At 37.5% G+C, this 288,358-nt stretch overlaps 2 protein-coding genes, 4 non-coding genes and 1 pseudogene across 13 annotated transcripts; 3 read left to right on the top strand and 4 right to left on the bottom strand.

The window, feature by feature from the left end:
- Positions 1 to 32,230: 32,230 nt before the first annotated feature.
- Gfi1 (growth factor independent 1 transcriptional repressor) lies at positions 32,231 to 39,618 on the bottom strand. 2 transcript variants are annotated; one of them, XM_074076473.1, is made up of 7 exons: positions 38,987 to 39,618; positions 38,660 to 38,844; positions 38,234 to 38,416; positions 36,208 to 36,695; positions 35,949 to 36,086; positions 34,793 to 34,958; positions 32,231 to 32,568 (listed from the first exon to the last, which is right to left on the bottom strand). In XM_074076473.1, the coding sequence occupies exons 2-7, from the start codon at positions 38,772 to 38,774 to the stop codon at positions 32,390 to 32,392; spliced, it is 1,269 nt and encodes a 422-aa protein (XP_073932574.1). In that variant the 5' UTR covers positions 38,775 to 38,844; positions 38,987 to 39,618; the 3' UTR covers positions 32,231 to 32,389. The 2 variants fall into 2 exon arrangements, with proteins under 2 accessions (XP_073932574.1, XP_020015133.1); XM_020159544.2 differs by lacking the exon at positions 38,987 to 39,618 and having other exon boundaries at positions 38,660 to 38,881.
- Positions 39,619 to 60,043: 20,425 nt separating this feature from the next.
- Evi5 (ecotropic viral integration site 5) lies at positions 60,044 to 255,738 on the bottom strand. Of its 7 annotated transcripts, XM_074076466.1 has the most exons (20): positions 255,573 to 255,730; positions 213,508 to 213,737; positions 191,442 to 191,631; positions 190,270 to 190,494; positions 189,367 to 189,441; positions 186,882 to 187,007; positions 185,227 to 185,370; positions 184,242 to 184,331; positions 184,046 to 184,143; positions 154,487 to 154,547; positions 144,605 to 144,658; positions 142,621 to 142,653; positions 141,948 to 142,094; positions 134,081 to 134,215; positions 131,069 to 131,209; positions 128,922 to 129,080; positions 123,878 to 124,024; positions 121,746 to 121,841; positions 94,151 to 94,246; positions 60,044 to 64,669 (listed from the first exon to the last, which is right to left on the bottom strand). In XM_074076466.1, the coding sequence occupies exons 2-20, from the start codon at positions 213,654 to 213,656 to the stop codon at positions 64,358 to 64,360; spliced, it is 2,478 nt and encodes an 825-aa protein (XP_073932567.1). In that variant the 5' UTR covers positions 213,657 to 213,737; positions 255,573 to 255,730; the 3' UTR covers positions 60,044 to 64,357. The 7 variants fall into 7 exon arrangements, with proteins under 7 accessions (XP_073932567.1, XP_073932569.1, XP_073932572.1 ...); XM_074076468.1 differs by lacking the exon at positions 185,227 to 185,370 and having other exon boundaries at positions 255,573 to 255,737; XM_074076471.1 differs by lacking the exon at positions 190,270 to 190,494 and having other exon boundaries at positions 255,573 to 255,735.
- Positions 65,201 to 65,272, bottom strand: Trnat-agu (transfer RNA threonine (anticodon AGU)). The gene has a single exon. It is a non-coding gene; the product is annotated as a tRNA-Thr (tRNA).
- LOC141424564 (small nucleolar RNA U109) lies at positions 81,679 to 81,813 on the top strand. Its single transcript, XR_012449462.1, has one exon. It is a non-coding gene; the product is annotated as a small nucleolar RNA U109 (small nucleolar RNA).
- Positions 104,268 to 104,457, bottom strand: LOC141424363 (U2 spliceosomal RNA). Its single transcript, XR_012449309.1, has one exon. It is a non-coding gene; the product is annotated as a U2 spliceosomal RNA (small nuclear RNA).
- Positions 252,382 to 252,513, top strand: LOC141424521 (small nucleolar RNA SNORA51). The gene has a single exon (XR_012449432.1). It is a non-coding gene; the product is annotated as a small nucleolar RNA SNORA51 (small nucleolar RNA).
- A 24,853-nt stretch (positions 255,739 to 280,591) lies between the features above and the next one.
- LOC109683588 (sorting nexin-9 pseudogene) overlaps positions 280,592 to 288,358 on the top strand; it is a 13,227-nt pseudogene continuing 5,460 nt past the window's right edge.

Below are 288,358 nucleotides of genomic sequence, written 5' to 3'. Positions count from 1 at the left end.
AGACATGTGACCTCAGGCAAGTTATCTCGCCTGTCTGTGAACTGCTTTTCTCTACCATGAAATAAGGATAGTAATACTACGAATTCATAAGACTGACACTATGATTAAATGAGTTAATATTAAAAAGTACTTGAAACAGCACCTGGCCCATAAGAAATATAAAGTACATGGTTGTTAAATGAAGTAACAATACATACACACATACGTTGTGCTGTTTAATCTTGGTTGTCGACTTAATTCAAGTGCAAGACACCAAGAGATTAGTAAAGCACCAGGGTCTGGGAGGGCATTTCCAGAGGGCATTTCCATGCATGAGGGCTCTGACCTAATCAATGGTTTAATTCACTGGTGGGTTCATAATTTGAATGGACTATTAGGAGGTGGTGAAATTGTAGGAAAGTGGAGCCTGGTTGGAGGAAGTAAGTCATTGGAGACATCTTGGTCCTGGTCCCTTCCTGTCACTCTTTCTTTTTTAGGTGAGGAGCTTTTCTCCACCACACCCTTCCTTCATGATATTCTGCCTCAGCTCAGGCCAAGAAACATGGAGGTAGCTGACCTTGGACTAAAACCTCTGAACCTGTGAACCGAAATAAATCTTTCCTTCCTTTAAGTTGTTTTCTCAGGTATCTGCCACAATGATGAAAAGTCTGATATGTACATACATATGCTGGTTCACTCTGTCTCTGTTTTGTCTTCTAGGATACCAGCTTGATCTTCCAACCATAGCTCCTGGGCAACTCCAGGAACCTCCTGCTACTAACAAAATGAATAAACAATTCTAGACTTCAAATGTTTACCTCATATGGGGAAGAGAAACACATCTCTTCTCATTACTATCACAGAAAGGAAGCTTTTCTTTCCAAAAAAAAAAAAAAAGTTCTCTTCTCATTTGCTACAAGTGGGTAAGGTGGCCAGTGGGGACTAATCTCTGAAGATGGAATTGGGTTAGTTCCACTCACACATCTGGCTCAAGTGTAAGGCAGTCTCTAAGTCCTCAGAAGAAGATGAAAGTATGATTTTATCAGAGGATAGAAGATGTTCACTACACTCTCTACTAGAGTTCTCAGGATCTCCTAAACAAGAAGATAGTTATAACATAGCACAGGGAGAAAAGCATGAACACAAAATCATATAGGAGAATCACCCTACTCAGCTACCCCAAGTGGTGATACCAAAGGGTATCAAACAGCAGGAGTGAGTTGTTCTGAAGCCTCCCAAAAAAGATGATCCTTGAAGGATAAGTAAAGCTTCATCAAGGGTAGAAGGGGAAAAAGGATTTCCAAGAACAGAGTACTACATGAAAAAACTCATGGAAAACTCAAAAGAATGAAAGTAATTCAAGAGTGATTGGCACTTAGTGTGTGTAGATGTATGTGTAGATGACACCGAGATGTGAGGCTGGAGAAGCAGGCAGACCTCCAAGTCAGGTCATCCTGACATTTATGTGACACTGACATGAACTCAATAGTTGGAGGTTTGAGTAAATGTAAAGAATGAGGGAAAGATCGAGAAGAAGAAAAGGAACCTAGAAAGATCTGAAAAGGTATTACCACAGAGATGGAAAGAAAAAAAAAAACATCTTTAAAGAAAAAAGTGGCAGTTGCTGCAAAGAGATTAGGAAGACTATGGATTGAGAAGACTTGTTCTTAGTAATTGACCTTGACCTTGACCTCTGACACAGTGGCATCAGTGAGGAAAGAGGAGGCCAGGATTGCTTGAAACTTAGCGAATAGCATTAAAATTGAAGTGATGATGATAGGTTACTCTTTCAAACTGCTTATATTTTGCAAAACAATGTATTCAAATATTAAAATTATGTACTCAGTAATTTCCCTTCAGATATTTTATTAAAGAAATAATTAGTATGTGAAAACATGTATTTCAAAAATTGTACTGCAACGTTATTAATTGTAGCAAAAAATGGAAATAATCTAGTGGTGATGGTTTAAAATGGCCAAATTATAGTGCATCTGTAGAAAAAAGTTTAATGCAATAATTTAAAAATAATGTTGTAATGAGTCATAACACGTGTACACGAAAGCAATGCTAGGAATATTTCTGTATAGCTGTCCTCAACTCAACTAGCAAAAACACTTTGCCTTCCTTATTAGGCTTGTCTCTTTTCTTCAACAAAACTAGTGATAAAGGCAGAACAGGACCTGCCTGGAACTGAGGGGGGAGGAGGGCAGAGGGGAGAAATGATCCAAACAATGTATGCACATGTGATTAAATTAATAAAAAAAAATCTTAAATTAGGAATTATAACTTGTTAATTGGTGAAGGCCAAAGTAATAAAATTATACTTGATCAAGAAAAAATAAATAAATAAATAAATAAATAAATAAATAAAATAAATAAAAATAATGTTTTAAAAGAACACTGACACATCGGAAAAGTCTCAGGTTAAGGAAAAGTGTCAGGTTACAAAAGACAACATTCAGAATGCTCTCTATATTGAAAGAAATAGTATATATGTATAGAAATAAGAATGGAAGACTATAAACCCAAATCAGTGTTTATCACTGAAGGCACAATTTTGGGTTTTGAAACATGGTTGATTATTTTTACTTTCCAATTTTTCTACTACAAATATACATTACTGCTGTGATGAAAACCCTTAAGAGTTTGACAGTAATGAAAGGAGAAAACAATTAGCTTCAAGGGAAATATGGCTGGGGCTTCTATAGGTTGAGGAAGACCTGAGCTTATTTGTGGGGGAAAGGAAAAGGAGAGGTTGAAGCTTTAAGAGAAGTGACTGAAGGAGCCAGGTCCAGAGAGAGAAGGGGGGACCTGGGAATGGGGGCCCTCAGGAAGATGAGGTGAGGGCGGTAGAGGTCCCAAAGCAGCAGGAAAGGGAACTGGCTATCAACGCATGATCACCTGCCACTCATTATGTCAAAAGCAGGGAGAAAATGAAGAGGATGGAAGACAGTGGAAAAGGTTTACAACAGCTGCTTTGGGGAATTAGTAAGTCAATTAGCACTAAGAGGAGGGATTGCAAAGAGGCTCGGGGCCCAGCTGCCACTGAAGAGCAGACTTGATCCTCCTGCCAGTTAATTTATTAGCTGCAGCCAAAGAGGATCTGTGTGACCGGAATCCATTCAATGAGTATCCAACTAATATCCAGAAAGTGTGGCCCAGAATAAGTATAGCCACTAAGGACTATGTTAGTGTATTAACTAATTTAAGTGTTATTTGCCTCTTCTAGTTTGGTCTCAGGCAGTCATACCTCTTCACTATAGTTATTATTTTGAAAATAAAGGAAGTACACTAAGGTAGTAAAATAAAAAAGGGTTTAAGGCAATGGTACCTTAGCAATCAAAATACAGAAGAGTTAAAACATCACAAAGATATTGGACCAAAATACATACTCAGCTGTTTCTAGTGCTGTTGGAAAGCTAACTTCAAGATGAGGAACTGCAGAAGTCTCCGCTGTGTCTGACAGTAAACAGTCAATTTATAGGTGATTACAAGGTGTTCTAGTCCCATGAATGAGTGATATCAGACTTTTCCCACCTGGCCAGCATAATCATTCTAACTCACCTTGAAAAAGAAGTATCAGGAAATTCAAGAATTTTGGCAACCAAACAAAATTCTCTTACAGTGTAATTTGTGCTATGGGGTTGACTTTCTGGACTGCAGGAAAAGAGCTACGTAAAGACCAAGTATGTGCACATTATTTGCTAAGCTCTTGATGTCCAGATTTGTACTTAATCCTCACAACAGCTCTTCATGCTAGGTATGTTTGTTCCTCGCTTTTTGCTTTCTCAGAGGTAATAAAATGGTGAAAACTACAGTACCTGCCTCCCAAAACTGTTTTATTATTTTGAAATAATATATGTAAAGTATTTAACATATAACTCTTAGGACATAGCATACTTCCTGTAAGCATTAGCCACACTAATAGGTATGGGCCATGATCATATACCAGTATTTATGCTATTCTTGGACAAAACAATCATTCCCAAATAATAACAAGTGAAAGCAGCTTAGCCAAAGTTCCAGTAAGCTCTCTATGGTCAATATTTCAGAATCACTTTCACTGGGTTCTACTGGGCCTGCACACTTCTTCAATAGACTTGAGTTTAAGTCTTCCCTAGACCAGTCAAATACAATCTCTCAAGCACATATCAAAGGAAATAAGCACAGCCAGAGAAGCAGCATAGGCTCCCACCAGAATAAGTCTGGCATCAAAAAAGGGTTGCACATAGGGAAAGTCTTTTCAACAAACGGTGCCAGGAAAACTGGACATCCACATAGAAAAGAATGAAGTTTCTTACCTCACACCATGCGCAAAAACTAACCCAACACAGATCAAATACTCAAGTGAGACCTAAAACTAAAATCATCATAATAGGATGTGGCAATTAATTCTTGAACAGAACCACAAAAGTAGAGACAAAATTTTTAAAAAGATAAATTGGTCTACATCAACATTAAAAACTTTTATGCACCAATTTACACTAAAAAGACAGAAGATCCAAGCACAGAATGGGGGAAAAATTGCAAATTATATATATGGTAAAGGACTAATACCTAAAATATATAAAGAACTCTTGTAACTCAACAAGAGTAACAAAAAAATGTAATAGGTAAAGCTGGTGAGGAGCTGCATGCACTTGGTAAGAGCACACTATCTGATACTGGCACAAGTCCACAGTCAGCGCTGCCTCTAGTCCGCAAGGGGGCCAAGCTGACTCCTGAGGAGGAAAGGATTTTTTTTCAGTGTGATAATCTTTTGTTTTTTATTCATATGTACACACATTGTTTGGGCCATCTCTCTCCCTGTCCTCTGCCCCCTCCCTCTCCTCTCCACCCCTCTCGCTTCCAGGCAGTACGAAAAGTTTAAACAAAAAGAAGTGATCAAAGAAAATTCAAAAGAAATATGATGAAAAGGGGCAGAATACGAAAATCAGCAGCCTTTTGGAGGAGTAGTTACAGTAGGGCAAGCTTCTTGCCTGCATGGCACGGCTTGGAGGCCAGGGTGGCAATGCAGATGGCTACGTGCTCCAGGGCAAGGAGCCATGGTTCTGTCTGAGAAAGATCAAGGCCTGGAAAGGCAAAGTCGTCCACCCTTATGTGATAAAGGTGTTTATTGTTCAATGCCCTGTGCTAAAAAAGTAAAATAAATTAAAATTTAAAATGTGTTGGGTGCCGGTGGCTCATGCCTGTAATCCTGGCTACTCAGGACGCAGAGATCAAGAGGACTGTAGTTCAAAGCCAGCCCATGCAAATAGTTTGAGAAACTGTACTCAAAAGTACCCAGCACAAAAAAAAGGTGGAGGTGGGGACTGGCGGAGTGGCTCAAGTGATAGAGCACCTGCTTAGTAAGTATGAGGCCCTGAGTTCAAACTCCAGTACCACCAAAAAAAAAAAAAAAAAAAAAAAGGGGCAAGGACTTGAGTAGACATTTCTCCAAAGATATACACATGAAAAGATGCTCAACATCACTAATCACTGGGAAAATGCAAATAAAAACCACAATGAGATACAACTTCGACCCATTAGGATGGTCATTATCAAAAAAATTGGAATATAAGTGTTGGTGAGGATGTGAAGAAATTGGAACCCTTGTACATTGCTGGTAGGAATGCAACATGGTACAGCTGCTGTGGAAAACATATGTGCTTCCTCAGAATATTAGACAGAATTAGCATCTGATCCCGCAATTAGCACTGAAATTAGGGGCTCAAACAAATATTTTATAACAAGGGTCACAGCAACATTACTCACAATATCCAAAAGATGAATAACCCAAATGTCCATCAATGGATGAATGAATAAACAAAATGCAGTAATGCATACAGTGGAATATTATTTGGCTTTAAAAAGGAAAAGCTGGTATGTGCTACAACATGGATGAACCTTGAAAGCATAATGCTAAGTAAAATAAGCTGGACAGAAAAGAGTAAATATTGTATGATGTCATTTAAATGAAGTACCTGGAGGAGTCAAATTCATAAAGACAGAAAATAGAGTGGTTACCAGGGGCTCAAGGAGGGAATAATAATATTATTGAATGGGCACAAAGCTTTAATTTGGGATTGATGAGAAAGTTCTGGGGCTGTTGACATGGCTTAAGTGGTAGAGCACCTGCCCAGCAAGCACAAGGCCCTGAGTTCAAACCCCAGTTTGGCAAAAAAAAAAAAAAAAAAAAAAATATATATATATATATATATATACACATATATACATATAGCAAATGAGGAAGTTCTGGAGAGGGACAATCATGATGGTTGTATAATAAGGTAACTGTACTTAAAGCCACTGAATTATACATGTGGAAACGGTTACAATGGTAAATTTTTATGTATTTATCACAATAAAAATCTACTACAAAAATGCTGCACATAGAGAAAAGACAGGAAAGAAGTACATTTAAATGTTTAAAGTAGCAGGGCATGGTGGCACGAGCCTGTAAATCCAGCACGTGATGGGCTGATGCAAGAGGATCTTGAGTTTGAGGCCAGAATGGGCTACACAGAGAGAACCTGTCTCAAAAAAAAAAAAAAATTCATGGAGGGGGAGGATATAGGAAAGGGTGTACTTTCCTATGTACTCGTGTGTGCAAATGGAAAAATGAGACCTGTTAAACTGTTCTAAGAATGGGGGAAGGGGGAGTAAAGGAGAATGATGGAGGGGGAGAATTTAGCTAAGATATATTGTAAGCACTTTTATAAATGTCACAGTGTACCCCCAGTACAACAATTTGAGAATAAAAATAAAAAAAATTTAAAAAGTGAAAAGACAAAAAACCAAACAAAAAACAGTTCAAAGTAGTATCTTTGGAGTATGAGATTACAGTGATGGTAAAGTGTGGGAGGGTGAATATGGCACAAATATTGTGTATACATGCATGTAAATGGAAAAGTGAGACCTGTTGAAACTATTCCAGGAATGGGGGGATGGGGGATAAAGGAAAATGGTGGGGCAGGGTGAATTCAAGTATGATATATTTTATATAGTGTAAGAATTTTTGAAAATGCCACAGTGTACCCCCAGCACAACAATAAAAAAAAGAGAAAACACATTTTAAACATGAAAAAAGTGGTTTTCTTCTTTACTTTTTATTTTCCACATTTTCTTCAATATACTTTTGCAATGACAGAAACGTGTTGACAATGAAAATGATACATCATCAAATACCAGTTTTCAAAATGCCAATAACGATTCTTCTCTAAAGCAAACATGAGGGTTTATGTTAGTGTTATGCATTTAAAGTTAAAAGGAGTCTGAATAGCAGAGAAGCAATTTTGATACTTTTTTGAGGGTAGATTGATAAAACAGGGTTTTTTGTTGTGTTTAAAAGATTGTTACGATGTCAGCAAAAAACTTTAAATCACACAATAGATACTGAAGACTTGCTCTAGTTTCTTAATCAATGCAACAAACTTTAGTTGAACACCCTGGTGCCCAGAAGAATCTTTGCCCTTTGAACCTAAAACGTAATGGAGTGGTCCTGACTGCTGAAAATTCCTCTGCCTCTTATCCTTTCCTATCACCATCTCCACTGCCAGGGGTGACCCCTGTTATGTTTCCAAATCTTTTAAAATGCATACAATATATTCTTTTTACAAACTAGTTACAAAAATACTTTCTAAATTACATGCTATGTTACTGGTATCTTTCCATATGAGTGCATAAACTACTTTCTAATGGAGCATTTCAAAATGAAGGCATTCCATTATTTATTTTCTTAACCGTGTCCTTATCGCTGAACATTTAAATTACCTGTTTTGTACAACTCAAAAATTACACAATAAAAATCCCCGAGTGCTATCCTTGTAAGCTCCTGTGACTACTTCTGAAGGACAAATATCTAAAAGTGAAATTGCTGTATCGTGCCATATGCTTTTAATTTATGATACTTAATTGTCTTTTATAACTCATCTAGGTCACCTTAAATCTTTCCTGGAACAAGATAGAAACACATAGAGTGACTTTACTTTCAAAAGGCAGAAAACTGAAAGAACTTTGTCTTTTCAGGAAGCCCAAGAACTGGAAGTGGGTCAGGAAAGCTTGGTGGAGGGACGTCCGAGGGACGCGATTCTTTGTTGTCCTCGCTCGCCTTTGTACCTCTCTTCTTGTTTAGACAATGACAAACACCCTATGACTTGAGCCAACAAAATAAAGGGAAGCCATCTAACTGATGAGACTGCTCAGCAACAGAACCAGGAAACCTTCTCAGACAGGGAGCTTCCACTCCCAGCACTTGTCCAAGCTGAGGCCAAATGACCAACAAAAACAAGCTACAAACCTAGCAAGTCACCTGCCTCCCTTTGCCTTCACCAGCCAGGGGACCGGAAGTGGGGGCGGGGCCGGGCCCACAGGGGGCGGGGCCCGCGCAGGGGCTCACGGGAAAGGGGAGGGGCGGCAGCCCTGGAGCAGCTGCAACCGGCCCTGATTGAGAGTTGATGAATGCCTCGCTGTTTCACGCCACCTATGTCACTGCGATCGAAATGGCAAATATTTACCTTGGGATCCAAGCGACTGAAAATATTTGGCCGGAGCCAGATGCGTCGCGTGTCTGTCCCTGAAATATTAGCTAAAGGAGTGATTTAGCAAAATAAAATAGTGGGCGGGGCGCCTGCCTGGCGGGGCTGTTTGCTCTCCTGCCGGCGTGCAGCTCCGAACAGACCCGGAGGGAGTGTGAACAGCTGGGAAGCAGGCCGGGCCAGACCTGAAAGGGCTGTTTTGGTTTAGGGCGGATAGTTTTACATAAATCAGAGATGTGGAAATATACATCTTCCTTAAAGGCTCTTAATGCTCAAAACAGTTGACCCTGGAGAGGTTAACTAGGAAGTGGTTTTGATATACCTCTAATTGTAGAGCTCATCTGGTGAATATCCTCGTGTATCGCCATATCCTTGTTCTCCTGGGGTTTTTGTTGTTTTGGCTGCACTGGAGTTTGAACTCAGGGACTTGCACATGCTGTGCCGGCACTCTACCACTTGAGCCACACGTCCAGCCCTTTTTGCTTTGGTTTTGAGATAGGATATCCTCTTTTTGCCAGGCCTGGGCCACAATCCTCCTAACTTTGCGTAGCAGGGATGACAGGGTCACACCCCAACACCCAGTTTCTTTGACTAGGATGGTGGTCTCGCTGACTTTTTTGCTTGGTCTGGCCTCAAAACTTCTTCCCATCTCTGCCTCCCAAGCAGCTGGGATTACAGGAGCGAGCCACTGCACCCAGCCTACCATAGCCTTTTGTTTATGACACTGCTTTCACATAAGGTAGAACCCATCTTCAAAAGATCTGAAGAAGAGCTTTTGCAGATTTATCAGTGATAAAGCAGTCAGTCAACAGAGTCCTTTCAAGGCAGATTAGATAAACCATACTTGGGAACAGCAGAAGGAATCACACCACACCCAAATTCAAGCGAGCTTCCTGAGAAGCTTGGATAATCCTCAGGTCTTTTCCCTCCTCCCTCAGCAGCCCTCATACAAACCAGGTTTATATTTGGAGGCTGAACCAGTTATCTTCCATACCCAAGCTTCCTCTGCAACCCCTTGATCTGAGGTATTGTCTTATCACGATGTGCATATGCTCAACAGGCAGGTATCTGGAAATTGCAAGCATTCAAGAAGCTGAAGAGAAGACTCTCAGCTGACTGGGATACATTTGAAAAGTCTTTGTGTAATTAGGAGAAAGGAAACATGCTTTTGTTTGATAGCTTCACGCCTCTTTGCAGAGATCTAAACCCATGCTCTTCTGAACTCCTCTGGAATACCTGGCTGGAAAGTTTGCCTTGCCTGGGCCCCTCTGAGGCATAGCTTGCTTTTGCTTTGTTTCTGCTTGGACAGCCTCCAAATTTGTCAGGTTCTGGTATGAGTGAGAAGAGTCACTGCTTCTACTTGGTGGAAAATGAACTTACAAGTGATTGTGGTATTGTCACTGGCTACACACTCTAAACTTGTTTCTGAACACACACACACTTTTTTTGGGGGGGGGACAGGTTCAGATTTCCTCTTTTAGTTAACAAGGATTTTAAAATATAGAACCATCCAATTTGAATTTCAACTCCCTCATTGTACAGATGAGACCATAGCATGTTATGAACAGCTTCAGGTTACACACCTTGCTGAGGTGCTAGGGATGAAACTCAGGGCCTCACACACGTTAAGCAAGCCCTCCACCAAGGAGCTACACTCCTAGCCCTTGATGGAGCTTTTTAATTTCACCAGATTACTGCCTATCTTTTAATTAGTATTACCAATTTATTGACATCAAGAAGTTCAGAACTGATAGGATTTATCTGGTTAAAGGTACTTATCTTGAATGCTACAGAGAGAAATTTATCATAATAGAAGTAACAGTGAAAATATTAATAACTTATTAATACATAATAAATGTTTGAAATATAGCTTCACTGGATATGGAATCCAGGTTGATAGTGATTTTGTCTCAGGACATTAAAGAAATACTGAGAACTATTCTCTTCTCTTGTTGTTTTTAAGAAGTGAGCTATAGGCAGGGGGGAGAAATGACCCAAGCCTTGTATGTATGCACATATGAATAATAAAAGAAAAAAAAAAAAAGAAGTGAGCTATATTAGAGTGCCTGCCTAGCAAGTGTGAGCCCTGAGTTCAAAGCGAATACCACAAAAAAAAAAAAAGTAAAGAAGTGAGCCATCAGTCTAACTGGCCCCTGCCTTTTTTATGTCTTTTTTCTCTTTGAAGTCTCTCTCTTTCTTTCTTTCTTTTATGTGTATTCTGCAGTTTCAGTGTTACATGTCCAGGTGAGAATTTTAATATATGTATGTTTGCTTGTGTGTGTATAAATATTTGTATATCTTTATATGTGTAGATTAAATATCATATATTGATGTATATATACACACACATACATATATATATATAATGCTTGAGATTCATTGGGTTTTCTGCATTTGAGAAGTACAGTTCTTTCCCATTGTCATTATTATATCCTTCTAAAACTCAGTTTGTTGATCCTTTGCAGAGCTTCAAGATACATGAAGCAAAAACTGATAAAACTACAAGGAGAAACATATAAATTCATAATTATAGTCAGATTTCAATACTGCTTTCTCAATAACTGATAGAAAAAAATAGAGATAAGACTACCAACACAGTTGGTTTAATTGACATATATAAGGCATTCCACCCAACAAAAGTAGAATGCATTGCAGAAGGCTGGGGATTTAGTTCAGTGGTGGAACTTTAGCCTACCATCTGTGAGGCCCTGGTTTGATCCCCAAAACCACACACACACACAAAGTATATACAGATTATACTTTTTAAGGTTAAAAAAGGAACTATTCACAAATATTCTGGGCAATATTCTGAACCAAAGAAGAAATATTAGTACATTTAAAGGGATAGATATACAAAAAGGTGTTCAACATCACTAATCATGAGGGAAATGCAAATCAAAACCACACTGAGGTATCACCTCGCCCCAGCGAGGATAGCTATTATCAAAAAACAAAAGATAAGAAATGTTGGCAAGGATGTGGAGAAACGGGCCCCTTGCACATTGTTGGTGGCAATGCAAATTAGTGCAGCCAAAGTGGAAAACGGTATACAGAGGCTCCTTAAAAAAGGAACTAGAAATGTACCATATTATCTAGCAATCCTTCTTCTGGGTATATATCCAAAGGAATTAAAATCAGAATCTCAAAAAGATATCTGCACTCCTGCATTCATTATGGCAATAGTCATAATAGCTGATATATGGAAGATACTGACAATGAACAGGTAAAGAAAATGTGGCATAGTCAGGCATTGCAATGTGCAGCTATAATTCCAGCTTCTTAGAAGGCAGACACAGGAGGATCATGATTCAAGGCCAGACGAAAAGTTAGCAAAACTCTCTTGAAAAGAAAGCTGGGTATGGTGGTGCATGCCTCTGATCCTGGAGACAGAGATAGGGGGATCATGGCTGAAGGCCAGCCAGGGCAAACTTAATTTGAGAGCCTATCTGAAAAGCAAATTAAAACCAAAAGGCCTGGGGGTGTGACTCAAGTGATAGAGCACTTCCTCTGAGTTCATTCCCCAGTACCATACCACAAAGAAAGAAAGAAATGTGCTATATATATATTCAGTGGAATAGTATTCAGCTTTAATAAAGATGGAAATCCTATATTTGCAACAATATGGATGAATTGGGAGGATGTAATGCTAAGTGAGGCGTTAATATAATACACTAGAACAAATACTATATGATCTCATGTATATGTATGTGTTAGTCAGTCCTCTGTCACTGTGACAACAATATCCTTCAGGGCTCACGCCTGTAACCCTAGCTATTCAGGAGGCGGAGATCAGGAGGATCAAGGTTTGAAGTCAGCCCAGGCAAATAACTCTTGAGACTCTATCTCAAAAAAAAAAAAAAATCATAAAAAAAGAGCTGGTGGAGTGGCTCAAGGTGTAGGCCCTGAGTTCAAGCCCCAGTACCCAGTACTGTAAAAAAGAAAAAGGGCTGAGATAATTAACTTCAAAGGAGGAGAGGATTATTTTTGGCTCATAATTTCAGGCTTCAATCCATAGTCACTTGTGTCTCCTTCTAGAACACACCCCGATGACCTAACTTCCTACGGTAGGCCCCATCCCTTAAAACCTTCACCACCTCCCAATACTACCACAGACTGGAGACTAAGCCTTCAACACTAAGCCTTTGGAGGACATTTAAGATCCAAATTACAGCAATATGCAATCTTTTTATTATTATTTATTTATTTATTTGGCATATTGGAGTTTGAACTCAGGGCCTCACACTTGCAAGGCAGGAGGTGCTCTATCACTTGAGCACACCTCCAGCCCAGGAACATGGAATCTAAAATATTCAAAAGCAGGGAGTCCTAGAGATCCACTGTACACCATAGTGCCTATGGGTAACAATACTGTATGGTATTAAAAATAGGTTAAGGGATGGTGGCACACATCTTAATCCCAGCCACTCCAGAAGTGGAGATAGAAAGATTGCAGTCAGAGAGCAACCCGGGCAAAAGTTTAGAACCCTACTCGAAAAACAAGCTTAAAGTAAAAGGACTAGTGTGTGTGACTCACGTGGTGGAGGGGCTGCCTAGCAAGCTCTGTGTCCTGAGTTCCATCCCAGCACCATCGAAAAACAACTGCTAAGTGGGCAGATCTTACGCCAGGTGTTCTTATCACACCTGCACAAAAGCGACGACAATAAGGAGAATAAATAGAATGGACAGCAGGGAAATGCTGAAGGTGATGGGTGTGCTTGTGGCATGGATTATAGTGGTGTTTTCATGGGTGTACACTTATCTCCAAACTCATCAAGTTGTATACAGCCAATATGGATAGCTTTTGCTATGTCAACCATACCCCAAAAAAGTGGTTTAAAAATACTGAGGATTGTAACATTTTCTCCAGGAATTGTCTCCTGTATCACTTTGAAATGATTCTCTTTGTCTCTGGTAACACTGTGCTTTGCAATGTGCTTTGTCTGATCTTAATATAGGTACTGCAATTTTCCTTTTTCTTTTTTTTTGTGGTACTGGGGTTTCATGCTTCCTAGACAGACACTCTACTACTTGCACCATGCCCCCAGCCCTTTTTTGCTTTTAGTTATTTTTTGGATAGGGTCTCTTGCTTTTTTCCTTCACCAGCTTCAGACTGTGATCTTTCTATTGCGCCTCCTGTGTGTAGGATTACAGGCATGGGTCACTATGTTTGGCTTGTTTGTTGAACTAGTTCTTGCTAACTTTTTTTGGTTAGGCTGGCCTCAATTGTGATTGAGATCCTCCCAATCTCCACCTTCCAAGTAACTGGATCACAGATGCGTGACATCATGCCCCACCTTGCAACTTTAATTAGTGCTATTTTGCTACATTTCTGTCAATCTTTTACTTTTAATCTCTGTTAAAAGTAAAATGTAACAATCCATTTAAAATGGATTTTTGTATGCAATAATATAATTATATCTTGGTTTTATTACTCAGATAATATCTGATCTTTAATTGAGATATATGAAACTGTTGTCCAGTATAAGTAGTCACTAGCTACACATGTCTATATAAATTTAAATTTTAAAATTTTAGAAAATTTTTATTTTTAAGTTTTTAAACCATTTCTTTAGTCAATGTGGCCACATTTCAAGCGTTCAGTAGCTATGTGTGGCTAGTGGCTACTGTATTGAACAGTTTAAGTCATTTACATTTAACTCTAATGGGATGATTGATATAGTTAGGCTTAAGTCTAACACTTTGTTGTTTTCTATTTATCTCATCTGTTCTTTTTTCTGTTTTTATTTCTAGAAGTTATATTTAATTTCAACTGTGCAGCAGAGCACTAGTGACTCACAACCTGTAATCCTAGCTACTTGGGAGGCAGAGTTCAGGAGGATCACAGTTCCCTGCCAGCCCAGGCACATAGTTCAGGAAACCCCATCTTCAAATTAATCAGACTAAATAGGCTGGAGGTGTGGTTTGAGTGGTAGGGTGCCTGGTTTATGAATACTTGCTTTGCAAGCAAAGCCCTGAGTTCAAATCCCAGTCACACACAAAAAATTTCAAATCTACTTATCATTCTTTACTGTCATTATTCTCTGCTGATATCTCAAGCATTTATTTATTTAAACATATTAGACATAGATAGTTCATATTTTGTGTTAATCATTCCAACATCTGAAATGTGTTTGTAGAATATTTGCTGAAATTTGTTTCCGAAGATTCTCATTCATGTTGTCTTTGTTTTCATTGTATGTTTTATGATTTAAAAAAAAATACAAGTTGCCTGTTTTCCTTGTAACTCAACCTATAGAAATTCTTTATGGCTTAAAGAATGATTTAAAGTAAAATTCTTCTACAGACATTTGTTTCTGTCAGTTCCTAAAGGTGCTAATCTGGGGCTATGGTTAGATTAAAATTTTGATTGAGAGTTCTGCATTTAAAATAGAGCGAATTCTGACGAAATCACAAGTGGGGGCCACCTTCTCTTATTTTCAGAGGAGATTTTCATCCTCTTGGCTGGCACCAAAGTGGAAAGACATTTCTCCATTGTCTCCTTCTGTAGAGGTGTGAAATCTTATCCACTCTTACACTGAGGATGGAATAGGTTTGGTTTCCTCTTAGATCATCTCCCTAGGCTCTAACTCCTGATTCTATGCTCTGTTTCATGCAGCCTTAAAGGAGGTAGTGCTCCCTAGAAATTGAAATAGTTTCAGTGGAGTGTATGTTGGTGTATGCTTATAGTTTCAGCTACTTAGGAGGTCGAAGGCAGGAGGATCACTTGAGCCTGGCATTTACAGACAGCTTGCTTAACACAGCATGACCCTGCCTGAAAAGAAAAAAACTTCAGGGTGATAACCAATTTGGCACTTGTTTCCAGCCAGATTTCTTAATTGCACTAAGTTTTTGAAATTAATAAGTTCCTTTACTGATAGATCAGTGATGTAGTAACAATTTTTTAAAAAATATTTTAACTAGACTTTCATTTGCCACCATCTAGAGGGTTATTCATGACATCTAATCTACATTGTTGCCATAAAGGGAAGTTTCCAGCCCTGTTACACATCAAAGCCATTGGTTAAGAATAACAGGATAACAGTTATTATATGTTGGTTGCCTACCCTGGGATTTTGCATGTATTGTTTCTAATCCTTACAATAACTCTAGTAGACATTAATCTTCCCATAAAGCAAATAGGATCAAGTTAGCAAAATCACACAAGTAGTCAGCAAAGGAATTTGAATCCTGCTCTTTGCAATCAATCCTGGTCTCCTTTTCAAACTGCAGAGCCTTTTTTTCTTAGTATTGACAGTATAAGTGGCTTTTATATTTTAGAAGAGACACTGAAAGCAGGTTAAACACAGAACTTTTATGAGGCAAAGTCTTTGCACTTTAGAGTTCCAATATACAGGTCCTTAATAGTTGAGACCCACCTCATCCCACTGTACACTTCTTGATCAGATTCAAATGCTCTATAGCGAGATGGTGGTGTAGAAACTGACTTTATAACATCAGCACCAGAGCCCCCAGACATCTCCAGCCTCAGTCATTTCCAAAGCTTCATACACAACACTAATTCTCTATCTGAATTCTCTTTCAGACCCTGATGCATCTAATAGAACTTCCTCACAACTTCTGCCTTGAGATGTCATTTTCTTTATTTTGGCGGGTTGGTGGCTTTTGTCCTTAGCAGCTCTAGCCTTTAGCTAAACCTTTTATCTAGGTTTGCAATCAGGAAGCTATGATACTTCCTGAGACTGCTCTGGGGACAATTTACACAACACAAGTTCACTTTCTTCACTTTGGAGTTTCTCTGGGCTCCTGGAAGGGCTGGTGGTGCTTATCCAGTTCTCTACAGGTTGAGCCTAACAGTTGGTAAGACCCAACCTCTGTGGTTTATAACTACTTGTGCTTCCTGAGCAACAAGCCTGGAGAATTTGGAAAGAAGGCAATGATTAGGATTGGAGTCTAGAAAACCGTTAAGAAGGAGGAAGTTTATCAACTTAGTGGGAGTAAATCTCCAAACCACCCTCTGAGTGTAACACGCTTGAACTGTTTCTCACTGCCAAGACCAATTGACAGGTTGGTGGAGGAAATCATACTGACAGCAGAGGCAAAGAGAGAAGTCAAGGAAGAATCATCACCTTCAGATATTTAAATCTTTTGACCAAAGAAATTGAGTCAGGAATGGTGTCGATGAGTGCTTTTATCATACATAAGTTTTTTTCATTTGTGAAATGCTCCCTGAGCTGTGACCACCACTCTGGGTTTAAATGTTGTTTCCTTGCTGGTCACATCTTAGAACTCTCTGTTAAATTAATCTGTATTTATATAATTGTATCCTGTTTTAAAACTGCTGTTAAAAGGTTTATGAGTTTGTGTTCTAGGAGTCTTGTATCTGGGTCTTCATTGGGTCCTGTCTTTGGGTCCTGTCTTTGGGTCATTTTGGTGAGATGACAGAGGGGTAGAAATAGGGCCAAATATACAAGTCACAGTCTGTGTGAGCAAATTTGGTAAATCAAAATGGCTGAGGACAGTGGTGGTCTGAGGTTTAGGGTCATGTCTGAACTACAGGTGATGAGTTTGCTGGTCTCCACCACAATAATGATACAGAGCTAAATGTTCGCTCACTGCCTGACCATGAGGAAATAACACGAAGAATGCCTCTGAACACTATAGTATCTGTCTCCTGCAATTTAAAGGATTAGCCCACTGAGCCCCACAGTGTCCCTGTGACGTGACTAGGCAAGCATTACCATTTACACCTGAACTGGGGGTGAGGTGGCTTGGAGAGCAGGAAGAGAACCAGACATCTGGGAATGAGACAGCCTGACTCATGAAAACTCTACCCATCCTCCCTCCAGAAAACCTGAATTCAAAGCCTGGCTCCTCCACTGAGCTGCAGCTTTCTCATCGATACTGAGACTACCTAGCAAGGATATTGGATTAGGAAAATATTGGAAAAAACACTTGATATGTAATAGGAAAATGTATGTTCTGTTCCCTCACAGATCCTAAATTATCCTTACATGTTTTCTAAACTTGGAATAGAACAAAAGTTCTAAATCACTAAAGAAGGCATTTTTTTAAAAAAATGAATTCATGACGGACTAAAACAGAAAAACCCACAAGGACACAATGAAAACGAAAACCACATAATCTCTAAATAGAGAATTAATCATTGTAGCTTATATTTAGATGTATAGAAGACAAGAATTTGGGAAGCAGGGCATGCCTGCCATAGAGATCATGCTAAATATTTCAAAGTTTGTAGAGAGAAGTAGAACTGATTTTTTTAAGTTACCAAACATTTTAGGTCTTTGTAGTCTTGAAAGAAAGAAAGGAAAGAAAGGAAGGAAGAAAAGAAGAAAGGAAGGAGAAGAGAAGGGAAGGAAAAGGATACAAATAAAATAAGTAATAAAGAGTGAGGCTGAGGGGAATGGGCCAGAGTAGGAGTGTACAGCTAGACTTCATGGTATTGGCAAAATTTTAGTGTTTAAGCACAAGCTGGGATCATGGTTGCTCAATTTCACTAGTTTACTCACAACTTACAATTTCACTGCATGTGCCATCTTCATATAACAAATGCTGCATTAATCTAATTCCTAAGTAAACCTAAAACTAGATATTCTGAGAGCTGTACGACAATAAGAGGATAAATATCTGTGAGGAGCTTTGTCTGCAATTGAAGGTAGGTTGTACAATCCCTCTTCTGAAGTGCTACGAGAAAACATGTTTGCATTTCTGATTTAAGAGTCAGTAAGACAGTGAACAAAGCACATGAAGCCTTCCTTCACTCATCAGTGCGTTGCTGGATCCATGTCTCCTAGAACTGTAGTTATTCAGGAGCACAGAAAATCCTGTCTCCCGCAGGCTCATAGACATAACTCATGCGATGGCATGGAATAGTCCTGCCCACTCCAGGGGAGGATACTGGACATGGCTTTTATCAGCAATGAGTAGCTAATTTCTTAAATATCCTTTTGAATTATTTGGGAGATAAAATATACTGACGTAGATATCTCTTAAATGAGTGTATGTGATTGAATGCTAAGATTACTAAAATTAAAATTTATCATGATCTAATTGAGAAATAAAATTAACCAATGACATGAGCACACCTCAAGGAATGGTACCAATAATCTGAGATCAGCCTTGAGAGCCAGGCTCCTGGGGTCAAATCCCTGCTGTGTCACATATTGACTATGTGACCTTGGAAAGGTATTTAACTTGTCTGAATCAGGCTGTGGTGGTAGCTCACGCTATAGGAGGCTGAGATTGGAAGAACTGCAGTTTGAGGCCAGCACAGACAAACAGTTCACAAGATCCTATCTCTAAAATAATTAGATCAAAATGGATTGGAGGTGTGTTTCAAGTGGTAGAGCACCTGCTTTGCAAATGCAAAGTCCTGAGTTCAAACCCCAGGTCATCCAAAAAAAGAAAAAAGATATTTAACCTGTCTGTGCCTTAGTTTATTCACCTCCAAAGAAAGACAATAATGTTAGGTGCTTCCAAGGAATATTGCTAGGATGAAATAAGAAAAATGTATGCAGAGCACTAAGTACATTTGTTAGCACAAAGTAAAGTTGTGTGTGTGTGTGTGTGTGTGTGCATGTGTGTGGTGCTGGGGAATGCACCCAGGGTCTTGTGCATACTGAGATGCTTCAACAATGAGCTATACTCCCATACTCAGAATAAAGTCTTAACAAGCGAATGCAGTTAACTAATACTAGAAGACATCAATAATATAAAAACAATGATGGTAGGACCATTTATTGAGTGTCTACTCTGCACCAGACTCTTGACATCTCTGCTGTGGTATAATTTTTTGCTACAATTTTATTTTACAAATTGTGTTTAATTTTTAAGGTGGGATGGTGAACAAAGGAAGCCACACTTTTCAAAAGAAACAAAAATCATAGTGAAACTGAAAGCAAAAACTAAAGAAAGATCAATCACACTATTTTTTTCAGCGACAAGATAAGTTTCAGAACATCCAGATTTTCTTTATTTGATATACACATAAAGAGTAAAACCAATTCCTATACTGAATGAGATTAAAAAAGATGGTCACTCTAGTTTAGAAATGCCTGTTTGTACTCTGAAACTGACTTATCCTATCTAAGAGCACTTTGACACATCTCTTCTCTCTTAATATGGACCAAATGCAGTCCAACTGCATACTGACAGCAGATGCTTCCCAATGTGAAGAAACAGCAATTAATCTCTTAGTTTTAACCTTTCGGGGCCCACAAGCTTAAGATAAACCACAAAGTCTTTTATTGGCCTCTTGTTCATTATTCAGAAATTCCTAATGTCAACAGGATAGACTTAGGTAAGATAAAAATATTACTAATAGGTAGATTTATGTATGTATTTCTAACATGCTCCCCCCAAGAAATTCAATTGCTCTGAACTTAAAACTAAATTTAAATCTTTAAGTCATTTTTTGGGGGGTGCTGGGGATTGAGCTTGGGGTCTTGTGTGCATGGTCTACCTGCAAGCTTCCCTCACCCTAGTAACATTTACTTTATGCCACACAGTTGTAGGCCCTGATGATAAAGGAGTAAATAATACACGCATGATTTCTGAGGAGTGAGGAGTCAGACAATAAACTAGAAAATAAATAAGAAATCATTAGAAAAGAAGGCAACTGGTGAACACAGTCACTCTAACACAAGTCAGCCTTTCCTGAAGCTCTCTTCCAGGCTTATCTAGCACAAGGATATATATGGTGTTGGCCCCTCTTTATTGGTACTCTAAGAGTTTAAGGAGGACCCTAAAGTGAGGGATCATCACTTTTCATAGCATGAAAATTAGAAGGAGAAGCAATAAGGGGAAGTGTCCTGGCCATATTAGCATTTGCACACACATACCCAGTAAGGTGGGGCTGGCACTACGACCTAGGGTAAAGGCTACACCCTGGGCGTACATGTCATCTTGATTCTTGGGAACTTCAGGAAGTACATGAACTTCCCAGAGGCTGCAAGGTGTAGGCTATGAAATCTTTGCAGGGGAACTCTGACATTGTTTTTCTCTCTAGGGCTCGAAGAGACCATCTCCATCTCCTGGGCATTTCCAGGGCCTAGCCAGGGTTTTGATAAAAACAGACTTTAGATGGTCAGACCTGGGATCCCCTCTTCACTTTACAAAGAAGGAAACAGAGAGGAGAGAAGCCTACACTCAAAAGCTAGTTAGAGGGCAGGGGTCAGGACTCAAGTAGTAGAGCACTTGACTGCAAGGCCCTGAGTTCAAACACCAGCACTGTCAAAAAGAAACAAATAACAGCAACAATAAAAACAAAGCTAGTTAAGGACTCTGGCCAAAACTGGCTATTTGCTCACCACTTTTATTTTTTCTTTCTTGGCACAAAGAAAGATTACATTTTCCAGTGGGGCGGGATCTTGTGTTGGAGTCTGATCAATGGACTGTGAGGAGAAGTGATCTATACATTGCCCAATCTGTCTTTGCAAAGGTTCCATATGATTTTCTACACACTTCCTGTCTTCATTCATCAACCATCTAAATGCAGAGACTCCAGCAGAGGACTTCCACAAAACCCTAGAATACGGTAGCACCACAAGATGGAAGAAACTGAGGTCTTGATCGCTTGTGAAAGCAGTCACCTGAACACACCAAACCTAGTGTGGTATGTTTGAGAAATAAACTTTATTGTTAAGCCACTGAGGTTCTGGAGTTGTTATTATAGCAATTAGGTCTCTTTGCTCTGACAAATACCCTGGCAGCTTGGAGTCCATGATGATTAGCCTTGCATGTCAACTTGATGGGGCCAAAGTGTGCCAGACAGTTGGTTCAACATTCTTCTGGATGAATCTATGAGGGCCTCTCTAGGATGGAGTAACATTGGAATCACTATATTGCCCTCCCTAGTATGTGCGGGCCTCACCCAATCACCAGCTTTCTGCAGATGTTGAAAACTTCCAGCCCTTCATAATCACAAGTCAATTTGTTGTAATTTTATTTATGAAAGAGACTATAAGCCAGACCTTACTCTCAATTCAATGCTTTTATTCCCCCAGGGCCGGGACTTGAACTCAGGGCTTCATGGTTGGTAGGCAGGCACTTTACCACTTGAGCCACATCTCCAGCCCTTTTTGTTCTGGCTATTTTGAAGATAGAGTCTCACTTTTTGCCTAGGCTGCAATCCTCCCATTTTACACTTCTCCAGGAGCTGAGATGACAGATTTGCACCACCCCATCCAGGTTTTTTTTTTTTCTGTCAAGAGGGGTCTCGTGAACTTTTTTGCTGGGGCTTGCCTGGCACCACAATCCTCCCAATTTCAGACTCCCAAGTAGCTACAATTACAGGCATGAGCCACTGGTGCCTGGCCCAATTTAATGCTTTTTAATAAGAAATTCTGTTTCTCCAAATTAATAGACACATTTCCCAGATTACTTCACATTCACTTCCCGTACCTGAAACTGCCCAGTCTTGGATCAACAGTGATCAGCAGAAAATAAGCCTGTGTGCAGACCCTACAGGTTCCTTGGTGATGCACAAAGGATGTTTGTGGATGCCCTACCGTTAGCTCGATCTTTGGTGCTGGCTTTTGGGCTGCAAAGTGCTCTTCAGTCCATTGCCTCATCTTTCACTTGCCTGATCTGAGTAATCAATATATGCTACATAGATAGAACCACAGTTCACTATCACAAATTTATAAGCACCTACTGATTTCAGCAGCCCATTCCTGTCCTCTCTGACCCATAGATGGAGACAGATCAACAGAAGGAAGAGTTATTTACGAAGCTTCCATCCTTGGGAAGTTGGCAGGATGGAATAATCTTGATCTCTTTTCCATAGCTTCAGGGTACTAGCCCTGTTGAATTGGACACACTGTAAATGTGCCTCGACAGATGTCCTGTCAGTTTAGATTGTAAACTCAGAAAAAAAGGAAGATTTTAAGAATCAAAGAAACTTTGGTTTAAAAGTTTTGAAGGTCATCTGACTCTATTTTAAAATTTTTATTTTATTCGTTCTTTTATATATTGTCTAAACACATGATGTAACAAGTAACCACTCAAAGAATAAGTCAAATAGATGTCGTGCAGTAATAGTACACTGTGGTAGGACTCCCTCAGCCAAGGAGAACTTGCTAGTCTTTTTCATTAGAGAGTCCCATGAATAGTGGTTTTAGTATGGGGAAAGAGGAAGTGGAGTTTTCATGAAATCTCAGGGAACATATATTCATGAGGTGAAATACAGACAAGTCTACTAAAAGTTAATGAAACAATAGTTCCTGACTGTCTTCAAAACTCATACAGGGCATTCACTCTGACCTTCCTTACCCTGGAAATAACTGAAGAAATCACCCCTGCAGTAAATCCTATAGAGACGAGCTAATCAGTTCTACTTCCCAGAAAGGGCAACCTAGGAAATTGTCTAATTCATGTTAAAAGACAGAATTGAAACTAGGCTTCCAAATTTACCCAAAATAAAAAAAAAATTCTCAATGAAGTGTGTAAAGCTAGTATGAAGAAGCAAAGCTAACTTCCTGCTCTTGCTTCTCCTCTACAGTTACAGCAAAATCAGGCTTTTAAAAGCCTTGAAAATTAGTATACTTGCCTAAGAACCAGAAAATGAACCAACAGAAGAAAGCAGTATCTAGTCCCTTTGAACAGAATAATTGAGTTCTCTCTCCTCTCTCTTTCTCGCTCATAAATTTTATTAGAAAATGTATTGGAAATGAGAGCGCAGCTTCCTCTTAGATTTTTCTTAGATTAAATTGTTTAGAGATCAAAAGGTCAGGTGTACACACACACACATACACAAACAATAAAAGAAATTAAAGTTTCAATGGAAAAATTATATTTCACATGTCTAAAGACTTTAAAAAGATAGGTGATATTCAATTGATGATATTTTACAAAGATACATACCTAAAGCATAAGCACATATAAAGATTTAAAATAAAAGGATATAAAAATACTATTCAAAATCAACCAAAAGAAAGTGGATATAATGAGGACTGGCAGAATGGCTCAAGTGATAGAGGGCCTGCCTAGAAAGCGTGAGGCCCGAAGTTCAAAGTGCAGTACCACTAAAAAAAAACAACAAAAAAAAAAAGAAGGAAGAAAAGTCTATATAGCTATATAATCATCAGACAAATAGACTGAAATTTTCAAAAAGGATTATTAAAATAATAGTAGAAGGATGGACTGATAGAAATTATCTAACAGAGAGAAGAAAAGTTTGAAAAAAGAGAACAGACTCATCCAATAGAATAATGATACAAGGGAAAACTCCATTAGAAACACATAATGGTCCAAAATTTTATGTACCTAATAACAAACCTCAAAATTGGCAAAAGCCTAGGCATAGTGACACATGCCTGTAATCCCAGAACTCTGAAGGCTAAAGCAGGAGGATAGAAAGTTCAAGGTCAGTCTGGGCCACATGGCAAGATCCAGACTCAAAAAAAAAAAACCAAAAAACCCAACCATCCACAGAAGTAAAAGAGTTGACAAAATCCAAAGACGTTTATAACTTAATCATCATGGGAAGGCTGGGAGATAAATAACTTGCCTAGCATGTGTGAGGCCCTGGGTCCAATCTCCAGTACCACCCACAAAAGTAAAAATTATATTAATAATAATGATAATCACCATGGGAAGTTAACATATTCTCTCAGTACCTGATTAAGCAGACAAGAATTATTTAGTATATAGATTTGAACACATATAGATTGCACATAGTGTTACCTTATGGACACATGAAGAACTTATACCTAGCAATTAGAAAATATACATTGTTTTCCAGCGCATATAACCAATAAAGACTGAACATGGATAAGAACACAAAATAAATCTTTAAAAAATGAGAGAATAAATATACATGTTATGTTCTCAGATCAAACTATAATTAAATTATAAATGCCTAATAAAAATACTGAAAAACATGTTCAGAAATGCACTTTTAAATAATACAGTTGTCAACATACCTTTCCTTTTTTCAACATCTCTTTTTTTTGTTTGTTTGCAATACTGGGGTTTGAACTCAGGGCCTTGTGTTTGCTAGGCAGGAGCTCTACCACTTGAGCCTTGCCCCAACCCCATCTTATCTAACTAGATAAAATGTACAAATGAGTGAAAAGAAAGCCTACAGCAAAAGTAAATAAAATAACACCTTTGGTGACACTGATTAACAAAAAGCTAAAGGCACAATATTTGAATGAAACACTGAACCTAATTATATGTATAGCAGATTTTTTAAATCAAGGAACGTTATGAAACATTTGTGGTAATTAACTTGAGTTCTTAGAAGAAACAGAACACTTCCTGAAATATATATCTATTACAGCTAGTTTAAGAAAAAATAAAAGTCTGGGTTGGAGGGTTGGCTCAAGTGGTAGAGTGACTGGCTAGCAAGCAGGAGACCCTGAGTTCAAACCCCAGATGAACTAAAGCTTAAATATTCTCAACTCTTTGTCATCACTCAGCCAAAAAAAAAAAAAAAAAAGGTCCAAGGAGTTCTATCAAATACATATTATCCCCAGTCTTTCACAAATTGTGCTGGAAAACAGAAGAAAAGGAAATAACGCCATATTCTTTTTGAGACTAGTTAAACTTTGGACAGTATGAGAAAGTACAAGTCAATTTCATTAATATGTATGAATACAAAAATCATAAAAGGGGAAAAGAAGCTTTTTCTTAAAGTACAAAGTAATGGTAAGGAGATGGAAATGTTAATTACCATGGTTTCATCATTACATGTTGTATACATACATTGAAATATCACACAGTGATCACACAGTGGCTCACGTCTGTAATCTTAGCTACTCAGGAGGCAGAAGTCAGGAGGATCACAGTTCAAAGTCAGCCAAGGCAAATAGTTTGCAAGACCCTATCTTGAAAAAACCCCTCCCAAAAAAGAGCTGGTGGAGTGGCCCAAGGTGTAGACCCTGAGTTAAAACTCCAGTACCACAAAAAAAAAAAGCAATATCACACTGTACCTCATAAATACATACAATTATTCATGTTAATAGAAAAAGCTTTACAAAGTATCCCCACCCAGAAAAACAATTTTTTTTTAAGTTTAGAAAAAATAAAAATAAATAAATAAAAATATTTTCGAGCCAGGCATGATGGTTCTCACTTCTAATCCCACTACTGGGGAGGCTGAGGTGGGAGGATCATGAGTTTGAGGCCAGCCTGGGCTACAGAGAGAGACCCCATTTTTCTCATTACGTTGTGCTGGGGATCCAACCCAGGCCTTGCACATAGTAGGCAAGCACTGAGTTAGACAACTCTTTAAAAAACTGTTTTAAGAAGGAAAAACATGAGGCAGGTAGAGTGGCTCTCATGGTACAGCACCTGCCTAGCAATTGTGAGACCCTGAGTTCAAATTCCAGGGACAAAAAAAAAAGGGGGGAGGAAGAAAAAATGCACTATCTTTGTTTTGGTTTTTGAGACAGGTTCTTGCTATGTTGCCCAACTGGTCTTGAACTCTTGGACTCAGGTGACCCTCCTCCCTCAGCCTCAGCCTCCTGAGCTGGAACTACAGATGCTCACCACCTGGCTGGCTAAAATGTAGGGTTCTTTTTTTTTTTTAAGTATTAATTTGTGGTTTATACCCCCTCAGGATTGGGACTGTTACTTGCAGAAATACATTATAACATTAGAGAAAGCAGTAAATGTTGTTTGTCACATTTCAAGTTAATAAAGGTCACAAAAGTCTATCAAGAGATTTGAACAAAAATCATACAAGAAATTAAATTCTCATCAATTAATAAAAACAACACATTTAGCCGAGTGTAGGGGCACCACCCTGTAATTTCAGCACTTGGGAAGCTAAGGCACGAGGATTGAGAATTTGAGGTCAGCTGGGTATGTCCTGAGTTGTGCAGTTGTAATCAAGATGTTTCTGAAGGTGGAACAGGTCAGAGGGAAGGAAGCCTTCCCTTGTAGTTAGTAGCAGTTTATTATACTTCAAGCTATCATTATTATTTTTTTGGTGGGACTGGGGTTTGAACTCAGGGCTTCACACTCGCAAAGCAGGAGCTCTACATCTTGAGCCACTCCTCAGTCCATTTTGTTCTGGTTATTTTGGAGATGGGGTCTCACAAACTATTTGCCCAGGCTGGCCTTGATCTGCCATTTTCCCAATCTCAGCCTTCCAAATAACTAGGATTACAGGCATGAACCACCACGCTCAGCTACTTTAAATTACTTAAGACACTACGGCTTAAACACAGAGATCAACAGAATGACCAGTGGAACAGACTGGCAAACTCGGAAATAGAATCATACATAAATAGAAACTTGGGCTGGGGAGATAGCTCAGTGATAGAGTCATTGAACTCCAGCACAAAAGGAAGAAAAGGGGAAGGGGAAGGGGAACGGCAGAGGGAAGGGGATTGGAAGAAAAGGTAAGGGGGAAAGGAAGGGAAGAGAAGAAAGAGAGAGACATGGTGGTGCATGCTTGTAATCCCAACACCTGGGAGGCTGAAGTAGGAGGGTCTCAAATTCAAGTCTAGCCTGGGCTACTCTGCCTCAAAAAAAAATTTTTTTTAAGGAAGAAAGGAATGAATTAAAGAAGGAAAGAAGGAACTTGATATGAGGTGTCATTACAATCAGAGAAAAGGATAAAATTTGTAATTAATAATGTTGGGCTAATAATTATCCATGTGAGGGAAAAACTTTAATTAGATCCTATTTTATTCCATGAACAATCTACTGGATGGAAGAACTAATGTAACAAGCTAAACCTTAAATATTTTTAGGAGAAAATATAGGAGTGGATCTGATGAACAAATTGACAAAAAGCAAGTAACCAGTGGAAAAAAATGAACAAAGTACACATCTGTTTCACAGGAAAGGAGGCCTGTCCAGCCAATAAACTTATGAAAAGGTAATCAGGAAATGCTAATTACAATAACATTTTATATCCGATTGTCAAACATTTTTAAAGTTTGACTACCAGCTGTTGGTAAGAGGTTGAATGACAGGAATTCTGTATTATCGGTGAAAATACACATTAGTATAATGCAAATGTACATTTGTATAAATACTTGGGAGAGCAATTTGGTAATACCCAACATTTCCATTTCTAGGAACACAACGTGAAGAATCTCTTTCACAAGGAGATACAGGAAGGCTGCATGCTTCAGAATTGTTTGTAACAGGAGAAATCAGAAACAACTAAAACCCTCCTAACAGAACAGGCAAATAAATGACCAATTTTTAGACAGTGGGATTTTATATGCAGCAGTTAAAATAAATGAACAAAACACAGGTATCAACATGGGTAAGTCTCAAAAACAGTACTGAGGGGAAAATAAAGGAAGGTGCAAAAGAATATATAAACTATGATATCATATATATGAAGTTAAGCATGCCAAATGACTACATGGTTTATGGAAATACATGTAAATTAAAGGCACAAAATTATTCCTGACAGTGCTGTATGCCAGTTTGGGTATAGGAGATGCCTGTGAGGAGAAAGGAAAGTGATGGGGTTAGGGAGGAGCAGTTCCAGAAGATACTCAGTTACAGCTATAACATTTTATTTCAAAAGTAAAACTAGCAGGAAATATGACAGAATGGTGAGTATGTTGATTATTATTCTTTGTAATTTCAGTGTGCCTAAAATATTTCATTTAAAAAGTGAGCAACAATAAACTTCCAAAAAGATGTCTTTTCACCTGCCTAGCATGAGGCCATGGGTTCAAACCCCAATACTAATATCACCAAAAAAACCCAAAGAAGACCTTTTGCTAATAGGTTTTCATAAGTGATAAAATTACTAATTAAATACTAAGATATCAAAAAATCACAAAAATGTCCAAATTCTCACTGTGACATTTATTTCAGTTTTAATTATGTGTTCATATTGTAAGTAAATAAATAAAAGATCTATCTGGACATAAATAACAAAGCCCTGACTATAGGATAAATGTGCACACCTGTGGACAAAGACTGGAAAGGATTAATACATAGGATATATATTAGGTGAAATATAATATATATTTGGGTGAAACTTGTTTGAATTTTTTTATTTTTTAAAATCTGATTTAATGAGTTGCAAATTGTTAAATGTATTATGGATGTTTTGGAAAGTTTTGTTTTTTTTACTGTAGAAATAATGTAGCAGCACAGATTTAAACAAATAATGCTCTAGAAATGCAAAGAAGTAGTTCTTCTAGATCTTCTGGATATTCACTCGCTTCTACTGAATGATCAGGTTAAGCAAACAGGCACACAATAAGATGACTTGGGTCAAATCACTATCTACACCCAGTTTTCAAGGGCCATGGCAGGGAAAAGTCACAGGGGAGTGATACTTGCTATCCCTTTAATTAAGGCGGGGCTTTTAAAACTCATTTGTTCCATTTGTGTCTTGAATCAATCAGATGAAATTCACCTTTTACATGGCCTGAATCCTGATAGCGCTGCACACTCGATAGGTAATTTAATCATGTCTGGTGTAGATGAGCACAAACTCAAATTAGCTACTGAAAGAGTTAGGCTTCTCAGAGATAGCTGTGCTTTTCCACTTTTATGCAAGAGCTGAGCATCGCCAACTGGCTACTTGGAGATGTTATTAAAAATTTAGTGAAAGAAACAAAGGTGTGCTCTGGTGTCTCTTGTTACCTTTTCTACTGTTACTCCAGCAGACAAAAGGCATAGAGCCTGCCTCATGAATAATGTGACACGGAATAGTCACAATCTATTTTTAATGGAGTCAGGTAATAACATTAAGAGAGAAATTTGCAATCTTCAAATTTCAGACAGTAACAGGCATAGTAATTTGTTTTGATTATGAACTGGTGATAGTGAGATAAAATATTTTTTCTCCAAAACAAGGCATACAGTTAACATCAAAATTACAACTCCTAGGCTGAGTGTGGTGGTACCCACCTGCAATCCAGCACTCAGGAAACTGAGGTAGGAGGATCAAAAATTTGAGGCCAGCCTGTGCTACATAGTAAGACCCTGCCTCAAAAAAAGTGATAATTCCTTATTTATATCATAAACGGGGAAAATGAAAATGGGCCAAATATTTTAAAGGTCATCAGGGAGAGAAGAAAAGAGACACCTAGATTTCAATCAGTTCAACTCACCCCTCAGTATATGTTTGTACTTTTTTGGGGGGACAGAGGAGGCTGTATTAGGGTTGAACTCGGGGCCTTGCACTACTAATCAGGTGCTCTGTCACTTGAGTCCACTCCTAGCCCTTTTGGCTTTGTTATTTTTTAGATAGGGTCTCAGCATTTATGCCTAGGCTGGCCTGGCCTTCAATTCCCCTATTTACACTTCCTGTGTAATTGGGATAACAGGTGAGAGCCACCATGCCCAGTTTTTGTTGGTTGAGATGGGGTCTCTTGAACTTTTTATCCCTGTTGAAACTCCCAATCTCTGCCTCCCAAGCAGCTAAGCTTACAGGCATAAGCCACCATGCCTGGCTACAATTTGTTACCCAGGTTGGAAATAACCAACCAGTACGCATGGAGACTTTTGTGGGAAGGATGTTTTGTCATCTTTATTCACTGGGAAGTTTGCCTCCCACCACACTGTGATGTGGTTATTGGATGCTGCTACTGTTCCTCAGCCTTCGTTCTGAAAAATGATCTTAAATTGCATTACAGAGTAAGCAAATTTAAATTCTGGACGAGACTAAACTGACCTGGAAAGACATGGTTTTGGAAACTGAAGGAGGACACTCAAGGACCAAGATTTGGAGGGATATGAGAAAGGCAGCATCAGAGTCCCTGAATCACTAACTCAGAAAGTCTTAGACTGGAGGTGTGGCTCAGCAGTAGAGTACTGGGTTCCATCCCCAGTACTGCAACGGGGGAAAAAGTTCCATGTTCCTCTGTTTTCTGTGTACTTAAGCAATTTCTCTTCCTTTTGTGCTGTACAGAGCAGAGCCAGTCCACAGGATGAAGCAGGAGTTTATTTTCAATCACTTTCTGTGTGCCAGTCACTGTTCTGTGGGCTGAAGATTCAGCAGTGACCAAATAAATGGAGCTCTACAAGATATTGTCCTCAGTGTTATGGTCCCTCCACCTAGACAGTGTCATCAGTACAGGGGGATTCAATCAGTATGTGTGAAGTTATTTGAATGGAAGCAGGCGATCTCCTGGTAGTCACCATGGGCCATGCGTGCCCTGAAGGTCTGGCTGGGAGTGTGTGGAGCACAGGCCGTAGTGATATAGACTAGGTTTCATTCTCTTATTCCGGTGGAATGGAGCCACAAATAGCCTGGATCCCCATTTCACTGCTCTCCATGCATCTTTAGCTTTATAATTGGTCACCTGTGAAGCAAACTCATGCTTTTTCTCCTCTCCAGCCTCCATGGAATAAAGTGATCAGAGTTGGATTAGGATGATAGAACCATGTCTACATTTTATGGTCAAGGAAACTGGTAAGAGAGAAGTCAAAGGATTTTCCCAAGGCACATGATGTAGCTGTGATAGAGCCTAGACTAAGACTCCAGTCTCTAGACCAAAGGCCTGTGATTTTTCTATTATCTAGGAGCATTCTGGCCTGTTTTTTAAAAATACACTGAAATTCTCATAGGAAGAGCTGATATCAGGGATCTTAGTTTTAAACACCTTCTAGTTTTTCGGTTAGGAAAGCAGTGTCTCTGAGACATAAAAGGAAACCAGAGCAATTGGATTTTACTATCTTTGGATGTTGGCCTGTTGGCTTCTCTTTCATACGCCACTACAAGTTTCCTTCAGTGCCAGCTTCACCACAGAAAAACAACGGTCTTTCTTAAATTCCCTACCTAAATGACAGGCAATCTGTAATAGTCTTAATACTTTATTAACTTAAAACATCACTCTAATAAATATGCACTAACAAACATAATGCACTCTGAAAGATATGAAAACATTTACAGACATCATCAAAGTAAAAATACCTCCTTTTCCCTACATGGTACACATGGAAAGCCAGAGTTAAAGCCAAAGTCTTCACTCCTACATGCCTACCAGTTCAGACATTTTAGAAATATCAGCTTAACAATAAAAGCTAAATATAACCTCAGTTACTTGCTGATTGATTGATAAAATCCAAACGGGTCAGAAGGGAAGGTTCAAGACTGTGTTGTTTTCTCAGAATTCCCTTGGAGGAAAAGAACAGACCCCAGACAGTTTGAGGGGTAGTTGTTAGCTCTGGAGAGGCAGGGGCTATGACTTTAATCTCTAGTTCCCTAGTACCTGGTGCATGACATTTAGCAACCAGTAGTCAATAAACATTTGCTGAATGAAAGAGTGATTCTGTACATGTCTTCACGTCCTCTGAGGAAACCCTCATGGGCCTCCTGCACAGAACACCTCCGATCCCTTCTCATCACCAAGTCCATTCTTTCTGCTTCTTACTGGGGCAGGCTGAATGGTACATTTGGTGATTTCAAGAGTGAGCTCCTTCCCTTAATCAGTTTCTGAACCAGTCTCAAGGAGGAGAACCGATTCCTCTAAGATTTATAGGCGGCATTGAACAGAAAGGGGTTATCAGGCCAACAGACTCCCAAGAAGATAAAAATAACACTTACTCTTCTTTCTAAATAAAAACATTAACATGTGTGTCCACTTGTAAATGGTGATTCCTCATCTTTCACTCGTATATTTTGGGGGAGTGCAGCAGGAAGGATGACACTCAAAGGACTTTCCTTTCTGCAACAAGGTTGAAATGGGAAGGACTGTAGGGTACAAGATTTTACCTGGTCCCACTTGACTTTGCATCTTTAGAAGTAGAGCCTAAAGTCCAGAGTTGCTGTGGGTTTTACTCTGGGTAAAAATTTGAAAAGATACCTCATCCCCACTGGCAGCTCACTCCAGGAAGAGCAAGGGAGATCACCCTGGAAGGATCTGCACACTGAATGGGAGGGGCAACCCTCCCCCAAGAAGTCAGAAGAAGCTGGAGGCAAGTGGGGAAGCTGCCTTTAGTAGTGTTGCACAGCTGCCACGTGCAGCCCACCAGGATACTCATTTAAGTCCATGCTGTGTTTCCCGGTGCCTCCGGAGATCCACCTTCCTTTGGAAGCCCTTCCCACACAGGTCGCAACCGAAGGGTTTGAAACCTGTGTGCTTGCGGCTGTGAGTGATGAGGTTAGAGCTCTGGCTGAATGCTTTGCCACACACCTGGCACTTGTGAGGCTTCTCACCTGCGGGGATGGAAGGGAGAGGAGAGGAAGTACAAGTCTGTGATACAGCTAGAGGGGATCCACTGTGACCCACATGCACTTGGCAGCACTATCTAAGACATTTAAGCAACTTGTAATGTGTTACAGCATGAACTAACTCCCAGACTATAACTTGGTCCTAAGAAGCCATGGGTGTACCAGGTGGAAGGCAGACTTTCTAACTGGGGGTTCCCAGCTAAAGGCCTCAAACTTCTTCCTGTTAAGCGGAAATACAGCAAAGGCCATGTGGGCTCCTCAGCTGAAAACGCCCTGGGAAGACTCCCCTGACTTGAGAAGCAGATGTTCAAACAGGAGGTGGGAGGAGCTGTCCTATAAACCATGTGACTCCTCTAATTCAGAGGAACTTTTCAAATCTGAGTTTCCAAATGGGTGTTGGTTTTGTATGGACCGGTGAACCTGTCCTCCTTCTTGCTCTTGAAGAACTACAGAAAGTTTCTGAGGCACAGACATTTCTCTTATTTTAAAAAATCCACATTTAAGCCACCAAGATTTCTTAAGGTAGCCAATCCTTTTCATCTTGGTTCTACTTTCTCTGAGGTTAGTCACAAGATTCTTTGGCAACTCTTCACCACAGATTAGTAAGTGACAGAACATGAAAAGGTTTTGTCTTTTCCCCATCTCATGTGCTGTCTACAATTTCCAAATAGTCCCAGCATGGCATTATCATGGGGACTCAGCCTTCAAAAAAAAGTGCAAAATGACCAAAATTTGCTTTTGAGGAACTCTCTGTCCCTCTTGATACATTTCCTTCTCTCTTCATGCTTCAAATTTCTTGGGTAAAGAATCACTTAACAAAACATATCCTATCCCCTTTTAGTGCCAAACAAATCCGAGAAATGACTTCTAGCTATAAATGTTTGTAAATGTTTGATTAGGGCTTAATGTTTCCTTCAGTCAAGAACCTAGTTGCATTTTGATAAGTGGCTTGAATACCCTTCCTTCAAAGGAGTAAATTATATGGAAATTTATGGCGAGGGGCATAATTAAAATAGCATTTTTCTAAGTTTCTGATGCAAACATCTATACTGTCCAAGCATATTTACAAATGTTGGTAGGTGTTTCGAACACACCGTGATTTGTTTTAAATGACTATTTATATTCTACAGTAAAACTGGCAGAAATTCTGGGTCTCACGTAACTGTCTTGCTGACTATAAAGAGAGAGAGTCTCTTGAAGGCAAGAAAATCACTTTAGTCTGTGAACGTCTGGCATTCAACCTCCTCCCCACTGCACTTAAAGTGCTAAGAGTCCAGGATTGGAAGCAGACCATTCGATGACTCCATGATTCACACAGCCTGACTCTAGGTAAGTTATTCAGTGTCTCTGAGTTTCTGGAGGATAAGAGGAGCTCATTTTACTTTATGGGGTGTAGGAAGGATCAAATGAAATGACAGCTTTGAAAGGCTTTGTAAATTATAGAGAATTATAATAGGTAGGAATTATCAGTATTAAAGCATCAAATTGTTGATATTTTGAAAAGGGCAAAAAGCAAAGACAAGTTTTCTGTATCCATCAACTCCCATGACTCTGAAAGTATAGTAATAAACAGGTCAAGAGCATAGATATCTGAGAGGTCAGACGGACCTGAATTTGAGCCCTGGCCCAGCCAAGTTTATCAGTGTAAACTTGAACAGGTTACTCAATCCTTCTATGCCTCACTTTCCTTATCTCTAAAATGGGGCTAAGGAATAGTTTCTGTCTATTGAAGTAGTGAGCAGAAGCTGAGATGATGCACTTAAAAAGTGCTTAGCAGAGACCTTAGTGATATTTGCCATTATTTTTCCTCTACAAGTAAGTTCTCAGACTCCTAAAACTATGGCAGAAAGGCCACAAGTTCCTCCCTCAAAAGGCTGGGTTGGAGTCCTGCAGAAAGTTCTCAGCAACACTCCAGGAGGACCCAGAGCAGGCAACAGTTGGAACAGCTGCTAAACTAGAGGAAAATATTCTTTCTAAGGATAGAGAACATGCAAGCTGGCCTGCTGGTCCTTTAGACAAAACCCAGAATTGAAGTCCCTCTGGAGAGAACCGCATTTGTGAATGAGAGTAAAAGGCTCTATTTTAACACATGCAGTGATTAACTCCATCTGGAAAGCCTACTCTACCACTCACTGAGGCTAGGATATCAGGGCAGATAAGTTATGTTGGCCTCAGGGTGTTTCCTACAAGCTGAGGACCTTCAGCTCACCTGTGTGAATGAAGGTGTGTTTCTTCATGTCTGACTTCTGGTGGAACCTCTTGCCACAGTACTGACAGGGATAGGGCCGGGTGTCTGAGTGAATGAGCAGGTGTGTGGATAGCGTGGATGACCTCTTGAAGCTCTTGCCACAGATCTTACAGTCAAAGCTACGTTCCTGCAGAAAGAAAGATCAGCACTCCTTCTGCAGTCACCTAGGTGCCACCTGCTCACCACTAATCTGACCCTGAACTCCCACAGCCAGACCTCCCTTTCTGTATAGCCTTCCTCCCTCCATTGACTTCCAATCTGCAAGCTCTCCTCTCTCTCATTTAACACTTTTCCCACCAAAACACTTTTCAGCCACAACCCTCCACACCCCATGGTAGAAACTTTCCACCTTGCATTTTTGACACCCATTTACACACACTTCTCCACCCTTCTCAACCAGAGGCTTAGATCTCAGCCACTTAAATGCCCCCAATCCCTTAGGTACTGTGGGTGTCAGAGGAGGTGGGTTGATGTTCTTTTAAGCTAATAAATCTTTGTAAATAAGCATTCTCCTGTCACAGTTATTTGTGTATTTGTTTGCTTATCTACCCTCTTTTTCTCTTGGCTAAACTGCAATCTCCATGCAGACATCCTGTCAAGAACCTGGTATGCTATAGGATTCTCAAGTACTTGGCATCTGAAAGTCAGGCAACAATGAATGAATGAAAGAATAGCAGGATAGTTGTGCTACTGGATGCTCAAAAGAGCTGAGATCTTCCCCCTTTTCAGGCGGGAAGGGTCAATGCAGATTAAGTGACAACCATTTGGTGAAAAGAATCCAGGCAAAGAAACAGAGCTAATGAACCTGATATATCGGCAGCAAGCATCAGTGCACACAAACCTTCTTCAAACCCAAAAGAATGATGGAGCTCACACGCTAGACGCTCCCCATGAAGTGACAACACAGTCTAAAGCTGCCTCAAGGCCTGAGCCGGCTACCAGCGCCTTTCCCTCCGCGCCTACACCAGGGTGAGGGGAGCTGAGGAGTCTGGAGGCAGTGGGGGAGAAAACTAGTAGGCTGACAGATGTTGGTGCTACGTGGAGGGCAGGACGCTCAGAAGGTCCCCAGGGCGAAAACCTGGGCAGGGAGGTGGGCGGCCGCGCGCCCCGCTCTTACCTGCGAGTGCACGGCTTTGTGCTGCTCCAGGCTCACCGCGTGCCCGAAGGTCTTGCCGCACATCTCGCAGGCAAAGGGTCTCGTGCCGCTGTGGGACCTGCGCACGTGCACCTCGAGCCCATGCGGCGTGGAGAACACCTGAGGCGGGTGGGGCCGGGGAGAAGGCCGCTGAGAGGGGCCGCGGGGTGCGGGCGCTGGCGGGAGGAGGGCCAGGGACGCAGGCGCGGGGCTGACCAGGCTGGGCGCACAGGAGCCTCACCTTGCTGCACTTAATGCACTTGTAGGAGCCGCCGCCCAGGAGTAGGCGGGTGCACAGCAGCTCCGACTCCACCTTGACGCCAGCGCCCTTGTCCACGTGTAGCTCGTGGCCGCGTTCTGGGTACAGTCGGCCAGCCGCTGCCGTCTGCCGCTCGTACAGCCCCGCCGCTGCAGGACCAAAGTCACCGTAGAGCCCCAGGCCTGTGCCGCCTCCGGCGCCGCCTCCTGCGCTGCAGTTCCCTGGGGACCCGACCCCAGCGCCGCCCGCAGCCCTCTCTGGGCCATAGAGCGCGGCCGGGTGGCCAGGCTCTGGGGTGCGCTCGCAGAAGAGGCCCAGGCCCGCCCTGCGCTCCAGGGCCGCGCACGGCCGATAGCTCTGCACCAGGTGCCTCAGGTCAGAACCCGCCAGGCCACTCCAAGAGTACGGCTTGAAAGGCAGGGGGAAGAGCTGGGCTTCATCTGGGGACTGGCACATCGACTTCTCCGAGGCTGTGGAGGCACAAGAGGACGTGGGGTCAGGTTTAAGGCTGCGGGGCAGGGCCGAGAGGCGATTGCCCACGCTGTGCGCTCGCTACTGCTGGGCGCACAGCCTCGTTAGAACGCTGGGTACGCAGGGACCGAGCTAGGTGCCAGTGGTAGTGCAGCAGTCTGATGCTAAATGACGTCGGGTGAGGAGCTCGAGAGCAGAGGAAGCGCCCGGCTTTAGGAAGGTCATTTTTGGCCAGTCCCCCGGCACTAGGTCGTCTTACAGCGAGAAGCGCGTCCATAAAAGCTCTGAGCCCCAGTCGGCGCTTGTGGGCAAGAGGGTCCAGCCACTAGCGCCGGCCTGCTCCAAGCACCTCTGTGTTTCCACGCAATCTTTTTTCTTCCCAGAATCCAAGATGAAGGAGGGGGAGGGCCGATAAAATGAGATCTGACAAAGCCGAAAGGCGTTAAGGTTCCTCAAAGTTAAGTGCCTGGTGCAGGGAGCCAAGGGGCGCCCAAAACTCCCAATTCCCATTCCTGTTAAGCGCTCGATACGGGAAAACGAATTCCTTAGAGAACTGGTTTAAAATTAGTACAGTTGAGCATCCACCTTCAGGATAGTTTTTTTGAATCCTAGGCCTGCTGCACCACCCTCCGGGAATTTTGTTAAAATCGGATGTCCAACGAATTGGAGCGCAAAAGTATTTACTAGTGTGTTTACGCAGATGCCCGCATGCTCCTGCACCCCGAGTTTCTGTCAGGGGTGGGTCATACACAGCCAGGAAGAGCCTCCACCGCGGGCTCCCAGACACGCTCGCTGGAGCTGCGGCTCTAGTAGGGTCACTGAGTGTGGGATTGTGGCGGGCCGGGGGGGGGAGTGGGGGGGAGGCAAGGGGTGTCAGCAAGTGTAATCTGAAATAACCAGTCCTTGACAGGACCGGGCTAGCCTGCTCCTTTCTTACTGTTGCCTGGGCTAAGAAGCCCCCACCCACCGTACAGTCACTTGCTTTGCAGGAAGCTCGATTGCTTGCTGGAAATGAAACCCAACAGGCTGGTCCCCAGCCTGGGCCATCTTGGCAGAACAAAAAATGTTCTGTGCTGAGATTCTTCTCACTAGCCCCTTTCCTGCTGGGCGTCGGGTTCTGGAGGGCTCTGACTACCCAGGTGTCCCTTCGTTTCAGGTCCGCGGGGTGAGCCGTGGGGGTCTGGATTCTAGAGCCCTAATTCTTTCTAAACAACCAACTTTGGTCAGAAAACGAAACGTCAGCGTGGCTGCCAGTAGAGCCGACTGCTTTGTTTTCTCTCACAGACCAGCTCCACGCAAACGAATGTAAGGGACGAACAGCCATGCCCGCCATGAAAGGCACAAGCTGTCTTAGCCCCAGAGGAGCCGGTTGCCGCTGGGCCCCATTCCCCCCTCCTCCCCGCAAAAAAAAAACAAGGTCCACCTCGGGGTTGAGACTCCTACACTCAGCATTTCTGCGCCTAAGGTCGGGCTAGTTTCCTTCCGCGCTGCGGGGTCCCTGGGGAGCCGACCACAACACCTCCCAACAGGTCCCTACCTGGAGACACGGAGGGAGAAGGAGGCCTCCAGAAGTCCTCGAATTCCGAGCTCCGATCGCAGACACTGCCCTCGCAGCTGTCCGGGGACGCGGACGCTCTGTCTGGAGCCTCCGTCAGCTGAGACTCTGGAGACAAACGGTCCGGGGGTTCTGCCTTCGGGTCGCCTGCACTCAAAGTGCTGTCTGCATACAGAAGTCAGGACAGAAGTCAGGCCGAGCCCCGTTGAGCCTGAGGGTTCTGAAGTGCGACCCCCTCCCCCGATCGTGGCCCCTAGACGACAAGGTCAGGAGGAACAGGGACCCTAGGAAACAAAGGCAGCATCGGGGGCGTTGGGGCCGCCTCCCCCTGTTCCTGGGGAATGATGCGGCTGGGCTCAGAGTCGGCGTCCCCCGGGCAGACCCGCTTGGCCCCCGCGCGCCTCGCACCTGCTCTGCCGGGCGCCGGTACAGTCTCCAAACGGAGCGAGTAGTCTGGTCCCGGGGAGCGCGGTTGGTGGTAGCTGTGAGCCTTCTTGCTCTTGACTAGGAAAGAACGCGGCATGGTGGCCCGCCGCTTTCCCCGCTCCGCAAGGATTCCTAGAGCCGCTGTCAGCTCACGCTCACTTCAAGTGCTGACAGGAGGGGAGAATCGGGTGGAAACGCCGGTCAGCTCCCTTGGGCCGGAGACTGGGCACCCGGGCGGAGGGAGAGCGCGCGCCAGGGAGGAGCGAAGGCCCGGGGAGGAGGGGCTTGGCCCCCAGGCACCGCGCTCACCAGGTGGCACTCGCACAGGTGGCGCGAGTCCTGTCCTCCGCCGCTACTGACACAACTCGGTGGTAAAACCAGTCCCTGGACTCTGGTTCAGGCTTCTTTCCTCTCCCCTCCACCGCTCAGGACCCTCTAGTTCCCTAGGAAAGCTCGCTGCTCACTCTCTTCAGGGAGCATAGTCCTCAGCAGTTCCGTTATCCCAACTCCACCAGTCACTGCCTAGGTTCGGCTTTGGGACTGGGACGCGCGGAACTGTTTAGCGGCCCAAGATGCGTCTTTGGTAGGGACCCGGAAGGGGCAAAGAGCCAAGACCTCAAACTGAAATGAAAGAGGGGCGGGGGCGCAGAGCTCTAGGCAAGGCTGACAGAGGGGACTGGGGTGGGAACAGGGACAGTAGCAGAGGGACTGGGTGCGGCAAAGGCTCCCCCCCAGGCGGGAAGGCAGAGGATCTGGAAAGTGGGACGGATGGCGGTAAATGACCAACCCCTGCCCCGGGAGAAACTCGCTCCTCACTCGTGATCTCTACAGGAAAAAGTTGGCCTCGAAACCAGGGGTAAAGCGGGCACCGGCCATGGCTGCGACCGCAGCGAGACACCCAAGATCCAAAAAGCCTAACCTAGGAAACCAGTCCCTAGAAAAAAAGCCCTTTCTGTTTGGCTCACCAAAAATCTTGTCCTAGGAAAGTGGAGTCTGAACCGTGCCCGCCGACTGGGAAATGCGCAGTGCCTGAGTCCGTGGAGCACCGACGGCTTAGGGGACAAGAAAGCCGAGGTTGGGAAGTGAGCCCAGAAGGGAGCTAGCTGTCCGCGGCGTCGCTCTCATTAACCCCCAATCAGTTCACCTAATCTCGGGTCGAAACCTGAGCCCGGCGGGGAGGCGGGGCTGCGACTCCCGCTCTGCTCCAGGCTGGCGCAGGGGCGGGACCCCGCCGCCAAGGTCTGGGGTAAATGAATCTCCCTTCTTCTCCAGGCCTCGGCGACGGGGACCGAGCTCTCAGGCGAGCTGGAACCTTGTCAAGGATAGCAGCTCGGCGAAACCTCGGCTAGTTCACAAACCAGGGCAGGAGGACTCCAGGCCCAGGCAGGACCCCTGCTCCTCGGGCGTCGTGCAGTTTAGACTACAAAGTTGGGAACCGCTGCGTTCCAACCTAAGTCTGTGCGTCTGCGCTCCCGGCTCAAAACAAGTCATCCGAGACTCGGTCCCTCGAGGGCGCGCTCCCCTAACCCCACACCCCCAGCCATATTTTGTCCCCTTCCCTAGAGGAGTGGGGATAGGCCTGGGAGACAAGACGGCTGGGAGTTGTCGCGGGGGCGCCCAGCGACGTTTCCCGCGATCTACGCGGTAGAATGTCCTGAGGGGTGCCCGCTTTCATCCAGTTGTGCTCTAAGGGCCGGGGCACTGCCACTTGTTTTTCCTGCACTCCCTGGCCGAATAACTGGACGCCGGAAACGCCAAAAACCAGTTATTAAAACAACCATGAAATCTGGAAGGAAAGGAAAACGATTGAAACGATCCCGCTGCAGCTTAGACCTGCGTTAGCCGCGAGCAACACGGATAGGAAACAGAAGTACTGTCCGCTCACACGCTGGGTCTGGGCTGTCAGGGACCACGAGGGACCTGGTAGCCGTAAAGGCGACCTCTTCACTCAGGGCACAAACCTCTCTCGCACCCTGGCTGGCTTTACTGGCTGCTGGGAGGAGGGAGGGCGGTTAGTAGGGCTGAGCGAGTGGGAAGGCGACCTCGCGCTGCAGCTGGCGTACAGGGGGCGGGGCGGACCCTCCTCGCACGCCTGCCGGAGGGCCTTTCCCCATTTCTGAGCCGGGAAGGCGGGAGCTGGAGGCGCTCAGGGGGCAGTCTCGGGAGCCCAGCTGCCCCTGCCACCCTAGAAGTTTCCTTCCTGGTGGATCCCACTCCCCGAGACACCAAACCCTTGGCGCGTGTTCCCTGCTCCAAATTTCCAGCCCCACTACCCAGGTCCCGCCGGAACCTAGCGGCCCGCGCTTTCACGACTCCAGCAGAGCAGCAGGTGGGAACCCGCCTGCGCCCTTTGGACGCCCCCGCAGTATCAGTGCGCTGCCAGTCTTCGCGGTCGCCCCCGCTAGGACAGGGGGCGCAGGAGAGGCTCAACAAACCTACCTGCGAGGTCAAGGCGCGGGCACCGCACTCCCGAGAGTTTTCAAACGGAATCTTGCTTTCGGGAGAGACCGATCTCTCTCTCTTTCTTTTTTTTAATCTCCTTCCGAGCTCAGCCCCCCAAACCACAAGCTTCACTTCCTGAGCGTTACTGAGTAGCTCGCTAGCCCTCTCAGACCTATTCCCCATCCCCCAGTGGGGCGGCGGGGCGCGCTCCTCCTTTGCGCAAGTGGTCAGGAGGCGGCCAGGGGGCCGGGTCTTTCCAGGCGGCTTGCAAGACACCCATTCACAGCCCTCCCTATGTCTTCTGTGTGGGACGGCGGGGCCATCGATGGGGAACCCAGAAGTCTGGACAGCCAGACATTAAAAATGGCTAGAAAGAAAATTGAACTATTCTTGGCTCCGGGGAAGACTTCCGCAGCGAGAAGAAGTCACAGATTCAGGACACAGATTGACTGGAGCGGCGAGGGTGGGGGTGCTCCGTTCGGAGGAGGCCTCCCAGCCCCTCTGGCGTGGGCACCCCACAGCTCCACGCCTGCTTGGGCTGCGCCGTCCCCGGATGGGGCCGTGAATCACCCGCCCGTGGTGTCGCCGGCCTGGAGCCCGGCTAGTGGCCACGGCGTCCGCAGAGCGAAACCTGCCCCGCGGCCCCGAAATAGCTTGTTGTGGAAACACTTCGGGATAAATACGCCCAACGAGGCTGAAAATACCTTGACACCCAATCCGAGAGGTTTGCTCATTTCCCTTCGGATTTAGGTAATAGTTAAATTTGGAAGAGGTGGGCGAGCGCCGAGCCCCCGGCGGAGAGGGCCCGGGCGGCGCGTCCCTCGGGCGCCCGGCGGGGCGGTGGGCGCGCCCCCCTGCGTGGAGCTCGCGCGCGCTTGGCCCGCCGACAGCCTCCCGCTAATTTCCGGTGGTCGGAGCTGCGAAATTAAAGGCTGCGGGCGGAGGGGGTGGGCTCGCGCGGGGGCGGCGAGGACACGGCTCTGCTCGCCCCGCCCGGCTGCCAAGTCTGGGAGAGCGGACCTGGTGCACCGGCTCTGCCAACCGCTTGACGCCGCGCCCCGGCACATGGCCCTGGGGCGCGGGAGTAAACCGCCATAAATAGCATAACCCTGAGGATTATTGAAAAGTTAAGTTTCATACGGAGTGAATTGTATGTTTCATGAGGTTAGGCATCGAATCTTCATTGTTATGGCCACCACAGCCTCCTAACGATGTCTTTGGTCCGAGAAAGTGAATGAGAGGATTTAACTAATTCTATTGACAGAACAGGAAAACGCCCTCAAAACCCTCACCATCAAACAAATAACAGATACAACAACCTCCAGCCTCAACTGTATACCCTGATCCATATTCCTTGTGGCCGGTTGGGGATACCCAAAGCCTACACTTTTTCCTGATGGGGTGGATATCGCATCACTTTGCTTTTCGAAGTGAATTGAGTTGGATTTTGATCACTGTTTTGTACAATAATCCTCTAATATCAGACAATAGGGGAAGGAGAGTGATCATCCTTTCAAAGTAATTACCATATTTTAAAGGTTTTGTTTTGTTGGTGCTGCAGAGTGATCCCTTACTAAGCACTTGGTGTAGCACTGAGCTACACTCTCAGCCCTAACTTCCATATTTTGCATCAATCCAAAATTGTCATGAGGAAAAACAAACTCTTAAAGCCCTTTCCCTAGGGAAAAAAATAAGTGATTTTAATTTTGCATGGTAAAATTTAAAACTCGTGGAAGACATTTGATTAGCGTAACAGTGCTTCAAGCATGTCTTATTAGACATTTTATTCACAATGGCCTGTGCCACTACTGTATGCCATCATAATCGTCTGCCTATCCTTGCCCTGTTCATCTGCTCAACACACCCTTTCTTTATAAATAAGTGCAGAGGGAAGCAATCTGAGAAAGATTACAAATACTGAATTCGCTGAAGAGAAATTAAGCACATTCTTACTAATACTTTATTTCTTGTGTGCTTTGTCCTGGCCTAAGGTGTAAAAATCTCAAAGTAGTGCAAAACAGATCTTTCCCTCTTTTATCTTCTTCAACGGGAGAAAAAGGCAAAATTTTAAAAGAAAATGACAAATACAACAGAATAAAATTTGATTTACCAAGTTACAGAGAATTGGTGGAGCCATTTCCTTTGTGTATTATTAAGTTCAAAGTCAAAATTTCTTGACAAGGTGCTGCTACTATTCAGTAGTTTAGTTGAGTGTTGCTGTTTGAAGTCTCAGGAAATTTGGGGGAGGCTATGATGGGCAATATCGCCATGGAATAAATTCCTTTCTTTTAGATTAAATCGAGTCTTCTTGTTTTCCATTTGTTCTTAGCAGCCTCTTGGGACTTCTGAGTTTGCAAAATAAAACTGGCAACTGGGACAGGGTCACTCAGAAAGGAGCAGGTGGGAGGCAGATCGTTCTGAATCCCCCTTTATATCTTTTACATTTGAATCCAAGGATGCATGACTATTCTAAATTAGTATACACAAAATATTCAACTAGTGAAGTCAGGATATTTCTCAGGTGCATAGTGTCCCGTGATTTCCACCCTTGGGAGAGCCTAGGAGAAAGTTAAGAAGACGGGGACCCAGAAAGGTTAAGAAGCTTGCAAAGAAGCAGCAAAGAGCCAGAAGTGGGAGTAATGCTACAATGAACCTGTCTCTGACCCTCATCAATCCACTTTACCTCTTGTTTACTACTGAACTTTACTGAGGGTAAAGGTAGCACCCTGCCATGCGCAGTTTTTACAGCTAGAAAGAATCTTCTCTCCCACATATTCTGTTGCAAGTGGAAGAGATCTAATGGTAAGGAAAGGATGGATACACTTTGGCATAATTTTCTATAAGTAGGGGCTTTACCCCAAAAATGATTTTACATTTACTTATTTTTTCCGAGCAATAACAGCAATGCATCTGTAGATGTCTAATATGATACAAGCTCATATTGCAAACATTTCCAGGTTCTGGCTAGTCGCCCATTTATTTCAAGCAGCATCTCGTAGATCAGAATTTCCCTACAACAAAAGATCTGAGCCAAGTGTGATGGCATGTGCCAGCAGTGAGGCCAGCCTGGGCTACAGAGTGAGAACCTGTCTCAAAAAAAAAAAAAAGATTTGAGGTATTTAAAAAAGAATATATAAGAAGATATTACTAATCTCTTGTTTATTTTTCTTAATAATTTACAATTATGGTGTTACTGTACTTGTGAGGGGGGCATGGGAAAAGCTGATGATTCTGAAACCTCGCAGAAGAGCGATGCTGGCATTCCCAGCTGACATTTCTTCAGTGTTTGCCTCATTTGATCTTCACAATGATGTTAACAGAGGGAAAAAAAGAGTTCAGGCCATTTTACTGTCAGATATAACCATCAATCTCTGCTCTGCCAGTACTAGACTGTGACCGTGGGCATGATAGCTCATCTCTACCAGCCTCAGTTTCTCACCTGGAAGAGAAGAAAGTTGTAGAACTGAGGAGTGATCCTTTGATTTCCACTCTTCACAGGCTCATCTGGGTGGCAAGAAGGAAAGAAGCTACAAGCTAGGGTGTTCTAAATTTTTTTAAAAAGTGTTGAAAATATTATAAATTATATTAACATATAATTCAATAAAGAAAAGAATAAAACCCCGTATAATAACTTTTCAGTACTCTTACTCTCTTTTTGAAAAACATTGTAATCATATCTTAGATATAACTGTATTGTTTTTCTCACTGAATATTATATTCTTTTTATTCTGTTTTTCTTATTTTAATGGTACATGAAACATTTTTGTAGTAAAAACTAATTAAATAAAAATCATGACATCACAATATTACATGCCACTTCATTAATGTGTATAATTGAAATGTATTTATGTATCAAATAAAACTAAATTTAAAAGTCACAGTAGCCATCTTCCTTGCTTTCTATATATAATATTTCATAATTTTTCTGGATATGGCTTTCCTTTATTTTTTGGAGTGCTGGGGATTGAATCTAGGGCTTTTCACATTTCTCATATTTTAAGCTATTCATTTAGCATATGTTTTTTGTAATGGAGTTTCTGGATCCAACAATGAATATTTTTATGGCCCTTGATACATACCAGAACAAGCGTTTTGGATAGCATCTTTGTATAATGCTTAAGTCAAAAGAATTCATACCACTTTATAAACAGTTTAAAGACTATAAAATAAAAATCAACTGTGGAAAAGTTAGCTTTGGACCAAAAACCAGATACAGACCTGGTCTTTATTTTAGTACAAGAAGTATTAGACAGTGGCCATGCCTTATTGGATTGTCTGGATTAGCTATTTTAGTGGATGTGGTCAGATAGAACTAGGGATTACATATTTTTGCCAAATCGTATGAATTGAAGGAAAAAAATGCAAAGTGATAACTGTGTGATGCCTTAACTGAAATGTTAGGTACTATAATTTTCTCCTTCTTACTCTTACAAGTAGCAGGCTATCAAGAAAATTCTCAAATGATGCCATAGGCAGAGTGATTTCTTGGTAATGCCATTTATGGAAAATGAGTAATTTTTTACTAACATATGCAAAAATTGGGAAATGAGGTAAAGGAAAAGCTTGGAGATAAATTAATATAAGACTTATGCTATAAGTAGACCCTATCTTATATTAATAATATTCTCGACTGGTAGTGTGGCCCAGGTGGTACAGTGCCTGCCCAGCAGGGGTGAAGCCCTGAGTTCAAACCCCAGTACCACAAAAAAAATCCCCCAAACCAAAAAAAAAAAAATCCTGCCCCTCCATTAGTAGGTATTTCTTTTTATTATAATTATTATAATTTTTATTAGGAAATATTCATTTTACAGGGGGATTCATAATGACAATTCTGATTAGACTTATATTGTACATTATTTACATTGTCCCCATTGTCTCTCCCCTCCACCCCCTCCCCACCCCACTTAAAGCAATTGCAAGAGGTTTCTTAGTTCTGTTTCATATAGGTATATGAAGTCCATTTACCATATGCTGTCACCTTAATCTCCTTCCTTCACCCTCCCCCTTTCCTCTAGTATCCCCCCCTTATCCCTTTACCTCCCTCCCCCCATTTTTTTCAACAGTTTTAAATACACATCCTTATATCTTCTACCTTTACATCTTATGGTATATTACTGCTGCTCTGTCATTCTCTTTTCCTTTCCCTCTTTCCCTGAGTTCTGTAGAGTAGCACCACTGTTACAAATGTTCTGTATCTGAGTTTGTATATAATTATGTTTATTTTTGTATATATGTTCATCTTTGGATCTATCTTCCCTGTATGAGGGAAAACTGGTGTCTTTTGTGTTTCTGATCCTGGCTAACTTCACTTAGCATGATGTCCTCCAATTGCATCCATTTACCTTTCAAACCCCATGTCATTATTCCTGTGGCTGAGTAATACTCCATTGTGTATATGCACCACAATTTCATGATCCATTCATCAGTTGTAGGGCACCTGGGTTGTTTCTGAAGCTTGGCTATTGTGAATAATGCTGCAATGAACATCAGTGTACAGGTGTCTCTACTGTATCCTGTCTTATGGTCTGTTGGGTAGATGCCCAGGAACAGTATCACTGGATCAAATGGCAGTTCCCTCTCTAGTTTTTTGAGGAATCTACTGTTTTCCATAGTGGTTGTACTAACTTGCATTCCCACCAGCAATGTATAAGGGTTCCTGTTTCACCACATCCTCACCAGCATTTGTTGTTCTTATTACCCTTGATGATGGCCATTTTAACTGGGGTGAGATGAAATCTAAGTGTTATTTTGATTTGCATTTCTTTTATAGCCAGTGAAATTGAACACTTCTTCATTTATTTATTGGCCATTTGTACCTCTTCCTTTGAGAATTCCCTGTTTAATTCATGCAGCCATTTCTTCATTGGGGTGTGGATTCTTTGGGGGCTGAGTTTTTTGAGTTCCCTGTAGATTCTGGATATTAGCCCCTTATCGGATGAGAAGCTGGCAAAGATTTTCTCCCATTCTGTGGGCTGTCTCTTGAGTCTGGTGACTGTTTTCTTTGCTGTGCAGAAGCTCTTTAGTTTGATGCAGTCCCATTTGTTCATTGTTTCTCTTAGATGCTGAGCCTTTTGAGTTCTGTTTAGGAAATCATTACCTATACCTATCTGTTCCAGCGTATTTCCTACTGCTTCCTGGAGTTGTTTCAGGCTTTATATTAAGGTCTTTGATCCACTTTGAGTTGATTTTGTACAGGGTGAAAGATAGGGATCTAGTTTCAGTCTTCTACATATGCAAAAATTGGGAAATGAGGTAAAAACTTGGAGATAAATTAATATAAGACTTAGGCTATAAGTAGACCCCATATTGTATTAATAATATTCTCGACTGGCAGAGTGGCCCAGGTGGTACTGTGCCTGCCCAGCAAGCATGAAGCATTGAGTTCAAACCCAGTACAACCAAGAAACAAAACAAAAACCCCAAAACAAACAAACAAAAAAACCATGCACCTCCATTGGTAGGTATTTCTTTAAAAATATTATATTCTAACCTTTCAAAGATGAAGAAAAACATTATCTTTCTTTAATAAACCTTTTTGGTCTAGTATGTTAAAGTCTCAGTACATTATAAGATACAATCTATTAGTATAAATTTTTAAGTTAAGCTTTTACAGACATCTGAAGAGGGAAGGAAGGGGCTGTTAGCTTGGGTGTTCAGAGTTCAAAAAAGAAAACTGTGTTTTTACATTGTTTCTGAGAACAGATTGAGTGAATAAAGTATCTTAATTGTGTGGGCTGCATGATATGACTCTTCATAGTAACAAACCTAGAGTGAACTTTTATGGAAAAAAAGTAGTACATTTTACTTAATGAATGGAAAAATGTAACAAGAGAGAAAATGCAAAAGTATTTTTCTTTTGAGTTTTTCATCATTTCCTCCAGGATGTTTGGCGATTATTTCCCCCTACCCCAGATGAAACACCTCACTTTCAAACAGCAGAGGTTATATATTGTAACTTTAAAAAAATTACTCATAAAACCCAGCTCCCCTGGAAGCAATGTGTGATCCCATATCTAAAGGGAAGGTGGGAGTAGACGCTCCTCAGAACCTCAGGTAATTGTGGTTTGCATCAGTCTGAAGGAGGCTGGGTGTGGAGGTTCAGCCCACATGACTTCCTAGGCTGCTGTGAGAAGCAAATCCTGGAGAGAAGGATAGCATGACCTGGTGGCAGGCAGATGCATCTCAGTGGACATTCCAGCTCTCTCATTGTCCTGGGCCTCAGAAAAGAAGGAAAGCCTGGGAGTTCTCCCAGGCAGGCATTCTGGTAAGTTTGCTTTCATGGATCCTTATCCATGAAGTAGTTTAAGAAATTCAGGTTCGTGTGTTGAAACATCACATAGTACTCCCATAAATATGTACAATTTTATGTTTTTCTGTATGAGTTAAAAATAAGTTTAATTAAAATTGAGAGAGAGAGAGAGAGAGAGAGAGAGAGAGAGAGAGAGAGAGAGAGAGAGAGAGAGACACCCAGATTCTGGGAACTAACAGCTCTTTTTTTTTTTTTCTATTTCTCTATTTTATTTATTTATTTTTAATTTTCATTTTATTCATATGTGCATACAATGTTTGGGTCATTTCTCCTCCCACCCCCCACTCCCTCCCTTACCACCTATTACCCCCTCGCTACCCTGCAGAAACTATTTTGCCCTTATCTCTAATTTTGTTGTAGAGAGAGTATAAGCAATAATAGGAAGGAACAAGGGTTTTTGCTGGTTGAGATAAGGATAGCTATACAGGGCATTGACTCACATTAATTTCCTGTGCATGTGTGTTACCTTCTAGGTTAATTCTTCTCAAACTAACCTTTTCTCTAGTTCCTGGTCCCCTTCTCCTATTGGCCTCAGTTGCTTTAAAGTATCTGCTTTAGTTTCTCTGTGTTGAGGGCAACAAATGCTATCTAGTTTTTTAGGTGTCTTATCTATCCTCATATCTCCCTTGTGTGCTCTTGTTTTTATCATGTGCTCAAAGTCCAATCCCCTTGTTGTGTTTGCCCTTGATCTAATGTCCGCATATGAGGGAGAACATACGATTTTTGGTCTTTTGGGCCAGGCTAACCTCACTCAGAATGATGCTCTCCAATTCCATCCATTTACCAGCGAATGATAACATTTTGTTCTTCTTCATGGCTGCATAGAATTCCATTGTGTATAGATACCACATTTTCTTAATCCATTCGTCGGTGGTGGGGCATCTTGGCTGTTTCCATAACTTGGTTATTGTGAATAGTGCCGCAATAAACATGGGTGTGCAGGTGCCTCTGGAGTAACCTGTGTCACAGTCTTTTGGGTATATCCCCAAGAGTGGTATGGCTGGATCATATGGTAGATCAATGTTTAGCTTTTTAAGTAGCCTCCAGATTTTTTTCCAGAGTGGTTGTACTAGTTTACATTCCCACCAGCAGTGTAAGAGGGTTCCTTTTTCCCCACATCCTCGCCAACACCTGTTGTTAGTGGTGTTAGCAGCTCTTTTAATCTAATCAAACCTGTGCATTCAAAATCTTGCCTCTTTGTACCAAACCCCATTGTACCAAACCCCATTGTACCATGGAGTGGAAAAGCTTTGAGCCAAAAGTCATGTGCCCATCACAGGCTTGAGGAGAGGAGAATGGGGTTGTGGGGAGGAATAAACTCTCTCACCTCCTGCTGCCAGGCCTCAACCCATCACCCCAGCACAATGAGATGCTGCTCATCAGGTCAGAAAATAATTAGCATTAAAATTTCTAAAGCAGCACAACTATACAATAGGATATTTCATACTTTCATGTCACACTATCTTATCTCAAACATTAGTAACATTTTGGGGTGTTTTTTCTAGTCTTAAAAAAAGTCTAGGTTATGTGTTGTGATTTTTTTTGTTTTTGGCATTACTGAGATTTATTTTTGGCATGCTGGAGGTTGAACTCAGGACCTCACACTTGCTAGGCAGGTGCTCTGCCACTGGAACCACTCTGACAGCCCTTTTGGGGTTTGTTATTTTTCAGATAGGATCTCATTTTACGCCCAGACTGGCTTGGATAGTGATCCTCCTATTTGTGCTTCCCTGTGTAGCTAGGGTGACAGACATGCACCACTGTGCCCAGCTTTTTTTATTCAGAGGAGGTCTGGCTGTTTTGTTTGTACTGGCCTCCTGAGGGACTAGGATTGCAGTCTCTCAATACACACCTCGCCTGTCCAATTTTATTCTTTTACTAAGTTAAATTGTTTTTCTTTCCCCCTATAAACTATACTGTGATTTAAAAAAATATACTTAGCCTTTTCTGAATATGGGATTTTTAAAAATATTCAATTGTTTTCATTATTAATGAGTTTCAGTATGACATTTTCTCATGGTGCTAGGCATCAAGTTACATCCTTGACTATGCTAGGCAAGCACTCTATTCTCCAGCTCTGTATTATGACAGTGTCATACATGTAATAATGTACTTTGATATTAACCCCATTATTACCCATTTTTACTCTTCCTTCCCCCTCCTACTGGTCCCCTCCCACTTTCCAAATAATTCCCCATATACTTTCATGTTTTTTTAAATCTAAATTCTGCTTATAAGAGAAAAGATGCAATATTTGTCTTTCTTAGTCTGGCTTCTTTTGCTTACCATGACGATCTCCACTTCCATCCATTTTCCTGTAAATGACATGTTTGTCCTGCTTTATGACTAAACTAAACTCCATTGTGGTATGTACCATATCTTCTTCTTCCATTCATCTGTTGATGGGCACCTAGGCTGACTCCATAACTTCACTATTGTGAATACTGCCTCCATAAACATGGGTATGAAGGTGTCTCTACTACATGCCAATTTAGATTCCTTCAAGTACATGTTCAACAATGGTATATTTGGATAAGGATATTGAGCACATTTTCATGTTTTATTGGTCATCTGTATTTCTTCAGTTCAGTTCATTTGCCCACTTGTTGATGGGATTGCTTGTTCTTTTGGTGTTTACTTTTTTAAGTTTTTAATATGTTCTAGATATTAATCTCTTGTCAGATGAATAGCTGGCAAAGGTTTTTCTCCCATTCCATTTTGGCTGCCTCTTCACTCTGGTACAATTACTTCTGCTGTGCAGAAGGTCTTATTTGGGGGGGAGCTGCTGGGGGTTGAACTCAGGGCTTCATGCTTGCTAGGCAGGTGCTCTTACTGGTTGAGCCACCCCACCAGCCTGCAGAAGCTTTTAATTTGATGGAATTCCATTTGTCAATTCTTGCTATTATTTCCTGAGCTATTGTAATCCTGTTCAGAGTCATTGCTTAAGTCAGATGCAGTGGCTCGATCCATGGGAGGCAGAGATTGGGAGGACTGTGGTGAGAGGCCAGGCAGGCAAAAAGTTAGCTAGACCCCCCCATTTCAAACAATAAAAACTGGGCACAGTGACACATGCCAATCTTCCCAACAACAAGGGAAGCAAAAATAAGAGGACACCAGTCCATACCAGCTAAGAGCCCAGATGCCCCCTAACTGCAGACATGGGCCATTTCTAGGAGTTCAGCCTCAGCATCTCACAGTGAAAAAGTGGCAAATTGGAGCACCTCAGACTTGCTACAAAACATTTTAACATAATATGAAAGACTCAGGCTGCCTTCCCAGGCTCATGGTCCTCATTTCCCATGGAGGCCTTATGTTCCTGGCTTTCCAAGGTCAATTCCTGTAGTTACGGATTGTAACTCCATGAGATGGAGCAGTTCATCTGAGCTGAGGCTGCTGGATTGTTGCCTCTTCTTAAAATATTTGTAACTGTTCTTGTTGTCATGTAGAGACCAGCTTATCAATAGAGGCTGAATGAGTTTTCCTTTGAGTTTCAATTAAAACACAAGTGCACACACCCACCCACACATACACATGTATATCCAATCCCCATTGGATAAAAAGCAGGGCTTCTTGCAAATTAGGGAATTGTTTGTGTACCACTCAGTCCCTTTGTTCACTAATGGAAGAGAATACCTTGGTGGTGACAAGGTAACACCAGGGACACCACCAGAATGCACTCTATTCAGGTTCGAGTGACCTCTGTGAAAGCGGAGATTAAAAGCAATCACTGAGGTCTGATGGATGGAGGACCTAATGCTGGCGCAGTGTCCCAAGAACAGGCTTGGACTCAATTGCACAACTCAGTAAAGGAATAAAGGACACAAAGAAGAACACTTCCTCCCATAGTTGTAGGCCTCTGAGATGTCTCCAGACCACAGGACCACAAAATCAGGTGTAGGTTTTTCTCCAGGAAATTGGTTTGAGAGTCTGCATAGCACACAAATGAGACCCTAAAAGGTCATATCCGTAGAACAGGACCAAAATCACATTACACAGTTCCTGCTACCTACCATGAGGCTGGTTCTACCTCCTGTAGAAGGTAGTGATATACTTTTTGGATAGACATTTTTGCTGTTTTGGGAAGCATTTAGCAGTTGGTATTGTAGAAAGGCATGTGAGTTTGGCATATTCCACAATGCTTCTTAACACACTTTTCAATGTTTTTGCCAGTATTTGAGGAGGAAGTCAGAGGGTGGGTGGAATGTTTTTCTTTTCTTCCCTCCCTCCTTTCCTCTCTCCCTCCCTTCCTCCTTTTCTTCCTCTCTTCCTCCTTTTCCTTTCTTTCTCCCCACATCCATTTATTTGAATCATGACTGTTAACTATTCTTATTACCAGATCAGACATCTCTCTCTCTGGGATCCTATAAAAGCATTTATTATGATAGAAATGAGTAGTGTTTTCATTCAACCTTAAAAAGTTGCTATTTCTCATAGCACTCAATATACATTGTTGACATCACACAAAAGTGCAATTTGGTAAAAAATTATACTTAGGGAACTATTGCACTGTTCAGCAAGATACCAGATGTCAACTGATCTGACTTAATCCATGGATAAGTTTTAGAGTAGATAGTTTGAAAAAGTGCATAAGCTGATGCGTGCTTCAAATAATCCTTCCTGAAAATTACTTCTTTCGAATGAGTTTTTAATACATATTGGATAACAAGATAAGATTGCACTCCCAGCTTAATCCAGGAATGCAGATATTCTGCCTTCATGACAATTCAGGGGCAGAGTTTGGCCTATTAGGAAAACAGAGGTACTTAAAGACAGCTGGTGTATGAAAGGTTTTCTCACCTGCAAGGGAAAAAACAAAATCAGGTGTAAGCTGTTATCTAGGAAATTGCTTTGAGTCTGCATAGTATGCAAATGAGACCCTAAAAGGTCATATCCATAGAACAGGATCAAAATCATATTTTTTCAAATTTGTATTTTCAAAATAGATAAGTTTTAAGAATGATACAATGAATCTCCAAATAATCCAAGTAGAGTCAACATCAATGTAATCTGGACATTTTTAATGCTAATGTCAAGATAAAATCTTAATTAAGTACCTTCAGAAGCCGAAAGTTTGCAGTGTTACTTCCTGCCACAGTCCCCAGGATAAAATATTTGTTATAGACAGGGAGATAATTAAACCAAATAACTTTTATAACATTGTTATCTATAAGCCAATTAGAAGATGAAAAAAAAATCTACCATCTATTTATTTTGCAAGTATCGTCTTTATGTTTAGCCAAAAGGATTTTATCAGGAGCTCTGGGTGTGAGATGATAATGCTCGTATTTACATAAACAGGAAGGGGTTAGGATGCTCATGGAGAAAAACATTTTATTGCTCAGATTCTTAAAGACTTAATATAAGTGTATCGACATTGAACTTGTACAGTTGGTCCCAGAACCAATTTCTGCCAACAGATTCAAAGGCTGAGAAAGTTCCAAGTCATAGAAAGCATGATGTGGGATGGACCAGGTGTGTTGCTTAGTGGTAGAGCCCTTGCCTGGCATGCATGGGGCCCTGGGTTTGATCTGTAGCCCTGAGGAAAAAGTTCAGTATAGAGTTGGTGTACAGTCCCAGGTATATGAGAGGTATAGGTGGGAGGATCACAGTCCAAGGTTAACCCTGGGGAAAAAACCATGAGACCCTATCCAAAAAATAGCTAAAGCAAAATATAAAAAAAAAAGAAAAAAAAAAACTGGGACATGGTTCAAGTGGTAAAGCACCTGCCTAGTAAGTATGGGCCCAGAGTTTAAACCCCAGTATCACACAAAAAACAAACAAACAAACTTTACTCCTATCTCTCACCATATATGCAATGGGTCATTAACATAACTTGATGAAGTCTATTAATAGATAAAATGGACTTCAATTTAAAACTTTATATTAAAGCTTTGTATCTCAAAGAATACCATCAGGAAAGTGAAAAGACAGCTAATAGAGTAGGAAAATATTTGCAAAATTTGCAAATCATATATCTGATAAGAAATCTGTATACAGAATATATAAAGAACTCTTACAATTCAACATTAAAACACAAATCAATTTTTAAAATCGAAAAAAGATTTAGACATTTCTTCAAAGAAGATACGCAAAGGGTTAGTAAGCTAATGAAAAGGCAGTCAACATCATCAGTTATAGAAAATGTAAATCAAAACACAGTGAGATGCCTCTTCACACCCAGCAGGAAGGTTGAAACAAAAAAGAAAGACAGTAATAAATGCTGAAGAGGATGTGGAGAAACTGGAACCTTTATCACACACTGTTGGTGGAATTGTAAAGCACTGCAGATACTTAAATTCATTTGGCAAATTCCTAAAAGTGTTAGACAGAGTTGTGATATGACCGAGCAATTCCATTCCTAGGTATTTACCCAACAGAACTGAAAATCTATGTCTCCATAGATTCATGTACATGAATGCTCACAGTAACTCATTTACAGCAGCAAAGAAATGGTAATAATTCCAACATTCATTAGCATATGAACAGGCAAATAAAATGTGGTATGTTTATACAATGAATTGTTATTTAGCAAAGAAAAACTAATGAAGTACTAATACATACTACAACATGGATGAGCCTCAAATACATTATGCCATGTATCAAATGATTGCATTTATATGAGACGTCTAGAAGGCAAACTCATGGGAGCAGAATATAGATTAGTGGTTGCCAGGGCCTGGGAGGAGGAATGAAGAATGACTGCTATGGAGAGATGAAAATATTTTGAAAGTAGGTGATGTCGTGGTAACGCAATTGTGTGCGTATGCTAAAAACTATATATTTGTACATTTTAACAGGCTGAATTTTATGGGGTGTGAAATTTATCGCCATAGATTTAAAAAACATTCTGAAAGTAGTTGGCACAGAGTAAGAACTGTGTTTCCAAATATTTGCTGCTGCTTCCTAGGACATCTTTGTCATGTGACTAACCTTAACCAATGAAATATGCTAGCAGTGATGTCCATCACTTCCCGGCAGAACCTTTGGGAGCCAGCACCGGGTGGTTCAACATATCTCTCTTCCCTCTGCCATAATCACCAGCAATATTCAAAATGGAAGTGACATCATCAGTCTGACATCATCAGTCTACAACAGCAACCATGCAGTACAGAGTGCAGCCAGCTTGTGGTGGATGTGTAGCATGAGACAGATATGATGGTGCAAGCCACTGAGAGTTTAGAGTTCACCCTGTCCTGACTGATACGTGATATTATTAAATTATATTAATAATAACTGCTACTATAATTATCCCCATTAGCAGAAATCAGGAAGTAGAGACTACTGTGCCATCATCTCAAATGATACATTTATGTGGATAGCTGGAGATATGTGCTTAGCGTGCATGAGGCTCATAGATTCAATCCCCAGCACCAAAAACAAAACAAGAAAACATAATATTTAGTAGAAATATCAGTGGACAGACATGTAGAACTGGAGTGCAAATGAGAAGTCAAGTCAGAAGAGACATTCAAGTCAATAAGTAGCCTGTACAGGTTCTGGGGAATTCAAAGATGCATTGCACAAGTTCTCTTTTTTAAGGAACTCAGCTAGTGGCAGCTGACACTGGCTGAGTGCTTTCTAGGTGCCAAGCCCTTTGGGCTCTAGTATGTACACTGTCTCCAGTCTCAGCAAAGAGCAGTTTGGCGAGCAGTAAGAATCTTCTCCAATTTTGACCTACAAATAAACAATTCTATTTTAGAGAAATTAGTGAAGTAAATGAAAGGTTGTGAGATCTGTTTAAAATAGCTACAGAGTGCTAGAAGCTGTGAGCCAGACTAAATAGTACCCCTTCCCACACAACCCACTCGGGCCTGTGATTACTCAAATCCCAGCACTGGTCCTGGGAGCCAGCCAACAGGAATATCTCTTGGAAAAGCACAATGGAAAGGCTGTTTGCCAGAAAAAAGGAATAGCGGGACCTGACTGCAGCCTTTAGATTGGCTAAGAGTTAAATGAGGGTGGGAAGGTGGAGGGTTTTCTTTATAAGCTTATGCTTAATATCATAGCTCCCCACTCTGTTTTTCCACCACCTCACTTGGCAATTTGCTTTTGCAGTTCTGACAATAGCTCAGCCAGGCTGGAGAAGGATGGGTGCAGAGACTCCTGTACGCTGAACAACCTAAGCTGAGTGGTAAGTCTATTTGCTGTTAAAGGGAGGTTGCAGACATGAACACTTGCTCATGCACCAAAGGTTTAAAAACTGTAAAAATGGAGTGAGAGTTGGTCCAATTGTGTGCTGCACTAATGGGCACAAAGACAGAAATGGGAGCTCCAGAAATACAAAACACAAGTGATATTGCAGATGAGTGGGGAATAGGATATCATCCCTTCTACCTATGAGAACAATTCAGCCTGGTAGGTCTGAGGCAGGTCTACACACATGGTGCCTTGGATAGACATACACCAAGCACCAAACAGGGCATCTGGTGTGGTTCTAGGGTGGGAGGGGCAGAGATGACACAGAGACCAGATAACCTCTGATGGAGAGGAAGAAGAGCCTCTCGGTAGGGGAAGAGATGAGGGTGCAGGCCCAGAGAGCTGACTGGCTGCTCTGCTCTGGTCTGCTATGGAGGGCAGTCAGGGAACAGTTAGGAGCTCCCAGGTGCATCTCAACTGCCACAGAATCTCTCAGCCTTAGAGTCTCTCATGTGTACAGTATGCACTTCCTTTAAAAAAAATCAGAGAAAACAACTTTGAAGTCAACCATCTCTCCCTTTAGTGAGGACAGCCTCAGAGAAGAACCTAAGCAATCTCTGAAAAAGTAGCCATCCTTGGCAATAAGGGAGGGAGCACATGGCAACTTTCTGGCCTTGCCTGGACACAGTAGCAGCTACCTTCTGAGAGTCAATTCAGGAGCATTTGAAAATGGTTCTCTCAGCCTGAACATAGCCCCTTCCCACCACTATTTTAAGATGCTTCATTTCCAGACATTTTTGGCAAAATCCAGCATACAGGAGAGATATGGTCATAGGGCTACCTTATCAGGTGACATTAGTACCTATATATTAAGTAAGTCACAGGAGAAGAGAGAATGGGGCATAGTGAGACTTGTGGCAGGAATACAAGAGTAGGTAACCTCTGAATTCCTGTGGAATTCATTGTGTCTGCACCCTTGTGCCTGTCATCCCATCAGTGTGGTGGAGGTGGTCTGGCTCATCTTTACCTCAACAGGGAGGGTCTGTGTCTTGTGCCAGAGCAGCATTCAGTGTTTAGATGGCTCTGTAGGTAAGTTGTCTGCACTGGAACTCTGGGTTTTCTGCAGACATTTGTACTTCACAGATGTTGTTAAATTGAGGCAAAGTGAAATAGCTATTCAGTTATTACTTCATACAACAAATGAGAACCAAAACACTGTTTTAAATACTAGAGAGAAAAATCTCTGCATTCTTATATGAAGAGACAACCAACAAACAAAGATATAAAAAGTAAAGGACGCCAGGTAATAATCAGTACTGTGCAGAAAAGTAAAGGTCAGAAGGGGTGTTTTACCAGAAAAGGCTTCCTTGCAGCAATACTTGAGCAGAGACCTGAAGGAAGAAGGGAGCCAGCCTGTGGAATCTGGCAGAAGACCACATCACCAAGGGCAAGGTTCTGGTCCTGGCTGGGTGTCTGGTATACACCGAGAATAAGGAGGTCTTGGTAGTTCTGTGATTTGTCCAGGTTTAATCGATACAAAGCTTGAGTCCCAGTTTAGTGTCAGAATTCTAAGCCTAAACATTTTAAATTTCATGAGTACTGTAGATTTTGTAGTTCTTCAGGTTTTAGTTTTCCTTCTAATTATCTTTATTTGAATATCTTTAATTTACAAGCAGACTCTTAAGTTAACATGCCTACGTTTAGACTAATCATTGCTAAGTGAACAATTACGTGGTATTAAGAGCATTCAGTGTTGTGTAACCATCACTGCTCTCCACTTCCTTTTTTTTTTTTGAGACTGGTCTCAAACTCATGATCTTTCTGTTTCCCAAGTGCTGGGATTACAGGTTTGCCCCACCATACCCAGTTCTACTTCTTTAACATCTTTTAAAATCATTTCAAACAGCAGCTCTGTATCCACTAGACAATACCTTTCTTCTCCACCCTGCCCCCTGCTAAATGTTTGTTTCTATGAAGTGGCCTATTCTAGGCATCTCCTGTCAGTGCACTCATGCTATGTATCTGGCTTATTTTACACAGCATGTTTTCAAGGTTCATTCACATTGTATCATGTATCAGTACTTCATTCCTTTTTATGGCTAATACTCCTTGTATGTATACTATATATATATTTTTGTATTCATCTGTTGATGAACACAAGTTGTCACTGTTTGGCTACTGTGAATAATGCTGCTATAAAAATTAATGTACAATTATCTGAACCTCTGCTTTTGTGTACTTATCTAGAATTGCTGCATCAGATGGTAATGCCATGTGTAACTTAAGGAGCCACTGAACTTTTCCACAGAAATTTTACACTCCTTGCAGGAATTCACGATTCAATTTTTCCATATTCTTGCAACTTTGTTTCCCCTCACCCCTTTTAGAGATGGGGGTCTAAGCTACCCAGGCTTGGACTCCTGGGCTCAAGCAACCCTCCTGCCTCAGCCTGCCTGAGTGCTGGGAAAATGGTCAGCTGTTTTCTTTTTCCAGTAGCCATCCTGATTGGTGTGAAGTGGTCTTCACTGTGGTTCTGGTCTTCTTTTTCACTACTACAGAGTCAAAATTGTGCTGCATCTTCACCAGGTGTATGTATTTTTACGTTTGGCTTTAGTGACTTTGTTTTGTGATCCGTTTCTAAATTTCTAACAGTGGTTCTCTATCAGGGATTGTTTCTATTTTCTGCCATCCCTGTTGGTGACATCTGACACTGTTTGGAGACATCTTGAGTTATCACATCTGCTGGAAGGCATCTAGGGGGCAGAGGCCAGAGATGTATAGGATAGCTTCTATAACAAAGAATTATTTGACCCCAAATGCTAATTAGTGCCAAGGTGGAGAAGCCCTGGACTGTATCATGTCACTTTTCATGTATCTTTAGAAAGTGAAGTATAACGTGAATCACTGCTTCTGAACTAAATGATACGGTTGTGATAAAGTTGTGGGAGGGAAAACTCTCCTCTTATACTAGCCTCTATATACTTACTGAATTAGTTGCTAATTAATTTAATAACCTAAACTGTAATGTGAAAATACTGATACTTTTTAAAAAATTACCATTTTTCTGGAAGGAAACAAATACAGACAATTGGCTTTTCATATAATTGAATATTATTTACTGAATGGTCATCATACCAGGCTTTTTGGCACAAGTATATGTACATCAAGTGTGTGTAGTCTTGCTACTTATGCACAAACCTCACTAATGCAAATCTCTTATTAGGCTTTTTTTTTTTTTTTGGTGGTAATGGACTTTGAACTCAGGGCTTTGTACTTGCTAGGCAGGTGTTCTACCAATTGAGCCAGGCCTCCTGCTCAGGCCAAGCATTTATTTTTATTTTCTTGTTGGTAATGGGGTTTGAACTCAGGGCTCTGCAGTTGCTAGGCGGCCCTCTTACCACCTGAGCCACTCTGCCAACACCCAAGCATTCTTTAACAGTGCCTTGACGACCTTTCCCCCCAAAAGCTAAAGAAGCAAGTTCTTATGGAAAACTTTAATTGTTTAAAGCAAAGGCACGAGTAAACATTTCAATTATTATAGTGTTATAATAAAAAACTCTAATTGTAAAATGAAATACATAACTCTGCAGCTGTGTAGCATGTCAAATGTTATTATATCCTCTCTTCTTTGGAGAGAAAAGAAGGAACATGCGGTTATGATGTAAAAGCTTGGATTGTAGCAAGATCCACTCTTACTTTTAATTTGAAGTTTTCATTAATTTCAGTAGAATTAAAATGAGTGATTTTTAAAAAACCATGTTTTGTTAATGTAGAGCAGCAATAATTTTCAAGGTAAAACTCACTGATTTAAAAAGTAAAAAATTGCTGATTTCACAAGATGTTAGTTGTGAATGCCTGACACTATACAATGGTCAAACTGGCCATGAAAACCTCCACCAAACATGATTTACACATGTATTTACTTTAAATCTGAATATCATAGTGCATTACTAAACAAGGAATCAAATGATTTATGATGTCAGCAATAACATACTTCAAAAGGTCTAGATGTTATTTTCAATCAAAGGCACTACCTGGAGAGTAACAAGCTGTATCATGTTCAGAGTTGAGGAAAAAGTTTCTTTCTTTCAAAGTAACTGGCTAGTTGGAACTTGATATATTTATTAGTCAGCCAATACTGAATGCCTACTATCTAGCAAAAAAGAAAAAAGAAAAAAACCCCTTTCCCCCCAAAATAACAACCAAAAACACCATAGCAGAAATTGTGTAAAGTTACATCTTTAACCTTTTTTTTAAAGAAGGAAAAGTATACCACTAAATTTTTAAAAGTCTGAAGTGCTTTTTTGATCTTAAGTCTCTAAGAGTCTCATTATTTCAGTGCAATTTCCACTTTTTTCCGATAACATGTAGCCTCTACTTTCAGTGTTATCAACCCAAGCTGGCAATGACATCAGGAAGGTAACTATTCCAATGGATCAAGTTTTTCCACTGTTAGTCATTTCACTCATTATTTGCCCTAAGTGTTTAAACGAATAATATTTAAATGACACAAAAATATCAGAGATTAAATAAAATCTGCCAATAGAACAGTTCAATACCTCAACGTCTTGAACAACATACTTACATTAATTTTAATGAAATTCAATTCATTAATCTGAAAGAAATCAGAGCATGGTATACTACTGCATCCTAAAGGCCGGGAAGATTTTAAATACTCCTAAGTAAGGTGTATCTAAATAATTTTTCCTCAAGACAGGATCTGTTTACCCAGTCTGTTCCTGAATTCTTGTACTCAAGTGATCTGTTTCAACCTTCCGAGTAGCTGTGACTACAGATGTGCGTTACTGCACTTGACTTGAATCAAAGACTTGGAATGAATGCTGTTTCTAGTTTTTCATTGTACAAATTATGAGCATCAATAAATGAAGGTTTACTTATCATAATTTTTAAATAATTAATTCCTAACCAGAGAGAGTACTTACGAAATTGGCTAAGCACATCTTTCTTTTCTTTTTTTTTTGTGGTGCTGGAGATTGAATCTAGGACCTTGCTTATGCTAGGCAAATGCTTTACTACTGAGCGTCACCCCCAGCTCCTCTAAGAATATCTTTCAAAATTTGGAATTCAAATGTGAGTTTATAAAGATGGAAAAGTTAAATTACAGCAAATATTCAATAAAACATACCCTAAAGATCAATGATACATGTTTTAGAGAACATGACTAGGATTCTAGGATTTATTCCTTTTTTCTCCTCCAAAGGTACAGATGTCCTTCCCAAATTTTCTATGGAATAAAAGACTATTACATAAGATAGTTGGAACACTTGCCATTTTGAATAGTTCTGGAGAATAAGATCCACCAGGAAATTTTAGGCTTATAAATCATTATTTCAATAGCAAAAGCCTATGGTTTGATCTACTAAGCCAAACTAAAAAGTAAACCTAACATTCCGGAGTATCTAGACCCATTAGCAAACTTTGTCTGTAAAAGGTGAGAAAGCAAGTACTTTATGCAATGGGGACCATGTACTCTCCATTGCAACTACTTAACTCTGCCATTAAAAAGCACAAAATTAGCCACAGACAATAACGTAAATGTATAAAACATGGGTTCCAATAAAACTTTATTTATGGACATTGAAATGAGAATTTCATACAGTTTTTGTGTGACACAAAATATTATTCTTTTGAATTTTCCCTCTACTATTTAAAGTAAACCCAGGCAGCTGACTGGAATTAGCTTGTGAGCTACAGTTTGCTGATTCATACAGATCTGTACCCCATCCTGCTGCCACATTTTTTTGGTGGTGCTGGGGATCAAAACGTGTTCATGTATACTACGCAGACACTCTATCACTGAGCCATATCTTTGTCCCCATTCAGATTTCTTGCTGTAGAGGTAAAGATAGTAATAGGGCCATGAGTCATCACCTCATTTCACTTGGGCATCAAGTCTTCTGGACTGACAGAAGCCTAAAGATTCTAGGAGTAATATCAATTCCAGGAGTAGTATCTGCATTTATAAACTGTGAAGAGCTTAAATGTATTTATTCATACATTCATGCTTCTGTTTATATACATTCAGGAAAAATTTAAATAAAAATTTAAAAAAATTATTTAAATTATATGGAGAAGGGAATTGAGAAATTCATTAGCTAGACCTTTTTAAAAGCTTTGGTGTTAGAGAGCTAGAGTAATGTCTTAGCTCTAATTACCAGCTTGTGACTACAGGTAAATTAATTAGCCACCAGAATTTAACCTGGTGCTGTTTTCAATTTCTCATGCAAGCAAACAGTTATGAAGGCCTTCTGCGAAAACCTAATCCACAATGTAGCATATGGCCTTATGTCTGGTTTTAGACATAAAACTAGTTTTGTCTCTTCTACTCCATTCCATCATATAAGATTATTTTTCTACATGTAACATTCTGTATAAAACTATACTTCTACTTTTCTCTTATCCTCTATGGCTATTCTTTTCATAGGTTGCTAATGAAAATGACAGTGTCCAGTCAACACATTACTGTGGTCTTTCCATAGACAAATGTTAATTTGGGTATTTCTTCCAATGTATCAATGACAGGCATTTACTTTTCCAGGGGAAAATGTCCAAATTATTAAAAAGGAAGAATTAGTAAGAAAGAATTCTTATGGCTTTATCTATTGATTAGAAACTAGAGAATTTGAAGATAAGGAGCTGGTGGAGTGGCTCAAGCCGTAAGTGCTCCTGCCTGGCAAATGTGAGGCCCTGAATTTAAACCCCTTACCACAAAAAAAAAAAAAAGAGAGAATTTGAAGATAATGTTCAGATTATTTGTAGATAAAGTTGCTGTGCATCTTGGAGACTTAGCCTGCTGCTTAAATTGTATTAAGTAGAATATTACCACTAAATAATATGTGCTATAATCTCTTTTATCATGAAAAATTTATTAGTCACATACACATGAAGTAAAAGATTTCACCAATAGTATTTTTCTGAACAGCCATCAGTTATGAATCTGCTAGTTTTGAAGGCTAAGCAAAATACTAAAGCTATTAAAATATTAGTGTCTGATTTTTTTTACCCTATTATTTATAGAAATCATGTTAGAATGCTGAAAGCAGTAATTTTGCAACATGTATGTTCTTCATAAAAATGATGTTCAATGTTGAGTGGTGCAGATTTATAAATATGTACAAATAATATATTTGTAGTTAACTTACTACTCTGACCAGTAACCAACACATGGAACCATTATACACATGTAAAAAATAGAAATTAAAACAAAACTTAAAACTCTCAAAACAGATAACAATTAATTTGTGTTTATAAAGCTATACAGAAAAAGAGGCTTTGTGTTTGAGAACCTTCAGTGGCCTACTAACAAAGCTGTAATTTTAGTGAGAGGAAAAAAAAAGTCTCCAAAAAACAAGGTAAATCAGGTACATGTCTTGGTCAAATGTCTGTAGACAGACACCCTGAAGACAAATAGGTAAGCATATACAATTTGTTCACTGAGCATAAAATATTGCACAAGAGCAGTTTTGTCCGAAGAAAATTCTAATTTCCAGTTTTGAACTTCGAAATGGTTCCCACATTTAGATATAGTTTTATTTTCTGAACAAGAAACATTAATATTCAGTAATACTGTTAGAACTTTGTTTTACCCATTAACCATATCCCATTCTACTTTATAGCAATGGAAAATCAGTGGTGAAGATTTGGCAAAGATAAGAAGCTAGATATTGTAAAATATTTATGTTATATGTACATATGAAACAGACGTGTTCCAAAAATCCCTAATGAAATGCTAACTGATCCCTTAAAGAATCCAGTCTAGGTCACAGTGATGGTCAGACAGTGGTTGAGTAGGACTCTCTTTGTGGTGGCCGTTCCTTTTGAACCACTTGTTCATTTCCTCCAGTTTCCAGCACACTGTCTTCTGTTTCACTCTCACTACCATTTGCCACAGTGGGGTCGAAAGACATCAGGCCAGACTTTCTGTGCAAAGGAAAACCAATGCCGCTTTCCTGTAGGGAATTATCTATAAAATCTTCATCGGAAGAATGGAATGATTCATCATCTCCTATTAAATGGCTGACGATGTGGATTCCATCAAAAGGAGGTTGGCCTGAGAAGCTCCTCTGGCCTTTTAGGCACCTGAGCTGTTAAAACAAAATCCAAGTTAATATACTCAAATGCAGGAAACACACACACCAAGAAAGCAAATACTTCATACTTAAGGACTCTGAAGATACCTTGAACCGAAACATTTACAGGTGTAGTAAGTATCAATTCTTGAGTGGTAGTTGGAATGGATATATAATTTAATTAAATTATCTCAACAGTCCTATGTGGTAGATTTTGTTATTTTTATTCTATAGATTAGGAAATGGAGACTCAGGTAGAGGAACTAGCTAAGTTCACATAGTTAATAGCAGAATTTAGATTCAAACTAAGCTTTCATTATTCTAAAGACAGTATCATGAATTCCATGTGCCATCACCCAATTACAATAACTAACACATCACTGACAATCTGGTTACATTGTATCTTCTTGTCCCTGAGTTATTCTGAGGTAAATTCCAGATATCTGATCAATTCACCTACAAATACTTCACCTGTATTTCTAAGAGATAATTAATTTAAAGACCATACTCTTAACTATCACATACACTATCTTGTTTTTTTTTTTTTGGCAGTACTGGGGTTTGAACTTAGGCCTTGTGCTTACTAGGCAGATGCTCTACCACTTGAGCCACACTGCCAGCCCTTTTTGATTTTCTGAATAGGGTCTCACTTTTGTATCCTGGCCAGCCTGGACCACAATGCTTTTTATTGGCTGAGATGGGGCCTTGCTCACTGTTTGCCTGGGGTGGCTTTCAAACTTGACCCTCCTGAGCTCTGCCTCCCCCGTAGCTAGGATTACAGGTGTGGGCCACACATCTGGCTATCTTTTTTAATTAAAAAATTTTTTTTTTCTGGTGGTACTGGGGCTTGATCAGGACCTCAAGCTTGCTATGCAGGTGCTTTCCCACTTGAGCCACTCCACCAGCCCCATACATACTATAAAAATGATTCACAAGTTACTAAAATTTTGAGTCTCAATTTGTTATAATACTCTAAAGACCACCACACTACTCTCACTCACAGAACAGACATGCTTCTTCCCCTTCATGGTGTTTCCTGCCTTGGCATCAGTGCCAGTCATAAATAATACATCTGCAACCCCCACTCTTCTCTTCCCCAGGAAGAAGCAACTTCTCTTACCTGAGGGGTAGGGGAGAGGAATGGCATGCATTACTTAGCTTTTTTCCTTCTCCTCCTTTGGGAACCAGACCTCTGATCCTCTATCCCTGGAGTTTAACAGGGCCAGAACCTCATGTGTGAAATGACTAAGGTAGTAAAATGCTATCTGTAGTTACTAGGAGTCAAGTCTGACTAATTTAGAGTTGCATTTTATAAAACTGTTGTCACATTTAAATCTAAACCACATTCTCAGGCTGGTGGCATGGCTCAAACAGTAGAGTGCCTGCTTTATAAACACAAAATCCTAAGTTCAAACCCCAGTCTCACAAAAAAAAAAAAAAAAAAAAGGAGATAAACCACATTCTCCAAAAGCACTTTCATCAGGATTAAAGGCAACTTCATCATCTGCCACATCTTTGCCTAAAGTCTCTCAAAGTCCCAAATTCACTACCATGGATACCATCACTTCTAATAATATATAATTAAGATACCAATCTGCCTTCAAGAGTTTATATTTTAATATTAATTTGAATTTTTATATTCTTTCACTTGTTTCATTTCTCTCCCACACCATGAATTTTTCTCCTACAATTAAGCATAACAAAACACTAAAAGACAATAATTAGGCATAAATATCTTGACTATTAAAGACCTTGCTAAGAAACACTCCATGCTGCCACTCCTACCATTATTATCAACCCTCACCCTTATTTCTCGGGGATAAACTCCTAGTCACTATCTTTCAAATGTTGAGATAAAGGCAATGTGAAATAGTCAGGAAATATTACAGACACTTTCAAAACTAACGGTTCTGAGAGTAAAGACACTACAGCCTTGACATAATACCTCCCAACTTTCCTGACAGACTTCCAAGAGGAAGTGAAGAAACCTCAGCATTTCCCTGCTTGCATGTAACAATGGGAAATGAGGGATGCTGGGGCTCAGTACAGTGATGTTTGACCCAAGCAGACCTTAACTACAAAGAAATTCCCCTGCCCTACACCAAAAGGACATTACAGTGAGGTACAATGAAATTTAAACACTTTTCTTCTTGATAGAACAGAAGGGATCTAAACTTGGAGTTGAAACTTTAGGAAATGGGCATAGAGCACCCTGAAGGTTGTGATATCCATGGCACTGCCACAACTGCCATGTTCTGATGCAACATCACCACATTGCAACACATGATTTATCGCTTCAAGTGCTAAATTAAGTCAGTTAATCTCTTCCTTTCTCTTTTGCCCCCGGGCCCTTTTGAAGAAATATTATGGAACATGTGCCTTCCTTCTCTCTGGCTGTAAGAAAGGAGGGGTATGGCAGAAGAACCATAACTTCCCAATTGTTTGCGAAGCTGTGGCTTTCCTTTAACAAATTTTATTACAATTAAAACATTGCAGTCTCTTACCAGAGGCAATTACAGACAATTAACTACAGGTTGAGGAATCATTTCCTCAACAAAGGAGCTGTTTAGGCCTCTTTATTTATGGAGTTCTAATATCACAGGGCAGGAGGGATTTTTTGGTGGGAGGAAAACAGAAGTGAAGTTAAGGGGCAATCTGGTGAACTAAAGCGACCCCAGCCACTCTATGGACTGAGAAGTTTGCATATTGAGTCAAGATGAGGAAGAGGACCCAGAAAGTGGGCATTTGGGCAAAGGAGTCCAGGGTACTGAGTATGGTTTGGAAGGCTGCATGGGCTTCAGATGGGTATGTCCTCTGGGAATCCTCACCCTGTGGAGGGGCTTAGCTAGAAGGAGGCCAGAGCTGGGCCCACTAAAGTATAGGGTTGGCTGCGTGTAAATGCTATATTGCTTATCCCTTTACCAGACTTTTAGGAGCTACATATATTGAAAAGCAGACAATGAATCTTCCCAACTTCTACTTCCCTCCAAGTACGACAAAAAACTTTCAGTGGTATTAATGGTAACAAAGTTAGATTACTATAAATTGAAGTATAATTCTCTGATCATCTGTATTAGAACTGAGGCTACCTATTAAAAACAGACTCCTTCCCCGAATCTTAGGAATCAAAATCCTGGGAGTGAAACCCTAGAATCTACATTTTTATGAGCACCTCAGGCGATTCTGATAGTGTCTAAAGTTTGAGAATCACTGTGAGGCCTTGGAGTATATATGTAACTCAGTGGCTTGCCTAGCCATGCACAAGACCTTGAGTTGACTCCTTAGTACTGAGGAGGAGAGAGGGAAAGGGAGATAAATACTATGGAAATATCTTCATGACACTGAGCAACAAAAATTCTTCAATTGTGAAATGCAAGTAATATATTAATATCATTGAACAAAAAGCATTATGTTTCCAGGTGTTTCTAGACATAGAAACTTATGTTTCTAGTCATAAGTTTTAAAAATCAATGATGTGCCTGGAAATACTTTTGAGATTCACCAAGTGCCAAGGTGCTGGGAATGGTGGCACAAGACTGTAATCCTAGCACTCAGAAGGCTGAGACAGGAGGATGGCGAGTTAACAGACCAGCCTAGGTTACACAGAGCTGGAGAGGAGGGGCGGGGGAGGGAGGTATTTGGGAAGGAAATAGACACTAGGACTGTATGGAATTTCAAGTAAAGAAATTATTTTTTTGAAGAGAATCTTGGTACACACCAAGGGAACGTATCAGCTAGATCACCCTCCAAGTAAGGTCATGGTCAACAATTCCAACCCAAGGATTCAGAACTTTTATTGGCTTTTTAATAGCCCAGTCTTAAAGTTTGAGCAGAGTCAAAATTACCAGAGATTTCAGGACAGCATGCCAAAAGTCAGATAAAGGACAACAAAGAAGAAAAAGACTAACTCGGGAGAAGAAAAGTTAAAAAAAATTTATTCCCCATGAAGACACTACTTATATAAAAAGAAAGTACAGGATAACTGTCAAAAATGATCAGCATTATACTTTTAGTCATATTATGTACTTACTACACAAGCAACATATTAATTAAAGACAATTTAGAAAATAAAGCAAAAAGAAAGAAAGAAAAAAGAAACAATTAAAAAAAAGAAACAAAAAAAAAGAAAAAAAAACAAAGAAAAAAACAAAGAAAAAAGAAAACAAAGAGAAGAAAAAAAAAAAAAGAAAATAAAGCAATTCCTCAAACCATAATACAGAGACAATCCATTAACATTTTAGCAAATATCCTTTAAGATAATTTTTCTAAACTTGTTTACTTTTCAAAGATTGGTCAATATACATATTGTTTTACAACTTGCAAACATGTTTAGATATCATAGTGTTTAATGGTTGCACGGTGTCTCACTTAGGAATGCATCATCATCTGCCTAACCAATCCTCTTGCTGGGAAGTTTAAGTTTCCATCCTCTGTTTTATAAATAGCACTGCCATGTACATTTTCAAGCACACAGTTCTGCAGAAGTGCCTTGTTATCAAAGACATAGCCAGAAGTAAAAAATATTGCACAAGGGTTTCAACATTCTCAAAACTTTGATTTCTATGTTTAATCTGCCCTCCAGAAAGGCAGTAAGAATTATGCCATGACATTGTCTGAAATCTTCTGTTTTTGTACAACTTCGTACTACATTTTTTATTATTCTTCTGTTTTTGCTAAGCAGACAAGTTATAAAGCTTTAAACTTTTCATGATGGATTTTTTTTCAGTCTGGGTGTGAACTCAGGGCCTTACCCTCACCAGGCAGGCACTCTTCCACTTGAGCCATGCCTGCAGTCCTGAAATGGAGTATTTTGTTAGAATACAGAGACTAATTTAGTGAGCCCATGCTGCCACCACTCACATTATGGCCACTGGTGCTCATCATACTGTGCCCTCCTAATCCTGAGTTTTTTGTTTGGAAGGTGGAAACTGGACCCAGGACCTTGCACATGCTAAATGTGTGTTATACACACTAAGTATAGTGATTAACACATATAATATACCCAGGTCCCCAAAAATTTTTTTTTAGAATTTGTTTGCCTTGTGAGATGGGGTCTCAGTATGCAGTTCAGGCTAGCCTTGGATACATGATCCTCCTGCCTCAGCTTCCCAAGTGCTGGAATTATAGACATGTGCCACCATGCCCAGTTCAAAAAGGGTTTTTAAATAACTTTGGCCTACTGAATTGGAAGGTGTTTTAGAAAACCATATTGCATACTCTAATTCCGTCCTTTAGATTCTTTTATCTTCAAACACGGATATATAAAATAAAAGCAAGCTTGTGTTAAAAACAATTGCTTCTGGTAGCAAGCATGAGGCCCTGAGTTCAAACCCCAGTATGGCTAAAACCTCTTCCCCATAAAAAAAAAAATTGTTTCCTTTTTAATGAATGCCTTCTAGCATCCACTAAAATTTTTAAAATAACTTATTTTACTCATTAACTAGATTTGACATTTTCCCAAACAACATCAGCTAAAGAGTCATTATAAAAGAGATGCTCCCACTGGCAATTCAACTTAGCAAATCACTATGAAATCCTTTCTTCTGTAAGAATGTCAATGATGGTAAGAATATTCTGACTTAATTCTCTAGATTGGTTAATCCATACATTTTGGTATGCATAAGAACCACCTGGGATTATTATTTTAGAAAACACAGACTCCTAAGTCATACTCTCAGCCATCTGGATTCAGCAAGTAGGGCTCAGAAATCTATTGTAAACAAGTACTCCAGGTGATTAAGAGGACAGGCCACAGATATACTTGAAAATATTGGTTGAAATGAATCATATTCAGGGACTGACTATATTAAGTAAATTTGGATAGCAATTCCCAGCCACCCTCCCCCGCAACTGGTATGGGTAAATAAATTTGGATTTAAAAGATTTCTTATGTATTTATTGCTGCCTGCCATCTTCACTATGTCCATTAATATTTTTAAAATACTCTTGCTTAAATATGGACACACAATTAACCAATATGAAGAAACATGAGGCTAATAAATATTTCATTTACCATCTAGTTTAAAGTCTAGGCCTGATGTTGTTTTACAGGATTTATCACAGAACACAACCAAGGCCAAACATTTCAAGATGTTCATGTGCACCTGAGCCAGAGAACCTGTATGTGTAAAACAGCGTCAGAATCTTCTCAATTTCCTCTTTGCCAAATGTCAAATCTTCAGGTTTTAATCTGAGGACTGGCTCCATATCTAGGTGAAGGACTGTATCTTTTAGGAATGACATATCTATGCTTACGAATATAGCCCTAGTTTGAAAGAAGCCTCGACAGAATAACTACCTTTTTGTTTTGTTTTGAGACAAAGTCTTGTTTTATAGTCCAGGCTAACTTCAAACCAGCGATCCTCCTGCCTCAGTTTCCTGCATGCTGGGTGGGATTATAGGTGCATACCCACCATGTCTGGCTCCAATAGCTTTTTTTTTTTTTTTTGGTGGTACTGGAGCTCAAACTCAGGACCTTGTACTACCACTTGAGCCATGTCCCAGCCCTTTTATGCTTTAGTTATTTATTTTTCAGATAGGGTCTTGTGTTTTTGCCCCAAGTGGGACTTGGACTGAGATCCTTCTCCTCTACTCAACCTCCCCAGCCCCCCAGTAGCCAGGATTACAGGCACACATCCAGTCCACTTTGCTCTGGTCATTATTTTGAGATGGAGTCTTGAGAACCATTTGCCTGGGCTGATCTCAAACCACAATCCTCTGTATCTCAGCCTCCAAAGTAGCTAGGGTTACAGGAATGAGCCACCAGTGCCTGGCTAAGTACTTCTTAATATAACAACTTAACTGCTAACTGAGAGAGAAATGTGTGTGATGGTTTTAAGAGCTCATTTTGCTTTAATAAAATACAAGTCAATTCAGAATTGGTGCCGATGACTTTATTTTGATTAAAATTCCTCTAATAAACACTGATACTGCTTATCTGGCGAGGAATTTTAGACTGATTTTACATTAGCTTTAAAAAATTTTATGTTGGAAATTCATGTATTAAAAATGGTTAGGTGCTTGTGTGGTTGTGCATGTTTGAAATCCCAGTAATTAGAGGCTGAGGCAGGAGAATCTTGAGGTTGGGGCCAACCAGACTACAGAGCTGAGTTTCAGACCAGTCTGGACTACACAGTGAGATCATGTCTTAAAAACAAAACAAAACAACAAAAAAATTCAATACCAGTGCCAACCATCACTGTCATTCCTTATGATCAGATCATCAGACACAGGTACCACGACTAGTGTGCTGCTCCTTTCGGATCCAGACATTATTAAACAACAGAAATTTTTTACTGAAATTGTTCTCCAGTTTTGGACAGGTCTCGGAGGAACACCCCTATGGAAATTCAGGAACTTTAAAACACATACAAATGAAATATACCTTTCTGAGAGCAGAGCCCTTTCCAAGACTGAGCAAGATTCTGTTCCTCTATGAATGATCGAGTCTGTACCAGTTATTCTTTCTGTTTTGAAGTATGGTAGGCTGTCACAGGTATGTGATTAAATATGGAGGCCAGAGGGCATACTGGGGTTGTAAATGCAAACTGGGGTTGTAAATGCAAACTGCTAAGTAAAAGAAGCTTATTCTAAAATGCTACGAAGAGGCTAGGTGCCGGTGGCTCACACCTGTAATCCTAGCTACTCAGGAGGCAGAAGATCAGAAAGATGGAGGTTCGAAGCCAGCCTGGGCAAGTTTGTGAGACCCTATCTTATAACAACCTTTCACAAAAAGGGCTGGTGGAGTGGCTCAAGATGAAGGCTCTGAGTTCAAGCCCCAATACCGCAAAAAAAAAAAAAAAAAAAAAAGCTACATGACATTCTGGAGAAGGAAAATTTATGGAGACAGTAAGTAAACCAACCAGTGGTTGCCAGGGGATCCAGGGGAGAGAAGGTAGAATATAGGGGATTGTTAGGCAGTACAACTATTCTGTACACTACCAGAATGGTGGATATATGTCATTATACATTTAACAAAACACAGAACGTACAGTACAAAGAATGAGCCCTAATGTAAACTGTGGATAGCAGTTAATTATGCCAATAATGGGCTCATCAGTTACAACCAACATACCTTACTATGTAAGAGATCAATAATAGGGGAAACTGGAAGGTATTGAGAGGGTATTTGGGAAGTCTCTGTACCTTCCATTTTTTGGAAAACCTAAGACTATCTCCTAAGATGAAATTTACTGATTAAAAATGAGATGTTCAGTCGCATTTTTCTATAGCCACAGTGCTCTAATGGCAAAACTATGTGAGAAAAATTTGAGACTGTTTCAAAACTCTGTTTAGGCCCTCCCCTCTTTTTTAAAGAGTGAGATAAAACATAGTAAAATGCAAAGATTTTAAGTGAACAAATTGATAAAATTTTGACTTACATGTATACCCATAAGCTATCACTCAGATCAAGAAATAGAGAGTTTCTAGTACCTGAGCAGGTCCCAATGTGTCTTCTCTTCATGTGGGGATTACTCTACACTCCTCCAAAGGCCATCCAAACATCTATCACTGTAGAATAGTTTTACTGGTGCTTGAAGGTAAGCTAAAGCACCATATGGTGTGCACTTGTTTGTGCTTGGTTCCTGCTACTCATGTTTGTGAGATCCATCAATATTGGCATGCAGCATGGTAGTATGCTTTTTCAGTGTGATAGAATTGCACACGTGAATGCAACATTTTATTTATTCATTTGAGTTGTCTCTAGCCTATAATGCAGCTATGAATATTCTTCAAACATGTTTTGATTAAGATAAACACTCAGTTCTCTATAAACATAGGAGTATATTACTGCTGGCTCATAGAGAATATGTATGTTAAACTTTAGTAGATACTCTCAAACCATCTTACAAAATGTTTGTAACAGTAGGCTGCTAAATTGTGCAAGAGATTTTTGCGTTAACGTCTATCAGTTTGGTTGTCAATCCAAGTTCATAGCTGTTTGACTGTAATCAGTAACTTCATCTCATTTTTTTGGAGGCACTGGGGTCTTGAATTCAGGGCCTCATGCTTGCTAGACAGGCACTCTAGTACTTGAGCCACTTCACTAGCCTGTTTTTGTGTTGGGTATTTTTGAGATATGGTCTTGGGAACTATTTGCCTGGGCTGACCTAGAACGGCATCCTCCTGGTCTCTGATTCCCAAGGAGCTGGATTACAGGCTGAGTGGTGCCTGGCCTCATTCCATGTTATTAATACAAAATACAACATTGAATTTTCAGTTATCCAATTGTGTTACTGATTATGCAGAATAAATTGTGGTGGGAGCATAAATTTGTGTAAGCACTTGGTTTGGTAGCTTCTTCTGTTTAACACCTACATACCCTACATCCAGAATAACTATGTATTTCAGTTTGCACAAGACAGTCCAGGCTTCTACCTTAACAAGAAAGTTGTTAACAGTGTCCTATTTTCATTCTCAAAAGTATCCTGTTTTAAACAATAATTTATAACAGTCATCAAGCATTTCTTCCACTTGTAGGTAAAGGAACACTAGATATAGGAACAATCTAAAAATATTTATAAAGGAATTCACAACAATTTTACTTACAATAACCCCAACTGGATATAACCCAATTTTTTTTTTTTGACACAGAGTTTCACTATGTAGATCAGGCTGCCCTCAGTCTCACTGACACTTAGAATGTGTTTTTCTTTATATATCTTATGCCCAAATAAAAACATCTACTAAACAAAAGCCTGGACAATAATATCCATGAAAGACTGTTGGAAAGACATGCAATTGCTATTCATTCCTCTACTAGCATTCCTAAATTTAACCTTGGGAACTATCAGATGACCACTAAACTATGCATTTAGATGCTTTTGTTTTAGTCCATCATAAAATTGCTCCACAGCTGGGTGAGGTGGCTTACACTTATAATCCAAGGTACTCAGGAGGTGGAAATCTGGAGGACTGTTGTTCAAGGTTAGCCTGGACAAAAAGTTAGACTCCACTTCTTATTTTTTTATTTTTTTTTTTTGTGGTACTGGGGTTTGAACTCAGGGCCTTGTGGTGAGGTAGGGCAGGTGCTTTACCATTTGAGTCACTCCACCAGCCTGTGAGACCCCATTGTAACCAACAGGTGGGGAGTGGTGGTATATGCCTATGATCCCCCTTACTATGGAGTTGTAAATAGCAGGATCATGGCCCAGGCTAGCCCTCAAGAACTGAGACCCTGTCCTGAAAATAACTAAAGCCAAAGGGACTCGGGGTGCAGCTCAAGTAGTAGAGCACCTGCCTAGCAAGCGCGAGGCCCTCGTTTAAACCCCAGTACCACCAAAACAAAACAAAGTTGCTCGTCCTAACATGTTAGGCCACTACCCTAACACTTTCCTGTCAATACATTTTCCTTTCCTCCTCCTGTGGACCTACAAGAGAAATACATGTTTTGGCTAACAAATACGTTGGCCCAATTAAATATGTTCATTTTGAGTGTTAAAATTAACTCCGATTTTATTAGATTTTTGTCTAACCAATGATTCTTTTAACTATTAGACTGAACTGTATGATACTGCATTTTTGTAAGCAAAGGTCAGAATCATTATTCAGTTATTTCTTAAATTATATGTATTCATAAAAATTGCCCCCAATAAGGTATAAATCTAAAAGTAAAGATTTGCCCACTGAACATAAACAAGCTTCTTAGTTTCAGTTGTTTGGTTGTATTCCAATAAGGCCATCAATAAAACACTCAAATACGCTTTCAAATTTGTAGTGAAACAGACTAACCAGAACAACCCCTATCCTCAAAACCATAACAAAATAAAAACAAAAAACTGCTTCCTAGCCATGCATACTGGTACATGCTTGTATCCCCAGCTTCTGGAGTCTGAGGCAGGGTGGTCACTTGAGTCCAGAAGTTTGAAGCCAGCCTGGGCCACAAAGCAAGAACCCCATCCCAAAACAAAAACCAAATTGCTTTTGTGTGTTTGTGTGTGTAGTATCAGGTGGGGGTTGTACCCAGGAACTCACACATGCTAGCCATGTACTCTACCACTAAGCTACATCTCTATGCCTCACTTTATTTTGAGACTGAGTTTCACTAAATTGCTGCAGCTGGCCCTGAACTTGTGCTTCTCCTGGCTCAGCCTGCCAAACATCAGGGATTACAGACATGCAACACCACACGACAACTTGTAAAAGTATGTATTTTTTTCAGCTGGCATACCCTCACCTTAATCCTAGGACTCAGGAGGTAGAGGCAGGAAGATTGTGAGTACATGGACAGCATGGGCTATACATAGCAAGATCCTGTTTCAAAACACCAAAAAAAAAAAAAACCCATATTTTTTTGTTTTCCGTTATTATTCTGATATTTAGTTAAAAATATTAGCATTTTTACAAACTATCTTTATAATATTTATACCACTTAAAATAAATCTATGGGTATAAATATTTGCATTGCTGTTGTACTTATTAATACACATGATTAAGAGACAGATTTTTCCAAATCACATGATTTGAATATTTAAAATATGTACTCTTTGGAAACATACGAACAGTTGGTTGCTGTACATGTATTCTGCCTCTTCTACTAGTCCTGTGGTGGAAAGGATCATTTAAAAACCATTTTTGGGGCTGGAGGTTTGGCTCAAGTGGTAGAGCACTTGTTTAGCAAGTGCAAGGCCCTGACTTCAAGCCACAATACTGCAAAAAAGAAAAAGTAAAAGATCATTTTTACATCCAAGAATTTAGCATTCTGGCCTCATAAGAGAAGGCACATGAGTGCTGATGAGCTACCCTGAGAAGATGAATAAGCCCTCAGGCACTGGTTATTCATCTCATTCTTTTATATGCCAGATGAGAATATTAATCAGCAGACAGATGAAAAGTGCTAAAATACAAAGACCTATAAAATGTGTTGGTTCTTACCTGATGTGGACTGCTTCATCATGTTATGCATTGAAAGAGTAAAAAAAGTAAAAACATGGAGAATTTATTTAAATAACATTTAAGATAACTAACAAACCCATCACAACTTAGAAATCTTAGCCATGAGCTATCAACAAAGAGATTGGGTTTTAGGATTTCTCTGCAAGCATTAAACAATGCTGGCCCCAAAAGCACTTAGTAATTAGAAAAGGAAAGTGATGAGATATATAATTTACAAAGAATAAAGCACAAAATGCTGTATACTTAATAAGAAAACAGGAAACTGTCATGTTCATAGTCTGATGAATGTAGGTTTTGACAGGAAGCAGCAGTTTCTAACTGCATGATAGTAAAAATTCAAACACTCAAAAATACTATTAAGAACCATTACGGCTATTTCACACAAATATTACACTGAAACTTTACAGGGATGAATCTTTTGTAGCCCCAAAGGATTCTATAATCATCAAGCATATTTAAGTATGTTAAATTTTTTTTATTAGTCTACTTTATTAGCTAAGCTTCTAAATGTTCAAATAAATTTCTTCAGTCAAACAAAGTAGTGTCATAATTCCACAGTTTTAGTGCCTGTAAATGTTATTAATAAATAACAAGAAAAATCTGTGCCTAGAAAATTTCATCACCTGGGCAAGTGTCCCTGGGGACACCTGTTATTTGGAATATTACAGAAGACTACTAACTTCAAAAAGTTTGGGTTCATTTTTATACTTGTTTTAAAGAGACACAGTAGTAAGTTCTCCTTTAACAATTTTAACATCTGAGGGTCATGAAATTAGTAATAAACCCTTACATTTATGATGCTTTACAGTTAAAAGTGCTTCCATGTATATTATTTCAAGTTAAAAATATCCTTTCCTTGTGTGTGATTGGAGGTTGCACAGTGCAGACAACTACCACGTTCTGAGATTCAAAAGAGTAAGAGGAAGGACTGCACTGGGTATTTTGAAAGACAATCAATCCACAACAAAGTGGAAAAAAGTCATCCACACACCAAAAAAACCCCTAACCAAATGAACTTTGATCACTACTAGACGGGGTTTGAACCATGAAGTGAGTCATGTGACACCAAGTGAACTGCAAAACAGTTGCAGTAAGTTTCCAAGACTGAGTCATATCAGATTGTAAGGCTCCCATTCGTACATCTGGGTTTGTATACTCAATCTTTGTAAAACACAGAGCTATGGCTTTTTAAACTAAACATAACATTTCTGTAACAGATGCACAATAAAAATTTAAATAAAAATATATTATATTTTATATGGGAAAGTAGATGCAAAGTCCAAAAATTATATAGATACCTATTTCTAAGTTCTAGAGGCTTTACTTTTTTTTCCTCCCCCAGAGTTTGGTCAGTAATTCTGTTGGATTCTTTGTAGAATATCTTTAATAGTTTTCTAAGTTTTCAAATTTTTAAATAAATGTAAATGGGAAATGATACTCTAAATTTTTCTTAAGTATCAACTTCTCTGAAAAACTGTACTATAAACAAAGATTAAAACTAGCAACATGCACACAAACCAAAAGATTTCCAGAGAATCAGAACAGGAAACCAATAAAAGTGATCATTTGGAGGTCATGACTTCTTGATCACTGCTCAATCTACAGAACTTAAAAACCAGTTTAAATTAAAACATTCAAAATTTTTATTAAAATAATACTTAAGCAGAATAAAGAAAAAACATTTTCATCATTGTTTAAGTAAGTAATAAAAGGTAAAAATATTTAAAACTTAAGAAATGATAGATTCTCTATCAAATGTATAAAATGCAATAGTTAAAACTCACATTTTTAGAACCAGTGAATACTATTTACCCACATGTAAGTGGAAAAGGTGGAAAATAAAAGTTTGGAATTGAAGAAATGTACAGTGTACACTTGTTACCAGAGCAGGAGAGAAGGGAGTCAGTCATTTTCAGAGAATTCTGAATCTGTCAGTACATATTAAGATCTATCCAGCATTTTGGGCAAACAAAATGAAACTGCTACTGAATGTATTCTTCCTGGCAGCTGACACATCTTAATAAAATTGAAACCATTAACATTATTTAGTCTAATGTCAATGGTGATGAGGTTAGGAATATATGAGGTTCTATGTAAATTTATGACCAATTACAGGAAATAAATCACTTCACACTTGTTTCACTCTGAACTTTTAAAGCTACATCAAAGTAGCACATAGATTTCACTTGATTTAACCTTTAGCTGAAGCATTTCAAAACTCAAACTGTTAGCAAAATGCCCTCATGAAAACGAAGTACTTTTTTTTCTATCTGGATTGAATTCTGTTAAGAAGAATTATTGTCCTCTAAAGTATATATAGTGGGTTTTAAATCAGTCCAATCAACCAAATGTGCACTAACAAATATACTAGATGCTGGAAAGGCAAAGATAAAGGTAAGTAATGACAAGACTCCTGCCCTCAGTTCAGCCTGAAGGGAGAGACAGCAAATGACAAGTGATTCTAAGATGGCACATTAAGGGTCTAAGCAAGCCCACAGGAGAAGCTGTGCACTGGCGTAAGGGAGAATTTTTGGGGATGGAGGAAGATGATGATGCTTGAGTTGGGTCTTTAAGGAAGAGCAGGTGTGTGTGGGGGAATTCAGGCACAGGTGGCATAGTGAAAGGCCCAGAGGCCTAAGAATGGATTATGTATTGGGAAACTGCAAGTGGTTTGGTGTGACTGGATATAGGTCTCAATACGAGAGATGAAACTTGAAGGCGAGCAGGGGCTAAATTTTGAAGAACCTTACTTTATGCTGAAGAATTAGGCTTTTATCATGGAGGCTATGGGGGAACCACTGAAGCAGGACAGTAGTGTCATAAGATTTATCTAATTACTTATGATATTGTTTTGTGGAACAGCTGGCATAAATAATAGCAACACTATTTAGTACTATGCCTGAGGTACTGTTTTAAGTGCTTTCCCAGTATAATTCCTATGAGATAATTGAAGGCTAAAGGGATTAATTTACATAGTAACACAGCAAGAAAGTGCTATAGCTGGGTATCTATAATGTACCAGGCACCATCTCTGGTCCTATAATGTCTAGTAGGCAGACACAAACTACCTAAACATTTACAAATAAACTGGAATGTGAGCCAGTAAACAAAGTTAACAGAAAATCAAGAAGGTCAATTTATCCAAGTTTGAATATGATACAATTGATAAGAACCATGGCCTCATTTAATGGCTCAATAAGAGTGACCTTAAAATTTTCTAGGAATCAGAATACCTAAGAAATCTGATATGAACCCATCTGCCCTCCAAAGATGTACATATCTTTATACAGAAAATGCCTGTAAACAGTTTAATAGACCCCATCCAAAGGCCCCATGTTAGGAAGTCTTCAGAAAGACTATGAATTTTTAAAAATGGCTACTGAGGATACTCATGCCTGTAATCTCAGTTACCCAGACTTGGAGATCGGGAGGATCATGGTTCAATTCCAGCAGGAGATGGGAGTGGGAAAGTTAGCAAGATCCCCATCTTAATGAATAAAGTGGGTGCTGGGTGTGGTGGTGCACGCCTGTCATCTCAGCTATGGGAGAGGCATGAATAGGAGGATCATGGTACAGGCTGGCCTGGGAAAAATTGAGACCCTATCCTCAAAATAACTAAAGCAAAAAGGGCTGGGTGTAGGGTTCAAGTGATAGAGTGCCTGCCTAGAAAGCACAAGGTCCTGAGTTCAAATGCCAGTACTGCCAAAAAAAGGCTACTGAGGTACAATTAACATTCCATGAAATTACCTATTTAGAGTGTGTAATTCAGTGTTTTTTAGTATATCCACAGAGTTAGGTTCTCATCACCAGAATCGATCTTAGGATATTTTCATTGCCTCAAAAAGAAACTACTTGTTAGGTATCATCTCTTCTCCTCAATCTCAGGTAACCACTATTCTATACTGTCTATAGATTTCCCTATTCTGGACACTTCATATTCATGGTATATAATATGTGGACTTTTGGGACTGATTACTTGCATTTATCATCTATATTGTAACACTTCAGTACATTTTGTTTTTAGGCAAGGTCTTGCTATATATAGCATAGGCTGGCTTCAAATTCACCATCCTCCTACTTCAGCCTCCTGAGTACTGGGATTACAGACATGTGTTGCCACACCTGGCTTCACTACTTCTTTCTTTTATTGCCTAATAATATCCCATCATATGTGTATACCATGTTTTATTTATTTATTCATTCATTAGTTGACTGGTATTCGTGTTTTCACTTTTTGGCCATTATGAGTAATGCTATGAATATTAATGTGAAAATTTTAGTGTGGACATGATTTCATTGACTTGACTAGGTATATACCTATGCGTAGAATTGCTGGTTCATATGGTAAATGTGTTTAATCACTTGAGGAAACACTATACTGTCTTCCCTGTCTTCCAAATTGTCCGTACCATTTTATATTCCTACCAGCTATGAATAAGGTTTGTATTTCTCTACATCCTTATATTTATTATCGGTTTGATTAGATGCCTCCCGGTAAGGATGAAGTGCAACTCACTGTGATTTTGAGTTCTGTTTCCTTGATTGTTAATGATGATGAACTTATTTTCTTGTGCGTTCTGCTCATTTGAATATATACATTTTGGAAAAGATTATAGAAATCCTTTACCCATTTAGTAATTGGGCTATTTATCTTTTTATATTTCAATGGAAGACTTTAAAAATATGGTCTAAAAACAAGTCTCTTATCAGATAAATGCTTTAATTTTGATCTATTTTTTTAGGTTGTCTTTTCACTTTTTTGATGGTGCTCTTTGAAGCACAAAAGTTTTAAGTTTTTTGATTTCAGCTTATGTATTTTCTCCTTTGTTGCTGTGCTTTTGGTGTCATATCTAAGACTATGTGACTTTTAAAGTAAGTCCCATTTTCTTTTCCTATCAAAGTAAAGGCTAATCTAGAAAGTCAACTACTTGAAGTGCTCCACTGAAACAAACCTGAAAACCATTCTAGTGATATACAAAGTTGCTCTGGTTTTAAAAAATATACTTGAGAAAGATATTTAAAAATTAGAAATTATATGTCTGATATGGGAAGTATATTACAATATATAAAGAACTCTTATAACTCAATTCCAAAAAGATAAATAACTCAACTTAAAAAAGGGCAAAGGATTGCATGTAGAAATGTCTTCCCCTTGTTCCTTTAGGGGCAGGAATACATATATAACATGCCACATTAAAAAAGGAGTTCTCAGGGCTGCCAACCTTACAGTAGAGATTAAGTGGCAGTATGTTTCTCATACATAAAAGGAAAAAGAAGAAGAAAGAAAAGAAGAAGAAGAATAAAAAAGGGCAAAGGATCTGAACAGACATTTCCCCAAAGAAGATACAAATGGCCAACAAGCATATGGAAAAATGCTCAGCGTCATTAGGCCATCAGAGGAACCCACACCAAAACCACAATGAGATGCCACTTCACTTACAAGGCTAGTATCACCAAAAAGACAGTAATAAGTGTTAATGAGAATGTGGAGAAATCAGAAGCTTCATACACAGCTGGTAGGGGTATAATATGTTACAGTAACTTTAGAAAACAATATGGCAGCTCCTCAACTGGCTAAATGCAGAGCTGACATATGACCCAACAAGTCTACTGTTACCTACATACTTAGACAAATGTAAGCATATGGTCATATAGAAGTTTATATATGAATGTTCATAGCAACATTATTTATGATAGCCAAAAGGTAGAAATAAGCCAAATATCCATGAAGTGGTCAATGGATAAAAAGTGGTATATTCACGTATTAGAATATTACAATATGAATGAACTTTGAAAAGATTATGCTGAGAAAGACAGTAGTTACAGATACATATTTTACAATTCCATTTATACTAAATGTCCAGTATAAGAAAGCCCACAGATATCGAAAGTAGATCAGGCTGCCCAGAACTGGGGAAAAGAGGCTTGAAGGTAATGGAAAGTGACTACTAATAGGTACAGGATTTCTTTCTGGAGTGACAGACAAAAAAGTTCTAAAATTGATTGTGATGGTGGTTGCACAACTTCGTGAATACACTAAAACTCAGTGAATTGTAAACTTTAAATGGGTGAACTTTATCAAATATGTATAGCTCAGTAAAATGGTAACTTATACATACAAAATAAAGCAGAAATCTTGCATGTATGTTTCCAATAAGAGTTGTTGCCAGACTGAAAATAACTTTCTTCTTTTTTTTTTGGGGGGGAGCACGGGGGTAATTAGGGCTTGAATGCATGATCTCTTCTGCTAGGCAGGCACTTTACAGCTTGAGCCACACCTCCAGTACTTTTTGTGTTAAGTGTTTCTTCTGAAATAGGGTCTTGCTTTCTGCCTGGGCTGGCCTTGAACCTCAGTCCTCTTGATCTCTGCCTCTTGGTAGCTAAGATTACAGGTGTGAGTCTGTGTGCATGGCTGAAAATAATTTTCTACTTAGGAAATGTAGCAACACATTTTATCTTACAAAAAGTTACTTGTGGGCTGGGGTTGTAGCGCAAGTAGTAGGGCAGTGCCTACCTAGCAAGTGTGAGACCCTGAGTTCAAACCCCAATACCTAAAAAAACAAAAACAGAAACAAGTTATTTGCCAACACTGTGAATCTTATATATGTAACTTCCCCCACATTTTAAAATAAATGGTGGCTACTTCCTACAGCTTCATCTTAAACAGGCAGAAATTAAAGCATAAAAAAGCTTATGCTTTAAAGGAAATGCAAATCAAAATCACACTAAGATTCTACCTCACTCCTGTTAGAACAGCTACCATCAAGAACACCACCAGCAATAAATGCTGGTGAGGATGTGGGGATAAAGACCCTCACACACTGCTGGTGGGAATGTAAGCTAGTACAACCACTATGAAAAACAATATGGAGGCTCCTTAAAAAACTAAAAATAGATCTGCCATATGATCCAGCAATACCACTCCTAGGGATATACCCAAAGGAATGTGAGTCAGGTTACTACAAAGACACCTGACACTCATGTTTATTGCAGCAATATTCATGATAGCTTAAGCTATGGAACAGCCTAGATGCCCCACTACTGACGAATGCATTAAGAAAATGTGGTATTGATACACAACGGAATTTTACTCAGCCACAAAGAAGAATGAAATTTTGTCATTTGCAGATAAATGGATGGAACTGGAGAACATCATCTAAGTAAAGTTAGTTAGGCTTAGAAGGCCAAAAGTCACATGTTCTCCCTCATGTGTGGATTACAGACCTAAAATAAATGCAGTAATATTATTGGACATGGGTCACACACTAAAGGGAGTCCATGCATGGGAGGAATAGGGAAAGGGAAGGAAACCAAAATCCTGAATATGGTTGATGTGCTCACTGTATAGGAATGAATATAGTAATCTTAAACTGGCCGAGGCCACTATGGGAAGGGGACTAGGGAATAGTGAAGAAGACTGGTAAGGATGAACTAACTGGGGTTGTAATACATATATGCACGGAAACAACACGAGGAATCTCCCTGTATAGCCATCTTTATCTCAAACTACCAAAAACTCCATGTTTCTCCTATTAGCTTTTATGTTTTTTCTTCTACAAAATCTGAGAACAGGATGGGAGGGAGAATGAAAGAGAGTAGTGGAAGGGGTGAATTCAAGTATGATATATTTATACATTGTAAGAGCCTTTGTAAATGCTACAGTGTACCCCCACCAGCAAAACAATAACAAAAAAGTTTATGCTTTAGGCTGAAGTATGAAGTAAAAGCAGGTGAATGCATTTGTACTATTCATTTTTTTCAGAAGCTAAAACTGATACAAAAATACTTTTTAAACATGTACTACACACATACAGCCACTTACCCACACTATTTTGTCACTGAACACAAAGAAAGCTTTCAGACAAGGTTAGTATCTCTCTCTTCCTCATCCTGAGGTACTCACAGGCTGCTCAGTTAAGATTGGGCACTTAGAAACCACATGATCTCATGAATGCTATCTTATCACATCACAGGTTCCTCATACTGACCACAACAACTTAAATCAGACAGGCAGCAAAGTAGCACAGAGTCTTTGACACGTACTATTGGTGTAACATTTTCAGCTGTCCTGTTTGTGGAGAGAGAAAATCTGATTATCTCATGTCCAACTGCATCTGTGAGATATGGTTCATGAAAAACACATGATTTACTACGCCAAGGACTTCCAACCACAGTTTAAACTTTTTAGTTTTTGCAAATCTGAGAAAGCAAGCAATTCATCTCTTATCAATGCTCCTTTAACTGATACTTGGTCAATTTGTGGAGCCCATTTGCAAATCTTCCTACTTTGAACTTTTAAATTTAACAATATATAGCCTTAAAAATAAGTGTAGAGGGACTGGAAGTGTGGCTCAAGTTGTTGAACACCTGTCTAGAAAGCACAAATTCAATCCCCAGCACTGTGAAAAACAAACAAAAAAACAAGTATGGAGTATTGGGTAACTCCTTGGATATTGGCAACAAAGTATCTAAATTAGGTTGTGAAGATTCAAACTGGCTCGGAAACACATACTATAGACCTTAAAAGATATATAATTAAAAGGTACATTAAACATAATTGAGGAAGTAGATTGTATTTTATGGATTTCCTCTTGTTTAGGAAAGCTTTACTCTGGCCTGAATATGTGGCTCTGTCATAGAAAACTTGCCTAGCATGTTTGAGGTTCTGTGTTTCAGTCCCTACTCCATAAAAATAAAACTAAGCAAACAAAAACCCTGAAACAAAAGAAACTTACTGTACCTTTTGCCATCAGATCAATCTCTATGAATGCTGTTTTAGTACCACACATTAAAACAAAGTGAGCAGAGAGGTTCCTCTCTGTCTGGTCCCCTCTCTACTAACTTATCTTCTACGTTTGTACTCCTTCTTAGTCTTCTTTGTGACCTACTTTCCTGCCTCAAAACCTTTAAATATTCATACCCTGTTGTTTGAAATACCCTCTTCTCTTCTTTTCCTGGCTATTTTTCTACTTCTTTAATATATACTTCAGGCAGCTCCATGACAAGAGACTTTCTGACTTGCTTGTAGGACATGGCCCCATGTGATTTTACCACAGCACCACCAATACTCACTGACTTTCTCTACTGTAGTTGGGACTCCTGAACAGCTGGGACCATGACTTTTATACAGCTAGCCTAGCCCTGGGTTGGAAGGGACTTTAAGGATCACTTAGTATAATTGCTTCAGAATGAAGAAACTGAAACTGAAACCCACAGAGCTAACCAGTTATGGAATGCAATTTCCAGACCTGTAAGCCAAAATAACCTTTTAAATTTTTACAACTTTATTACCTTAGGCATTTTGTTAAAGTGATGGAAAGCTGACTAACACAAGTATTTCATACAGTGATATTATTCCAAACATAAAAAATTATATGCAGTATAATAATTAAGAATAAATTTTTAAAATACAAGTAGAGGCTGAAAGATTCATGGTATCAAACATGTAATTTATGGCCCCCAAAGCAACTTTCACAGGAGCTGGAACCTTTTAAAAACTAGATTTTAACCCATCCTGAAGAGGGGCCTTCTGTTCAGGCTAGTGGCATGTGGCTCAGGAGAGCCCACCCCAGTCCTTGGGAAACCTGGCACTCAGGTCCTGCCCTGTCCGTGAGCCCAGGGAGCATGCTTGCAGCTCACTAGGTGTCCTGTAGCTGGAAGGGGCTGGGGCTGGCCTCCTTGTCACGCTGTGGGTAGATGAGCATCAGGGACATCTACTCACTCCTCCAGGCCCAGCTGGTGGGTGCCACCTGTACTGATTTGATTGTTGGGACCTCACATGTGTTGGATAGTTTTGCCAAGCACAGGGCAAAGGAGAAAAAAGAACTGGCCTTTCAGCCTCCTTGGAACTTCACCCAGATTGTATGATCCGTGTGCATGGACAGGTCCATGAGGCTCTTCTTTGTCTGCCATCTTGATGTGGCACATAGCCAGAATTCTTCAGATGCATCAAGGAAATTAAACAACTATGCTGTAATGCTTGCTTCTTGAAAGCTTTCCTCTGGGAATTACTATGTCTTTACTTGCTCCACTTGTCCTCCTATTCCACTATTTTTTTTTTTAAATCTCCTTTGCTCTTTTTAGGTCAGGAGTACCTCAGAACTTACTTGAGTCCCCCCTTCTCTTCATTAATGCCATGTTTTTTTGTTGCCAATGACTTCATCTGTTTTTACCCTGATCACCCTTTAGAATTTCATATTCACATATCCACTGCTTGACACCTTCATTTGAATGTTTAAAGAAAATCTTAACCTTAACATAAACAACAGAGTTTGTGATTGGCCACCTTTCCTAATCTCATTCAACTGACATCAACCAACCAACCATTTCCTTGGCTGCTCAAGTCATTCAAGTCATGAACTGCTTTTTCTTATGAGAGAAACATACCTATACTGTAACCACATTGCAACATTTCCACTTCTTCCATCCTTTTAAGCTACCTTCACTCTTACCTGAACTATTTAACAGACTCCTAATGAATTTCCATTTCCATTTTCTTTCCTAAAATCAATTCACCATATAGCAGGCACAGCAAATGAGACAGCATCATTCTTAAAATCATTCAAAGGCTCCCCATTATAACAGAAATAAAATCCAAACTATAATCCTGGCTTCTACAACACCCTATGTGATCTGAACCCAACTCCCTCCATCTTTTCATACCATTTTTTCCATCCTCCACTATACTCTTGTCATACTAGTGTAGATTCTCAAAAAGCCCACTTTATTTTCTTTGAGGGTGTTTGTGCTAATTATTTCTTCTGTCTGGAATGTTCTTTCTATTAAATTTTGCAAATCAGGATGCTTTTATGTTACCTACCTGCAAAGGCTTTCACAAACATCATTTATTCATTAAAAGCATTTTCATAAAGTAACTGCTAACACTGTTATAAATGCTAGGGGAAAGGTATTAAATCTCAGTAAACAGGGAAATGCACATTAAAACCATTAATGAGAAACATCTTCAAAGCCACAGAATGGCTCAAACTAGAAAGACTGACAATCCACACATTGATGAGAATGTAGAATAAGAACTTTCTTCACTGCTCATGAGAGTATAAACGTGCATAACTATTTGCAAAAATGTTAACAGACCAAACTGAAAATAATGCAAACGTGACAACAGAATGCATAAATAAATCATGGTATATGTATACAAGTGAAAATTATACAGCAATGAAAAAGAGAAAACTATAGCTACATTTAAAAATGATGCAGTGAAATATTACAAGATTGAGCAAAAGAAGCAACACACAAAAAAACATATAATAAGAAGCCATTTATATGAAGTTGAAAAACTGAGATCATAGTTACCTTTGAGGCAGGGGAGTGAGTAGTGGTTGGGATAGAGTATGAATGGGGTTTTATTTCTTGGGAGTGAGTTGTACTTACATGGATATGATAACTCTGATATTTTACTGAGCTGCAAACTTGTGACCTCAGGTACTTTTCTATACAAAAGTATTTTTTAAAAAAATTTCTGGGAATTGCAGGGGAGGTGTGAAGAGATGGTGGGGGCATTACAACCAATGTACAATGTAAGTCTATTTGGAATTGGCACAATGAATCCCCACTGTACAATAAATATATGCTAATGAAAATGAAAAAAGATACACTGCAAAAAAGAGAAAAAAAATGCCAAAAAGTTTCAATTTTTATGATTGTGAATCCATTCTATTAAAGAATGGGAAGGATAATAACCAGGGAACTCAAACTAAGTCTCCTTTATGAAGAAGTAATAGAGAAAATGCTGTTTAGTTTTAATAGTTGTGGCTCTTTTAACCAATTGGTCTGTTTTTATCACATAGACACTAAATGTTTATATAACCTGGTTTTTCCATTTTGTGTTGACTGCTGAAAACCTCAGAGCCAGGTTTGAAGCCCACTTACTGGAAATATACAGGTATGCGTTTTTATATTATATTGCTATACTTGTTACTTTTCTCACAAAATTATAGTTTGCTATTTTGTAACATTTACAAATTTCTTTATTCACATCAGGAACAAGGAAGGATAATAAAAAAATGCTTTAAAGGTTATTTTCTTTCTTTTTAAAAACATATACTATTGTTGGTCTAACTTCATTCTAGTTTAATGTACTATAATCTAACCCAAAGTCCTGGTTCTGAATTCAAGCTCCTGTCACTTACTAGTTGTATGACTCTGGTCAAGTTATTTAGCTTCTCTGAACCTATCAACCGTGAATACTATTTTTAACAAATGTCATTCATGATGATAATTTTGATTTAATTATTTATTCATTTTCTTTCTTTTTCTTTTTTTTTTTTTTTGACAGGGTTTTGCTACCAACCCCAGGTGGCCTCAAACTTGAGATCCTCCATCTTACCCTCAGTTTGGGAATAATAATTTTTATAGGACAATTATGAAGATTAAAATAATTACCCAAAGTTGGGGTGTAGTGGTACATGCCTACAAATCTCAGCATTGGAAAGGCAGGAGGATCTTGAGTTTGAGGTCAGCCTTACACAGTGAGATCATGTCTCAAAAGAAAAAAAAAAAAAGTTAAAACCTACCTGTACTCCAAAACCATTTTCAAATCAGTTAGTTTGTGTATATACATATGAATTCTCCCATAAAATAAGACTCTAAATGGCAAGCAGGCTCCAAAGGATCCAGATAAGTGTAATTAACTGGTAACTTCGTTGAATGATAGGATTTTTATTTCCTAAGATGTGTATATCTAAGTCAATTTTTTATTTTTGGTGGTACTAGGGGTTGAACTCAGTGCCTTATGCTTGCTAGGCAGGCACTATTACTACTCGAGCCACCCCACCAGCCCAAGATGTCAAATGAGTCCTTAGTACATTTCTGTGAAGTTTTTTGTTTTGTTTTGCTTTTTGTGCTACAGGGGCTTGAACTCAGGACCTCATACACTAGGCAGCTGCTCTAGCACTTGAAGCACTCCTCCAGCCCCTGGGTATGTTTCTTTTGATGTCTAAACATGAATATACTTCTACCTTTCTTTCTTGGCATTGACAGAATTGTCTTTACTGTTCATCAATTATAAAACAGTCCCATGCTGCAAAAGCAGTTGTTTTATTAACTCCCAGAACCTATTTTGTTTCATGTTTGACCTAATTGCTCTAGATGCTCAATTTGCCTGTCAGATTTCATTTTTTCAAAACCCAGTCCATATGTAGTTACCATCTTACCCCTGTATATTTCCAAGGAGGAGATATATATATATACATATATTGATTGGGCTTGGCGTACACAGGTATGGAGTTATATAGCTGGAACTGAAAATATCCCACCTCTACTACTGAACAGAGTATGGCTGTGGGTAATTATTGTGTCCCCCAGAACCTAGGTTATCATATATAAGATGGGAATGATAATGATGCTACCTTCTCCCTAAGACTGCTGCAAAGATTAAAAACCAAAAGTGTAACGGTATAATGTCTGGCACAGAGCAAACAATGATAGCTACTGATGACAGGTGGGAGGTTAAGAGGTAGGAGAATGGAGGGAACAGCACTTGAACTGGAAACCTCAGGTTCTTTTTTATGGAGACAAGAGGCAGGTAGTAGGGTAGGATCTAACCCAGCTCTTGCTAGGTTTGAGGAAGCAAGGGTTTCCATATCGTGGCTTCTGTGAAGGTCTTGGCAGGGTATAAGAGGCTCCAGATTTAAAAAGTTTCTATGGGAAGTAAAACTAGTCAGAGTGTGAGGAATTGCAGTGGATGAGAGTCAAAGAAGGCATAGGATGGATCACAGTAAGCAGCAGTAAGTGAAGATAAATCTCTAAAAGGCCAGCAGGGAGAGACAGGGCCTAGTTCTTGTGGCTAGGTCAACTACAGAATTCACTTACTGCATGTCTGCAAATTCTGTGTCAGGGAGGAACAACATTCTTAATATATTATTATTATTATTCCTGAGATTTTAGACACTAATTCTAATGTCTGTGTAAGTAGCACAGAAAGAACAGGCAAAACTCGATTTTATTCTGGCTCAATCATTTATTGCTTATATGTATCCTGACTTAACCATTAATGCCTAGAAAGATACTTAATCATTGTGAGTCTTGGTTTCCATATACATGCACGTGTGAACAATACCATCTTCAGATGGGGTTGTTCTGAGTGTCAGCAATAACAAATATGAAGTGCAAGATGCAATGTCTGGCCATAGTGGGTATTCAATAAATAGTAACGATTATTTTGTCACATATCATAATGTATTCAGCCATTAATAAAAATAACCGGCTTAATCTTTTATTACTTCATATAACTAGTTAAGTATGGTGACAAATACCTGCAATCCCATTACTTGGGAGGCTGAGGCAAGAGGATCATGAGTTCTAGGCCAGTCTAGGCTACAGAGCCAGATCCCATCTCAAAAAAAAAAAAAATCAATTGCCAGGTGCCTGTATTCCTGATCTTGGAGATTAGGAGGATTGCAGTTTGAAGCCAGCCCAACCAAATAATTCATGAGACCCTATCTCAAAAAAACCCATCACAAAAGGATGGTGGTAGAGTGGCTCAAGCAGTAAAAGCACCTGCCTAGCAAGCAGGAGGCCCTGAGTTCAAACCACCCTCCTCCACAAAAACTAGTCAATCATATAGCTGACTAAACTAACAGGTCAGAGTTGCTGTAACATGTCTGACATGGTTGTATCTTCAGTAAAGATGAACATTTCAACATTTTTCTCCAAGATTTAGAGAAGTACAAAAGTTATCTAACAAAGTGACTACTAATGGTCACTTGCTGAAACACAATAATTAATATTTCAATGTAAATTTTTATACCGAAGGCCAAAAATTCTGGCAAATTCTAGCATACAAATGTTAAACTTGTAGAGGTCAGACTGACTTTAGTTGTCTTTTGGCTCTCGTATTTTACACCTCCAGCATAGCTGGGATGACAAGCATGTGCCACCATGTCCAGTTCTTTATCGGTTGAGATGGAGTCTCACCAACTTTTTGTCCGGGCTGGCCTCAAACAATAGGATCCTCTTGATCTCTACCTCAGAGATCAAACTGTGAAATGCTTTATCAAAGAATGAAAATAGTGGAATATAAAAGCAACACTGTGGTTAACTCCCTTAAAAAAGGCTGATCCAAAAATACAACAGTAATTACAAGAGTAGTTTTTGTAGTAAGTCTGCCACAACCAGTATCTTGGTTTAAATGTTCACTTGCTGTCATCTAACCTTTCTAGTGGCAAAACTTTGAAATAGGTGAATGAAAATCTGCTCAGAAAACATAACGAAAAAGAATCACCAACTGAATACCCATAATGATTTTGTACTTAATCACTTCTAGCTTTAAAGGTGCATCATAATCTAGTTCTACCAGTCTACCCTTTCTTTCTACTGGTCACATTAGAAGAGTCACAGTATAGTCTGGCCACTTTGAAATTCCCTCAGGCTCACCTTCAGTGTGGGTACCCAAATGTACTGCACTCTTCGCATCTCCTATGACTTCTGACAGGGGCCTGATAGGGGCCTGTTCAGGATTTTGGCTATTCTGAACCGCAAAACTAGCATCTCATTATAAGCCCTTCTAGTCTTTAACTTCAGTGATCTAGCTCTCTTTCTAGCTATCTCTCTTTCTCTTTCTTTTTTCTATTATTTAAGACCTTTATTAACAGGTGCTTGCAGTTTGGTCTAGCTCTTTGAACAGTAGAAAATTCTACCTTACTGGTCAAGTTTCATACCTGTGTAAGAAACCACTTTCACAAGTTCCACATAAAAAACAACATTAAAGTTAAATCTCATGTGAATTATTTTCTGTCAGTCCTGATAAGGAAAATATTACTTTTAGCTAGGGCATATGACAGGCAACATTAATGCTTTTTGACTGGTTTTTAGACTAGTTTTTGAAACAGAGTCTATCTGTCTATATATATTTTTTGCATTACTAGGAGGATTTGAACTCAGGGCTTCACAGTTGTTAGGCAGGTGTTCTACTGTTTAGCCACACCTCCAGTCCACATATAATTTTCTTAATTCAGTAACAAACATTAACACTTCCTCAAAAATTTAAATGGGATATTGCCTTATTTTTAGTCACAATTTCTGTTGAGAACACCTTTTGCACACAAGAAATAATTCTTAAGGTTTTAAAAGAGTAAGGATTTCTAGAACTTGTTTATTTGTAACTTGTCTTATACATAGGTATAGATAAAAACAGATTATTTTACTTTTGGGAGTATAGACATTTTTACTATGTTGATTCTACCAATCCATGAGCATGGAAGAGCTCTCCACTTTCTATAGTCTTCCTCAGTCTCTTTCTTCAGAAGTTTATAATTTTCCTTGTAAAGGTCGTTCACATCCTTTGTTAGGTTTACACCTAGGTATTTGATTTTTTTTGAAGCTATTGTAAATGGAACTGTTTTCATATATTCTTTTTCAGTTTGTTCATTATTAGTGTATAGAAATGCTAATGACTTTTCTATGTTGATTTTATATCCTGATTATTTTAAAATGTAAACAAACAGGTAAAAGTTATATAAGACCTTGAATCCTTCAAATATTATCATGGGCAAAAATGAAAAGAATGGTCCCTAATACTTCACGATAGATTAAATTGAATCACAGGTAAGATTTATCATTTGTTTATGCTTTATTTCTTCTTCACTCACAATTTACTTTTATATTGACTACCTCCAGGAGGTATTACCCAAAAACACTTAGACTTCAACTGAAGAGTGTAATACCAGGAAAGGGTAATGTCTAAACATTTTCCTGTGAGGTTTAAATTCATTTAGTGGCCCCAATGAATTTCTTTCTTCTTCTTCTTCTTGTTTTTTTTTCTTGGAGTGTTGGAGATTGGACCCAGGACTTTGTGCATGCTAGGCAAGCACTCTATTACTGAGCTATAGTCCCCCATCTCTGAAAATAACAAGAGCAAAATGGACTGAAGATGTGACTCAAGCAGTAGAGCACCTGCTTTGCAAGCATGAAGCCATGAGTTCAAACCACAGTCCCACAATAAAAAAGAAAATAATAAAGAACAAGGAAATTGGCCTAGAGCCACAATAAAAAGTACTTTTTTTCCCCAAAACACAATAGTTTAAATAATTTAAATTGGTAATAACATCTAGTAAAACTGAAATTTTCATGGGTTGAATCTCATAGTTGATAGGTAAAACTAGTTTAAAAAGCACTCAAATACCAAGAAATCTGTTAACTGATATTAGGCAAGTATCCTTTTTTGCAATCTCAGTATGAGAGGAAAGGAAGGCAAGAGTAAAAAGACTTCCCTCTACCCACAACGGTAAGTAACCTAAATCTATTTGATAGGTAAAGGAAAATTTTAATTTAATGGAAATAAATTTGAGACACAGGTAATTATACATTGTTTTCAGACTATAATAAAAATGAGTTTTTCTATGAAAATACTGATCATTTTTATATTATGATTAAGAGGCTGAAGGAAAATAAATCCTCAATATTTGAACAGAAAAAATGCTTGCTAAAAAAGACAATCTTCTAAGATGATGTTATTAATTATAATTAAGAATTCATAGACAATGTTGAGCATGAAAGAGTCAGTCTCATAACCAGTAACAAAGTGTTGTTACAATACAGAGGAAGGAAGAAAGAAATATGTGAGGATCAAAATTTATCACTTACCTCATGATTCAGCTCTGCTATCTGATCTTTCAGTTCCCTAATATACTGGTTAGAATCAGACTTGTTAAGCTGTCCTTGAAGCTTTCCTTCTTCTTTCTGTTTTGTGACAATACATCAAAGCAAAAAGAGAGACAATTTTCATAGGATGTACTCAAACATTTCAAAATACAGGACAGCCTAAATATACATCCTTTAGATAAATTCTGATGCAATCCATCCTTAAACTATTGCTGAAAAATAATTCATAATGACTTAAACTGACTATTTCTAAGTAATTCTTATATATACACACATACACAATTTACAAAATGTACCACTGGAGGGAGTCTTAGAAATCAATAATCAAACAAGGCCCTCTGATGAAAATACTACCCTAAAATTTCAAGGCCATGTACTTAGTTATCTTGTCAAGCAGATATCTGTTTATTCAAACCATAAGCAACTCAATACTAAGTGAAGACGCTGTTGAGACTTCCACAGCTACACTGGGCATGTGCTTTAGCAGAAACAGAAAACAAGAGAAATTACTCTAATAAGGGGAAAACACTTGTATCTGTTGTTTAATTAGTTCAGGAATGTGTACTGGGAATCCTACATACAGCTGATCAAGAGGTGCTCCTTAGTCCTATGAGTTGGTTTCTGAAGAGTGTTGAGCCCATTCTCCAGGGATACAGATTGGGAAAGGGTGGGGGAGGGAGAGAGGAGGATCTGCCTTTTTCTTGTACCATGCTAAAACAAAGTGACTTTTAAAGATAATGGGCTCACTGAAGAGTGAAAACAGATTTTTTGATAGCTCTAGTTTATAATTAAGAAGCCATGTGCCGATACTTAAAATGTTTAGAAGCTCTTATCTTGAGACAACTGCCAAAACTACTAAATAATTCCTGATACCATGAGAGTATGAACTTACATTTTAACTGGTCAACCATTCAGTTTCCTTCCATGGAGACAACTATTCTTAACAATTTTTTTTTTGTGTGGGTCTTTCCAGGATAGTCTGTACATATATAATAAAATGCACTTCGTATACACCTGTTTTTACCCATAGAATACAAACTATACATGCTGTTCTGCACTTTACTATTATCTCTCAATGGCACAACCTGAAGGTCATTCAATACCTGTACATATCCAGCAAATGACATTGTGATTTTAGAAAGCTTTAAACTATCTGTTACTTTAGTGCTATCTGAATATTTATAGGTTTTTAAAAAGCATGTTTTAAAAGCATGTCTTAGGTCTTATACTTTGAGGGTAAAGAGCTGCAGGAAAGAGCATTTTCCAATGCAGAGATCCCTCCTATTATCTTTCAAAATCACAGTAAGACATTTCCTTTCGACATCTGATTACAGCCAAGTCCACTCTCCACTTTCTTCCTACATACATCCTTGGCAGGAAGAAGAAATAACTAGAACTTCTCCAGTAACAGAATGGCTAGTTACCCTGTACATTCAGGGCACCAGTCCCACAGGATAACTCTTCTGAACTAACTGACAGTGACCTTGATGATATCCTTACCAATTTTAGACGGTTGTACAAATTTGTTCATCAAGTTATTCTTATATACCCTCTTATGTTTTCTTTTGGCAACTTGTCTTAAAAAAATCTTATACTGGAATATGGCCTGATGAACTGGTTCAGTATAACTATTTGTACAGATATAAAAGCAAGACTATAGCTTCTATAGGCTTTATACTTTTTTTTCTTACCTATTTGGGCACAAATACCAGATACAAATATGCTAAACTTGTTAAATTTATTCAAAAGATTTTTTTTATGATTTTCAGCCATAAGCCTGTGTTTAAGAAAAATAAATTCTTTTAAAATTTAGTTAGAAATCTTAATTTGGCCTTAATGGCAGGCAGGAATAACAGTTACTAAAGTTGGAATCCTAACAAACCTCTCTGAAACCTTCTCAAGTTTCTTCATTTAAATGAGGTAATAGGTTTACTATGTAAATTAATTTGAATATGATTTCTGTCATTTGTGATCAAAATAATATCTAGCATACTTGAGCACCTATGAGCCCTTCTCACTTCAGGCTCTCCCCACTGGAATCAAGCCCTAATGACTACAGCATCTTCATATGTTCATAATTCCAAAGCATCTGAACTGGTATAACTAGGTGGCATCCTGTCAAAAACTCCTATTTTTTTCTTTCTTTTTTCTGTAGTGCTTAATTCTCTTGTGGAGCAAGATGGTATTTATACTGTGTCAGGATTTGCTCTAAGCCCTTTACACATAATCATTACAACAACCCTGTGTGGTAGATTCTATTATTATTATTCCTACTCCATAGGTGAAGAAACTTAAATGAAACGGAGTGAATTGTTTGTGTAAGGGTCATAGAGACAGTTGATATCTTTTTACTCTCGTTTACAGCATTCTGAATATAAGCATCAATGAAGCAAACAGGAGTATAGGAGAATGATGCAAAGATTCAAGCAAATTAACTTTTTAGGATTTGTTATAGAAGCCCATGTTTTTGCTTAAGTATGTATTTTAGCCCTTGCTGATTTAAATATGAATTACAATAGGTAAGGCATTAGAGCTGAAATGGTTCAGCCCCTTGCATTTATAGCCCTAAGCTAATGAGATAATGACCCATATTATCAATTTATAGTAGTGTAGTAGTACTTGCATATAATGTATCTGCATTTTATTTTTAATCATTCTGCTTTTTAAATGAAATATTTCAAAGGAACAGAACAACAGAATTTGGCTGTGGATATAGCTTAGTAGTATATGCCAGGCTCACTTGCCTGGCATTCATGAAGCCTGGGTTTGGTTCCCTAGCACCCTCTACCCTCTCAAGAACATTAGAACAATAGAAGACTAGTGAACTCATTACTAAGTTTCAGTCTGTTTCATGACTATCTCATCTTAAGGTTTTCCTTGGCTGCAGACTTACTCAACCTCAGTTCTGTACATCATCAAAGTGAAAAAGGTGTGAGAGCGGATTTAAGTGAGTGAAACAGGAAAGAAGAATGTAGCAAGGAGAGAAAAAAATATGAGGGAGGGTATTCATTGATATAAAGTAAATGAAACTATTATAGAAAGAATTCTCCAAATCCTATATGTCATAAGAAATGGCAGCAGCAGCTAAGTAAATATACTTCTAAAGGGGACTAGTTTGATGAGGATCACTCATTTAGATATGTTCAGCTGTCCTTTTGATAATTTTTTGGTTGTTCTTGTCTAATTTTGGCATACTATATTCACTTCCTAAGTAAAAAGTGAAATCCACTACTAGGAAGATGTGGTGTAACACAAAATTATCAGGACAGGTAAGATGAGAGTCCAAGGTCAACTCCACTATAAAGAAGTCCAAGAGGGCAGACAGAATTTGGGTTTGAAAGGCTGTGGAATGACCAGCAATTGTAAATCATGTCATTTTTTCCTACAGGGAAACTTGAAATGAAAAAAAATTCTGACAAAACAGGGTTCATTAAATCTGATTTCACAAAAAGCAACCAAGTGACTCCAAAGGGTATAGTTAAAAAAACCAAAAAACCAACTTTGTTATAACACTTTAATTTCTTGGGGAAAAGGTAGTATTTGATGAGTAAGAGGGTAGCCAAGAAACTTTACAATAAAAAGGGGGGGAATGCTTTTAATCTAAAAAAAAAATTCATGTTCTTTGAACTTTTTTTTTTGTTTCTTGAGACAGTGGACTCACTATGAGCCTAGGCTGGCTTCAAACTCACAATCTAGGTTCCTAAGTGCTAAGATCACAGAAGTGTGCCAAGAACGTCCAACTGCTGAACTTCTACTTACTGAAGAAAAAGTCAGAATTTTAAGAGTAAGAAACTTTATATAGTTGGTTAAGTCCAATTGTTTCAATGGTCCTTTTTAGATTTAAATGTAACTTTATAAAAGATGTTGAGTTTTAACTGCAAAGGTTTTATATGCAAAAAGACTACGATGCCCCATTATGCCAGTGTTTCTGGGGAGATCACACACACACACACACACACACACACACGCACACACACACACACCAGACACGCACGCACACAAGCACACACACGTACACATACATACACGCACACACAGACACATACACATGCAATAATTTTTAATGCATGCTCTGTAAACTCAGGAAAGAGTGTGATTAAACTGTTCTAGGCTCTGGCAATAACCCTGAAGAAAACAATGATTACCTCAGCACACTTGTCACACATCAGTGGCATACTAGTATGACAGATACACTGATTAGAAAACTCTGCACGGGATAGTTCTGATTCACTTGTTTGCCTTAAGGAGAAATGGCTGATATTTCAAAAACAGAAGTAACAAGTGAGATGTCCTGAATGGTATTTAATTAAGAATGTATAAATTACCTTTTATGTACAAGTCTGTGACTTTTATACTCTATTAACAGGCTCTTATTTAAATATGCTAACTCAGAGAGCCTTTTAACAAAGATCCTGTAAGTATAAAACGAATGTTTTTAAAGTATCAAAAACATACTGAAGAACTACTCTATTCTAAGAAGCAAATATCAATTTAATTTAGTTTCTGAGACAGCTCATTCAATTATCTATGTTTAAGTTTTTTCCCAACTATTTTTATTGCTTTCTATGTTCAAAGGGTCCACAACATGCTTATGATAAGCAGGTGGGGAAATGTCAGCTACACTAATAAATTTACCAGAAATGAGCATTTTTTTAAGCTGCTGATTGCCAGTTAGCTGGTTTCTTAATTAAAACTAATTGGTGAATTTAAGAAAAAGAGACTCAATATATCAATTTTGGTATTCTGCACTTTCATTGAAGAGACCATAAATATATACCTCTTGCCACATTGTAAGTGAAACTTTATATTAAGAGAGTGTAAGGCATAGATGCACATTTTACTTTTGAGTGTATTTTTGAGAAATTATGTTAACAATTAATTATGATGTCTATAATAAGGATTCATATTAAAGAAGTTTTTTATATAAAGTTCTTAATCAAAAGGTCAATAATAGCTCAGTTAATGACATGTATGCATGTGAAAGTACAATACAATAAAGTATAACAGTACATTACTTTCAAATACATCAAAAAAATAAGATGGCAAGAATGGCAAACAGATGAGTATCTGACAAGCAAACAAAAATATTAATAGTGGCCAGGTGAGGCAGCTCAGCCGCCAGTGACTCAGGAAGTAGAGATGGGGAGATCAGCCTAGCAAAAAGTTAGTAACAACACCATCTCAGCAACACCAAAAAAGCTGGGCGTGGCTGGGTGCTGGTGGCTCACGCCTGTAATCCTAGCTGTTCAGGAGGCAAAGATGAGGAGGACTGTGGTTCAAAGTCAGCCTGGGGAAGTAGTCCGTGATGAGACCCTATCTTGAAAAGACTCATCACAAAAAATGGCTGGTGGAGTAGCTCAAGGTGTACGCCCTGAGTTCAAACCCCAGTACCGCAAAAAAAAAAAAAAAAAACCAAAAACAAAAGCTGGGCATGATGGTGTATGCCTGTTGTACAAGCTACATGAGAGCCATACGATGGAAGACCAAGGTCCAGGCCAATCTGGGCATAAATTCAAGACCACACCTGAAAAATAACTAAAGCAAATAAAGGCTGGGGGCATGACTGAAGTGGTAGAGCGCACCTCTCTAACAAGCGTTAGGTTCCGAGTTCAAACCCAGCAGAGTTGAAAAAAAAATAATAGTGAATGGAGGCAATGCATTTATGGGTGTTCATGATACAACATTTCAACTTTCATATGTTTGAACATCTTCATAAAATACTGGAAGGAAAAATTACGAATACAAACCAATGTACTCCCTCTTTCCTCCCATCACCTGCTAAAAACTAAGTACTGCTCCACACTGTACTTCATTTATATGTAATAAAAAAGATACATTTTCTAAAGAGTACCTAGTTGTTCTTCATTTAAACCTTTCTTTCAAACTCTGCATGGAGGCACATGGCTATAATCCCAGCACTCGGGAGGCAGAGGCAGAAGGACTGCTAATTGAGGACAGCCTGGGCTACATATAGAGATCCTGTCTCAGGAAACAAACAACCTTTTGAATGCTGGGGATCTGCCTCAGTGATGGAGCACCTGCCTAGTATGTGACAGGACCTGGCATGGATCCCCAGCACCAAAAACCAAACCCAACCAAACCAAAACAAAATCCAACAAAAAACTACCTTTTGTTCTAGGAATACTATGTTATTTACACTTTACTAGAACCTTAATCTGAAAAGATATATTTGAAAGTGTTTATTATATTGTTCTTGGTAATGCTATGTGAGTATTTTAATAAGATTCATATGAAATTTACTCTAAAAAAAGGAGAGTAACATAGGTGATGTATCCTTTCTCCAGAATATTTGGGACAAGTGCTTTGAATTTCAGATTATTTTTGGATTTTGGAACATTTGCATATACATGAGATATTTTGAGGATGATACCTAAGTCTAAAGATAAAAATTCATTTATTTATTGTTTTGGTGGGACTGGAGTTTGAACTCAGGGATTTGTGCTTGCAAAGCATGTGCTCTACCACTTGAGCCACATCTCTAGTCCATTTTGCTTTGATTATTTTGGAGGTGGGGTCTTGCTAACTGTTTGCCTGGGTTGGTCTTGAACCAAGATCCTCCCATTCTCAGCCTATCAAGTATCTAGGATTACAGATGTGAGCTGCTGGTGCCCAACCTCATGTTTTATATATTCTTTATTCACATATGCTCAAAGTAATTTTATGTGATATTTTAGAGTACCTGCATTTGACTTCAACTGTAAGGTCATCATGGTCAGGTGTGGAATTTTCTACTTATGACATCATGTCAATTTCAAAAACTTTCATATTATGGAGCATTCTGAATTTTCAGATTAGATGTTCAATGTAACCGTAAGGCCCAGAGTAAGAAGCTATACCACATAACTTCCAGCAAAAGTTTTGAAAGTCACAATATTTGAAACACCACCGAGCCAACTGATTGCTACAAACCAGGTATGATTATCCTGTTTGGTGTTTGGTTTAGACCTTACCAATCACATCTTACCTACTGTGTTAGGATGTGATGATTCCAATTCTATTGACATTACATAATAGAGGACAGGTAACAACTACAAAATATACTGCAAAATACTGTAGTGAGGAACTGTAACTCAGCCTACCCTAAAATTATATTTTAGGGGAGAGGAGCATAGCTCACTGATTAAAGCACTTTCTTGGCATGTGTAAGGCCCTGGGTTCAGTTCCCAGAACTAAACATTTTTTAAAATATTCTGTCTTAATGAAGTCCTAATTTATTTGACTTAGTCATACAAGTTGAGCTTTCCTAGTTCGAAAAATCTGAAATCCAAAATGCTCCAAAATCTGAAACTTTGAACACCAACATATCACGAGTGGAAAATTCCACCACTGACTTCATGTGATTCTGCATAAGGAATACCAATCTTGCACATGGATATAAAGCTTATCTGTTATCCATTTAACATAATGAGGAAAACCTCTTGAGGGTGGAAATGACAAGAAGGTAGGGCCTACAGAATCACAGTTAGTGGTAAGTTGGAGCCCAAATGAAACATTCTTGAAGCAAATTCTGCTTCTAAACTTTTCAGTTATGTGAGACAATAAATCCTCTTTTATTACTTAAGCCAGTTTAAGTTGGATTTTATGTTACCTGCAATAAAAATATACTAAATTAATACTCCTAAGTATACCTAAATATTCTAAAAAATATGTCTTAGCAAATTAATACAATAACATAAACATATAATCTAGGTAATATTTAAAACAGTGATTCCTGAAGATGATTATAGAGTAGTGTCATTGAGAGTTGTATAATCATACATACTTAGAAAGTCCACTCCTTATCTCCTGAATTAATTCTAAATGTCTTGGATGGGGGCTCAAAAAATGAGTATGCTTTGAAAGTTACACAAGAGGCAATCTTGACTACGACTGAAATATACTGGTTTCAACCAACTTTGAAAATTAGTAATTTTAAATACTCATTCAAAATTCTCTTATATGCCATTAACATATATAAAAATATTGTTATTAAATTCCTAATAGATAATCTTATCCTCAAGTATTATTCTCAAGTATTTCAAGTATTATCCCAGTTTAATTTCATTATAGGGTTTATTTTACTTTTACATATAACAAAGAGATAAATATTTCAACTACCGTCACCATGGTAAATGACCAAAACTCATAAACTTATTTACCAACAGTCTTCACATTTCCAGAGTGAATATATTTAAAAACAAAAATAGAGGAAAACTGTCAAGGGCTCTTAATTTCATTTCTTTCAATTCTGCTATCAGTTTCACTTCACATTATTTCCATGTTAGTTTCAGCTGGTCAGTTCCCTGTCTTCAGAGGTTAGCTCAATTTTGAACTCTAATCCCTTTCTTGGTTAACCCAGCTCTCAAACAGAAAATATTACTTTAAAGTTTGGTAATGTGTGATGAGGAACTAAATAAAATATGTAGGACCTGAGAAGATTCCACACATATGACCTCTATGAGTAAAAACTAAGAACTGTTTTAAAGAATAAAGAAACAACAAAGACTTGCAGAGTAGCAAAATAATTCTTTAAACACCCGAAATCATCAATATCTGAAGATATGACAATAAATGAGAAATGTTCCATTTTCTAACCCATTTATTTAGGTGATGATTGACATGGTTAAAAAAAAGTGATGTTCCCTAATATAACACACCAACGTGTATAGAGGAATAAGGTGCAATGATTCTGGTATTCAACTACATGAACTGAACTGTTTGTTAATGACCTTTAACTATATACATTCACCTATTTTAGCTCCTAATCATAGGAAGCTGCGATCAGTGGAAGGCTAAGGAAGAGACAGAGTGTGTCTTGGCTGTGTCATATCACATATTCTATTAGTTTATTGAAAAATCAACCAACACGATGCTTCGGTCCACAGGAAAATATAGAATGAATATGTATTTATGCAGTGTGTGCAAGGTCACAGTAGAAATAGAGGTACATTTACCTACATCCAATTGTCTCTAAGTCACCATTTAAAAAGTTGAACAATTAAATAAGATGTTTAAGAGAAAATGAGGGAAATAGAACTAAGATTATAAACAACATGTTTTTACATGTTATAGGGCACTAAAATCAAGATGAACATGCAGTTAAGTTATTCTGAACAACTGTTTTGGAAAAGTGGGGTTTAGTACTAAAATGTATTGGGGAGGTAAGAAAAAGAAAAGACAGGAATCTCAGACTTGCTTAAATGGACAAACTTAGGTTTATTTTTTAAGAAAATTATAATGGGCATGCCTAAAAGGCCATTCTTGTTAATTTCTTTATCTGTTTTTAATGTTGGTTATAACTTACCCTAACTTGCCACAGAGGACACTGTTTAAGACAGGATTATAGCTGATTTTAAAAGCTGTGTTTCAAGCTATAGTTTTTTTTTTGTTTTTAAATACGCTACATGATCAGATAATGTGCCTATAAGTTTTTGAGAATTTAACCAGTTAGCAACTAGTTAATGTATTTGATGCAATAGCTGAGGTAGCAGAAAGGACCCTAGACCAGGAGGTAAATATAAAAGGATCTAGTATTTTATTTACACATGGCTAAATTTCCCCACCTTATTAGTTTTCAATTTTCAAATCTATAAAAGAGCTGAGATAATAGTACAATGACACCCACATGCGTTTCAGCTGTATTCAATATTTTGCAACATTAGCTTTTGTTCTTTCCCTATACGTGTATATATCTGTGTATACACAGATGCTTTCCTGAACCACTTGAATATAAACTGCAGATATATATATATGCATATATATATATTATTTTACTACCATATACTTCAGCATACATCTTCTAGGAGTAAGGAACTATTCTATATAACCAAATGCCATTATATCTAAATTAACAGTAAATCATTGAATATATCACTGAATATTCAAATTTCCCCAAAAGGACTCAAAATGTTGTGCTACTGCCTAAAATCAAATCATGGTTACATCTGGCTACTCATATCTTTTTACTCTCTTAATTTACAATGGTACCTCTGCATTTTTTATTTTTCATGACACTACTAACTTTTTTTTTCATTACTGGGCTTGAATTCAGGTCTCTACTACCTGAGCACCTCCAATCCTTTTCCGTAAAGGAATATTTAAGTTCTCCTCCATTCCTGGAGATACTGTAATGCCAGGGTGCTGTACAGAATTGATGGAACCAAGCTCCTATATAACTTCCCTGCTCCAAATTCATTTAGTATATTGTCATAGCATAGAGGACATATCAGATAGTAAACTGATAAGAATAGATACTACACTTGATCTTAGCCAAAAGGATGAGAAGTGATCACTCTGTTATTTTTATCATTTGTCTCTTTGAAAAAATATTCTACAGAACAGGCAATGACTCTAAATTCTCAGAAAAGCATAAGGTTAGTCATACACACACACAACCTCTGAGAGAGAGAGAGAGAGAGAGAGAGAGAGAGAGAGAGAGAGAGAGAGAGATTTGCTATTCATATAAAAGGAACGCATCAAACAAACCACTCATTAAGCTTTATCTTGCTAACTGAAACAATGCTCACACAGCTGTAAAATTCTGTAGCTGAAGAAAATGTGATTTACCTTCTGAATAGTGGGATTGTTACATTCATGGGGGTTATCCCAGGGGAAGATCCATCCCTATTACTTATTTATTCGTTTTGGATACTACAGAAATAAAGTCTAAGTAGGCCAACAGATGCTTTTGTTCAGTGTACAGCAGCATCTGTGTCTACCCTGAGAGGAAAAATAGATGATGATATGGCCCATTTACTAATGATAAACACTGTTATACTAGGCTAAGTTAAGGTTCTAACAAGCAAGTTGGGCAGTGGTGTGGAGATTCATTCCAAATGGCTTTTTTGGAACCATGTGAATATCATTTCATCATTTTGTCATTCTATTACCTAACATTGTTATTTCTCTACATCATCTTCTTTCAGCTTGATCTATTATGATCTAGTCTTCTTATTACTTCCTTACTCCAGATTCTTATCACCACTTCTCTCTTTGTTTTTTTAAGAGACAGGGTCTTGCTATGTAGTCCAGGCTGGCCTTAAACTGAAGATTCTCCTGCCTCAGGTCTCCCAAGTGCTGGGATTATAGGCATGCACCACCACTTCCAGCTCTTACCACTTCTTTCTTTTAGTAAGGCTTTCTTCAGATTTGAAAAAAAAATTCCCTTTATTTGTTATTGCCCCTTAATTGTATTTGTCCTTATAAGAGGCTTGAACTAGAAACAGCTGAGCCCCACCAGGATTAGAGGATTAAATGTATTCAATGGTTACCTAATTATCCAGACTATAGGACTAGCCAGAAAAAACAAGAGGTAGAAGCTAGGTTCCAGTACTAGCCTCACATTCTTTGAATCATTACACACTAATACAATATAAACCATGCTGATGAGACAGAACATAGCAGAACATAGCATGTATCGAAACTGTCATTCCAAGAAGGCTTTACTTATACATATTACTTATGCATGTTCTCCTGGGCCCTCTGTAAATTTGGGATGTTCTTTTAATTTTCTTATTTGAATATTCCTTACTTTCAAGGGAGTTTTTCTTGTTTATATCTTTGAATATATCTTTCTCCTATTATTGTGGGACCCCCTAATTACCTTTAGTATTACATTACCTGCCATCACATCTATTCGCTAACAGTTGTTTTATACCCTTACTCTCTGCATTCATTGTGATTATTATTCAAGCTTTCCTCCATGCCAATATTTCACTTTTCCCAATTACATCATTTTTTTACTGAATAGACTAATCTTTTATGATTTCTGCAATGATTTCTTTCCAAATCTTCCTCTACATATCATATTATCTTTTTTTTTTTTAAATTTTTGGTGGTACTGGGTTTTTAACTAGGGGCTCATGCTTGCTAGGCAGGTGCTCTATCACTTGATCCACTCCTCCAGCCCTTTTTTGTGTTGGGTATTTTTGAGATTGGGTTTCTTTTTTTTTTTTTTTTTTCTTTTATTATTCATATGTGCATACAAGGCTTGGTTCATTTCTCCCCCCTGCCCCCACCCCCTCCCTTACCACCCACTCCGCCCCCTCCCTCTCCCCCACACCCCCTCAATACCCAGCAGAAACTATTTTGCCTAATTTTGTTGTAGAGAGAGTATAAGCAATAATAGGAAGGAACGAGGGTTTTTGCTGGTTGAGATAAGGATAGCTATACAGGGCATTGACTCACATTGATTTCCTGTGCATGGGTGTTACCTTCTAGGTTAATTCTTTTTGATCTACCCTTTTCTCTAGTTCCTGGTCCCCTTTTCCTATTGGCCTCAGTTGCTTTTAATGTATCTGCTTTAGTTTCTCTGCGTTGAGGGCAACAAATGCCAGCTAATTTTTTAGGTGTCTTACCTATCCTCACCCCTTCCTTGTGTGCTTTCGCTTTTATCATGTGCTCAAAGTGAGATTGGGTTTCTTGAAGTCAAGTAACCCAATCTCAAGAAACCAGGGGTGACTTCGAACCTTGATCTCCTGATTTCTGTGTCCTGGGTCTCTGAGCCTGGCTTCATGTTTTTGTTTGTGGTATTGGAGCCTGAACTCCAGAACTCAGGGTTTCAACCACACCCCCAATCCTTTTGCTTTTAGTTTGATTTTCTAGGTAGGTTCTCCAGCTTTTGATCAGGATGGCCATAAGCTACAATCCTCCTACCTTTGCCTCCTGAGTTGCTGGAATTACAGCTGTGTGCCATCCCACCTGGCCCTCATTTTATCTTTAAAAGATCCCTAATTTTATTGAATTTATGTTAAGTTGTTTAACAGTGTGCAACCACAGAAATTCCTTTCTTATCCTTTCGTCAAAAATCTTTTAAAATTTTTTATTTATGTTTTTTGGTGGTACTAGGGTTTGAACTCAGGGCCTCATGCTTGCTAGGCAGGCATTCAACTACTTGAGACACTCTCCCAGCCCTACTTAAAAAACAAAACCTTTTGTTTTGCAAATGGCATTTCTCTCTGCAATATTGATATAAACCAAGCTCATGGCTAGGTGACTCTCCACACATTCCAAATGCTCTAATAATTTGGCTGACAACTAACTAATTTTGTTTAATACAGTTGAGATCTATTTCCTTTGCTATTTTTCCACCTAAAATGTTTTGCAGGTATTTCTTTACTCTTCCTAAAAGATGTGGACTATTTCAGAGTAGGGGTGTACTATAGTTTAACCATTTTTCTATTGATGGGTATCCCAATTTTTAAAAATACTGTAACTGGGTTTAATCTTCAGAAGCAAAACAAATGAACCACCCTCCCAAAAAACCTCCCCAAAATATTGTTATTAAAAGTAATTTAGACCTAGGCATCTCTTAAATTACATAAAGAACACACGCAAAAAAACCCCCTAAAAACAGAAATAAAAATAAGAATTAATTAAGCCAGGTGCCAGTGGCTCACACCTGTAATCCTAGCTACTCAGGAGGCAGAGATCAAGAGGATTGCAGTTCAAAGCCAGCTCTGGGAAACAGTTTGTGAGACCCTATATTGAAAAACCCCTTCACAAAAATGGGCTAGTGGAGTGGCTGAAGGTACAGACCCTGAGCTCAAACCTCATTACTGAAAAAAAAAAAAAAAAAAGAATTATTAAACAGGTAAAAAAGCTTAGAGTTGGGAATGGTGGTCCATGCCTGTAATGCCAAGTGCTTGGGAGGCTAAGGCAAAAGATCTTGAGTAGAGGCTACACAGCAAGACCCTGTCTTAAAAAAGAAAAAGAAAAGGAAAAAGAAGAGAAAGGTGCCTTATCATTCAAATTTGCAAGTATTACTGGACAATGGTTCTTAGAAATATCACTAGTTTGTCCTTTCTGTTTCTCTTCAAGTGTCTAACATACTGCCCAATTTTCAGCTGACACTTATAATTAGCTATTAAATTTTTACATATTACATTTAGAATATGAAATAATTACTTGATATACCTTGACATTTTAATCCTCACAATTAAAATTGAAAAACATCACTTACAAGTACATATCACACCCTTAAAGGAAATAACAGAAACAATTAGTAATCTCCCTACAGTCTTTTCATAGAGATTTCAAAATAAATCTAAGGTTATACATAGGATGTGGGTTTTTCTCTGGGAGTAGTATTACAGAAGGTTTGTGGTATTAGAAGGGTCATGACACAATGCAGGTTGCTTAGTCTCAAATGCAAGTGTAAAGCTTGTATTTTAAAAGTATTTTATATTACACTCAGAGGTAAAAAATTAACAAATTTTTGGTACACAAAGATATAGCCAAGCTCTTTTTTGCAAACCAAGCTATAGGCTATTTAAGCTATTTAAAAAGCAAACTCTTTACTGTTTTACAGGTTAAAATAATACTTTTTTTCAAGGCTGTGTTATGAAACTAGGTTCAACGGTCACAGAGGCCACCATATTTACTTGCAGCATCAGCATAATTTCTAAGCTCTAATTTGTTATTTTCAGTTCATATATTAAAGCAAAATATCTTAAGCAAATTGTAACTACATCTGAAATTGCTATATTAGAAGAAAACCCAAGGATTTAAGTAAATCCATGACAGTTGACAGGTAATCAGCCTGATTAATCAACATAACCATACTGAAACATCAACAGCAACCACTAAGCTTTAGTAAGTTATTACTGATTTGTACTCAGCACCAAGAAAAATTAATCAGAACAGTAAATGTGGTAAGTGGTAGCCTCTTCATGACTTCAAGGTGACTCATTTGAAACATCTAAAAACAAATCATACTCATACCATCTACATAAGTTTTCAAAACAGTTTCCTGTAACTTAAAGTCATTGAAACAAAGGTATGAACATTATTTTTAGTAACTAGAAAAATTTTAAGCACATATAAACATCTTGAATAAAACAGTGTCTTATGAAAAGTACAGGAGGGAGAAATCAGATTTTTATCTAGCAGTTTTCAATGCTAACTGACTTGAGAAACACATGTGCACACAGAGTATTTTTAATAATGCTTCTTACATGACCAGTGAAACACATACACGGAAAGATCAGCATTTACACAAGGTCCAAAAGCTGGCAAATGTTCCTTATAAGTTGTCGCTTAATTGGAAATTTATCAAAAATTTTTTTACCAGTATTTAAAATTCTATATAATTCTGTGAGTTCCTGAAAACCATGAAATATTATAGTTGACAGTATAGAAGGGTTTTAGATTTATAGAAAAATTGAGAAGATAGTTTCCATATATCCCAGCATTCCATTTTATTACAATCTTCATTAGAATGCTGTTTGTTAAAATTAACTAACCAATACTGATACATTTTTACTAATTAAAATTTATAGTTTATTCAGATTTCCTTTTTGTTGGTTGTTTTTAAACTTGTCTTTCTCTCTGTTCCAGAATTCTATCCAAGACACTATATTACATGTAGTGTTATGTTCCTTAGGTTCTTTTTAGCTGTGTCAGTTCTCAGGCTTTGCTTACTTTTTATGACCTCGACAGCTTTCAGATGTACTATTCAGGTATTTTGCAGGATTTAAAATACCTGGTAAGACTCAGGTTATGGGTTGTTGGTTCCATTTATAGGAGAATGGCATTAGAAATCAAAATATGGATGCTAGGTGTACATAAACTAATTTTGTAACACCAAGATGACCACTATACTAAGGTATTTAAAATTCCAGGCTTCCTGCATTGATTCTTAATTGAGACCTACTGAGAGTTGGCCTTGGGGCAACTGCATGATGCACTTCATCTCAGATATAGCAATACTCTAAAGATCAGGTGTTTAATCCCTTTATATTTAACTGCATATTGAAGTTGGATACCAAATCCATCTCTGAGTACTTTAGGGAAAAGGTTTTTTTGGACAGATTTCACAATCTCTAATGATATAGCAAGCTGAGTAAAATAGTCTATATGTCTAACTTCCTTTGTTGAGAATCAGTGTTAAGACTAGACACAATTATAAAATAGCTATTTCTGAACTTTAAAAATGTTTAGGAACTATTTTAAAGTTCAGCTATTTCTGAACTTTAAAAATGAAAAGGTCCTTAAAGAAAAATATATTTTTTTTAACATTTGAGAATCATTGTTAAGACTAGACACAATTATAAAATAGCTATTTTCTCTCTCTTTTTTTTTGTGGTACTGAGGTTTAAACGCAGGGTCTCATGCTTGCTAGGCAGGCGTTCTTACCACTTAACCATTCTGCCAGCTTAAAATAGTATTTTCTGAACTTTAAAAATGCTTAAAAGTGAAAAGGTCCTTAAAAATGTATTTTAATATGTAAATAAATTGCTCAAAATGGAAACCATAAACAACTATACTTTAGGCGAGAAAAAGAAGTTTGTTAGCTACAATTTGGCATAAAAATTATCACCCACTGTGAAACTATCAAATTAGCTCAGGAAACTGGAAAGTACAAACTGACTATAAAGTTTTATGGTAAATTCCATCATTTAGTAATCTCAGTATAGTAAATATTTCACATTTTAAAAATGTAATATTTTAAAAGTTAATAGAAAGGGTTTATCACTTCCTGTCCATCTCTGTCAAAACTGCTCACTGATCTGGGCACACTGATTTAAACCTAGCTCCTGCATTCCATGTCAGAACAGAAATGTGCGTGGGTGTTTTCTAAGCCAAGAGTGGTTGGGGTATTGCCCATCTGAGGCATCCCTAGAGGTTATCTGTTGGGCAAACTAACAAAAGTGGGTAAATGTTACTGGGTACCAGGAAGAAACCAAAAGTTGGATTTGAGTAGACCTACACTGTTTTAAATGAATAACTTTCCATTATTTGTAAAAAAGCAGTACAAAAGATGTTCTTAGCACAGAGAAGCTTTTAATATGGTTATGACAAACCATTATGATTATTTTTATAATAACCCAAATACAAACTCAATTCCAGGTTAAATATCAGGAGGTGTGGGTTCAATTTTTACTTATTTTCCTCTACTATCTGAGCAAAAAGGAACATTTCTGCTTTGTTTACCACCTGGAAAGTAGAGATGGTTCTATTTAGTACTAACTACTGGGTGTGGTGGCTCAAGGCTGTAATCCTCACTACTTGGGAGAATCGAGGTCCTAGGCCAGCCTGGGCAAAAGACATTCGTAAGACCCCATCTTGAATAATAGCTGGGCACAGTGGCATGCATCTGTCATGCCTGCTGTGGGGAAGAACAAACAGGAGGATCGCAGACCAGGCCTACCAAGGCATAAATCAAGATTCTAATAGAAAAATAACCAATAAAAAAAAGGGCTGGCTAGTGGCTCAAGTGGCAGTGTGCCTGTCTAGCAAGCACGAGGTCCTGAGCTCAACCTCTAGTACCATCAAAAAACAAGAAAGACAGAAAATTTCACTAATGGAAAGAGGAAAGTTGATTTTTAACTACAATTTCCAACAATCTAAAGACTATACAGTCTTATAAGTACTTTTCTGAACAAGATTCAATTAAATCTTTGTTTCTTTTTTGTAGTACTGGGGTTTGAACTCAGGACTTCTGCACTTGTTAGGAAGGTGCTCTACCACTTCAACCTTGCTTTTAGCCCTTTTTTTGTTTTAGTTATTTTTCAGATAAGGTCTCAACATTCTTCCTTGAGCCAGCATCAGATCAAGATTTTGATACCTGTGGACTCTGGCTTGTTGGTTGAGATGGGGTCTTGTTAATTTTTTGTGCAGGCTGGCCTCAAACTGCAGTCCTCCTAATCTCCACCTCCTGAGTAGCTGGAATTATAGAATGACCCACCACACCCAGTTCCCAATTAAATCTTTTTAATAGGTTAAATGTAATCTAAGTGATCACTCTTTTGCTCAAAACTCTCCAGTGACTTTCTATATTACTCAGACAAATTGGGCCAAAGTTCTGAGGCTCTATGTAACAGGCCTATTTACCTCTTAAACTTAGTCGTCTCCCCTTGTCTAACTCCACCCAGAGACTGCCCAGACATGTTCCTTACTCTATGTCCTCACTCTTAACAGGGAATTCTTCACCCAAAATCTGCATGCCTCACTGCTTCAAATCTTGGTTTAATGAATATTTCCTGACTTCTTTGTTAAAGCAGCAATAGTCTCTCACTTTCAACACCACCATCCTCCCTTTTCTATATTTTTTCAGTTTATTTATCACTTTCTAAATTATACACTATATGATTCATTTATTTTGTTCATCTAGTCTTTCTGCCATTAAACTAAATGAGGAAAAAGATCTTTGCATTTTGTTCACTAATTCAGATAAAGTGTTTCAAATAGTGACTGACACATAGTAGGCACACCATACATTTTGGCTCAACTGAAGCTAATACCCCATTTAAATGTATAACTTAATCTGTTTTTAAAATCTGGGCTTTTAAGTGAGAACATTTAAAGTCACATTGATATTTCAGGAAATAAATTATAAAATACTCATTCTTTCAGTAAATAAACATGTTTTGACTATCTCTAGTAATGCTGATATTAGAAATATGAAGCCAAAAAATGGTTCTCACGCTCAATGAGCTTCAGTTGCACACAGCAGACAGAAGAGCTGAAACAAATTAAAACAATTACAGTGGTGTGAGACAGTTTGATAAGAGAGGTTTATAAGAGGATGTCAGAAGAACAAACATACAAAATCAGATGGGCTGGCACTGATCTCAGCAGGTTAGACAAAATGATCACTGAAATGACAAGAAGACAAAGCAAGGGGAGAAAGGGACTGAGTGAAATGAGCTAAAAGATTTCAAAGACCCTTAATTGGGATGCAGTGGCTCAAGTATAGCATGTATATGCTGAGCAAAGATGGAAATAAAGTCAGAAAGGCAGACAAGAATCAGACCAAGAAAAGGCTCCTGAGGAGAGTCTGAAGTTTATTCTCATCTGGGAAGGAAGAGAAAGATTTCAAGTGATTAACAGTGAACTGGTAGTAAATTTCAGCAGTGCCAGCTATCACTCTTTTTATTATTGGTATCCTGGTAGGATTAAAGTTGTCAGTAATAGGCATATTTTTAAACATGATAAACACACAACAAATGAAAAGATAGGGTTTCACAGTGCAGAAATTAGAGTGCCGTAGTATATAAATTGTGTGTATGTATGTATATATGTAAAACAGGGTTCTTACTATGTTCCTCAGTCTGGTCTCAAACTAACCGACTCAAGGGATCATTCTGCCTCAGCCTTCCATGTAGTTGACACTACAGGTCTCCCTCGATAAACCAAAAATAATTCTTAATTTTAAAGACAAATATAATTTCTGGAAAGGGATCAATTCATTATCTAGGGTTGGTAAAGGCTTTCTTTAAGGAAGTTTAAAGACTTCCATCACTTTCCACTTTGGTTTTATTTTTTTAGAAGGTCTTAATGTTGAAAGTGACTTTTTTTCTTGCATTATTAAGAATTGAACCCATGGCTTTGCTCATGATAGGCAAATGCTCTACTTCTTGGCCCACACTCCCAGTTCTTTTGGTTATATTTTTGTTTCTGAGGTATGGTCTTGATAACTTTTGCCTAGGCTGGCCTCGAACTTACAATTCTCCTATCCCTGCCTCCCAAGTAGCTGAGATTACATGCATTTACCACCACACCCTGCTGAAAGTGACTTTATTTTATATAAGAGCATTTATGGTTGTTTTTCTAGTGAATAGGTAAGAAAAAAGAACACTTTACACGGCTTTCTCATTTAATTCCAAGAACTCTAAGGTAGATAACTTCAGGATTTTAGTTCTGAATCAGTCTGAAAATATTAAGTAACTTGTCAAAGACAACACAACTAACAAGTGGTTTGACTCCAAAATCTACATTTTAGCCAACAGAATCTTTAGCAATTTGAAAAAGACAAAAAGTTGTGACCACCAAGTCATTTGAGAGTCTTAAACTCTTGTTCTTACTAGTATTTTCTGAAGCTCTCTATTCTGATATCATATTTGTTTCCAGGTCACTTAAAGAAATTTGGTTAGCCTGAGGCATTTAATCAGAGAATTAGCTTGTAAAGTATATGTGAAGATACCAAGAAAAAAAAAAAACCCTCTTTCTGAAGATAGTAGTTGACACCTTTTCACAAGAAATTAAAGCCATTAACAGCAAAAGTGAATGTACGTGAATTTTCATTTAAAAACATTTCAAATGGAGTCAAGCTCAGTTATTCCTTCTGTGCAATCATAAATACATTTGGGCTGAGGCTGAATTCATTTTCTCTTTCCTCACCAGCAGAGACCTAATGATAAATGAATGTACACAAATTAATGCATGTGTGATAATTTCTGAATTTAAAAAACTTAAATACTCAAATTACAACACTTAAAATCATTTAGTAGGCTTGGTGCTGGTGCCTCATGCCTATAATTCTACCTACTTGGGATGCTGAGATTGGGAGGATCACAGTTCCAGGCTGGTCTAGAAAAATAGTTCATGAGATTCTACCTCAACCAACAGCTGGGCACAGTGGTGCACACCTGTCATCCCAAAATATGTGGGAGGCTAAGGGTATGGGAGACTAAGATTGGGAGGATTGCTGTTACAGGTCAGCAAAGGAAAAAAAAAAAAGAAAGAAAAGTGAACAAGACTTCAACAACAACAAAAGCTGGGCACAGTGGTGATGGTGCATTATCTGTCATTCCAGCTACAAGTGAAGCATACATAAGAAGATCATGGCCCAGCTTGCTAGAGCAAAAACACGAGACCTTATCTCAAAAAGAACAACCATAGCAAAATGGGCTGGAGGCATGGCTCAAGTGGTATAATGCTTGCCTTAGCAGGCACCAGGCCCTGAGTTCAAACCCCACTAGTGCCAAAAAAAAAAAAAAAGATAGAAATTTGGGGTTGGGCTTGGTGCATGCCAGTAATCTTGATACTCAGGAGGCAAAGACATGAAGACCACCTGGGCAACTCAGTGAGAAAAGGAATGGAGCTGTATAGCTCAGTGGCAGAGTCTATGAGCAAGGCCCTGGGTTTAATTCCCAGCACTGTAAAAGGAGACAGAAATTTGGTCAAATGAGTTTTATCCGAGAAAGTTAACAGAGGCTTGAATGAAGTGAGATGACTAATAATATAAAATACTGAAATGATATATATTGTATGCTAATTTCCTATATTTGATGGCACCTTAAGAGTTCAACACCTTAATTTTATAGGTGCATAATCTGTTCCCAAATTAGTATTACAGCAGAACAGTGACCAAAATCACCAGTAAGTGTTACTCTGTTTGAGAAGAAAGAAATGTAGGTAGTAGTAACTTTTAAAAACAGTTCCAGGAAAATGTTTAAAATCAGAAAGCTGTTACACTTAAAAATACTTAAGTTCATTATCAGACACTAAGATAAAATAGCTCTTTCAAAGATGAGGGGGCAGTATTATAAAGAGTACTAAGTAGATCAAAGATACAGTTATGTCAGAATAGTAACATGGGGGTAGAACATGAATTTTATTCAGACCTGAAAGTTTCAGGTTGACTGAAGAATCTTTGAAAACAAATTTAATAAACGTTAGTCTTGTAAGTATATGTGCTATGTTCTTGTATTTATAGAACATTACAGTATTTATAAAAATGGTATTACTTAATCTAACATATTTCCTTTATCTAAATGCTTACCAAAGTATAATTTTCATTATATTTTTAAAAAGCAAGGCTTAATTATATGAGTACCAGAATACATAGCAATATAATTTATTCAGTGAAAAATTTGAGAGAATTTGGTTTATGAGAAAAAGACTTATTCATAAGAGACTAACATTAATTGAGTTACTCTCAAGAGATTTGAAATATAAAAATCTTTGACTAAGATGAGTTCTCCCCCTAGTGGAACTTGAAAATGATCTAGCATATTTCCACAACTAATAATAATCTAATTTCTAATACTTTTATCACTGAAAAATGAGTTTTAAGTTTTAACAAAGTATCTATTCATGGATCTTTTTTTCTTCTTTTTTTGAGACAGTGTCTTGCTATATATCCCAGGCTGGCCTTGAACTTGTGATCCTCCTGCCTCTACCTCCTGAGTGCCTAGCCTATTTATGGATCTTAATTTGCATTAAATAAATGTTGACCCATTTAAGAGATGTTTACTGAAAATACCCTTACTAAATGAATTAGTAGCAAGTTAGCCAAAGAGCATGCAGTCCTAAGTCCTGAAAGAGAAATGAAATACCTCAGCAGAAAGTACAGAAAAATACAGCAAATTAGCAACACATAACAGCATCCAGAAGGGTTTTGTGGGGAAAGAATGTGAAAGTTGCAGAAACAGAATAATTTGAAGTACTAAGCAGAGTGTCTGTGCATAGGGTATGGAGAGGTAATTGTAAGAAATGAAGTTAGAAATATAAGTTTGGGTAACAATGAGAAGATAAGGAGTTTTGATGTCACTTGATAAGTAGGCAGTCAGCAGAAACTTTTATGTTTTAGAAAGACAACTCTGGTAACTGTAGAAGAGCTGAGGAAGGAAGCTGGATGGGAGGTTATTAAATAGTTCAGATAAGAGGTAAGCAGATGAACTAAGAGAATGGCAGGGGGAATAGAAATGCCATGAAATATTTAAGTTTTGTTTTGTTTTTTTTTCCTTTTTATGGTGATGGGGCCAAACCCAGAGCCCTGCCCATGCTAGGCAAATACTCTACACTGAGCTATGTCCTAAGTCTGAAAAGATTTTTAAATGAGGTGAATTATCTCTAATTTAGTTTTCGACTTACTCAAGACTTTCCTCTTTTGAAGGATTGAAGAGTTCAATAAGATACTTCAAACTGTATGAACTATGAAGAATTATCTGAAGAAGGCTAATCCATGTAAGTAGGGAAAATGCTGGAAGGAAAGTAAACTAGCATAAGCACTTCGTAAAATCTACAGAAGCTGAAAACTGGTATATATACTAGAAGGTAAGAAAAGTGGCAGCTAGGTTGAATAATTTCCTAAGAGATGATCCACTATTCAAGACTTAACACACAAAGAAGGGAAATATTTTGAATGGAATAGGAACATGTCTGATTTTAATCATGCTGAATTTAAAGTGCCGACACAAAGTCCAGGTGGAATTATTTAGTGTTCATTAAAACTATTGGCCTACTCATCAAATACATAATAAAGACAAAAACAACAAGAGATGAGTCACAGAGTAAAAGAAGGTATTTCTAAATATTTTCAGACCAGAGTCAGGTGCAAGTGGCTCACACCTCTAATCCTAGCTACCGAAGAGGCTGAAGTTGGGAGGATCGCAATCCAAGCAAAGAATTCGTGAGACCCCCATCTCAAATAACAGCTGGGTATGGTGATGCATGCCTGTTATCCCAAGACTGAGATCTGGAAGATTATGGTTCCAGGTCAGGCCAGGCAAAAAAGTTCGCACAATCTCATGTCAACAGAAAAATCTGGGCATAGTGACACATGCCTGTCATTCTACCAAATGCAGGAGGACCATGAACAGGCTGGCCTGGGCAAGAAAGCAAGACCTACTCAAAAATTACCAGAGTGAAAATGGCAGAGCACATGCCTTCAAGCACAAAACTCTGAGTTCAAACCCCAGTACTGACAACACCCCCAAAACTGGGGACTAAACTTGAATATATAAAGAATTACATATCCATAAGAAAAATACAATCAAATAGAAAAATATAAACAAAAGTTTCTAACAGACACTTTACAAAAACAGGAAATCCAAATACCCACCCCCCTTATTGGTGGAAATTAAAACGTGACAACATTAAGTGTTGGGGAGGATATGGAAGAATAAGAACTTTCATATGCTGCTGTTGGGAGTCGAAACTGTTACCAGCAGTTTGGAAAGTAAAGCTGAGGATTTACAAACCCTGCAGTTGAGCAACGCTACCCCTGGTATACAAGGTAGAGAAACATGTGCACCTATGGTCAATATAGTGTACAAGATTGCTCATAATTACAGTATTATTCACATAATCCCGACCTGGAAATTCCAAAAATGTCCAGTAGTAGTAGAAAAAATAAATACAGTGTGATGCATTTAAAAAATGAAATTCATACAAAAAACGAAGACTCAACAAAAATGTTGCACATTAAGAGACACAAAAGAACATATTCAATGACTTCATACAAAATTGAAAAACTGGGAAAACTGCGTGCATCAGAAATGCACCCATGAGGCAGAATTAGGAGCTAGGGTGTAGCCTGGTGGTATAGTGCTTCCTGAGCACGAGCAAGGCTCAGCACTGGAGGAAAAAAAGACAAACCACGAGAAACTGTAATGGAGAGATTATAAATATTAGGATAAGGAGCAGGGTGTGACTGGGCAAAGTTCTTGAAAATAAACCATATTCTTTATCTTGACCTTGGTAGTAGTCATATGTGGAATGTTTAAATCATAATACGGCTTTGTTTTACAAACGTCTCTGTTAATAATTTTTAAAAATGGTTTTAGGAGCTAGGTGCGAGTGGCTCATGCCTGTAAATCCTAGCTACTTGGGAGGGTGAGATAGGGAGGATCACGGTTTGAGGCCAGCCTGAGAAAAAAGTGCTTGAGACCCCATCTTAATCCACAGATCAGCATAGTGATGCATGCCTGTTATCCCAGCTACAGAAGAGACTGAGATTAGGAGGATCATGGTTCCAGATCAGTCATGGCTAAAAAAGTTTGTGACACCCTATCTCAACAGAAAAAAGCTAAGTGCGGTGGCGCATGCCTGTCATCCCAGCATCAGCGGGAAGCATAAAATAGAAAAATGATGGTCCAGCCTGGCCAAAAACCAAAGCTGAATCTCCAAAATAGTCAGAGCAAAAAGGGCTGAGATCTGAAATCTGCCTCAAGTGGTAAAGTGCCTGCCTCGCAAGCTCAAAGCTCTAAGTTCAAATGCTAGTAATAGGAAAAAAAGAGTTTAAAAAATTACTGGTTAGGGTAATTAATGACACTAATAACTGCATAGAGTATGGTGTAGATGCTGACTCTGGTGCATCCCCCTGTGCGTAAGCTACTCATGGATTTGTTTAATCTTCTGTAATGCCTCTTGCAGATTTACATAATTATTACCAACGTATTGTCATTCTAGCACCCAACACTTTCTGATCAAATGCATGTATTTTACCTTGCTGTGCTAGAAAAATTCAGTAACAAATCTGACTTTTTCAAGAAGTCCAGTCCTTGAATTATATAAATCTGATTCATTTTCACCTAGATTTATAATTATAACTTACAATTTGATAAGTAATCATTTATGCTCATTTTATGTTTCATTTGTGCAAAATGTCTGGATACTAATATATTAATGTTAACATATTAATTTCCCTCTACAACTGAATTTGAATATTGTATGTAATTGTATAAGCCTATGATCTCCAGTTTTGAAATCCTAAACACTTTGAAACCCAAAAGTTTTTCCTTAACTGTCATACAGATTCATTTGGAGGCAAAATCTGATTTGAACTGACATATGGCCACTTATAGTTCTGTGTGTTGTAGATACTTATATTTCACTGTTTGATTACAGATGCTGCTTCAGACCCTGCTGGAAAATACTAATTTTGTTTCTAAACAAAATATGCAGTAGCATATCAGATTCATTTTAACATGTGTTTCAACAAAGAGTGATTCAAATCTTGCATTTTTGTGATATATATATATATATATACACATATATATAAAAGTGCTGACTGAAGCTAGAATGCATATGATAGCATGTTTTAAATAACTGACTATAAATATATTATGCAATTGGTTCATTACTGAGGCTTTTCTAAATATATAGCCACTTCATGGGATATTATATTATTATTTTGCTAATAAGCAAAAGAACAAAAAGAATACCTTTCTATGAACTTAGAAAATCATACATACTTTTCTAAGTATGATTTTCACTGAGATCAAAAGATGAGGCTATCTAGGCCAGGGGCATAGCTCAAGTTGTACAGCACCTTCCTAGCAAGTACAAAGCCTTGAGTTGAAACTCCAGCACAGGAGAAGGGAAAAAGGAGAAAGGAGAAATGAAAAAGGAGAAAGTAGGGGGAGGAGAAAGAAGGGGGATAGGAAAGAAGGGGGATAAGGAAAGAAGGGGGAGAGGAAAGAGGAGGAGAGAAAGAATATAGAAGTTTCAAAATTTGCTGAATTTTAAATTGAAATATAAAAACAAAAGGAAATTTCAGGTGGGAAGAAAATTCTAGATATTGTAATGTGTTGAGATTTGGAGTGAAATATAATTAAAAATTATGAGCTAGGAGCAATGGCACATGCATGTATTCCCAGCCACTGGGGAGGCTTATGCATGAGGATCATTTGAGCCCAGGAGTTCCAGGTCACCCTGGGCAACACAGCAAGATCCTGTCTCAAAAAAAAAAAAAAAAAAAAAACCGAAAAGACAAACAAACAAAAAAACCAAACAAGCAACAGGCAGACAGGCAAACAGATCCAACTACGAAAGACGTAAGATTTAAAACATACTACTTTCCCAAATAGGAAAATTACTACCTTACCATTTGTACACTAAGAAGTAGGACAAAACACATTTGCTTTGAGACTGAGACTTGCTGTGTAGCTCAGATTGTCCTCAAATTTGTGATCCTCTCGCCTCAGCCTCCTGAGTGCTGGGATTATAGTACTCAGACCATGCCTGGCCTACACACACTTTTAAAACTCTAAAATTTCTTTTGAAAACAGCTTTGGCAACACAGAAATATGATAAATTGTTGCTCAAAAATGTACTTGAAACACAACTGACAAAAACAAAACCCAGATATTTTTGCAAAAATTTTGAACTTTAGGCAAATGAAAAACTTTTGTGCATCAAATGATGATATCAACAAAAAGAAAAGAATGGGAGAAAATATCTGCAAAGCATACATAAGGGATTGATATTGAGAATATATAAATGACTCCTACAATTTGACACCACCAACCACATTGATTCAACATTGGACAGAAGACTTGAATAAAAATTTCTCCAAAAATATAAATGAATGCTAAATAAGCACATAAAAAAGATTTTTAACATTAGGAATCATTAGGAAAATGCAAATCAAAATCAAATGTGATATCACTTCAAATACATTAGGATGGCAGATCATTTTTCAAAGCCCTAGAAAATTAGCCAATGTTGGTGAGGATGTAGAGAAAACAGAACCCTTGTGCACTGCTGGTAGGAATGTAAAATGGTGCAGGTGCTGTCGAAAATAGCATGGCAATTCCACAAAAATTAAGTATAATTACATGATCCAGCACTGTACTTCTAGGTGCTGTATAGACTCAAATAAGTGCAGGGATTCCAACAGATATTTATAGACCCAAGCTCACGGTATCATCATACACAACAACATATACACTGCTCAAAGATGGAAGCAGTGTGTGAACAGGTAAGAAAAATGTAGAATATACAGGCAACAGAGTATGGGTGCCCAGGGCTGGTGGGAGGAGGGATTGGGAAGTTAGTGTTTAATGGACACAGAGGTTCATTACAGAAGATGTAAAATTCTGGAATGGATGGTGGTGATGGCTGCCCAAAATGTGAATGTGCTTAATGCCATAGAACTGTCTACTTTAAAACAGTAAAATTTATGTTATGTATATTTTATGGCAATAAAGAATGCACTTGGAAATGAGTAAGCACTGAAAACAGAATCACCATCATGAGGATGAAGATATAAACAACTGTTCAGGTGCACAGGCAAGGGGAGCAATCACATTATATTTGGATAGTTCTTATTATTCTCACTTGGTACCTGGATTTCAAGCTCTGCAATGTGCTGCTGTAACTCAGCCACAGCAGCTATGCTATCTGCTTCCCGGAGTCTTACAGCCATCACCTCTTCTTTGTTCTAGAGTGCCAAACAAACAAAATAATAAACCAGTTGTCTTTGGATTGAGAGTTTTCAGATTTTAGAAACAAAACACAGTATATCAATTAGTATTTTCCAGCAGGGTCTGAAGCAGCATCTATAATCAAACAGTGAAATATAAGTATCTACAACACACAGAACTATAAGTGGCCATATGTCAGTTCAAATCAGATTTTGCCTCCAAATGAATCTGTATGACAGTTAAGGAAAAACTTTTGGGTTTCAAAGTGTTTAGGATTTCAAAACTGGAGATCATAGGCTTATACAATTACATACAATATTCAAATTCAGTTGTAGAGGGAAATTAATATGTTAACATTAATATATTAATATCCAGACATTCTGCACAAATGAAACATAAAATGAGCATAAATGATTACTTATCAAATTGTAAGTTATAATTATAAATCTAGGTGAAAATGAATCAGATTTATATAATTCAAGGACTGGACTTCTTGAAAAAGTCAGATTTGTTACTGAATTTTTCTAGCACAGCAAGGTAAAATACATGCATTTGATCAGAAAGTGTTGGGTGCTAGAATGACAATACGTTGGTAATAATTATGTAAATCTGCAAGAGGCATTACAAAAGATTAAACAAATCCATGAGTAGCTTACGCACAGGGGGATGCACCAGAGTTAGCATCTACACCATACTTTATACAGTTATTAGTGAGCAATTAAAAATTAATACAATTTGTATCACTTCTTAAAACCCTCTAATAGTAAATCTGTACCCACCACTTGGATAAATTCAGAGAAAACAATTATTTTCATCAGCGAATATTTACTTCCAAAGAACATTTTACTTTGCTAACAGATGCCAATTTGAGGAGAAATATTAAACCCAATAATGTTATCAAAATGTTTAAAGAAAACTTACATCAATAATGGAAAATGATGAAATTTAGCTCTATTAAAGATAAATCAGCACAGAAATTTAGTATCGTAAAAATTCAGATAAGAAATCAGATTAATATAACCTCATTTTATGTTTTATTTTTTAATTAGTCTAGTCATATTCTTCAAAAGTAACTATTTTTATGTTAGTACAAATTTTAGTATTGCCTACAGATTTCTGTCAGTGTAAATTATAATAGCCATGCATATTAATTAGGATGTAATTTCATCTCTGGATTTCAGTGACACTGATAAACCACTCAAGCTTCACTCTTGGTTTTTAATGACACCAGAACAAGATGATGGAATTACAGCTTTCTATGTGCCATTGAAAGTCTTCTTATGGAATAATAAGGCTGGAATGTATAAAGGGCATTATTCCTACTATCCACTAGGTGGATGACTGGTTTATCTTAAAATCTCATAATCTATCTTTAGTAATCCACTCTAATGCTCAATCTACACTCATGTCTTTATTTCTCACAGACATATACCTCCTTCTCTATCTGACTTCTCAAACCCTCTCTCTGTTGTTACTGCTAGAATTTAAATTTCTGGAAAAATGTATTTAACTTCAAATACTTTTGTTACTTTTGAATCAAATACATACACACAGACATACATGAAAGATAAATTGATTAAAAAATAATGGAAAATACACCAGTTCTTCTTAACTCACTGGTACACAAACATTTCATTTGTTTGTGTACTCTATCTAGAAAACATAGCTCAATACTGACTGCCCCTAACAAGGTACCCATCAAAGAAAGGAAAGGGAAGCCCCAACCTTTCCAAACTATCTTTTTGGCCTGGTCATTAAAAGTTTCAGTTTTAAAGGGATACTAGCCAAAAAACGTAACAAAGGAACACTAGTAAATGTTCATATAGGACATCAAGTTAACCAAGAATTTGTTTGAAAATGGGGTTTCTTTTCTGAAATTCACCATAGAAGCAAGACTGAAGTAAGGTGATCAAAAAACAAACATTAAAAAAAGCTCAGGAAGTGGGAAAGGAGAGTAACATTTTTTAAAAGAAAATTTTATCATGATTAAGAAAACTATAAAAGGCATTATTATACTGACAAAACCCATAAACTAGTGATTTAACATGTTTACCTTGCATTCAATCTCTGCTTGTTTACGCTTTGCTTCACTTAATTGAGTAAGCAATCCTTTGTTCTGTGCAGAAAGATAGTACACCTTCTCCTGTAGACTGATCACCTCTTGTTCTGCTCTTCGAAGATGGTTACTGTTGATCTGGTTCTAATAATCATAAATATATAAATATGTATACTACAGGTAAGAGGACTAATAATTTAAATTTTTGCCTACTCATTTTAGTTCTCAACATTATAGAAATATATTAGCTATAGGTCAATTTTACCTATAGACACTGAAAAAATAAGATACAAAACTGCCTTAAAAGTCTAATCCTCCAAAGGAACACATGTGGTCCATATTAGAAATTCTCATTACAACTCAATATACCATTTATACAAAAATATCTGTAAACTTTTAAGGATCTCTATAAAGAACTTAAAGACAGTCATTTCTGAAACAGGCAGTGGAATGATGAACTTAACTCTTTTCAGTTCTCAAAAGAAAGTAGGAACTGATTAAAAAGCACTAACACCACTTACTGGATTATACACTCCTTCATGTCATAAAATGCATCATGAGTATGTCTACATTTCCCCAATGCCTAGCATGACTTCTTTTCATGGAGCATGGACTTGTTTTGAACTCTGACTTTGCTATTTGGTAATCAAGCAAATAGTATTTCTAAGTCTCTCTTTCCTCACTTGACAAATGTATATAAAAATACTTTCTATTTCTCATTGGGTTGTTTTCAGAATTAAGTGAGACAATACATGTAACAGAGCCTAATACATAGTAAGGACTCAATAAATGTGAGCTATCATATTACAAATATGATAGAGCTTGAATTGACTGCAATTTTTCCCAATAAGGCTTATACTAGCTTGAACTCACTTAACCCCAAATAATTCTATCAGTGGTCTAAAAGAAATAGTAGGGACTTTTGTAACTCAAGACCAGTAAAATCTAGTTCCACATTTAGTAATTCTTCAGTCTTGGAAAAGTTATTTAATCCTACCAAATTTTAGCACATTGGTGAAAACGCAGATAGTATCACTTGCCTTCTGAGGCTGTGTTGAGAAGATTGTAAGAAAATTCTATGAAAGGAGTTTTACACAGTGAAATTTTATAGAAAATAAGTACTTTGTTGTTACTCATATTATTACCTACTCTGCCTCATTCTATGAAAATGGTCCTGCCTCCAGCATTTTTAAACAGACTGTAGCTTAGTTTATTATGCATAAATTTGCAGCATATCATGTTTTTACACCAGAGATTCAACACGATTCAGACATGATAAAGCTTAGAACTGACAAGAACATGCAATAGAATAAGGTAACTTAAATTGAGACAGCATATGCAAGTAGATCAAGTCCCCAGTTTAAAGGCCCCTTAAACTGGGACTTAAAAACATGTACTGATTTGGTCAGTACACGGTCAGAGCAGAATTTAGAAAAATGCCATTCAACTGCAGCTAAAATGTCAAGTTTCACTGTAGTTCAAATAAAAAGCAAATGCACACAATGTGTTAAAATGACAGAGCCAACTTTACATCATGCATATCCTAATGCTATTAATTATATTTGGGATAAGGAGACTAGGCTATTGGTGTTAGGGTTAATAAAATGAACTTTTCTTTCTAAATTCTATAAACTAAAAGGGGCTGCTAAGGAAAAAGTGGCACATTTCAAAATCTGCCTCCAGTTTTAATTTTAAAAAATCTGATAAAAGAAAAAGGAAACAAAAATCTGGATAATTTTATAGATTTAAGTTCCAAAAGTTCCTACTACTTCCAAGTTTATCTTTTATTTATCTTCCTGACTTTCAGAATACCTTCTTTCTAAAATCATCCCGCATGTTATACTATTCTTTCCCACTTTTACTAAATTAATTCTTTTTTTTATTGTTTATTCATTTACTCATATGTGTAATACATTGTTTGGGCATCCCTCTCTCCCTGCCCCTTAGCCCCTTCCCCCTCCCAAAATTCTACCTATAAAATTAAGTGAATTTGCCTGGCTCTGGTGGCTCACACTTATAATTCTAGCTTCTTGGGAAGCTGAGGTCTGGAGGATCATGGTTCAAGGCCAGTCTGGGCAAACAGTTTGAGAGACCCCATCTCCAAAATAAACACAACAAAATGGACTGGAACTGTAGCTCAAGCAGTAGAGCACCTGCTTTGCAAGCACAAAGACCTGAGTTAAAAAAAAATAAAATAAGTGAACTTCTTAGTACTGTATTACAAATGTTCTGCTTTTATATTGTCTTATCTACTACCATTTGAACAAATTACTATACTTCAGAGGGCCATCAAAATAACTGCAAAGAATTCCCACAGATAAAAATCTCCTTCACATCCCTAAATACAATACCATGAGATTCAAGATTACAGAACGCTCACACATAAAACCCAAGGCTTGACAATGACTGAGTCTAATACTTGAGAATTTTTTGCAATTATAAAAAGAGATATGAGTCTATAGTTCAGGAAGCACAACTATTCCTAAGCAGGATAAAGGCAAATAAATCCTTAGCAAGATACATTATACAAAAATGAAATCAATCCAATAAAAACCAGGAAAGGAGGAAAAAATGGGGGTGGGGGAGAAAAATGTAAAATACAAAACCAACAACTACGTTATATTTGCGACTTTTGATTTCTGGTTGAAGATGCAAAGAGTTCGAATATTGCTCTCACCCTTTTGAAGCTGAGAGAAAAAAAAAGCCTACTAAACTTTAACTTCAACCCAGAAGCCCCTTAGTAGAGATGGGATGGACTTTAAGACCTTTCTTATTTAGAGAAGATACAGCCACAGGCATAAAGAAAATTGCTAGAATGAATATCAAACAGGTAGAGGCCATGTGTTGGCTGATAGCCTAGAGTTCCCATGAGGCAGCAGATCTACATACAGAAATTCACATATTCTTGCACACATTTTTACCATGTACCCCAATAAGTACACACACACAAACAACTGGATAAAGAGCCCCAAGAGGCTGGGCATGGTGGCTCAAGTCTGTAATCCTAGCTACTTGGGAGGCAGAGACTGGGAGGATCATGGTTCAAGGCCAGCTTGGGTAAAAAAAGTTTGCATTTGATACAATACTCTTTAAATGACTTTAAGCCACTACCATTATACCACACTATTTATTTTTATTTTTCTCATTTTTTCACTGAGAAAACTGTATAATCATTGCCAGTCCAAATGCTGGCATTTGTGAACCACTGACTTAAAACAAAATCTATCCGAAATCACATTTACTAGTCTGTACAATTTAAAATACCAATTTCTTAAAAACCCTTCTCCTAAATCACCTAGTTAGAACTGTCACATCCTATTTTCTATAGCAATTTCCATCTAACTTTGTACTTACCAGGTTCTGAATCACATTAAATAATCTGTGCATGCTCGATTTCTCAAGTGAAAGTCCTGTAATGGCTGGGAAAGTGCCTTTTTCATCTCGAGTTCTCAAAACCGTGTTTGTTTAGTTTGATTTATTTGCCTGTTGTTAGATAAATCCTTAACACTAGCATAAAACTTATGCTTACATTTTTATTAGTTATATGACTAAAACTTCCCATTGTAAAAACCTAGGGTTTCACTCCTAATAATCTTACAGTATTTTTCTTTAGTGTTATTTTTAATTACACTAAAATACATAATAAAGTAACTGTGAACAATGTAAAATTCACTTGGTCATGTTTAAGATGGGATGACTGGTGTGTACACGGGAGTGCAGAGTGAGACATGAGTTAACTCTGCCCCCTACTGACGGAGTAATGTTTTAAAAACCAAGGAACACTGCAGAGTAGAGTTGACTCACATTAGTGGGTTCCACATCTGTGGATTCAACCAACCAAGGAACAACAAAAAATTTTTTTATTTTTAAAAACTGGCATCTGAGCCAGGTGTGTTGGTGCATGGCTAGAATACCAGTAACTTGGGGGACAAAGACAGGAAGATCCTTAGATAGAGGCCAGCTTGAGCAAAACGTAGCCAGGCCCTGTCTCAAAAACAAACACACACACATACACATACACAAACCAAAAACAAAAATAAAAAGGGTGAGGTGCATAGTTCAAGCCCTTCCCTAACATATGTGCAAGACCCCAGGTTTAATTCCCTATTATCACCACTACCACCACCACCAAAAAAAATTGTATTTCTACTGAACATACACAGACTTTTTTCTAGTCATTGTTCCCTAAACAATAAAGTAAAACAACTATTTACACAGCATTTGCACTATACTAGGCATTATACCTAAGGATGATTTAAACTATACAAGAGAATTCACAGAAATTATATGTAATATTCTCCAGTTGAGGATTGAGGATGTTGGTAACTGTAAGGATCCCGCAACCAATCTCCACAGATACTGGGCAACCATATACAGAATATGGTCCATGCAAATGTATCATGTATAAAACAAATGTGCTTCTACAAAGCAAAAGGGTTTTGTGAAAAGGTCTTTGCAGATCTTGGGCCAAATACATTAAGATAGAATGTATTACAGAAAAGAAGAATTTGAAGAAAAGGGCAATTTAGAATTGACTACTCAGATCATCACGTTACAGATCAGAAAGCATCATTTACATTATATTCTTCATTTATGATTCTCCACTACAGGTGATTTTGCCCCTCAGGGGACATATGGACACAAGGGAAGATAGTTTTGGTTATCGCAGCCTGGAGGGAGGGAGATACTATTGGCATTTGATGGACAGAGGCCAGGAAGCATGGTGCTAAACATCCTGCAGTGTGCAGGTTAGCTCCAAAAGCATGAATGTTCTCTCACAAGCTGTGCAGCAAAGCAACCTTAGGAGTTTTACCTAAGAACATCAAACAGAGTCTCATTTGCTTAAAGTTTGCTGAATGGGTCAAAGCAGGTATTAAATCTCTGAACTAGAACAATTTTTAGCCCTCTTAATTTGGGTTACAAAACTGTAATCTGTACAGTTTCATCACCTTTTACCTTTACTCTAGGGATGACACAACCTGTGCATAAAGTTTTTATTTCCTAGTGATACGTTCAAACCTGTGGGGCTTTCTCATCATACCTGTGTTTCCACTTCCATCATCCTTTGTTTCATTTCTTTTATTTCTGCTTGTGTTTCAGCCTCTTTAAGTCGAATGGTCATCAGTTCATCTTGCAACTCATTCACAGCATTTTTCTTAGGTGGCTCTTTCCATCTCCCAGAAGTGCGAGCTAAGTGGCGCTAAAGGATAAAAATTACAATGCAACAAAAGCTCTCAGTATCAGAATAAGAGATAACTTTACAGAGCATTATTTCAGGGCTGGTGCTATAATAAGCATTTTCCACACATTATTTTATTTGCTACTCAGAAAAATCTAAACTGTTAGAATACCCTGGGCTACAAAGCAAGACCTTGTCTCAAAAAAAAAAAATGTTAGCCACTATTATCTTCATTTTACAAGTAAGAAAATGGACACTGATTAGTTAAATTTGGAGAGTCATAGAGTCAGTAAGTGGTAGACCTGGGATATAAACTCACATATAGTTTAAATTTTTCTCTATAGCCACTGAGGAACAATTTTTGTAAAGGATACAGTTTTTACTCCATTTTTTTGAGACAGGGTCTTGCTATGTATATCGGCCCAGAAAGGTCTCAAACTCAAAATCCTCCTACCTCAGCCACTGGAGTGTTGAGATTACAGGTGTGAGTCAAGATGCCTGGCTACTTTTTTCTTTTTGTGGGACTGGGATTGGAACTCAGGGTTTTACTCTTGCAAAGCAGGCGGTTCTACCACTTGAGTCACATCTCCAGTCCATTTTGCTGTGGTTATTTTGGAGATGGGATCTCGTGAACTATTTGCCCCAGCTGGCCTTGAACCAAGATCCTCCCAATCTTAGCCTCCCAAGTATCTAGGATTATAAATGTGAGCCACTGGTGCCTGGCTTCTAGTTTGTTTGTTTGTTTTTTTAAATGAGATTTATTTTCAATGAAGACCCTTAAAGAGCAAAAATTGGGCCATTCAATAAGGAAGCAATATTTGAAGGGCAGTGTTTCTGAAAATATCTGTGCTAAAGGACCAGTTTTGTTTGCTTTTTTAATTCACGGTTTACTGGAGCCTGATACTTTTCAAAATGCATTAAAAAAAAAAGCCATAGCAATATCAAGGACTGATTCCAGTCTTTCCTAGATGCTTCCCCATTCAAACCAAGATCACTATTTTGAAACTATATGTATTTTTTTAGTTCCCTCTCTTTTGTCTCATAGATCGTAACATTTAGTCCCCTTGTCAACAACTTCCCTCATATGTGGATAAATTTGTGGGAATATAAATACTGAAATGTCATTTATTTAGTGAGGAAATCATTTTCAAAGGAACTTAAAATTTATAGATAAATTTATATGGGTATCACCCTTCTGATGTTTTACACCAACCAATATAAGAAAACCTTTGTATTACATAAGAGGAATATTCTTTCTTTTTTGTTTTTGTTTTTTGTTTAGGACAGGGTCTTGCAATATAATCTAGGCTCACCTCAAATTCGCTATGCAGCCCATCCTTCTCCAACTGCCAAGTGCTGGAAATACAGGTGTGCACCACCACACCTGGTATAAGATAAGTATTTCCTTATGGTTCTTCAGAAAACGTTTAAAAAAATGCACAATGGTGTAAGAGTAATAAAAATATGACCTGGTTACTGTTGTATCTTTTATTTCTTTATAAGAATCAAGAGAGATACAGCTTAAATGTACTATCTAGTTCTAAATTCTTTTTTTTTTGAGGGGGGTGGGTGGCGGACAATATTGGGATTTGAAGTCAGGACCTCAAACTTGTGAAGCAGGCAGAGTACCACTTGAGCCACAACTCCAGCCCTTTTTGCTTTAGTGATTTTTAAGTCTCATGTTTTTGCCAGAGGCAGGCCCTGAACCATGATCAGCCAGCTTACCTATGGCCTCCCAAGTAGGTGTGACCACAGGCATATGATAGAATCTCACTTTTTGCCCAGGCTGGCCTCAAACTGTGATCCTCCCTATTTCTGCCTCCTGAGTAGCTGGGATTTTAGGCATGAGCCACTATGCTTGGCATAAATGCTCCTAATTTTGATATTAAGCAAGATTTTTCTCACTTTAAGCTCATTTCCTATTGTTGGTCATCAGCTACTTCAAATTTGCACAGACTGGATATTTGGGTTTACTCGCTTTAAAAAGTACATAAACTAAATTGATATACCTGCCAGTGTTCTTCTAAATCCTTGACTTGCTGTCTAAGTTCTTTCAAACCCATAATGGCTTCTGCTTCTCTCAGTTTCACAGCAATGAGCTCCTCTTGAAGTCTTGCGATGTTATTCTCATCAGGAAAGGCATTGTTTCTCTAAAGAGAGAAAATTTAAAGTGAGATATAAGAATATTAAGGAATAAAATAAAATATGACACACACAACACTATTTTATGCCATACATTATCTGTATTTAATTTTATACAGTTTTCTTGAAATATAATTCACAAATCATAAAACTCTCCTTTCAAAGTGCAAATCAGTGATTTTTAGAGTACCGATGGGCTGTTTATCAGTCACCATGATCTAATTTCAGAATATTTTTATCAGTTGAAAAAGAAATCCCATGCCCACTGGCTGTTGCTTTTCATTCTCCATTCCTCCACTCCCTGACAACCACTTATTTATTTCCTGTGTCTATGGATTTTACTGCTCTGAACATTTCATATATAAATGGAATCATATAGTATGTGGCTTTTTTTGATGAGCTTATTTCACTTATTAGCCCAATGTTTTCAAGGTTCACTCCTTTTTAATGCCAAACAATATTCTACCAAATGTACATTTAGAATATTTCTACTAAAATATACACTTTATCCATTCTTCAGTTAATGGAAATCTGGGTTGTTTCCACTTTTGGCTATTATGAATAGTGTTTCTATGAACACTTGTGCAAAAATTTTTGTGTGGATTTACATTTTCAGTATTCTTAACGACATATCAAAGAACAGAACTGCTGGCTCAGATGGTCATTATTTTGCATTAACTTAAGAAATTGTCAACCTCTCCCAAAGCAGCTGTAACTGTTTTACATTCCCACAAGCTATGTATGAGGTTAATTATATTTCATTGGAGGATACAGAAAGTCTAACTCTACTTTGTTAATAAAATATCAATCAGTTAGACAGCAACAGGATTAAAAATGCTTTTCCAACATGTCAATAAGCATACTTATAAGTAAAGCACAAATGTCATTACATCTTAAAGACTTAAAGAACAATCTGAAAATCTGTTTTCATTGTATTTTCTTATGTCATCTTGGAAAGGAGTGTCAAATCTTTGTGTTATCAGTCACTATTAATATCAACAGCCAGGAAATTAATACGAAGATTATCTAAATATTTGTTTCATGGATACAAAATTTAAATTCATCTCTTACCACACTAAAAAGATGACTTGGGGGTAGCCCAGCATCAAATTGCTCTAGAGAGTTACCAAGGGACCCAAAATTAGGAAATCTTCCTAGGTAAACTAAACTAATACTGGGATTTCAAGGCCTTGTTCTATAAAATTTTCTGTCTCTAAAATATTTCATGGTGGGCACAAAGATTTCAGTCCAAACTATTATGGAATAGTTATTCTCACAAATTACAACATTTTCTTATGATGGACTTTGAATATGTTCTCAGCTAAAAATTAGAAAATTATTTCATATGTATGAAAAAGATTGCTAGAACCAGGAAAAAACAAAGAAGATGCTGCAAAAAGAAATTAACCATAATGCAACTTTCCAATCCCTTCCTATTCTAAAATGTGAACATTAACACAGTCACTTTAGAAATCCATTTGTTTTTGTTTTTTTGTTTTTTTTTTGAGACAGGGTCTTGTAATGTTGCCTGGGCTGGCCCTGAACTCCTGGGCCTAAGCCACACTTCTTTTTTTTTTAATTCGTATGTACATACAACATTTGGGTCATTTCTCCCCCCCCTTCCCCCTGCCCTCTCCCTTAACTATTCCACCCCCTCCATCTTCCCCCTTACTTCCTCGCTTCCAGGCAGAAACTATTTTGCCCTTATCTCTACTTTTGTTGAAGAGAGTATAAGCAATAATAGGAAGGACCAAGGGTTTTTGCTAGTTGAGATAAGGATAGCTATATAGGAAGTTGACTCGCACTGCTTTCCTGTACATGTGTGTCACCTTCTAAATTAATTCTTCTCAAACTAACTAAGCCACACTTCTGCCTCAGCCTCCCAAGTGCCTGGGACTACAGGTGCATGCCAGTGCCCATCCCCCCACCCCACAAAAAATCCCTTTTTGAACTGGACCCAAGTATAGTTCTTTCTACCAAATATTCAAAGCCTTTCTATCAGACTTAGATTCTTAGCTAAGTCATGGAGCTTAGACTACTCCTAAATTAGAGATGAAATATTCTACTAAGTATTTCTTTCAGCATTCTTGCTTGCTTTTTCACAACAAATCAGAGAGTAAAATTTCCAAATATACAAATAGCAAGTAGAATTCTAGCAAAATTATCCACTACTGATTCTAGTTACATTTGTTCTATTTCACTAATAAATAATTAAGAACAAATGAGGTTATTATGAGCCTTCATGATTCAATATTATCAAGGGGTAAAAAGGAACAAACAGAAGTCATCAACAATTCTGTAGATGAAAAATAAAGCTCCAGAGTTGTGATCCAAAAACACAGATGCTCAAATCAGAGAGTTATATGAAACCTGAAAAAATTTTTTATTTTCATTACTCATCTAGTAAGCCTTGACATTTTTTTAAACATCCTTGAAAAGTAGTAAGTTAGCTTCTATAAAGAAGTACAACTCAGGCTAAAGGAAATTTTCTATAGATCCTGAAGTGACTTTGAATATTTCTAACAATTATACTCAGATGAAATTTTCCCTGGAATGTCTATGTATTGGTCCTATTGTATCTCTTCCATATAAAAATATTACAATATTTGAGTATAATTAAATCCTGTTTAAATTTCTCTTTTTTAGCATTTAATTATTCTTTCTTTAAAATTATCCTGATTGTTTTTTTCTTGTAAGCAATCTCTAAATTCCATTTTTATCCTGGATTTGTATGGAATCGTAATATTTTTATTTGCTCTTGTAATAAGTAATATATAAGGTTTCTACCATGAAAAAACAGGAAGCCCAATTTAATCACTGAATAAGTACGTAACAAACATCTTTACATGTCCCTCCAGTTCACTTGGGTAGCTTCTTACCTTCTCTATATCCAGGACTTTATCTTGCATCTCCTTTAGTGCACACTGAGACTCAGCTTCACTCAGTCGAGCTTGAACCAACTCCTTCTCTAGCTGTAGCACAAAATCCTCATTGTAGTTGGAACTGCATTTGTGCTAAAAGGTTATAGACATATACTGAAATTTCATGGGACCATGAACATGTGAACACATACACATAAAAATAATACAGTTACATAATTCAGGTATTAAGGGCAACTAAATAGTAAAAGCTCCATCTACTCAATATTTTCAGCTTATTTCTTCCAATTAACTTCTCAATGAATAAGTTGTTTCTTTCTTTCTTTTTTTTTTTGTTAAAAGCCCACTTCTATTACCTTTATAGATGACCCCATTACTGGATTTGGTAACTAGCTATTATACACATCAAATCCAATTCATAAGACAACTATCTCCTTTTATCTGTCCATCTATCCAAACATCAAGAATCTGTTCTGACTCTATAGATTTGCCCTGTACAGAAGGGCAGTCATTAACCACATGTGGTTACTGAGAACTTGAAATGTGGCTAATCAAAATTGACATAGGTTGTTAAGTATAAAATACAAATTGGATTTCATATGAAATAAAGGCTCAGTGGTAGAACAACTGCTTAGAATACAGAACGCCTTGGGTTCAATCCCCAGCACCACCACCAAAATAAATAAACAAATGGTAAGAAAACCTCAATGACTTTTATGTTGACTTAATCTTAAGATGTTTTAAATATATGGAGGAAATGAAAAAAAATTTTTTACCCAGTTTTACCTGGTACTAGAAATTTTTAATTGCACACATGGCTCATATTATACTGTACTGGACAGCCCTGATATACAGACTACAGAAGGTACAAATTTACTGAAAACTCACTTTTAATGTACTGGGAATAAAAACAGGGCACTAAGGTGAACCATCTTAAATTCCCACAAAACAAAACTATATTTGCTTTACAAGTGTAGATTTTCTTAAAAGGTATACATGGAAATGAGTCCTGTGAGCAGAGAAAAGGCAGATACTGATCAGAAAAATTAGTCACAGAAGCATGCAATCTCGTTTCCTTTCTACACTGTAATGTGAACACCAATGTAGCCACTTACATCTTTTTAAAACCAGCATCATACAAAAGGTTAAATACAAAAGCAAAAAGATAAGCCTAGTGTGGTAGTACACACCTATAATCTCAGTACTCAGAAGTCTGAGGCAGGAGGACTGTGAGTCCAAGGTCAGTGTGAGCTACAAAGTGAGATTCTCTCTAAAAAAATCAAACAAAGCAAGCACAAAAAGAGGATGGATTCAGTGGTTCATGCCACATCATCATCTATTTGGAAGGCAGAGATTGGGAGGATTGCATTTTTGAGGCCAGACTCAGCAAAAAGTTAGTTAGACCCCACCACATTCAACAAGCCAGGTGTGCTGGCTCACACCTATAAATCCCAGGTACATGAGAGGCATAGGTAGGTGGATCACAGTCCAAGGCTAGCCCAGGCAAAAATACGAAACCTTACTTGAAAAATAACTTAAGAGCTGGGTGTCCATGGTTCATGCCTATAATTCTAGCTACTCAAGATGCAGAGATCAGGAGGATTGTGGTTTGAGGCCAGCCCAGGCAAATAGTTCATGAAACCCTATCTCAAAAACACTCAACACTAAAAAGGGCTGGCAGAATGGCTCAAATGGTAGAGGACCTGCTTTGCAAGGATGAGGTCCTCAGTTCAAACCCTAGTACTGCCAAAAATAGCAGTAAATTATAATAACTAAAGAAAAAAGGAGCTGGAGGCATAGCTCAAGTGTTAGAGCACCTGCCTAACCAGCAGTTGGTCCTGAACTCAAACTCAGGTACCACCAAAAACAAAATAAAAAAGAAGATATCTAATTCTGCAATATTAAAAAACTTTTAAAAATAGTCTATCACTTTACATTTAACTCAGGTAATAAAGAAAAAGAGGCAACTCAACATTTCAAAATAGTCAAAGAGAACAACAATCTTGTACTGAATTGGTCTGAGTAAAGAATGGTTCTCTTTACTCTTTAATACATTAGAAACAGAATGGATGTCAAACCAAAACTATTATTCATTATTCATTATTATTAATGAAGTGCTTGATTAATTTACCTCAAAAGATGTCCAAATGGAGGCTTTTTAACTACACACTACTTCTTGTGACTCTGACACTTTTTATACAATACTTCAATACAGGAAGTGCATGTGTAACAAGTATATTACCTTAGCAAACACTTACCTTACAGAGTAGGGAAAAACACTCTTTTGGAATGACCTCATCCAAACCAGAGATACCATCATTCGTTTAATAAGATCAGAGCTATTTTATGGGCACTACCAGAATAGTTTGCTCTTAATCTAAATCCCTAGTAACTTTAGTTAAGATGTGTCTGTCAATGTCCTGTATTACAAGACCCCCTAAGAAAATATCAAACTCAAGTTATCACTCTGGGTACACATACCTTATGCTTTTCGTATACTAAAACACATTATCTTAGCCACTGAATTAAAATCATTCTAAACGTATTATGTACTTTTTTTTTGCTACTGACAGGATGAGTTTAACAAACATAATTCTTAATTCTCAGATTAATGTACTGCAAATTACATAGGGTCTGAGGAATATGCATTATTTTTGGTGGCACAATAAATAATACATGAATCTTTATCATAGGTTTTTACTTGTCTATCTTTCCCTCTATAACTTTCAATCCTAGTTTTGCCTTGGTTCTCTAGTCTTGGTGTTTTGGTTTTTTTTCTTATTGTAAAAATGTTTTTATTAGTATATATTCATTATACAGGGGAGAGTCATAGTGACAATTCCAGCTGGGTCTATATTGTACATTTGTTGGATCATCCCCATCAATTTCTCCCCCCCCCCAGTCCCTCTCACCCCACTTAAAGCAAATGCAAGAGAGTTCTTTGTTCTATTCCATGTAAGTATATGAAGACCATTATACATTATTTAGGCCACCTCCGTTCTCCCCCCACCCTGCTACCACTCCAAAACTCACTTTTCAGAAAGAAAATTGAACTCACGAAGTTCTATATATAATGTTAGCCCTCCATGAAGCTTCCATATACTCGCATTTAAAATCGCCTCTCTACAAGGTATTCCCTTTAATCCCCAGCTATTTTATGATCAGTAACTCTATGAAAGAGACCACACTGGATATATAATACCCAGAATTACATTCTCAGCAATTCTAGTTATTTAATTTTTAATTGTACAAATAATGGATTTCATTATGACACTTGCACATCTAACTACAATGTACTTTGATCCTATTCCCTCCCTGTCCTCTTCCCCCACCTCCTTTGGGTCTCTCTACCCCAGGTAGTTCTCTGTTTAGGCCCATGTCTTTTTGTTTGTGTTTATGGTTCTAGATTTCACATATATGAGAAGACAAGTGATATCTGTCTGAATCTGGCTCATTTTGCTCTACCGTTTGAGCCACATCTCCAGTCCATTTTGCTTTGTTTATTTTGGAGATGGGGCCTCATGAAATCTGCCCCGGTTGGCTTTAAACTGTGATTCTCCTGATCTCAGCTTTGCAAGTAGCAAGGATTTCAGGCGTAAGTCACCAACAGGCAACTCTTCTTTATGGCTGAATAAACTGTATGTATATATCATATTGTTCATTGTGTAATTATACCACATTTTCTTTATCTACTCATTTGTTGATGGGTTCCTAACCTGATTCCAGATCTTGGCTATTGCAAAGTGTTGCAATAAACATGGGTGTGCAGGTATCTCTACTGTATTCTAACTTATGTTCCTTCAGGTATATGTGCAGTAGTATAACAGGATCATATGACAGTTTTCAGATTTTAAGGAACCTCCATACTAATTTCCATAGTGGATGCACTAATTTACATTCCCCACCCCGGATCCCTTGGGTATCTGTTGCTGTTTTTTTTTTTAAAGGATTTTATTAGCATATAATAGTTGTACAGGGGAATACACTGTGATATTTACATATATGCTTATAATTTATCTTAGTTAGATTTACCCGCTCCATCATTCTACCTCTTTCCCCCTCTGCCCCTTCTTTTCTTCAGGACCATTTTGGTCTATGTGTGCAGGCTGACAAACAGTACCTCTATCGGTCAGATGCCTATATAGACTACAGATAAAATCACCACAGAGTAACCTACAAAGAGTAAAAATACTATAAAATAGTACAATAGTAAAAAAGCAAAGGTGAAGGTAGAGACCAAAAGAGAGAGGGATAGAAATCATAGAATGATAGAATCCTTGGAATTTAGTGTGGAGGGAGAGGCAGAGGGAAAGAGAGAGAAACAGAATAGTGACCACTAACTCTCAAATCCCTATTTCCAGTCTGGATCTTTCTACTAAGCTTACATGCTTATTTACATCTTCTGCTCAACAAAATGTGCTTGCCTTCATGTTTACCTCACACTCAACATGTCGAAACTGTTGTTTCCATCTTTCCCTCTTTATATATCTACTATCCTGCTGAGGCCACCACCACCCAACAATGGACCAAGTCAAAACCTCCCTTCTATTCAACTGTACCATCAATCATAAAACTTAGCTATCTTGTGAATCTGTCTGCTCCTCTCCATTTTCATTGTCACTATGCTAATTCAGAGCCTCCATCTCTTTCTTTGGACTGTTGCAGTGGTTTCACATATATCCTCTCTTATTGCAATACTTATAATAACACTTATTTATACTTTTAATATTATAATATTTTACTTTATCTCTCAAATTAAACTGTAATGACAAGAAGGTCCACCACCTGGACTAGGTAGGTATTTTCTGACTCCATTGTTTTATGTCTAAGAAAGTTTTGATTCCCTGCTCATTAAAACAAACATGTCAATAGAAATTAAAATTAGGATTTTAAATTTAAAGCCTCAGGAGGCTGAGGCAGGAGAATCATGAGTTTAAGGCCAGTCTAGCTAGATGTGAAACCCTGTCTCAAAATCAAAAGAGTAGGGGAATGGAACAAGAGCAAGGAAGAACTGTGTGAAAACAAGATGGCCAGCTACTTAGAATACTTAGGACTGTTAAATTTCTAGGAAGACTGCACTTGGGATGGGGGGGACACAGTTACATTAAATTACTGGCTAACTTCTGACTTACTGTCACTAAAATCTCTAGGTCTTGTGTTACATAAAGCATTGCTAAGATATCTTTGATTTTTAAACTTAAGAGCAAGCTTATCAATTTCTGTGTACTAATCTTTTATCTTCCTGTTCTGAATAGACTTTAAATATTTTTGGAATCTTTATTCATCATCCAACATTATCAGCTCCATTTTTGAAATATTTCATGGATAAAATTCTTAAATATATATTGTATATGAATATTTAAATATGAACTAGATAATGCACAGGTTTAAGAGATAAAAACCTTTGACACTTCTTCACATGAACCTACAGTCTCTTAATTTAGTAAATCACCTATACAACCACCATATTTACTACTTAAATTTTTTCTTTTTTTTTTGCTGAAGGCATGGTTCAAGTGACAGAGTACTTGCCTAGCAAGTGAAAATCCTGAGTTCAAACCCCAGAATCTGTATCTTTATCTATAGCTATATCTACCTACCTATCTATCTATACACACATACATATGTTTTGCAATACCGAGGTATGTAATCAGAGCCTACTTGAGCCAGGCCCTCAGCCATTTTTGTCTTTTAGGTTTTTTTTCAAATATGATCTTATACCTTTTGTCCATGACTGGCCTCATACTGTGATCATTCTACCTATGCCTCCCTCACAGCTGGGATTACAGACATGAACCACCATGTCTGGTTTGTTGAGATGAGGCCTCAATAACTTTTTGCCTGAACTGGTCTTGAAACATAATCCTCAAAAACTCCACCTCTCAAGTAGATAGGATTATAAAAATGAGCTCCCAAGCCTAGCACTACTTTCATTTTAATTTCTCTACCTTGACTAGAAATACATTCATGAGAGTGCCTATCAAATAAGTTCTAAAACGGCAATGGCATAGTTTTTATTTATTGTAGAAATAATGTTACTTTATTGCAATATACACAGCTTATTAGTTTTTAGTGAGTCAATCATCTAATCACTCATAAGACAGAGAATTTTTAATGAAGCAGCAGCAAATTCACTGGACTTTTCTAACCTATATTAATTACTTTCTGTAAGAAATGTATTGGTCCACTGTAAAGTCTACAGTATCTCTTATTTTCTAAAAATAATTTAAAGACAGTATTTCTATGATTATTCTAAAAGTCATTTTATTATCTAGAATATGAAACTTGAACTTGGAAACTTAACTGAGGATGGGTTATGACCTTGCACTTACTCTGCGCATCACAGCTTTATGTCTGATGCACAGTTTTAGTTTCAGAGATCTTCCTCTTAGTAGAAAAAAATGGAAACAAGACCAAAGTAGAGATCTGTTTTCTTCATGTTGTACTGTAGCACCACTATGTAGAACTATGTGGCCTTCCGAAAGCACAAAGATTCTTTTTTTACATTTAGCAATTTATAAATGACTCAGTACATTCTGGTCATTTTTGCTTGCCCAGTTAACTTTTTTTTTTAATTGTAAACCAATATTCTATCCTTTGATACACATCTACATATAGGTCTCAATAATTTTTAAAAAATGCAAAAAACTGAATTCATGATTCTAACATATTGAAACTGTGGCTTATGCTAAATGCAAGCATGATACCTATCATTCCTCTAAACAAATCACATTGCACTGATACCTCATTTCAGTTTAATTTTCAACAATTTCTATTTTTTCTGTTTTGATATTTTTGGCATTTCATATAAAGGCAAAACAAAATATTTGAGTTCTAGTCTCATTATACTATTATTTTATCACTCATTTTTCTTAGCCACCTTCAATAAACAACAGAAAAAACATGTTTATGGGTCTTTCAATTACCCATTTTTTTCTTTTAGTCTTATAACTTTTGCACCCAGACAATGATGTTGTTTCTTAATTTTACTAAGTAAAAATAATGTCCAACTTTGTAGTCATTCTGTTTGCCTTCCAGACCTGTTTAGAATTCTAGGTTTATCACAACTTTTTCTACCTATTCCTATTATAATATAGTTCCTACTTGAGAACAGAAAACAGAAATAGTTTTAAAAAGATTTTTTAAAAATATACGGTTGGCTTTTCATTTCAGGTTTCATAATCTTGGTTAATGTCACTCTAACCTAAATTTGGCAATGGAAAATTATTTCAAAATTGAAAAATATACCTGAAGCTAGCTAAAAACCTAGTAGCTGTATAGAACCCTAGTTTAGTTAACATAATTTTTAAGGGATTAACTTTTTTACTCTTGACAATGTCTGTCCTCTTGAAAAACGGTAAACACACACCTTAACCCATACGTCAATGCTGTGATGTGGGAAGTCTAAGTTATGGCATTCCGTAAGATATGTATTGCCACATTATTAAGATTTTAAGTGAGATGATTATATGCTAAATGTTGGGTAATTTTTTGTTTGCACAATGATCAAAGAATAGTAGAAGTCAGAGTTATCTACTGTGAAGCAGATTTCTAAAACTTAAAAAGCAGGTCTGACATATATTGCTTATTTTATATAACTTAGAACATATTGTAAGAAATGAAAATAACACCTATTTCTAACAAAAGTGCATAAATACAAATAAACAAACAAACAAGGAGTCTTTTGGCCACAGTAAGACCCCTAAGTATTATAGAACATAAAATGGAATAATTTAAGAGTTCAATTAAAGTAGAAAACAAAATTATTTAAAACGAGAGCACAGATAATGTGCTTAAGAAAAAAAAAAAAACTCGGCTTGCAGGGAAGGGAAGAGAAAGGTGACAAAGGTGCTAGCAGGCTCCTTACCCACTGTTGTTGGTGCTGGAGCTTCCTGATGGTGCTTTCAGCTTGCTCCAGCTTAGCACTGGCCTCATTACTCTGCTGTTTGATCGTGGCCAGCTCCCGTTTTATGAGGTAGTTTTCCTCAGCCTCCTGGGCTCTTGTCACTTGTCCCTTAGGACATATTTTTTGTGTGTAAAGCAATTTAAGATAGATTCAAGAAAGACTGCCTTTGTGAGGTTTAGTTATTTATTTTGACATGTTAAAAAATCACCTCAGAAAACAGAACAGCCCTGCTAGCAGCATGTTATTGCTCTAGCAAATTTGGGGAAATAAATGAAAAATTCATCTGACAATCTTAAGAACAATTCTTCTTTCAGTCAGTAGGAATTCACCATGCAATATTACTGAGTTGTACATGCAGGACTAATGTTTTCAATGAATAATGGTTAATTTCACAGAATCCACTAATTGTCATTTTAAGATAAATACTTTAAAAATAAGGTTAGCTTTAAAACGTGCAAAAAGTGACTATTTGAATGAACCAAGTTAACACAATTATCAAAAATTAAGTTTACACCCACATACCACCCAAAATTATTTCTAGGAAAATGCATGTAAAATTGCATGCATTAAAATATGAATTTCTAAGTTTAGGATTTTCCTTAGAAGTTAGAGAAAATGCTTAAAAAATATATACCTGTATCAATCTATCTGCCAAGGAAGCACTTTCCTATAAAAGGAAAAGATTCAGATAGAAATATAAGAGAAAGGAAATAAAAGTGATAAAATTAGGAATAAGAAGAAACAAATATACCCAAATTCTACCTACGTTTCATTGATAATTGAAATGGACATTTAAACTTTAAAGTGATTTTTACCGAATGGTATTTATTCTTAAATCTTAAAAAACATATCAAAATAAGGAGAGAATGCAGAAAACCATGTGCTTCTACAACAGACCAAGTGTGCTTCCAGAAAAGGCCAGACAGGTGTTTTTCCATTAGCTGGGACAAGTAAATATCTTCTTGTGAAAGTATACCTTTATATCTTTATTTTTAAATGTAACCATATTATCAACCCATTTACATGAAAGGGAGAAGAAATTTGAGTATACAATTCCACTTACAAAGTGTGACAGCAATTTGTGAAACAGCAACATCCAAAGAAACAAAGCAAGGAAAATATGACAAATGAAATTAATGCATTCAACTTAATAAGCTCTAATAAAAACTGGGTAAAGTTTTTGGTTACAGAATTCAATCGATACTTAAGTATTTATAAAAGTCTAAGTGGTAAGTAATATACCCAGGTCATCTAAGCCAGCAAAAAAAAACCCCAAAAAACTTAGTTTTTTAGAAGCAAAATTGAAACATGACACTTTCCTACAGCTTCTTTTTCATTTTGAAGGTTCAATGAAACAAGAATGCTGTGTCTACAAAAACATATCACTCCAAAGATCAAAAAACCACCTAAGGCTAAAGGCCTGGTTCAAGGCCAGCTACCAAAGCCCTGAGTTCAATCCCCAGTACCACCAAAAACCAAAAAACACTAGAAACTGTATATTTTACTACAAACCTTATTCCCTGTGGGAAAGGGGAAGTATATAACTGAAGGGACTTAAAAACAATTAAGCTCAACATTCCTGAGGAGTCACCAAAAAGTAGAAGTATCCTCCAAGGAACACAGTGAGACATGTACAGAAACTGTATCTGACTTAATATAAGGTATCTACAATTATTACACAATAAAAGCAGACATGTAATAAATATCCTGTCCTTATGGACTGTTATTTAATATGATATCATCAATACTTTTAAAACAAAAGATAAACACTGCAAGCTATCCCCTTTCCAGTTATTTTTTCTTCATTATTTATCCATAAATTTTCAGGGAAGAATTTAAAGATACTTGACAATATCACAAGTGATACATTTAAAACTACTTACTTTCAAACTTTAGCTTAAAAAAAAAGACAAAAGGTTTGTGAATTCAGATATTTTTCTTTTAATTAAGCAAAATTCTTAAACTAGGCTTTTATCACTCAATTCACTCTTATAGCATCAAATACAACTACAGAAATATTGTACCAAAGGCACAATATGAAAAATATGCAAAATTTCCAAATTTTCCAGTTATTATACATGAAACGGAGAGGAAAAGGTAATAAGTAGACATCAAAAATAATTCTAACAACAAAACGTGTATGCACAATTCCCTAGTGCTGAAAACAACCTGAGAGTGAATCTGTATATCAGTGACTTTGACTAAAAGCAATCCTAGGCCTTAAAAGAATCACTGTCACATTAAAAATGTGGTTAGAAAGACAGGGTAACTTTTGAAACTCAACTCTAAAATGTGCTACTGAAATGGATTTCCAACTAGATTTCAAAAACAACATATTTTTTAGAGGTTATATATAAAGAAAACAAAACATATGTTACTCTTAAAATAACCTCAGTCAAAACTTTAATATGAAAGTCCGTGGGCTAGTACCAATTTTTATTAATAACTAGTTATTTGGTTAAACACAGTAAACTAGACAAGCTAAGCAGTCAGTATCACAACATATGTTCAACATATGTTCCATATGTTGTAGGAGACATATGTGCTAGGTTTTTTTGAGAATTTTAAACACAAATAAACATTCATTAAATAGCAACTTTCACTAATCATTTACTTACTTTTTCTAATGTTTCAATGCGCTGTTTTAAAAGTCTATTTTCTGTACGTAATCTCTGCCAAAAAAAAAAAAAGGTTATGCTTGCAAGTATTTTTGAGAGGAAAACAGATTCCTAAATCACATTCCTGCAAATGTGCTACCTTTTATAAATTAGAAGACTCAAAGAAATTGTTACATTATTATATGTCAAACTGCTAAAGGTTTAGAATTAGAAATTCATAGCAAAGGAAAATGATCACATTTATAATTCTAGCTCTGACTAAAGTTAAAGTATAAACCATTGTGCATAAATAACCCTCCTTTTCTATATTTGTGGCTTATAGTATTTTCTTGAATGTTTTAACATCCTCAGTAGATAGGAAATATTTTAATTTGCCTATTTCCTTAGAGCCTATATATATATTAGTATTCAAATACTGGTTCAATGAATGAACTTCAAATAGTGTATGTTCATAGGATAAATATCACTAGATCAGTCTCCATTTATATTATAGATACCAAGATGCAAAATCTTTACATTCTGAAAACATAAAAGAATTTATAATGATTAAGAAAATTAAAAGCTCCAACTGAGGCAGGCTAGAAGTAGGCAAAGTCTGAACTCATGTAGGCTGCCCAGGGACACCCAGACCACACTTACCTGGTAGGGAACCACCCATGCTCCTTCCCAGGAAATCACCTGTTTCCTCCTTTCCCACAGATTAGCAAAAGTTTTAAAAACATCTAACAAGAGAAGCTCTCTCTCTGCCAGCAGACTCTACCTGTGCCACCATGCTCCCTTTGTATTTTCCTTTCCTAACTTTAAATAAAGTCCATTTACACTCACATGTCCTGCCATGGATTCTTCCCAGTGGGATGAAGATTTTGGAAGTCTTCTTATCAGACTGTACTGGCACCATTAACACAATTACTATCATTTTCTCATAGTTTAAAATGTAAAACTAGATTTAAAAAACCCCAAACATAACTTTATCTAATTGTTCAATGCCTGACTCCCCCAATAACCATTAAGTATTAAATTCAAGTCACTCTACATTTAAAAAACTCATCTTTTTGCATACTCTACCAACATTTCTTATTAATCTCCTAAACTATTCCTTCATTTCAGAATCTCCTATATGTTGTTCCTTCAATTTCCATTCCTCAAACTTTACATCCCCCTCTTACCTTTTTGTGTCAATTTGCTCCAGAATTCAACTTAGCCTTCTTCCAACCCTGCCTTCCTCTAAATTTCTCCTAAAAAAGGTCTTCCTCATAAAATTCTTCCATCAATTCAATCTATTATTTTGCCAGTGAAGACTTAAATAAAGCTTATTTAACACATAAAAATCTCGGTTTGGGGAAATAAAGGACTATGAATTTTCACATCTTATTAAGTGAGTCACAAATTGGAATGAGTCTTAGCTATTACAAAGATACTTTGCAAGTTTCTTTGTTCTATTCACTAAAAATATTTAGATGATTTGAAATGGGCATTATGTGTGATCTCATAATATAAAACAACAGCTTAAGCAAAAGAATTCTCATTTCTTTGCTGTTCTTTCCACATCTATACAAATCAGCCATTATTAAATATTGTTAGTGTGGAAAAATAAACCCAAATCAGTATTCTTACAATTTGCTCACATTTTACCAACAAAAGCTAACATATATATTTATCCAAAAAGATTTAGGAAATTAAATTCCAAGCAGACAACTGAGAGAATAGTTAAGTTACAATAGAAATAATGCTAAAAGTAATTAAAATTAAAAACATTCATCTGCATTTCTCTCCTCCCCCTTCAAATTCTCTGCAATCTGTTTTACTATAAATAAAAATTGAAGTCGATTCCCTGCCTTCCCCCTAAAAAAAAACAAGTATCTTCATTTGGTTTTAAATAAATCACTGCATAGTCATTTGTGTGATAATCTGCTTCCTGATGAGCTGATAAGAGACTCTTTGATTAACAAAGATAATTTCTGGGTTACCTTTTTTTTTGGCAGTACTGGTGTTTGAACTCAGGGCCTCAAGCTTGCTAGGCAGCTGCTCTATCACTTGAGCCACTCACCAAAATTACCTTTTCATTTCAAGTATAACTGTCTGTTTTCTTTTGGACTAGTATGCATGGTACTTTGGCAATTTTGGCTTTACAACCTTTTCTCGTATCTGGTGGAGGTAATTTCCCCAATTCTTGTTTTGTTTATCCTTCCCACATACTTATAAGCTAAAGTAGTTAAGTGACTGGGTTTAGAAGTTGGGCAGATTTCAGTTCAAATTCTCATTCTGCAACTGATACTTGTGCATGATAGTCAATGTCTTAGAATCTCTATTTTCTCATCTAGAAAATTAAAGAAAACCTATAAGCATATTGCAAAACCTAAATGAGATAGCACAGCATCTAATATATACCAACTACTCAGTTATTGATGAGCATTTCTCACAAGGTTCTCAATGTAAAACAATAGCATTATTTTACTTTTCTCTAGTTTTTTCTTTTTTAAAAGAATTTTTCTTAGTTTTCTTCTTTTTAAACTGCTTTGGAATTTTGTAAGGAAGTAGAATTAACTGGATTTGTTAATATGTACTTTGTTGGAAAAAAATCACATTGTACATGAAGTTATTTTTGTTTCTATCTTTTTTAAAAATTTAAAATCTTCCTTGCATTTCTAGAATAGTGTTTTCTAAACTTTAAAGTAAAAATTAAAAGGGGAAATACACCAAAAGGAAATAACAATTATCAACCTGTATGCACCCAACGTCAACGCACCCAATTTCATCAAACATACCCTGAAGGGCTTAAAAGCACATATAAACTCCAATACAGCGATAGTGGGAGACTTTACTATCCCTATCACCAATAGATAGGTCATCCAAACAAAAAATCAATAAAGAAATCCTAGAACTAAATCAAACTATAGATCAAATGGACCTAGCTGATGTCTACACAATATTTCAACCAGCTTCTGCACAATATACAATCTTCTCAGCAGCCCATGGAACGTTCTCCAAAATTGATCATATCATAGGGCACAAAGCAAGTCTCAGCAAATATAAGAAAACAGAAATAATCCCATGCATCCTATCTGATCACAATGCATTAAAACTAGAAATCAACAATAAAAACAGCAATAAAAACCATGCAAACAGTTGGAAGCTGAACAACACATTGCCAAATGACAAATGGTTCATTGATGAAATAAAAAAAGCATATTAGAAGGTCCCTGGAAGTTAATGAAAATGAAAACACGACCTACCAGAACCTATGAGACACAGCAAAGGCAGTCCTGAGAGGAAAGTTTATAGCCATACAAACTTATGTGCATATATTAAAAGGACAGAAAGATCTCAAATCCATGACCTAATGCTACATCTCAAACTCCTAGAAAAACAAGAACAAGCAAATGCCAAAACAAGCAGGAGAGAAAAAATAAAAATAAGAGCTGAAATCAATGAAATAAAAAAAACAACAAAAAAAGCTATACAAAGGATCAATGAAACAAAAAATTATCTCTTTGAAAAAATAAACACAATTGACAGTCCCCTGTCAAACCTGACTAAAATGAGGAGAGAAAAAAAAACAAATTAGTAAAATCAGAAATGCAAAAGAGGAGATAACAAGAAACACCACGGAAATCCAGGAGATCATCAGAGTCACTTTGAGAACCTATATTCTAATAAATTTGAAAATCTAGAAGAAATGGACAGACTTCTAGATACTTACAACCATCCAAAATTGAAGCAAGAGGACATTAATCACCTGCATAGATCTATAATACAAAAAGAAACTGAAGCAGCAATCAAGAGTCTCCCAAAGAAAAAAAGTCCAGGACCTGATGGAATCTCTGCTGAATTCTATCAGATCTTTAAAGAAGAACTAATACCAACCCTCCTTAAACTTATCCATGAAGTAGAAAGGGAAGGAACACTGCCTAACTCATTCTATGACAACAGTATTACACTCATCCCAAAACCAGACAAAGACACCTCCAAAAAGGAGAACTACAGGCCAGTCTCCTTAATGAACATCAATGCAAAAATACTCAATAAAATTAACGGCAAACCGAACTCAAACCGAATTCAACAACACATCAGAAAGCTCATCCACCATGATCAAGTCAGCTTCATCCCAGGGATGCAGGGGTGGTTCAACATACACGAATCTATAAATGTAATACAGCACATTAACAGAAGCAAAGACAAAAACCACTTGATCTTCTCAATAGATGCAGAAAAAGCCTTCGACAAGATCCAACACCACGTCATGATAAAAGCTCTAAGAAAACTAGGAATAGAAGGAATGTACCTGAACATTGTAAAGGCTATATATGACAAACCTACAGCCAACATCACACTTAACAGTGAAAAACTGAAACCATTTCCCCTAAAATCAGGAACGAGACAAGGGTGCCCCACTATCCCCACTCCTATTCAGCATAGTCCTGGAATGCCTAGCCAGAGCAATTAGCAAGAAGAAGAAATAAAAGGAATACAAATAGGTAAAGAAACTGTTAAAATATCCCTATTTGCAGACAATATGATCCGATACCTTAAAGACCCAAAAAACTCTACCGAAAACTCCTAGACACCATCAACATCTACAGTAAGGTGGCAGGATACAAAATCAACTTACAAAAATCATTATCTTTTCTATACACCAACAACAAACACACTGAGAAGGAATGTATGAAAACAATTCCATTTACAATAGCCTCAAAAAAAATCAAATACCTGGGAGTAAACTTAACAACGGATGTGAACGATCTCTACAAGAGGAACTACAAAACCCTGAAGAAAGAGATTGAGGAAGACTACAGAAGGTGGAAAGATCTCCCATGTTCATGGATCGGTAGAATCAACAAAGCAAAAATGGCTATACTACCAAAAGCAATCTACATGTTCAACACAATTCCCATCAAAATCCCAATGACATTCATCACAGAGATTGAAAAATCTACCCTAAAATTCATTCGGAAACACAAGAGACTGCAAATAGCCAAGGCAATACTCAGCAAAAAGAACAATGCTGGAGGTATCACAATACCTGATTTCAAACTATGTGACAAAGCAATAGCAATAAAAACAACATGGTACGGGCACAAAAACAGACATGAAGACCAGTGAAACAGAATAGAGGACCCAGATATTAATCTACACATCTATACCTACCTCATTTTTGACAAAGATGCCAAAAAATATACGGTGGAGAAAAGACAGCCTCTGCAACAAATGTTGCTGGGAAAAGTGATTACCCATCTGTAAAAAACTGAAACTAGATCCATGTTTATCACCCTGTACTAGTATCAACTCAAAATGGATCAAGGACCTAAATATCAGACCTGAAACTCTGAAGTTGGTATAGGAAAGAGCAGGAAACACTCTGGAAGTAACAGGTATAGGCAAGGACTTCCTCAATAGAACACCAGCAGCCCAGCAACTAAGAGAAAAGATGGACAAATGGGACTTCATAAAATTAAAAAGGTTCTGCACAACAAAAGAAATGGTCTCTAAACTGAAGAGCCCACCCACAGGGTGGGAGAAAGTATTTGCCAGCTATACATCAGACCAAGGATTGATAACCAGAATATACAGGGAACTTAAGAAACTAAACTCTCCTAAAGTCAATGAACCAATTAAGAAATGGGCAAATGAACTAAACAGAACTTTCTCAAAAGAAGAAATTCAAATGGCCAGAAAACACATGAAAAAATGCTCACCATCTCTGGCCATAAAGAAAATGCAAATCAAAACCACACTGAGATTCCACCTCACCCCTGTCAGAATAGCCATCATCAAAAACACCACCAACATGTGTTGGTGAGGATGCGGGGAAAAAGGAACCGTTTTGCACTGCTGGTGGGAATGCAAGCTGGTGCAACCACTCTGGAAAAAAATTTGGAGGCTTCTTAAAAATCTAAACATAGATCTGCCATATGATCCAGCAATACCACTCCTGGGGATATACCCAAAGAAATACAACACAGGTTACTCCAGAGGCACCTGCATACCCATGTTTATTGCAGCTGTTCAGAATAGACAAGTTATGGAAACAACCAAGATGCCCCACTACTGATGAATGGATTAAGAAAATGTGGTATTTATACACAATGGAATTTTACTCAGCCATGAAGAAAAATGAAATCTTATCATTTGCAGGTAAATGGAATGAACTGGAGAACATCATTCTGAGCAAGGTTAGCCAGGCTCAGAATACCAAAAATCGTATGTTCTCCCTCATATATGGACTTTAGATCTAGGGCAAATGCAGCAATGTGGTTGGAAATGGATCACATGACAGGGGGAGAGCACATAAGGGAGATATGGGAATAGGTAAGAAAGCCAAAAAACATGATAGCATTTGAGGTCCTCACTGCAGAGGAACTAATACAAAAACCTTAAAGTGACAGAGGTCAATATGTGAAGGGGATTTGGAACTAGAGAAAAGGTCAGATAGAGATGAATCACCTTAGAATGTAACATATTTATACATGGAAGCAATGCTAGGAATCTCCCTGTATGGCTATTCTTATGTTTCTTATCTCAACTAGCAAAAATCCTTTGTCTTTCTTATTATTGTTTATACTCTCTCTTCAACAAAATTAGAGGTAAGGGCAGAACAGATTCTGCCTGAAAGCGAGTAGGGGCAGAGGGGAGAGGGAGGGGGCAAGGAGGTAGGGGGGAGAAATGGCCCAAACAATGTATGCACATATGAATAAGTGAGAAAAAAAATTGAAAATTAAAAATAAATAAAAATTAGTCAGTGAAAGTTCACTAGCTATAGCTATATAAAAATGTGTACCCTGTAATTTAAAAAAATTAAAGGCCTTTTTGGCTTACCAAATTAGAAAAGACAAACTGAGACTGAGTGAGAGCAAGAATGAATGCTGTCAAAGTAGTAGTGAAATGGAAACTTACTGCTAAGAAAATAGCCTGAATAACAATAACAGGACATGAATGTGAGAGGGGGACAGTGGGAGGGATCGATGGAAAAGCTGAGGAGGAAAAGAAGGGGTACTAAGGGGGGAAGAGGATGGAAATATACTATAAGTATAAAAGACAGAAAATGAAACCAAACAAAAACTAAAAAGGGAGGAGGAGGAGGGTTGATAAAAATACAATGAAGAGAGTGAACTTGTTCAAAGTATACCATACACGTGTATAGAAATACCACAATGCACCCCCTCATTTTACATAATGTATACTAATTCAAAATATAATAAAACTATTAAAAATAAATAAAATTTGACTATCATTAAAAAAATATTTCCGGGCCAGGCATCAGTGGCTCATGTCAGGAGACATGTTATATATATGATATATATGTTTTCTTCTTTTATACCAGGCATGGATGTATTATTTTCTGGCTTTCTGCAAATCTGAGGTATTTCATAGTTCTATTTCTTGCTTGTCTATGAGACGAAATCTGGCTATGTAGCCCAGGCTGGCCTGGAACTCATTCTGTAGTTCAGACTGTTCTCAAACTCATGATCCTTCTGTCTCAGTCTCCCAAGGGCTAGGATTACAGGCAAATGCCACCATACCTCACCATAATTTTTGAAATGGTAAAAAAATGATCAAATTTCTGACTAAATACTTGTCACAATTTCTAACACCTCCCATTTTGAAGATCTCTCTGATCCAAAGCGTAAATTTAAATATGGAAATTAGATTATTAGTTTATATGTGTGAGGGAATAAAGGTTCCTTTTTAAAAGATTTGTGAGTTACCCTAATATAAACTAGAATTTTAATATTTTAACTTCTTCCCCTTAGGTTGGAAGATAATGATAAAAATGTTTCTAATAACAAAACACTCACAAAATAGTTGGGTGTAGTGGCATACAGCTGCAATCCCAGCACTTGGAAGGCTGAAGCAGGAGGATTACAAATTTGAGGCTAGCCTGGGCTACAGAGTGAGACTGTATCTCAAACTGAGACAGAGAGGGAGAGGAGGGATGAGGGTGAGAGAGGAGTAGAGGAGGAGAGGAAGACAGAATATAGATCAAAAATAAAAAAGAATGATGTGAAAACAGGACTGTAAAAAAGGAAGAGATTATGTGTATAGTCAGCGTATTTTATCTACCTAATATGGTCCCCTAACTTTTCAAACTCTTTATTTCCCAGATTTTTATGCCATCTATCTGACATTCAAAAGTATTCTGTGAGGCATATGATCTGTAAATCCACACCTCCCCCGCCTCCAATCTAAGGCAGGCATGGTGGCTCACACCTGTAGTCCCAGCTACTTGGGACACACAGGACCACAGTTTCAGGCCAACCCAGGCAAAAAGTTAGTAAGACACTATCTCAACCAATAAACTGGGTATGGTGACCCACATCTGATCCCAGCTATGGCAAACTATTGGTAGGAGGATTGTGTAGGACAAAAAACACAAGTCCCTATCTGAAAAATTACTAAAGCAAAAAAGGGCTAGAGGTATGGCTCAAGTAGTAGAAAGCCTGCCTAGCAAGTGGGAGGCCCTGAATTCAAATCCTGGTACCACACACACACACACACACACACACACCCTAAAAATACAGGATAAGTCTGCAATGGATCTTTTTTTCTAAAATGCCTTTCTATACTCACATGACTTAATTTTATAAGAAATATCTTCAAGAGCAAGGATTGTTCATAAAAGTGTGACTATTTTTTCCCCAAAAAACATAGCATGGTGAAATGAACAGGATGGCTTCCCTCTCATTTATCAGGATGATGTGCTTTTTACTTTGAATAGGCTTAAGTGCAGAGTATGATTTAAAGTTACTCATGGTACCTAAAAAAAAGCATATGGCAGAGCAGTAGTTGGGTAACAATAAAAAGAGAGGTATGGGGAGGAGGAGAACATCCACTTTCTCCATGAAAACTGTAGAAGTATGGATTTTTAATTGATAGGAAATAGGTAATAACAATGTGAATAAAGCATCTCAAAATGGAGGACGGAGTAGATGAGAGTTCACAAAGGAAAACAGAGGAGACTGTCTCCCAGAAGGCAAAAAAGAGCACTTGTTTAACAAAATCTATTCCCCTGGAAAAGAGACCTGTGAGGTAGAATGAAGTATTATTTCATAGCAAGGCTCAATTAACACATGGCTAATTATTTGTATTTAGGTGTTCATGTGATATCTTGCAGGGACCAAGTGAAAAATTAGACACACCCAAACATAAAGTTAAAAAGGGAGTCAGGGAGTCACTAAAAAGTTGTTTCTGTAATGGCCTTTTGGGACTTGGAGAAACAAGGTGATTAAAGACTGGACCAGTCATCAATCTTATCCTGAAGCATTAAAAGAAAACCCTGTTAACTTTTCCAAAATGCCAGCAATGATAGCACCAAAGGTCTTCCATTTAAGAATTCCTTGGCTAAGGGGAATTACAAATAAGAATTATAAAAAGAATTTTGGGGTACATATAGTGTACTTATTTGTCCTTTGAATTAAAAATCTACCTGCTTCCCTGGAGAGAAGTAATTCAAAACTAGAACCCTTGCTTTGAGAAAGCCCCTGCTACTATAAGGCAGGCATAATGAGCTGCACTGTAATGATCTGTTTTATTTACTCTGCCTCGGATTACTCTGCTGTTAGTCTTGGCAACAGATTACTTTCTCTACCACTTTTACAATTATGCTTAAGTGGAATGTAATTATCTTCCCCATGGAGCTATTTTCTCCTGAGGAGCCACCATGTCCAGGAATAGGGAAGACCTTCTCTTTTCCCATGCTAAATGAAAGCCACTTCAGTCTCTTATTCTGCATTTAAAAATGTCTGTTTTTTGACTATAATTTAAGTGGACTGCACTAAATATAAACTTCATTGCAAAACTGACTGCAGATGATAACAATACATTAACATAACCTGTAACTGACTTTAACTTATCATCAGCACTTAAAAAAATACTTGAAATGCTTACTTTTATCTCAACTTGCTCTTCCATCTCTTTAGTTTTTATTGTAGTGTATTCCTTCTCGAGTCTAAGGAGAAAAGAAAAAAGAGTTAAAGGTATGTTTCCATTCAAAAGTAGCTATTAAATTATAAAATTTTTAACTATATATTAACATAAAATACAATTTTAGTTTCCCTAGGAGTATAACTTGAGATACTTTATAAGAGAAAAACCATCTGAATATTTATGTAGATTCTTACAAAATAAAAACAACTTTTACAAAGGACAAAAGTAAGAGTCATACAAGAGTAAAGTTCAGAAGGTGAAACATATAAAGGTGAGATATATAAAGCACCAAACACAGCATTGAGTTTACAGGTTCTATTCAGCCCTAAACTTATGCGGGAAAAAAGCCATCCTTTCCCTTGAAATTAAAACATGCCTGCAATGTTCACTTCCCTCTTCTAAAAAAAAAAAATTCCTGGTACTAACACTGATTTTAAAAGTTAATGAGCACAGAGACCAAGATGTTGGATAGCTGATAGACCCTGGAACTCTGGGCTTTCACAAGACTGAAAGAAAAAGCAAGGGCCAGGAAACCTGACTTTGTCACCAAGTGAGATACTACCAATACATAGGAAAACCAATGGACAATGAATAACCTTCAAATTAGCATTTTATAGCACAAAACAGCCTCAGAAGCCCAGGCACTGTGGCTGCCAACTGTCCCACTACACCAGATTGGTTTCTCCCCCCTACTCCCACCACCTTTTGCTTTTTTGTCTTTTTCTTTTTTCCTCTTGCTCTCTGAAGAGCAAAAAGCTCAATGCAGAGAATCTCAGAACAAGTTCTGAAAGTGTCTAGGTTGACCCACTAAGATTCATGTTCTCGAGAACTCTTGACTGCTGACCACAGATACTACAACCCATTCAGGTGAGTGGGCCACACCATCTGTCTGGAGAAAACCACATATTCCAGTGCAGCATGCAGATACAGATGTTGATTACACCCCTCCTGGGTAAAGTTGTTTGCAAAACAGAGGAAATTCTCAGTCTTGCCTGGTGGGGAAGGGACAGCTCAGGCTGGGACAACCCTCTTTTATAAAGTGCTAGGCTGATCCAGCAAGCATGGGGGAAGAGTTGAGCAAACTGGGGAGAACAAAAAGGCATTCTAGCACCTTGGATAAACTCATAGGGAGCTGAAACTAACAGCCTTCACAGCTCAACTACAGCTTCCAGGCCTGTCCAGCAAGCAGCATGGTCTGCCCTCTGGTTATACATCAGATACTTGTGGACCACTTCAGAGAACCTGCTTATTCAAACAAGCTGACCTTGACTGCCCAACCCCCCCACCCCACTCCCAGGAGGAGCCTGGGATTAAACATACCAAGTGGAACCTTCCCAACCCTGTCTGGTAGAGAGGGGCATCACTGATTGCCACCCAGACCAGCTTATCAAACCCAAGGAGGGGCAGAGACCCCGAGAAAGCCCCTATCAGAAGGGACAGCACCCAAATTAGAATTGGAAGAAAGCGCCCAGTGGGCTCAGTGAACTCAGAAGAAAGCCACTCCTCTCCATAACAAGAAAGAAATTTGGAATATATATATATATATATATATGTATATGTGTATATATGTATATATATATATGTATATATATATGTATATCCTTTTTCCAGTCTGTTGAAATTTTAATTTGTTCAGCCCTCTTGTTTCACTTTCTTTTTTCTCCTCCTGATTTTTCTGTCTTTTTTTCTTCCTTCCCTCTCCTTACCTTCTTCACTTCCCCCTCCTTTTCCCATCACTGTTCCACTGTCCCTATCTCCTCCACACTAACCACTCAACAAGTATTCTACTTTTGTCAACTTTATATATTTATACATTGTTCCCTTCTTTCCTATCCCTCTGCAATTCCCGACAACAGCATCTTCCTCCACAATGACTGAAATACACCTTTACACACATTTGGGACTTATTATCCTGTAGCCCACACACCTCATACCTTTTCTTCCCATCACCCCATCCCCCACATTGACTCCTCTTCTATCCCATCATTTTTATTACCTAAGTATTAATCGCTGTGTAAACAACTGTTATTTTCACAATACACAGTGCTTATAAATAATACTGACAAAGGTTTTATATATTATATACATAACTGGTTTGGCACTGAATCTGTGAATTTGTTATTGCTAAGTTATACCTCCGAATCACTGAACAGAACTGTTACAACAACCCAGCTAACAACTAAGTTAGCCAGAGCATAGAAGTTAAATCAAGGGAAAGACACCAGGTGATTAAAATCCCCCAACCAACTAATCAACAACACATGAGCAAATCTCAAAATTGAAACATGGGAAATAAAAGAAGCAGGGGAAGATAACTCCTCAAAAGGTTAACAATCATATAAGAGGATTTGATGGACAGTGAAGGGGATGAATCCTCACTTGCAGAGGTCAGAAAAATGATAAGAATGTTTAATGAACTTAAAGAGGACATACAAAAAATAATTCCATGAATCCCAAGAGAATATGGATAAAAGGCTTGAGAAGACACAGAAACTAAATGAACTTAGAGGAATTAATATGCATTGGAATGAAATCAAGGAAATCAGAAAAAAACATAAATGAAATAAAGAAGGCAGTACAAGATGTGGAAGATGAGCTTAACAAAGATACAGACAGTCTTCAGAAAAAAGAAACAGAAACCTTGGAAACAAAATGTTCCTTAAGTCAAATTAAAAATATATTTGAAAGCTACTCCAGCACACTAGAATAGAAGAAAGAGTTTCAGTGCTCAAAGACAAAATAGATATTAAAGAAAAACAGGACACTTAGAGAAAAGACTGAAGAGTTACGAAAGGAATATGTAAGAACTCTGGGACTACATCAAAAGACCAAACCTGTGAATCATAGAAGAAGTGCAGCCAAAGGTACAGGAAACAGAAAACTTCCCAAATCATGGAAAGATGTTGACATCTAGATACAGGAAGTTTCCAGTGCACCAAACAGGTAAGACCAAAATAGAACCTCTCAATGCATATTGTAATTAAAACAGCACAGAGAACAAGGAAAGAATATTGAAGGCTGTAAGAAAAAATCAAATAACATATAAAGGTAAACCCATCAAAATAACAGTATTTACAACAGAAACCTTAAAAGCAAGAAGGGCATGGAGTGAGTATTTTGAGCACTAGAAGAAAATAATTTCAATCCAAGAATACTCCACCCAGCAAAGTTATCATTCAAAATTGAAGAAATAAAAACCTTCCATTATAAATAGAAATTAAAACAATAGATGACCAATCAGCACCCCAAAAGATACTGCACACAGAAGAATGAAAATGAATGTAGACATGAAAGGATGAGAATTATTAAATTATTAAATCTCAAGAAAAGAGCAGACAAGAAATTACAGAGTAGCATAGAATTAATTGCACACACAAATAAAGCCTTGCACAATAGAAACAACCAAATGACAGGAATTATCACATAACAATCAATATTAACACCAAATGTTAATAGCCTCAAGTTCCCCATCAAAAGTCATTGATTGGCAAAATGGATTAAAAAGGAAGATCCTTGTTCTTTATAAGAAATTCACTTTACAAACAGACCCAAACATTGACTTACGGGAAAAGGGTGGAAGATTTACCAAGCAAATGGCTCCTGAAAACAGGCAGAGTAGCTATACTTATATCAGATAAAGTACACTTCAAAACTAAATTAATCAGAAGCAACAAAGAAGGTCACTTCATACTAATAAAAGGAGCAATACATCAAGAGGAAACAACTGTTAACTTATATGCACCCAATGTTGGTGTACCCAAATTCATTAAAATATACTACCGTAGTAAAAAGCACACACAGACCCCAAGTGATGCTGGGAGACTTTAATACTCCACAATCACCAATAGATAGGTCATAGAGACTCCCCTCCCCCCCAAAAAAATCAACAAGGAAACTCTAGAATTGAATGAAACAATAAATAAAAGCACAAACTACCAAAACCTATGGGACACAGCAAAGGCCATGCTATGGGAAGGTTTATAACCATGAATGCATACATTAAAAACACAGATCGCAAACAAATGTCCAAATGCTGCATCTCAAACTCTCAGAAATACAAGAACCAGCTAAACCTAAAACTAGCGTAAGGAGAGAAATAATAAAAACTAAGTGCTGAAATCAATGAAATAGTCCAAAAAAAAAAAAAAACCATGAAAAGAATCAATGAAACAAGAAGTTGATTCTTTGAAAAGAGAAATGATTGATAAACTCCTAACAAATCTTACTAAAATGAGGGAAAAGACTCAAATTAATAAAATTAGAAACGCAAAGGGGGAGATCACAACAAACATAACTGAAATCCAGGGAATCAGGGATAACTCTGAAAACACACAGTCAAGTAAATGGGAAAAATCTAGAAGAAATGGATAAATTTCTAGACATATATGACCAACCAAAATAGAGCCAAGAGGATATAAATCACCAAGAGGTCTATAAGAATCAATGAAATTGAAGCAGCCGGCAATAAAGAGCCTCCCTCAAAAAAGAAATGTCCAGGACCTGAGGGATTCACTGCTGAATTATCAGACCTTTAAAGAAGAACTAATACTAATACTCATGTTCCCATGAAATTGAAAGAGAAGGACACTGTCAAAATCACTCTATGAAGTCAATATTATACTCATCCTAAAACTGGACAAGAACACAACAAAAAAGGAGAATTATAGGCTAATCTCTTTAACAAACTTAGATGCAAAAATTTATAATAAAGTACCGGCAAACCGAATTCAACAAAATATCAAACACACACACACACACACACACACACACACACACACACACACACACACACACACACACACACACACACCCCATTATCAAGTTGGTTTAATCACAGGGATGCAAGCATGGTTCAACATACACACATCATTAAATAAAATTCAGCATATGAACAGAAGCAAAGACAAAAACCTCATGATCATCTCATAGATACAGAAAAGGCCTTCCACAAAATTCAACATCCTTCCATGATAAAACCTCTGATGAAACTAGAAATACAAGGAATATACCTCAACATAATAAAGGCTATATATGACAAACCTACAGGCAACATCTTACTAAATGGGAAAAAACTCTATTTCCTTGAAAGTCAGGAACAACATAAGGGTGTCCACTCTAAGTCTACTCATACTCAATACAGTCCTGGAATTCCTAGCCAGACCATTAAGACAGGAAGCAGAAATAAAAGCAATTGAGTCAAACCACCCCTCCCACACAGAATAGGAGAAAATCGTGTTTGCAGCTATAAATCTGATAAGACATGAATAACCAGAATAGACAGGAAACTCAAAAAACTAAAAACTCCCCCAAAAGCAATCACCTAATGAAGAAATGAGCAACTGAACAGAGCTTTTTCAAGGGAGGAAGTCCAAATGACCAAAAATAAAGAAAAAAAAAAAACCACACATGACAAAATGCTCAACATCCTTGGCCATGAAGGAAATGCAAATCAAAACCACATTAAGATTCCGTCTCCAATCTGCATAAATAAAGCCTGAAGTAGCAGAAGGCTGACAGGAGGTGGCAAGTGAGCCGCAGTCCCAGATAGACATTCACAAAGCTGTCTCCAGACTCTTTTCTTTCTTTCTTTTTGTCCTTTGAAGAGACAACAACAGAACTAGGACTGGATATTGAAGGACTAAATGAAACTGTATTGCATTTAAATTTGGGATTTATTTATTTGGATGTGTTTTGGGGTTTTTTTTATTTGTTTGTTTTGTTTTTTCCCCTTTGATGAGACAATGGCAGAACTTTTTTCCAGACACCAACACCAGGACTGGAAGATGAAGGAAAACACCAAAATAATTAAGACTAAAACTTTATTACATTTGAACTTGGGGATTTTCTTTCTTTCTTTTTTTTTTTTTCACTGTTTTACTATCCTCTCTCTGTCCCTCTAATGCATGTATATAGCTCACCAATGATTACTACACTACCTCTCCCTGTTTATTTCATTGGCTCTACTTTTCTCTGTGTGTGTGTGTTTGTTATTTTGGTTTTTTCCCCCTTTTTTCTTTACCTTTGCTTTCCCTCTTCTCTCACCCTTCCACTCTAGAAATCACCATTGTTATTATTACAACCTAGACAATACGGAATTACACACAGTTCAGGGACAGTAATGATAGCAAGGGCAATGATGGGAAGATGGAAAAAAGAGGGAAACCACTTTCCCCCCCAATAATAAATCAATACAGGAACCAGAGGGAAATGAAGAAAACAGATACTCAGATCCAGACTCCAACAAAACGAAGATAAACTAAGCCAAAGAACCCAATGAAGCCCAAAAAAAAACTCTGAAAGAAGAAATCCTGCATGTACTCAAAGAGAATTTTATAGAGATGATACATGATATGGTCAACCAAATATACAGGAGACACTCAAAATTACAAGACAACAAAAGTAGAGAATTTGAGAAAGCACAAGAAGAAATAAAATAAACTATAGAAGCACTGTATAAACACCAAAGTGAAACAAAGAACAAAATTAATAAAGAGATAAATGAACTCAGGAAGAAAATGGACAATATCAAAGAGGAAATGACTCAGGATATAGAAAACCTCAGAAAAAAGAACAAAACAGAAATGCAAAACAAAATGGAAGGCTAATCCAGCAGAATAGAACAAGCACAAGACAGAATCTCAGAACTCGAAGGTGAAACGGTAATTACAGGAAAAAACGAAGAACTACTAGTTAAACAACTCAAGACCTGTGAAAAGAAAATGCAAGAACTTAATGACTCCATCAAAACACCAAACCTGAGAATCATGGGCACTGAAGAAGGAGAAGAGGTGCAAGCAAAAGGAATGAGTAATATATTCAACAAAATAATAACAGAAAATTTCCCGAATATAGAGAAATCTATGCCCATACAGCTGCAGGAAGCTGCCAGAACACCAAACAGACCAGACCAAAAAAGAACTACCCCACAGCATTATTATCATTAAAACAACAAGTACAGAGATGAGCAAAAGAATATTGAAGGCTGTAAGAGAGAACAAACAAATAACATACAAAGGTAAACCCATCAAAATCACAGCAGACTTCTCCACAGAAACATTAAAAGCAAGAAGAGCTTGGGGTGAGGTCTTCTGGGCACTGAATGAAAATAACTCCAACTCCAGGATACTCTACCCAGCAAAATTATCATTCAAAATAGATGGAGAAATAAAAGTCTTCCATGATAAGCAGTAAATAAAACAATATGTGACCACAAAGCCACCACGACAAAAGATTCTTCAAAGGATTCTGCACACAGAAAGTGAAACCTAACATAACCATTAAAGGGCAGGCAGCACCAAACCACAGGAAAAGAAAAAGCAAAAAAGTAGAGAGTAACATCGATTTAGCTACACACAATCAAACCCTCAAAAAACTAAGACAACTAAATGACAGGGATCACTACATACCTGTCAATACTAACACTTAATGTTAACGGACTTAATTCTCCCATCAAAAGGCACCATTTGACAAACTGGATTAAAAAGGAAGATCCAACAATTTGTTGCTTACAGGAGACTCATCTCATCGATAGAAATAAGCACAGGATTAGGATGAAAGGCTGGAAGAACTTTTACCAAGCCAATGGCCCCCGAAAACAGGCAGGAGTAGCAATACTAATCCCTGACAAAGTAGACTTCAAACCTACATTGATCAAACGAGATAAAGAAGGACATTCCACGCTAATAAAAGGGGAAATAGACCAAAAGGCAGTAACAATTATCAACCTATATGCATCCAATGTCAACGCACCCAATTTCATCAAACATACGCTGAAGGACCTAAAAGCACACATTAACTGCAATACAGTGGACGTGGGAGACTTTAACACCCCACTATCATCAATAGATAGGTCATGCAAACAAAAAAATCAATAAATAAATCCAAGATCTAAAACATACCATAGATCAAATGGACCTAGTTGATGTCTACAGAACATTTCATCCAACTTCTACATAATACACATTCTTCTCATTAGCCCACAGAACCTTCTTCAAAATAGATCATATCCTAGGGCACAAGGCAAGCCTCAGCAAACATAAGAAAACAGAAATTATACTGTGCATTCTATCTGATCACAATGCAATAAAACTAGAACTCAACAACAAAAATAAAGACAAAAAACATGCAAACAGCTGGAAACTGAGTAACTCATTGCTTAATGAACAATGGGTCATTGACGAAATAAAAGAGGAAGTTAAAAAGTTCCTGGAAGTCAATGAAAATGAAAATGCAACCTACTGGAACATATGGGACACAGCAAAGGCAGTCCTGAGAGGAAAGGTTATAGCCATGGGAGCATATATTAAAAAGAATGAAAGATATCAAATCAATGACCTAATGATACATCTCAAACTCCTAGAAAAACAAGAATAAGCAAATCCCAAAACAAACAGAAGGAGAGAAATAATAAAAATAAGAGCTGAAAACAATGAAATAGAAACCAAAAAAACCATACAAAGAATTAATAAAACAAAAAGTTGGTTCTTTGAAAAAATAAACAAGATCGATAGCCCCTGGCAAACCTGACTAAAATGAGAGAAAAAAACCAAATAAGCAGAATCAGGAATTCAAAAGGGGAGATAACAACAAATACCATGGAAGTTCCAGAAATCATCAGAGACTACTTTGAGAACCAATATTCAAATAAATTTGAAAATCCTAAAGAAATGGACAGATTTCTAGATATTTATGATCATCCAAAACTGAACAAAGAGGACATTAAACACCTGAATAGATCTATAAGACAAAATGAAATTGAAGCAACAAAGTCTCCCAAAAAAGAAAAGTCCAGGACCGGATAGATTCTCTGCTGAATTCTATCAGATCTTTAAAGAAGAACTAATACCAACCCTCCTTAAACCGTTCCACAAAATAGAAAGGAAGGAAAAATGCCTAACACATTTTATGAAGCCACTATTACACTTATCCCAAAACCATGCAAAGATACCTCCCAAAAGGAGAACTACAGCCAATCTCCTTAATGAACATTGATGCAAAAATCCTCAACAAAATAATGGCAAACCAAATTCAACAACACATCAAAAAGATCATTTGCCACGACCAAGTAGGCTTCATCCCAGAAAAGCAAGAATGGTTCAACATACGAAAATCAATAAATATAAAATCTATATATGACAAACCTACAGTGAGCATTATACTTAACGGTGAAAAAATGAAACCATTCCCTCTAAAATCAGGAACTAGACAAGGAAGCCCACTATCTCCACTCCTATTCAACACAATCCTGGAATTCCTAGCCACAGCAATTAGGCAAGAAGAAGGAATAAAAGGAATATAAATAGGTAAAAAAACTGTCAAAATATCCCTATTTGCAGACAATATGATCCTATAACTTAAAGACCCAAAAAACTCTACTCAAAAGCTCCTAGACAACATCAACAGCTACAGCAAGGTAGCATGATATAAAATCAACATAGAAAAATCAACAGCATTTCTATACACTAATAATGAACAAACTGAGAAAGAATATATGAAAACAATACCATTTACAATAGCCTCAAAAAAAATCAAATACCTAGGTGTAAACTTAACAAAGGATGTGAATGACCTCTACAAGGAAAACTATAAACTCTTGAAGAAAGAGATTGAGGAAGACTATAGAAAGTGGAGAGATCTTCCATGATCATGGATTGGTAGAATCAACATTGTAAAAATGTCTATACTCCCAAAAGCAATCTACATGTTTAATGCAATTCCCATCAAAATCCCAATGACATTCATCAAAGAGACTGAAAAATCTACCATTAAATTTATATGGAAACACAACAGGCCACAAATATCCAAGGCAATACTCAGTCAAAGGAACAATGCTGGAGGTATCACGATACCCGACTTCAAACTGTATTACAAAGCAATAACAATAAAAACAGCATGGTACTGGCACAAAAACAGACATGAAGACAAGTGGAACAGAATAGAGGATCCAGATATGAAGCCACACAACTATAACCAACTTATCTTTGACAAAGGTGCTAAAAATATACGATGCAGAAAAGACAGCCTCTTCACAAAAACTGCTGCGAAAACTGGTTAGCAGTCTGCAAAAAACTGAAACTAGATCCATCGTTATCACCCTATACCAATATTAACTCAAAATGGGTCAAAGATCTTAATATCAGACCACAAACTCTACAGCTGGTACAGGAAAGAATAGGAAATACTTTGGAACTAATAGATATAGGCAAGAACTTTCTCAATGGAACTCCAGCAGCTCAGCAACTAAGAGATAGCAGAGATACATGGGACTTCATAAAACAAAAAAGCTTCTGCTCAACATAAGAAATGGTCTCTAAACTGAAGAGAACACCCACAGAGTGGGAGAAAATATTTGCCAGCTACACATCAGACAAAGGACTGATAACTAGAATATATAAGGAACACAAAAAGTAAATTCTCCCAAAATTAAAGAACCAATAAAGAAATGGGCAAATGAACTAAACAGAACTTTCTTAAAAGAAGAAATTCAAATGGCCAAAAAACACATGAAAAAATGCTCACCATCTTTAGCAACAAAGGAAATGCAAATTAAAACCACACTAAGATTCTACCTCACCACTGTTAGAATGGCCATCATCAGCAACACCACTAAGAACAGATACTGGCAAGGATGAGGGGAAAAAGGAACCTTCTTACACTGCTGGTGGGAATGCAAACTAGTACAACCACTCTGGAAAAAAATCTGGAGGCCTCTTAAAAATCTAAACATTGATCTATCATTTGATCCAGCAATACCACTCTTGGGGATATAACCAAAAAAATGTCACACAGGTTATTCCAGAGGCACTTGCACACCCATGTTTATTGCAGCACTATTCACAATAGCCAAGTTATGGAAACAGCCAAGATATCCTACTACTGACGAATGGATTAAGAAAATGTGGTATTTATACACAATGGAATTTTATGCAGCCATGAAGAAGAATAAAATGTTATCATTCGCAGGTAAATAGATGGAATTGGAGAACATCATTCTGAGTGAGGTTAGTCTGGCCCAAAAGACCAAAAATCGTATGTTCTCCCTCATATGCGGACATTAGTTCAAGGGCAAACACAACAAGGGGATTGGACTTTGAGCACATGATAAAAGCGAGAGCACACAAGGGAGGGGTGAGTATAGGTAAGACACCCAAAAAACTAGATAGCATTTGTTGCCCTCAATGCAGAGAAACTAATGCAGATACTTTAAAGCAACTGAGGCCAATAGGAGAAGGGGACCAGGAATGAGAGAAAAGGTTAGATCAAGAAGAATTAACTTAGAAGGTAACACACATGCACAGGAAATCAATGCGAGTCAACTCCCTGTATAGCTATCCTTATCTCAACCAGCAAAAACCCTTGGTCCTTCCTATTATTGCTTATACTCTCTCTACAACAAAATTAGAAATAAGGGCAAAATAGTTTCTGCCTGGTAGTGAGGAGGTAGGGATGAAGAGGATGGGGGGCAGCGGGAAGCGGGGAGAAATGACTCAACATTGTATGAACATATAAATAAAAGAAAAAAAAAGATTCCATCTCAAATGGCATTTAAAAATGATGATGTAGAGATCCAAAATGGCGACTGGGACAGAGCCACAGACCGCGTGAGCTCCGTGAATCAGGGACATTGCTGAGACACAGGAGGTATACATGGCTGAGGTAAAGCACCAGAGAGAGCTGAAAGTTCGGCACTCTAAACCCCTAGATCGTGGAAGGCTCCTCCATGCCACAATATAATAAAAGAACAGCCGGCGTGCCAAGTCCCTGCCCCATAGGCCTGCAGAGCCTCTGCTCCGCTCCGCTGGGCTCTCTGCCCCTCAGGCCAGGCCAGCCCAGTCCCAGCCCCGCACTGGATCCGTGTCCTGCCAGGATCCCTACCCCTAGGGGCTGGGCACTATCTCTGCTTGAGACAGCCGCATCCCCAGCCCTGCAGGGATCCCCACCCCTGAGACCGAGCCGGGCCCCAACTCTACAGGCTTGGTAGATAACCACTCCACCAGGCTCCCACTCAGGCCACCACAGGAGGGCTACAAACCTGCCTAAGAGACACAGAAAGACAGGACTGGATGCTAAAGGAATAACATCAGAACAACTAAGACTGCAATTCTACTGTTCCAGAACTGATGATTTTTTTTTCCCCTTCTTTAAGGGTTTGGCTGTCTGGTTTGCCGTTTGATCACCCACCATCTTTCTCATTTTTTCATTTTTTTTTCCTCTCCTCTCTCTTTCTTTATCTTTCCTTTTCTTTCTCTTTTCTATCCTTCTCTCTTGGTTTTGTTAGTATTAATATTGTAACCCAGCTAAATTACACATAGTCCAGGGACAGAAATGGTAACTAGTGGAAATATGGGAAGAAGAAAAAGGGATAGAAACCATTCTTCCCCAAAAAATAAAGTAGTAAAGGATTTAGAGCAAAATGAAGAAAATAGCTACCCAGATCCAGACTTCAACAAAACAAAGATAAAGTATCCCAAGGAACCCAATGAAGCCCATAAGAACTTTCTGAAAGAAGAAATCCTACAAGTAGTTAATGAGAATTTCATAGAGATGTTACTAGACATGGTCAACCAAAACATACAGGAGGCAATCAAGAAATTCCAAGACAACAAAAATAAAGAATATGAGAAAACACAGAAACAAAAAAATGAAATCATAGGAGCCCTAAATAAACACAAAACTGAAACACAAATCACCATAAACAGAGAGAAAAATGAGTTAGGGGCAAAAATTGACAGTATTAAAGAGGAAGCAATCTATGATAGGGAAAACCTCAGAAAAAAGAATGAAATAGAAATACAAACAAAATGGAAGGCCATTCCAGCAGAATAGAACAAACAGAACACAGATTCTCAGAACTTGAAAATGAAATGGTAATTAAAGGAAAAACTGAAGAACTATTAGTTAAACAACTCAAGACCTGTGAAAAGAAAATGCAAGAACGTAATGACTCCATTAAAAAGACCAAACCTGAGAATCATGAACATTGAAGAAGGAGAAGAGGTGCAAGCAAAGGGAATGCATAATATATTCAACAAAATAATAACAGAGAATTTCCCAAATATAGAGAAAATTATGCACATTCAGGTACAGGAAGCCTCCAGAACACCAAACAGACGTGACCAAAATAGAACTACTCCATGACATATTATCATTAAAACAACAAGTACAGAGACTAGAGAAAGAATATTGAAGGCTGTAAGAGAGAACAAATAACATACAAATGTAACCCATCCAAATTACAGCAGACTTCTCAACAGAAACATTAAAAGTAAGGAGAACAGGGAGTGAGGTCTTCCAGACACTGAATGAAAATAACTTCAATCCTAGGAAACTCTATCCACCAAAACTATCATTCAAAATAGATGGAACAATAAAAGTCTTCCATGATAAAACAAACTAAAACAATATATGACCACCAACCACCACTGCAAAAGATTCTCCAAGGAATTCTGCACACAGAAAATGAAAGCAAGCAAAACCATGAAAGGGCAGGCAATACCAAACCACAAGAGAAGAAAAGGCAAGAAAGTAGAGAGTAACACTGATTCAGTGACACATAATCAAACCCTTAATCAACAAGACAGCTACATGATAGGGATCACCACGTACCTATCAATACTAACACTGAATGTTAATGGCCTTAATTCTCCCATCAAAAGACATTGACTGGCAAAATGGATTAAAAAGGAAGATCCAACAATCTGCTGCCTACAGGAGACCCACCTCATCAACAGAAATAAGCACTGGCTGAGTGTGAAAGGCTGGAAGATTTACCAAGCCAATGGTCCCCGAAAACAGGCAGGGGCAGCAATACTTATCTCGGACAAAGTAGACTTCAAATTAACATTGATCAAATGAGATATAGAGGACACTCTATACTAATAAAAGGGGAAATACACCAAAAGGAAGTAACAATTATCAACCTATATGCACCCAATGTCAATGCACCCAATTTCATCAAACATACTCTGAAGGAGTATGGTAGTGGGAGAACTTAATACCCCCTATCACCAACAGATAGGTCATCCAAACAAAAAATCAATAACGAAATACAACTAAATCACACCATAGATCAAATGGACCTAGCTGATGTCTACAGAATATTTCATCCAACTTCTGAACAATATACATTCTTCTCAGCAGCCCATGGAACGTTCTCCAAAATTGATCATATCTTAGGGCACAAAGCAAGCCTCAGCAAATATAAGAAAACAGAAATAATCCCATGTATTCTGTCTGACCACAATGCATTAAAACTAGAAATCATCAACAAAAACAGCAGTAAAAACCATGCAAACACTTGGAAGCTGAATAACACATTGTCAAATGACAAATGGCTCATTGATGAAATAAAAGAAGAAATTAAAAGTTTCCTGGATATTAATGAAAATGAAAACATGACTTACGAGAACCTATGGGACACAACAAAGGCAGTCATGACAGGAAAGTTTATATCCATGAGTGCATATATTAAAAGGACAGAAAGATCTCAAATAAATGATTTAATACTACAGCTCAAACTCCTAGAAAAACAAGAACAAGCAAATCCCAAAACAAGCAGAAGGAAAGAAATAAGATAGGGGCTGAAATCAATGAAATAGAAACAAACAAAAAAAAACCATACAAAGAATCAATGAAACAAAAAGCTGGTTCTTTCAAAAAATAAGTAAGATTGACAGACCCCTGGCAAACTTGACTAAAATGAGAGAAAAAACACAAATCAGTAAAATCAGAAATGCAAAAGGGGAAATAATAACAAACACCATGGAAATCCAGGAAATCATCAGAACTACTTTGATAAATTTGAAAATTTTAAAGAAATGGACAGATTTCTAGACACATATGATCATCCAAAACTGAACCAAGAGGATATTAATCACCTGAATAGATCTATAACACAAAATGAAATTGAAGCAGCAATTAAGAGTCTCCCCAAAAAAGAAAAGTCCAGGACCTGATGGATTCTCTGCTGAATTCTATCAGATGTTTAAAGAAGAACTAATACCAACCCTCCTTAAACTGTTCCACGAAATAGAAACAGAAGGAACACTACCTAATTCATTTTATGAAGCCAATATTACTCTAATTCCAAAACCAAACAAAGATACCTCCAAAAAGGAGAATTACAGGCTAATTTCCTTAATGAGTATCAATGCAAAAGTCCTTAATAAAATAATGGCAAACCAAATTCAACAACACATCAGAAAGATCATCCACCATGGTCAAGTCAGCTTCATCCCAGGGATACAAGGGTGGTTCAACATACACGAATCTATAAATGTAATACAGCACATTAACAGAAGCAAAGACAAAAACCACTTGATCTTCTCAATAGATGCAGAAAAAGCCTTCGACAAGATCCAACACCACTTCATGATAAAAGCTCTAAGAAAACTAGGAACAGAAGGAAAGTACCTCAACATTGTAAAGGCTACATATGACAAACCTATAGCCAACATTCATACTTAACGGTGAAAAACTGAAACCATTTCCCCTAAAATCAGGAATAAGACAAGAGTGCCCACTATCTACACTTCTATTCAACATAGTCCTGGAATTCCTAGCTAGAGCAATTAGGCAAGAAGAAATAAAAGGAATACAAATAGGCAAAGAAACTGTCAAAATATCCCTATTTGCAGACGACATGTTCCTATACCTTAAAGACCCAAAAAACTCTACCCAAAAACTCTTAGAAACCATGAACTGCTGCAGTAAGGTGGCAGGATACAAAATCAACTTACAAAAATCATTAGCTTTTCTATACACAAACAACAAACAAATTGAGAAGGAATATATGGAAACAATTCCATTTACAATAGCCTCAAAAAAAATCAAATACCTAGAAGTAAATTTAACAACGGATGTCAATGACCTCTACGAGAAGAATTACAAACCCCTGAAGAAAGAGCTAGAGGAAGATACAGAAGATGGAAAGATCTTCAATCCATGCTCATGGATTGGTAGACTCAATATAGTAAATATGGCTATACTACAGAAAGCAATCTACATGTTTAATGCAATTCCCATCAAAATCCCAATGACTTTCATCACAGAGATTGAAAAATCTACCCTAAAATTCATTTGGACACACAAGAGACTGCCGAATAGCCAAGGCAATACTCAGAAAAAAGAGCAATGCTGGAGGTATCACAATACCTGATTTCAAACTATGTGACAAAGCAATAGCAATAAAAACAGCATGGTACCCGCACAAAAACAGACATGAAGACCAGTGGAACAGAATAGAGGACTCAGATATGAATCCACACAACTATACCCACCTCACTTTTGACAAAGATCCCAAAAATATACGGTGGAGAAAAAGACAGCCTCTTCAACAAATGTTGCTGGGAAAAGTAGTTACCTGTCTGCAAGAAACTGAAAACTAGATCCATGTCCATCACCGTATACTAGTTATCAACTCAAAATGGATCAAGGACCTAAATATCAGACCTGAAACTCTGAAGTTGGTATAGGAAAGAGCAGGAAACACTCTGGAAGTAACAGGTATAGGCAAGGACTTCCTCAATAGAACACCAGCAGCCCAGCAACTAAGAGAAAGGATGGACAAATGGGACTTCATAAAATTAAAAAGGTTCTGCACAACAAAAGAAATGGTCTCTAAACTGAAGAGACTACCCACAAGGTGGGAGAAAGTATTTGCCAGCTATACATTAGACAAGGGACTGATAATCAGAATATACAGGGAACTTAAGAAACTAAACACTCCTAAAGTCAATGAACCAATTAAGAAATGGGCAAATGAACTAAACAGAACTTTCTCAAAAGAAGAAATTCAAATGGCCAGAAAACACATGAAAAAATGCTCACCATCTCTGGCCATAAAGGAAATGCAAATCAAAACCTCGCTAAGATTCCACCTCACCCCTGTCAGAATAGCCATCATCAAAAACACCACCAACATGTGTTGGTGAGGATGCGGGGAAAAAGGAACCGTTTTGCACTGCTGGTGGGAATGCAAGCTGGTGCAACCACTCTGGAAAAAAATTTGGAGGCTTCTTAAAAACCTAAACATAGACCTGCCATATGATCCAGCAATACCACTCCTGGGGATATACCCAAAGGAATGCAACACAGGTTACTCCAGAGGCACCTGCACACCCATGTTTATTGCAGCTATTCAGAATAGCCAAGTTATGGAAACAACCAAGATGCCCCACTATTGATGAATGGATCAAGAAAATGTGGTACTTGTACACAATGGAAGTTTACTCAGCCATGAAGAAAAATGAAATCTTATCATGTGCAGGTAAATGTATGGAACTGGAGAACATCATTCTGAGCGAGGTCAGCCAGGCTCAGAAGACCAAAAATCGTATGTTCTTCTTCTTATACGGACTTTAGATCTAGGGCAAATGCAGCCATGTGGTTGGACTTGGATCACATGACAGGGGGAGAGCACATAAGGGATATATAGTTATAGGTAGAAAACCCAAAACGTGAAAGCATTTGATGTCCCCACTCCAGAAGAACTAATAGAGAAACCTGAAAGTGACAGAGGTTAACATGAGAAGGGGATCAGTTAGAGATGAATCAACATGGGTCGTAACACATGTGTACACGAAAGCAATGCTAGGAATATTTCTGTATAGCTATCCTTAACTCAAGTAGCAAAAATGCTTTATCTTCCTTATTATCCTTGTTTCTTTTCTTCAACAAAATTAGTGATAAGGACAGAACAGGATCTGCCTACAAGTGAGGCGGGGGGGGGGAGAGGGTTGGGGAGGGGGGCAGGGGGGGAGAAATGACCCAAACAATGTATGCAACATGTGAATAAATGAATAATTAAAAAATTAAATTAAATTAAATTAAAAAAACAGATTCCATCTCACTCCTGTAAGAATGGCTATCAACAACAACACAAACAACAAATGTTGGCGAGGGTATGGGGAAAAAGGAACCTTCATACAATGCTAGTGGGAATGTAAATTAGTACAACTACTACGGAAAACAGTATGAAGGATCCTCAAAAAACTAAAAATAGAACTGCCATATGATCCAGCAATAACATTCCTAGGGATATACCCAAAGGAATGTAAGTTTGCATTCCTTTACAATGAAGAAAGTTTGATTATCTTAACAACAAAGACGTCTGTACACCCATGTTTATTCACAACAGGCAAGCTATGGAAACAGTCAAGATACCCCACACTGATAAATGGATTACGAAAATGTTGTATTTATACATAATGGATTTTTATTTGGCCATAATGGAGAACTAAGTGAAGTTAGCCAGATTTAGAAAGCCAGAGGCCACATGTTTCTCTCATACATGGAATATAGACCCATACAAATACAATCAATTTAATATATACATACAAATATGTACAGAGAATGTATCAAAAAACTGGTAGAGTAGACCAAAGGAGGAGAAAAAGGAAAGAAAGATAGTAAACAATAATGAAATACATCACATCTGTGTAGGAATAAGATACAAGGAACCATGCTGAATACTGTTAAGCAACACAGGGTATCAGGAAACAGGCATGGAAGTACAGTGGGGTGGGGGGTTATAGTGACTTAAGCATAATGCATATATAGGCAGCCCACTGACCAAAAAACAGACACCTCAAGAATGTAGAATGAAATATGGGTCATGCTAATGGGGAGGGCACTAACAAGAGGGGGAAGTTAAAAGAAGGAAGAAAAGGAAGTGAATATGGGTGATGTACTTTGTATACAAGAACGAATACAGAATTTTTGAACCTGTTGAAATCACCATAAGAAGAGGACTAAGATACAAAGAAGAAAAACAGAAGAAATTAAACAATTTGGGATACAATATACATTGAAATATGATAATGGAACTCTCGATATAGATATCTCAAACAAAGAAAAATGTCTTTTGTTTTTTTCACAAAAAATGGAGGATAGGAATGTAAATCAGGTCCTGTCTGCAGGTTGGATATAAGGAAAAGATGTGAGAGGATGAATATGGTGGAAATATAATGTACTTGTGTATAAAAACGGAAAAATGAGTCCTGCTGAAACTCTTCTAAGAATTAAGACTGGGAGGAGAGGGAAGGAGAATGATGGAGGGGTGTGTTTAACTAAGATACAGCGTATGTACTTTTATAAATGTCACAATGTACCCCAGGACAACAGTAAGTTTTTCTGAAAAGTTAATGAGGCTGGAGGCATGGCTCAAGCAGTAGTGTAACCGCCTTGCAAGCACCAAGCCCTGAGTTCAAACCCCAGTATCACCACCACACCTCAGAAAAGAAGGAAAAAGACCATCTCTTTCTTACAGAAGAAATCCAATTAAAATGTAGAAGGAATAAGGCAAATATAAAACTCACCATTAGAATGCCACAAAAATAACTGCCACAGACAAAAACACCAATGGATGATACATTAATGGGTAAAGTTTACACATAGTCTCAAATTACATTTCCCAAAATAAGTAAATACTAAAGGAAAACAGTACATTTATAGTGCAGCATCTTGGCAGGTAGCACTTGAGCTAACTGATCAAAGTTAAAGTCACACTAATACATATTGACTGTACATGTCCTGGAAAGGGCAGATCACCTCTGCAGACTCTTTCCCAATAAAGAAAGCACCAAACACACCTAAATTAAAGTTCCTTCTACAAAATAACTGTCCCACTCTTTGCAGAAGTGTTAAGGTTATAAGTAGCATGATGGCATGAAAAGAGACCAGGACAGTGGCACACACCAGTTATCCCAGTATTAGGAAGGTGGAGAATTGGTTGAGCCAGGAGTTTGAGACCAGCTTGAGCAACAAAGTGAGATCCCATCTCAAGAAAAGATTGAGGAATTGCCACTAATGGAGAATAAAACGTGACAAATGCAATGTTGTGTTTCTAATGCTACTGTAAATCTGAAATTACCTTTAAAAATTATAGACCCCAAATTAGTCCAACCAAATTATTTTTTTATCTTGCTTTCAAACAAGTTTACCGCAAATATTAACCAGACCAGGCCTCAAATAACTTCAAGCTGATTTCAAATATCAAATTCTTTCTCAAAGGACAAAAACCTATTCCTTACTATATGCATCATGTCAATTAGATCACAGCAACTTTAAAAAAAAAACATTTTTATCAGTATGTGATATTTAAACAGAGGATTTCGTTGAGACATTTCCAAATATACATATATTATACCTCAGTTTGGTTCATACCCTGCAATATTCTCATGCTTGCCCCACTCCCCCTTCTCAAAAAAACTTTCAACAGGTTTCAATATTCCATATTCATACATGTATAGAAAGTACATCAACCACATTCACCTCCTTTATGCTCCCCCTCCTCCTAGTGCCCTCCCTTTAACACGACCTGTTTTATATTCCTGTCTTTCATTTACAACAACTACTTAGTACAAGTTTGTTACACCTATCCTTAGGCTTGGAAACCTGCCTGAGGTTATACACTAGTCGTATCACTAGCCTCTCATTAAGGTATATCTTACCCAAAAGAGTTTATGAAAGTGTCAAATAACTACAACACATTTTGAACATTGACTGTAGTATTGAAAATAAGCACATAATGTTTGAAAATGACTACTTTGAAGTAGGCATTATTATGTATTATGTGAAAATGTCATACTTACTCACAACCTAAAACAAAGAAGTAATAGTTTAATTCTTGATCTTCAATTTGATCACCAAGCATTTTCAATTTAACTTCCTAATAATGTTCTAAAATCCATTATCACTTCATGTCCACTGTTCTTTCATTTTGTTTTTCTGGCAGTACTGGAGTTTGAACTCAGAGCCTACACCTTGAGCCACTCCATCAGCTCTTTTTTTCTGAGTTTTTTCAAGATAGGGTGTCTTGAATTATTTGCCTGGGCTGGCTTCAAATCATGATCCTCCTGATTGCTGCCTCCTGAGTAGCTAGGATTACAGGTGTATGCCACTGGCACCCGGCTTTCCACTCTTTTTAATGGAGTTAATTTTACAAGATTTAGATTTACAAATACATTGTGAAGATAGTTTCCATACACCTCACATCCCAGTTTCCCCTAATGTTACAATAATATGGCACATGTTAAAATTAATAAACCAACATTAATACATTACTGTTAACTAAAGTCCACATTTTATAGAGATTTCCTTAGTTTTTGCTCAGTGCTCTTTTTCTATTCCACACCATGTAACATTTACTTGTCCTGTCTCCTTAGGCTTCTCTTAGCTATGACAGTTTCTCTGACTTTTCTTGTTTTTGATGACCTTGATCGTTTTGAGGAGTACTGGTCAGATATTTTGTAGAATGTCTCTCAAATGGGATTTGTCTCTTGTTTTTCTCAGAATTATACTGGAGTTAAGGGTCTTTGGAAGGAAGACTACAGCGTGCCATTTCTCATAGCATATTTAAGAGTACAAACTCTTAAAAGGAAATCACTATTGATACTGACCTTGATCACTGGCTGAGGTAATGCTTGTTAAGTTTTGCCACTGTGAAGTTACTTTGTTTCCCCTTCAATGAAACTCACAGTTGTACTCCCCACTGCCAGTTTTATAACTCAGTCTTTTCTGCAGACTATTACCAGAGCAGTCTTTTTAAAATGTTGATTTGGATTGTGCCACTCCTATCATTATAATGTTTCAGTGGCTACCCATTGCCCTCAAATTAAATTTCAAAGGCTTATAAAAAATAATCAAAGTTCTCAGCAGCAGCAGGAAGGATAAGACGAGCCTATAACATTTTGTTCACCTAAAGGAAGGAAATTTTCAAAGAAACATGGCAACATGACCAAAGGACACAGCAACCAGCATGAAGAGGTTCCACTGGCCAAATCAGGAACAATTTGATAGTAATGGACTATAACAAATTGAATAAGAATCTATGAGCTCACATTCGTAAGAATGAATGAATAAATAATGCATGGAAGTAAGGAGAGAAGAAAAGGAGAAGGGAAGGAAGTAAAAGAGAAAGTTCTTCCTTACAGTAGAATGCCAATTAAAAAGGATTAGGGAGTAAGAAAATTATAAATGAATATAGAGCTGGTGAGAGAAATTTGTTAATGAAAGAGGATATTATATAATCTTAAAGTCCCCTGTCACAAATTACTTATTAACTACAAAAGGAAAAATAACTTTATAGTAGTGAAACCTGGCAGATATCACTCTAATCAAATGGCCACAGCTAACATCACCAATTTTGAAAGAAACCAAAATCAAGATTCTATCATACAGTGAACCGAGAAGACAAAAATCATTAGTATACCTGCCAAAAGTGCACAACTGAAATCTAATCATGAGGAAACCTCTAAAAACTCAAACTTCAGAATTTCTACAAAATAACTGGCCTGTACAGTCTTCAAATCAAGTCAAGAAACACTAAGAGTGGTAGAGCACCTGTTTTGTAAGTGTGAAGCCCTGAGTTCAAAACCCAGTCCTACCAAAAAAAAAAGGAACACAAAGAAATGTTTGAGGAACTGGTTCAGATTAAAGGAGAATAAACTGATATAACAACTGTATCAAATACTTGATCCTGAAGTATTACCCTGAACCATGGGGTGGAGGCAGTGGTGAGTAGGAGTGGGGGAGGTGGCTATAAAGAATATTTGGACAAGTGATAAAACTTAAACAGGCTTGTGGGTTATAATAATAATATTGTATCTATGATTTTCTTATTTTTATTGACTACTGAGTTTATTTTAAAAACAATTAATTCTTAGGAAGCACACATTAGTATTTAAGGATGAGGGAAGAATATTTCAATTAACTCTCAAATGGATCACCCCCTCCATAGATGTGAATTTTACACACACACACACACATACAACTTACATATGAGAGAGGATAATAAAACAAATGGGACATAATGTAAAAAAGTGGCCAGTGTCCTCTACTTATCCTTCCTAGACAGTAAAGAGTGAAATTATAAAAACCAGCTAATGTCCTTTTTCTAGAAATTCTCTAACGGTTCCCCTCAGACTTAGAATAAAGTCTGGTCCACGAGGCAGCCAACAATGTCCAAAAACCTTTTTTATTTTTGGCAGTACTAGGGTTTGAACTCAGGGCCTTGTGCTTGCTAGACAGGTGCTCTACCTCTTGAGTCATGCCTCCAGCCTGCTAACAAAACTTTTGACAAGGATGAAAATGTGCTATACCTGTGCTGTCCTTTACAGTAGCCACTAGCTACTAATAAGCACTTTAAAAACAAGTGACTAACAAGGGCATGAAATGTGGCTAATATGACTAACAAGATGAATCTTTAATTACATTTAATTTAAGTAGCCTGTGTGGGTAGTGGCTGTTCTAGTGGACAAGTATAGCTTTACAAATCCCTAGCTCCCCACCACACTTCAGACTTCACTGCTCATCATGCTCCTTCTTGCCTATGCTTATACTGGTTACACTGGCTTTCTTGCTGTTCCTCAAACACACCAGTCACATCCTAGCTTCAATCTTAACACTTAAAACATACACGTACCCTAGACAGTCACATGGCTACTTCTCTCACTATCGTCAGGTTTCTACTCAAATGGTACCGTATCAGCCAGTATACTCTATCTCTAAGTGCCCACCATTCTACATGCTTCATTCTGCTCTGACTCCTACATGGCATTTTCACCAACAGGCATAGCACCATGTATTTGTTCTGTGTTAGTCTTCTGCATTTCTGTAAGTTTCACATCAGCAGGGATTTTTCTGTTGTAGTCACCACTTAACTCCAGCAATTAGAAATAAAGGTCTTCAAAATTATACTCAAATGTCAGAAACAACCGAAACTTCTTCCTCTGCCATTATCTCGCTGCCCCACCATGTTGGTGGTCTTCTATTTTTCTGTTCATATATCTGCCTGCTAAAACAATGTTTCCAAATATACATTTTCTATTATTTGTTTATTGGTGGGACTGGGATTTGAACTCACGGATTCTCATTTGCAAAGCAGGATGCTTGAGCCACACATCCAGTCTATTTTTCTCTGATAATTTTGGAGATGAGGTCTTATGAACTATTTTCCTGGGCTGCCCTCCAACCTCAATCCTCCCCAATCTTAGCCTCCAAAGTAGCTAGACTTAGGTGTGAGCCACCAACACCCAGCTTCATATATATGCACTTGAAGGGCTTCTAAGTTTTTTTTTTTTGTCTGAAGCATATTCAGTCACAAAAAATATAATATAATTTATATGTGCTTTAAAATTTTTTCACTGAAACTGAAAAATGAGAATGATCTCATTTAATTTATGGGCAACCTCTACTGTATGGCTCAACTGACAAATGCAGTCACTGCTGTTAAACTAATGAGTTAAATATTTACTTAGTCATAAAAGTATGCCTTAATTTTCAAAATCAAATTAATATGTGCTAATACTTGTCCTATGATCACCATTCCACTGCTGAATTACAATTGTAAGAAAGGTAAGGCAGCCTTGCCCAAGCATTTTGTCAGCCACATGAAATAAGAAGCCGTCCCATTCAGTTTTTTATTTTTCAATTCTTATTTATAGCGTGGGCTCACTTGGAACTCGCCATATAGCATAGGCTGGCCTCAAATTCAAGATCCTCCCACCTTAGTGTTCCAAGTGCTGGGATTAGAGCTATGAATTACCACACTCACTCCTTGATTTTTCTCACTTTGCTCACACAGGGGATACTCCCTCAGGAACAGGCATTCTGAAATTGTTCCTTTTGTTTGGTACCCCAGAGATTTTTATAACCCAAAGTTATGTGCCACAGTTAAAACTTGGAGTGGGTGACAGGTTGGCCTTCCGTTCAGGGAAGGTGAAAAGGAGAACCAAGACAGTGCTACCATAGGAATGTTATCAAACAATGTATGTTAGGAAAGAATATAAATGGAAAATTGAAAAATCTAGTTACCTCAACATCTTCCTGACTACCAGTAGACTGTGTATACCAGTTTAAAGACATATGGGTTAGGCATATCTTATATATTATACTGATAACTTATAGTAGTGGCATCTACCAGACTAATTACAAGCTATTTGCCTCCTTTTTCTGCCACCCTCCAATCCATAGAAAGTTTGAACTTTTGTAAGAAATATACACAAGTATTTTTTATATGTTCCAAAAGTGATATTTAGTAGAAAGACTTATCTTTCAATACTGACAAAGGATTACTATCCAGAACATAAACAGCTGCTAACCCTTAAGAGGTAGTCAGTACAGTTTAGTCACTGTAACAAAAAAGCTCAAAAAAACCTGAAGAAAAATGAGCCCAATAAACATATGCAAGATGCTTACTCTTCCTAACAATCAGGGAAATGCAAATTAGTCCAAAATGAGGTATTTTACACATAACGGTTTGGCAAAAATTAAGAATAGCCAGGTGCTGATGATGAAGTAGAACACAAGAAGTCTTATTAATACCACTTTGACAAAATTTTTGAATATTGAACATGTCTTATTCTGCAACCTAGTAATCTTATTCTTAAACACATATCATAGAAAAATTCTTGCACAAAAATCTATAGCATTTTAATAGCATAATAACAAATGAACAAATAAACCTGGAATGTCTCAAATGACCATCAAAAACTGGGTACACTGTGGCAGATACATTCAATGAGATAGGGTCTCACAATATAGCCTGGCCACTAATCTAAGAGACAGTGCAAATGAATGTGAGGCAATCAGTGGCAAAAGATATTTTTAATACAATAGGGAAACATGAACTTAAACTGAGTATTAGCCAATATTACAGAATTGCTGCTGAGTGGTGGTAGAATACGTACGGTAAGGGAGGCAAATGCCTTTATTTCATAGCAATGAAAACTTAAGTACTAGGGAGTTAAGTATCATGATTTCTACAAACTACTTTGTAATTCCTAAGAAAGAAACTAAATATGGCAAAATATTAACATTTGTTAAGGCTAGATGATAAGCATAGGGACCTTTACAATTCTAATTCATTTTTCTGTATGTCTGAGAGATTTCCCAACTGAAAAAGGCAGACAAAATAAGATCTGAAGCTAATGAGTTAAAATATTCTTTCCTTTACAGTTAAGTTTCATGAAAGGAGAATGGAATGCTATGTTGAGGAAGGTTTTGTTCTGTTACTTGTAAGTCACAACTCAAAATTACCTCCTTAGATTAAGGAAAATAAAATGAGGAGTTGAAGATGAAAGGATTCATTAATGGGAACCAATAAAGAAATGGGCATGTGAACTAAACAGAACTTTCTCAAAAGAAGAAATTCAAATGGCCAAAATACACATGAAAAAATGCTCACCATCTGTAGCAATAAAGGAAATGCAAATTAAAACCACACTAAGATTCCACCTCACCCCTGTTAGAATAGCCATCATCAGCAACACCACCAACAGGTGTTGGCGAGGATGCGGGGAAAAAGGAACCCTCTTACACTGTTGGTGGGAATGTAGACTAGTACAACCACTCTGGAAAAAAATTTGGAGGTTACTTAAAAAGCTGGACATCGATCTACCATTTGATCCAGCAATACCACTCTTGGGGATATACCCAAAAGACTGTTACTCCAGAGGCACCTGCACATCCATGTTTATTGCGGCACTATTCACAATAGCCAAGTTATGGAAACAGCCAAGATGCCCCAGCACTGACAAATGGATTAAGAAAATGTGGTATCTATACACAATGGAATTTTATGCAGCCATGAAGAAGAACGAAATGTTATCATTCGCTGGTAAATGGATGGAATTGGAGAACATCATTCTGAGTGAGGTTAGCCTGGCTCAAAAAACCAAAAATCGTATGTTCTCCCTCATATGTGGACATTAGATCAAGGGCAAACACAACAAGGGGATTGGACTATGAGCACATGATAAAAGCGAGAGCACACAAGGGAGGGGTGAGGATAGGTAAGACACCTAAAAAACTAGCTAGCATTTGTTGCCCTTAACGCAGAGAAACTAAAGCAGATACCTTAAAGCAACTGAGGCCAATAGGAAAAGGGGAACAGGTACTAGAGAAAAGGTTAGATCAAAAAGAATTAACCTAGAAGGTAACACCCACGCACAGGAAATCAATGTGAGTCAATGCCCTGTATAGCTATCCTTATCTCAACCAGCAAAAACCCTTGGTCCTTCCTATTATTGCTTATACTCTCTCTACAACAAAATTAGAGATAAGGGCAAAATAGTTTCTGCTGGGTATTGGGGGGGGAGCGGGAGGGGGTGGAGTGGGTGGTAAGGGAGGGGGTGGGGGCAGGGGGGAGAAATGAACCAAGCCTTGTATGCACATATGAATAATAAAAGAAAAATGAAACAAACAAACAAACAAACAAATAAAATAAATAAATAAATTTTAAAAAGAAAAAAAAAAAAAAAAAGAAAGGATTCATTAATGGAACAAGGACCTGAAAGAGATAAGAATGAATGACATCTGCATTCTAAGTTAGCATTGTAAAGGAAGAAAATCCTTTACTCTGAAAAAGAAAGAAAATAAATATGACTAAATTTATGATGTAGATGAGAGGAAGTTTGAAAATGATGACTGATGAATTAACAATAAAGTAATTTGCTGAGAGGTATGGCCAAAAGGGGACAGGAGCTTGTGAAGAATGGTATAGTTTGAAATAAGTACTGTGGGGAATGGGAGAATTAATCAAAACTAATATAAATATGCAAGGAAGAGCACTGTAAATATAGCTTACTGTCAACAGTCTCATGAACTATGTAGTAACTCTTGGCTTATATGAGTACAAGATACAAAATAGCAGAGGAGGTATACTTATTGAGATCAGAGGTTACTGGACATCAAATAGAGATCTTAATAAAGCAAACCAGGGATAGCATGAGAAATGAAGTGAAAGAACTAGTTGGTTAGAAGGATAACTGAAATTTTAGACATATATTGTACAGGTGAAGAGATCTAACAAAGAGAATCAGCTGCCAGGAAGGAACCTTATTTGCAAGGTTTCTTTGCCCCTCCCCCCACTTTTTTTTTTTTTTTGAGATAGGGCAGCCTGAGATTCCTGGGTTCAAGTGATCCTCTTCTTGTCTTAGACTCCCAAGTAACTGGGACTACAGATGTGTGCCACTACATCCAGCTGGAACCTTCCTCTCTATCAGACTTTTAAAGTAAAATAATCCTTTTCTGTAGTGTGATTTAAATGTGTTTTCTCCAAGGGGTAAAAATTAAAATGAATTCTTAAGTTTTTATCTGTTACAAAACTCAGCAGACTTTTGGCCTATGTCTCAATATAATGGTAGTTATTAGAAATGTCACAGATAATTTAAAATAAGAGTAGATGTTTGCCAGGTATGGCAGCACACACCTGTAATCCCAGCACTGGGGAAGCAAAGGCAGATGCTCTAGAATTTGATGCCACCCTAAGCTACACTGTGAGTTCCAGGCCAGCCTGGCCTATATATCAAAAAACTTTGTCTCAAAACAAAACAAGTTTAAACTCATGATTGACTTTGGTCAATTAAGAGCCAATTTTAATAACATAATTTTGATTCATAGCCTAATACACTTTCTATAGCAGCAACATCCATGGGAGTATGTTGTACATGCTAATGTAATTTCATGTTGCAGCAGATATCAATGACTGCTACAACACAGCACTGCTTTCACTTTAAAGAATTTTATATCACTGAAAGTACAGTGTTATGAATATTAACTATGATCTCAGTCTAAGAATTATTTAAGCACTAGAAGCTAACAGAGCAATGGCTATCATTTTAAATTAACATACTTTAACCTTATTTTAAAACAAAAGACTGGATCCAAGGCTGCTTATCTTGAACTTTTGTGAAATATACATCAAAAAAGCTTTATTAGAAAGTCACACAATAAGGGCTGGGAATGAAGCTCAGTGGTAGAGCACTTGCCTAGTACACACAAGGCCCTGGGTTTGATCTCCAGTACTGGGGGAAAAAAAGTAATGCAATAAATAAAATTTTAAATTCTCAATATATCATGTCTTTCTTGCTGGTTATGCTAATCGTGAACTTAAATGACACTTTGGGATCAAACTGAGAGGATTAAAAATGTCAATGACTAAGACCAAACTATTAAATTTGTTTTTAAAATAATAACACAACTGGGTGCCAGTGGCTCATACCTATAATCCTAGCTACTTGGGAGGTACAGATCAGGAGGATCGCAGTTCCATATCAGCCATGCAAAAAGTGAGACCCTATCTCAAAAATACCCAACCAAAACAGGGATGGTGGAGTAGCTGAAGCTATAGAGCACACCTGCCTAGCAAGTGTGAGGTCCTGAGTTCAAACCCTAGTACTGCCAAAAAGATAAAATAAAAACATTTGGCTAGGGGTGTAGCTCAGTGATAAAGCATGCACACACTCCTGGGTCCTAACTCCAGTCAATATGAAAAGAAAAAGTGGAATTTTTAAAGGCATGTGCAGCAGTCATATACACCACTATTAAAAATAGTATGATGTGTACCACTGACTTTGTTATACTGAAACTAATTCCACCAAACAAAACAAAGCTGTTCTGTAACCTAAGGAAAAAAACATACTCATCACTAGAATGTTCTGCCACTTCCACTGCATTTCCTGGGGGTTGCTATGTTTCCACAAACCCCATAACGAAAAAGGAAACTATAAATATACTTACTTTTTCATTTTTTTTGAGTTGTATTTGACTTGGTAAGCTGCTTGGATTAATTTGTCTGGACCACCATCAAACTGATGTGGAATGACCCTCTGAAAGTGCTAAGATACAATAAAAGGAAAAGAGAATCATTTAGTGCCATTTATTAACTAGTTAATAGTAAATCTAAAGACATATAAGAAATCATGAATTGACTTACCTGTAACATCCCTTCCATGTCAAGTTGCATTAATTCTGCCTGGTTCGTTTGAAGAAGTGCTAATCCTACTCGAAACACTATTTCTAAACCCTGATGAAACAAGTAAAACCGAATTTATTTTACTCTTCCATCGACAAAAAACTAATCATTCACAATAACGTATTATTATTATTAGTAGTAGTAGTAGTAGTAGTAGCAGCATTATTGTAAGGTGAACATTTACGGATCTAAACAAGTAATTTTTGTAAAGAGCCACACAACAAATATTTTAGGTTTGATGAGCCATATGGTCTCCTCATAACTATTCAGGTCTGCCATTACAATTGTAAAGCAGACATATAAACAACAGGTGAACAAATGGGCAGGACTGTGTTCCAAGAAAACTTTATTTATAAAAACAGGACAGATTTACGTGAACTGTAGTTTGCCAACTTCAATCCAAACTAATTTAGATAGATAATACAAACTGATCTTCCCAAGAATAGTTAATAACAGTTAACACTGGGTTTCAGGAATAGACAAAGGATCACTGGCACATGTCACTGACAAAAGTACAGCATGGCAATGTGTTCACAGAGTAGAAGAAATTCAAGTACACAAACTACACTTCTTACTATTTGGGGAACAGATGCACAGCAACAGTGTTAACCGTGAGGCAGATTTTACCTCTTACTCTCACTGTATGGGTCAGGAGGTAATAAAGAGGTTTGATTAAGAGGATAAGTTCCAAAATTTAACTGCCTCCATTTGAATGTTGTCTGTTGTCTCACATGTGTATGCTTACTCAATCTTTCTGAGTCTCAGTTTCCTCATCTATCAACTAACAACTATGTATAGTAATACTGTCTATCTAATAAGGTGTTATAAGGTTTAAGTGAGATTATTCATGCAGGTAATTTAGGAGGGCACAAATGGTCTCCCTTACCGCCCTACTCATTAACCCAATGACCCCTTTGCTCTGCTCTTGTTTCTATTGATGCATTACCTCAGACATAAAGATATCAAATATCCTTGTGGCAATTGGTAGTGGAAAAGTTGTAAGAAAGATAGTCAGAAACCAGGACGACGCGTACATTGAGGTATGAAAGCTCTGGGACTGAAAATGTACAAAGAGCTCTGGAAGATGCTCCTGAAGAGAAGAAAAGAAGTAGTTAGTGGACTTTTTTTTTTAAGACAGGGGTTTGAACTCAGGGATTCACACTTGCTAAGCAGGTGCTCTACTGCTTAAGCATGCCTCCAGCCCAAGAATTAGTTAAAACATAGTAAAATCAAGTTTTAAATCAGCTCATACATACATTAGATTAGCCTATATCAAACACACACACACACACAGACCAAGAAATGATACAGGAAAGTACAGATGTAGGAATGCAAACATTCAGGATAGTGGTTACTATCTGGGAAGGGAAGACGAGGAAAAGATGAGTTGGAACTTTAGGAATATCCACAGATTTTGATTTATTAATAAGAAAAATAACTTATAGCCAGATTGTATTTAAATCAAGCACCCATCCACCATACACACTGTGTTGAGTGGGAATGTGACACATGTTTATAATCATTTAATCTTATTGGTGGGTACATGGTTCTCTGATATTTTCTACATTTTTCTGTTAATGATAACATTTCAAAAAGTTAAGGAACTGCTTTGCTAAAATACTTTCAGGCACTATCTACCACTGAATGTCTATCCTTACCTTCCTATGGAACAGGAACTCCAGTAATTCAAAACATAAATGACACACTAACTGAAAACATAACACCAAGAGATGAAAAAAAACCAAGCTATTTCTGAAAAAAAAATTTAAACCATTTCAAGAACTATTTTGAATTTTTCTAAAGCATAAAAGCATTTTACATATATCCCATTCCTCACCCACACCCAGAAATGATACAGAATTTCATAATTCCAAGGAACTCTCAAGATGGCTCTCATGCCAGGTGAATAATTAACTTATATTCTAAAATTCTGCTCATTTAATTGAAATTAAAGTAAGAATATTTACACCTTTATATCATAGAGATAGAAACTTATTTATACATGTTTACATATATGTATATATATAAATTAAACCGAGAAAGGTAAAATATTTTCAAAGGTATTTTTCACTTGATTTCTTTACTCTACTCCTTTTCTCTTCATCCTTATGCAATCACAAGACAATGTGAATCTTAAACTAGCAACAGAAATGACTGAAACATTATGGGGAAAAACAGATACAGGCTAGCCAAAAATCTGAGATAAAAAGGGAAATTAGAAGAAAGGACAGAGAGACAGTATAAACAGTCTCAGAGTAAACGGCTGACTGATGACAGTATTATAAAGTCGTAAGGCTTTACAGCTCAGACTACTTAAAAGTAACAGGCTACAACAAGATATAAGGAAACCCATGCATGTAGATAAGTTCATGGTACATTTGGTACAAATGCTTAAAGTTTGAATAAGAAAACTATAGTCAAGTTTCAGACTGTGATTACTTGTAGATAACACGTCATTTGGGAGCAGGTCTAATTGAATTTAAATGACCAACAAATGATCATGTGATGAAAAAATGAATTTTTTCAACTGCTTTAACACTTTTGACATTAAACTTAATCACTGAGCTCAAGACGATGGAAAATATAAAACTGCTCTTTTACCTGTATCATGCATTCAAACTGGTACATACAAAGGCCCAGTTCTGCCATACTTGGTTTAAAAAGTTCACGAAGCCTATAATCTTGCATTAATTTAACAAATACACAGAAAGCCTCTTCTTCTGGCATCTGCATTAAGAGAAAAAAAAAAACACCAAGGAACCATAGTAGTTTTACATAGTTCGCAGGCTTGTATAGTTCTGTGATATACAAATAAACCAAATTACATTTAAGCCAGGTATCATTCAACCATAAACACTGTTTTGAGTGGCCACATGGTACAATGTCAAGAGCCAGGAGTGTTAGTACACATCTATTATCCCAGCAGGAGGATCAGGAGTTTGTTGCAAGCCTGGGCTACACAGTGAGACTGTGTCTCAAAAAACCAAAGGGGCAATGTGACTAAAAATCAGGAAGCTCTAGGCTACCATTCTGAGAATAAGTTAGACAAGTCTTACAACCTCTGAGACGAACCACTTCAACTTGCTTCATTCATTCATTCAACCAATAAATATTCATTTACAGCCAGATTTTTTTTTTCTGGATATAAATAGGTAAACTAAACAACAACAATAATGAAAACTATAATCTTTACTCTCAAGGAGCTTGAACTTTCTAGGGGGAAGGAAACAGACAATACATGGAATAAATCAACGAATATATATGTCAAGTGGTGAATGCCATGGAAATAATAAAGTAGGACAAAGGGAATGTTGGGGAGACACTGTTATTTACACATGTTAGGGAAAGTCTCTTGATAGGTAAACTTTGAGCAAAATCCTAAATAGAAAGAGGAAAGAACAGTCCTAGAAGACAGAAAAGAACAATGGCAATCTTGAGTGCAATTGTGCTGGCAGGCTCAGAAACAGCCATCCCTCTTGAAGAAAGTAAAGCAGTATTTAGCAGATGCCAAGTGACAGAATGAAAAAAATGAAATCATATTAAATTTATTTTGCTTAACAACAACAAAAAGTAGTAATAGACAGGGACCAGTGGCTTATGCCTATAATCCTAGATACTTGGGAGGCAGGTATCAGGAGGATTGCATTTGAAGCAAATCCTAAACTAATAGTTCACAAGACCCTATCTCAAAAAAATCCCATCACAAAAAAGGGCTGGTGGAGTGCCTGTCTAGTAAACCCCAGTAACCCCCACCCCTCCCAAAAAAAAAAAGAAGTAGTGAAGGCTAGGTTATGGAGAAGACATAACAGGGGAAGCGAATACATGGGCTTTATTTTTATTTTCTCCTGGTACTGGGGATTGAACTCATGGCCTCACACTAGCTAAGCATCAGCAAGCACTCATCTCACCACTAGAGCCACATCTGCAGTTCTTCTGCTGTTTTAGCTTGTTTTCAAATGGGGCCTCCTGCTAACTTCGGCCCAGGCCAGCCTTGGACTTCAAGCCTCCTACCTCTGCCTCCTGAGTAGCTGGGACCACAGGCCTGTGCCACCACAGCTGCTCCAAATGCACAGGCTTTAGAGCCACTGCAGTTTTTAACTTTTACCTTAAGTGAGATGGACAGACTTGCGGATTCTAAGCAGAAGTGTTATGATATGACGTAAGTGCTAAAACGCTTAAGTTTTGAAATTATTTGCAATTGGGGTTTAAAGGTACAATTATATATTTTACGTTTACATCACTAGGAAATTATATCAAATACCATAATGAATGTGAAAGCTCTATACAGAGCTACAAAGACATTCAAAATATTTAGGCAAATAACACCTAAATTGTTAAGCCATCTTTCTCTAACTATATGTCAATTTCCACTCACTTACATTACACCATAATGTGTTTTGAAAGAGAACACCCCCCAAAGGATCCCTAGGCATTCTTCCTTCTGAAGACTGCTACAGATAACTACATTTGTCCTGTCCATGACAGCCATAGAGAAGAGCCAAGAGTTCCTCTTGCTAAAACTCACATTTCCTTCCTTCCTCACAGCAGCCAGAATTCTGCCATCTCTGTTTATCCTACTAAGCCTTACAACCTCATTGATTTATGTTAATAACTCCAAGAACCCCAAGATCATAGGAGTCTGAATCTTCACTGGTTTTATGACTCTCCTAATCCAACACCATCTCCAAACTTCTAGTGATATCCTCAATCTCTTTCAAACATTTTTCTCTTCCTTTAGGTGAAATCTGGCTCTGTTATAAGATAAAGTGGTTATTTTCTCTTCCATAGTACTGAAGGGTCCAGGAGTTAGCAAGGTGTGTGTCCCTCTTTGAACTTCACAGCCACTTCCACAGAATGAAGGTGGAAGAAGAGGAGGAGGAGTTGAAATCTTATTTGATAGAAGATACTATTGTTATATGTCATTTTAATACTCTTCCTCTTTCAAAGTGCAAACTAAAATATTACTATTCAAACTATTCCTAGGGAAAAATACCCAATATCCACTATACTTAACTAAAAACAAAGATGATTTTTAAATTTTCTAACCCAACCTTAATAAAGAATTTAGATACTTGTATTAACTTACCTGCATAAGCAATAATCCAACTATAAAAGCACTTCCTTGACAGTAACCAACCTCACGATCCACTAAAGAATATGCCTAAAAAGTAAAAAATGGTGTTCAAAATATTTTGACATGGTATATTATACCTTCCTTCTCAAAACCTAAAGATGGTGAGGCAGGTACTTTAAAAGTCCATTTATTTTTCAGAAAAGCTCTTGCTTACTTATTGTATTGTACTTATTTGCTTACTTGTTATCATATAAATATTTAAAAAACAAGTGAAGTGTTTCCTTATATAAAATTTCTTTTGACAATTTCTCAATTAAAAAGTGGCAGCTCATAAGAATAAAGAAAGGAATTTATACTTAGGAAAGCTGACAGAGCTTTAAAATAAAGTAAAATTTGTATGTGATACAGATAAAACAAGAATAAAGGTAGGTAAAGCATTGGCAAGACTGAAATTACTTAATAAGAAATCAGTATTTCACAGTGGTAGCCAAAGGAAAACTATGGGAAGAGAAAGGGCAACACTGAAGAAAAAATTATAGTGGCAAGGGTACAGCCACAGGCAAATTCTACTGGCTGTCTAAATGCAGCCATGACAGAGAAAACTATATCCCATGCTATGAACCAAATATAAAGTGAATTACAAATTTTCGTAGAAGATGTCTCTATGGTCTGTGATAATAGGCTATATTATTTCAGTCAACAAATGCTGAGTAATATGATGAGTTTTCTAATCAATTCTCCAAACTACACAGTAATGTAGCATCAGAATTAAAGCATAAACTATGCTAAAATCAGTGTCATTACCAAAGCAATTGATTATTATGATAGGAGTTTATGCTTCATCTTGGGAAATGTGTAACACCAATCTTTTGAGAATTCATTTCATTTAGAAAAAAATGAATAAACAGAACTTACCTTCATTACATTAAATAAAACCTCCTGTCCAAGGCTATCCTTTTCCTTAAAAAAATTGTGTTCAGGATAAGTTCTAGCAATGTCCCTTCGGATCAATTTCTCACAAGGTGAGGTCATTTTCAGAAGTTCTGAATACTGATCCTTAATTGGCATACTTTGTGCACTGCATAAAAGTTGCCAAACTATTGCTCTAAAGTGGTGGGGTATCCCTTTACGAACAAGTTCCTAAAACATAAAAATAAGATAAAAATCTTTAAATGAATTATTTAACTCTTAGACCTTGTATGTCAAAGACTTATGCGGGGAGTTATAGTGGAGTAGAAAACTTTATCAAGTTTGTAATTTGCAAAGTTAGGAGGGCAGGGGGTGGGGGGAGAAATGGCCCAAACAATGTATACACATATGAATAAAGAAAAAAAACAGGTATCTCAAGCAATTAAACTAGAAGCTTTGAACCTGTATTACAGAATTTCCTGAATTTATGTATAATTTATGTGTAAAAATTAAAGACATCATTTATAAATAAAAAAAAAGTTATGAATTTTTTGGACTTTTGAGATAGGACCTCATTCACTATGTAGCTCAGTCTGGCCTCCAATTCCCTAGGTGCCCCAGGCTGGCCTTGAACTCATGACCCTCCTGCCTCAGCCTCCTGAGTGCTGGAACTGTAGGTCTGCACCACCACATCTGGTAAGGAATCATTTAAATCTAAGATTTGGTACACGAGTATAGCCCGTTCTGATCAGGGGACTACACAGCCATGGTAAATTCTGGTAGTGTCACTGAGAGTGTGACCTCTGAAGGTGTAAACATTTGACAGGGTACAGAGCTACGACTGACTGCACCGTGCCATCACATTTCAAGCACTGCTGAAGGCAAAAAAGTAAAATGTTATCTCAACTTTATTTCTAAATCTACGAGAAAACTAAGTTCCAAACTAATTTTTGACTATGTTTTCCTGTATCTGAGGGTCTCTAAACAAGTGATACATATAAATCAAAACTGCTATGAAGCACAAATAAATGAAACATAAAGCTAACCTTTTCATTATATAAGTTGGAAATTATTAGAATATGTTTTTGGTTTTCTTTCTTCTTCTTCTAATCCTCTATTAATCTATGGCTGACACTCTTTGGGATAAGACAAAGAATTTTAATAAAGAACATCAATACCTTAACTTGCTTTTCTTTCTTTTTGCGCACATCATCCCATTCGTTAACAATTCTTCCCCAAAGAATCCAAGAATCTTCTTCAAGGTGGCTGAGGTTGCTGGAGGCTGATGAACTTGATACAAGAGAGGAGCCACTGTTTCTTCTTGACCCATTTACAGATCTTAAAGACTTACTATCCGTCTCTAACAATCTAAAACATAATTAAAAATTGCTCAAGACACTATCACAGTGAAACTAGGTGAAGTAGTGATATTTAGAGCCTCACTACAATAATTTAGCCATTATTTCAAGAGGTAGTTTTAATAATATACATAATTTTAGTAATTTTTGCTTGGTATCCATAAAATAACTGCCACGTGTTTTTGCCTATACATAGCAGTCTCAAATTCTGAATTAACAAGTTATGTTAAAGATCCTAGTGCTATTAGCCCCATTATAATTTCCCTTTATCTCCATTAAATTCAGATTAGGGAGTCAGGCACGAGGGTGTATGCCTGTAGTCATAGCTCCTGGGGTGGTTGGGTTAGGAGAATCAGTTGAGCCCAAGAGTTTAGACCAGCCTGGACAACACAATGAGATCTCATTTCAAAAAAACAGAAAAAAGTTCAAATTAAGGAAATTTTGAAAAAAGTGGTTAGATGGGCTTTAAGAAAAAAGAACACATATCTAGAATACAACAAATTCTATGGAACTCATATTTACAATGTGATCATCGCTAAAAAATGTTTTTAAAAGGACAAGTCACAAAACCACCTCTATCATTTGTCTCACACATCCGTGACTAATCTGTCCAGACTATTCATAATTCTAGATTCTCCTGAAAGATAAAAGACAGGGGCAAAGCAGGCCCATAGTCCCACCTAGTAACAAGAGTGTACAGCCAACTAGGAGCTTCCTCCTTTAGACAGGAGGACTTAAACCCACTCAATCACCAAAATTCAGTCAATTAACTGCTACTATTTATCACTGGGCTTGCACTGTGAAACAGGGATATTTTTTTTTTCACTCTTAAGATCCCTGTTGACATCTGAGTTTGCAAGCCTGATTGATAACTTCTATGTGTTAAGGTAATTTCAAAGATCCATCCCATGATATCCCATTGAGCCCTTCATTTCCTTCACATTTGCACAGGCTATAAAGGTTGGAAAATGTGGCTTTGTCTATAAAGATGCAGGTTATAAATCATTCAAATAACAAGGGTCCTGAAAACATACTTGTTTATTTAACATGGTTACTACACTTCTAGTAACTCTTTCAAAAAAAAGTCATCTGCTTAGGATACTAATTTACGAATATTAAAACTGAGAAAAAAAATGAGTGAAATCCTATTTTACAGATTATAGAACCACTCTTTGACAGCCAGATTTACAGCATACACATTTATACCCCTTACAGCATTTATCCCCATTTAAGTATATTAACTGTTCATTGAACTGAAATAAAAATCATAGTCCCATATTTTAAAAAATATTCCAAGTTCAACATATGCCATACAGAATAACATAACATAAATTAACAAATTTTATCCTTATTTGAGAAAAAGTTAACATTTTCATAGTAACAATAATTTAGATAAAGTTTCCCAAAAAACTGTGAAAAATGCTTAAAAATGAAATATTATTCCAAATAAAGACATAATATATAAAAAGATGTTGTAATTGCCTTATCTTACATCGTATGCAATTATTACACAAAATGGATGACAGGCCTAAATACGAAAGCTAAAACTAAGCATGGTGCCCATGGCTTACGCCTGTAATCCTAGCTAGTCAAGAGGCAGAAAGTGTTTGGCAATTCCATGTGAAGTAAAAATTCACTTCCATATGACCCAGTGAACTAAATAAAAACACATATCCAAAAAAGACTTGTTGGAAGTTCATAACCTTTATTCATAATAGCTCCTACCAGAAACAGCCCAATGTCCAGAAACATAAATGAGCAAACAGTGGTATATTAATTCATCACAATACTGCTCAGTAATAAAAAGAAACCAGCAATACACATATCAACATGGATGAATATTTCAGACATTAGGTTGAATGAATGAAAGAAGCCAGAGGCAAAAAGAGTACATACTATAGGGATTCTATTCATAAAAAGTTCAAAAACATAATATAGAAGAAAATAGAGTAAATCCTCATGACTCTGAGTTAGGTAAAGCCATCTTAAATATGAATCCAAAAGCACAAGTGACAAAAGAAAAATAGATAAATTGTAATTCATCAAAATAAACATTTGTATACTTTACACCATCAAGAAGGTGGAAAGAAGGGATGGAGGAATGGCTCATGTGATAGAGTATCTGCCTATGAAGCATGAGGCCTTGAGTTCTAACCCTAGTACTGTCAAGAAAAAAAAAAAGGCAAAAAGACTGCACACAGGAGAAAAAAATATTTGCAGACCATAAGGGACTTGTATTTAGAATTTTAAAAATCCACTCAGTTATAAAATGGAAAAAAGAATTAAATAGTTCAAGAAAGATACACAAATGGCCAATAAACACATAAAAGATGCTCCATAGCACAAACCATCAGGGAAATGCAAATCAAAACCACAAGACACACCAGGATGGCAGAATCAAAAGGACAAATAATAGCAAGTGTTTGTGAAAATGTGGAGACAATGAAATTCTCACAGAACAGTGGTGAAAATACAAAATGGTGCAACCACTTCAAAAATCAGCCTGGTAGTCCCTGGTAATTCTGGCTAAACACAACATTACAATATGATCCTACAATTTCATTCCTAGGTACATATCCAAGAGAAATGAAAATTTATGTCCAAAGGACCAAAAACCACATGAAAAAATGCTCACCATCTCTGGCCATAAAGGAAATGCAAATCAAAACCTCACTAAGATTCCACCTCACCCCTGTTAGAATAGCCATCATCAAAACCCCACTAACAACAGGTGTTGGCAAGGATGTGGGGAAAAAGGAACCCTCGTACACTGCTGGTGGGAATGCAAGCTAGTGCAACCACTCTGGAAAAAAATTTGGAGGCTACTTAAAACTCTAAACATAGACCTGCCATTTGATCCAGCAATCCCACTCCTGGGGATATACCCAAAGGAATGCAACACAGGTTACTCCAGAGGCACCTGCACACCCATGTTTATGGCAGTGCTATTCACAATAGCCAAGTTATGGAAACAACCAAAATGCCCCACTACTGACGAATGGATCAAGAAAATGTGGTACTTGTACATAATGGAATTTTACTTAGCCATGAAGAATAATGAAATCTTATCATTTGCAGGTAAATGGATGGAAATGGAGAACATCATTCTGAGTGAGGTCAGCCAGGCTCAGAAGACCAAAAATCATGTTTTCTCTCATATGTGGACTTTAGATCTAGGGCAAATGCAGCAATGTGGTTGGACTTGGATCACATGATAAGGGGAGAGCATATACAGGAGGTTATGGGGACAGGTAGAAAACCCAAAACATGAAAGTGTTTTATGTCCCCACTCCAGAGTAACTAATACAGAAACCTTAAAATGACAGAGGTTAACATGAGAAGGGGATCAGTTACCAGTGTAACAATCAGTTAGAGATGAATCAACATGGGTCATAACACATGGGTATACAAAAGCAATAGTAGGAATCTCTATGTTTAGCTATCCTTAACTCAACTAGCAAACATGCTTTGTCTTTCTTATGATGCTTGTGTCTTTTCTTCAACAAAATTAGTGATAAGGGCAGAACGGGACCTGCCTGGAACTGGGGGGGGGGAAGGATGGGAGAGGGGGGCAGGGTGGAGAAATGACCCAAACATGTATGCACATGTGAATAAATGAATAAAATAAAGTCTTATACACAAATACTCATAGCGGCATTATTCATAGTGGCCAAAATTGGAGCAATCCAAATGTCCATCAATTGATGAATGGATAAAAAATAACATATGCCCACACAATGGAATACTATGCATCCATGAAAAAGGAATGGAGTTCTGATACATGCTACAACATGGATGAAACTTGAAAACATTATGCTAAGATAAAGGGGCCAGGCACAGCCATTTGGGATTTAGCTTAGTGGTAGGGCACTTGCTCAGCAAGCATAAGGCCCTGAGTTCAGGTCCAATGGATCAATTCTTGCTAAGAACTGGAGCAGGGAAGAGGAGAGAAGGAAAGGCAGTTACTATAAATGGCTATGCAGTCTCTTTTGGAGTGATGAAAATGTTCTAAAATTGACTGTGCTGACAGTCCCACAATTCTGTGAATACGGTAAAATCAAATTATACACCACACATGGGTAAAAGATACCACATAAAGCTGCTATAAAAAAAGAACAGGTAGTATATGTGATAAAAATCAGAGCAGAAGTTTTAGGACATTGCACTGCTAGAAAGGACACAAAGGAATTTCTGGGATGGTGGGAATTTTCTAACACGATAGGATTTTTCTAAGTCTTAACATGCATGTGGGTTATACACAAGTACATATGTACATATATGTGTGTATTTGCCAAAACTCAAACTGTATACTTAAGAACTATGCATTTCTGACTGTAAATCACTCACCAAGTTTTATAAAGATACATAAAAATACTGCCTGTTAATGGTGCTGAAGACAAGAACTGAGAAACGTGTTCCTTTTTAAGGTAAACCCATTTTTAATAATTGTAACTGTTACTTTGTAAAGGATTATTTTTTATATATTTTGTAAAGGAAAGAAGATATAAACATTACTTCATATAATAAAATGAGTACACAAATTTCTTCATCATTCTAGCAAATTTTAGAATTCTCTAAAGGAAAATTTTAGAATTTTTATAATGAAAGTCTTCCTGAGAGTGTTGAAAAACTTTGCAGAAGCAATAGTTGATGTCACCAACTCTTCCTAGTGAGCTAGTCATGCTACTTAACAGTTTGTTCAAAGACAAACTGAATATACAATGTAATCCCATATAATTATAACGGAACTTAAAAATTATTCTCACTAGCAATGGCCACATAGTGACATCATAGCCACAATGTACTACTCATGTATTTGTGGTTATGCTGGTGTCAAAAAAACCTACCACACTGCCAGTTGTAAAAATGTATAACACATATAATTTTGTACAATAGGTAATAATGTTGCAGGTTTTTTGTATTTACCACACTATGACTTTTATTGTTATTTTAAGGCATACTCATTTTTTTTTTTTTTTTACTAAAAAGTTAGTAACTTTAAAATAGCCTCAGACAGGCTCTTCAGGAGATTCTCCAGAAGAAGGCATTGTTTCAGCCTTCTTGGAGTAACAGCACCAAGTGTGCCATTTCCCCTGAAGACCTTTCAGAGGGACAAGATGTGAAGTAGAAACACACAGACTCCAATGACCCTAACCCTGCACAGGCCTGAGTTATTCAGTGTATGTGTCTTAGTTTTAATTGAAAAAAAGAAGTTTAAAAGTAGTTTTTGTATTTAAATAAAACAAAGTTTATACAATAAGGAAATAAAGAAAATATTTTTGTACAGTTGTACAATGTGTTTGTGCTTTCAGCCAGGTATGATTATAAGATAAAAGCCAAAAATTAGAGCACCTGCCTAGCAAGCATGAGGATGAGTTCAAACCCCAGTGCCACAAAAAAAAAAAAAAAAAAAATTGAATTACAGCCAAAAATTGAAACTATAGAGTCTACTGAGGAAAAACATCTTAAGATAAATCTAGTTTGCGTAAGTGTAAATTGTCTGCAGCAGTGTAATATCCTAGGCCTTCCATTCACTCAGTAGAAACTTCTGGTTCTGCAAGATTTATTCATGGGAAATGCCCTACACATGTGGCAGTCTCTATCTTTTAAACTATAATTTTATCGCACTTCTTCTATGTTTGGATACATAAATAACATTGTATTATAATTGCTTACAGCATTCAATACAATATCACACTATACAGGTATAGCCTAGGACCAACAGGCCAAACCATTTAGGTTTGTATAAGAATACTCTACAATGTTTGCACAACAATATCACCCAAAAATGCCTTTCTTAGAACTTACCTTTAGTCATGGCATGCAGGAAAAGCATTTACATATTCAAGAATACACACACTTCATAAAGCATAAAGAAACTAAAGCTAAACACATTGCCACTTTAGAAACAGCCTTATTATACAGGAAACATGAAGTTCCAACATCTGATAATGGTACTCCAAAGAAAAAGGATATGAATATGGTAGGAAGAAGAAAATAACTTATCAATTGAATGACTGGTAAAAGAGTAAAAACAGACTTTTTTAGTTCATTTGGGCTGCTGTAACAAAATACTTTGGGTAATTTATAAACAACAGAAATTGACTGCTCGCAGTTCTGGCAGCTGGGAAGCTTAGTGTCTGGTGAGAGCCCTGTCATCATAACTGACACCTATGCCTCCTTGCATGGCAGGGGGCAAAGTTGCTCCTAAAGTCCCTTTTATGAAGGTGCTAAGCCCCCTTCATTAAGGTGGAGCTTCCCAAAGACCCCACCCTCTGTACTAACATTAAATTTGGGAAAATTTTGACATAGGAATCTGGAGGGACACAAACTTTCAAAGCACAGCAAAGCTACATGCTTATCTCAGAGAGGGTCATACTCTGTCATAGCAATCATGCACACAAATTTTTGTCTTGGATCAACAGAAAAAACAAAGTGAGAATTAAGAGAAAATGAATTGGCATAGGAAGCAACTCAGAAACAATACAACAATAACAGGATCTTTTTAGTTCTGAAGAACGTGCTTCTTAGCTTGCTTTGTTTTTAAGATGACAGCTCAGAGAAGGTGAATACATTCCAAAATTCTGACCAGAAACTAATGGTTTGTCTATATTTTGGATATAGACAATTAAAAAATTAAAAACAGTCCCTAGAAGAGAGTTCAACTGAGGAGGGCTCCCACGCCACCGCCAGACAGCAGCCGCCAGACGGCTTGGGAAGACGCAGACCACAAGGTGAGCTAAGCGGCACGCGGTACTCCCACAGACAATCCTGGGCCAGATCAGCATAGCCCCCTGGACAGACTGACCCCCACCCAGGGAAAAAAGAAAAAAAACTGAATAATAAGCAATAATGGCAAAAACGATGCATAGCAAAGAGGGCAGGGCGCCCTGAGTGCCGAAGAGGTGGGGAGGGGAAATCCCTCACAAGCCGGCTGGAGAAGGCAGGAACAGCAGCACACGCCCAGCAACCAGGAGCCAGAAAGCTTGTAAAAGCCAAGGTGGGAGGAAAACTCCACAGGAGAGGGGGAAAGACCCACTTCCCACATGATCTGTAAACTAACACGCAGGCCTGAGAAAGCGGGTGCAGTGTCACCTCCCCCAGTGTGCTTAGAAAGGGAAAAGTCTGTAGCAGCGGCTCACGCACAGAACTCTGAGTAAACAAAGCCTGCAGGGCCAGGTGAGTGTTAAGCTCACCTCTGAGATCTGCATAAAAAAAGCCTCCAGCAAGAGCAGGCTGACAGCAGCAGACAGGTGAGCCACAGCCTCAGATAGACATTCACAGAACTGTCTCCAGACTCATTTTTTTTCTTTCTTCCTTTGATGAGACAACAACCAAACTACACCTGCATGCTGAAAAACTTACTGAAACTGTACTGCATTTGAACTTGGGACACTTTGTGGTGGTTTTTTTGTTTTGTGTTGTTTTGTTTTGTTTTGTTTTTTTCCCCTTTGATGAGACAACGAGAGAACTACTTCTGAGACACCATCTCCAGGACTGGAGGCTGAGGGACAAACACCAAAATTATTAAGACTGAAACTTCATTGCATTTGAACTTGGAGATTTTTTTTTCACTTATTTACTTTTTATTTATTTATTTTTTTCAATCCTCTCTCTGCCTAATGCCTGTTCAGCTTACTGTCGATTAGTATGCTATCTCTCCCTGTTTATATCTTTGAAACTTTTGTTTGTTTCTTTGCTTTGTTTTTCCTACTTGTTTTTTTGTTTTTCCTTCTCTCTTTAACTTCTTTGCTTTCCATGTCCTCTCACCCTTCCATTCTAAATATCACCACTGTTATTATTTAAGCTAGAAAATATGTAGTTTCACACAGTACAGGGACAATAACAAAGCCAAAGGCAATGACAGGAAGACAGAAAAAACAGGGAAACCAGTTTCCCCACAGAAAAAAAATTACTACAGGAACCAGAGAGAAATGAAGAAAACAGATACTCAGATCCAGACTCCAACAAAATGAAGATTAACTATGCCAAAGAACACAATGAAGCCCACAATGAAGAATAATGTAAAAGAAGAAATACTACAGGTAATCAATGAGAATCTTATGGAGATGATACTGGATATGGTCAACCAAAATGTACAGGAGACACTCAAGAAATTCCAAGACAACAAATATAGAGAATTTGAGAAAGCACAAGAAGAAATAAAATAAACTATAGAAGCACTGTATAAACACCAAAGTGAAACAAAGAACACGATTAATAAACAGATAAAATGAAATCAGGACAAAAATAGACAATATTAAAGAGGAAACGACTCAGGATATGGAAAACCTCAGAAAAAAGAATGAAACAGAAATGCAAAATAAAATGGAAGGCCAATCCAGCAGAATAGAACAAACAGAAGACAGAATCTCAGAACTCAAAGATGAAATGGTAAATAAAGGAAAAACCAAAGAACTATTAGTTAAACAACTCAAGACCTGTGAAAAGAAAATGCAAGAACTCACTGACTCAATCAAAAGACCAAACCTGAGAATCATGGGCATTGAAGAAGGAGAAGAGATGCAATCAAAGGGAATGCGTAATATATTCAAAATAATAACAGAAAATTTGCCAAATCCAGAGAAATCAATGCCCATACAGATGCAAGAGGCCTCCAGAACACCAAATAGACCAGAACAAAATAGATCTACCCCATATTATCATTAAAACAACAAACACAGAGACCCGACTAAGAATACTGAAGGCTGTAAGAGAGAAAAAACAAATAACATACAAAGGTAAACCCATCAAAATCACAGCAGACTTCGCAACAGAAACACTAAAAGCAAGAAGAGCTTGGGGTGAGATCTTTCAGACACTGAATGAAAAGAACTTCAACCCCAGGATACTCTACCCAGAAACACTATCATTCAAAATAGATGGAGCGATAAAAGTCTTCCATGATAAGCAGCAACTAAAACAATATGTGACCACAAAGCCACCACTACAAAAGATTCTTCAAGGGATTCTGCACACAGAAAGTGAAACCCAACATAACCATGAAAGGGCAGGCAGCACCAAACTACAGGAAAAGAAAAAGCAAGAAAGTAGAGAGTAACCTCAACTTAGGTACACACAATCAAACTTTCAAACAACTAAGACAACTAAATGACAGGAATCACCACATACCTATCAGTACTAACACTTAATGTTAACGGATTTAATTCCCCCATCAAAAGGCACCGTTTGACGAAATGGATAAAAAAGGAAGATCCAACAATTTGTTGCTTACAAGGAGACCCATCTCACTGACAGAAATAAGCATAGGATGAAAGGGTGGAAGAAGATTTACCAAGTAATGGCCCCGAAAACAGGCAGGAGTAGCAATACTTATCTCTGACAAAGTAGACTTCAAACCTACATTGATCAAATGAGACAAAGAAGGACATTCCATAATAATAAAAGAGGAAATAGACCAAAAGGAAGTAACAATTATCAACCTACATGCACCCAATGTCAATGCACCCAATTTCATCAAACATACCATGAAGGAACTAAAAGCATATATTAACTATAACACAGTGGTCATGGGAGACTTTAACACCCCATTATCATCAATAGATAGGTCATCCAAACAAAAAATCAATAAAGAAATCCTAGATCTAAAATATATCATAGATCAAATGGACCTAGTTGATGTCTACAGACCATTTTATCCAACTTCTACACAATATACATGCTTCTCAGCAGCCCACAGAACCTTCTCCAAAACAGATCATATCCTAGGGCACAAAGCAAGCCTCAGCTTGCTATTATAAGAAAATAGAAATTATACCATGCATTCTATCTTATCACAATGCAATAAAACTAGAACTCAACAATAAAAGTAAAGACAAAAACCATGCAAACAGCTAGAAACTGAATAACTCATTGCTTAATGAACAATGGGTCATTGATGAAATAAAAGAGGAAATTGAAAAGTTCCTGGAAGTCAATGAAAATGAAAACACAACCTACCAGAACCTATGGGACACAGCAAAGACAGTCCTGAGGGGAAAGTTTATAGCCATGAGTGCATATATTAAAAAGACTGAAAGATCCCAAATCAATGAGACCTAATGATACATCTCAAACTCCTAGAAAAACAAGAACAAGCAAATCCCAAAACAAATACAAGGAGAGAAATAATAAAAATAAGAGCTGAAATCAATGAAATAGAAACCAAAAAAAGCATACAAAGAATTAATGAAACAAAAAGTTGGTTCTTTCAAAAAATAAACAAGATCAACGGACTCCTGGCAAACCTGACTAAAATGAGGAGAGAAAAAACCCAAATTAGTAGAATCAGAAATGCAAAAGGGGAGATAACAACAAACACCATGGAAGTCCAGGAAATCATCAGAGACTACTTCGAGAACCTGTATTCAAACAAATTTGAAAATCTTAAAGAAATGCACAGATTTCTAGATACTTATGATCATCCAAAACTGAACCAAGAGGACATTAATCACCTAAATAGATCTATAACACAAAATGAAATTGAAGCAGCAATCAAAAGTCTCCCCAAAAAAGAAAAGTCCAGGACCTGATGGATTCTCTGCTGAATTCTATCAAACCTTTAAAGAAGAACTGATACCAACCCTTCTTAAACTGTTCCACGAAATAAAAGGGAAGGAAAACTGCCAAACACATTTTATGAAGCAAGTATTACACTTATCCCAAACTAGGCAAAGACACCTCCAAAAAGGAGAACTGTAGGCCAATCTCCTTAATGAACCTGATGCAAAAATACTCAATAAAATAATGGCAAACTGAATTCAACAACACATCAAAAAGATCATTCACCACGACGAAGTCGGCTTCATCCCAGGAATGCAGGGGTGGTTCAACATACGAAAATCAATAAATGTAATAAACCACATTAACAGAAGCAAAGACAAAAACCACTTGATCATCTCAATAGATGCAGAAAAAGCCTTTGATAAGATCCAACATCATTTCATGACAAAAGCTCTAAGAAAACTAGGAATAGAAGGAAAGTACCTCAACATTATAAAAGCTATATATGACAAACCTACAGCCAGCATTATATTTAACGGAGAAAAACTGAAACCATTCCCTCTAAAATCAGGAACCAGATAAGGATGCCCACTATCTCCACTCCTATTCAACATAGTGCTGGAATTCCTAGCCAGAGCAATTAGGCAAGAAGAAGGAATAAAAGGAATACAAATAGGTAAAGAAACTGTCAAAATATCCCTATTTGTAGATGATATGATCCTATACCTTAAAGACCCAACTCTACTCAAAAGCCCCTAGACACCATCAATAGTTATAGCAAGATAGATGGATATAAAATCAACAGAAAAATCATTAGCATTTCTATACACTAATAATGAACAAACTGAAAGAGAATATATGAAAATAATTCCATTTACAATAGCCTCAAAAAAAATCATATACCTAGGTGTAAACCAAACAAAGGATGTGAATGACCTCTACAAGGAAAGTATAAACTTCTGAAGAAAGAGACTGAGGAAGACCATAGAAAGTGGAGAGATCTCCCATGCTCACTGGATTGGTAGCATCAACATAGTAAAAAATGTCTATACTCCCAAAAGAAATCTACATGTTTAAAACAATTCCTATCAAAATCCCAATGACATTCATCAAAGAGATTGAAAAATCTACCTTTAAATTTATATGGAAACACAAGAGGCCACGAATAGCCAAGGCAATACTCAGTCAAAAGAACAATGCTGGAGGTATAACGATATCCAACTTCAAAGTATATTACAAAGCAATAACAATAAAAACAGCATGGTACTGGCACAAAAACAGGTATGAAAACCGGTGGAACAGAATAGAGGACCCAGATATGAAGCCACACAACTATAACCAACTTGTCTTTGACAAAGGAGCTAAAAATATACAATGGAGAAAAGATGGCCTCTTCAACAAAAACTGCTGGGAAAACTGGTTAGCAGTCTGCAAAGAACTGAAACTAGATCCATGTTTATCACACTATACCAATATTAACTCAAAATGGATCAAGGATGTTAATATCAGACCACAAACTCTAAAGCTGGTACAGGAAAGAATAGGAAATACTCTGGAATTAATAGGTATAGGTAAGAACTTTCTCAATGGAACCCCAGCAGCACAGCAACTAAGAGATAGCAGAGATAAATGGGACTTCATAAAACTAAAAAGCTTCTGCTCAACAAACGAAATGGTCTCTAAACTGAAGAGAACACCCACAGAGTGGGAGAAAATATTTGCCAGCTACACATCAGACGAAGGACTAATAACCAGAATATATAGGGAACTTAAAAAAGTAAATTCTCCCAAAATTAATTAATCAATAAAGAAATGGGCAAGTGAACTAAACAGAACTTTCTCAAAAGAAGAAATTCAAATGGCCAAAAAACACATGAAAAAATGCTCACCATCTTTAGCAATAAAGGAAATGCAAATTAAAACCACGCTAAGATTCCACCTCACCCTGTTATAATAGCCATCATTAGCAACACCACTAACAACAGGCGAGGATGCGAGGGGAAAAAGGAACCCTCTTACACTGCTGGTGGGAATGTAAACTAGTACAACCACTCTGGAAAAAAATTTGGAGGCCACTTAAGAAGCTAAACATTGATCTACCATTTGATCCAGCAATACTACTTTTGGGGATATACCCAAAAGACTGTGACACAGGTTACTCCAGAGGCACCTGCACACCCATGTTTATTGCAGTACTATACACAATAGCCAAGTTATGGAAACAGCCAAGATATCCCACTACTGACAAATGGATTAAGAAAATGTGGTATTTATACACAATGGAATTTATGCAGCCATGAAGAAGAACAAAATGTTATCATTCGCTGGTAAATGGGTAGAATTGGAGAACATCACTCTGAGTGAGGTTAGCCTGGCTCAAAAGACCAAAAATCATATGTTCTCCCTCATATGCGGACATTAGATCAAGGGCAATCACAACAAGGGGATTGGACTTTGATCACATGATAAAGCAAGAACACACAAGGAAGGTATGAGTATAGGTAAGACACCTAAAAAATCTAGATAGCATTTGTTGCCCTCAACGCAGAGAAACTAAAGCAGATACTTTAAAGCAACTGAGGCCAATAGGAGAAGGGGACCAGGAACTACAGAAAAGGTTAGATCAAGAAGAATTAACTTAGAAGGTAACACACATGCACAGGAAATCAATACGAGTCAACTCCCTGTACAGCTATCCTTATCTCAACTAGCAAAAACCCTTGGTCCTTCCTATTATTGCTTATACTCTGTCTTCAACAAAATTAGAGATAAAGGCAAAATAGTTTCTGCTGGGTAGCGAAGGGGTGTGTGTGTGGGGGTAAAGGACGGGGTGGTTGAAGGGGGGAGTAATGACCCAAACACTGTATGCACATATGAATAAAAATAAAATAAAGAAGAGAGTTCAACTGAAGATCTAAAGCCTTTTCTATTAATTAAATATACATGAATTTTTAACACACACTTGAAAATAAGTATTTTGCTTGCAAGCTTTTTGCTTCCTTAATGTTGTTAGATGTTTTACGGAGAGTATCCTTAGGAAACTAAGGTAATGCTATGGTTGGTAAAATTGTAACTGTAAGATGAACTTTAGATCATCTAGATCAGCATGTTCAGAAGAAATACAATGCAAGCCACTTATGCAATTTTTAAATGCTCTAGGAAGCCACATTTGAAAGTTAAAGTAAGATGAACTTTTATAATTTACATTATCAAAAATAGTCAAAATATTTCAAAATTTAATCAAAAAATATTAATGTGATACTCCTTTTATTTTCAAATCAAGTTTTTGAAATCTGGTGTGCAATTTACTCTTATAGCACACTAAAGTCAGAGTAGCCACATTTCAGGACCTGTCATATGTGCCTAGCACTAACACATTGGACAGTATCAATCTAGATGTTGGTAAGTCAAAGACACTTAAATTAAGGCTTCAAAGATTCCTAATCACCATACTGGAAAACATGAAATATATTTACTTTAGCATAAAAAAGAACACATTGTTTCTTCACCCTCCTATCTCACCCCAATCTATGCTAAAAAGTAAAATCTTATTACCAATAACAGAAAGTAAAAAGAAAACAAACATTTTGCAATGCCAAACTTTTAAATGGCACAAACGATGGCCAATTCAAATTTAGTTGGTAACACTTCCCTTCTGAATTAAAATGCATTGCTATTATACTTGAAACTTACCTCCTTAAATTCATCTCTGCCAATGCCTTTGTATTTTTAAAACGAAAAAGAAAAATACATTTAAGATGAGGTACTGTCCTATTTCAATGTTAAGTCTATCAATTATTAACTTTCCTCAAACAGATCTTTGACATAGCATTGAACCATTTCTTCACATCTTTCTACGATTGCCACATGAACTTAGTTTTTAAAAAGCAATAGCACAACAAAACGATGGGAAGGAAAAGAGTTTCTATATGGAATTTGATATTTTCATGCATCTTAAGAGAAATTAAAGTTTAATTTTCTAAAATACTGCCATTTTTATACTTCCTGAATCAAAGAGTAACATAACACAACAGAGTATCATCAACATGTGGAAGGAAAGAAAATAATCCTAAATAAAAGCATCTGTTATGCTACAAGTAGGAATGTGTCAAATAACGTTTACTTTAGATATGTAACTTATACATTTTTTGCACACCACAGAAGTGGTCAGAGAAATTTTAAATTATTATTCTTACAATTTTCCCTGAGACTTAATACTGATATAGTGGTAGGCAAACCAGGAGGAAGAAAGCTTCAATACAAAACAAGACATCACTACACTCATTCAATTCTCTACATATAAATAAATTCCTCATATGAATTCTGGTTTTTTAATTATTTTTAAAAAATTATACACACAACACAGCATATACATCTGTCTATCTCCCCCTCATACCCCGATCTGTCTATCTGTCTGCCTCTCTGTTTTGTTTTGGTGCTTGGGATTGACCCCAGTGCTGTAGGTATGCTAGGTAAGTGCTCAGCCACTTAACTATATCCATCCCAGCCCCAAAAATCTTTTTTTCCAGGCATCTTTAAACAATTCTAGTTATTTTTTCCTTTATTCTTACAAGTTAAGTACATCTGGTATTCAGGAGTAAACTGTGAATTGCTTGGGAGAAAATTCATTTATACCCACGTTTCACCAGCAATAATTTTTAACTTACTGCTTTGTATATTTAGGTTTCAATAAATTCTCATTACAGCAGAAAAATAAATTCAACTTTGATCACATATAAACTTAGTATTAAAAGTTTGGTTTTGATATTTTGTACCACTCTCCAATAGATGGTTTAAAGTATTTCAAACATATCTCATTTCCATCTGTCCTAAGTCCAGTTTACCCTGGACAGGGGCTAGTGGCTGGTCCTAGAGTGAAATGTGAAGCCAAGATGTATCAATTTTAGTTTGAGAAGAATGTACATGTGAGCAAGAAATAAAACTTTGTCCTGTTTTCCAAGGTAAATCATCTAAATATTCCAATTATAAGGCCAAAACTGAGCCTGTATTTCCAGTACTTGGGAGGCAGAGGCAGGAAGATCAGGAGCTCAAGGATAGCCTGAGCTACATAATAAGACTTTGTGTTAAAAAAACAAGGGATAGGGATGTAGCTCAGTGGTAGAGCACTTGCTCAGCAGGTACAAGGTCCTTAGTTTGATCCCCAGCAACACACACACACACACACACACACACACACACACACACACACACACACACACACACACAGTCAAACTGTATTTTTAGGTACACACACACACACAGAGTCAAATTGTATTTTTAGGTATGCAAGACCTAACTGTATGCTGCCCAAAACACAAATTTTAAAGAAAAAATAGGAGTTGAGCATATAGATCAGTGGTAGAGCAACTTGCCTAGTGTGTGTGAGGCAAAGGAAGGGAGGAAGGAGGGAGAAGAGAGAGAGAGAAAAGAGAATAATAAAGAAAAAACAGAATTAAAAGTAGAAAGGAAAACTATATAAAATGTTAAAACTATTTTAAAGCTACAGTGATAAAGTAATTTCTAAGCAAACAATCTTACCAAGGATAAAGGTCATTTCGTGAGAATCCATAATGAAGTGGGTGAAGTGGAGCATACCTGTAATCCCAGAACTTGGGAGGGAGAGGTAGAAGAATCAGGAGTTCAAGGTCAGCTACAGCAAAGCTAGCAAGACCCCATCTCAAACACAAAATACAGGTTGGGTACCACTTAGAATCCTAGATACTTGGGAAGGTGAGATTGGGACGATCTTAGCTCGAGGCCAGCCCACCAAATAGTTTGTGAGACCTTATCTACAAAACAACCAGAGCAAAATGGACTGGAGGTTTGGCTCAAGCAATAGAGTACCTACTTTGCAAGCATAAAGCCCTGAGTTCAAACCCCAGTCTCGCCAAAAAAAAAAAACACAAAAATACAAACAAAAGAGCTAGGTGTGGGGCTCAAGTGATACAGCACTCACCTAGCATGTGGGAGGCCTTGGGTTCAATCCCCAGAACTGCATTTAAAAAAGGTGTTACGTGTTTACATATCCAAAAATAGAACATATAAAACAAAGACAGAATTTAAAGAAAATTAGATAAATCTACAATTATATTTGGAAGCTTCAATACTCTCTCAATACCTGACATTTAACAAGTAAACAGAAAGCCAGCAAAGATAGAGTGGACTTGAACATTATCAACCAACTTGAACCAACTGACATTTACAGAACATTTCTACAAATGTACAGCTTGAATACACATTCTTCTCAAATATCATATAAAATGTTTATGAAGACAGACCATATTAAAGCCACAAAAATAATAAATTTGAACAGATGTTAATAAAGCAGGGCTTGAAAAATACTTAGCACTAAGCACTTATATTACAAAAGAAAGATTACACAAACATAAGATCACAAGACACTGAAGTTAAAGGTCAAAGACATTTTAAAGGAACTACAGACCAATTTCGTTCATGGACATAGACGCAAAAATTCCAAGAATGAGTTAGGCGTGGTGGTCTGTGCTTGTAATCACAGCTATTTGGCAGGCTGAAGCAGGAGAACTGCCAAGTTTCTGGCCAACCTGGGCAACACAGCAAGACTTTGCCTCAAAAACAAACAAAATAAAATAAAAATATAAAGAATGTATGCCATAACAAGTCTATAAGGCTATTAAACAAAGAAGAATCTAAGCCAGCATATAAGAGTTGGGGTGTACCTCAGTGGTAGAGTGCTTACCTAGTTATGCTTAGGCCCTGGGTTTGTTCTGAAGCACCACCAAAAAAATTAAAATGAAAAGTGCCAAACAAAATTTTATCAAGTCAATCCAATAGTATTTTATAAAGACACTATATCATGACAAAGTAGGGTTTATTCTAGGAATGCAAAGTTAGTTTAACATTCAAAAACCAATGTATCATGAGAAAAAAGAGGAAACTCATATAATCATTTCAATAGATTCAGAAAAAGCATTTTACAAAATCTATTTTGTATACACTCTTAGCAAAGATGGAATAGAAGCCTCCATATTGTTTCCCAGAGTGGTTGTCCTAGCTTACATTCCCACTAGCAGTGTATGAGGGTTCCTTTTCCCCTACATTCTCACCAATATTTGTTGGTGGTGGTGTTTTTGATGATAGCTATTCTAACAGGAGTAAGGTGGAATCTTAGTGTGGTTTTGATTTGAACATCATCTTAAGTGAAGTTAGCCAGGCTCAGAAAACCAAAAATCATGTTCATATGCGGACTTTAGACCTAACACAAATGCAGTAATATTATTGGATATGGGTCACACACAAGGGGAGAACACACACCTGAGGAATAGGGAAAGATAGAAAACCCAAAACTTGAAAGTGTTTGATGTGTCCACTGTAGGGGAATTAAGATAGTAATCTTAAAATGACAGAGGTCAATATGGGAAGGTGACTGGGAAGTGGTGAAGAGGTCAGGTAGAGATGAACCAACTGGGTTGTAATACACTTGTGCATGGAAGCAATGCTAGGAATCTCTCTGTGTAGCTATCCTTATCTCAACTGCAAAAACACTTTGTCTTTCTTATTACTGCTTATGTCTTCTTGTCAACAAAATTGGAGAAGAGGGCAGAACAGGTTCTGCCTGGAAGTGAGGGGGGCAAGGGGCAGGGGGGAGAAATGGCCCAAACAATGTATGCACATATGAACAAACAAAAATAAATAAATAAATAAAAAGGATTACAAAGGAATTTCCTCAGCCTGATAAAAGGCATATGCAAAAACTTACACTAACATCATCCTTAATGCTTTCCCCTTTAGAATAGAAGTGGTCTGTTCACCACTTCTATTCAAATTTATACTGGAGGCTGTAATCTGTTGAATAGCAGGGAAAATAGAAAAAATACATCCAGATAGGCAAGAAGTAAAAGTGCCTTAATTCACAGACAACATGCTCATTTCATCAGAAAATCACATGGAATCTTCAGAAAAAGCATAACAAAACCAAAAATCCTTACCAGAACAATGAGGCTAGCAAGGCTGAAGAATTCATGATCATTATGAGAAGAACTATGTTTCTGTACACTGGCAATGAACTGAAAATTAAATTTACAAGAACAGTGCCATGCACAGATAATAACTGAGAAACATACTGTGCTTGGGGCACAATACCGTTTTGTCAGCAACTTAATGCAATCCTGATCAAAATTTTAGTAGATCTTTTTTAGAAATTAACAGTCTGATTATAAAATTCACATGGAATTTCAGTCCTCAAAATAGCCAAAACAAAAGACCGCAGTTGAAGGACTAAAACTATTTGACTTCAAGACTTATTATAAAGCTATAACAATTAAAACAGTATAGTACTGGCATTTAAGACAAAAAAATTAATGGTTAGAACAGAGTCCAGAAATAGACTCAAACATCTATGGACAATTGATATTTGACCAAAAAGCAAAAGTAATTACAAAAGGATAGTTATTTTAACCAATGGTTTAGGAACAATCACATATAATATTCAAAAAAAAAAAAAGGAACTTTGATCTATACCTTGTACCATATTACACAAAATTAACTCAGGAGGATAACCTGAGCCCAGGAGTTTGGAGCTAGTCTGGCAATAAAATAAGACCTCATTTCTTGAAAAACAAAAACAAGGGCTGGTGGCATTGATCAAGCGATAGAGTGCCTGCCTAGCAAGGCCCTAAACTGAAACACTAGTACTGCCAAAAAAATTTACAAAACAAAAAACAAGCTGGGTACTGGTGGCTCAACGCCTGTAATCCCAGCTACCTGGGAGGTTGAGATAGAGAATCACAGTTCAAGGCCAGGCTGGACAACTAATTCTCAAGACACTTTCACCAAAATAACCAGAGCACTAGAGGTGTGGCTCAAGCAGTAAAGCACCTGCCTAGTTGGCAAGTGTGAACCCTTGAATTCAAAGTCCATTCCCACTGGAAAAAAAATACATAAAGTATATATATTACATATTATATATAAGACATATACATATATATATATATATATATATACACACACACACACACACACACACATACATACACATACATATAACTTCTAGAAGAAAACACAGGTGAGAGAATATGTGATCTTGGGTTACCCAAAGCACAATCTATACAAGAACTGAAAATGGCATGTCATCAAAATTTAAAACTTCTTTTCTTCTTCAAAAGATACTTTTAAGAGAATGATAAACTACTAGGAAAGAAAACTAAAAATCATGTCCCTGAGAAAGGCTTTATATCCCAAATATATAAAGAACTCTCAAAACACAGTAAGAAAACAAATAACCGAAGGCTAGGGACGTAGCTCAATGGTACAGTGCTTGCATAGCATGTGCAATGCCATGGGTCAATCCATAGCACTGAAGAAAAAAAGAAAAGCAAACCACCTAAACTTTTTTAAAAAATCAAAGACAACACAGGATAGTAAATAAACATGATATAAGATACTCAACATTGGTAGGGAAATGCAAATTGAAACCACACATTAGCAATAGTTATTAAAATGGCTAAAATTTTAAAAAGCTATCATACTAAGTGTTGGCAAGGATGTAGAATTTCATATACTTCCAGTGGAAATGTGAAAAGGCCAGTCTGGAAGTCAGTTTGGCAATGAAACATAACACTTATTATATAATCTAGCCATTCCATTCCTAGGTATTTGGCCAAAAGAAATGAAAGTTTACATCAATGCAAAGGCTTAACCATAAATGCTTATACCATTACCTAGCAACAGGTGAGTGAACTGTGAAACAGCCAACTGATGAAAAATTACTAGACAACAAAAATGAATGAACTATGAATACATGCTAAACATGACAACTCTCAAAATAATTATGCCAAGTGAAATAATCCACACAAAGAGAGTTCATACAGGCCAAGTGAGATGGCTTTCATCTGTAATCCCAGCTACTCTGGAGGCAGAGACTGGGAGGAACACAGTTCAAGGCCAGTCCAGGCAAAAGTTTAGCAAGATTCCTTTTCAATAAACCAAGCTAGGTGTGGTGATCCAAGCCTGTAATCTCAGCTATGAGGGAGGCTTAAGTAGGAAGACAAAGGTCCAGGCTGGCCAGGACAAAAATGCAGAACACTATGTGAAAAATAACTAAAGCAAAAAGGGCTAGGGTGTGGCTGAAGTGGTAAAGCAGCTGCCTGGCTGAATTCAGGGACCTGAATTCAACCCCTGCCCCCATAAAAGAGTATAAGAATACACACTGAATGATTCCATTTCTCTAAAATTCTTTTTTTGTCCCCTCCTGTGGTACTAGGGATTGAAATCAAGGTCTTGCACTTAAACCATGCCCCCAGATTAGATTTCTCTAATCCACAGTGGCTGTCTGGCTCAGGTGGAGGGGGATGACACAGATGATTATTTTTTTAAATTTTGGTGACAATTTCACAGGATATACATATGTCAAAATTTATCAAATTGTATAATCAAGCTTATGTATATAGTTTATTATGTCACTTATACACCAAGAAACCTGGAAAAGCCAGGCACTGGTGGCTCATATCTGTAATTCTAGCTACTTGGGAGGCTGAGATCGAGAGGATCACGGTTCAAGACCAGTGATAGTTTGAAAGACACCCCATCTCCAAAATAACGGGAGCAAAATGTGCTGGAGGTGTGGCTCAAGCAGTAAAGGGCCTGCTTTGCACACATAAGCCCTGAGTTCAAATTCCAGTTCCACTTCCGGGGGTGGGGAGGAGAGGGGAACCCATTTAAAGTGATCATTGTTATTATACTTAAACCCAATGGCATCATATACCATGCTGGGCACAAAAGGGTACTGTTCCTTATATTCTTTTGTGGATGATGCTCCAAGAGCTTCTGAAAATAACATAGTCAAGAGCCAAAAAGAAACCAGAGTTATATGTATTCCTAGTAAAGTAAACAACTAGTCCATTTCATACTCATTCTGAGAAAAGGATACATTGCCTCCATGGATATATTTATGAAAAGACTTCCCACTCTAAACCATAAATCAGAGACCCATGCTGGATTAAATTATTCTACACTTTAACAAAAGGGTACTATTTAAAGAGCTGCATTAAAAATGATACAACTGGAGTCTAGCTCATTAGTAGAGTGTTTGCCCAGCATGCTCTGGATTCAATCCCCAGCACCACGAAATAAAAAAAAAATAAGAATGGTAGTATTATTTTCCTTAAAATTTATGAAATTCAGGAAGGATTTAGGGAATTTACTATATTAAGAAAACGAACTCTCTGAACAGGAAGAAAATATTAGTCTGTTTTAAGACCAACCTCCGCTCAAGAAGACTTAATTTTGATATCAAGGAGCCAAAAACTAGGAAATAAAAATTCTTAACATATGTAAATATTTAAACTTTTGACTATACGGTAGTTTGTATGATAATTGGGAAGAGAAATGTTAGACAATCACTCACCTGTTTTGTTCCTCCAGTTTAGCCAGGAGTTCTAAGTCGTCTGGACTCAACTGTGATGGGGAAGATGGTGAAAGGGCTGGTGTTGACAGTGTGGTAGATGAGGATGTAGTGTGTAATGAAGCAGATGGACTTGCCACCTGACTGGCCATCTGACTGACTGTATGCGATACTGTGTTCTTCACCCATGAGAGAGTAGAGCTCAACTTTTCTGCAACCTTGTCTGTCGCCACCTAAGGATAAGAATAAAAGTGTATATTTTTTAATTTCATTGCTTTCATTACCAAAAACTTAATGATCCTGCTAAGTTTTACTTAATATTTATCATCAGAATGTTCTCTTTGAGATGATAAAGGTAAAAACCTGTTTTACAACCATTAACCTCACATACAGGTTTTAGAAACTATTTATTTAAAACTACATGTTTGCAGGATGAACAAACCAGAACAGTGTTTTCCAAACAGCAAGTTGAAACCCATAATGAAGTAATAAAATCACCTTAATAGGTAATACCAATGTTAAGGGCGCTCTGTTGCAGCCTGGTTTTTGGGCTTCCAACGGAAAAATCCAAGCAGAGCACATGGATGGGGTAAGGTAGGGTAGCTTTACTGAGAGAAGGGGTCACATGTCCTGCCAGGTGAGGGAAGGGAAGCAAAAAAAAAAAAAAAAAAAAGAGTGCAGGATGGGCACAGGTAGAGTCCATAGGCCAAGAGAGCAAGCTTTTGTTTTACAGGTGCCTTTAAAACCTACCCTACGAGAGGGCAGGCCCAGGAGGTTCCTACCTAATAATGAATGAGTGGGGAGAGCATGGGCAATTCCCAGCCAGGTGAGGGTGGTCTGGACCATCCCCAGGCAACCTACATGAGCTCCAAACTTTTCCTACTTCTAGCCTGCCTCACAAGCACACTTTAAAAATGAAAAAAAAAAAAATTCCCAAAGTAAGGATATGTTATCTTATGAAATTTGTCTCACTTAAATATACATTAAAAATATGTACTACATGTGGGTTCAAGTAGTAGAGCACCTGAAAGGCCCTGAATTCAAACCCCAGTACCATATATATACTACATGTATGAATAGGCAGGGTGTAAAAGTATGTTCTTTATTGGGCTTTTAGTCAAAAACCTTTGAAAGTTCAGAAATTAAAACTGCATTAGGTGATTAGGATAGAGAAATCCTGTGCCAGGACTAACAAGTCAACAAAAACCAGGTGTACTTTCCATGAGTAATATGTAATGAGGACCTTAACAATCTACTTTCAAACCACTAAAGATTGTCACAGAATAGGGACTAGCTCTACAGGAACAAAGCTAATGAAAATGGTTCAGTTAACAGAGTCAGAGAGGGTCAGGGTAGAAGTTTCAAATAGGTGGAGTTATTCAGAAATAGAATGGGATGCCCAAAAAGAATTATAAATTCTCCTACCAAGCACACAAGGCTCTAGGTTTCATTTCCAGTACCCCCCCCCAATTTAAATTCCCCCAAAATAGATACATTATAGCAACAATTACAAGAGTCAATAATTAGTTAAAGATGGTTTCTGATGTTAGGTGGGCAGGCAAGACTAGATAAGCCTTTTAAATTCCTCTGTTCTCAACCATGGTGTTACACATCTGTAATCCCAGCCCTCTGGAGGAAGGAGGACCAAGAGTCCCAGCCCAGCCTGGACTACATTGCAAGTTCCAGAATAGCTGGGATGCATACTGAGACCCCCACCTAAAAAATTTTTTCTGGGGCTGGGCATGGTGGCTCAAACCTGTAATCTGAGCAACTTGGAAGATGGAAAAAGGACTATCACACACACAGAAGATGCTACACAACTTACATAAATTCACAACGCTATTAAGACTCATATAGAAAGTCTGATTAGAGTTTTAGGGGGTTTTGGGGGGGGCGGAGATGACAGTGTCTCTATGTTTGAGACCAGGCTGGTCTCAAACTCTGGATCTTCCTGCCTCAACCTTCCAAGTGCTATGACTACAGGTTTGCACCTGATAAGATTCTCTCTCTTTTTGGTGGTACTGAGGTTTGAACTCAGGGCCTCACACTTGCTAGACAGGTGCTCTACTACTTGAGACATGCCTCCAAGACCTTCTTTGCTTTAGTTATGTTTCAAATAAAGTCTCACATTTTTGCCTGGGCCAGTCTTGGACCACAATCTTCCTACCTGTGCCTCCATGTAGCTGGGATTACAAACAGCCACATACCACCACATGTGGCTTAGTTTGCTGAGATAGGGTCCTACAAACTTTTTGACCAGGCAGACCTTGAACTGTGATCCTCCCAATATCTGCTACCAATGTAGCTGGCATTACAGATGTGTGCCACCACACCTATCTCACTTCCCACCCCAGCAAGATTCTCTATTCTTAGTTCTCAAGAACGAGCAAGACCACAGGTTAGCAAAGCTTGTGGCGACTAGTGATTTCAGTGAGTCAATTTCACCACGGGAAGAAAAAACCGGATGACAAGTACCTTGAGGGATATCAGACAAACAAAGAAAAAGGAGCTGCAAAATATTCCCATTCACATCACAATGACCTTTATTTTTGAGATTTATCCACACAGACTGATTCCTAATGGTTGGTCAGCATTTTACTATAGGACAAATCTGAATTTCCAGAAAAGGACTTTAAACATTTTAGACAGTAACTTCATTTGATTTTATAGAAAGAAAAGAAGGAAGGAAGGAAGGAAGGAAAGACTGAAGGATGGAAGGAAGGGAAGGGAGATGGGGAGAGGGAGAGAGAAGCCTAGATAACTGGGCTATTGGATTAATTTTTTTTATTGTTAGGTTACCTTGTTTTATAGTATCAAGGCTGATTCAACAATTCAGCATTTTCATTTTTAGGATTTCTCACATCACTTCATATTAACTCACTAATACTCATTCCTAATTCTGTAAATTGGCAATGTTTCCATTTTAGAGATAAGAAATCCAATATTAAGTTTATTGAGAGTTATGTCTTACCTCAAAATAGTTCCGACCTAAACATACGATCTAAAACTATAAAGTGAGGAAAGTGACAATAATTTGGGCAATGATTCCTTAGCTGTGAAACCAAAAGCAGAGGCAACAGAAAACAAATGATAAACTGAACTGCCTCAAAATGAAAAACGGTTGTGCATCAAGGGTTTTAAAAAGGCAACCCACAGACTAGGAGAAAACATTTGTAATTCATGTAGCTGATAAGGGAGTAATATCTAGAATAAAGAATCCTACAATTCAACAACAAAACACAAATTAAAAATGGGAAAAAACAAAAGCAAAAAACAGAGAAGGGAGATTAAAATAATCTCAGTTTGATATAAACTAGAGAAGAATTTCATAGCAAAGGAAACAATCAACAGAATGAACAATCTACAGAATTGGAAAAAACATTTGTAAACTATTCATCTGACAAAGGATACCCAGAAGACATAAGAAACAAAGTAATTCAACAACAACAAAAATATTCCAATTTAAAAATGAACAATGAGGTTGGGATATACCTCACTGGTAGAGCACTTGCCAGCCTACACAAGGCCCTGGGTTCAGTCTCCAGCACTGCAAACAAAATAAAAATTTTTTAAATGGACAAATGATCTGAATAAACACTTCTCAAGAAATAAAAATTTCCAAAAAGTATATGAAAAAATGTTTGACATCACTAATCATTAGAGAAATGCAAATCAAAACCACAATAAGGTCAATCATCTTACTCTAGTCAGAACAGCTATTATAAAAAAGAAAAAATAAATGTTGATGAGGATGCCGAGGAAAGGGACCTCTTAACCCACCACTAGTGAGAATGTAAGTTAGTACAGCCACTATAAAGAACAGTATGGAGGTTTCTCAAAAAAACTAAAAATATTCTGGGTGAGGTGGCTAATACCTACAATCCTAGCTACTTGGGAGGCTGAGATCTGGAGGATCTCAGAGGCCAGCTGGGGCACATCATCTTCAAAACAACCAGAGCAAAATGAACTGCAGGTGTGGCTAAAGTGAGAGAGTACCTGCTTTGCAAGCACAAAGTCCTGAGTTCAAACCCCAGTCCCACCAAATAGATAAACAGAGCTAAAAATAGCTCTACCATATGATCTAGCTATCCCACTTCTGAATATAAAACCAAAGGATATTAAATCAGCATATAAAAGAAATACTGCACTCCCATATTTATTGCAGGGCTATTCACAATAGTAGAAAGTGGAATAGTAATTACTAGAGATTAGGAAGGAGAGATTGGGTAACAAGTACCAAAGTTAAGTAGGAGGAATAACTTCTCGTGCTCTGCAGGACAGGAGGGTGACTCTAAATCACAATAACCTATTATTTATTTTATGACGAATTAGAAGAGCTAGAAGGCTCCAAGCAGGGAAATGACAAAGAGATACAAATGCTGTTAAACCTGATTTGCTCAGTTCAGATTTTATACATGTATTGAAACATCAATAACACATACATAACATGTTAAAGAAAAAATAAAATTTAAGTGTTTAAAGGACTTGAACAGACATTTCTCCAAAGAATAAATACAAATGACCATATGAAAAAGATGCTCAACATTACTAATCATTAATAAAATTCAAATCAAAACTACCATGAAATACAATTCAGGGTGGCTATTATCAGAAAACAAAATAACAATACTATTTTGGCAATGGCTGATGGAAGTACAAATGTTACAGCTGCTGTGGAAAACAGTATGGCAGGTCCTCAAAAAATTAAAACAGTATTATCAGCAATTCCACTTTTGAGGATCTATCTAAAAACCTGAAAGCAAGCACTGTTCAACCTATCTGTTCAAGATAGCTACACACCTATGTTTATAGCAACACTGTTCACAATACTCAAGAGGAGAAAACTAGCCCAGCTGTCAATGACTCAACCTGTAAATCCTAGCTATTCAGAAAACAAAGAGCTGGACAATCGTGGTTCGAAGCCAGCCTGGACAAATGGTTCCTGAGAACCTACCTCAAAAATACCCAACACAAAAAAGGGCTGGTGGAGTGGCTCAAGTGGCAGAGTGCTTACCTAGCAAGTGTAAGTTCAAACTCCAGTACCGCCAAAAAAAGAAAAGGAGGAAACTTACCCAAGTGTTCACTGATGGATCGATCAATGGATAAACAAAATGTAACAGAAACATACAATGAAATATTATTTGGCCTTAAAAGTATTACTTAGCCTTAAAAACTAATGAAATTCTTTATTTGAAAAAAAGGAATGAAATTCTGTCCATACGGTGGTTGCCAGAGAAGGTGGTAATCAATTATTGCTTAATGGCTACAAAGCTTCAGTTTGAGAGGATGAAAATAATTCCAGATATACATAGTGCTGATGGTTGTACAAGGATGCAATATATTAGTATCACTGAATTAGCTGGGCACTGGTGGCTCACACCTGTAATCTTGGCTACTTGGAAGGCTAAAACTGGGAGGATTGAGGTTTGAGGTCAGCTGGGATAAATACTTTGTGAGATCCCATCTCCAAAATAACCAGAGCAAAATGGACTGAAGGTTCGGCTCAAGTGGAGGAGTACCAGCTTTGCAAGTGTGAAGCCTTATGTTCAAACTCCAGTCCTACAAAAAAAAAAAATCACTGAATTGTATACTTTAAAATAGCTAAAATGAAACCAGGTGCTGGTGACCTGTAATCCTAGCTACTCAGGAGGCAGAGATCAGAAGGATATGGGTTCAAGGCCAGCCTGGGCAAATAGTTTTTGAGACTTTATCTCAAAAACATCCAATGTAAAACAGGGCTGGTGGAGTGGCTCAAGTAGAGCACCTGCCTAGCAAGTGTGAGGCCCCAAGTTCAAACTCCAGTACCACCAAAAACACCAAATATCTAAAATGATAAATTTTGTTATATGTATTTACTACAATGGAATTAAGGAGAAAAAAAAAAAACTATCTCCTTCACTCCTGAACAAGACTGTTTCTTCTGTTCTTTTGGTTACCCTGGCTACAGGTTTGTTAATTTTATTCAACTCTTAAAAGAACTTTTAGTTTCATCAATTTTTTGAACTGTCTTCCTGTTTTCAATTCTAATTTTTGTTATTTCTTTTCTTCTTTTTTTAAAACTTCCTAAGTAGCAGCTTATATTGCTGGTTTTATAGCTTTCTTCTTTCCTAACTCATGAATTCAATTCTATAAACTCAACTAATCTCTCAGCATTATTTTTGCTTCTTTCCATTTTCCTTCAATTCAAAATACATTTACTTTCGCTTGGTTTATTTATTTATTTTGCCTTTTTTTTTTTTTGAGACAAGATCTTACTATTTAGCTTAGGCTGGCCTTGAACCTGTGCTTTTCTTGTCTCCTTCACAGCCCAAGTACTAGTACTGAACATTTGTACCACCTTGCCTGGCTTTTCCCCTTGAAATGTCTTTAACTTGTGTTATTTTAGAAATGTGTTGTTTACTCTACAAGTTCAAATTTCTCAACTATGTAACTATACAAAACAAGATGTCATTAAGTCACTGATTCCTAACTTAATTCCACTGTAGTCTATGAACACAAGTTAAGGTGTGTTTTATGTCACAGAATGTGGTGAATGTTCTATGTGACCTTGAGAAGAATGTATTTTCTGCTGCTGTTGAAGTACTCCACAAATATCAATTCAAACAGTTGACAATGCTACTTAGCTATAAGCTTACTGATTTTGTTTGTAATAATGAATTTGTCTACTTCTCCTTGTAGTTCTATCAGGTTTTTTGTTGCTATTTGTTGATTGGGTTTTTTGTTTTATTTTGGGGGTTTATTTTTGTTGACTAATGTCTTCTTTGAAAAGTGACACTATTATTGTGTAATACCTTTCTTTATCCCTGATAACTTTCCTTCTTCTGAAGTCTGCTTTGTCTGAAATTAATACAGCTCTCCAAATTTTTTTTTTTTCTGCAGTACTGGAGTGTGAAATCAAGGTCTTGCAGTCAGTTATCATACCACTTTCATACATCCCCAGCCCTTTTTGCTTTAGTTATTTTTCAGTTAGCATTTTGCATTTTTTGCCTATATTGTGACCAGCACCTACACTTCCTTCACAGCTAGGATTACAAATATGCACTACCAAATCCAGTTTGTGAGATGAGTCTCAGCAATTTTTTGCCCAGGCTGGTCTTGAACTGCAATCCCCACGATCTCTGCTTCCCAAGTAGCTGGGATTACAAGCATGGGACAGTCTCCAAATTTCTTTTGATTCTTAAACACAAAAGTCAAAAAAAAAATGCCAGGTATACTGATGCATACCTGTAATCCCAGCTATTCAGGAAGCATAGGTAGTAGGATTGTGGTGCAAGGTCAGTCCAGGCAAAACGTACAACATACATTCATACACACAAAGGAGGGCAGCTTAAGGACATCTGGTAGTTTCCAGTTTCTGGCTCTATTTTTGGTTGAGGAGCATTTCCCTTGTAATCTTGTAAATACAACTTTGCCTTTCTAAGTGTTCTACAGCAGAAATTTTTCCAAGCTATGTAATCAATCATATTATTAAAAGCTGAAGTCCTATAGGTTAAGAGATCTTTTCCTTATAAGACCTCTAGAGATATTACTAGGTCGTTATACACAGTTCAGAGTAGAAGATGTAAGAGCCAGGTGGTGGCGGTGGGTGCACAACAGCAGTCCCAGGTACTTCAAAGCCTGAGGTAAGATGATGGCTTGAGTCCAGGAATTTGAGGCCAGCCTGGGCAACACCTTGAAATCCACTCTCAAAACTTTAAAAAAAAAAACAAAAGCAAGTTGGGGATGTACTTTCCAAACTTATTTTATTAAGAATTCTTTTATCACCCTTTTCTGCAAAATTTACTCTGGCAAAGGTTGCTGTTTTCAAACAGCACTTAAGTTTGTAACCATTCTGTCACACTTTTCTCTCCTCTTCTAAGGCACTTCTTGTCTACAGAACACATTATTATCATGAAGGATGATAATAATATATACTGTTTTACCCTCAGATATCTGTTATCACCTATCCTTACAGTGCTATATTATTAGCCATTAATTAGATAGATCATCTCTCAATTCTTAAGAAATAAAAACATTATTTTAAAAATATTAAAAGTGCCATTCCAAAAGAGTTCATTAGTGCAGAAGCACTCTTCTTTTTTTTTTTTTTGTTTTTTTTTTTTTGTGGTACTGGGGTTTGAAATCAGGGTATTATGTTGGCAAGGCAGACAATGCTATGTCTCCTGTTTTTTGCTTTGTGTTTTCTTTTTTGAGACTAGGTCTTACTATGTAGTTCAGGACGGCCAGAACTCATGTTCTGCCTCCTGGGTACTGGGATTACAGGCACCTGGCCTCGCTCTTTGCTTTTCATGAATTCACTTGATAACATAGAAACAAAGTTATATGAATAGGAAGCACTCACTTCTGGTTAATTATGATTGTTAAAGAGCACATTTCAAAGAATGTACCTCCTATTCCAATTCCCCTTTGTAATCATGATACATTATACACTAACAATATTTTTCTTTATGGTGTTGGGCTTGAACTCAGGACCTCAAGCTTGCTAGGCAGGCGCTCTACCACTTGAGCCATACTACCAGTCCCACTGACAATTTTTTAAAGTACTGCACTCATTCGACAAAAAAAAAAAATGTTAACTTATGAAACTAGGATCGTAGCTTGTAATACAGCCCCTCCTGGTAAGTTTTGGTTGTATATAGAAAAGTGTGAATGGGCAAAAAATATATATATCATTACCAGATACAAATATAAATTGGGGGGAGCTGTAAAATTTTGACAATACATCTGTAGGAGACTGTATTTTCCAAATATAGCCTATATTAATTTCCTAGGACTGCCATAACAAAGTACCACAAACTAGGTGTCTTAAAATGTCAGGAATACAGTGTCTCATACAGTTCTAGAGGCTAGATACTCAACATTACGGAGCTGGATGGATTTCCTTGTCACTCCTAGCATATTTTAGTCTCTGCCTCCTTTGCCACATTGTACCCTCCCTTTGGGTATCTTTGTCTTCTCTAACTATATTTGAAATGTTATTTCCAAACAGTCATATTCTGAGATATTAGGGTATTGAAGTATCAGGGCTTCAACTTACCTTTCTGAAGCACCTCATTAAAAAAAAAAGCAGAAGTTTAAATTAGCCCACACAGATGGCCAATTAGCCCACCAGGTGGACAGGGCAAATGGGCAAGTGGCGGTATTCCGGCTAGCAGCCCAGCTGAGGTGCCAACATTAACCACCAGACACCAAAGTGAATACACTTCAAATGATTCCAAGCTCTGTCTTCCCAGCTCAGTCTACAGACACTGTGACACACATATAGCCCTCCTCATACTGTTCTGTCCAAATTCCTGACCCATAGAGGACATGTACAGACTAAAAATGATGTTTCATGACAATTGATTACATAGCTAGAATAACTGGAACAACACTGTACTATCACACAAAACAAAATTAAATATTTAAATATAAGCAGAAAACATTTAAATATAAAGAGAAAATTTAATGTTTTAATTATTAGTAAAAGCTATCATACTGAACTTACTAAGATTTATCTAAGATTTTTATTTCTATACAGAAGAAAAAAGTGAATACCAACTTCAGGAACCACAAATTATAGAACAAAGTAAATTTGACTAGAAAATGAGGGATGAACAAACAAAAAACCATGAAAGAGATACCAGAAAAATGTATTTTTGCCTAAGATTCTTATTTTCTCTTTGATAAATACCTCAATACTCCACTGTGTGTCTATTCAATTTTGTCATTTCTATCTAGGAGTAAGTTTATTGTTCTTCTGGGAATACACTGTGGCATTTACAAAAGTTCTCACAATGTATCAAATATATCATACTTGAAATCATCCCCTCCATCATTCTCCTTCATCTCCCCTCCCCCCACTCCTAGAACAGTTTCAACAGGTTTCATTTTTCCATTTACATACATGTGCACACAGTATTCACACCATATTCATCCTCCTATACCCTTTCCCCACATCTTCCTCCTCCCGCTGGTACCAGTCAGAATTCATTCTTCTCTTCAGTTCTCCGAGTTTGTAAAAAGATAAAAATGACATTTTTGTTTGTTTAGCTATACAGAAAGTTTTACTGTGACATTTCCATGCATATATGTATTATAACCCGAACTGGTTCATCCCTGTTTTTCTCCTTTTCTACCTTATTTTTCCTCTTATGATGGTATCTACAGGTTTAAATATTCTACATTTATTCTTGTTTAGGAAGTACATCAACCTTATTCACCTTCTTAACTTCCTTCTTTTACCCTCCCTCTCTCGTAGGTGAACTCTCCTTAGCGTAACCTGTTTTCATAATGTTGCTTATATTTGTAGTAAGTCTTACTTCACATATGAGAGAAAACATGCAGTCTTTGGCCTTCTGAACCTGGCTAACTTAAGATGATGTTCTCCAGTTCCATTCATTTACCTGGTTGTGGCTGAATAAAGTTCCATTGTATATAAATACCACATTTTCTTAATCCATTTGTCAGTAGAGGGGCATGTTAGCTGTTTCTTTAGCTTAGTTATATGCTGCAATAAACATGGATGTAAAGGCACCTTTATTGTAACCTGACTTACATTCCTTCATGTATATCCCCGAGAGGTATTGCTGGATCATATGGCAGTTTTATTTTTAATTTTTGAGGAGCCTCCATTTTGTTTTCCATAGTGGTTGTAATAATTTTACATTGCCACCAGCAATGTATGAGGGTTCCTTTTTCCTCATGTCCTCATCAACTATTGTTGTTGTGTTCTTAATGGTAGCTATTCTAATAGGAGTGAGGTGGAATCTTAATGTGGTTTTGATTTGCATTTCCTTTATGACCAGGAATATTGAGTATTTCTTCACTTGTTTTTTGGCCATTTGGACTTCCTTTGAAAAAGCTTGGTTCGGTTCATTTCCCCATTTCTTCATTGGGTTATTGATGTTTTGGGAGTTTAGTTTTGTGAGCTCCTTGTATATTCTGGTTATTCATACCTTGTCAGATGTATAGCTGGCAAAGATTTTCTCCCATTCTGTGGGCAGCCTCTTCAATTTAGTGACTATTTCTTTTGTTGTGCAGAAGCTTTTTAATTTCATGTAGTCCCAATATTCAATCCTTTCACTTATTTGCTGAACCATCTGAGTTCTGTTTAGGAAGTCATTGCCTATGCCTATTAATTCCAGTGTATTCCCTGTTCTTTCCTGTACTGCTTCAAAGTTTCAGGTCTTATATTAAGGTCCTCAATCCACCTTGAATTCACACTTGTACAGGATGAAAGACATGGATCTAGTTTCAGTTTTCTGCATGTAGATATCCAGTTTTCCCAGAAAAATTAGTTGAAGAGCTATCTTTTCTCCATCATATGTTTTTAGCGCCTTTGTCAAAAATCAGGTGGGCATAGCTGCGTAGAATCATATCTGGTCTTCTATTCTGTTTCATTGGTCTTTCAATCTGTTTTTGTGCCAGTACCATGCTGTCTGTACTGCTATGGCTCTGTAGTATAGTTTAAAATTGAATATTGTGATACCTCCAGTGTTGTTCTTTTTGTTCAGTGTTGCCTTGGCTATTTGCAGCCTTTCATGCTTCCAAATGAACTTTAGGGTTGATTTTTCAATCTGTGATGAAGGTCATTGGAATTTTGAGGGGGATTGCTTTGAACATGTAGATTTCACAATATTGATTCAACCAGTCCATAAGCATGGAGGTCTTTCCACTTTCTGTAGACTTATTCAATTTCTTTCTTCAATGGTTTATAGTTTTCCTTGTAGAGATCTTTCACATCCTCTGTTAACTTTATTCCCAGGTATTTGGTTTTTTTTGAGGCTGTTGTAAATGAAATTGTTTTCATATATTCTTTCTCAGTTTGCTGAACTTTGTTTTGTATTTCAGGGGAGGGAGGATTCAAATAAATACATAGTTGAGGGGAAATAACATCTATTTTACTTACCTGAATAGGTACAAGGATAGAATACTAAGAAAGTATGAATAAACATCAGATTCAGAAATTATGCTAATGTTCTGGAGGCCTGAGAATAATATCCAACTAAGACAGAAAAACTTACTGATTTGTGGCTCAGAGTCAAAATACATACAAATCATCAATATAAAGTTAAACTATGTCATTGCTTTTTTACTATTAAAACGGCATTTGACCTGCACGCTAACACAATGAGAAGAAATAAGATCTTCAAGTAAGCCTTTTGTTTAACAAATAGGCTATTTTCTTAAAACCAGAATCTTGTTTTTTAATATAGGAAATACATTGGAGACTTTATTGTAAATACTTCAATTTCACTAAGACAACTTACTATAAAGCAGACAGAAACATTTCAGTAAAAATACCAAAAACAGCTTAGTTTAATGACAAACAATTTCTAATTAAATTTAGAAAATTAGCAAACAGAATGAAGTATGGATACAGTCTATAGAACAGATTAATCCTAAAGATATTATACTAAATGAAAAAATGGAATCACAAGACTACATATTATGATGTCATTTACAGGAAATGTCCAGAGTAGGCCTATCTACAGATACAAAGAGCTGGGGTGAAGGAAAATTCAGGGAGACAGAAGTAATAGCTAAAGGGTATCTTTTTGAGATAATGAATATGTTTTAAAATTGACAATAATAATAATCGCATATATGTATGAACATACAAAAAATCATTCATTGAATTGTACACTTTAAATGGGTTAATTATCTGGGGTGTGTGAATTATATGTTAAGAAGCTTGATTTTAAAAAGTTATATCTGTAGCATGGCTTACAACAATAATCCCACCCTACATGGGAAGTAGAGATCAGAAGGATTGCCATATAAGGTCAAAGACAGCAAGAAGTTAGTGAGACCCCCATTTCAATAAATGAATTAGGGCTGGTGTCCATGTCTGTAATCTCAAGTGCTTGAGAGGCACTTGGACAAGGCCAAGGCTGGCCCTGAGCAAAAGCATGAACCTATTTGAAAAATACACTAAAGTAAAAAGGGATAGAGGCATGGCTCAAGTGGTAGAGTGCTTGTTTGGCAAGTATGAACCTCAATACCCTCAAAGGGAAAAAATTACATCTGAATAAATTTCTCCATAAAGTAACAAAAGTTCATCCTGATGCAAGCAATGCTTGTCAACTCTATTCATCTCATCAAATCTCTAGCATATTCCTATCTGTATGTCTTTTTCCAACTTTCACCATGTGGCTCTTTGACATTCCCAAATGGTTTCACCTTAATAAAGCAGAACGGATCTAATATTAACTTTCTGTGTTTACTTCTCAATCCACTTCAAAACATCTTTGCTACCTCAGAACAAGTTATTCTACTTACTTGCCCAAATACTTTTAAACTTTTTAGAAGGCAATCATCCACAATGTGAACTATAAAGCCCAAGCATCCATAAGCTTTCAAAAATAAATTACTAACACAGAATTAAATGATATAGTCATTTTTATCTACTAGTTAGTTTTTAAAAGGAGAGACTGTCTTGAATAGCTCTATACTCCAATATTAAAGATAGTGTCTATCATAAAACAGAAGTCCAAAAATGTGTATGAATAAATAAGTAAAGAGTAATTTCTACAAGTAAACATTTTATAAAAGCAGAAGAAAAACAACTATAAATATAATGACCTGGGCATGGTGGCATATGCCTGTAACTACAGCACTTGGAAGGCTGAGGCAGGAGGACTGGGACTTTGAGGCCAATTTGGGCTACACTGTAAGTTCTAAGCCAGCACTGGCTACATAGTGAAAGCCGGTCTCAAAGAAAAAAATAAATCAATAAATCAATAAAGAATTATAGTGACTATTCATTATATGTATTTAAAGTAAAAATCTGAGCATTTCAGTATACATATTTGTAGTACTGACTAGTCAACTCACACTGATCTCAGCTAAGGGAAAACTTCCTCTCCATTTACAGCATATAAAAGTGTTATGAAACACAGTATTTTGCCAAGTATTCAAGTCACTGAAATACAGATGCAACCTTACTATTCTTAATCTATAGCTTGATAAAACTGAACTTACAGCTTCAGATTTCCAAATACCTATACTAATTCATAACCACAAAATTGCTCTTGAAGTTTTCTTACTTAAAATGCTCAAGGGAGACACGAAGCTTGACACCAACAAGCTCACAATTCAAATATACAATACACATAAGAAGCAAAACTCAACATAAAGTACCTAGACACAGAATTATATCCACAAGTACTTCAATTATTGGAATTATACACAGAATATAAAATTAGTACTTCTAAAGTACTTAAGCAATAAAAGATAGTTTTTAAGGAGCAAGGAATAGGATACTAGCAAAGATTAAACAAATTTTTGAAGTAACCAAATGGAACTTCTGGAAATATAAAAGGTAAAAGGTTGGGGGTAGGGATGATAAAGGGTTAGAGGGTTAAACAGGTTATCAGCTACCCATAAAGAGAACAATCAGTGAACTAGAAAAAAGCTGAAAACAGTAACTTAGAAAGCAGCACAAAGACACAAAGCAGCATTTAGGAGATTCATTTTGATAAATGACCTAAAAATGGCTTTTGGTTTATTAGCCAAGTCATTTTCCATATAAGATGATGAAATACACAAAAATGTTTTTAAAAAATCAAGAATTAACACCCAAATTAGTAGATACTATGAGCACAATGAAAAACACCATCACACCACCTCACTAGACATGTTTGTTAAGGTCACAAATGAAGGCCTTTGAGAACTTCATGCACATACAAGCAAAGTTTTGCAAATGTTTTTATTTTTGAGATGGGGTGTCACTATGTTGCCCAGGCTGGTCTCAAACTCCTGGAGTCAAATGATCTTCCCACTTTAGCCCTCCAAGTAGGTGAGATTACAGGTATACACGGCACTGTGCAATAATTTCTGAATGTTCTTATTATCCAAAGATTCAAAAACAGAATTCCTGCCTGACCTTCCTTTGATTATAATAAATGTCTACTTCACTGCCACTTCTCCCTTAGTTTTAATGTTTATCAGTTGTATGAGACCAATGATTAACAAAAACCTATTTATCTCTCATGTGGCAAAGGTCAATTTAGTTATCTCTCATCACACACATCATTAACCTTGTCCACCACAACATACAGATGTTCTTACAGATCCTATGAGATCTATATAATTAGAAGAAAATTTGGGTTGGATCAATATTTAGTGGATACATTACTGTAACTGCAAATACAGTCACAGTTATTCTATGAGGTGTATTATTATTTCCATTTTCTTAGACCAGCTTTTTACTTTCCCTGGAGTTAATAAATGTCTTTTAGCCAGGCGGTAGTGGCTCACACTTGCAATCTTAGTTATCTGGGAGGCAGAGATCAAAAGGATCACAGTTTGAGGCCCACCAGGGCAAACAGTTCTCAAGACCCTATCTTGAAAATACCAACACAAAAAAGGGCTGGCAGAGTAGTTCACGTGGTAAGAATATCCCTAGCAAGTGTGAGACTCTGAGTTCAAATCCTAGTACCACCAAAAAGGTCTTGTTTAGTTTCATATATGCTTATTAATTTGTCCCAACTGTTCTCCAATTCATACAATCGCAAACATGTCCCCAACATATTCAAGCATATTACATGTGCTACCCATATTATATATTTGAGGAGAGTGGATACTGGAGATTGAACTCAGGGCCTTGGGCACATTAGGCAAGCAATCTACCACTGAACCACACTGCCAGCTCTTAATGTTACGTTTTTAGACAACTCCGTTTGCAGACTTATAACCTGCTCCATTCGGCACTCTCTACACGTGGTATACAACTGTGATCCCAGCTATTCCCTTCACCTCTCCCTTGGGTTGGATATTTCCCCCAGCCCCAAACCCCATATGTTCACTTTTCTTGGTACATTCATTTTTTGATAAGATTCTTCCCCTACTGGTTTTCTGAGAAGGGATGCATGAAACACAGATTTAAGACACAAAATATGTGAAAATGCCTTTCTTCTTATCACACTTGAAAATCTGGTTACATTATAAACTTCTATATTAGAATTTTTCCTCAGATTCAAGATACTGCCCTCTATTGTCTTTTAGCTCCTAAAGCTACCCTAATTTTATTAATTAACCCATTTTTCCCTGTACTTCCATGACCTTCTCTTCTCTTTGGGCTCTTTATTGTGAAAATTCAATTAAATGCTGTAACATAAATCTATTTTTTTTCTGTTTTGCTCAGCACTCTGATGGACCCATTTTTTGTTGTTGTGCTGGGTGGAAGAACATAGTGGTATTTACAAAAATTCTTAGAATATATCATATTTTAATTCACCCACTCTACCATTCTCCTTTATTCCTCCCTCTCCCCCAATGGACCCTTTTAATTAAGAAACTTATGTCCTTCTGCCATGAGAAGTTTTCCTAATTTAAATGTTTGATGACATCTTCTGCTACATTTTCTCTCAAATTCTTATTATCCAGCTTCTTCAACTGACCTTCCAATTTTACCTTTCTTTTCAATTTAGTCACAACTTCCCACAGATACTTATCTTACATAACCTCACTTCATACTGTTGCAAAGCAACAAATTTCAAAGCCCAAGAGCAAAGAATCCTAAAAGCCTATAAGACCCAGGTTCAATACTACCTCCTCCACTTACTAATGACATTAAGTCAGTTTTTTTATCTACAATAGATATGCTAATAATAATATACAAAATTTGCATAAAGTATTAGCATATGCCTAGACTTCAATAAATGCAATTATTTTCATACTAATAATTTTTTTCTTTTTCATTATATTACTGTTTAGCCTTGCCTTTTATGACATATCTTTAAGATTTTTCACATACTCCCAGGAATTTCCTTTATTAGATCCTTTCTTTGTTTTCTCAAGAGGCTGTCCTCCACAGATCACTTCTCTTTTTGCTCTATGCTGGATCTAGTACAAACTACGGTGCCATCTTTGCCAGCTACCTGTGTGACTTTGGGCAGTTAACTTAGTTAAACTTAATGCTTCAATTCTGTATCTGAAAAAGGTGGTTAAGAAGGACACTAAACTCATAAGCTTTCATGAAAACTAAGAATGCTTATATGACACTTACAATACTACCTGGCATAGCAGGCACTCAAATGTTTCCGATTATTACTACATTTTCTGCTGTTTCTATTACTACTATTACAACAACAACACAAGAGACTCATCATAGGCTGCTTACTTTTCTCTTAATCTTTCTTCAGAGGTTAAAACTAATCATATATCGAGAGAAGCTGTATTTGTAATCATATTTATTCCCTTTCCTCATTTCAGTACTTTGCAAAGGATCATTATTCTTTTACAAACTACTGCTTTAGATAGACTTAAAAATAGTATGATATAAACATTCTTTCTATAAAGGTGATTTCTTAAAGAATTTCAGTCTTCATTTAAACAAGATGATACCTGGATAATTTACTAGAATGCTGAGTTATATTTTGACAGTCTTAGAATATTCAAGAATGACCAAGAAAAAGATATATCCAAATCAAAGCGAATGAAGTATTCCTTTGCAAGTATTATAGCACCTGTTAGTTCTGAGATCAGATACTATGTAAAATGAGTACCCTAACTACCCATACAAAGGAAATAAAAGCTATAGAAAACATTTTCTGGAGGAAGGAAATGAAGGTAATTATTTTCTTTTATTTACTTACAAAACATGGTAACACTCAAAAGCTCTAAGTCACAATATCTGTAATACAGTGTGAAACTGCTAAAGGCAGGGTCTGAAGAACACACTACACAGTGACTCAACGCCTATTATCCCAGCTACTTGGCAGATGGAGATTTGAGAGAATCACGGTCCTGGCTAGCCCAGGCAAAACACAAGACTCTACATGAAAAATAAGGGAAAAAAGCATGGCTCAAGTGGTAGACAGTCTGCCTAGCAAGAAAGAGGCCCTTAGTTCAAACCCCAGTACCACAAAAAAAAAAAAAAAAAAGAAAGAAAGAAAGAAAGAAACCACTGAAATGCAGGCTAAAGTCACTTGATTGAATCTTAATTTCTCTGAGGGCATATGTCAATTTCTTCAGCTTTTCTACATGAAAATAACATTTATTTTAAGATATAGCACTTTCTAGTCTATAAAATAGTTCCCCATATTTGAGACTTACAACAGACCTGAAAAGGAAGATATTCCATTATCAGTCATTTAGCAAGAATTTATTTAGAATCTATTCTGAAAGAGTAGATCGGGTGTTTAAAAATATAGTCATAAACAAAACAGGTATGTTTCTTTCCCTCACAGAACTAGTTAAGATGCCAGCAAATCAGATGTACCAAATGAAGGAAAGAAGAATCAAGAGAAAAATCTACCTTGCCTTGAGCAACTGAGTGTCATTTACTCAGACCAGAGAAACTGGTATTTTGTTATTGTCATGTGGCAGGGGTTGCTGGAATTAATGGAAATAAAAGAGTTTTTCCAAATTAAAAAAACACATAAACATTCAAAGATGTTCACAATTACTAAGAAGCACCTAAAATGAGATTCAAATGCAGATATCCTAAAATTAAGTGTAATACCTTTCAGTAATATTTTGGCACTACATAATCTATCAGTAAAAGCAATCAACTAGGATACAGTTAAGGACTACCCCGTCTACATATACAAGAAAAGTCCTCATTTAAAAGAATTCTAGGTCTTTGATTGCTTTCATATCTTGAATAAGAAAAAATTTAGCTTCAGTTAAGTTTGAAATTAAAGTCTTCTACAGAACAGATTCTGAAATTAAAGTCATAGAACACAATCTCTCCTAACCCAAGCCTCAGAGAACAATAGCAAAGTAGAAGCCAAATATCATGGTTTATACAGTGGGGTACAATGAGAAACCCCTTTGAATACTGACTTTGGAATTAATAATGAAAAGAAAGGACTGTAAAATGGGCACAGTGTGGAGAAGTACTTATGGGAGAAGGGAGGACCAATGGAGGAGATGAAGGTGAGGGAATATGGTTGATGGGCCTCATATACATACACTAAATAGAACAATGAAACCTATTAGAAATGCTTTAAGTAGAGCAGGAAAGGGGTTGTGGGAGGAGATGGTGGGGTGATCTAACAATGTAAGGCTATTTGGAATTGTCACAATGAATCCCCCCTATACAATGAATATATTCCAATAAAAATGGAAAAAAAAAAAGTCAATGCCATGCTTCTACAGCCAAGGCAGCATCAGTGGTCCAGAAGGTGACTTAACTCTTCAGAATAGAGAGGTCTTTATGTACTAACAATGGTTCAAAAATCATGGGCAATTTTGCCCAGCCTGGGCAGAATAGTTCACGAGATCCTATCTTGAAAACCCCATCACAAATAAGGGCTGGTGAAGTGGCTCAAGGCATAGGCCTTGAGTTCAAACCTCCAGTACCGCCCATTCCCCGCCCCCCCAAAAAAAATCAAGCTATGGAGCTTCGCAGATTTAATATTCCTCTAAATTCTTTATCTCTACTACAATACTATTAATGTCACTCAATAAATACCAAGCACAAGTACAAAGATTAGTGTGAGTGTGAAAATTCATAAGATACCCAGTTCCAGACCTCAAGTGGCTCACAGTAATGAAGTATGGAAAGACAAATACCTAATTGTTCAATAATATAAATCAATTAATCAACTCTTATTTTTATACTTTCAAGTGAGGGTAGGATACATTTTTTTTAAAAGAGGATGGGCAGCTAAAGAAATGACATTACATGAACTTTGCCAAGTAAACATTAAAAGCCATTATTCTTTCTGGCCACCCAACATCTGAATTCCCGTTAGTGTTTGGGGATTTCTCCATCTTAGATGTCTGAAAAATACCACTTATTTTCCCAGTCACTTTTGAAAATAATTCACAAGCAAAGGACAAAGGTTCCATGACCCACCTATTTTTCTATCTATCTCTGTCTCTACCCCATTACATCAAACTAGGTATCAAATATCAATCATCTCACACTTTCTGTATGTCCGGAATATGGTGTGCCATTTAGCTAAAACTGCCAAAAAGATCTTGGCCAGTGATATCACTATCTAAAAGAGCAATTGGGGCCAGAAAATCTGCTTCCCAGATGGCTCCCTCATAAGGATACCATGTGGACCCCTTCATAAAACTGTGGCAACTGGTGTCTCCCAGAATAAGTGAGCAAAACAACATATTTTATATGACCTGGCTTCAGTCACACACACTGTCATTCCTACAATATTCTACGCGTTATGCAAGTTGGCATGGTGTAATGTGGGAGGAAACTAGACAAGAGCATAAGTATCAGGAGGTGGGGGCCACTGGGAGCCGCCCTGGAGGTTCACTACCTCATGTGACACATTATGGCTGGTATTACATACATGGAGTTGAGCAAAAAATAAAAATGCAAAAGGACATGTTTATTATTTACGAACACTTACATTCATAAGTACAAAAGTGTTAATCTGAAAGGAAAGGGGGACTATGGTTACAAGTGCAATCAAAATGTTTCATTTCTTAAGTAGGGTGATGAGAACATACGTAGTTATATATAAATATTTTTACCTTTTTAGTGTCTAAAATATTCCTTTTTTTTTTTTTCTGGCGGGACTGGGTTTTGAACTCGAGGCATTATTTTAAAAACCAGATGCTTTGTTAGAAGAAATGAGCATTTTCAAAGACATTATTTTTGAACACAAACATTAGTATAACTGTTCAGAACCACTGTCTGGAAATACTCATTATTCATAGGCATAGACTGACTCAGAAATCTGTCCCAATGAAACACAATATATATGCCAAAATTAATCAAAGAATTTTTATAATATGAAAAACATTGATGATAACCATTATGTCCTTTAATCCAGAATGAACAAATAAATTATGACTTTTCTAACAAAACAGAATTCCATGAAGCCATTAAATATAGAATATGATTCCAGGGGCTGGAGGTAGAATACATGTTTAACATGCACAAGGCCCTGGGTTCAATCCTCAGCATTAAAAAAAGAAAACCATGATTCCCAATATGATGGACTCAATCATACACTGGTAAAGACAGATTACAGCTACCTCAAGAGACAAAGAAATCAGTAAGGGAAATAAAAAGGGAGTAAGCTTTCCTTTTCAACTTTTTAAACTTTCCTCTTTAACTGGGCATGATGGAACACGTCTATAATCTCAGCTACTCAGGAGATGGAGGTAGGACTGTGGTCCTAGGCTGCCCCATGCAAAAGCAGGAGACTCTATCTGAAAAACAAACTAAAATCAAAAAGGACTCAAGTGAGTTCAATCCCCAGTACTGCAAAGACAGATAGATAGGTGAATAAATAAAATCTGGTTATTATGTGAGCCTTTACAGTTTTGTCTTTAAGACAGCTGGGTGCCTGTGGCTCACACCTGTAATCCTAGTTACTTGGGAAGCTGAAATCAAGAGAATCTCGGTTCAAAACCAGCCCAGGCAAATAGTTCTTGAGACCCCCATCTCCAAAATAACCAGAGCAAAATGGACTTGGAGGCTCAAATGGGAGAGTGCCTAGTTTGCAAAATAGTAAGGCAGACCACATACAAAATGTTGATACAACAAAAATGAAAACAAAAAACTGGAAATTACATATACATAAAAATTAGAATAAAGATACAAGCAGAGAAGAGGATGGACAAAACACCAAAATTAGAACCAAGGTCCTCATTATAGTAGTGAATTTGGGAACAGAGTGTTCTTTTCTCCCCTTTCATATTATCACTAGTGTTGTTACATAAAACCTGTATAATTCAGCTGGCAGCATAACTCAAGTGATAAGACTACCTGCCTAGCAAGTACAAGGCCCTGAGTTCAAAACTCAGTACTGAAAAAACCTGAATTAATGATATACACAACAAAAAATATGTGAGATGATCAAGATAGATGAGAGAGAGAGAAAAAAACCAACATCAGTAACCTAAAGATGACAAATATTTTCTGATGTAATTTTGTTTTTAAAAGAACTCTGCTGGGCCTAGTGGTACACACTTGTAATTCTCAGTACTCTGGAGATACAGACAGAAGGATAGAGTTTGAGATCAGCCTATGGCACACAGTAAGTTCAAGGCCTGCCTGGGTTACATAGTAAGGCAAAAAAACGAGCAAACAAAAAACAAAACCAAAAAAACCCTCACTGTACTATCTCAAAAAAAAAACTAGGAAAAAAAAGAGAAATCTTTGGGCTGGAGGTAGACAGAGCTCACTATGAACAATGTCTGGGTTCATTACCCAGTTATTACCCAGTTACTACCCTTAGGTGTGGGCATTATAAGTCATCCATATTTATGGCAAAACAGAAAACTAAGAAGAAAAATTAATTATCCATAAACTCATCACTCAGAAAATTAGTGCTAGTCTTATTTCTCAAAAATGATATAATATAAACAAGCGAACAGAGTAAGATGCAAGCTGAAACCAGAAGTAAAATTATGAATTAGTCAAAAATACTTCTAGGTTCCAGACTTTTAAGAGAATTATGTGTATGGTAAAACATATAAAATGTAACATTTTTCATTTTAGCAATTTTTTAACATACAATTTAGTGGCATTACATCACAGTGTTATACAACCATCACCACTGTCTCAAAAACTTTTCATCACCCCAAACAGGGATTGTATCTAACTGCCCCTTTTCCCCCATACTTGGGCAACCTGTATTTTCTGACTCTATGAATGAGCCTCCTTTAGATATTTCATTTAAACGAAATTCTACAATATTTTTCCTATTCTATTTGGCTTTTTTTACTCAACATGTTTTGAAGGTCTGTCCATGTTGCAGCATGTGTCAGAACCTCATTCCTTCTTGTGGCTGGGTAATATTCATGCACATAAACATACCCCCTATATTTTACCTGTCAGCTGATGGACATTCAGGTTGTTTCTACTTTTCAGTTTTTGTGAATAATGCTGCTATGAACATTGGCATACAAATACCAAACTGACTTTTAACAATCTGCTCCAGGCCAGAAAGCCATCAGAGTGACTATAAAGGAAAACAGTAACAGAAACTGCCAAGCCAATAAGTACAACAGAGCTCAAAAGAAGACATTAACTTTATAGTTTCACTATAATTTATACTTCTAATTGTTCCAAATTTACTTGAATATGTATTATTTGCATAAGTGAGGGTTATCCTTTGTCAAGACAGGATAGATATGTTCTAACCTGGAAAAACAAAAAACAAATAAGGGAAAGAACACAGTTCTTATGGTAACATATTAAGAGATCATCACAAGTTAGCAGCACTATTGAAAAAGGAACAGAGATAAAACCTAAAAAAAATCTTGTCTTTTTCTGTTTGGGCCAAGAGAAGGTACTATTTTGCCCTCCACAACACATTACCCACAGTACCTGAACAGTACCTGAACACAATACATTAAATACTTACCAATAAAAGTTCACCTGTAAGAATGAATATATGGATAATTTGGAGAACCCCTACCACCTACACAATATTTTAAAAATTATTTATATAAAATCTTAGTGTGAAATTGACCATTATAAGCATTTTAAGTTTCACAGTTAGTTTTATAAGAACTGTAAACTTAGGAGTAAATTGGCAGGTGGACGAATGACAGGAAGCTGTATTTTAGGAATCATTATTTAAACTGCAACTTGACCTAAACAAGATTACAAACCAAAGAGCTCTCCATCTTAAAGCACAGAGTACTTTTTTAGAAGGGATATTTGTCTAAGTATTTGTAATGCCAGATGAGTCCAGAAAAGTCTTTCCCTACTTGCTTTAAAAATAAACACCAATATATCAAATTTAGGAACACATTCAAAAATGTTTGCTCAAACTTCACATGGTCTATGTCAATGTAAACATAAAAAATCATTAATTTGCACCTTATGTACATTATTATGTCTCTTTAAAATACTGTAAAATCTGAGCCCATAAAAACGCTTGATATTCAAACTAAGTAAACATATAAAACTTAAAATATATACATACACTCAACTATGGCCCAGTAGGATTTAAGGGTGGTAAAAATGTAATATCTTCAGGTTTTTAAGATTATAAGAATTACTGTGTTAATTCTCTAAATGAAAATAAATACTATTTTATGTAAAAAGCAGTATCTTGCGTATTATAAGTATTATCAAAAATATGGAGTGTAGGGTTTTGGGGGCTTTGTTTTGTTTGTGGTGCTGGGGATTAAGAATATAAATTTTAAAAATAGAACTTAAATTAATAAAAACATAATCTGTAAAGATACACAAAGAATTTCAAAGTCTATCTTTCAGGGGTTGAGGACACAGTTTTGTGACAGAATGCTTGCTTAGCACACACAAGGCCCTGGGTTCAAAATCCTCAGCACCTAAAAAAAAACTAAAATAAAGCTGCATGGAATTTCACTACGGCTAGTGAGGTCAAACTAGTCTAGCCCTAAATTCAGACTATCTTTCATTTAGTTAGCAGTTGTCAAGGAGATGGAAAAGGCAAAGACACAAAGAGCACTGACTTCAACAGGAATCAAAAAAACAAAAGAGCAGGAATTAGAGGATGAGGAAAAACAAGAAACAATGACAACGCTGATGAAAATTCAGCCACATGGCAAACTTCTGAGTCAATGCAGTTTCTGTTGGCAAACAGCATAATTTCATCTCTCTTTATATCTTTAGAGATAAATTCCAGAAAAGTAAAACTTGTACACAATGATAGGCTATTGCTGCTGCCACCATCATCTATATGCTTTACTATATGCCAGGCACTATAACAAGGAGTTAGATTTGTTATCTTATTCAGTTCTCACAAATAGCCTTTTGATAGATTTTTCTGGTTTATGGAAGTTGAACAGCTTGCCAAATGCTTTAGCTAATAAATTATGGAGGTGGGATACTAAAACAGCCCTAAAATAAATGTCTATACAACTATAAATCACTGGTAAGACAGTAAGCTAAAACTAACTAGAATATAAAAGTAAAAACACAGCACATCAGACTATGTCAAGACCCTGATGATTTTATTTGACAGAGAGGGACTGCCTAACACTAATGTTACTACCTACTTAGGAAATTCAAATAATTAAAATACTGAAATGGAAATTATATTTGAAAATGAAAAGTCCTAGACTTTTTGAAAACAAACTATTATGGACTGCACTTAATTTTTTCTCCTAGATTGGTATAATAAAACTAGTATTAAAAAGGTCAAAAATATCAATAAAAACCACTTTTATAATTTTATATTAAACATAAAACCTCTAATAGTCTAGAGAAACATTTGACTTTTTTCCTGACTTTAACATTAACATTTTTGGACTGAGGGGTGTAGCTCATGAATAAAATTCACACTGTGTACAAAAAGAAATCATTCCATTTTGTATATAATAATAGTTTCTAATAAAAATAAAGGAAGAGGAAGGAATAATAATGTAGAAAAGCAATTAATGGTCACCACTTGATAATTACATGCCTTTATAGGAAATAAATGGAATTATTTATCAAGGCTAACAATGTTCAATTCCAAATAATCTAAGTTGGTCACAAGACCTAGGGTATAGCCTATTATGCACAAAGGCCCCAAGTTCAATGCTACCACTATAAATAAGAGAAAAATATACATATATGCAAGCTGTTGGTTTTATTGCAAACTTTTATAGCTAATATTCCAATGGTATCAACTTATGGTTTAGTAGTTGCAAACCTATATTTATATCCACTGCTAAAAAAACTTTATTAAGGACAGACATGGTGGTACACACCTGTAATCCATCCCAGCACTCAGGAACTGAGGCAGAAAGATCACAAGTTTGAGGTCGAAGTGGGTTACATATCAAGACCCTGTTTCAAACATAAATTAGGTCCTATCTGGGGGTTGGTACCAGCAGGAGGGGGAGAATATAAGGAAAGGGTGTAGAAGGTTGAATATGGTAGAAATATTATGTACTCATGTATGAAAATGGAAAATTGAGACCAGGTGAAACTATTCTAAGACTGAGTGAAGGGGGAATGAAGGAAAATGATGGGGGGGTGGGGTGTGAATCTAAGTAAGACATATTGTAAGCACTTTCGTAAATGTCACAATGTACCCCCAGTACAACAATACTATAATAAATTTTTTAAAGACCATTTTTAAAAAATAACTTTACCAAACAATGCCATGTACACTATTCACTAACCAACTAAATTCCCTTAATTTTACTGAAATGCCGCAGCTCAGCTCAGAAATACCTTAGGTTATGTACACAATTACCCACCCCCACACATAAACTTTGTGACATTCAAAACATCTGAGTATTGCTCATATTTGTATGCTGACTGAAACATTTCATGTGGACAAATGAGGTATTACTCAGTTTTAGCATTTTAAATGTTTATTAACCCAATAACTTTTAAAATGATAGTGGAGCAGAGGTGGCAAGACATCTTTTATTCTGTATCCACTCTCAGACAAAACAGCCAAACTCCCTCCACCCCCCGTCTAATGTAAAAAATATTTCTAGTCACATTCTTAGATTCAATAAAACTACAATTACCACTTGGTAATGCTGATTACCAAACTTATTTTAAGATATCCAAAGCTGTACTTGGTACAGAACGCAATTACCTTGAAAAATTAGCATTGATTTGGATTTTGAAACCTTTGGACTATACGAGTTCAATTTTATTCAAAAATAATTAATGAAATATTTCAACTACACATTTCACCTACTAATCAGTATCAAAAGACTTTAGCAGGGCGTGGTGGAAATGGGAGGATGAGGTAGAAGCATCACCAGTTCCAGACCAACCTAGATTGGATGGAAAGAACCTGTCTCAAAAAAAAAAGACCTTTCATGTTAATACATCAAATACATCCATGATAAATTAAACCCTTTAAACTACCTTGATTAGATAAAACTACCTGAAGGCTATGGATCTAAATTAAGTTTTTTAATGCTAAAAAATGATGCCTTACAGCTGGGCTTCACAGCTCATACCTTATAATCCTAGCAACTTCAGTTGTAGCGATTGGGAGGATAGAGATTAGAGGCCAGCCGGGCAAAAAGTTAGTAAGACTTCATCTCAAATAATAAAAACCTAGATGTGGTGGTATACTCAGGTACTCAGGGGGCATTAACAAGAGGATTGTAGTCTAGGCTGACCCAGCAAAACACAAGACCCTAGTTATAAAAACAGCTAAGGCAAAAAGGGCTGGGGGCCTGGCTCAAGTGGTAGACTGCCTGAGTAGCAAGTGAATGTCCTGAGTTCAAACACCAACACAAAAAAAAGAAAAAAAGAAAAAAAAAAAAAAAGCAAGGCACTGGTGGCTCACACCTGTAATCCTAGCTATTTGGAAGGCAGAGAATGGGATGATCAAGGTTTGAGGCCAACCCAGGCAAACAGTTCTGGACTAGAGGTGTGGTTCAAGTAGTACAGAGCACCTGCTTTGCAAGCACAAAGCCCTGGGTTCAAACCCCAAGCCTACCTGCCATGGAGGGAGAGAGAGAGGGAGGGAGGGAGGAAACAAACCAGTGGAAAACTAAAACTTGATCATTTAAGCTGCACTGAATATTGCTATAGCTAAGGTATTAGAGCTCATGAGTGAGGGGCTCAGAAGCATATTCTCTAACCCAAACTTCCAGTGTTACATACACAAATTTGTTTGGTTTTGTCTTTTTTCTAACTGGCATGTATTAACTGTACAAAGGGGTTTCATTGTGATATTTCCATTCATGCATATAATGTACTTTGATCAAATTTATCCCCTATTGCTCTTTCCTGTTCCCACTCCCTCTTTTTAAACCAATTTTAACAGGTTTCATTATTCTATCTTCATACATGCATATAAAGTAATTCAATCATAATCACCTCCCCATCACCATCTCCTTTCACCCTCCCCCTTCCACTGACTTCCCTCCCCAAACAGTCTGTTTTACACTCATGTCATTCTTTTTTGTAGGGGGAGGAGGGCTATGTACTGCATTTGTCTGTTTTTTAAAAAGCATGCATGCACACAATTTTTTTCTGGTAGCAGCAAGGTTATTAAAATACCTGTTTCTGTATGTCTTAATCGAGCCTTAAAAAGTATAAATTCAGAACCAGTGCCCCTTAAAGTATATGTGTTGTGTGGTTTTTATTTTAGTACATACAATGTATCAAAGCACTTTGTCACATGTGCTAAACAGCACTTACCACTACATACCCAAAGAATGAATTGCTACTGTTTTAAAAAACCCTAAAATGGCAATAAGAATCTTCAACTATAATTCTCCAAATGGGCAAAAGGTGGATAAATCATGGCAATTGCCTAAAAACTATTTTTATGCTAGCCATTTTAATTGCTTCAGTTGTACTGCTACTGATAAAAGTGATGAAACTATAAGGAATCCCTGGAGACAGCTCAGTGACACAGTGCACGCATATCAGGATGTGCAGGGCCCTGAGTTCAATCTCCAGCACCCAAAATATTTTAGAGGGAAAGGGAGGGGAAGAGAATGGAGAGGAAAGAGAGGAAAAAAGGGGAGAAGAGGGGCAGAGAAGAAGAAACAAATTATGAAGGAAAATGCTCGATCAATAAAAACTGGGTGAAAGGACACATGAAAAATCAGGAAATCTCACAAATATCAATGAAATAATTGCTTTTAAAAAGGTACTCAGTATCTCAGCAAAGGTAAAGCACCATAATGTCTTAATAGGATGTGTGGCCTTGACAAGTTATTTAGCTTTTTTGAACTTTTTTTTTATTCATTTATTCACATGTGCATACATTGTTTGGATCATTTCTCCTGCCTGCTCCCCCCCCACCCGGCTGTTCTGCCCTTATCTCTAATTTTGTTGAAGAGAAGACAGAAGCATAATAAGAAAGACAAAGCGTTTTTGCTAGTTGAGATAAGGATAGCTATACAGAGAGATTCGTAGCATTGCTTCTATGTACAAATGTGTTACAACCCAGGTTGATCTTTACACTGGTTCCTGATCCCCTTCTCGTGTTGACCTCTGTCACTTTAAGGTTTCTGTATTAGTTCCTCTGCAGTGGGGACATCAAACACTTTCATGTTTTGGGTTTTCTACCTATCCCCATACCTCTGGACTTGGTTTTCTAGAAGTGAATGATATCTCTAATGCTTTCCTGCTCCAACATTCTAAAATCAAAAGAAAAGCAACCAAACCTTTATAAGCAGATTTTTTACGCAGTAGTTAGTTTCTGTTATAACAGAAAAATATCCCCAAAATGTACCCAGACATGGTGGTATATATCTGTAATCCCAGATACTTGGGAGGCTGAGGCAGGAGGATCCCAAGTTCCAGGCCAATCTGGGAGAGAGGGAGGAAAGAAAAGATGTAAAGGTAGGGAGAAAAAACTAAGATTTCATTCCGGGAACCCCATATACAGGCCATAGATACATATTTCTGAGGTAGTCAAATGAAAGTACATTACCAAGACTAAATATGCATAGATATCCAATTACTTTCAGAAGATGCCTAGGAAGCATTCAGGATTGCTACAGATTTTTGGTGGAGGGGGAGGTGGGGGGGGAGGGGCAGCTTCATGCTTACTAGGCAGGCACTCTACCGCTTGAGCCACATTCCCAACCCTAATATATTCATATTCCTTTATCCTGTATTTTTGTTTTGTTGGTACAGAGGGTTGCACTCAGGGCCTTGTGCTTGCTAGGTAGGCCGGTTACCATTTGAGCCACTCTGTCAGTCTCTAGTCTCCCACGTTTTCATTGCAAACTGCATTCTACTGTCACCAACAAATCCAGTGAACACTTTATAGCCCTTCTCTTACTTAATCTCTCTGTAACATGTGACCCAGTGTAATACTCTATTTATTTTGATTTTTCTGATTAGAAAATACATGTTATATACGAATATGGAACACTGAAACATGCTGAAGTCATTTTAAGAAGGGGATTGGAGAAAGAAAGAGAATAGAGAGGATAAACCAAAATGGCATACAACTTACATACATACGGGAATGTCACAATGAAACCCCCTGTATAACTATCATATACTAATAAAAATATTTTAAAAGTTTAATAAAAATGTTCCCAAAAAAGAAACATGTTATCAGAATTCAAGTATCAAAACAAAATAGAAGTCCAATAAATAATCACACAATCAAAAAGATAGCCATGCATTAGCAAAATGGTGTATGTTCATTGAAATTTCTTTTCTAATACATATGACTAACATGGGAGGACTGGGGGGTATGACTCAAGTTGTAGAGCACATACCAAGCAAGTGGAATGCCCTAACATTAAACCCCAGTACTGTCAAAACAAACAAATGATAAAAAATGAATGATATGTAGATAAACATATGTAACTGTTTAAGTTTTATGAAAATCAGAGCATACTATAGATATTACTATTTTTTTTTTTCTTGAAACGGGGCTATGTTGCTCAGGCTAGCTTTGAATTCCTAGGCTCAAGGGATCCTCCTGCCTCTGCCTTCCAAGTAACTGGGACTACAGGTATATGCCACAGAGCCTGGCTATATACATGTGTGTGTGTGTGTGTGTGTGTGTGTTTATGTATTTCTTTAAGTATTGTTTGGCCAGGAATAGTGGCTCACATCTGTAATCCCAGCTACTCATGAGACCTCATCTCAATAAAAAATGGTGGGTTTGTGCCTGTCATCCCAGCTACAAGGGAGCATAAGTAGGAAATTGAGGGACAGGCTAACCCAAGGGTAAAACACAAGAACACAAGACTATCTCAAAAATAACTAAAGCAAAAAAGGACTAGGGGCATGGCTCAAGTGGTAGAGCACCTGCCTAGCAAGCACAAGGTCCTGATTTCAAACCCCAGTACCACCAAATAAAAAAAAAAGAAAGAAAGAATTTTTTAACTTAATATACCTTGCTTCCGTCCTTGTCAGTGTTTTGTGGTGCTCTTAATAGTAACCCCCTGAAAGAGCTCCACTACCCAGAACCTGTGAATATGTTTGTTATCTTATTGGCAAAAAGGACTTGAGGGTGTGATTAACTTAAGGGTCTAGAGATGGGAAAGTTATTCTGATTTGTCTGCACTGAGCCTGATGTCATCACAAAAGTCCTTTAAAGAGAAAAGGCAATAAAGGTTAGAGGAATATATACAAGGAATGCAACTCTAAAAGCTAGAAATAGCTCTAAAGCATCCAAAAGAACGACCCCAGTAAGAACCAACCCTAAAAGAGCCTGCCCTGCTAATACAACATTGTTTTTATTTTTTGGCAGTACCAGGGTTTGAACTCAGGGCCACAAGCTTGCTAGGCAAGCAGTCTACTAGTTGAGACACACCCACAGCTCTTTTGGCTTAATTTATTTTTCAGAAAGGGTCTTTCCCAGGGCTGGCCTCTGACCAGGATTCTCTTGTCTCTGCCTCCTGAGTAGCTGGCATTACAGATGTGCACCACCACACCAGGCTTGTTCTTTAAAATAGGGTCTTGATAACTTTTTGCCTGTGCTGCCTCCAAATAGTTGGGGATAGGTGTGAACCACCTCAACTGGTTTAATACCACGACTTTAATCCAAAGAAACATTTCAGACTCTGGCCTTCAGGACTGTAAGAAACTAAATTTGTGTTAAGTCATTACATTTGTGCTAATTTGTCACAGCAGCATATGAAACTAAGAGAGCTACATATATATAATATTCTATCAAATTACAGCACTTTATCATATTTTGTTTAATCAGTCCTCTGTTGATGGATACTTAAGTTACTCCCATTTGTAAAATATCATATATACTAGATGCCATGAATACCTCTAAACACCTTTCTACATTTATGTTTTTCTAGAATTTATTCCATAAAGTGCAACTGGGTCAGTGCTTTTTTTCTTAGTGATTTTTTTTTTTTTTGGTCTTTTTTTTGCTGTTTTCAGACACAGTCTCACTATGTAGCCCAGGCTAGGCTGGAACTCACTATCCTTCCACTTCACCATGGAAGGTGCAGAGAACTTACAAACTCTAAAGCAATTTGGAACTACCTGTGTTATAGCCCAATAAGCCACAGCACTTCCAAATTGCCAAGATTTGCTTGTCTTTGCCCCTAGACTCTAGACTGTGTTAACTAGTTAAAATGTTGACATTCTGAAAGGATGTATGTTCAATGCATTGTTTGAATCAGCAAGAGGCTCATTCTGTGCAATATGGACATTTTTAGAAACCATACCAAGGGTCAGGTTGCACACATACAGTACATGTCAACCATAACAGAGCATCCACAAATGCATCAATTGTACCAGGGATGTACAGTGAAGTCAGGGAACTAATTTAAATGATGACAGTCACAACTGCACTGCTACTTATGGTGTCCTCTTTTTGTTTTTTCTATGATAATTTAAAATAGATAAGAGGCAGAGCTACTTGAGGAAAAGTGGAGAACCACATCCCCTGGTTTCTCATTACACCTACTTCCCATATAAAGGGAGATTATTTTTTTTAATTTCTTTTATTCATATGTACATACAATGTTTGGGTCATTTCTCCCCTGAGGGAGATTATTTAAAAGAAAAAATAAATGACAATCAAACCAAAAAAAAACCTTCCAAAATGGCTGTACCTATTTTTATTCACAATAATGACATTCAAGCCCCTCCTCCCTCTTTTAAGGTTCTATTCTTTCAGCTTCCACTTCCCTGTTTCCTCCTATGGTGGCTATTCCTTCTGTTCCTTGGCAGATTCCTCATCAGCTCATTTCTTTTTTCTAATTTTACTCTTTATTGGTTTCTTTTTTTTTTTTTCCTTGGCAGTGCTGAGAGTAGAACTCAGGTCCTCTGGCATACTAGAAAAATAACTCCCAGAGTTATCTACTTCCTTTTACCCAAATTACTATTTACAAACAAAATGTAATTTATCACTCACTCTTCCCGCCAAGTCTTTTACCTCCATTGTGTTCACTCTATTAATGAATGGTTAGCAGACTAATATCCAACAGCCTCTGATTCATATGTGTGTGGGGGGACTGGTCATCTCATTCCTCCCTTATTCTTATCCCACAGACCAAGTCGAAGGATTACACATTCTTACAGCTCTAGAGTCCATAAGCTTCCCCCCTACCAATTCCTTGTGTTTTCCCTATCTTATATTTTGTACCTCACTGATCCCAAATAATCTTTCTGAGACTCATTTCTGATTTATTACTCAACTTGGCCTCTCACAGATTGTTGGTTGGAATGTAAAATAGTATCATCACTTTAGAGAAATTATTTAGCCTTGTCTCCTAAAGTTAAACATACATGTATCTTATGATCCAGTAATTCACCCCTGGTTATTTACCCAAAAGACATAAAAGTGTACATCTACAAAACGATTCACAGTCAAATGGTCATTGCAATTTTGTTAATAAGCAAATGGGAGAATGGATAAACAAATTGTGGTATACTCATAGAGATTACTAAATACAGATTAAAAAGAACTACTGATATGTGCAACAACATGGATAAATTTCAAAAACATTATGTTGAGGGGCTGAAGATATAGCTCAGTGTTAAGAGTGCTTGTCTAGCAAGAGTGAGACCCTGTGGGGTTCAATGGGAAGAAGTGTGGGAAACACAGCATGTTCACCAAAAGAAGCCAAATACAAAAAAAAAGTACAATGAACTGAGTGCAGGTGGCTCATGACTGTAATCCTAGCTACCTAGGAGGCTAAGATTGGAAAGACTGCAGTTCGAGGTGAGCCTGGGCAAAGAGTTTGAAAGATCCCATCTCTCAAATAACCAGAGCATAATGGACTGGAGGTGTGTCTCAAGCAGTAGAATGCCTGCATCGTAAGCGCAAAGCACTTGAGTGCAAACCCCAACCCAACCAGAACACATATGCACACACAAGATTCTATTTATGTGAAGCTGAGAACAAGAAAAACTAACTGATGGTATATACTATATATATACATTTATCAAAACTCATGGAATTAAGTTAAGTTCTATGTATTTTATAATACGTAAATTTTATCCTGTAATTCTAGCTACCTGGGAGGCTGAGAACAGGAGGATAATGGTTCAGGGCCAACCTGGACAAACTGTTTGAGAGACCCCCATCTCCAAAAACAACCAGAGCAAAATGGACTGCAATGTGACTCGAGCAGTAGAGAGCCTGTCATGCAAGGACAAAGACCTGAATTCAAACTCCAGCCCCACAAAAAATAAAAAATTAGCCAGGCACTTTGGTCCTTTCCTGCAGTCCCAGTTACTCTACAGTGTCTCTTGCTTGAACGCAGGAGTTTGGGCCTAGCCTGGACAAAATATTTAGATCCATTTCTTTAAAAATATCAATATAAATGACATTATAGGTAGGGATATAGCTCAATGGTAGGTACGTGCTTAGCATACTCAAGGCCCTGGATTTAATCCCCAGCACTGAAAAAATTTTTAAGCAAATACTAACATTTAAAACTTACATCACTCAGCATTTTCCTTAACTAGTTACAAAAATCCTTAAGATTTAAGAAAAAAATAAGCTATCACTAAATTACTTTTAAAAATTGTCATCTTACTCAAAAACAAGAACATATCAACTGTGCTTTTCCTTAGTTTGTAAATCTTATGAGCAAGGAATTTTGTCCATATAGAATATACATCACACTTATCTCCACACTATCTATCATCATAGCATCATTAAATTTTTAGATCATTAACTGACTCATTTTCCTGATTTTGTAAATGTATTATCCTGTTGACAACCTCTATAAGTTTGTTCATCTACCAGTGCAATAGATATTTCTTCATATTCTCAAAAAGGCAGCCAAGTTGAGTCTTTAATTCCATGCTCATCTACTACATGCATTCCAAATAAATATCCAAAAGCATTATATTTTTCATAGGCTTATTCCTTAAAATTCATCCTCAATTTACTTCAAGATCTATCTTCTCAGCCAGGGGCCAGACACTCACTCCTGTAATCCCAGCTACTTGGGAGGCTGAAATCAGGGAGACTATAGTTTAAGGGCAGTCCTCAAACTCTCAAAACAGTTCTCAAGACCCAAGTCCCAATCTCCAAAACAACCAGAGCAAAATGGACTGGAGGTATGGCTCAAGCAGTAAAGCACTTGCTTTGCAAGTGCAAAACCCTAAGTTCAAACTCCAGTCCCATGCACCCCCCAAAAAAAATCTTATCTTCTCACCATAATTTATGGATCACTCGTCTAAACTACAGTTTTATCTGGTATACTTAAAGATACTCCATTTTTCTTTTTTCTCATGAATTGTCTCATATTCCATAATCGTTCATTAAAGCTACAATTTCATCCAGTATCCACTAACACTGTTTTAATAAACTTATTAGCACAATTTATGAAAACTCTGGATTCACTTTTGACATAGCAAAGCAACTAATCATTTGAACACAAAACCAAAGTCAAAATCTGCATCCTCATTTCTACATCAGTGCCTACACAGTTTTCCTATGAACAAACAAGAAAAATTTTTAGATCATCCATAACAAAGCCAGTTCTGTTCCTATTTCTTATCAAGGTCCCTTCCAAGAACATGGGAACTAGCAGTTCCTTAAGGAGTCCTAATAATGAACTTACAAGACACTGAATAGCAAAATCAACAATGAAAGCCCAGATAATAGCCAGTTTAACCAGCTTTCAGGAACATTTTTCAGAGTATAACTGTGAGAGTTGGATGAACACAAAGAACAATTAACAATTAACAAAAACAAGTACTAAACCCACATTGTCTCTGGCCATTTGAAAGGGTAAACTGCAATGGTAGAATGCTTGCCTAGAATGTGCCAAGCAAGGAGAAATGCAAACAGCACAGGCAAGGACAGTTCTCCGGAAGTACAAATACAGTAATGAACAGCTAGAAATGTAAGAAGTAAACATATCAGGCAAGGTGCAATACTAAGAAATGGGAAAACTCCTTCAGATAAACTTGGACAGTGGATTTCTGGAAGGGGTCTAGAAATCCATATGTGCATTAAACATTGAATAAATAATTGATCTCATATTTTTGTAATGTATCTATATATAGTCGACAGGCTCTATCTACAAAACACAAATTAATTAATCTATGTGTTTCTAATGAAGAAAGACTATCATGCCACCATGATAAATAGTAATTTCCAATGTAATCTCTGATTGATAGCTTGAATTTTTTTATACAAACACAAAAGTAATACAATTTATGGTGGAGCAAAAAGGTCAGTAAAGGTTTGTGTAATGATAGCATTTGCATTTTATAAAGCTTGGAATTTTTTTGTTTTTTGATTGGTTAGTTTTTGGTGGGACTGGGGTTTGAACTCAGGTCTTCAAGCTTGCAAGACAGGTGCTCTACTGCTCGAGCCACACCGCCAGTCCATTTTGCTCTATTATTTTGGACAGGGGGGTCTTTCAACTTACTTACCTAAGCTGGGCTCAAACTGCGATCCTCCTAATCTGTCTCCCAAGTAGCTAGGATTATAGGCATGAGCCACAAGCCTCTAGCTCATTTTATACAAAGCTTGTTAAAAATTAATTTGAAAAGCAATGTAATGACGACAGCTTATGTTGCTAAAAATGTTACTACTTGGCATCATTAATTCCATAAGACAAAGGATGACATTTTAATACAGAAAAATGACAGACATAATTCAAAAGTGAATACTTTAAATTATATAAAGTTAGCCTAAAAGAAAATATACTTATAATATTTCTACTCCATCATGAACCTTAGGATGAAAACTCTTGTCACAAAAGAATAGCATATGAGCTGAATCCAGAACTGTAATCGTAGCTACGCAGGAGGGAGAGATCAGGAGGACCGCTGTTGAACATCAATTGGGGCAAAAAGTTCATGGGGACACTATCTCAACCAATAAAAAGCTAGATGTGGGGGCTGGTGCAGTCATCCCAGCCACATGGGATGCATAAATAGGAAGATCATGGTCCAGATCAGCCTGGGCATAAACTTGAGGCCCTAAGGCCCTATTTGAAAAATAACTGAAGTCAAAAAGGCTGAGTGTGTGTCTCAAAAGCAAAAAGAGCTGGGATTCAAGTGACAGAGTGCCTGCCTAGCAAGCATGCACCCCGACTATGAATCCCAGTACTGCTCCCCGAAAAGACAACATTTGCTAACCTATGGATTCAATAAATATTTCAAAAAGAATAAAAATATAGAGTAACAAATAAACAAGCTATCAAAGATACTTAATACAGAAGCTTTAATGGGTGGTTTTAATTATTTTAAAATCATCTGTTAACCATAACTAAGATCTGTACAGTTTTAATAATAGTTTCCTACTTTTTCTGATATAGGAACTTTTTCTAAATAAAAACATCTAAGTACTACCCTCTCCCTAAGACAGTAACTGGATTTATTATTAATTGAACTAACATCACCATGACTTTTTAATAAATCTTACGTTATAAAAATATAAGATCTATTACTTAGTCATTCAATGTTTAATGCATGTATGGATTTCCAGACCCCTTCCACATATCCACCTGCCCAACCCATTTCTTTAGTTATTCATCTTTTACCATTAGTATTCCATGTTAAATGGACAATTACTTTACAGAAAATATCAAATAGTTCATTAGGCTAAACTACCTTTAAAATCATTTCCAATTCTGAGATAAGATTCTGGGACAATGAGTACTTCTAAAAATAATTTGGGGACATCAAAGGAAATGACAGCTTGAACCCATACTTAGGTCCTCTTCCTCCTGGCACCCTAACTGGATAACTATAAAAAATTTTAAATGGCGTTCAAACCCCAGTGCCACCAGAAGAAAAAAAAAAAGAAATTTAAAATGTGTAATTCTGTAAGGAGGAGATTACAGAGGAAGTCACATGGCAACACATTTTTGTATAATGAAAAACAGATGGTGGACATCCAGACTAAGGTGTAGCTTGAACATACACATCTAATTTTGCTACCTCACAAAACTCTACTAAAACAAGGATACAGTTCTGGGCCAGATGTGGTGTTCAACATCTGTAATCCCAGGTATCAGAAGGTAGAGGTAGGAGGATCACAATCTGAAGCCTGCCCAGGCAAAATGAAGAGACCCTATCAAAAATAATCTAAAGTTAAAAAGGGCTGGGGTTGTGGTTCAAGTGGTACTCTAGGCCCTGAGTTCAAACCCCAGTACCGCCAAAACAATTTTTTGTTATTGTTGTTTTGACACATTTTTTTAGGACACAAAGGTAAGGGGAGGGAAAATGGAAAAAGAGACATGGCCAAATTCTAATCCAGTAGGGCTGACAACTAAAAACAAACCCAATATACCACTGAATCCTCAAAAGGCTCAATAACTGCCACAAAAAGTAGAGGAAGGGGGACTAAATTAAGAAAGGATCAGGTGAAAGCTGAACCCTAGATTCCCCTCCAAATTGCAGAATAACACACCCTCAATGAGGCAGCTGATGGCACACATGGTCAAACAAATAGGTACCCTAAGAAATGAAATTATATGACCCTATATATGAAATGCTCATTACTCAGGAGCTCTCTTTTCTTAAGTTCCCAGATCACTGACAAGTTGACTTCAACCTTTCAAGCAGAGAACTGAAATACTCTCTGGGAAATCTGACCAAGCCAAAACAAAAGATAGATATAGATAGATAGATAGATAGATAGATAGATAGATAGATAGATAGATATAAGATAGCCTTAAACAGTACCCAAACCAAAGGTTTTCCATCTTGGCTACACACTGCAATCATTAGTGCAGCTTTAAAACACACTGTTGATAATCGACAAAGACAGAAATCAGAACAACTGGCCTCTGGGCAGGGAGTAGGGACACAGAAAGATATACAAACATATACTAAGATTTTCATCATGCTCTGAACCTTGTGTTAGTTACATAGTAAAAACTATCATCCTGTCTGGGGGTTGGTATAACTGGGAGAGGAAGGCTATAAGGGTACAGAAGGGTCAATATGGTGGAAATATTAAGTACTTATGTATGAAAATGGAAAAATGAGACCACTGAAACTATTCTAAGAATGGGAAGAGGGGAGATAAAGGAGAATGATGGAGGGGTGAATTTAAGATATATTGTAAGCACTTCTGTAAATTTCATAATGTACCCCCAGTACAATAATAAACTTTTTAAAATTTTAAAAATCATCAAACTAGCCACCTGGTGCTTATCCTACACTGTGTTCTTACACTGACTATTTAGAAAGAAAAGGTAAAGTAAACCTACCCTATGTACACCTCAGCTCAGGCCCTGTGCCAGGTCTGTATTGTGAGTGGGAAGACATGGAGTGGGAGAAAAGAAAAAAAAAAAATCAAACCATACACTTAACACTACTAAAACTAGGATAGAGTTTTGAGCCAGATGTGGTGTCGCAACAACACCTATGATTTTTAAAGTACTTATACCTGTGACTTATCCCTTAAAGATTATCATGTATTTGCCCTAGCAGCAGCAAGGACATTTTTTGAAGTTCTCCATGTGATTCTAATGTGCAGCCAAAGTTAAAAACCACACTTTATAATTTAGATTACAGGATTAAACTGGAAGTCAAGAAGTCCTATTTACAAGGTTATGGCTTCCAATTAGCTGTTAGTTGCCCATCTTAATCATGAACAGATAAAAAAGGATTAACAGCCAGACCTCTGAGAAGGGCCTCTACTTATAAGGCTATAATATCAAATGGAAAATAACTTGGAGGAAGCAAACTATGCAAAGCAAAGAAAGCTTGGTGAAACTATCTTTAACATCATTAGATAGATAAGAGAAGACATGGTATCCGTGAAATAAGGAAAAAAGATGGAGGAACAAGTGACTGAATAGAGGAAAACTGAACCTGCCAGTTTGCAGAAGGGAATATGGTTGGGAATATGGTTAGGAATATGGTTAAGAAGCAAGCTAACTGGACTCACTCAGAGAACCCCAGAAAGGTTCAGAACCTGGGAATCTACAGGTGAGTAATGAAGGGACCTGGGGCTAATGGGAAGGGAAGAGATTTGGTCTGTATAAAGTATAGTTTAACTCCCTAGGTTCCCTTTTAGACCACCATCCTTATCGTCTCATAATTTATTCCTGGAAACCCTAACCTGAAGAGATTCCAGACCCAAGAAGAGTAGAACGAGGCTTAAGGCTGAAAGCCAAAGGATTAAGCAACAGTGTTTTCAACAAATAGCAACCCCAATAGCCCCCATAGCCCAGCTCTCAGAGTACTGGCAGTTGGGAAAATAGTACCCCTTATCCACAAGGAATACATTAGTGGATACTTGAAACCTGGGGTAACACCTTTCCACCTTACTAAGTAAGCCCTCATCACACACTGTGGCTGTAACTTGAAGTGTGAAATGCTACTGCAAAACTAAGACAAACTTCTTCCTTCTTCACAATTTTACAGAGGGAATCTTTGTTCTTAGTGTAGATCTTAATGATCTCATTATATGATTTTTTCTTTCCTTATTAAGTCAAGAAGTTCCATCTTTTCACTTCAAAGCAGTATTGTATGGCTTTACTCTGGGTACATCCAAATTGCCAGAGTAAAGTTGTGACTCTTGCCTTGAGGTCATTAGTAAGTAAAATAAGAGATACTTGTATACAAGCACTGCAGCACCAAAACAGTCAATCTGATTGCCCCTTAGAGCAAGTCTGCTCATGATTTCATCTCATTACTTAAAATGGCATGTAATTTAAAGATTATAAATTGTTTATTTATGAGATTTTCCATGTACTATTTCCAGACCCTGATTGACCACAGCTAACTGAAACCTTGGAAAGTGACAGTGTCCTGTGGAAGGTCTTGGGTTCTATCTCTAAGAGAAAAATAAAAATAAAAAAGGAAAAAAAAATTAAAATCAATAGAAAAATAAGTATACAATAAGAAAACAACCATACCAAATGAAAAAACTTAACAGGCCCATCACAGAAGACCTATTACAGGACATATAAATGACACTAAAAGATTTTCAACCCCAGTCACCAGGAAAATGCAAAATAAAACCATACCTATACAATACTGCACCTCTACCACAATAGCAACAATTTCTTAAGTTGACAAGCATCAGCAAGGACTTGGGGTAAATTCCCTGATGATAGGTACAACCACTTTGGGAAGATGTTCAACAGTCTCTAAAGTTTTAACGTTCACACACCTCAAAAACCAGTAATTTGCTGGACGTGGTAGTAACAGCCTGTGGTCCCAGCATAGGCGGGCAAAGGCAGAGGTATTACAAGTTCGAATTTGTGACCAGCGTGGACTACATAGCAAGACCCTGTTTCAAAAAATAAAAACAAACAAAAAACCACTAATTCCACTCCTAGGAATATATCTCAATCTAGTAATGTACTCTTTCTTGGTCTGTGTAAAAATCCATTACCTGTGCACTTGGGATTATAAGCTTTTTCTGTATATTATATTTCGGTAAATTTTGTAAGACTTTCTTGACAAAGTTCTCAGATCTTAAGGCTAGTGTTTTAGAATAGAAAAAAAAAAAACCCTACCTGTGATACACTAGTACACTGATGAGATTTTTACTACTAAAATTTAAAAGCAGAAAGAAAGCTACTGACTTTAAAAACTACCAGATCATTTTTCTCTAACTTCATCAAACACTGAAATTCATTCTTTCAGCTAAGAGAGGAGTTTATTGTTCTGTACTGTATCCCAAAGAAACGCTACCTTTGCAAGAAGACGCTGCTGCTTTTCAAAATCACCTCTAACTGTAGAAAAGCGAGGGAACCATTCCAAAAGTTTTGGTTAACTCTTCGGTAAAAGGATGTCCTTCGGTAAAAAGGCATAATCTAAGACGCCCAAAAGGCAGAAGGACCAGAGAAATCTCAGCGACCCTGAAGCAGACACCACAATCCAACCTACCGGAAATCCCGTGGTTACTCTGAGGCTTGCACACTAGTCACCAGGTGATTCAACTCTGACTGCTACTGACACTCCGGCGCATCCTCCGACTCACCTGGCACACCTGGCTCCCCCATCACCTGCCTGGAGCCACGGCTAGCGCAGAGCCCAGAGGCCAAATAAAGCCACCAACTTTTCAAGTAAGGGGCGCAGGCCGCCTCTTCCCTCGGGTCGCCGAGAGGGAAGTGTCGGTATCCCCGCGGGATTTGAGAAGACGCGCCTCCGACCATGCCGGGTCCCTTCCCAGGGAGAGCCGCGGGCGGGTTTGTGGCCCGCACGCAAAGCCGGCGGAGGCGACGCGGGGCGCTTAGGCCCTGGCCGGGCGCGCGCGGCAAGTTTGGCGGCGACCGGGCTCCGCCGCACCCCGGCCCAGCTGCGCGCTCCGCGGAACCCGGACTCGCGGCCCGCCCGCCCGAGCCCGCCGGCCTGGCGCAGCGCCGCTCACCTTGGAGACGTAGGGTGGACTTCGCCGTACACATCAACTTCCCATCCAGCCGGCAGCCCGCGCCGCCGCGTCCCAGCGCCCCGGCCCTGCGTTCCCAGGCGCGCTGCGCTCACCCTGGAGTTCAGGGCCGCCGCCCCACCGTCGGTCACCTTCCTGTCCGGACACCGCCGTCGTCTCGAGCGCCCCCAGCCCCTCGCCTGCGTGCCTGCCAGCTCCTCCGGGGTCCGGCCCAGCCGCGTCAGGAGAGCCCAAAGCGCAGGCGCGACAAGCCCTTAAAGAGACCCGGCCGCCTCTACCGCATAATGGGTTCGAGCAGGTTAGGGGCCGGGCGGGCTCGCCGAGAAAGGCAGAAGTCGTAAGGGATTGGACCGGGCGGAGCAGGGGCGGGGCACCCCCTCTGGCTCCGCCCCTGGCTGCCGTGCCCCGGCCCTCGGCCGCGCGAGCCGCGGACTTCCCCGCTCACTGGGTCCGCCTCCTGCGCGTTAAAGCTGCAGACGACGCGCCCTGGGGTGCCGGGCGCTGCGGGCCAGCTGCGGGCCTCGCGACGACTGCGCCCGTCGTCCAGGCCTGGGGGCACGCGGCGCAGACACACAGCCTCGGGAAGGCCGCCCCAGTCCCCAGAGAGGTGACGTTAGGTCACTGTCAAAAGCACTAATCAACGTGGAAGGGCACTTGGGAACGTAAAACACTTCCATGAATCGTCTGGACACGCTGGGTCTACGCAGAGTCCGGCAGGGGCAAGACAAGGACACGTGTGTGAGGTCCGGCCGGGCAGCCATCCAACGTCGATGAAGAAATTCTTAGAAGGAAAGAACTTAGTTCCGGACAGAAACAACCTATTAATCCCAGGAAAAGCAGATAATAATAACAAATAAAATGATTACCATAATGGCAATATAAGTTGCTTCCGTTTTACATTTAGAAGTGACAAAAATGATAGTAGTTATCGCGCATTTTTAAAAATCTTTAAAATTACTTGTCTAGAATTTAAAACCCATGATTATTTTCTAATCTTAAATTATTTAAATTTATAAGACAATCTCCAGAAGCCTTTCCACTGTAATAAACATTTCAAAAAGAAGAAAAACTACTTTTTCAACGATATTAGGAAATAACAAGAAATAGGAAGTGAAACCACGTCCTCCACCCAGCTAAAAACTTTGAAAATTTGAAACTAATCTGAGGCAAATTTTTGTGTAACTTTAGGTCATACAATTATTTAAAGTCAATTTCAATTAACACTTTCATTGTAACTTAATGTACCCTACCTACATAAGTACCAGACAACCTTAATAAGCAACCACTCATTTCTACATTCAATCTATCAAGCAAATCCTCTTGATTTTTATCTGGCAAAGTTTCCTTGGGTCTGTCCTCTTTTATCTCCTGCTTTACCACTGTACTCAAAACCAAGGAAACCAACCAAACACTTTGCAAAGGGGGCAAGAGGGAAGGCTGGAGTCAGAGGAATTGAGGAACTGTAATAGAGGGGATGAATTTGTTCAAAGTACACTGTACACATCTATGGAATTATCACAATGAAACTGCCTTGTACTATCAGTGTATAGTAATAAAAAAATTACAAAAGAAAAAAAACACAAGAACAATGAACTACTTTTACCTGAGAGGTGCAGTAAAAAGACCACCCACTTAATCTTCTAACTAGTTACTCTGTCTGAAGGTGCATTTGTTCAGTACATATTTGTTCAATGAATGAGAATCATAGGTGCCAGAAGTTGAACTAGATTTGGCTAAGTCACAGAAAGGTAAAATGTCACAATTTGACATTTGGAATCAATCTAAAAAGAACTCCATTTATTTTTAAAACTGATTTTATATTGTATTAGCTGGTCTGTCATATAATATTCTTTGGGTAAGCTTTAAAACTGAGTTCTCAACCTTAACATAACACCTGAAACTTTAAATCTACTAGAGGACTAGGGCACTGGTGGCTCATGCCTGTAATCCTAGTTACTTGGGAGACTGAAATCAGGAGGATGAAGTGCAAGGACAGCCCAGGCAAAAAGCTTGAAAGACCCCATCTCAACAGAAAAAAGGCTGGTTGTGGTGGTACATACCTGGCATTCCAGCAACAGCAGGAAGCAAAAATGGGAGGACTGTGGTTCAGGCCTGCCTGGGCAAAAAGTGAGACTCTACTTTAAAAATAACCAGATTAAAAAGAGCTGCAGGCATGGCTGAAGTGGTAGAGCACCTGCCTATCAGACATGAATCCCTGAGTTCAAACCCAATACTGCCAAAAAAGAAAGATATATATACTTATATGCACAGGCAAAGACTTTCTAAGTAGGACTCTAGTAGTTTAGGAAATAAGAGGAAAAATTGATGCAATGGTATTGCATCAAATATAAAAGCTGAACAAATATCAGAGTGAAGAAACAGCCTAAGAATAGGAGAAAATCTTTTCCAGCTATTCATTTGACAGGAGAGTAAGATCCAGAATGTATAAAGAACTAAAAAAATTGGACATCAAAAGGACAAATAATACAATCAACAAATGGGCAACTGAATTAAACAGACAATTCTCAAAAGAAGTGCAAATGGCTAATAAATACATGAAGAAATTTTCAACAACTTTAGCAATCAAGAAAATGCAAATCAAAACTACATTGAGGGGTGGGGGCAAGCTCAAGTGGTAGAGTACCTGCCCAGCAAGCATGTGGCCCTGAGTTCAAACCGTAGTACTGCCAAAAAAATCTACATTGAGATTCCACCCCAGTTAGAATGGCTATGATCAAAAACAGATGCAAACAAACGAAAAATAAAGAAACAAACAACAACCAATGCTGGCAAGGATGGGGGGGTAACCCTTATACACTGCTGATAGGAATGAAAATTAGTCTAGCCACTACATGGAGGTTCCTCAAAAATACTAAAAAAAAGAGCAGGCCTGGTGGCTCATGCCTGTAATCCTAGCTACTTAGAAGGTAGTGTTCGGGAGGATCATGGTTTGAAGGCCAGCCCAGGCAAAAAGTTCATAAGATCCCATTTCGATAAATTTTTAAAAAACCTAAAAGTAGAACTACCATATGATCTTACTATACCACTCTTGGGCTCACAGTCAGCATACAATAGAGATACCTACACACACGTTTACTGTCCCACAATTCATGGTAGCCAAGATAAGGAATTAGCCTAGATGTCCAGATAAATGAATAAAGAAATTATGCACAATGAAGTATTATTCAGCCATAAAGAAGAACGAAACTATGTCATTTACAGGAAAGTTGATAGAACTGGAAATAATCATGTTAAACAAAATAAGGCAGTCTCAGAAAGACAAATGTCACATTTTCTCTCATATATGAAATCTAAAACTAAACACAAGCAAAAAGACATGAATGTACAAAGGAGACTATTTGGTATGGGGGCATTGGAATGGGGGGACCACAGAGGGTTATGTGGGGTAAGTATGATTGAATTACATTGTATACTTGTACAAAAATGTTATAATGAGACCTATTTTTGTAAAACAAATAATAAAATGTCTACCATTTGCGAGATAAATAAATAAAATGTGGTTTCACATTGCCTATAACAATCTCTGAATTAAAAAGATAGCTATGGGATAAACTCACATGCAAGTAATAATACTGGTTGCTTAAGAGAGGAATACTGGGTGACTAGGGGTCAGGGATAGGAAGGAAACTTTACTGTGAGCTAAAAAGGTTGAAAATTGTACGCTTTCAATTTTAAAGCATGTGAATGAAGACTCCAGACTGTATGCTTCTGTTTATTTGAAATCCAGAAAAAGTAAAAGTAATTGTGGTTAAAAAAATCATAACAGAGCTGGAGGTGCAGCTCATTGGCCTATACAATTCACTTCCGGCACCACATGCACACAAAAAGATGGGTTATCTATTATTTTTGTTGGGACTGGAGTTTGAACCCATGTCTTCAAGCTTGCAAAACAGGCTCCTCTTCCACTTGAGTCACACCTCCAGTCCATTTTGCTCTGGTTATTTTGGAGATTGGGTCTTGCAAACTATTTCCCTGGGCTGGCTTTGAACCTTGATCCTCCTAATCTCAGCCTCCCTAGTAGCTAGGATTGCAGGCATGAGTCATCACTGCTTGGCTTTTTTTGAGTTGGTTATTTATTTATTTTTGGTGGGACTGGGGTTTGAACTCAGGGCTTTGCACTTACAAAGCAAGTACTCTACTGATTGAGCCACACTTTCAGTCTGACACACACAAAAAACTAGGAAAACCATAGTTTGTCTTAAGTTTCTCCATAGCTCCAGGACTTTGTAGGTGTTCAGGACTATGTAGGTGTTCAACATAATTTGAATGAATGATGAAAAACAAGCCTTTTACTGGTACAAATTTTATTTTTATAATATACATTTCTGGGTACTAGTAACTTCTGCATTAATGCAAATGACTATACTGTAATCTAAAATTTTAAATTATATATTATGTAATATATAATACATTATGTAGTATATTATATAATCTGTATATACACATATATGTATGTATTTAGAGGAGTGGAGTTTGAACTCAGGGCTTTAAGCTTTCAAGGTAGATGCTCTATTGCCTGAGCCATGTCTTCAGCCCTTTTTGCTATGGTTATTTTTGAGATAGGGCCTCACTTTTTGTCCAGACCAGCCTGGACTGTGATCCTCCTTATTTAACACTTCCACCATAGCTGGAATGACAGGCGTGCACACTATACTCAGCTTTTTTCCATTGAGATGGAAACTTTTTGCTTGGGATGGCCTGTAATCACAATCCTCCTGATGTCTGCCTCCTTGGGATTATAGGCATGAACCATAGGCACCTGGCTTTAAATTCATATTTTAAAATATATTTATATGTATATATTTAATTTATACCAACTGAGCATTGTCATGCCAAGTGCCTAAAATGTATGGTCTCAAGTTAATAGGCCTGATAAGGGAAGCGTATATCATTATCTCTGACCTCCAGCACTATCCTTGGTTTACCCCTTTCTTTCACTCACCCTGAGCACATTAATTTATTTGGCAAGAGAGCTTACACTTTAATGTCTCACTGAAATAGCTAATTCTAACCAGAGAAAGAGCTAATCATAGCCTGTCACGAGTGCTCTAGCACTAGCGTAAGTGAAAACTCCCTGTGTGAATTCTACACGAATAACATCTCTGCTCCAGCTCCTGCCCCTCATCAATTCACACTCAGAGAGGAAGATAAGGAAGAACAGTGCAACAGGCAGTAGCACCCTCCCTAGAGGCAGTTTCATTTGCAGTAAATTAAGTTAGCAATTCAAAGTTTTCTATGTTCTGACACTGCACACGTTTAGCATGGATTTGGGTTACTGTCTGGAGAGGGGAATCTCATCTAAACCTGGCAAGGGTTAAATCACAAACCATGCTCCTAACTGCCAAAGATGTTTAAGCCAGCCACATGAGCACCATTACTCACAGAAAGGAAAAGCCAGGGAGACAATATCTTAAGACACCCAAATAACCCCAGATATAGAGGAGGAACCCACCAGTGAGTTCAATTGCACCAGTGAACACCACCACCCTTCCCTGGGCAGCTGGCATTTGAGCTTGAGAACAAGGGCACTCATTTACATTCTAGAATTGCACTGTCTGATAGTGGCCCTGGGAGCCACCATGTGTGACTACTTACATTTAAAGTTTCAGTTTCTCAGTCACAATTCACACATCACAAGTGCTCCATAATTACACATGTGGCTAGTGGCTGTTGTCTTTGACAGCACAGACACAGAATTGTTTCCCTCCATCAGAAAGTTATACCAGCAGTGCTAGTCTAGAAAAAGGAAACATAACACCCATTGAGAGTCCTGGCTGATGTTCAAAACTTTTTGCTTTGGAAAAATGAAGGCTTACAATGAAACAGTAACTAGCAGCATACCTCATTAGGCTCATTACTTACCACAATATGAATCTAAAAGATACTCAAGCACAAAAGCTGTCACCTTTCCACCTATTGGGGTTATAAGAATGGCTTTAGCCTCGCCACTTTACCTTCACCATATCCATTGTTTGTGAAACACCAACATCATTTTAGGAAAGAACCTTGCTAAGAGGTGCACAATCCTGTTGCAGGATTACAGACTAGATCTGCCAAGGTTGTGGTGAAAATGAGCTTGTGGCTATACAGCTCAGATATCATTTCTACCTATTAATATCACAAACCAAACAACAGCATTTAGGATCATGCCACCAAAATGGGACATCAATAGTGTGCCAATTTCCATCCCACTTGGTAAAAGGAGAAGTTTATTTCTTGACTTTCTATCTGTTTTGAAGCAAGAGAACAACTGGTGCAATTAGAGTTAATAATTCCACTTGAACTATCCAATTTTCTGGGAACTAGTAACTTCCATATTAATGTAAATGACTAGACTATAATCTACAATTTCAAGTGTACTTGCCAAAATGTGTTTAACCCTTTCAAGCTCCAATCTTCTTGTCCATAAAACAGTGATAATAATATCTACTTAAGCATTGAAGTGACAATTAAATGGAGCACACATGCAAAACACTCAACAAGTAGTAGCTATTGTAATTGCTGGTTTCCAAGGCTATAAAGCACCAATGTACAAATATAAAAAGAAATAAATAGAGACACTGAATTAGAAAATTCCTGACTCAGGCACCAGTTAGTTGGTCTTGACTTACCTCTGCAAGTTTCAGTTTCTTTATCAGCCAAGATAAAGAGCATCCAATGATAAATGTGTGGTTAGATCTGTTTTTATTTCATGTGAAGTGGTCTAATGTCAGTAAAGTCAGATATAGACTTTATCTAATGTTTATTAGCACTCCATCCCCACTCCCATCAAAAAAGCAGGGAAGGGATGAAGAAAGTACATTAGAAAATTGTTGCTTTATAGTAAAATTAATTTCACTTTTATTAAGCACAGTGCTACTAAACAGGACTAGGAAGCAACACTACTGGGGGAAAAAATCACCAAAAGACCACACAACCATCAACATTGCCACCAATTACAGGTTGTGAACAAATACTATGGTAACCTGTGATTTTCCTTGGCTAATCTTTTTCTCCATATGAGAAATTTAAAGCCTAGACAGACAAACCAGTCTTCCTCTGTGAATGCACATAAAAGAAGATAAACAGCATCCAATTAAAGCAGAGAGAGAAAACTGTTGAAATAGCAAAAGTCAACTATCAAGATACTTTTTTGCAGGAGTAGAATTAAGCCTAATGCTTCATAACCTCCTGTTCCTCACTTAAGTTGTCAAAACACAATGAAGAAACCATTCTTAAAAACTGAAGAAATGTTCACAAGCTGTTCCCATGTTTTAAATATTAAGCAAAGTATACAAAGCCTAATTCAATTACAAAATATTTCTTGTTGCAGCAATTACATTTTTATAAGTTCTAACATAAAATCAAGCTTTGTTTTAGACATGTTAGACATTTACCTGTTTCCCATTAGGGTTTCTGCAGGAGGCAGTAGTCATTGTGGTGGTAACCATGATAAGTGGAGAAGACAAGGAGACTGGGGATTTGAATTGAATTTATAGCTGACTCATAGGGAGTGTTTACAACGACACTGCCACTGAGTGGAACTGCCTTTCAGTTCTATCCTGTACATTTACTAGGTAGTACCCTTAAGGGCATTTGGGAATGTAAGAATTTTGGAACCAGAGCTTTTGAGATCTTATGAGTATTAATTGGTTTTGGTTTTTCTTTTTTCCTTCCTTTCTTCCCCCTTCCATCCTTCTCTTTGTCTCTCCTTCCTTTCCTCCCTCCCTCCTTTCCTTCCTTCGTTCTTTCTTTGACTTGCTTTATCTCAGAATGACCTTATAACTGTTACTGTGTTTGGAAGCTGATTCTGAGGTATTAGCTAGAACTTTCTATAATTAGATAGTTGCAGTTTGGGAACTGACCCTAGACAAAATTATTAATTTGGCAGAACTTTCCTTTTTGGCTATTTAAAAAAAACTTTTTTTGACAGTGCTTGTGTATGAACTCAGGGCCTAGAGAAGAGGACACTCTACCACTTGAGCCCCAGCCCTTTGCTATTTTTGGGAGGGAGAACTGGGGTTTGAACTCAGGGTTCCACACTTGCAAAGCAGGCATTCTGATTTCCCTGGGCTGGCCTCAAACTGTGATCCTCTGACTCTCAGCCTCCCAAATAGCTAGGATTACAGATGTGAGCCGCCACTGGTGCCATGCTTGGCTCTTTAGCTGATGCTTCAGAATTCTGCAGGCTACTGTGTACTATTAATGGATATTGCAACTGTTACTCAGGGACTAATAATTAAGAATTTATTATAAAAACAGAAGCAAGTGATATATATACCTTGTGAGAGGTATCTAAATAGAAAAAAGGCTACTTCCTCCATTCTCTTGAAAGAGATCTGATATGTTGGTGTCAAAAATATTCCCTATCTAATAAGGGCATATATCTTAAAAGTTCTCACAATGGGCTGGGCACTGTGGAAGCACTTTTCATCTGTAGTCTCAATCTTTACCCTAACCCTAATGTTTTCCTCATTTACAAGTGAATCTCAAGCAAGTCACTAAGAATGCTTCATTTATTTATTCATTCACTCAAGAAGATATTAAAGGTGTTTACTTTTCTAAGAGGAAGGGTGATATCTAACATTTTCAGGTCCTACAACTTCAACAATAATTTTACATGCTTTCATGTGAGCAGTCATTATTATGTCCATTTGAAAGGTGAGGAAGCTATGGCTGGTTGAAAGTCACACTGGTAGTTAAGAGAGAAAGCAAAATGGCAAGTGTAAGTCTCTCTTGACTACAAAGCCTTTGTCATTTGGAGTTATAAAAATGTGCTGCCTGTGTTCATACTCTAGCATAAGAAGGTATAGTCTGGCATAGAAGACAAATGTAACAAATAAATTGACATTAGCTTGATATGTTCTATAATATGGAGAGGTGACATGGTGAGGAAAACAGAAGGGGAGAACCTCACCTGGCTGAGAGCACAGTACTATTTTTATCTGTTCACACTCCCTTCCATCTGCTTCTGTTAACAGGTGTAGTTGCCTAACTCAAGCTAGACCAGTCACAACTCCCTAACCATACCTACTGGTTCAAATAGGCTTGCAACATTCCTGCCCTGGGGCTTTAAAAATCACAGCTGGAAAAGTAAAAGCTCTCGTCCCTCGCATTATGAAACTCTAAGGATGTGAACCCAGAGATCCTGGCTATACTTAGAGAACCATAATGAGAAGAAAGCATCCTAAGGATATTAAGATCCCTTGTTCCAGTCAGTCCTGCCTTTCCGAAGCCTTTGTTGTTCTGTTCTTTCTTTAATGCTGTAACACCCCCCTTCCCCCAGTAACCTTTGAGTGACTCATGAACTCATCAAATAGTTTTAATATATTATAGTAGGCATTGTTCTGGCCACTGGAATTAAATATATATACCTACCAACATCCAGAACCACCTCGATAGGCATGTCAATGAGCCACTTTGGAAGCCGATCCTTCAGCTCCAGTCAAGACTTCAATCACTTCAGTCCTGGCCCCTAGCTGACTGAATCTCATGAGAAACCCCAAGCCAGAACAAGTAAGGGAGAGTTGCTGCCAAATTCCTGACACTTAGAAGCTTGTAAGAGAAAGTGCATGTTTCTTGTCGTTTAAGGACATTAAATTTCAGGGTGATAGCAATAGCAATAGGTAACCGATACAATATAAAAGGGACAACAATAAACATAATTCCTGCTTTGATGGTGCTTAAATTCTAGTGCGAGAAAACATAAACAAACATATAAGTTAAAATATATAGTAAGACAACTAAAAATTCATACACGAAAGAATGAAGTTCAACCCTTACCTTATATACAAAAATTAACTCATAATGGATGAAAGACTTAAGCTTAAAAACCAAAACTTTTTTTGTGGGACTGGGGTTTGAACTGCACACTTACAAAGCAGGTGCTCTACTACTTCAGTCACACCTTCAGTCCATTTTGCTTTGGTTATTTTGGAAATGAGGTCTTGTGAACTAATTGCCTGGGCTGGCCTTGAACTGCAATCCTCCTGATCTCAGAATCCCAAGTAGCTATGATTACAGGCTTGAACCATCAGCACCTGGAGAAAATTCTAAAACTCTTATAAGAACATGTTATCTTTTGGATATGAAGTATCCCCCAAAAGGGTCCTATGTTGAAGACTTAGTCCCCAGCTGATAGAACCAGTCATTGAGGGGTGATGGGATCACGAGGGCTCCAACCCATTAATCAATGGGTTAATCTATTGATGAATTCATAATATGATGGCTTTATTAGGAAGTGGTGCCTAACTGGAGGAAGCAGATCATTGAGGGTGTGCCCTGGAAAGATATGTGCTGTCCCTAGCTCCTTCCTGTCTCTTTCTCTCTGCTTCCTGGCCACTGTGGGTAAGCTGATCTGCTCGGCCAAGCTCTTCCAATAATGTTGTTTCTGCCTTGCCACAGGACTGTGGACTGAAACTCTGAAATCATGAGCCAAAAAAAACTTCCTCCTTAAACTCTTTTTCTCAGAGATGAAAAAGTCTGTCTAACACAGAAAACACAGCAGAAAATTTTGATGTCACTGGATCTGGCAATGATTTCTTAAATATGACACCCAAAACCTGGCAACAAAAGAAAAACTACATAAATTGGACTTAACAAAAATAAGAGAACATTATAGGGGAGGATGAAGTAGTTTGGGTAGCTACTAAATCTTCACGGTGGGCTGGTGGAGTGGCTTGAGATATAGAATGCCTGCCTAGCAAGTGTGAGGCCCTGAGTTCAAACTCCCAAACTGCCAAAAAAAAGTTAAATCTTCCTATGTCTCTATTAAGTGCTCTGTTGCTATTTATGTGCACTGTTGTTAATCATTTGCAAAAATAATGTTATAAATTACTCTGTAAAAAACAAAGTAAATGTTAGTGTATGAAAGGACACTATCAAGAGATTGAAAAGGTAACTCATGGAATGGGAGAAAATATTTACAAATCATATATTTGATAATAATACTATCCACAGTACATAAACAATTCCTAAAACTCAACAACAAACAATTCAGTTTAAAAATGGCAAGGGATTTAAACAAACATTTCTTCAAACAAAATATATCAAAAGCAGATGAAAAGATGAATGTTACTAGTCATTAGGAAAATGCAAATCAAAACCAAAATGAGATACTATTTTATACCTATTAGGATGGCTATTATTTTTAAAAAAGAAAAGAAAATTACAAGTATTGGTGAAGATTGTGCATTGCTGGTAGAACTGTAACCTGATGCAGCAACTGTAGGAAATAGTTTTGTAATTCCTGAAAAAGTTAAAAATAAAATTATCCTATTATCCAGCAATTGCACTCCACACTACTCAAAAGAATTCAAGACAGGAACTCAAACATATACTTGGACAATGATGTTGATAGCAGCTCTATTTACAACAGCCACAAGGAGGATGCACCCCAAGTATCTATCAAAAATGAATGGATAATCCCAATACTTGGGAGGCTGAGGCAGGAGGATCAAGAGTTGGAATCCAACCTGGGCTACATAGAAAATATGAGTGTAGACTGGGTGACATAGTCAAACCCTGTCTCAATAAAAAGAAGAAGGAGAAGAAGAAGAACAACAACAACAGAGATATAGCTTAATGGTAGAATGCTTGCCTAGCATTCACAAGGTTCTGGGTTCAATCCCCAGTACCACAAAAAAAGGATGGATAAACAAAATGGGATATATCCATACAATGGAATGTTATTCAGGCATAAAAAAGTGATAAAGTTTTGATACATGCTACAGCATGGATAAACCTTGAAAACAGTGTAAAGTAAAATAAGCCAGACTTAAAAGTGATGCTGGACAGTAGGGTTTTGTAGCACGGAAATAGTAGCAATAAGAACAAGCCATGTATTACAAACATGACAGGCAAGGCTCCTCTGTTGGGTTCTCAACTTGAGCTGGCTGACTTGAGCTAAAGGGAGCTAGCACTAACCAGAGGTGATCAGGCTGCTCACTTGAACAAACAGAGCAATGGGCTTTTATTACTTTCTTGGGAGGGCTAAAGTTTGATAGTTATCCATTACTCACATACAGAGTTTCATGTGTGGGGATGGTTCAAGCAGTAGAACACCTGCTTAGCAAGTTGTGAGGCCCTGAGTTCAGCCCAGAACTGCCAGAGAGAGAGAGAAAGAGAGAATGTGTATAGTAAAAGTGGCCTTCACATTTCTGTAAAACTGGCAATTGTTATCATAACCACACACCAGAAGTACTATTGCAATGAAGTTAGTAGGGAACTAATAATGTATTGCTTAGCTATATTACCTCTAAAATTAGTTATTTTTAAGTTAACTAATAGCAAGTGAACCTAGTGGGCTTATTTAGCTGTTTTCAATAAGAATTCCTTCATCTTTTTTGTTGATCATTGTGTAATCATCTTGAGCCTCACTAGTTTTAACTTGGTTTAGTCATAAAGGGATCCTAGTCTGTAAACATTCTGGCCTTGTGGCCTAATCTGGTGTTTTTATGACAGAGCTGTTGAGCGACTACAAGGATGGAGGCAGATGAAAACACACATCATGCTTTTAATGATTAACAGGTTAAAGCCTCAAGTTTCCCTTTTGTCCCTTCCTGGTAGTCCCTACCTGTTTCAAAAGGACAAGCATTTCATGATCCCAATTATATGAGGTATCAAATTAATGGACACAGAAAGTAGAATAGAGGAGACTAGGGTCTGGAGGAGAGGAATAAGGACTTATTGCTTAATTGGAATAGATTTTCTGGTTGGGATGATGAAAGGGTTTTGGAAGTAGGAAGTGGTGATGGGTATACATTATGAATGAATGCCCTTAATGCCATTGAGTTATACACCTAAAACTTCATATATATATATATGCATAACAAGGAATATATATATAACATATATATATATGCATAACAAGGAAGATAATATGGTGAGGATGTTGCTAAGTGATAGAGGACTTGCCTAGCATGTTATGAAGCCCTGAGTTCAATCCACAGCACCATAAAAAAAGAGATAAAAATCATCTCCTGGGAATTTAGATAATATTGGAAAAGAAGAACAAATGGAAAGAGAATCTGAATTTGTCTCAGTTGAAATAATAATTTGAACACATAAGTAATAAGAAGATATATAGCATACAAACTGGTGTAAGTGTATGGAGAATACTGAAAAAGAGGAGAAAGGGAGTGTGGAGAAAGATTATTACAACTTTTTTACATTTTTTATTATCCTATTACTGTTGTAGGGGGTACATTGTGACATTTACAAAAGTTCTTACAATGTATCATAGTTGAATTCAACCCCTCTATCAAGTTGCCACAACTTTAAATAGGTTACTCAGGGAAGATTTCACAAAGAAGGTAGTAGGAGACCAAGCCAAATGTGGAAAAGAGCATTTCAGACAGAGAGAACAAGTACAAAGACTTTGAAGCATGAATGTGCCTGGTATATTCAAGGAATAACAATGAGACAATGGTATAGTTAGAGCAAGACAGAAAATGCTAATATATGAAGTCAGTAAGAAAATCAGCTTACACAGAGGGCCCTACAAACCATTTTTCAGACTTTAGCTTTTACTCTAAATGGAATGGATAAAGAATGACATGATTGGACTTGTTTTATAATAAAAAGCAGGAACTGGAGTAGCAAGGACAGAAGCCTAGAGACCAGCTGCAAGCTATTGAAAGATGTTGCTTTCTTGGACTAGTATGGTCAGTGCTTTCTTGGACTAGTATAAGAAGTGATCGTGTTTGGATTGATCTTCAGTCAACATGATTTACTTTCAGATTGGCTGTTGAGGAAGAGAGACAGAGAGAGAGAGAGAGGAGAGGAGAGAGAGAGAGAGAGAGAGAGAGAGAGAGAGAGAAAGAGAGACTGAGAGAGAGAGAGACTGAGAGAGAGAAAGACTGAGAGAAATCAAAGATGAATTTGGGTTTGTGGCCAGGGCAACTAGAAGGATGGAACTGCTGTTTCCTAAGACAGAAAGACTAAGACTGAGAGAGAAGCATGTTGAAAGGTGCTGGGGAACTAGAGCTGGGTTTCTGTCATTTGCAATCAGGAACACTGACTGGGCTGGAAGCATGGTTCAAGTGGTAGAGCACCTGCCTAGCAACTATACAAGGCCCTAGGTTCAAACTTCAGTACCCCTCCGTCCCCCAACCCCTAACAAAGCTGGATGCTGTTGCTAAACTCGTAATTTTAGTGACTTAGGAGGCAGAGATCAGGAGAACCTAAGTTCCAGGTCAACTAGGGCAAGAAATTTCAAGCAATAAAAGCTGATATGTTGGCGCCCACCTGTCATCCCAGCTAAGAGGGAAGCATAAATAGGAGTATCAAGGTCAGGCAGGCTTGGGCAAAAAGCGAGACTATTTCAAAAATAACCAACACAAGGTCTGGCAGAGTGGCTCAAGTGGTAGAGCACCAGCCTAACAAGCATCAAGCTTGAGTCCCTGACTTCAACCTCCAGTACTACCAAAAAAGAAAAAAAAAAAAAAAAAAAGGAGCCTTGACTGATACATGATTGGTCAGAGAAATTCTCACAAATTGCTATTAGAGGCAGATCTTGATGACCAAGAATGTGGGTTGCAATCCACAAGTACATGGAAGCAATGCTAGGAATCTCTCCATATAGCTATCTTTATCCCAAACTAGCAAAAATGGTACGTCTTTCTTATTATCTCTGTTTTCTCTTCAACAAAATAGAAGAGAGCAGAAGCGGGGGTGGAGGGTTGGGGGGGGTGAGGGTGGCAAAAACAACGTATACACATGTAAGCAGATGTAAAAACGATAAAATAAAAGGAGGAAAAAAGAATTCCATTCTTTGTGTCAGGGAATGAACAGTGGGTATAGTTAAAGTTAATGGTTCTCTCTGTCTCTGCCTGTCTGTCTGTCTGTCTCTCTCTTTCTCTCTCTCTCATATAGGGGCTTGAACTCAGGGCCTTGCACTTGCTAGGGAAGCAAGTTGAACCACTTGAGCTATGTCCCTTTTGTTTTGGTGAATTTTTCAGATAGCCAGCCTCATCCTATCTCTGCTTCCTGCATAGCTGAGATTACAGGCATACAGTACTACACCCCACCTTTGAATTCACTTTCTTTGGAACCTCATCTCCTGGGCTATCTTCTGAATACGTTTATTCTGCATGCTATATCACTGAACTCTTGCTAGGTTATGCTGCAGCAACAGAAGTTCCCAAATCTTCACAGCATACCGAAGGCTCATTTTTCACTTACGTTTCCTTCTGTGGCAGGTTGACAATGACTCCATCCCACACAATCTTCACTATATATATGGTGAAACCTGTAATTGCAGAATACGGCATCAGTATGTTCATTCATTTATTTATCCATTCATTCAACGAATATATCTACTAGTTTCACACCAAGCAAAGTTAATAACTGAAAATATAACAGTGAGCAAACTAGATAAAAATCCCAATTTCCTGGAGAGGTTAAACATATAATAACAATAAATACTATTATTCATAAATAATAGCTGTAAAAGATTGAATTCTTTTTTTGAAACAATGATTTATGTTTCCCAGGCTGGACTTGAACTCCTTGGTTCAACGGGTCCTCCTGCCTTAGACTTTCAAGTAGCTGGGGCTACAGGCTACAGGCATGTATCACAGACCCTGGTCTTAATTACCTCCTGTTTTGGGGCAGTACTGGGAATTGAACTAAGGACCTTTTTTAAAGTTAGATTAATATAAAATTATTGGAAAGATAATGTATTAGCTTTTTGCTTATTATTGCACAAAAAGCCTGACAGTAGCTTTCTTTTCCTATAAAGATATTAATTCTATAGTAATTTGGAAGGAGTCAAAAAAGCATTTTATGTTTGTAATTCAGAATGTGTCCTGTGCTAACACTTGATTTACTAATCTTGGATCTTACCTGTGCTCTTTCAGCATTTTAAGGGCTTTTTTTCCCCAGTGCTAAGACTGAACACAGGCAGCACTCTTCAGCCAAAATTAAGAGTAGAGTCTGTCTCTGTCTCTGTCTCTGTCTCTGTCTCTCTCTCTCTCTCTCTCTCTCTTGTTTTATTTCTTTTTGAGACAGGGACTGGCTATATAGTCCAGGCTGGCTTCCTGCTTTAGCCTCTTGAATTAAGATTTTAATCTCTTGATGTAGACCTGAAACTACTGTATCAAATTATATTATCTACATCATTTCTGTCTTAAAAGGTTGAACTGTTTTTTTAGCAAGTTGTACTCTGTAAAATTTTCCTAATAAGTATACATAGGTATGATTAAGTTATAAAAGAGCTAAAACTGTAGGTTCATGAGGCTCAAGGAACATCTAATTCAAATCACAACATTTAGCAATAATTCTGCAAAACACCAGGTAATTCACTAAGTACATTTTGTCAGAATGACTATCAAAATAACCATCGGATCTGATTACCACTATGATAACGTACCCAAGAGATTGTCAATTATTTGTTTTTTGAGATGTAGTCTTGCTATTGAGCACAAGCTAGTCTCTAAACTCCAAAGCTAAAGTGATCCCCCTCCCCAGCCTGTGCTGCAATTACAGGTATGAACCAAGCTCTGACAATTGCTTATAAATTATCACCTACGGCTCCATCAGTTATATTCACTTTTTTTCAGTACTGGGGATTAAACTCAGGGCCTTGTGTTTATTAACCAGGCACTCTACTACTTGAGCTGTTCTGCCAGCAACCTCTTATTTTTTTTAAATCAAGCTATTTCTTTTAAATTTTTATTTTAGTTAGTGCCAAATCTATAACATAGGAAAAAAATCCTAACTGATTCAAAGATAGAAATATTATAGTGAAACAAAAAATACCAAAGAAAATATCTCAACAACAGCCAGAGAGAAATGAATAACAAATAAATGGACAGTAGACTTAGTGAATAAAGTAAGCCACAAAGCAGTTTAAAAAAATCAGATCAGGGGGTTGGGCAGGGGGTGTGGGGGTGTGGGGAGAGGTGGCACAAACAATGTATACATGTGTAAGTAAATGTAAAAATAAAAATAAAAGGAGAAAAAAATAAAATCCACATTCAGTTGTGCCACTATAAAAAAGAAAATCAGGTCATTAAAAATGTAAAGAAATGTTTGAGTTCTTGCATTCAATCCCCAGTACAGAAAAAAAATCTTAAAGTAAAGAGAAAATAAAACTTTGTGCCCATTCAAGGAGATTGGTTGAGATGAAAACCTTTTTGAATAAAGAAGACCTGAGAGTTTTTATTGCAAGAGACCTGCACTAAGGGAATTTCTGAAAAAAATACTTTGGGTTGGGCTTCTCAAACTTTAACATGTCTACACATTAGACATGTTAGAGATCTTACTGAAATGCAAATAGTGATCATTTCCCCCAACTGCCCAAGTGATGCTGATGTTAGACCAGAAGCAGCAAAAGAGAGAAGAAAAATAATCTTGGTTGGAAGGTTGGAGGTGAAATAATGAGCAAAAGCATGGGCAAGCTTGTAGTTAAATCTGAACAAATGTCTGTATAAAAATATATTTCTAATGAGAGGGTTAGGAAAACCTTAGGACTAAAATCCTGGAAAGAATAGCATTTAGAGAGTTTGCTACAAGGCACCATAAAAATAATAACAAAAGGAAGATAAGTTGGGAAGGCAGTAATTAAAAGTTGTTACATTGCTTGGGAGGGAAGTTAAGATATCAAGTTTGGATATTGCTAATAAAGGGCAATTACAAAAACAATAGAAAAAATTCCAACCTAGTAAAAAGGGAAAAAATGGAGCAAGAAAACATACAAAATAACAGAAAAAAATTTTTCTTTTCATGATGAAGTCTCCCTATATATTTTTTTATTCATATTTGCATGCAATGTTTGGGTCATTTCTCCCCCCTCCCCCCCCTTTCTCCTCCCCCACCCCCTCCCTACCAGGCAGAAACTATTTTGCCCTTATCTCTAATTTTGTTGAAGAGAGAGTATAAGCAATAATAGGAAGAACCAAGGGTTTTTGCTAATTAAGATAAGGATAGCTATACAGGGAGTTGACTCGCATTGATTTCCTGTGCATATGTGTTACCTTCTACGTTAATTCTTCTCAATCTAACCTTTTCTCTAGTTCCTGGTCCCCTTCTATTGGCTCAGTTGCTTTAAAGTATCTGCTTTAGTTTCTCTGTGTTGAGGGCAACAAATGCTATCTAGTTTTTTCTTACCTATCCTCATACCTCCCTTGTGTGCTCTCGCTTTATCATGTGATCAAAGTCCAATCCCCTTGTTGTGTTTGCCCTTGATCTAATGTCCACATATGAGGGAGAACATACGATTTTTGGTCTTTTGGGCCAGGCTAACCTCACTCAGAATGAAGTTCTCCAATTCCATCCATTTACAAGCAAATGATAACATTTCGTTCTTCTTCATGGCTGCATAAAATTCCATTGTGTATAGATACCACATTTTCTTGATCCATTCGTCAGTGGTGGGGCATCTTGGCTGTTTCCATAGCTTGGCTATTGTGAATAGTGCTGCAATAAACATGGGTGTGCAGGTGCCTCTGGAGTAACCTGTGTCACAGCCTTTTGGGTATATCCCCAAGAGTGGTATTGCTGGATCAAATGGTAGATCAATGTTTAGCTTTTCAAGTAGCCTCCAAATTTTTTTCCAGAGTGGTTGTATTAGTTTACATTCCCACCAGCAGTGTAAGAGGGTTCCTTTTTTCCCTGCATCCTCGCCAACCCTGTTGTTAGTGGTGTTGCTAATGATGGCTATTCTAACAGGGGTGAGGTGGAATCTTAGTGTGGTTTTAATTTGCATTTCCTTTATTGCTAAAGATGGTGAGCATTTTTTCATGTGTTTTTTGGCCATTTGAATTTCTTCTTTTGAGAAAGTTCTGTTTAGTTCACTTGCCCATTTCTTTATTGGTTCATTAGTTTTGGGAGAATTTAGTTTTTTGAGTTCCCTATATATTCTGGTTATCAGTCCTTTGTCTGATGTGTAGCTGGCAAATATTTTCTCCCACACTGTGGGTGGTCTCTTCAGTTTAGAGACCATTTCTTATGTTGAGCAGAAGCTTTTTAGTTTTATGAAGTCCCATTTATCTATGCTATCTCTTAGTTGCTGTGCTACTGGGGTTCCATTGAGAAAGTTCTTACCTATACCTATTAATTCCAGAGTATTTCCTACTCTTTCCTGTATCAACTTTAGAGTTTGGGGTCTGATATTAAGATCCTTGATCCATTTTGAGTTAATATTGGTATAGGGTGATATACATGGATCTAGTTTCAGTGTTTTGCAGACTGCTAACCAGTTTTCCCAGCAGTTTTTGTAGAAGAGGCTGTCTTTTCTCCATCATATATTTTTAGCACCTTTGTCAAAGACAAGTTGGTTATAGTTGTGTGGCTTCATATCGGGGTCCTCTATTCTGTTCCACTGGTCTTCATGTCTGTTTTTGTGCCAGTACCATGCTGTTTTTATTTATTTGTTTTTGTTTGTTATATGCTGTTTTTATTGTTATTGCTTTGTAACATAGTTTGAAGTCGGGTATCGTGATTCCTCCACCATTGTTCTTTTGACTGAGTATTGCCTTGGCTATTCGTGGCCTCTTGTGTTTCCATATAAATTTCACGGTAGATTTTTCAATCTCTTTAATGAATGTCATTGGAATTTTGATGGGAATTGCATTAAACATGTAGATTACTTTTGGGAGTAGAGACATTTTTACTATGTTGATTCTACCAATCCATGAGCATGGGAGATCTCTCCACTTTCTATAGTCTTCCTCAATCTCTTTCTTCAGAATTTTATAGTTTTCCTTGTAAAGGTCATTCACATCATTTGTTAGGTTTACACCTAGGTATTTGATTTTTTTTGAGGCTATTGTAAATAGAATTGCTTTCATATATTCTTTTTCAGCTTGTTCATTATTAGTGTATAGAAATGCTAATGATTTTTCTATGTTGATTTTATATCCTGCTACCTTGCTATAGCTATTGATGGTGTCTAGGAGCTTTTGAGTAGAGTTTTTTGGGTGTTTAAGGTATAGGATCATATCATCTGCAAATAGGGATATTTTGACAGTTTCTTTACCTATTTGTATTCCTTTTATTTCTTCTTCTTGCCTAATTGCTCTGACTAGGAATTCCAGTAGTATGCTGAATAGGAGTGGAGATAGTGGGCATCCTTGTCTAGTTCCTGATTTTAGAGGGAATGGTTTCAGTTTTTCACCTTTAAGTATAATGCTGGCTGTAGGTTTGTCATATATAGCTTTCCTTCTATTCCTAGTTTTCTTAGAGCTGTTATCATGAAATGGTGTTGGATCTTATCAAAGGTTTTTTCTGCATCTATTGAGATGATCAAGTGGTTTTTGTCTTTGCTTCTGTTAATGTGGTTTATTACATTTATTGATTTTCATATGTTGAACCACCCCTGCATTCCTGGGATGAAGCCGACTTGGTCGTGGTGAATAATCTTTTTGATGTGTTGTTGAATTCGGTTTGCCATTATTTTATTGAGGATTTTTGCATCAATGTTTATTAAGGAGATTGGCCTATAGTTCTCCTTTTTGGAGGTGTCTTTGCCTGGTTTTGGGATAAGTGTAATACTGGCTTCATAAAATGTGTTAGGCAGTTTTCCTTCCCTTTCTATTTCATGGAACAGTTTAAGGAGGGTTGGTATCAGTTCTTCTTTAAAGGTCTGATAGAATTCAGCAGAGAATCCTTCAGGTCCTGGACTTTTCTTTTTGGGGAGAGTCTCCCTATATTGTCTCGGCTGATCTTAAACTAGTAAGTTCAGGGGATCCTCCCCCTTTAGCCTCTCATGTAGTTGGGACTACAGATCTGTGCAACTGTGCCTAGATTAATATTTTTTTAAAAGGCAATAAAGAAGAAAAAAAGCACAAAAACAGGGAAAAAAGAAAAACAGAAAGTGGAAAGAAGTAGAAATGTTAATAATTACATAAATACAAATGAGTAGAAATAGCCTGTTAAGATTGTCAGATTAGATTTTCTTTTTTGGTACCACTAAGAATTGAACTCAGGGCCTAAGAGTTGCTAGACAGGTGCTCTACCACTTAAGGCATGCCTCCAGCTCAGATTGGCATTTTTCTTAAAAAAAAAAATTCAAGTATAAACTATTTATAAGAGAAATGCCTAGGCCAGGGGGTGATTCAATGGTAGAGCACTTGTTAACTGGTATGAGGCCCTGGGTTCCATCTCTAACATGAGAGAGACAGACAGACAGATGAGCATAGAGAGACAGACATGCTTAAAACATAAGCCACAGAAAGGTTTAAAGTGATAGGAAAAAGACAAACCTTCAATGTTAACAACCTGTTTGTGATACATTATTGTTTTTGCAAAATGTTTAGGAGAAGCTGGGCAAAATGCACAAGAGATTTTTCTGTGCCATGTTAATTGCATACAACTGCAGATAAATGTGTAATTATATCAATAAATTTTCAACTAATAAAAGATAAGTCAGCTGAATGCTGGTGGCTCACGCCTGTAATTCTAGCCACTTGGGGAGCTGAGATCAGGATCATTTCTTTCGGGATGGCGTGGGAAAATAGTTCAAGAGATCCCAATCTCCATAAAATAATCAGAGCAAAAGAGACTGGAGGTGTGGTTCAAATGGTTGAGTTCCTGCTTTGCAAGCGCAAAGTCCCAAATTCAAACCACAGTCTCACTAAAGGAAAAAACAAAGATAAATTAGGTAAATAACAATGACAACTGTATTAGCCATTAATACGAGATAAATTACATTTTAATATAAAGTATATCATTAAAAATAGAGGCTTGGGAATGTAGCTCAGTGGTAGAATGCTTGCCTAGCATACATAAGGCCCTGGATTAAATTCCCAGTACTACAAAGGAAAAATAATAATAACTTGGAACATTTACAAAAGTTGACCACTTTCTGACAAAAAGCATGTCTTAACAAATTCAAGCTGAGCATGGTGGTACACATCTATAATCCTAGCTAACTGGGAGGCAGAGACAAGAAAATCTCAAGTTTGAGGCTAGCATGGGCAAAGTTAGCAAGACCCCATTTCAAACATATATAAAAAAATAAAAGGACTGGGGGTATGGATCAAGTGGTAGAGCATTTGCCAAGTATGCACGAGACCCTGGTTCAATCTTCAATACCACAAAAGAAGCCTACAACAAAAGAATGTTACTTATGTTTCTGTATCTGTCTATCTTTAAGATAGAAAGATCATCAATTCTAATCACCAGGCATCTCAACATTTGAAAGTAAACTTCTAAATAACCTCTGTTTTGTAGCAATAACTCTACAGCATGGAAGAATATGAACAGCTAGCTGTCTGTGTCATGAATTGTGGGGTAAAATGTACTTAGTATTCAGTGAAAGCATGAAAGCCAATGTTCTAGAAAACATTTTACACATATATATTAGGAGACAAGTTCAAGACAATTCATAGCAGCTTTGTTAGTAACTGTTTCAAAACACAGAAACAATCCAAATATCCACTGGCACCACAATATATATGGTATGTTAGCACAATACACTGAAAATGAATAAGCTCCAACTCTGCACAATATGGATGGATCTTAGAAACATAACAGTGAATTACAGAAGCAACTTGCAGAAAGCATCTTAAGATTTGAGACTAAAGGGTGGAGCATGTTGATCTAGGCCTGTAGTCCCAGTTGCTTTGGAGGCTGAGGCAGGAGGATCCTTTGATTCCAGGAGTTAAGAGTCCAGCCTAGGCTGGAGAAGTGGCTCAAGCAGTAATAGCATCTACCTAGCAAACTTGAGGGCCTCAGTTCAAACCCCAGTGCTGCAAAAAAAAAAGTCCAGTCTCCAGTCTAGACAATAGAGCTGTACCACATCTCAAAAAAAGAAAAAAAAAAAAAAGGAAACTATGTGTAAGAAGTTCTTAAAAGAACTCAACAATTGTTTAGGAAAATATACATACCCAACAAATCTATAAAAAGAGGTATGAGAATAACAATATTTAGATTAGTGTTTCTTCTGCCTAGGAAGGGAGGCAAAAGAACTTGGTAAGAAAAAAAAAGTGTCCAAGTAGGCACAATGATATTGGTAATGTTTAGTAACTATGCCAAGTTCTGGATTCAATATCTTTTTTTGGGTGGGGGGGTTAAGTTTCATTACACATAGATATTCTTTTACTGAGCAAATATTACATATGATAAGAACTAGAAGCCTAGGGAATAAAAACATTCAGTGACTTTTCATTCTACTTTAAAGAAAATCCCCTAGACTAAGGATTCAAGAACTGGGATTCTCAAGTGTCAGAGTCTCCCATTGTCCTACCTCAAGGAATGCCCCTTACTCTCAGTTACTCAGAGCCTGGGAAATATAAACAGATCTCCTCCTGGACAATGCAGGCTAATTGGCACAGTTTTTGTTGGCCAAGGATTTTTCTCTCTCACCTTTAAGGAAGTGCTCTAGCTCTGTCTGCTTCTCATTCATTTCCAAAGTGTTCTGATGCTTAGGCTGGGAAGGGAATGTTTTAAAGCCTATTGGATAAGTTTTCTCTTCACTCTTCAATCTCCTCCTCCTCCTCTTCCTCTTCCTCCTTCCTCTTCCTCTCCTTCTTTTCCTCTTTCTTCTTCTCCTTCTCCTCCTTTCCATCTTCTCCTTTAAATCTGATTAATAACATTATATATCAACTGTATAAAATGTGATTAGATAAAAAGCACAAAGTTAAAAATAACTTGTAATCTCATTCATCAAATAATAATCACTGTTGATGCTTTTTCTCTTTTCTTTCTGTCTGAAATACTCTTTCTGAGTGTCTGAATACATAGCTTATGCATTTATAAAAGATGGAGTGGGAGCCTGTAATCCTAGCTACTTGGAGGGCAAGATCGGAAGGATCATGGTTCAAGGCCAGCCCAGGCAAATAGATCTCAAGACCCCATCTCCAAAATAACCAGAGCAAAATGGAAAAATGGACTGAAGGTTGGCACAAGAAGTAGAGCACTTGCTTTGCAAGTGTGAAGCCCTGAGTTCAAACCCCAGTCCCACCAAAAAAAATGGATTGTGGCATAGCTCCAGTGGCATACTCAAGGCTTTGGGTCTAATCCTCTAGCGTGCTCAAAGTCTTGAGTTCAAATCCCTAGTACCTCAAAAAGGAGGGTGGGGGGGTCATAAACTTGTTATATTTAAAGCTAAAAAATTGAATGAGATTAGTAAGGGTGAGTATAGATAGAAAAAAGAGATTCAAAGACTGAGTGCCCACTAGTGCACACTTGAAGATTGAGGAAAAAAGGAATGGACTGAGAAAGAGCAGTCAGTAGAGTAGAAGGGAAACAAGAAGAGGGCAGTGTTTGAGGAGACAAGATAAAAAAAGTACTTCAAAAATACTGAGCTGAGGGGCACATGGTTCAAATAGTAGAGGCCCTGTGTTCAAAATCTAGTACTACCAAAGAAAAGAAACGAATGTGGAGTCAAATCAATGCTGAAGCTGGAGGATCATTGGGCCCAGGAGTTCCAGGAAAGCCTGGGCAATATAGAGATACCATCTTAAAAAAGAAAGAAAGAGAGAGAAGAGAGGAAAGGAGAGGAGAGGAGAGGAGAGGAGAGAGAAACAAAGGAGGGAAGAAGGAAGAAAAGAAAAAAAGAAAGTAAAGAAAGAAATTTGCTTAGCAAATTTCAATCCCCAGCAAGCAAAAAGGGAAATTAATTGATTGACTGATTGATTAGATAAGAATACAGAGCCAATTGCTCCTAATGGGTCAAAGGAAATGGCCATTGGTTTCAGCCACATGTAAGTCATGGGTGATCATGGCAAGAGTTGTTTCCATGGAATAGTGGAGGCAATAGCTTGACTGGAGTAGGTTCAAGAGAGAATGGGTGAGAAAGAGCAGTCAGAGAAACAGAAAAATCTTTGAAAGGATTTTGTTTTAATGGAAAGGAGAAAATGGAGGGTGGTTGTAAGGAAGTGTGCTTTTTGTTTGTTTTTTAAAGTGGGATAAATTACAGCAACTATATACACTGATGGGATGAATTGCAGCAAACTTACCTACTGGTGGCAAAAGGCATCTGAAAGAGGAAATATTTAGCTGCAATAAAGAAAGGGGGCAATTATGGAGCAACATCACAGATTAGGAGAGAGGGAATGGCATCCGGTGCACTGATAGAAGGGCTTGTGTCACATCGGAACATGGACAATTCATCCATCATTGTAAGACAGAAGGCAGAGTATATGTGTATAAGTGTCTGACAATGGTTAGACATGCTGGGAATTTGTAGATATTCTCTTCTGATTGTGTCTACAATTTCTTGGTGTCAGAAGAAAGGTCATTATTCAAGAGTGAAGGTGGAGAGGTTAATGGCAGTTTGAGAGGCAAATAGGATGTGTCCCCAATAATTAATATATTGGAAACCTAATCACTGAGTCCAGAGCAATGGTGTGCACCTGTGGCTCTAACTACTTGGAAGGCTGATGTAGGAGAACTGCTTGGGCTCAGGAGTTTGAGGCCAGCCAAGGAAAGGAAGCAAGACCCTCCCATCTCAAGAAAGAAAGAAAGAAAGAAAGAAAGAAGGAAAGGGAAGAAGGAAGGAAGGAAGGAAAGAAGGAAAGACAGAAAAAAGGAAAAGGAAAAAAGAAATATATGGGAAAAGAACTAAATATTTCTGGCAAACATAGTTCTATTGGGAAGAAAAAGTCCCCAATCACAGTTTGATGAAATTAGAAGTGGAGCCTTTGGTTAGTGAGTAGGTTATGAGGGCAGAGCCCTTATGAATGGAAATAGTACCCTCTTAAAAGAGGCCCCAGAGAACTGCTCTTCCCTTCTATCATGCAAGGGCACAGCTAGAAGGCACCATCTATAAGAAGATAGAGGGCTCTCATCAAACACTAAATCTGCTGGTGATTTGCTCATAGCCTTCCCAAGTCTCTAGTCTGTGACACAGAAATTTCTCTCATTTATAAACTACTCAATTTATAGTATTTTGTTATAGCAGCTTTAGTGAACTAGAACACTAAGAGAGTAAAACAATAAGTTCACCAGAGAAATATGATTGCTGTCATCATGACCACTTGTTCATGGTCATGAGTGAAAAATGACAGCAGTCAGATTTGTTGTGTTTTCACCCCAGATACATTGAGCCTCCTGGACACAGATAACAGGGCATGCAGGTTTATAAACAGAGCAAAACTAAGATTTTAGCCAAATGAATAATATTTTCCTGTGACTTTACAGCTACATGAATCCTCAAACTATTTCTTTCAAGGAAAATAGGATGAAACATTTATACCATTACAGAGTTTTTAATCTGTGTCTATTAAATATTCCTCTTTCATTCTAGTCTCTCAACTACATAGTCATCAGTCTCACTGTCTACCTAATTCCTCTTGCCCCATCAGTTTGATGTCTGAGTCAATCCTCCAAACTTTTATCAACAATTTTCAATCATAGCTGCACATTTCCCTATCACTTCCTTTTTGGCCTGATAGGTTTTCAGACATGGTAAGGATCACATCTTTCCCTGCTTAATTTTATCCATAAGGCATTTTTTCCCTCTATTTGAGTAGGACCTGTGACACATATAAGCCACTGATAGGACATAATAATTTCCTCACTCAGATCAAATGTTTTCAGAAGTAGTTTTTCCAACTCTAATACATGCTGACATTATAATGATCTTGCTTCCTCTTTAGAAATGCCTTTCTTGTGAGAAGAAAATTTCATCAAGTTTTAATTAGAAAATGTAAATAGATACCTTTTTAATGTATTTAGATTTAAGTCTGATAGAAAAGTTTTAGGAAAACAAAATTTATAGAAGTATGGAGAAAGATTGGAGTGGGGCTTAAGTGGTAGAGCAACTGCCCAGAAGTATGGAGAACAGATGAGGAAGAAAATACTGATGACAAATTGGAAGTTGCCCATGGTCCAAGTAATTTAAGTGGGATAAAAGAGTGTGTTTAATTGGCTATATTTAATCATAGGCATTTAGCGTTTCAGTACCCAAAAATATCCTCACTAAGAAAATCCACATGAGGACTATGTATATTGGGATTCCTTTTGTTGGGATGGTCTTTGAAACATATTAATGCCTTAATTTTTAAGTAACTTTTTTCAAACTCAGGTTCTCATCCACCTTCTAACTTAGTTTTACAATGGGAGTTACTGTTTCTATGAAATTCAGCATAATTTGTACAATATTATGAGCTAAAGTGAATGTTTCACCCAAATAAAAATCATAGTAGATTAGGAGTACTAATGTGAAATACAGACTCAATTTCTGGATTTGAAATTACTCCTAGAAGTTCAAGCTTCTACCTATGTTGGTTTAAGAAAGGAGTTACATGTTTCTATGAAATTCACTATAATATAGGCTTATTAGCTAAAATTAATGTTTCTCCCAAATAAAAACAGTGATGGATAGGGTATAATCTGGTAAAATTGAGGTTTGTGTTAGGCATTCAACCTTCTAACTAAGTTGGTTAAAGAAAGGGAGCTATATGTTTCTATGAAATTCACTACAATACATCAGCATTATGAGGTAAAATGAATGTTTCTCCCCAATAAAAACCGTGATGGACAGGGGGTAATCTGGTGAAATACAGACTCAGTTCCAAGTGCCTCTTAACTAAGTTGTTTTTGGAATTAGAGTTACATATTTCTATGAAATTCATAATTATATATACAGCATTATGTGCTAAAATGAATATTTCTCCCCAATAAATACTATGATAGATTGGGTGTACTAATGAGAAATATAGAATCAATTCAAGGATTTGAAATTATTCCCAGAAGTGCAACCTTCTACCTAAGGTTGATTTAAGAATAGGAGTTACATGTGTGTATAAAATTGACAATTATACAGCCTTAAGAGCTAAAATGAATGCTTCTCCCAAATAAAAACTGATAGAAGGGGAGTAATCTGATGAAATACAGACTCAACTTTCTAACTAAGTTGGTTAGCAAATGACCATTATATATTTTTATGAAACACAGCATAATAGAGCATTATACTTTAAATGAATTTACTCCCAATGGAAAACGCTGATTATGGGTTTTTCACAGTAATACTGTGAAATGCTCACACAGTTCCAGGAGTTAGAGGGTTGACAGTCAACCCTCTAACTAAGTTTGTTTTAGAGTGGGAGTTACATGTTTCTATGAAATTCAGCACAATACATCCAGCATAATGATCTAAAATGAATGACTTCCCCCAAACAAAAATGGTGAAAGATAGGGAGCATTCCCATGAAATACAGACAGAATTCCAGGAGTTGAACTTACTGCCAGATCTTCAATCTTCTTACTAAGTTAGTTTTATATGGGAGTTACATGTTTGTATGAAACTGATAATAATACACACGGAATTATGAGCTAAAATGATTGTTTCTCCCAAAGAAAAACATTATAAATGTGGTGTAATCCTGTAAAGTACACACTCAGGTTGACAGGTTGAACTTAGAGCCAGACATTCAACTTTCTCAAAGTGGTTTTAGAATGGGAGTTACTTGTTTCAATAAAATTTAGAATAAAACAAACGTTTCACCCAAATAAAACCATGCAAGATTGGGTGTACTCCTGTGAAATACAGACTCAACTCCAGTATTGGAAATTACTCCCAAAGTTCAAACTTCTATGTTGGTTTAAGAATAGGAGTTATGTGTTTGAATGAAATTCACCACAATATAGCATTAAGAGCTAAAATGAATGTTTCTTTAAAAGAAAAACCATTATAGATGGGGAGAAGTCTGGTGAAATACACACTCTGTTCTAGGACTTGAACTTATTGATAGACATTCAACCATCTACAATTTGGTTAAAAAATGGGATTTATAGGTTTCTGTGAAATCCACCCTAATACACACAGCATTATGAGATAAAACGAATGTGTCCCTCAAATAAAAACCATGAAAGCTGGGGAATAACCTGAGGAAATACAGACTCACTTCCAGGTGTTGAACATACAGCCAGTCAACCTTCTAAGTTGAGTAAAGAATTGGAGATACATATGTTTATGAAATTCAGCATAATACAGCATTATGGAGACATAATTAATTTTTTTCTCAATGAAAAACCATAACTAAAGGGTAGTAATCCTGTGAAATACTGATATTGTTCCAGGAGATGAATTCACTCTCATTCAACCTTCTTATCAAGTTGGTTTTAGAATGAGAGTTAGAAGTTTCCCTGACATTCATCTTAATACATACAGCATTATGAGGGAAAAATGAATATTTCTCTCAATTAAATGGTGATAGATGGGGAGTAATCCTGTGAAATACAAATTGAGTTCCTAGAGTTGAACTTACCATCAGATATTCAAACTTCTAAATAAGTTGTTTAAAAAGTGGTAGGTACATGTTTCTATAAAATTCAGCATCATACATTCTGCATTATGGCCTAAAATGAATGTTTCTCCCAATTAAAATGGTGATAGATGTGGAGTAATCCAGTGAAATACAGACTCAATTGAAGCAGTTTTCCCTACTGCCAGACATTCAACCTTCTAACTAAACTGGTTTTACATTGGGATTTACAGGTTTCTATGAAATTTTGACTAATACATACTAAATTATGAGCCTAAATGAATGTTTCTTCCATTAAAATGGTGACAAAATGGGGAGTAATCTTGTGAAATAAAGAAGAAATTCCAGGAGTTGAACCTACTATCAGACATTCAACCTTCTATGCTGGTTTTAGAATGGGAGTTACATTTTTTCTGTGAAATTCTCCACAATACAACCTTATGAGCTAAAAATGAATTTTCTGTGTGATAGAAACCATGCTACATAGGGAGTACTGGTATGAAATACAGACTAACTCCATCAGTTGAACCTCCTGCCAGATATTCAACCTTCAAATAAGGGGAGTTACATATTTCTGTGATATTCAGACTCATACATAAGCAATAGCAGCTACAGTTAATGCTTTTCCCAATAAAAACTGTGATATATGGGGAGTAATCCTGTGAAATATAGGCTCAATTAAAGGATTTGAATTTACTGACAGAAGTTCAACCTTATAACTAACTTGGTTAAAGAATGGGAGTTACATATTTCTATGAAATTCACCATAATACAGCCTTATGAGCTAAAATGAATATTACTCTCAAATAAAAATTGGAATAGATGGGAAGCAATCTGATGAAATACACAGACTCAGTTCCAGGTGTTGAACTTATGACCAGATATTCAACCTTCTAAGTTGGTTAATGAATAGGAAATACATATTTCTATGAAATTCAAATAATACAGCATAATGAGCTAAAAATTTTCTCCCAATGAAAAGCCATGATGGATGGGCAGTAATCCTGTGAAATACTGACACAGTTGCAGAAGCTGAACTTATTGGCAGACAGTCATCCACCTTACTAAGTTGGCTTTAGAATGGAAGGTATAAGTCTCTGTGAAATTCAGCATAATGCATCCAGCATTATGAGCTAAAATTAATATTTCCCCCAATTAAAAATGATAGTAGAAAGGGAGTAATCCTGTGAAATACTAACTCCATTCCAGGAGTTGAACTTACTGGCAGACATTCAGTCTTTTTACGACCTTTGTTTTAAATGGGAATTACATGTTTCTATGAATTTCATAAAAATACTTAAAGCATTATGAGCCAAAATGATTGTTTCTCCCAAGTAACAACCATTATAAATGGGAAATAATCCTTCGAAATACAGGCTATGAATGAGAAGTTGAATTTAGGGCCAGACGTTCAATCTTCAAACTAACTTGGTTTTAAAAAGGGAGTTACATGCTTCTATGAAATTCAGAATAATGCATACAGCATTATAACTTAACATTAATGTTTCTCCCAAATAAAACCATGATAGATTAGATACTCCTATGAAATACAGACTAAACTCCAGGATTCTGAATCATCCCCAAAGTTCAGCCTTTTAACTACATTGGTTTAAGAGTCAAAGTTATATGTTTGTATGAAATTCACCATAATAAAGCCTTATGAGTGAAAATGAATGTGTGTTTCATATAAAAGCTGTGACAGACGGGGAGTAATCTGATGAAACACAGACTCAGTTCAAGGAGTTGAGCATAATGCTATATTATGCTGAATTTCATAGAAATATGTAACTCCTATTCTTTAACCAACTTAGAAGATTCAGTGTCTGGCAATAAGAACAGAGTTTACATTTATCAGATTACTCCCTAGCTTTCATGGTTTTCATTTGAGAGAAACATTCATTTTAGTTCTTAAGGCTGTACTATAGTGAATTTTAAACAAATGTATAACTCTTATTCTTAAACCAATGTAATTAGAAGGTTGAAATTTGGGAGCAATTTCAAATCCTTGAGTTGAGTCTGTATTTCACAGTAGTACACCCGATCTACCATGATTTTATTTGGGCGAAACATTCATATTTGTTAACTATGGTGTGAATGGAGCACATGAAATTAAAGGAAGATGAAGCTACCAAATTAATATGCTGCCCAAGGATGTTGGAACAATGTTCATTTATAGATAATGTTCTAATAACTACTTCCTGTTACCCTTAAGAAGCTCTTTGCAATGTATTATTGGTTTCATCACTTGAAATTACCACTAAGTAATGTCTGGCCTTAATTTCAACTCCTCAAATGCAGTCTGTGTTTCAAAGGATTACTCCCCATTTATAACAGTTTTCATTTGGGAGAAACAATCATTTTAGCTTATAATGCTACATATATTATTATGAAATTCATAGAAATATGTAACTCCCATTTAGTAAGAAGGCTGAATGTCTGGCGGTAAGTTCAAGTCCTGGAGTTAAGTGTGTATTTCACAGGATTACTCTCCACCTGTCATAATTTTTAAGTGGGGGACACATTCATTTTAGATCATAATGCTGGATGTATTTTGCTGAATTTCATAAAAACATGTAATTCCCACTCTAAAATCAACTTAAAAGATGATTGACTGTCTGGCAGTAAGTTCCAGTCCTGAACTGTGTCAGTTTTCACAGGATTACTACCCATGATAAGGGTTTTTTGTTATTTTGGAGAAACATTCATCTTAGCTAAAATGAATGTTTCTCCCAATTAAGAATGGTGCTAGATGGTGAGTAATCAAGTGGCATGAAGATTTAATCATATCAGTTGAACCTACTGAGACACATTAAGTTGGTTTTATCCTGGGAGTTTCATGTTTCTGTGAAATTCATAATAATGCATACAGAATTAATGAGCCTAAATGAATGTTTCTCCCATTAAAAATGGTGATAATATGGGCAGTAATCCTGTGAAATACAGAATAAATTCCAGGATTTGAACCTACTGGCAGACATTCAGCCTTCTACCTAAGTTGGTTTTGGAATGGGAATTCCATGTTTCTACGAAATTCATAATACATTCAGCACTATTAGCTAAAATGAGTGTTTTGCTCAATAGCAATCATGACTGATTGGGTGTACTAATGAAAAATACACACACAATTTTAGGATTTGAACTTACTCCCAGACTTCGACCTTCTAATTAAGTTGATTTAAGGATAGGAGTTAATGTGTGTGTATTAAATTCACAATAATACAGCCTCAAAAGCTAAAATGAATGTTTCTCCTAAATAAAAACTTTGATAGAAGGGGAGTAATCTGATGAAATACAGACTCAGTTACAGGTATTGAACTTATGGAAGACATTCAAACTTCTAAGTTGGTTAACAAATGGGAGATAACATATTTCTATGAAATTCAGTGTAATGCAGCAGGATGAGTCGAAATGTGTAGGAATCCTGTGAAATACTGACACAGTTCCAGAAGTTGAACTTACTCCCATAAATTCAGCCATCTTACTAAGCTGGTTTTATTTTATTTTTATTTTTATTATTCATTTATTCACATGTGCATACATTGTTTGGGTCATATAACCCCCCTACCTCCCTCCCCCATTCTTTCCCCCTCTACCTCCCACTTCCAGGCAGAA

This window comes from Castor canadensis, chromosome 6, assembly GCF_047511655.1.
Source record: "Castor canadensis chromosome 6, mCasCan1.hap1v2, whole genome shotgun sequence".
In the NCBI taxonomy this organism is placed as follows: domain Eukaryota; kingdom Metazoa; phylum Chordata; class Mammalia; order Rodentia; family Castoridae; genus Castor; species Castor canadensis.
The sequence above is the reverse complement of the archived record's forward strand: the minus strand, read 5'-3'. Positions and strand labels throughout refer to the sequence as shown.

Coding starts and splice junctions, on each gene's coding strand:
- Gfi1 (XM_074076473.1), bottom strand. CDS start 38,774: ATGCCGCGTTCTTTCCTAGTCAAGAGCAAGAAGGCTCACAGCTACCAC. Junction 36,696..38,233: donor TTCTCCCTCCGTGTCTCCAG/GTAGGGACCTGT, acceptor GTGCCTCCACAG/CCTCGGAGAAGTCGATGTGC. Junction 34,959..35,948: donor ACAAAGCCGTGCACTCGCAG/GTAAGAGCGGGG, acceptor TTCTTTCTGCAG/GAACGTAGCTTTGACTGTAA.
- Evi5 (XM_074076466.1), bottom strand. CDS start 213,656: ATGGCCAGTCAGGTGGCAAGTCCATCTGCTTCATTACACACTACATCC. Junction 189,442..190,269: donor TTTTATTTAATGTAATGAAG/GTAAGTTCTGTT, acceptor TTTACTTTTTAG/GCATATTCTTTAGTGGATCG. Junction 64,670..94,150: donor TAGCAGAGCTGAATCATGAG/GTAAGTGATAAA, acceptor TTGTTTTAACAG/CTCAGGTGCCTAAAAGGCCA.